At 41.8% G+C, this 286,087-nt stretch overlaps 9 protein-coding genes across 17 annotated transcripts; 2 read left to right on the forward strand and 7 right to left on the reverse strand.

The window, feature by feature from the left end:
* Positions 1-9,889: 9,889 nt before the first annotated feature.
* tmem167b (transmembrane protein 167B) lies at positions 9,890-16,884 on the reverse strand. Its single transcript, XM_060909861.1, has 3 exons — positions 16,716-16,884; positions 15,998-16,129; positions 9,890-11,245 (listed from the first exon to the last, which is right to left on the reverse strand). Exons 1-3 carry the CDS (start codon positions 16,723-16,725, stop codon positions 11,163-11,165), a joined length of 225 nt encoding a protein of 74 aa, XP_060765844.1. The 5' UTR covers positions 16,726-16,884; the 3' UTR covers positions 9,890-11,162.
* Positions 16,885-22,872: 5,988 nt separating this feature from the next.
* On the forward strand, positions 22,873-30,409 carry si:ch211-160o17.6 (protein FAM107B). The gene is made up of 4 exons (XM_060910201.1): positions 22,873-22,912; positions 23,037-23,181; positions 29,439-29,583; positions 29,844-30,409. The coding sequence occupies exons 1-4, from the start codon at positions 22,873-22,875 to the stop codon at positions 29,937-29,939; spliced, it is 426 nt and encodes a 141-aa protein (XP_060766184.1). The 3' UTR covers positions 29,940-30,409.
* Positions 30,043-32,379, reverse strand: b3galt6 (UDP-Gal:betaGal beta 1,3-galactosyltransferase polypeptide 6). Its single transcript, XM_060910636.1, has one exon. It carries the CDS (start codon positions 31,715-31,717, stop codon positions 30,713-30,715), a length of 1,005 nt encoding a protein of 334 aa, XP_060766619.1. The 5' UTR covers positions 31,718-32,379; the 3' UTR covers positions 30,043-30,712.
* A 6,482-nt stretch (positions 32,380-38,861) lies between these two features.
* Positions 38,862-53,957, reverse strand: hipk1b (homeodomain interacting protein kinase 1b). Of its 4 annotated transcripts, none has more exons than XM_060910850.1 (17): positions 53,616-53,957; positions 50,496-51,163; positions 49,730-50,103; positions 49,334-49,457; positions 49,135-49,254; positions 48,906-48,992; positions 48,609-48,793; positions 48,340-48,490; positions 47,704-47,890; positions 46,901-47,019; positions 46,488-46,628; positions 44,814-44,971; positions 44,340-44,477; positions 43,941-44,072; positions 41,613-41,818; positions 41,154-41,272; positions 38,862-40,495 (listed from the first exon to the last, which is right to left on the reverse strand). In XM_060910850.1, exons 1-17 carry the CDS (start codon positions 53,623-53,625, stop codon positions 40,097-40,099), a joined length of 3,318 nt encoding a protein of 1,105 aa, XP_060766833.1. In that variant the 5' UTR covers positions 53,626-53,957; the 3' UTR covers positions 38,862-40,096. The 4 variants fall into 4 exon arrangements, with proteins under 4 accessions (XP_060766833.1, XP_060766832.1, XP_060766835.1 ...); XM_060910849.1 differs by having other exon boundaries at positions 44,814-44,974; XM_060910852.1 differs by lacking the exon at positions 46,488-46,628.
* A 4,602-nt stretch (positions 53,958-58,559) lies between these two features.
* On the reverse strand, positions 58,560-70,873 carry LOC132873953 (ubiquitin-conjugating enzyme E2 J2). Its single transcript, XM_060909777.1, has 7 exons — positions 70,598-70,873; positions 68,207-68,337; positions 67,964-68,004; positions 67,583-67,685; positions 67,022-67,160; positions 66,778-66,858; positions 58,560-59,688 (listed from the first exon to the last, which is right to left on the reverse strand). The coding sequence occupies exons 2-7, from the start codon at positions 68,335-68,337 to the stop codon at positions 59,401-59,403; spliced, it is 783 nt and encodes a 260-aa protein (XP_060765760.1). The 5' UTR covers positions 70,598-70,873; the 3' UTR covers positions 58,560-59,400.
* A 6,808-nt stretch (positions 70,874-77,681) lies between these two features.
* On the reverse strand, positions 77,682-185,853 carry acap3b (ArfGAP with coiled-coil, ankyrin repeat and PH domains 3b). 2 transcript variants are annotated; one of them, XM_060910170.1, is made up of 26 exons: positions 185,661-185,853; positions 140,369-140,426; positions 136,008-136,124; positions 134,084-134,137; positions 116,765-116,823; positions 116,483-116,666; positions 114,863-114,907; positions 114,519-114,614; positions 114,044-114,118; positions 112,596-112,607; positions 98,679-98,791; positions 98,535-98,586; positions 98,324-98,424; positions 98,098-98,209; positions 97,153-97,361; positions 95,753-95,822; positions 95,571-95,665; positions 95,259-95,473; positions 92,550-92,645; positions 89,924-90,016; positions 88,727-88,947; positions 88,485-88,594; positions 86,361-86,471; positions 86,200-86,261; positions 80,593-80,639; positions 77,682-78,494 (listed from the first exon to the last, which is right to left on the reverse strand). In XM_060910170.1, the coding sequence occupies exons 1-26, from the start codon at positions 185,705-185,707 to the stop codon at positions 78,426-78,428; spliced, it is 2,523 nt and encodes an 840-aa protein (XP_060766153.1). In that variant the 5' UTR covers positions 185,708-185,853; the 3' UTR covers positions 77,682-78,425. The 2 variants fall into 2 exon arrangements, with proteins under 2 accessions (XP_060766153.1, XP_060766152.1); XM_060910169.1 differs by having other exon boundaries at positions 89,924-90,024; positions 92,549-92,645.
* Positions 185,854-188,944: 3,091 nt separating this feature from the next.
* pusl1 (pseudouridine synthase like 1) lies at positions 188,945-235,200 on the forward strand. Of its 5 annotated transcripts, XM_060910248.1 has the most exons (8): positions 188,945-189,231; positions 189,314-189,371; positions 192,249-192,436; positions 203,248-203,397; positions 215,160-215,330; positions 233,087-233,141; positions 234,833-234,995; positions 235,092-235,200. In XM_060910248.1, exons 1-8 carry the CDS (start codon positions 189,167-189,169, stop codon positions 235,121-235,123), a joined length of 882 nt encoding a protein of 293 aa, XP_060766231.1. In that variant the 5' UTR covers positions 188,945-189,166; the 3' UTR covers positions 235,124-235,200. The 5 variants fall into 5 exon arrangements, with proteins under 5 accessions (XP_060766231.1, XP_060766232.1, XP_060766233.1 ...); XM_060910247.1 differs by lacking the exons at positions 188,945-189,231; positions 189,314-189,371 and adding an exon at positions 189,444-190,489; XM_060910249.1 differs by lacking the exons at positions 188,945-189,231; positions 189,314-189,371; positions 203,248-203,397 and adding an exon at positions 189,431-190,489.
* A 3,152-nt stretch (positions 235,201-238,352) lies between these two features.
* ddx19b (DEAD-box helicase 19b) lies at positions 238,353-258,652 on the reverse strand. The gene is made up of 12 exons (XM_060910845.1): positions 258,423-258,652; positions 257,724-257,778; positions 257,513-257,560; positions 251,957-252,092; positions 251,784-251,876; positions 249,631-249,733; positions 246,627-246,741; positions 246,211-246,388; positions 245,693-245,930; positions 245,429-245,591; positions 242,300-242,491; positions 238,353-240,192 (listed from the first exon to the last, which is right to left on the reverse strand). The coding sequence occupies exons 1-12, from the start codon at positions 258,477-258,479 to the stop codon at positions 240,131-240,133; spliced, it is 1,440 nt and encodes a 479-aa protein (XP_060766828.1). The 5' UTR covers positions 258,480-258,652; the 3' UTR covers positions 238,353-240,130.
* A 17,751-nt stretch (positions 258,653-276,403) lies between these two features.
* camk2n1 (calcium/calmodulin dependent protein kinase II inhibitor 1) lies at positions 276,404-278,527 on the reverse strand. Its single transcript, XM_060910870.1, has 2 exons — positions 277,836-278,527; positions 276,404-277,515 (listed from the first exon to the last, which is right to left on the reverse strand). The coding sequence occupies exons 1-2, from the start codon at positions 278,005-278,007 to the stop codon at positions 277,451-277,453; spliced, it is 237 nt and encodes a 78-aa protein (XP_060766853.1). The 5' UTR covers positions 278,008-278,527; the 3' UTR covers positions 276,404-277,450.
* Between the last annotated feature and the right edge of the window lie 7,560 nt (positions 278,528-286,087).

The following is a 286,087-nucleotide window of genomic DNA, read 5'->3' on the forward strand; positions in this document are numbered from 1 at the left end:
AAGAAAGCTTGTCAAAGAGAGTCCATAGATGTAAATATAAAGTTATCAAAATCAGAGGGCAAAAGTATTGTGTGGCAAGAAACAATTTTAAAATGGCAACAGAGTTGGCAACAAGAAACAAAGGGTAGGCATCTATTCTCAATTTCTAGTAGAGTAACTGACTCGGTTGGTTGTAAAAGAGGGAGTAATCGAAAGGAGGAAGTTATTTTTTCAAGGTTGAGAATTGGGCATACATTTTTAAATAGCACTTTGTTTTTATTGGGAAAGCATCAGAATGGTCTGTGTTCTTGTCAGGAATCTGAGACAGTTCATCATGTCATACTCTTTTGCAGAAATTATGACAGTCAAAGACAGGAACTGCTCGCACAGTTGCGTGGACTTGGTTTGGAAGAGGTGACGTTGAAAAGTATTTTAGAAATAGGATCAAGTGGAAAGGGAAGACGATTTTTCTTAAAGTTTTTATTGGACACTGGGCTATATAGTAGGATATAGTGTAATTGGGCCTTAAGTAGGCATCAATCCTGTAGATGGTAGCAATGCAACTATTTGGATGCCGGCTGCCGTAAAACTCCAAAGAATAATAATAAGAAGAAGTGAGTGAGGAGACAGAGTCTGGGCCAAGCAAAAAAAAAAGAAGGAAATACACTACCGTTCAAAAGTTTGGGGTCACCCAGACAATTTTGTGTTTTCCATGAAAAGTCACACTTTTATTTACCACCATAAGTTGTAAAATGAATAGAAAAAATAGTCAAGACATTTTTCTGGCCATTTTGAGCATTTAATCGACCCCACAAATGCGATGCTCCAGAAACTCAATCTGCTCAAAGGAAGGTCAGTTTTATAGCTTCTCTAAAGAGCTCAACTGTTTTCAGCTGTGCTAACATGATTGTACAAGGGTTTTCTAATCATCCATTAGCCTTCTGAGGCAATGAGCAAACACATTGTACCATTAGAACACTGGAGTGAGAGTTGCTGGAAATGGGCCTCTATACACCTATGGAGATATTGCACCAAAAACCAGACATTTGCAGCTAGAATAGTCATTTACCACATTAGCAATGTATAGAGTGTATTTCTGATTAGTTTAAAGTGATCTTCATTGAAAAGAACAGGGCTTTTCTTTCAAAAATAAGGACATTTCAAAGTGACCCCAAACTTTTGAACGGTAGTGTATGACCACGATTATTTAAAGTTTGGATTTTCATGGACTGGATCTGAAGATGCTCCACTGCCACAGTGTGTTGTCTGCCAAGAGGTGCTAGCTAACGATGCTATGAGATGTTTAAAATGTGTAAAACAAGATGTATTTAAAAAAAAGCACAGATGTTTAAAATGTGTAAAAAAATATTTTAAAAAGTACAGATGTTTAAAATGTGTTTAAAAAAGAGGTTTTAAAAAAAGCTCACGTTTTAAATGTGTAAAAAAAGATGTTTTCAAAAAGCACAGATGTTTAAAATGTGTAAAAGAAAAAAATAAAAATGTGTACAACAACCATTTTTTAAAAATACGAATGGAACATTAAGTATAGCAACAACAAAAATTGTGGTGGGGGGGTGCTGTTGTTTATTTGCTGTCTGAGGGGGGGCTGACTCTCCCACACTTTGAAAAACCCTGCATTAAGCTTTTCTGTATGTACATAACTTCAATGGTACTTTATTTCTAACTATCTACAAGATTTAGATTTTTTTAAAATATTACTTTTCTATATTTCAGGCAGCAGTACGGTCGTCTCAGAGCAAGAAGGTTCTGGGTTCGCAGCCAGCGGGGGCCTTTCTGTGTAGAGTTTGCATATTGTCTGCGTGGGTTTCCTCCAACAGTCCAAGGACATGCAGTTAGGTTATATTAGTTACTCTTAATTGCCCATGTATGAGCGTGCAGAAAGGAACCAACCACCCTATTGCTGCAATTCTGGCCAAGTCAACCAAACATGGTTTGTCTCAAGCCTGGATCGGGTTCAGCAGTGATGATGATTGCTGCCATATACTGATGAAAATTACATTTGCTTCTGATATGAAACCAGAGTGGGGCGGCACGGTGGTGTAGTGGTTAGCGCTGTCGCCTCACAGCAAGAAGGTCCTGGGTTCGAGCCCCGGGGCCGGCGAGGGCCTTTCTGTGCGGAGTTTGCATGTTCTCCCCGTGTCCGCGTGGGTTTCCTCCGGGTGCTCCGGTTTCCCCCACAGTCCAAAGACATGCAGGTTAGGTTAACTGGTGACTCTAAATTGACCGTAGGTGTGAATGTGAGTGTGAATGGTTGTCTGTGTCTATGTGTCAGCCCTGTGATGACCTGGCGACTTGTCCAGGGTGTACCCCGCCTTTCGCCCGTAGTCAGCTGGGATAGGCTCCAGCTTGCCTGCGACCCTGTAGAACAGGATAAAGCGGCTAGAGATAATGAGATGAGAATAAAGCGAGTCCAAAGACATGCGGTTAAGTTAATATGGGATGGCCTTGGACTGAGGTGCCCTTGAGCGAGGCACCTAACTCCCAACTGCTCTCCGGGTGCTGTTAGCATGGCTGCCCACTGCTCTCTGTGTGTGTGTGTGTGTGTGCGCGCTCATTGCTCACGTGTGTGTTCACTGCTTCAGATGGGTTAAATGCAGAGAGGAATTTCACAAGTATGTGATGAATAAAGTTGTACTTTCTTTCTATCATACCATTATACACGAACCCTTAGATCCTCCACAGCTGGTTTACAAAATGTCCCAATAATCCTCTAAAACAAAATCGCAGAAGCAGCCTTTGTCCACTATGCATCCAAATTGTGGAATAATTTACCAGAAAGGCAGACTCTGTAAATATCTTTAAACGTCGGTTAAAAAAAAAAATTCCTTTTTAATTTAGCATACAGCTAGTTGTTTCTCTACAATCTTTATCTTTTTTTCACTGTAATAATTACTTTTTCTTTACTTCCATTTTGTCAATGTTGGTTTTTAAAAAATATATATTTACATTGTGTCCACTTTATATTTTTTGTCTTATCTTTTAGGGTGGGCGGCACGGTGGTGTAGTGGTTAGCGCTGTCGCCTCACAGCAAGAAGGTCCTGGGTTCGAGCCCTGTGGCCGGCGAGGGCCTTTCTGTGCGGAGTTTGCATGTTCTCCCCGTGTCCGCGTGGGTTTCCTCCGGGTGCTCCGGTTTCCCCCACAGTCCAAAGACATGCAGGTTAGGTTAACTGGTGACTCTAAATTGACCGTAGGTGTGAATGTGAGTGTGAATGGTTGTCTGTGTCTATGTGTCAGCCCTGTGATGACCTGGCGACTTGTCCAGGGTGTACCCCGCCTTTCACCCGTAGTCAGCTGGGATAGGCTCCAGCTTGCCTGTGACCCTGTAGAACAGGATAAAGCGGCTAGAGATAACGAGATGAGATGAGATGAGATCTTTTAGTGTAAAGCACTTTGAGTTGCAGTATCTGTATGAAAAGTACTATATAAATAACAATTGTTGTTGTTTAAGCTACATAGCACACGTTTTTCCCTCTAGATTGTCTGTTTGTTGTCCTTTGTTTGTTTATAATGTCTTTATTTTCCCTGTAATTATTTAATAATACTCAAACATTATGCTACAAGTTCAACTGTTTTTGTACCGTTTTGTGAAAAGTCGCCCATAAAGTGCGATAAACAAAACACGAACCTTCTTAAACAATATCAATATACTGGGATAACTCCAGTCTGTTTAACCTTTCAAACTTGTTCCTTAAATTTTCATTCAGTAATGAAACCCATTTAAAAAAAAAATCTAAAACAGTTTGAAACGTTTCGTGTCATTGAACGCTGCACGCGTCCTCCTGTTTGTCGTCATTTGTGTGAGCGCGCACGCGATTTGCTCGATCTCGCGTGGATTGGGCGTGTGCGTTTGTGAACGCACAGAAAGGATGATAATATCTAAACAAAATACTTCTGGACTAACTGGGATGTAAACATGGTAGTAAATCGTGTATTAATGTTTAGTGTATCTTTACACACTTTTTGGTGCTAGAGTATGATTTTGAAAGCATGTTACTTCACCGTCTCTGATTAGTTACTTGTGTACGTCAGTGGTGCGTGTGTGGGTTAACAATTACAGCAGATAGATATCTTTGCATGAACTATTGCTTTGTCCTTGTTTGTCATCAGTTTTCTTCCCCACATGTCTTTGCCACACGTCACGTCTATCTTTACTTGGCCGCCCTCTTGTGGCAACTTTGGGTAATTGCACAGCATGCAATCTTTAAAAAAATAAATAAAAAATACAGACACGTCATAAATGTGGCGGTCCTGCTGTGAGTTGTAAACAGTGGCGGCTGGCCCATAGGGGGCGCTCGGGCACCGCCCTCCCAGATATGGAGGGGGAAAAATATTATATTTTATTTTTTTCGCGGTCCGAATCCTGCGCTCTGATTAGCTGGCGAGCGGGTCCGTATCCTACGATATGGACCCCAGTTACAGACCCCGGTTACGGACCTCTGGCGACTCGCTCATTCACAACAACAACAAACATAGTAGCATTTTTTGTCAACATTTTTTTTATAAGATTATCAAAAATCTTATAAATTTTTCCCAGCATTTCTCAGGAGAATAGCATTAATTTTACATCATGGATAGCGATAACGACAGTGTTCACAGCGAAAGCAAGTTTTACTACCCTGAGGAAGAAGAAATAAAATAAAATATTTCAGGAGAAAGCTAACGCCGAGCAAAAACATGGCTGAATCCTGAATGACTCAATTTTGTATAAATAGGGGACTACAAGTCAAAGTGTCCCATATACGTTTTCGTACGTACGTTGGGGAGTGCCTGTTGGAGAGCACACTCTATCTAGGCCGTCGGCATGGTGAGGTAGGGTGGCCAGTTCCTTTCCTCGCTGCCTTTAACTTCCCCAGTGTTTCCACCAGGTCCCCATTCACTGCTGGGTGGACAGGAGGCGAGTCCCAGATCACCGTCCGAGGCGAGGCTCGAACCGGGGACCGTTCGCTTGGCCACCTCACCTCATAGGGGACTACACAGGCGGCAAAGTGTAGTTTTTTTCCTGCCATGGAAGTGCACTTGTATACCAAGGAGGAAGCAATTTGCATTACAGCCGTGAATGAGGATTCAAAATGGTGGCTCGGTTTTCCCTTTCGGGCGCTCTCGTTTTCTGTTAGAATTTGGTAAAGAAAAAATATATTATTTCTCAGGAGAATAGCATTAATTTTACAGCATGGATAGCGATAACGACAGTGTTCACAGCGAAAGCGAGTTTTACTACCCTGAGGAAGAAATAAAATAAAACATCTCAGGAGAAAGCTAAAAACCTCTAACTTACTAACAGTTTGATCTCATTAGTTAATGAAGCCCATTCTGGACCATGTTATCCTAATACATAATATTACATTAGGTAAAAACTTTAAACCAGTACAATCTCTTCTTCAAAGTTTCACCAAATGGCTTTATTTATGCAATATAAAGGTCATAATACTGTATAACTTTGGTCGAGCAAAAATATGGCTGAATCCTGAATGACTGAATTTTGTATAAATAAGGGACTACACAGGCGGCAAAATGTAGTTTTTTTTCCTGCCATGGAAGTGCACTTGTATACCGAGGAGGAAGCCATTTACATTACAGCCGTGAATGAGGATTCAAAATGGCGGCTCAGATCGGTTTTCCCTTTCGGGCGCTCTCGTTTTCTGTTAGAATTTGGTAAAGAAAAAAAATATATTATTTACCAAATTAAGGTCGGTTCGTATGCTGAAATACCGTGGCCTCAGTCAGTACTTTCAAGACCTTGGTCACGGTATTTCACCATACGGACCTCCCAGCTGGTAAATAACATATACAAATTTTATTATCAATGTCAGTTTTACTTAATAGTGTGTACCTACATTAAATCTGAATTATTTAAACAACATTTCCACCAACTGACTCTCATTCAACAGTGAATTTCCACCGACAGACTCGAGTGCCCCAGAAGTGCAGCGAAATAGCCAATCGTGTATGGTTGCTAGGGAAAAATAATAAATATTTGGCCAATCAGCATCGCCAAATTTAATGGTTTTGGGGCCCTGGAAATTTCGCCCCTGCTACAGAAAATGTGAGAGTTTTGGTTGCTATGGTGATAAACTTGAGGTCTCAGATCAGAATCAGAACTTGTCTTTGTTATTAGGGCCCGAGCACCGTTCGGTGCGAAGACCCTATTGTTTTTCGAAGGATTATTATTTTTCTGTCGCGCTTGGCCTTTTTTGAGGCATTTCCCATGCACGAAAACTCATGAAATTTGATACACACATCAGTCATTGTAATCGCTTCTCAGCCACAGACGTTTGGCCCCGGGCATGGCCCAGGGACTTCATAGCGCCCCCTAATTGAAACAAAACCCTTTAGAACTTATGGCTAGAATCTTACTCAGAACCCTTAGATCAGTACAAAAATGACATGATAGTTGTCCTAGCAACCTCATAAGATCTTAAGAAGGGATTGGGCAACATGCACATCACCTTTTGAACATTTGATGAATATATGACATGTGACCGTTTTGTTGGGTGGCGGAATGTCCTGGGTTGCAGAACCACACGTGTGAGGGCCCGTCAAGGCCGCTAGCGGCTTTAATTATTGTTAGTTTTGGTTAGTGTTGTCTCTCAGTTCTGAACTGGAAAGTAACTTCAAATCCTTCACTCTCTCACACAGAAATCTTACCCTCATCTCAGAAACACACACACACACCACCTCTTTCTGTCTTTGGTTAGAGGTGATGTTCAAAACTAGACTTCTGGTTCATACTGGACAATAATCACACATCTTTCTTGTCATAGTTTGTATTCACAACAAGAGTGTCAACACTGTGTTTCACAGAAATGCAGTGGTGCTTGAAAGTTTGTGAACCCTTTAGAATTTTCTATATTTCTGCATAAGTATGACCTAAAACATCAGATTTTCACACAAGTCCTAAAAGTAGATAAAGAGAACCCAGGTAAACGAATGAGACAAAAATATTACACTTGGTCATTTATTTATTCAGGAAAATGATCCAATATTACATATCTGTGAGTGGCAAAAGTATGTGAACCTCTAGGATTAGCAGTTAATTTGAAGGTGAAATTAGAGTCAGGTGTTTTCAATCAATGGGATGACAGGTGTGAGTGGGCACCCTGTTTTATTTAAAGAACAGGGATCTATCAAAGTCTGATCTTCACAACACATGTTTGTGGAAGTGTATCATGGCACGAACAAAGGAGATTTCTGAGGACCTCAGAAAAAGCGTTGTTGATGCTCATCAAGCTGGAAAAGGTTACAAAACCATCTCTAAAGAGTTTGGACTCCACCAATCCACAGTCAGACAGATTGTGTACAAATGGAGGAAATTCAAGACCATTGTTACCCTCCCCAAGAGTGGTCGACCAACAAAGATCACTCCAAGAGCAAGGCGTGTAATAGTTGGCGAGGTCAAAGGACCCCAGGGTAACTTCTAACCAACTGAAGGCCTCTCTCACATTGGCTAATGTTAATGTTCATGAGTCCACCATCAGGAGAACACTGAACAACAATGGTGTGCATGGCAGGGTTGCAAGGAGAAAGCCACTGCTCTCCAAAAAGAACATTGCTGCTCGTCTGCAGTTTGCTAAAGATCACGTGGACAAGCCAGAAGGCTATTGGAAAAATGTTTTGTGGATGGATGAGACCAAAATAGAACTTTTTGGTTTAAATGAGAAGCGTTATGTTTGGAGAAAGGAAAAGACTGCATTCCAGCATAAGAACCTTATCCCATCTGTGAAACATGGTGGTGGTAGTATCATGGTTTGGGCCCGTTTTGCTGCATCTGGGCCAGGACAGCTTGCTATCATTGATGGAACAATGAATTCTGAATTATACCAGCGAATTCTAAAGGAAAATGTCAGGACATCTGTCCATGAAGTGAATCTCAAGACAAGGTGGGTCATGCAGCAAGACAACGACCCTAAGCACACAAGTCGTTCTACCAAAGAATGTTTTGGAATGGCCAAGTCAAAGTCCTGACTTTAATCCAATCGAAATGTTGTGGAAGGACCTGAAGCGAGCAGTTCATGTGAGGAAACCCACCAACATCCCAGAGTTGAAGCTGTTCTGTACGGAGGAACGGGCTAAAATTCCTCCAAGCCGGTGTGCAGGACTGATCAACAGTTACTGGAAACGTTTAGTTGCAGTTATTGCTGCACAAGGGGGTCACACCAGATACTGAAAGCAAAGGTTCACATACTTTTGCCACTCACATATGTAATATTGGATTATTTTCCTCAATAAATAAATGACCAAGTATAATATTTTTGTGTCATTTGTTTAACTGGGTTCTCTTTATCTACTTTTAGGACTTGTGTGAAAATCTGATGTTTTAGGTCATATTTATGCAGAAATGTAGAAAATTCTGAAGGGTTCACAAACTTTCAAGCACCACTGTACACCTAGTTCAGAACACACCTCATTTCATAGGCACTCTCTCACACAGAACTCTTACACTCACCTTAGAATCACACACACACCACCACCTCTCTCTCTTTCTTTTCATACGATCACTCAGTCCCCCCCTCTCTCATTCATTCACACACACTGATTTGTATAGATTCAGCTGAAATCATACCCTTACTGTAAACTTCTCTCAAGAACTTGAGTATTGTATTTGATACCGTTCCTTTCCAAAGCATAAATGGAGCCTAATAAAGCTGTAAATTGTTAATTTACTTTATCTGTGAAATTGCTGATTTTGAGAAAGAAATAAAATTATTGTGGAATTGTCATTTTCTGACTGTTCATTTGAATGCTTATACTGGACTAGATAGGGAAATCTATTGGCACACCAGCCGCCACTGGTTGTAAATCTTTTTAGTCACACTTAACACTCCTCATTATGTGACTGAGGGTTCAGTACGGTTGGGATCTGATTACAATCACGGCCCCAGTGCAGTTTAGAGCTGTGCTTGAACAGTGATTGCATTTCACTGTAGCACTGAATTGTCCAATTAATTAATCACATATGAACACTTTTGATGAAAAGGAAGTGATAATAATAAATAGCTTTAATCCTCTTAGACCACAGTATCTTTCTTCATCAATGACATGTCCTAATTTTTTTTTTTATCCATTTCTACTTACATTTAATATTATGGAACATCCATGAAACAAGTTACTTCCTGTCATCACTTGCATTATAAGTCTCATCTCATTATCTCTAGCCGCTTTATCCTGTTCTACAGGGTCGCAGGCAAGCTGGAGCCTATCCCAGCTGACTACGGGCGAAAGGCGGGGTACACCCTGGACAAGTCGCCAGGTCATCACAGGGCTGACACAGACAACCATTCACACTCACATTCACACCTACGGTCAATTTAGAGTCACCAGTTAACCTAACCTGCATGTCTTTGGACTGTGGGGGAAACCGGAGCACCCGGAGGAAACCCACGCGGACACAGGGAGAACATGCAAACTCCACACAGAAAGGCCCTCGCCGGCCACGGGGCTCGAACCCGGACCTTCTTGCCGTGAGGCGACAGCGCTAACCACTACACCACCGTGCCGCCCGCATTATAAGTCATAAAAGTAATTTCCTCATGTTAACTAGGGGAAAAAATGTAACTTATCAAGAAATCGCAAAACACATCCTTTGTCTATCTTGACATTTTGCTGCAGCTGCAAACTTAAAAAAAGCAGTTTTGCCTCTATTACAAAGTGCTGACACTGGAGACTCCGATAATATTTAAATAAAGTCCTCACAATATTAGCGATTATACAGTTTTTCTTTGATAAAAGTTTTTTTTTCTTTAGTCCTTGTTATAGCTTGTGACTTCTTGTACAGCTGACCCTACTGCAGGAGCTGCTGTCATGGAAAATTAATCAAACATCAACCTTTATGACCATCAGAAGCAAGATTTCAACAGCACTGTGGTATAATACAATGCATTATGCAAACAGGTAAAGGGTTTACAGTATACACTTTATTTAATTCAATTTAAATACAAAAAGAATACAGATACCAAAACCTTTTGCTTAACAACCAGCATTGACGCTCCATACAGACAACAGTGTGCAGAAAGTCAGGAACAGATGTACACTTGGATACAAAGTGACTTATTTAGCTGACGATAAGCTGTACGTCTGAGGGTCGGATCTGTACAACAATATTAAAACCACGGCCAATTTGGCATCGACTACGTTAGGAGTACTGTACTGCGTCAGCGAGTATTCGATCACAAATCTCAGATTCGCAATTGAGTAAATAAGACTTACTTGGAAGATTTCTTCCAGCTTAGTGTTCCTTATTGCTTTAGAAAAGAAAATCCCATCCCAATTGTAAGACATATTTTTATATTATACTATCTGAGTATCTTTACAAATATCAACCTCCAACCCTTCACATGGTACTGATGTTGCTGTACTGTAGAATCTCTCTATATTACAATATGATATTCACATTACAGAATCAAATCAGATTTGGTTGCGCTAAGACAATCCAGCTGAAACTGAAGCATTAACAGGCATCTTAATGTAACATGCACACCCAAAAGCAAAGCCAGTGAGGACAAAGTGGATGAATTGTGACTTTTTGTAACCTCTCGGGTCCTAAATGACTGCATCGTCAAAGCCTCAATTTGAAATTCAGTTTAACTGTGTTATCAGAAAGCAAAATGGACCACTGAAAAGGACTGGCATGTCCTGGTACGTCATGCTGAAACTACTGCCACTGATGAGAAATATTAGGCTATATTTATGACCAATTTGAATTAAAAACCGTACTAAATTGTGCAGCCTTAATATAGCGACAGCCATATTAAGTACTTTGCATCTACAAAAATGAATCAAGTGAATGCAAATAATTTCGAGATGGGGGGGGAAAAAAAAAAAGTCTTTTTTGCAACTTCTACACCACTTCATATTCAACCATGACAACAACCTTAAACCACCAAGTAAAGGCTAAATGTTCATACAAGTCAGTTGTCCTTAATCTTATCTTAATGTTTCTTCCTTTATGCCGATTTAGATGCATCGCTCTCCAGCTCGAGTCGAAGACAAATCATCAAAAGAGAAAACAAAGGACAAGATGGTTACAACTCTAGGAGCAGGTAGGAAACAGGAACATGGAGCAGCGTCTGTGTGTGTCCTGACGGTAGGATCCGCCTGTACGGCGTTTCCGATGGCACTCCAGGCCTCAACGTCCAAACAGAGTCCATGAGGTGGCTGCATCAGTGTCATTTCAAGAAGATCAGGTAGAACGCCATACACAAACAGGAGAGCGCCACGGCAATATGAAGCCGGGTCCCGATTACTGCCGCTGTTAAAGGGAAAAAAAATAAATCAGCAGGTTAACATACACACCTGAATATGATCAATATGATAATGTATGGCACATTCCAAGAACACAACACTGTGCTCCCATCAACTCTGAGAAATTTGAAAACATCCTGTTAAAAGTATTTGGAGTCATATTAACATTTTCATCATGTTTTAGTTATGAAAAGCTCCTTGATTTAAAAAGGATGAAAGTAGAAACCAGTAAGAACCAATAATAATAATAATATACAGACAGCAATGCCTGCCTTCTCCTGGCCTCCAATTATAACCACGTTCGGAAGTATAGCTTAAAGCTGTGATTAGACAGTGTGACATTATTGCAACACATAGCTGAAAGCGAATAGGGAAGGGTCACATGTACACTTGAACATAGTGAAATTCCTCCTCTGCATTTAACCCATCTGAAGCAGTGAACACACACATGTACACGCAAGTGAGCAATGAGCATATACACATACCCAGAGCAGTGGGCAGCTATGCTACAACACCTGGGGGTTCGGTACCTTGCTCAAAGGCACTTCAGCCATGATGCAGAAGTGCTGTTCATTCACTCAGCTCTCCTTAGATTTTTCCTGCTAACCATGGGAATCAAACCAGCAACCCTATGGGCCCAAATCTGCTTCTCTAACCTTCACGCCATGGCTGCCCCTATTACATTCCATTCCATTCAGTTCTAGCATGAAAGGAAGTCATGACCTAATGGTTAGAGAAGCAGCTTTGGGACCAAAAGGTCACCAGTTCTATTCCCTAGACCAGCAGGAATGGCTGAAGTGCCCTTAAGCAAGGCACCTAACCCCCCAACTGCTCCCCAGGTTGTACATTGTACGTCGCTCTGGATAAGAGCGTCTGCTAAACGCCTTTAATATAACGAAGACAGTGTTTAATAATCCCTGTTGATTGTATTACACTGAAGAGCTCAAGTGACCCAAGAGCAATGCATGACATTTTTTGTAGATCGTGAATGAAAAGCAGTATTGTTTCTGTATTTTATTTTATTCCCCACAAATGAAATGTAATACAGCAGCGTGGACCACATTCACACAAGTTTATCATTTAATTCTTAACTGATTTTCAGCACAGTACATTTTCTCCATGTTAGGGGCGACACTGTCGCCTCACAGTAAGAAGGTTCCGGGTTCGAATCGCACAGCTAATGGGGGACTTTCCGTATGGAGTTTGCATGTTCTCCCCACGTCTGCGTGGATTTCCTCCAGGTGTTTCCTCCATGTCAAAAACATGCAAATTTGGTTAAATACCCAGCCACTGGGGTAGTACAAGACAGTGCATACTTAGTCCCTGGATAGACTGAGGAGAGTTGCGTCAGGAAGGGCATCCGGTGTAAAACCTATGCCAAATCAAATACGTGGAACAGATCCGCTGTGGCAAACATACGGGAGCAGCCTTTGTGTGTATGTTTCTTCCATTGGTGTGCTCGCATTTCATGAACCTTCTCTTCGTCATGACTCCTTAGATCATAGATAGATAGATAGATATGTAGTGAAAGTTCATTATGTCTACCTATTGAAACTATTCTTTAAATTCGTTTCTTAATACAAGGATTTTTTAAGATGTTACCTTAACAGTTTCGGCGATAAACTTCCGCCTTCTTCAAAACAGGACTGTTTTGAAGAAGGCGGAAGTTTATCGCCGAAACTGTCAAGGTAACATCTTAAAAAATCCTTGTATTAAGAAACGAATTTAAAGAATAGATAGATAGATCCTTTAATAATCCTTTACAGGAAATTACAGTGTCACAGCAGCACAACATTCAGACATCACATCACACATTACCTCACCGCAAACTCTAATAATTGAATACTACTATTAATAGGTTAAAATAGATAAATAAATAATAATACTAAAGCAGAAGGAGTGCAGTTACTTTTGTGCATTATAGAACCTTATAGCAGCTGGTATAAAGGACTTCCTGAATCTCTGTTTTACATATTGGTGCAATCAGTCTCTGACTGAAACTGCTATTGTTAACCACTTTCAGGCCATGGAGTGGGTGTTGAGAATTGTCCAAAACTGCCCTCAATTTACTCAGGGATCTGGCCTCCGTCACCTGCTGAACTGTTGGGAAAACAGTCCCTACCACTGATCCCGCCTTCCTGATTAGCTTGTCCAGTCTTTTGTTGTCAGCAGCACAGGCTCCCACACCCCAACATACAACAGCAAAGAAGAGGGCACTTGCCACCACTGAATGGTAGACACTGCATAGTAGGGGCTGACAGATATTAAAAGATCGCAGCCTTCTTAAAAAATAAAGTCGGCTTTGGCCCTTCCTATACACAGTCTCCATATGACTCCTCCAGTCCAGCCCACTATCCAGCTGCACTCCCAGGTACCTATGGTTGGCAACCACCTCCACCTCAGTGCCTCTGATGGTAATTGGTGTTGGTTGAGTCCTTTTCCTCCCCTTCCTGAAGTCCACAATAATCTCCTTGGTTTTTGTGGTGTTCAGCTGGAGGTGATTGTGTGCGCTCCATTCCACAAAGTCATCCAAAGTGGCTCTACACTCCGACTCATCGCCCCCTTTGATGAGGCCTACAACAGCAGTGTCATCTGAGAATTTCTGCATAAAGCAGCTGTTGGTGTTATATTGAAAATCTGCTGTATACACTGGAGATCAAAATTAGAGAACAACTTATAAAAACTTGAATAATTTTGAAATAATACCATCTTCACTGCTCAACAGTTAAATGACATTTTATTGTGTCCATATCATGGTTCAACAACATTTTTTTCACAAAATGACTAAAGGCATTTCACAAAAAAAAATATTTTTCAGAAAACGCACTGATCAAAATTAGAGAACAACAATCTGGAACAAAAATCTGAAGGTTACAACAGTCAGCAATTAGTAAGAAGTGTACAGGCCTCTGCTGTGAATGACTTCAGCACATCTGCGGCCACAGGATAGCACTAGTCTCTCACACTGCTCTGGTGTGATTTTGGTCCATTCTTCTTCCAGCCTCCTCCACAGTTCGGTGATTGTAGAGGGTTTCTTGACCATAACTTTGTCACCAAGGATTTTCCAGAGGTTCTCTATTGGGTTGAGATCAGGACTCTGGGCAGGCCATGCCATTAATTCAATGTTTTCACCTTCAAGGAAATTCTTTACCCGTTTTGCTGTGTGACATGGAGCATTGTCCTGCATAAAGACTGCAGGCTGATTGGGCGATGAACGCAAGTAAGGAACCATGTGCTGTTGAAGAAGGTTCTGATACACATTTGCATTCACTCGGCCATGTAGCTGTACAAGAGGCCCAACTCCCGCAGCAGAAAACATGCCCCAAACCATGACACTTCCTCCTCCACCTTTCACTGACTTCTTTACACACTTTGGGTTTAGTCTTTCTCCAATGTGTCGCCGAACATAATGCTTCCCATCAGACCCAAATAAATTAAATTTGCTTTCATCACTGAAGTGAACCCTGGACCAGTTCTCCTCTGTCCACACAACATGCTCCTCAGCAAAGCTCAGTCTAGCTTTTTGATTTTTTTTGCTAATGAGAGGTTTGGTCACTGCAGTGTGGGCCTTCAGTCCAAATGCTCTTAAACGGCGAGCCACTGTATGGCGAGACAGATCCTTACCATGTTCAGCACTGAACTGGCGAGCAATTCCACCTGCAGTATGGAAACGATTACCCATTGACATCCTTCGCAGTGACCTGTCCTCTCTTGCATTTGTCTTCCGTGGACGACCAGCCTTCTTGGGCGACTTGAATGAGTTTGTAGTTTTGTAAAGATTCAATATTCTTGAAATCACAGATTTGGAACGATCAACTTGTCTTGCTATGGCTGATAGGGTCATCCCTTTGGTTTTCATCTGGACAACCTGCTGCCGGAGGCTTTCAGTCACTTTAGAACGACCCACCATCTTGCAAAGTCAATGAAACTGGCAGTTAGAATGCCACTTAAATAGGGGTTGACTGATAATCAAGGAAATTAGCACCATGTGCTAGATTAGCACCATTAAGTGGGAGGCACCTGAAAGTGTTCTCTAATTTTGATCAGTGCATTTTTTGCAAAATGCAGGTTTTTTGTTGAAATGCGTTATCCATTTTGTGAAAAAGTGTTGTTGTAGCATGGTATAGACACAACAAAATGTCCTTAAACTGTTGAGCAGTGAAGATGGTATTATTTCAAAATTATTCAAGTTTTTATAAGTTGTTCTCTAATTTTGATCTCCAGTGTATATTGTAAACAGGGCGGCACGGTGGTGTAGTGGTTAGCGCTGTCGCCTCACAGCAAGAAGGTCCTGGGTTCGAGCCCCGGGGCCGGCGAGGGCCTTTCTGTGTGGAGTTTGCATGTTCTCCCCGTGGGTTTCCTCCGGTTTCCCCCACAGTCCAAAGACATGCAGGTTAGGTTAACTGGTGACTCTAAATTGACCGTAGGTGTGAATGTGAGTGTGAGTGGTTGTCTGTGTCTATGTGTCAGCCCTGTGATGACCTGGCGACTTGTCCAGGGTGTACCCCGCCTTTCACCCGTAGTCAGCTGGGATAGGCTCCAGCTTGCCTGCGACCCTGTAGAAGGATAAAGCGGCTAGAGATAATGAGATGAGAGATGAGATATTGTAAACAGAAATGGAGCCAGCACAGTTCCTTGTGGAGCCCCTGTGCTGCTCAAGATGGTACTGGAGACGGTCCTGCAGACGCACATACTGTGGTCTGAGGTGACAGTAGTGTATAAAAATTCGAAACCATATCAGGATGAACAGGACACTTACCTTTATAGAAGACGCCCCACACACCTTTTTTCTCAGATAAGAGCCAGCTGTTGAGACGAGGAACCTTCTTCAGGTATGCACAAGTACAAATGAAGAGAAGTCCAAACACAAGGATGCCGTCAAAGGAGTACACTGTGGGGGGGGAAAAAAACAATAAATGATGTAGACTTTTTTTTAAAAACTTTAATAAGATGGCAAATGCATTTATAGGCATTACATATAAATAAATCCAGACTGATAGCTGAGATTATTCAGATGGTGATAATAATAATAAATAATAATAATAATACATTATGATTAGTATTATAGCCATAATAATTACCCTACTACTCAGGTCTATCTGACTCACTACTAAATTAATAGTTATTTATTTCCTGATAACTTCCTGTTTAATTAACCAGGTTAGCTCTGTGTTTACACTGCTGCCCAAATGACGTCTTTGCTCACATCGACAGCTGGAGGAAAAACAATCTGTCGACTAAAAAAAAAAACCCGCTGATTTATTGTTTACTATCCGAGTTTATCCAGGAGTAAATATCAACACTATTTGCGTAAATAAAGGTCTAAATTCAGCCACGTCCACAACTGCGTTAGCTAACAGGCTAATATTAGCATGCTAGCATGCTAGCTCGTTAGCTGGTCTGTAGCTAGCCTGTCCTGTGGAAGTTTCTCAGCAGTGACAGCTGTTAAATCGATGATGTCGCGTTAGCGGAAGTACCATTTGTCATTATGGCAGCGTTTTATTCTCCTCTGAGGAAAAAATAAACAAATGAGATGCAAAAAAAAAAAAAACAGCTAAGTAGTTTCTATTTTCCACCCATAATAAGCGTCCATTCCAAATCACCAAAAGAAGCCTGGCTGGCACTTCCGGGAAGAACGGAATTATGGGAAAACTACTACTATGCGCCTGCTTCTTCTTCTTCTTCTTCTTCTTCAGTTTGAAGGCGGTTGATAAGCAACAGATTGGTGAATTAGCGCCACCGTCTGATATGGAGTGTTGGCCAGGCTGTTTACTCGTCTTGTTTATTCCTACAAAATTAAACGACTGACTTTCTTTAACTGTGTCTGTTCCACAGACCTTCTTGATAAATTATCTTTCAGGTTAGAAGATACATATGTTTGTCTTTCCATCCCCCCCACTCACTAGCTAGCTAAACGACAGGATTTTTTTTTGGCCTTCACCATGGGCGGCACGGTGGTGTAGTGGTTAGCGCTGTCGCCTCACAGCAAGAAGGTCCGGGTTCGAGCCCCGTGGCCGGCGAGGGCCTTTCTGTGTGGAGTTTGCATGTTCTCCCCGTGTCCACGTGGGTTTCCTCCGGGTGCTCCGGTTTCCCCCACAGTCCAAAGACATGCAGGTTAGGTTAACTGGTGACTCTAAATTGACCGTAGGTGTGAATGCGAGTGTGAATGGTTGTCTGTGTCTATGTGTCAGCCCTGTGATGACCTGGCGACTTGTCCAGGGTGTACCCCGCCTTTCGCCCGTAGTCAGCTGGGATAGGCTCCAGCTTGCCTGCGACCCTGTAGAACAGGATAAAGCGGCTAGAGATAATGAGATGAGAATAGACACGATGTCAGATTAATCAATCATAGTGCCATTATTCTTGCTGTGTTTTGGTAGGGAGACTGACAACACTACAAGTTTGACGCCGACCAATCATCATTCACATCCTTGCGTGTTTTTGAGGAGGAGGGTCAAGAAATTGTCACTCATGGCTATCGAGGAACACGTCGTAGGAGTCGTCAAACTAGGCGAGAAAATACAAAAAAATTCTGACATGATAGATTTTCCGTCACGGTGTTGTAGGGCGTCCCAGAAGCCACATCACTGTTCTTTGATTATGTCACGTTACAAGACATGTTTGTCGTTCCTGATGCTCATAATCCGGCCCGATGCTGGAAAATTTTTAGCCACGACAAAATTGTATCTAAATCCGACTTAATTCGTGTAGTATGATCCCAGTATCTGCACGAAGCCAGAGACCACATACTTTGGCTTCATGAATATACAAGTCAAAAGCTTCAGGTAACATTCACATGAAACATTCAAGAACCCCCATTCTTGAATGTGTGGGGAAGTGTGTTCTCAGTGACTTTGCCTGTGGCATGGTTGATAGTGCCAGACAGGTTGGTTTGGATATTTCTGGAATTGTTGATCTCCTTGGGATTTTCACAGACAGCAGTCTCAAGATTTTACACAGAATGGTGCAAAAAAAAACCAGGCAGTTCTTCTTCAGGCAGAAATGTCATTTTGATGACAAAGGTCAGAGGGGAATGGTGAGGCTGGCTCAAGCTGAAGGAAGTTTTACAACCATAGTGAGCAGAAAAGCATCAACATGTCAAACTTTGAGGCAGGTGGGATACAACAGCCAAAGAACATTGGGTTCCTTTCTTCAAGATTCAAGATTTTATCATCAGTGTACAAGTACAATGAGATGCCGTATGGAGCAAGCCTGTAGATGCCTAATTAAGTTAAACTTAAAAGCTAAAATAAAAGGGTGACAGTAAAAATAAAGCTATGAACAAATCTATACCAATAATACTATTAAGTAAACAAAATCTCATCTCATCTCATTATCTCTAGCCGCTTTATCCTGTTCTACAGGGTTGCAGGCAAGCTGGAGCCTATCCCAGCTGACTATGGGCGAAAGGCGGGGTACACCCTGGACAAGTCGCCAGGTCATCACAGGGCTGACACACAGACACAGACAACCATTCACACTCACATTCACACCTACGGTCAATTTAGAGTCACCAGTTAACCTAACCTGCATGTCTTTGGACTGTGGGGGAAACTGGAGCACCCGGAGGAAACCCACGCGGACACGGGGAGAACATGCAAACTCCACACAGAAAGGCCCTTGCCGGCCACGGGGCTCGAACCCGGACCTTCTTGCTGTCAGGCGACAGCGCTAACCACTACACCACCGTGCCGCCAGTAAACAAAATGTATATATAATATATATATATATATACACACGAGATGTCAGCCAAAAACAGGAATCTGAAGCTACAGTTGGCGTCGGCTCACCAAAACTGGACAGCTGCAGCTTGGAGAAATGCTGTCTGATTGGATCAATATGAATGTACAGGTGTTCCTATTAAAGTGGCCAGTGACTGTAGTCGCTCTGTGGTAAAACATGTCTCCGTTCACTTGTCTTTTTCTGTGTTTCTCTATCACTATAATACCAGCTGGTGCTGAAAAACATTATAAGGCCATCAGTACAACAATTAGTGGACTATCCTATAATTACATAGCACAATACTGTTATACAGCATGAAAATCACTGCAGCATGCAGCAGATACCCAACAAAACACAAAGCATTGAGTTCTCTTCCCTTCATGCTTAATCGTGCTTTAAGGACCTTGGCAACACCACAGAAAGCCTTCCTGGCATAAAGAAGATCACATACGGAGGATTCAGCTGTCGTCTGCTTGTTTTTGCAACCCGGTGTTTCAGTGTGTGGCAGTTTGCCCAGGTGTATCTGTGTTAGTCTGAGCTAGCTATGCACTGTACGTAAGAGCAAATCCAACATCCCTGCATTAAGTGCTCAGTGTAATTACCATATGTATACAGAGAGGCCTATAAAAGTAAAAAAGAAAAAAGTAACTATTGGTTATTATATACAGTATAATATCTCATCTCCTTATCTCTAGCCGCTTTATCCTGTTCTACAGGGTCGCAGGCAAGCTGGAGCCTATCCCAGCTGACTACGGGCGAAAGGCGGGGTACACCCTGGACAAGTCACCAGGTCATCACAGGGCTGACACATAGACACAGACAACCATTCACACTCACATTCACACCTACGGTCAATTTAGAGTCACCAGTTAACCTAACCTGCATGTCTTTGGACTGTGGGGGAAACCGGAGCACCCGGAGGAAACCCATGCGGACACGGGGAGAACATGCAAACTCCGCACAGAAAGGCCCTCGCCGGCCACGGGGCTCGAACCCGGACCTTCTTGCTGTGAGGCGACAGTGCTAACCACTACACCACCATGCCGCCCCATGATTGTATTAATAAACACAAAACTATTGGTTGTAATATTTAAAATAATGCGAAGTATTATTCTCTAAAATAGATCTGCAATCTACCAATCTATTTATAAATCCGTACATTTGATTTAGTGTCGAAAATATAAAGTCCACCTGAAGCTGACCATCTGTTCTGTCTTAAATCTGATCAAGACCTATTTCAGGCCCTGCCAGAGGTGTGATTAGATGGTTAATACCATGACGTGTGTCTGCTAAGTAAAATTTCTACTCAAAGCCTCTGTTGCATTTTCAGCAGGTGTGGGTGTGTGTGTGTGTGTGTACTTGTGTCTACATGTTTTTGAGAGTAACTAGCCCCTTACTGAAAAAGAATATGCTGCTTTACTACGTACCACAGGTAAGCCTGTTTATAACCCATGCTGACCTGGATTATGCAATGGAATTAAACAGGTGGTTAGAAGAAGAATACGTTTTGCTGAGAAGAAAATTTGATATCATGAGCATTTGTGTATCCGTGCGATAATTCAGCAGAGGAAATGAACTGACAACTGAATAATGAAAGAAATTTGAAGGCACGTAGTATTGTTTCTTGTCTCTGTTCACTTAGTTGAATTGGTTTGTATAAAGTAGCGAAACAAAATAACTTGTACATCCGTCAACTAATGTATATTTGATTTTGTAATAGATATGCTGTCATTAACCCCCCCTCTTTTTTTTCCAAGCAACCTGATATCTGATATTTTTCAAAGAACAAGTGTTTCATGTTTAGCAATTGGAAACAGCTAGGACTCACATTAGGACAGATTTTAGGTCTAGGTTTTAGAATTATTAAAGTAGAATTAATACTTTTACTTTGGTATTATTGAAATTGAATATATAATCTGACTTAATTCCATTAAAAACTGTTTACTCCTGATATTTTTTATTTCGACTTTCAAAATACTTGATATTATACATCGACAGTCTCATCTCCTCTCATCCAGTGACTGTTTTATCAATACAATGAAATCTTGCACATTTTATCTGAATTTTATTTATATTTATTTCTATGTAAAGCATGAAATCACATTCTTCAGCAGAGCAATAAAACCCACAAAGAATCGTGTGGATTTGTCATCTGCTGCGAATGACTTAATTTCATCATTTGTCATTTTCATTATTACTTAAATACTTTTACTTGTAGCAACTTACTGACTTTCAGAATCACATTTCTGACTTTTGGAGAATGAGATTTGATATTTTGGGATTTTTTTTTATCTCAAAAAGCTTTCCTTATTTTGAGGTACATGATCCTTTGAGATGAAATTCTCTCTTCTTTAGTAAAATACATTTTTTTTATTACTGACACAGCTTTTCCACTTCCGTATACCTACAGTGGGATCCGAAAGTCCAAGTCTGTTAGTGAAAACCCTTCTCCTTCTATTTTGCATTCTTTTCTAATTTAATACAAACCTACCTTTTCATTATAAATTACACTCCCTGGACGCTTTATTAGGAACACCCATACATCCACCTGCTGTTTTATGCACTTCTCTAATCAGCCAATCCTTTGACAGCAGTACGATGCATAAAATCATGCAGATACAAATCAAGAGCTTCAGTTAATGTTCACTTCAAACATCAGAATGAGAAAAATTGTGATCGCAAAGTGTGACTTTCTTTCACCGTGGCATGGGTGTTGGTTTGAGCCAGATGGACTGGTTTGAGTATTTCAGAAACTGCCGATCTCCTGGGGGTTTCACACACAGCAGTCTCTAGAGTTTACACAGAATGGTACGAAAAACAAAAAACATTGAGTGAGCAATGGCAGTCCTGTGGGTAGAAACAAACACCTTGTTGATAAGAGAGGTCAGAGGAAAATGGACAGATTAGTTCAAGGTGCCAGAAAGGATATGACAACTCATAGCAACTCTTTACAACTGTGGTGAGCAGAAAAGCATCTCAGCATGCAACAGCAGAAGACCACATTCGGTTCCACTCCTGCAGCCAAGAACAGGAATCTTAGAATCTCGTCAGCAGTAACTTGAGTGATAAATAAAATCTCCAGAATATTTTCAAGGATTTCAGAAGTTCTTAATTGGTATATCCAACTTTAATGACAATGTTCACTTGAACTGGCATGGACTCCACAAATTTGCACAAAACCTGATGATCCTTGTGAGATCTAGGGTTAGAGTCTGGACACGTGTTTCTAAGGAAAGGATAAAACTCGTGGAAAATCTGATCTTTTGTACAAAGTAATTAATGTAGTTCATATCACAAATTTGTTTAAATAGGGACCTTAGATATCATGCAGAAGCTTGTAAAGTGAATAACCGAGATAGACTTTTTCCTTTCTTTGGTTCAAAAATGTAAAAAAAAAAATTCAATTCTAAAACTGTTTATTTTCAGTTTTAAGTTGGGAAAGAAATCCCAGATTTTCAATGTGGTCTCAGACTTTGTATATAATTGAAATATTACATGGTATCCTATTGATTTGTGTTATTACTGCATAGTTTTTGTGTTACCGCGGGGGAAATCACAATGTCTAATTACCAAAGTTATTATATTTAGGGGTCCAAGCACCAAAGTCAACTCAGACCTCAATGGAAACATCAGGAATAAACATTCTCTGGTTCCAAAGAATATATATATATATTTTTTAAATGTTAATAATTTTCATGGAATAAATCTATACTGTGGGGGTCTGTGGAATTTATTTTATAGTTTGGCTCCAAAAAGTTGACTAAAGAACCATTGCTTTAGTCAGGCTTTATAAACAAGCTTCACATTCAAGGTAAAAGGAAACAGTAGATTAATTTCTGGATAGAAAACTTACGCAGGAGTAATTTGCCTTTTGAAATTAATATGAAGTTTTTATTTTCTGTCCCCCATCTGAAGATGGTTTCACCAAGAAGTATAGAGAGAAATTATCATGCAGGTATTTTTTTAGCTTTAAATTCTATCTAAATTCACTGACAACTTTAACAACACCAATAAATTAAGATATAGATGAATTAACCATCGATTTGAATTTATTTATTGATTTATTTTTTTAATGTTAGAAAACTCCAGGTCTGAAACTGTAGCTCAGCAGCAGATAATGGAAAATCAGGATCATCTGATTCGGCCGAAGAAACTGTTGAACCCTGTTCTAGAGTCGCCAAGCCACCGAATGCTGCACCGAGAACTTCGGGTCAGCCAGAGATGGTGAGCTAATAGTTTTAATATCCACTAAACATTAATATACTGTACATACTATTATAAAGTGTCATATTCGGATCTCCATCAGTCCTTATGATACACTGTTAAGCAATGTTTATTTTATTAATAAATGCATGCCCCACATTAGAGGTATTACACTGTGTCAAATTAATATACTGAAACAGTTATATTATGTACAATATATACTTCATTTTATTCTATCCACATTCACTAGATATGAGCAGTCGCGCACTCTGATTGGCTACACTACTACTAGGACATCAACTCATATACTGTGAGTAGAGAAAAACAAAATGGCGGCGCGTGTTGCTGAACCAACCGAGGACGAAATAAAAACTTGACTCGAAAACAAAACCCCAAAAAAGCAACAAAATATGGAATAAAAGTATTTGATGATAAGAATGTATCTTTTATATTTTTCAAGAATTATTATTATAGCATTTTTCACAAATTGTTCCTGTCATTTCGCTGGTTTGTTTACATTGTAAGCGGAAATAATTTTGTCGGATGTTTTGTACAAAGTTTTTATTTAATGAATTTGCAAAAAATAAAAATAAAAAATGCCCTGTTTCTCAAAACCCAGTGAATGTGGATAGAATAAAACAGTTATTCCACTCAATTCGTTGTACATGGCTTATAGTCAACTCGGAGCTACGCGCCTCATCGGCTATCAGCTTATTTACGACCTGATTTCATGGAATAACTGTTAAATGTTCTTGGCTTTGCAAAATCTCATCTCATCTCATTATCTCTAGCCACTTTTATCGCATATATTCAGCATTTCTTGTAGACACTTTGAGGCAGGATATAGTATATATTTGAGGCTCTTGTGTAGATCAGTGATTTGATAAGGAAGATTAACTAAGAAGGTCTGATCTGGTGTTTTGTTGACCTGCCTAAATCCTCAGAACATATAACTATAAGGGATGGCCTCTTCACCAGGGCATGACTTCTAATCTGGGGTGAAGCGAATAGCCTGTCTGAGCTGCTTTAGCTGTGGAGAAATTAGCCAGTGAGCCTGACTACAACACTTACGCATCCCTGAGGGAGAGCAAAGCCAAACAGCTTATCATTTAGGAAGCTGGCTTGTGTTTCCGATCGACTGCTAAACACAACCCCAATTCCAAAAAAGTTTGGACAATGTGTAAAACATAAATAAAAACATAATGTGATGATTTGCAAATCATGGAAACCCTATATTTAATTTTAGAATAATAGTGCAAAGACAATATATCAAATGTTGAAACTGAGACATTTTATTCCATCCATCCAACCATTATCCATAACCGCTTATTCTGTGTATGGTTGCGGGTAAACTGGAGCCTATCCCAGCTAACTATGTGCGAGAGGCGGGGTACACCCTGGACAAGTCGCCAGATCATCACAGGGCTGACACATAGAAACAAACAACCATTCACACTCACGGTCAATTTAGAACCACCAATTAGCCTAACCTGCATGTCTTTGGACTGTGGGGGGAAAACAGAGCACCTGGAGGAAACCCACTCATGCCTCTTTTCCACCAAAGCAGTTCCAGGGCTGGTTCGGGGCCAGTGCTTAGTTTGGAACCGGGTTTTCTGTTTCCACTGGCAAAGAACTGGCTCTGGGGCCAGAAAAACTGGTTCCAGGCTAGCACCAACTCTCTGCTGGGCCAGAGGAAAGAACCGCTTACGTCAGCGGGGGGGCGGAGTTGTTAAGACCAACAACAATAACAAGACCGCGAAAAATCGCCATTTTTAAGCGACGAGAAGCAGCAGCTGTACAAATGCGAAGTCATCCATTATTATTGTTGTTGTTGTTGCTGCCGCTGCTGCTTCCGTGTTGTTTTTGCTTCGATATTCGCGCTAAGGTTTATGCAAACGTAGCAAAGTAACTGACGTATACAGCGATGTAATGACATGTCTCCTCTTAGCACTGCGAGCTATGGAAAAGCAAACTGGTTCTCAGCTGGCTCGCGAGTTGAACGAGTTGTGAACCAGCACCAGCACTGGCCCCGAACCAGCCCTGGAACTGATTTGGTGGAAAAGGGGTATCAGACACGGAGAGAACATGCAAACTCCACACAGAAAGGCCCCTGTCGGCCACTGGACTCGAGCACAGAACCTTCCTTCTGTGAGGCGACAGTGCTAACCACTACACCACCGTGCTGCCTTATGCAGTTTTCTAATCAGCCAATCCTTTGACAGCAGCACAATGCATCAAATCATGCAGATACCAATCAAGCGCTTCAGTTAATGTTCACTTCAAACATCAGAATGGGAAAAAATTGTGATCTCAAAGTGTGACTTGCTTTCTTTCACTGTGGCATGGGTGTTGGTTTGAGCCAGCTGGACTGGTTTGAGTATTTCAGAAACTGCTGATCTCCTGGGGTTTTCACACACACAGCAGTCTCACAGAATGGTGCGAAAAGCAACAAAAAAAAACATTTAGTTGAGTGAGTGACAGTTCTGGGCGGCACGGTGGTGTAGTGGTTAGCACTGTCGCCTCACAGCAAGAAGGTCCTGGTTTGAGCCCCGTGGCCGGCAAGGGCCTTTACGTGCGGAGTTTGCATGTTCTCCCCGTGTCCGCGTGGGTTTCCTCCACAGTCCAAAGACATGCAGGTTAGGCTAACTGGTGACTCTAAATTGACCGTAGGTGTGAATGTGAGTGTGAATGGTTGTCTGTGTCTATGTGTCAGCCCTGTGATGACCTGGCGACTTGTCCAGGGTGTACCCTGCCTTTCGCCCGTAGTCAGCTGGGATAGGCTCCAGCTTGCCTGCGACCCTGTAGAACAGGATAAAGCGGCTAGAGATAATGAGATGAGAGGAGTGACAGTTCTGTGGGTGGAAACAAACACCTTGTTGATAAGAGAGGTCTGAGGAAAATGGACAGATTGATTCGAGCTGCCAGAAAGGATATAGTAACTCATTTAATTACTCTTTACAACCGTAGTGAGCAGAAAAGCATCTCAGCATGCAACAGCAGAAGACCACATTGGGTTCCAGTCCTGCAGCCAAGAACAGGAATCTTAGAATCAAGAATAAGTTCCTATTAAGGTGGCCAGTGAGTTTATAGCATATTGAATACAACAACTTCTTTAAAGGAAAAGGCAACTTTTGTACAAAATCACCACAAATAGATAGATAAATATATAAAGTAATCGATCATGGAATTTATAGAGAAAGAACAGACCGCGTAACAGTATCTTTTAACTTTTAATAATATGGGCTTGCGCTGAGCTCAGCGAAGATGCGTTCCGCCATATTGATCTACTGCGTGACGTCATGCGGCCCACCACTGAAAAGAACTCTTCAGTGCTTCATGGTAATAAGGTAAAAAACCAGTACAATCGCTTCTTCAAAGTTTCACCAAATGGTTTTATTTATGCAACTTAAAGCTCATAATACTGTATAACTTTGGTTGAGTAAAAACACGGAGCAAAAACATGGCTGAATCCTGAATGACTCCTATTTGGATTTGTCCTACCAAGCCTACTGCACATGCGTGAAGCGGCTCGGCTCGGTTTTCCCTTTCGGGCGCTCTCGTTTTCTGTTAGAATTTGGTAAAGGAAAAAAATATATATTATTTACCAGCTTACCGGGTCCATGAACATAAATCTGACAGCTGACAAGGTCGGGATATAAACGAATCGAATACAAGCCACCCGCCGGGACTCCTAATCACAGTGATCTGCTTGTAAAAACTGTTTTCATGGGCCCAGTGATGTCACAGATCAGAGGGAGGCGCATTAACGAAAGATTCTGATTGGTTTATAGTTGCCCACAATCTCAAAATGGCTGACTCCTCCAACTTCGACTCCTCGTGTCAATTCATGATTTCAAAGTTAAAAATATTTTTTCATGTTCGATATATAATGGAAATAATTAACGGAATTGATTACGTATATGTTTTTCTCCTATTACACACCTGGTTTTGTACAAAAGTTGCCTTTTCCTTTAAAGGGGACATGTTATGAAAAACTCACCTTGTCAGTGCTTGTGCACATACAGTACATTTGGGTATCTAGAGTGCCTGGCAACTCATAAACTCTGAAACAAGACACCCGGTCCGCTTCTTTTGTTCTGCCAATTTCAGAAAACATGAGCTTCAACAAGCCCTTCAGATTTGGCTCTCATTTCTGTGTCATAAGCAGAGCTCATTAAGGATTATACCACCTCTTCATCTGAGCATCTCCAGTCATGGCTTGAGAACTGCCTTTCTAAATGAATATTCATGACAAAAGCGCTACCTGATTGGCTGGCGGAAGAGGGGGTGGGGTGAGCAGTGGCTCATTATCATTTAAAGGAACATAGACTCAAATCGGCCGTTTTGATCAGAGCTGTTTAGACAGGGTAAGAAGGACGCTGTGGTGTTTTATCCTTGTGGTATTTTGACCAAAGCATGTCACAGACATTTCATTTTGACCCCAGGGGACAGTGTCAGCATGTGAAAAAGGGGTGTAATAGGTTACCTTTAATGAACCAATTCTCAAGCTGGTGAGGATCTAAACATTACAGAAATTGAAGTGATTGAACATGGGCACACAGAACCACTTGAGCAAAGCTTTCTGTATGAATTGGCTTCCAAGTGACCGCAAAGATACACTGGTGTGTATGAATCTTATCTTAGGGTGTATTCAGACCAGAATAGTTCGATAGTTCACTTGCTTTGGTCCAAACCAAATGTTTTTTTTATTTTTTCATTTTGGTGCGGTTCGCTTTCACACTGTACATTTTAGTAAGCGGACCAAAATCTGTCAACAAAGCCACGCGCCCTGAGGTCGTTCAGCTATTGGTCAGAGACGACACGCGCACAAAGCGTTAAGTTCAAAAGTAGTCATGGAGGCTTTCCGTGCTGTTATTCTTTTTAATGTCATCAAAGCTATATGTTTTTTCCAGTTTTTACTGTTTTCACAATTGTGCGATTACTATGCTGTTGTACAAGTAATTTATCAACGACGACGACAAAGGGCAAGGCGGCTACGGAGGATAGCGCTGATGAGCGCACATCATGTTGTGACAGTTCTGGCTCTTCACGCAGTAGATGAATTTCTTTTTTGCGTCGCTAGTACCGCCACTTTTTGAAAGAATGTCCCTGATTTTAATGTAGGTCTGACGGAGTTTCTTCACTTTTAGCCGACATTGTTCTGGGGAGCGCGTGAACCCCTTCTCCTTCATTTTCTCACTGAATACAGCAAACATGTCGGCATTTTTGTGTGTTCTCTCCAAAAGCTCAGATATGTGGACATCTGCCCATATATCCACAAGGGTACGTGTTTCTTCCTCGGCCCACGTTTGCCCCCTACTCATTTTTTGTACTCTGTAGTCTAGCCTACCACTGGTCTGAATGACTGAACAACTGTTGTAAGGTTCCCTTGACAACCGAAACAGTGTTTGCACTTTGCGGTGGAGCGCCAAGACTCTGTTTCCCATAATGCTCGACAAACGACAGAAGCTCCCGAGGTACAAAAAAGCAAAACTGTCGGATTAGGTCCGGTCTGCTTTCACACCTCCAAAAGATCTGCACCAGGGTTCCTTTGGTCCAGACTGAGTCCGACCTTGCAGCTCGGTCTCGGTCCGCTTGTTTGGTCCGGACCAGAGTTCGGTGGTTTGTATTCAGACCAACCCAAAAGGTCCGGACCAAGGGAAATTTGGTTCGTTTGGTCCGGACCAAACAACGTAGGTGTGAATACGCCATTAGGCTCAGTTTAACTGCTTTTAAGCATTGAACTGCACCTACACTATATGGCCAAAAGCTTGCGGACACCTAACCGTCATACCCATCCATCCATCCGTTATCTGTAGCCGCTTATCCTGTCCTACAGGGTCGCAGCCTATCCCAATTGACTATGGGCGAGAAGTGGGGTACACCCTGGACAAGTCACCAGGTCATCGCAGGGCTGACACATAGACAACCATTCACACTCACATTCACACCTACGGTCAATTTAGAGCTACCAATTAGCCTGCATGTATTTGGACTGTAGAGGAAAACGGAGCACCCGGAGGAAACCCACACAGACACGGGGAGAACATGCAAACTCCACATAGAAAGGCCCTCGTCGGCCACTGGGCCCGAACCCAGGACCTTCTTGCTGTGAGGGGACAGTGCTAACCACTACACCACCGTGCCGCCCCATCATACCCATATATGTTTTTTTGCCAATTTTTTTTTTTTTTAATGACGCTACTTGTTTTAAGAACTTTTTTAGAAAGCTTGATGAAAAGTTATTCTTCTTGTGCGATGATGTGCTGAGTTTGCAGGGGGCTGTTGCCTGCTGAGAAGTGTGAGCTGCAGAGGGTGATGGAGCAGAGGAGGCTGGCACAGCAGAGGGAGAGAGAACAGGCTCAGAAACCCCTCAGTGATCTGGAGCAGGAACTGAGCAAGAGACGACAGAGATTACTCATGGTACGAAGACTTCTCACTGAATCCAAGCGTACGAGAGCTTACTCAGTCAATATTTTTACTGTTCCAGGTCCTGACACTTAAGGAAATTCCAGATGAAGGTTCACTTTAAATCAAATCAACATATTGAACCACAAGTTGATTATTTACTAAAACCCTACAGTTTTTGATCCAAACTGCATCTTCAATGTGATCATAGATAGCACTCAAATAGAAGCTTTTGCCCAATAATGGACTAATCTGTGATTATGCTCTTTCCTCAGTATGAACTGGAGGAACAGAAGAGACAAGATGATCTGCAGAACGTACCCGAGTTCGTGCACATAAAGGACAACCTGAGACATGTCCGTGTGTCGTGAATTGATCCCAATCATTTGGACTTTGCTCGCAATCGTCATAGATCTGATTAAGAAAACTTCTTTATTGTAAAAGTTCCTTAACAGAGGTTCAAATCAGCAGAGGTGGAATTTCATTAGAATTTTATTATAATAAAATAACGTGATCAAATGCACTGGGTAACAAAAACATTTGATAAAATAACATGGAGGTATAATCTGTGGTTCAGTAGTAACATTTGAGTGTGTTATTAATACAGTACACTGGGAAAACATCGAACGTACATAGTCCTGCCTGCTACAGTATTTTAGGGACAGAGCTAGCTGAAATAGAGATAATATTAGTGACGTGAGATTCATCTTGTCTGTTAAAACCCATTAAATTAAGAAAAGAGATGGAGGGGAGAAAGAAGGTATACAGCAGCTGAAATATTCAAATTTGTGAATCCATTTCTGTTGTCACTTTTATACTGCTGAGCTTTCTGACATCTGTTGTTCCGGTTATTTCTGCACAAATAATGTCTTGCTCATGGCATTGGTGCAATCCAAATAAATAATACATATTACATAAATGTAGGCCTTTTTTTTTTCTTATCCACAATGCTTGTTGTCCATTTTGAGTTGTCTCTGCAAATCCAGTCGGCGTCGAGCACTGCCATATTCACACCTGGATTTTAAAAGCGCTCCCCAAAGCTACAGAAGCGGACTCCAGGTAAGTCCAGGTAATCTGCTGGCTGGTCCAGTTCAAACCACAAATAAATAAATAACACTGAACGTGCGCGACAAGATCAAGGAAGTCAAGGGATACCGTCTTTGCGCTGGCAGCACTGTGATGGTGGAACGTTCCAGTCATAAATATATGACAGGCGGAGCTTCACTTCCTCCTTGCACAGATGTCCGTCCCTCTGGAGCGTCTGGTGCTTCTCGAGCATGTCCTCCAGACTCTGCTTGTGCGTGACCAAATACTTATTGCTGCACCCCCTCGACTTATACTCGGTATCGAAGCGTGGGTCGTGCAGCCGTTTCACATCGACGGGTGCGAGCCAGGCGCCCAGAGAGACGTCCTCGCTCTGCCACGTCTTCAGGTAAGCAGAGTTCAGGTGAACATAGCGCACTAGGTCTGCAGAGAGAACGTAGCCACCGCCTAAAGCGTACGGTATGTAATAGTCACACAACTCCCAGGCACTCTCTCTCCACTTCCCGGCTGTTTTCACACGGCCTCGGCCAGAGAAAAAGCCCCAGTAAAGGCGTCTGGGGTCCTTACTCTTCAGCTCTTCCCTGAGCAGATCCAGACGGGCAAACGTATCGTCGTCAGCCTTCAGGACGAACTTGAAGTCCAGTTTCTGATCGAGCCATGAGTAGGCGTGAATCAGCTTCAGCGTCAGGTTCTCATAGGAGTCACGGAGTTCAGGTAAGATAAGGAGGTCTCCGTAACGTGTCTGCTCCGCCTCTAGATTCCGCATGTCCTCGGACGGCAAGCCCTCGGTGCCAATGGCGAACAAAGCAAGCACATCAGGGTCAGTTTTGGAGAGCCAAGTGCTGCGAATGATGCTGCGTCGCTCTGTGTATTTTGGACCTGTAGTGATGAGGACCACCAGGAAAGCGGAGATCTCCTTGGTGTCAGAAGGTGAAGCCGGACGCCTGGGTCGGGGTCGGGTGTGCGGTGCAGAGCCAGGCGAGTCAGGAGGTTTTAACGTCTCTGAGGTGCACTTGGCGAGGAAGAGGAGGACGGTGGCAAAGAAGCACAAGACACCGAGCACCAGGGCAGTCTTGTGGCGGCACACGAGCCGGACAAAATTCATGGTGTTACAGCTGGACAGAAAGAGATGAGAACTCACTGAGTTACACGGCTGAAATTCATGCACTGTCTATGGTACAAAAACAACAAGATCTTGACGAGACATAATTTGGAGCAGATCATGAATAGAAGGAGCTCCCTCTGGATCAAGCTTCCGGTCAGTGACATTTCATACAATCCCCACAAGGTGTCCAAAACAAAATCATCATGAACTGAGAAAAAAAACGCATCAGTGATGCTGCAAAACAATATTTAAGATAAATTTACAGTCAAGATGTGCAAGCAGATGAACAACAACAAAAAAAAGGACAACTTCTATTCTTCCAAGTTTGCAGGTGGAAATAAAATCACACACAAAAGCGTTAACTTTTTGTTTGTTTGTTTACCCGGTGCACCGCTTTTTGACGCTTTTATGATGTTCTCTCGTGCATTGTTAGCTTGAGGCTAGCAATCTACCAAGGCACAGCTAGCATAGCTTAGTAAAGCTAAACAGCACAATAACACCGCCAGCCTTTTCCCCTCAGTACCCAGATTAATAACCTTGTCACGAAATAGCTCCAAGACCGAGCATGGAGTAATATTTCGGAAAACTTGTTCAGCCCGTCATTGTTTCTCCTCAGACTCTGTGCACAGCGGCGCACTGACAGGAGGCTGCTAGCTTTACATTAGTGATGACGCAGGCAGGAAGCGAGCGGGCGTCAGAAAGCGTGGACCGGCCACGAGCCTACTAAATAGTATGTAAGAACAGTACCAACCATACAGGCAATGCTGCATCCTACTGTACTAAACAGTATGGACAAATACATACACCACAATAAGCCCTCTACAGCATACTACCGTACTAAACAGTACGGACACATAATAATAAGCCCTCTAGAGCATACTAGACTACTAGACAGTATGTACAAATAATATACACCACAATAAGCACTCAGCATACTAGATTACTAAACAGTATGGACAAATAATATACACCATAATATGCACTCTACAACATACTAGACTACTAAACAGTATGGACAAACAATATACACCATAATAAGCACATACTAGACTACTAAACAGTATGTGGAAATAATATACACCACAATAAGCACTCTAGAGCATACTAGACTACTAAACAGTATGGACAAATAATATACACCACAATAAGCACTCTAGAGCATACTAGACTACAAAACAGTATGGACAAATAATATACACCACAATAAGCACTCTAGAGCATACTAGACTACTAGACAGTATGTACAAGTAATATACACCACAATAAGCACTCAGCATACTAGATTACTAAACAGTATGGACAAATAATATACACCATAATATGCACTCTACAACATACTAGACTACTAAACAGTATGGACAAACAATATACACCATAATAAGCACATACTAGACTACTAAACAGTATGTGGAAATAATATACACCACAATAAGCACTCTAGAGCATACTAGACTACTAAACAGTATGGACAAATAATATACACCACAATAAGCATACTGTTTAGTAGTCTAGTATGCTCTAGAGTGCTTATTGTGGTGTATATTATTTCCACATACTGTTTAGTAGTTTAGTATGTGCTTATTATGGTGTATATTGTTTGTCCATACTGTTTAGTAATCTAGTATGCTGAGTGCTTATTGTGGTGTATATTACTTGTACATACTGTCTAGTAGTCTAGTATGCTCTAGAGTGCTTATTGTGGTGTATATTATTTTGTCCTTACTGTTTTGTAGTCTAGTATGCTCTAGAGTGCTTATTGTGGTGTATATTATTTTGCCCTTACTGTTTTGTAGTCTAGTATGCTCTAGAGTGCTTATTGTGGTGTATATTATTTGTCCATACTGTTTAGTAGTCTAGTATGCTCTAGAGTGCTTATTGTGGTGTATATTATTTCCACATACTGTTTAGTAGTCTGGTATGTGCTTATTATGGTGTATATTGTTTGTCCATACTGTTTAGTAGTCAACTTATTGTGTATATTACTTGTACATACTGTCTAGTAGTCTAGTATGCTCTAGAGTCTAGAGCATACTAGACTACTAGACAGTATGTACAAGTAATATACACCACAATAAGCACTCAGCATACTAGATTACTAAACAGTATGGACAAATAATATACACCATAATATGCACTCTACAACATACTAGACTACTAAACAGTATGGACAAACAATATATACCATAATAAGCACATACTAGACTACTAAACAGTATGTGGAAATAATATACACCACAATAAGCACTCTAGAGCATACTAGACTACTAAACAGTATGGACAAATAATATACACCACAATAAGCACTCTAGAGCATACTAGACTACAAAACAGTAAGGACAAAATAATATACACCACAATAAGCACTCTAGAGCATACTAGACTACTAGACAGTATGTACAAGTAATATACACCACAATAAGCACTCAGCACACTAGATTACTAAACAGTATGGACAAATAATATACACCACAATAAGCACTCTAGAGCATACTAGACTAGACAGTATGTACAAGTAATATACACCACAATAAGCACTCAGCATACTAGATTACTAAACAGTATGGACAAATAATATACACCATAATATGCACTCTACAACATACTAGACTACTAAACAGTATGGACAAACAATATACACCATAATAAGCACATACTAGACTACTAAACAGTATGTGGAAATAATATACACCACAATAAGCACTCTAGAGCATACTAGACTACTAAACAGTATGGACAAATAATATACACCACAATAAGCACTCTAGAGCATACTAGACTACAAAACAGTAAGGACAAAATAATATACACCACAATAAGCACTCTCGAGCATACTAGACTACTAGACAGTATGTACAAATAATATACACCACAATAAGCACTCAGCATACTAGATTACTAAACAGTACGGACAAATAATATACACCACAATAAGCCTCTAGAGCATACTAGACTACTAAACAGTATGGACAAATAATACAGTAGTGCTTGAAAGTTTGTGAACCCTTTAGAATTGTCTATATTTCTGCATAAATATGACCTAAAACATCATCAGATTTTCACACAAGTCCTAAAAGTAGATAAAGAGAACCCAGTTAAACAAATGAGACAAAAATATTATACTTGGTCATTTATTTATTGAGGAAAATAATCCAATATTACATATCTGTGAGTGGCAAAAGTATGTGAGCCTTTGCTTTCAGTATCTGGTGTGACCCCCTTGTGCAGCAATAACTGCAACTAAACGTTTGCGGTAATTGATGATCAGTCCTGCACACCGGCTTGGAGGAATTTTAGCCCATTCCTCCGTACAGAACAGCTTCAACTCTGGGATGTTGGTGGGTTTCCTCACATGAACTGCTCGCTTCAGGTCCTTCCACAACATTTCCATTGGATTAAGGTCAGGACTTTGACTTGGCCATTCCAAAACATTAACTTTATTCTTCTTCAACCATTCTTTGGTAGAATGACTTGTGTGCTTAGGGTCGTTGTCTTGCTGCATGACCCACCTTCTCTTGAGATTCAGTTCACAGACAGATGTCCTGACATTTTCCTTTAGAATTCGCTGCTATAATTCAGAATTCATTGTTCCATCAATGATGGCAAGCCGTCCTGGCCCAGATGCAGCGAAACAGGCCCAAACCATGATACTACCACCACCATGTTTCACAGATGGGATAAGGTTCTTATGCTGGAATGTACTGTTTTCCTTTCTCCAAACATAGCGCTTCTCATTTAAACCAAAAAGTTCTATTTTGGTCTCATCCATCCACAAAACATTTTTCCAATAGCCTTCTGGCTTGTCCACGTGATCTTTAGCAAACTGCAGACGAGCAGCAATGCTCTTTTTAGAAAGCAGTGGCTTTCTCCTTGCAACCCTGCCATGCACACCATTGTTGTTCAGTGTTCTCCTGATGGTGGACTCATGAACATTAACATTAGCCAATGTGAGAGAGGCCTTCAGTTGCTTAGAAGTTACCCTGGGGTCCTTTGTGACCTCGCCGACTATTACATGCCTTGCTCTTGGAATGATCTTTGTTGGTCGACCACCCCTGGGGAGGGTAACAATGGTCTTGAATTTCCTCCATTTGTACACAGTCTGTCTGACTGTGGATTGGTGGAGTCCAAACTCTTTAGACATGGTTTTGTAACCTTTTCCAGCCTGATGAGCATCAACAACGCTTTTTCTGAGGTCCTCAGAAATCTCCTTTGTTCGTACCATGATACACTTCCACAAACATGTGTTGTGAAGATCAGACTTTGATAGATCCCTGTTCTTTAAATAAAACAGGGTGCCCACTCACACCTGATTGTCATCCCATTGATTGAAAACACCTGACTCTAATTTCACCTTCAAATTAACTGCTAATCCTCGAGGTTCACATACTTTTGCCACTCACAGATATGTAATATTGGATCGCTTTCCTCAATAAATAAGTGATCAAGTATAATATTTTTGTCTCATTTGTTTAACTGGGTTCTCTTTATCTACTTTTAGGACTTGTGTGAAAATCTGATGATGTTTTAGGTCATATTTATGCAGAAATATAGAAAATTCTAAAGGGTTCACAAACTTTCAAGCACCACTGTATACACCACAATAAGCAAGAGCATACTAGACTACTAAACAGTATGGACAAATAATCTCATCTCATTATCTCTAGCCGCTTTATCCTGTTCTACAGGGTCGCAGGCAAGCTGGAGCCTATCCCAGCTGACTACGGGCGAAACCTACACGGCACAAAACAGTACATAACTTTACAATCAGGGACTTTTTTAACTAAAAAATAAACAGTTAAAAATGTAATTAAAAGCAAAAAATTAAATTTACATAATATAATTCAAGTATTATGGTCATTAATGTGTACAATAACATTTTGGCTATTAAACATTTCAGTTGATTTAAGCACTGAATAATAAATGATTCTAATCATGTAAGGTTATCACCTTTTTAAAACCACTAATTTAATTGAAAACTGAAACCCCACTAACTAGCACAAGGATCCAGGATGATCCCAATAACCCACTTTTTTGAGAACCAAGGATCTAGATCATTTAGACTGATCAAGAATAGGGAATGTAGTGAAAGGTGCATGCATCTAAAAATGCTTCATTCATTATACACGACACAGATTGAAAGATGTGGCTCAAGACAAAGCATTCATATGTAACCAAGATTAATGTAAAATCCCCCCCCCCAAAAAAAAAAAAAACTTTATTTTTACTTTCAGTCAGTATGGTAGTAAGTTTGTTGAGAAAACCTGGTAGCAAATATCTGACCAGGTTTACGACTTCTGAAAGCAAGTATAAAGTGGCCCCGAATTTCTTCTGGGTTCTCCGGTTTCTTCCAGCTGTTCAAAAATATGGCGCTAGGTAGATTGGAGGCTCTAAATCAGTCCTAGGTAGAAAGGAATGTGTGTGTGTGTACATACAGTTGTGTTCAAAATAATAGCAGTGTGTTTAAAAACGTGAGTAAAGCTCAAAATCCTTATAATAGTTTTTATTTCCATGCATTAGGAACACTGCACATTATATTCCACATCAAAACATGAAGAAAAATGTATGAATATTTTAATTACTTTACAGAAAATGAAGAAAAATGAACATTGGGCTGTTCAAAAAAATAGCAGTGTCTGCATTTTTCATTACAAACTCCAAATATTTACTGTATAAACTGAAAAAATCTTAAGGATTTAGTATTCCTGTGAATCACTAAACTAATATTTAGTTGTATAACCACGGTTTCTGAGAACTTCTGGCACCTGTGAACAGGTATTCCAGCCCAGGATGATTTGACAACATTCCACAATTCCTCTGCATTTCTTGGTTTTGCCTCAGAAACAGCATTTTTGATGTCACCCCACAAGTTTTCTATCGGATTAAGGTCCGGGGATTGGGCTGGCCACTCCATAACTTTCATTTTGTTGGTCTTGAACCCTGATGCTGCTCGCTTACTGGTGTGTTTGGGGTCGTTGTCTTGTTGAAACACCCATTTTAAGGGCATTTCCTCTTCAGCATAAGGCAACATGACCTCCTCAAGTATTTTGATATATGCAAACTGATCCATGATCCCTGGTATGCGATAAATGGGCCCAACACCACAGTAAGAGAAACATCCCCATATCATGATGCTTGCACCACCATGCTTCACTGTCTTCAGAGTGTACTGTGGCTTGAATTCAGTGTTTGGGGGTCGTCTGAAATACTGTCTGCGGCTCTTGGACCCAAAAAGAACAATTTTACTTTCATCAGTCCACAAAATGTTTTTCCATTTCTCTTTAGGCCAGTCGAGGTGTTCTTTGGCAAATTGTATCCTCTTCAGCACGTCTTTTTTTTTAACAGTGGAACTTAGCGGGAGCTTCTTGCCGATAGATTAATTTCACACAGGCATCTTCTAATTGTCACAGTACTCACAGGTAACTTCAGACCGTCTTTGATCACCCTGGAGCTGATCATTGGCTGAGTCTTTGCCATTCTGGCTATTCTTCGATCCATTCGAATGGTAGTCTTCTGTTTTCTTCCACGTCTCTCTGGCTTTGCTGTCCATTTTAAAGCACTGGAGATCATTTTAGCTGAGCAGCCCATCATTTTCTGCACTTCTTTACAGTATACGTTTTCCCGTCTCCAATCAACGTTTTAATCAAAGCACGCTGTTCTTCTGAACAATGTCTGGAACGACCCATGTTTCTCATGGTTTCAGAGAGAAATGGATGTACAACATGTGCTGGCTTCATCCTTAAATTAGGGCCACCTGACTGACATCTGTTTTTTCACAGAATGAACTCCACACTGCTATTATTTTGAACACGTCCCTTTCACTTAATTATTCGATTACACAGACTCAGGAGCATGCATATCATGAATGTTGGGTCTGTTGGTTTTCTATGACTCTACTACACCTACTGATAAATTATTTGCCATGTAGTAATATAATTTCCACCAAAAACAGCGATTAATCTGGTTAGTCGTGTTGGACTGCTATTATTTTGAACACAAGTGTATATCTGATTAGCTCTGATGGACTTGTGTCCCAACCCGAGTACATTTCCTGCCCAGGGCTTCTGGAATAGGCTCTGGATTCACTGCAATGCTGCGCTTAGTAAAAATGAATGAAACATGGTTTAAAAAGCACACACGACAACCAGAATTAAATTGTGTTGTTTATTTGATGGTATCACCACGGAGGCTTTTGGACACGTTTGTAATTTGACATTACAAAATGCACACAGTATTCATGTAGTCTATGTGAAAATGTACTCTTGACTTCAAAAATCAACTGCCAAACATGGAGAGAAAAGAAAGTCAAGGCACATCATCTTCTAGAGAGCAGAACAAGTAAGACCATAAAGTTCAGACAGTGTTGTTCTGAGCAGATCTGCGCACTGAGCCAGTGCTTGGTCACGAAATAATGTCGACCTGTTTCATCACAGGATGCGTCCCCCCCCCCGCCTTTTTCCTCCCCTTTTCCTCCCCATGCTCAAAAAGTTCATGAACATTGTGCCCTGGACTTTGACAGGTCATATTTTTTGGTGTTAGATCTTCCATTCTGCAAAGCACATTCTCCTCCAAACAGCATATTAAAAGCACAGCAATTCAGCAAACGAATCAACATGTTTTCCTGAAGGGAAATTCATCAGTACATTTTCATTGGCTTTGATATGATCACAGTTCTAAAGCTCCCCCCCCCCCAACTCAAGAGGCATTAATGGATTTCAACAAGATAAAAACGACTCTAGACAAAACCAGGAAATCGTTTGTAATCTATTGTTTTACGTTCAACACAACATACATCCTATAGTTTCTACCTTGCCTTGGGATTAACTAACAAGTCTTGATTTAAATAATGGAGCCACATGGGCACCGCACACTCAGCGTTTTTTTTCTCCCAGTTCTTTTCAGTCATTTCAGTACACAGCTTCGACTAAAGTAAAACACAAAACACAATGGGAACTTAACTTAAAATGATATAAAAGAGGGTGTAAACAGAACACAAAACATTAAAACGAGTCTAAAGGGGGTGTACGTAGGTTACAGGGTTAGTGTGGAACTTTTTAGTAGTAGACGGAGAACAGCAGGAGTCACGCTGTATCCGACTCCTGTCCTCTTGGAGTCAGCATCTTTAATAGTGTTCCTCTATTGCTAATGAAGGTCATTAACACATTTTCTTCTGTGCTAAGAAAATAAACTTAACCCTAACTGATAGCAGGACTTTGTAAGAAGGATACAAACTGAGACCGGTAAAATAGAATATTTCTAAATATCAACCTTAAAAAAAAAAAAATCTCTAAAATAGTTCAATTAAATAGGTAATAGCAGTTAAGGTTGCAGCAGTTTCAACGGCAAGGGGAAAGTCTGAGGAGGTGGTCTCCTTTACAGCGAGCCTCAGATGTACGGATACTGAGTAACTCTACCGGGACTGAGCGGATAGCCGCTGTAAGTTCCGCTTCCTCTAGTGGTGCTGGTGTTTGGACCCACGTACGGGTGAGCAGGGAAATGTTGCTGGTAGTGGGCAGGCAATCCATGGACGACGCCACTCACCGGCTCTTTGGGGATCAGACCGGGTGCGTAGGGGCCGGCTGGAGCGTGGACGGAAGGGGAGGAGCCGTGGACGAGGAGTTGCTCCATGGCGTGAGGGGCGGACCCGGGATACGGGTAAAGGCCAGGAGCACTGGTGAAGGACACCGCCTCCTGGAGACGGTACTGAGAGGAGGAGGGCGGGTATGTCTGCTGGCGCCGCAGTGACAAGCCGATAGTGGAGTCTTGAGATGATGAAACTGTGGTCTGTCGAAACATTTTTTTAATTACTTTTAAAAATTCTAAAATATATGTCTTCACCAAAACTCCTACTGCTTAGTTGTATATTAAATGACAAATTGACAAAAGGGTCCAAAAGTCCACTAATAATTCACAATTATTCCACGAAATCAAGTCGTACATGAGCCATGTACGACAAGATTGAGTGGAATAATTATTTTATTTTATTCACATTCACTGGATTTTTAGAAACGGACCATTTTTATTTTTAGCAAATTCAATAAATAAAATCTTTATACAAATTAATTAAAAATCTTACCATCAAATACTTTCACTCCGTATTTTGTTGCTTTTTTTCATATTTTTGGGGTTTTGTTTTCAAGTAGAATTTTTATTTCGTCCTCGGTTGGTTCAGCAATGCGCTTCGCAATTTTGTTGTTTTTTTTCTACTCACGGTATATGAGCTGATATCCTAGTAGTAGAGTAGCCAATCAGAGCACGTGACTGCTCATATCCAGTGAATGTGGACAGAACAAGAACCGTTATCCTTTATTGAAAACTAATAAATTTGTCAGATTATAGTTCTGAATGAGAGTGGATTCTTTTGGACCTTTATTAAAATCACGAGGACTCTTTAAGAGCCACTCTCACAATAACATACCACGTATATGGAGCGGGTACTCACCTGGCTGAGGTTGAGTGGTTGGGATCTGCTGGGTTCTTGCTGATTAACACACTCTCCTGCGCTGCATGGCTGATGTGTGGCCATCCTCTTCGGTCTGATGTAGGTATTTTGCAGGACTCCTTTACGTGGCACAAGAAAATACATTTTTAAATCTGACCAGATATCTGAACACCTGAAATATGATCAATCCAATCTCATTTAACATGATTATCATGGGGGATACGACATTAGAAATGTACATTTACATTATGCTAACATTTACAACACTGAGCAGGTGAACGTTTCATAAACTTGAGATTATAGCAAGCAGGAAAACAAGCAATGGTTCACAGTGAAATTTTAAACAGAGTAGTGATGATAAACTGAAAGAATGCCTCATGAAACGTTTATAATAAAAACATCCTCTTGAACTGTGTTGCATTCATGTTATCAGAATGGCAGATTATAGAGACCACTCACCTGGAGCTGCTTTGGTAGATGCTGAGCTTTCCCTCGGCTGCATTTTCACTGACGGAACAACAATCGCTAAAGACTTTGCCAGATGTGAGGGCTGAGCTCCTACAATGCTGTTCCGGGGCAGAGGGGTCAGAGGGCTCGTGGTGGAGGAGTCGGAGTCGAGCACAGTCACACAGCTGATAACGTTGGCTCTCTGACTGGGTCCACAGCTAAGAGGAAAAACAGCAGCATTGAGAATTAGGACTGGAAAGGTGTGTGTATATATAAATATAAAACCTGAACTACACAAATTACTTGTTAAAATAGACTCCTGACAATCTCAAGACAATGCTCATAAGCACTTCTCTTATTTTTGCCTGGTATTAACAAATAATATTAAATCATATCATTAGAGCATAATACAGCTCATTAAACCATAATGCATTAAAATCCAACAGAATGAAAACTGTCTATTCATAAGCAATATGTTATTTATTTACAGTGGGGCAAAAAAGTATTTTGTCAGTCACCAATTGTGCAAGTTCTCCCACTTAAAAAGATGAGAGAGGCCTGTAATTTTCATCATAGGTACACCTCAACTATGAGAGACAGAATGGGGGGAAAGAATCCAGGAAATCACATTGTAGGATTTTTAATGAATTAATTGGTAAATTCCTCGGTAAAATAAGTATTTGGTCACCTACAAACAAGCAAGATTTCTGGCTCTCACAGACCTGTAACTTCTTCTTTAAGAGGCTCCTCTGTCCTCCACTCGTTACCTGTATTAATGGCACCTGTTTGAACTCATTATCAGTATAAAAGACACCTGTCCACAACCTCAAACAGTCACACTCCAACCTCCACTATGGCCAAGACCAAAGAGCTGTCAAAGGACACCAGAAACAAAATTGTAGACCTGCACCAGGCTGGGAAGACTGAATCTGCAATAGGTAAGCAGCTTGGTGTGAAGAAATCAACTGTGGGAGCAATTATTAGAAAATGGAAGACATACAAGACCACTGATAATCTCCCTCGATCTGGGGCTCCACGCAAGATCTCACCCCGCGGGGTCAAAATGATCACAAGAACGGTGAGCAAAAATCCCAGAACCACACAGAGGGACCTAGTGAATGACCTGCAGAGAGCTGGGACCAAAGTAACGAAGGCTACCATCAGTAACACACTACGCCGCCAGGGACTCAAATCCTGCAGTGCCAGACGTGTCCCCCGGCTTAAGCCAGTACATGTCCAGGCCCATCTGAAGTTTGCTAGAGAGCATTTGGATGATCCAGAAGAGGATTGGGAGAATGTCATATGGTCAGATGAAACCAAAATAGAACTTTTTGGTAAAAACTCAACTTGTCGTGTTTGGAGGAGAAAGAATGCTGAGTTGCATCCAAAGAACACCATACCTACTGTGAAGCATGGGGGTGGAAACATCATGCTTTGGGGCTGTTTTTCTGCAAAGGGACCAGGACGACTGATCCGTGTAAAGGAAAGAATGAATGGGGCCATGTATCATGAGATTTTGAGTGAAAACCTCCTTCCATCAGCAAGGGCATTGAAGATGAAACGTGGCTGGGTCTTTCAGCATGACAATGATCCCAAACACACCGCCCGGGCAACGAAGGAGTGGCTTCGTAAGAAGCATTTCAAGGTCCTGGAGTGGCCTAGCCAGTCTCCAGATCTCAACCCCATAGAAAATCTTTGGAGGGAGTTGAAAGTCCGTGTTGCCCTGCGACAGCCCCAAAACATCACTGCTCTAGAGGAGCTCTGCATGGAGGAATGGGCCAAAATACCAGCAACAGTGTGTGAAAACCTTGTGAAGACTTACAGAAAACGTTTGACCTCTGTCATTGCCAACAAAGGGTATATAACAAAGTATTGAGATGAACTTTTGTTATTGACCAAATACTTATTTTCCACCATAATTTGCAAATAAATTCTTTAAAAATCAGACAATGTGATTTTTTTCTGGATTTTTTTTCCTCATTCTGTCTCTCATAGTTGAGGTATACCTATGATGAAAATTACAGGCCTCTCATCTTTTTAAGTGGGAGAACTTGCACAATTGGTGACTGACTAAATATTTTTTGCCCCACTGTATTTCTCCATCCATCCAGAACCGCTTAAGGGTCGCGGGCAAGCGGCGGGGCCTGGACAAGTCACCAGGTCGTCACAGGGTTGACAGACGGAGACAAACCACCATTCACACCTACGGTCAATTTAGAGCCACCAATTAGTCCAACCTGCATGTCTTTGGACTGTGGGGGGGGGAAACTGGAACACCCGGAGGAAACCCACGCAGACACGGGGAGAACATGTTCCCAAGTGAACAGGAAGTGACCTCACCTGGCAGGGTGAAACTTCCTCTCATCCTCCTCATCCGAGTCGCTGTGAATGGTAATGACGCTGACAGCCGGGCTTGGCGTGTCAGAGATGATAATTGGCTGGGAGAGGACAGCAGTGCAGTAAGAAGAACGGCTGCAGTGAAAGGAGGAAATTATGACAATTCATTCTTTCTCTCAAGATCCCAAAGCCCATGTATGACATCTGAAGAATCCTAATATAAACACCACCAAGTTAACATATCTCTACTTTAAGAAAATGAAATAAAAATAACTTCTTTTTTTTTTTTTACTTTACATTTTTAACAAGGATAAATGTATATAGATGCTCCTGTACCATTTGGGACATTAAAGCTAAATTGAACAATTCTATGTAGATTATTTTTGTGATTTAAATGTGCACCTGTTGCTGGCTTCTCCACCTCGAGTCCTGATCCTCTTGCTCTGCGAGGGACGAGCAGTGCTGGACGCTCCACAGCCGAGGGCCTGAGCAGAGTCCACTATGTGAGGGTTCTGCTGGAGAACTGTACCATGAGATGCCCTAGGGAGGACGATTACACCATTAGACAAGGATCATCACAAAGATTTAAAAACAAACAAAAAACCACAGGCATTCAATGACTTCTCAGTGAATGAAGAGAGATTTATTTTATCCTACTATTTCATAAGTCCGAGGACTAAACTGTCTCAGAGCAGGAATAAATGATCCAGACTCAGCTCTCATGACGTATTATATTAGTGCATTCATTGGAGTACATGTCTTTAAGCGTAGCACTGTAGCCCATCTAAAGCATTTCAGATACCATACTGTAACTTTATATTCTGTACTGTTTTAAATCGTTCAGAAAATTATCTGTCCAGGCTATACGGCACCTACCTCCAGGTTGACGTCTGCTGGGCAGAGTTGCCTGTGTGGATGGTCTCCAGCGGTGAATCGGTGAGAGTTGTTCCTGCACCTGCACCGTGAAGAGCCATGCCTGGAACCTGCTGCCAGGCGGAGGGCAGAAGGATCTGCTGCGTGCCCGTCTGCCAGGCCTGCTGTGTGGACACACACATGCTGTAGGTTTTATAAAGCAGTCTATATATGATGCTGCTTCACAGAGTGAAACATGGGTTATTCTGTTAAAGTAACCCTGAACAAGGCTGGTAAGTCAAGTAGACAAATCGGATCAGGAACATATGGTTAACTTTAGTAGTGCCACTGTCAATATATTTTTTATATACATACACAGTGTAAACATGTGCGCGCGATGGGAAACAGGTGCACTGCTCTAATTTGCATATCATGCATATTCATAAAACAGTCATTTTTAGTATCCCTAGCCCGTTTTAGATTTATTATTTAATCATTCCACATTTATGCTTTTAAAAGGACAAATCAAGGGTACTTTAACACTCACAGTAAAATTCAGCAAAATATTGTATATATAAAGAATTAGATTAAAACAGCTGTACATGTACTTATAATTAATAACACAACATGGCATGATGGTACAGTCCTTTCACCAGCATGCAGATGAAATGCATGTAGCTTGAGCATGACCAGACACAAAGCGCAGCCCAAACTCAACAATCCAGATCTGCATCAAGTTCAGTGCTTCTTATTTTTCAAAAAAGTCTTTAAAAACACCCCCAGCCCTGAGCTCTCTTCCCCCCCCGCAAAAGCACAGGCTTACTTTCATCACATTACAAAGCCAAGACCAGCACACTGTGCAATAACCTTTCACAAGCGTTTAATGAAGATAGATAGATGAAGGGCAGAAAAATAAAACAGGTGGTCGAAGCCCAGTGACCTGTTGGAGGAGCACTAGCTGTTAAAAACAGATTAGAGTATGAATAAAAACAAAAAAAAGATGACTTTGCATAGAGGGCAATCGGGTCATAAACAAAAAAGAGCCAGGGCTTTGATGGCAGAGACAAAAGAAGACCTGTGGAACAACAAGGCTATGAAGAAGAATGTGAGCATTTTTTTTTTGTGCTGTGGACAAGGTGACCTTCCTCCCCTGAAAAAGACAAGAAGAGCAGGAGGTGGGGGAAGGGGGGGGGGGGGGGGGGGGGGGGGGGGGAGAGAACACCACGACAAGAAGCTGCAAGCAGCAAAAAACGGGCCAGTCAGCACATGCGTCCCATGCCTGGAGCAGACCTGCGCTGAGAGAGAATGGAGGGAGGAAGAAACAGACTCTAGGAAAGGGACAAAGGGAAGACAAGCTGAAAATGAGAGAAAATACTGCAAGTAGGGCAGAAAAGAGGTGGAAAAACAGGTTTAAAAAAAAAAAAAAATACACAAACACATGACTTGTACCACTGTACAATGGCAAAAATACATGAACACAATCTCATATACTAAAAATGCATCTCGTGTCCAGATGAATTTGAACCATGGTCACAACAGGTCATTTTTTTGCCTTTATACAGTAGTGGAGACGGATGAAAGAAGAAGAAAGACAAGAGCAGAAAGATTCCAACAGCAAGGGAAAGAACAGGGGTGGGAGTGGGGGGGGATGAAAGATGATCATGTTAGTGGTGGAGTCCTGGGTGGGTCTCTCTTTACCAGCACGGTGGCTGTCTGCTCCAGGAGGGAAGACCTTCCTGCCCCGCAGCCCAGCGCCAGGGGCAGCGGGTACTGAGCGGCCATGGGCACGCCCGCTGCCTGCGGATGCAACGTGGCCACCATCAGCGGCGTACAGGAGCCCTGTGGATGAAGTTTTGCCCAAAAGGAGGGCAAAAGGCAAGGGAAGGTTAGGGGGAAAAAAATATTTCACTTGGGGTCAAGAGTACAAGACTGCGATCTCACTCGGATTACAGAAAGATGTACAGGGCCTCCTCCTCCCTCTCCCTGCCACCTCCATTCATGATTAAATCAGAGACGATTTAACGATCAGTCATTTTGCAAGCAGGCAGACGCAGACAGACACATATACATATATATGAGAGAGAGAGAGAGAGAGAGAGAGAGAGAATTACCTGGCCAAGCATGCCTGGCTGAATCTGGAGAGACTGGGTGTTCTGGCTCTGCTGGACCACAGGAACACCATTCTCCATCCTGACTGGGTAGCTGGAGGTCTTGCTGGAAGATGAAAGACCTTCAAGGGGGATGAGAAAGAAGAAGAAAAAAAAAAAAATCAAAAACACACATGAATATCACAATCATAGATGCACTTCAAAAGCAATTCTCAATGCTGAAACTAATATACATACACACAACGTAAGGTTTGGACAGAGCTACAAAACTTGTTCAATCTGGAGGCGGGGCTAACTTCTGGGCTTGAAAAATGTACACCTAAAGGCAGAAATGAGAACCCTAGCTAAATTTTCTGCAGAGCAATAATGTGAAATCAAAGATAGTAAAGTGTATTTTATATGATCGACATTTTTTTTTTCACTGCATTTTCTCCAAATTTGGTTTTGTCCCTATCGCACACCTAATAAAAAGTAAAGGTGAAGGCTAACACATGCTTCCTGAGGCACATGACGCAAACCAGTGCATCTTTTCAAACTGCTGCTCATGCATCGCTGCATGAAAAGCACTTTTTAACCTCTTCTGTGTGCACGAGGTAACCGATGTCCCTGATTGGCTAGTGGTGCGCTGATTGATGGGAGGGAAGAAAGAAATGCTTTACAAACTACTGCTTTAAGACAAAATCTTTTCCTGGTGTATGAATTCACAATCAAATAAATCTTGTGGACTGTTTTATGGATGACATGACGTGCAATTTAAAGAACATGGAAAAAGTAAAAGGATGTATGTATAACGTGCTTCTTTTTACCCTGGATGGTAGTGGGCGGGCAGACGATGAGGGTCTGCTGGAATGGCTCGCTTTGGCCACACAGCTGAGGTGGGCGGCTCTGAAGGGGGATGCTGGACTGGGCCAGACCCGGGATGTTTATAGTGGCCTGTTGATAAAGAGCTGGCTGGTAATTGAGGAGAGGCACCGCTCCACCGGCTGAAGGAACCTGAGAACACACCCGGGCACATGCACACATTCAAATGAAGTGTCTTGAAGGTCTTTTACCTAACAAAAGTATAACAAGAACAAGCCTTTGTACTCGTACCCCACCTGGAGAGTACATTTTTCGCAATAGCTTGTTATCTAATTGCTATACTGTCAAGCTGATTAAATACATGACTACGGCCCATATTTACAATCCTCAGAGCAGGTCTACTGTTTTTGAATCTGCTGTGCTTTAGCATGTTCTCAGTGTACACAAAAGAATGTGTGGGGGAAAAAACAAACAAACAAACAAACAAACAAACAAACAAACAAACACACTGAGGATAAAAAGTGCAGACATTCTGGTAGTTCGTGAATACAAATGTCAAGCTTGTAAGTAAAGAACTAAAAACAAAGCCAGTATTGTTGATACTAAACTACCAGACACATTTGGTCTAAACTCAGCAGTACCTGGTTGTTCTGGTTGAGTTGACTGCTGAAGGTCACAGTCAGATTGCCTGCAGCACCAGGAACAGTATTCGCAGCAAACAGAGCTTTCCCATTGTCGTAACTGCTGTTCCTCCTCTTACATAGCTCCATGTTCTGAAAGCACGACTTGACACTGAAAAAAAAAGAGGAAAAAAAAAAAAAAGTGCTTAGAACCTTCAGCAGGTTACATACATACTCAAATCTTTGTTCAAGCAGTCCCTCCCAGAAACCCTTGCACAGCAAGTCCTTACTGAGAGCTGTGAGGAAAGTCCAGCAAATGGCTCATCGTGACAAAAGGATGCGCCAGGGTCTTGCTGGGAGTGATTCTCTTATCCGCGTCGAGCCGCAGCATCCGTTTCAACAGGTCGATGAACTCCCGCCGGTCGGCTTTCTCCGCCAGCATGTCCGTGCCCTCCAGGTGAGAGGACAAATTGACCTGGAACAGGATCAGCATCAGGGCAAAAGTCACGGAGAGTAATTTTAAGTAGGGCGATCTGTGGAAAAACTCATATCAAGTAGTCTGTGTGGTTTTTTTTTTTTAAAAATACCTGCATCATGTCATCCAGACAATTAAAGATGTACTTTCGTGCTTCTTTGGACTTGATGCCCATTTCTGCCTCATGCTCTGCTGGGGTCTGTGGAAGAAAAATAAATTAATTAATTAAAATAAATAATAATAATAATAATAATAATAATAATAAAGATGAGGTTCGCAATCCCAGACGTATTCTGCATCAATGGTGAGAAAATGATACAAATAAATAAACAAAAACACACCTTCAACCTCCACAGTGGATAGCTGGAGTCAGGACCTCTGTGGAAAAAACGGCTGGTCTTTGTCCCGGCGCTCAGAAGATATTCTGCTGGCAAACCCTGAGTCTGAGAAATGTAGCGGATCTGCAAGAAAACCTCGTCCTTTATTGCTGTGCATACCAATAAAATATATTTTCCTGATCCAAAGAGAAGGTTATCTTACCTGGTCATACTCGGATGCGCCAGGATACAGCGGCCATCCGAGGAAAAGCTCAGCGATGACGCAACCCAGTGACCACATGTCGATGGCTTCACAGAAGGGCAGGCCAAGGATGATCTCGGGTGCTCTAAAAACAGGAAAACAACATCAGGGATTAGAGCCAATATACAAGAGCTCTCAGGGTCATGCTATTTGTTAGCTGTATTTAAAATTTAAAACAAAACAAAAAAAACCCAAAAACTTTTATTGACTCAAAGATAAGTCAAAATTTAGACACATAAAACAAACCTGAATAGTATTTCATATTAATGAAGTTTATATCCTTATAGCTTCATCTGATTATCTCTAATGTCATGAACAATATCTGCAAAATGCCTGAACACTTCTGGACTCACACACCTGTAGTAGCGGGACTGAAGGTAGGTGGAGCACACGGCCTTGGAGACATGACTGGCTGAGCCGAAGTCGATCACCTTCACCCTGTACGGCTGCCTGACAGGGTCCACCAGCATGATGTTCTCTGGTTTGAGGTCGGCATGGATCAGGCCCAAACTTTTGAGCTTCATGAGCGCCGTGGCCACCTGCTGCAGGATGGGCCGGATGTGGCGCAGAGGCAGTGGGCTGAACTTGCTGTGCTTCAGGAAGTCATAGAGGTTCTGCTCCAGCATCTCGAACACCAAACACGTGTGACCTTTGTGCTGGAAGCACTCGTAAGAGCGTACAAAATTGTATTCGTCTGCGTTCTCAGCACTCAGCCTGTTCAGGATGCTCACCTGAAGGGCAGGAGGATTGACAAAACTTTAATTCATAAAAAATTAATAATAATAAACAACAACAACGTGTTATATTTAACCACATCTGCAGCAGACCTGTTAGCATTTTTTGTGCATTTCCTGACCAATGTTAAAGGAGTGATTTGTCATTTTAGAGCCCGCGACTGTGGATGAGACAAGTCAGGATTCCAGTGACGTGTAATTCAATGGTTTCTGGGGCGTTAAATTAACACATACCCCTCGAGTTACTTTTTAACAAGAGTGCACTCATGTGCAGAACTAATTTCTGGGCCAGAAAAATGCACGTAGAAGCTTTGTAAGAAACATTAAAATGAGCAGTGCGTGGTAGACTGAGAAAGCTCGGACCAAAAAAAAAGCCACAAATTTCTTACCTCTATCTGTCCTTGGCGTGCGTAGGACGGATGGTTCTTTAGGATCTTAATCGCCACAATTTCATTGGTGCCCCTTTTCCAACACTTTGCCACCTGTCCAAACGTGCCACGCCCAAGGAACTCCAGCACTTCATAACTACTAGACACAGAGCAGAGGATCTCATGCTGGACGAGCTGGTAATCTCCTTCACAGTTTGAGCTGCTGCTCTTGGTGGTTGGTGCAGAGTGGGCAATGGATTGGGCCGTGGTGCCAACAGCAGCAGTGCGAGCAGAGAAGGCAGGAGCTGACAGCTCCTCGAGGATCTGGACGCTCCCGCTGCCACTGTCAGCCCCTGCTGACCTTTCAATTTCCTCGTTCTTCCGCTTTACACCATACCTCTGCCCACGGGCGGCGTGGAGATCCGAAGCCTGGGTATTGTGGGATACCCGGCGGGCCTGAGCGTGACTACCAGTGCTGTCGGCAGCTCGAACCACCACTTGGCACCGAGAGGCAGGCGGGAATACCAGGCCCGAGGTGCTGAAGGGGAGAGCAGTTGCTGGGTTGAAGCCGTAGGAGCCATAGGCATCCGTGTCCCATGCGCAACTCTCCACCTTCATCTTCTTTACCCGGCAGAAGGCACTGGAAGACACAGACGGGGGCGAGAAGACTTGCAGCTGCGAGGCCATGCCTGGAAGAGGAAGCTGATTTTTATTTACAAATCTGCACCACTCATATGTAATCTAACTACGTGCACTAGAGGGCAGTGTCCCATGAGCCAAAACAGAAAAGGAAGGGATGACAAGAAAAAGGTTTGACATGCCAAGATGCAAAATATCAGAGGCAGTGAATTTAGTTGTTAAGCCTGTACTTCACAGGTTCCAGGAGTACCACATGTACTAAAGGAGTCAGTCTTTTCCCCTTCTCTAACACACACACACACACACACACACACACCAACCAACTCAGGAAGGACTAAAATGTACAGGATAGACAGTACTCCAGGACCAGGAATGGGAACCTTGGCTGTAATTGATCATTTGTGGCAATAATATTGTGCTGCACTGCGTCTTGCACTTGTGCCTTCCCTTTTCATCCACAACAGCAAATCCTCACTACAGAGTTACCCTATTTATCTCTTATTATTGTACGTTCCAGGACACGCTGTTCAGCCTGGCTATTTAACCCATTGCACATATTATCTGCCTCTCACACATTCATCTTCATCCTATGACCCATTTTTACACACTCCGGAACATTCTGCACAGCTTGGACTTCAAAACAACCCATGTATGTACTCTCTAAATATGTCCACTTTTCAAAGTTGCATATTTTAGATTCTTCTTGTTTTTGAGTCTGTTTATATAACTACTTTTAACTTTTTTTTTAAATAAAAAAACATTATTCTATCTTACCTGTTCAACTACCAGTCACCAAAACAAATCCGTTGTATGCGAGATGGAACTCGAGTCCTGATTCGAATTTTGATTCTAAACACTTCGCGTGCAAATGACGTCACGCTCGACGTCACAAACCCGGAAGTCAGCCAGGTTGGATGATAAACTATCCGAGGACTTTAAAAAAGTCCTTCATTTATTTATTTATTTATTTATAAAAATAAATAAAAAAAAAACATTTGAAACTATTTACATAATTACTGTCGCACAGTTAAAAGTGCCTGGTTTTCTAAATAATAAATACATTTATAATTTTTTTTATGATAAATACATATCATACTGAGCATATTTCCCACATTAAACAAAGTACTTTGTCTCTTCTGCATCTTTCAGTTCTTTTAAATCCAGGCTGAATACTTTCTTCTTTCCCGCTGCCTTTTATTAAATCAAATTTGAGACTTTTGATTAATTCCTCGCTCTGGACTGGAACTTTTATTCTGTCGTCTGCCATTTTTCTTTCAAAACAAATCCAGGTTCGGCACCAACACTCAAATTAGGACACAATAAGATCAAGACGAAAGATCTTTAAAAACAAGCATAATCAGAATATCAAAATGTTTTTATATATATATATATATATATATATATATATATATATATATATATATATATATACACACACTACTTATGTACACATCCTTGCATTCTGGATTTGTATATCATCCAACATGGCGGCTGCATAACCCTGTTTTTGTCACGTGGTTGCACATGAAGACTAGGGACGATCTGTTTCATATCATCGTAGCTGTCACGTATGGAATGTCACCTCTCCTGTGAAACGATCATGCTGTACTTGGCACTCGTTCTGGTTTGTTTTGAATGTTCCTTGTCCTAACCCTGATGCCACTTCTCTAATCTGTCAATCAGCATTTACACAATGCGTCGCTAAAACCTTGGTGTGCACTTCAAGGTCCTTTGCAAACCAGTGTGAGATTATGCTTACCCACAAACCCCTACTCTGCATAATGATGCAAATATTTATGTGCAGCTCTTTAGCAGAAATCAGCCTGAACTTATCAGATATCTCAAAAGGTAATGGACAGGGTCCAACAAAGTAACTACAGACAAGGATCTGATCAGGTACTAAAACATGACACTACAGTAGACAATGTTTTCCAGATGATTGCCTATTAGCTGGAATTATTATTATTATTCTCTGTATAAATGACCAAATATCGTGAATGGGAAGAAAGCTGTCCAGACTTCCAAACACGATCCTGCACAACGCTGCAAAGGAAATAAATACGTACATAAGGCAATACTTTCGGACCATTTCAGCAAAGACAAAACTGACTAGAATATAATATATTACACATCTGTGTTGACACTGTCAGTGACAGGAGCTGCTAAACGACTCCACCCGTTTCTACAGAACTGCACTGTCCACATCTCATACAGCCATCAGTGTTACACTAACTCGTCCCTAATTCATAGGCTATACACACCGGAGAAGCCACCATTTATAAAACAACGCACTGTATTTTTCCATAAGGCACAGAAAGTCAGTTAGAGCTCAGCCGTTCGTTATCACAGAGCCTCCGAACCAACATTAGCAACAGACAGACGACGCTTTGGTTGCAGTGGCAGCTTCACAAAAACACCACAGAGAACAGCTGCTTAAGAAGAAATGGCGTGGAAAATATACAACCACAAAACATATATTACTTAGCTGGAAGGCAGGCGTACCTGAGTTCATTCGTCCTCTTTTCGTGGACCAGTGCAGAGAGGTTTAAATCCCACGGATGTCGGATTAGGCCTTCATTGTTAGCTCACTGGCTAGTTTTCAACATGGAGCCGAAGTGACACCGGCCCGCAACACACACCAGCCGAAAACAAACTCATTCCCAAACTTATCAGTCACACAAAGGTTCAGTCCGACGCCTTGTTCTTTTAATCCTCGAAGTCAAATATGTCAAAACGCGCTTTTAAAAGCCCCAAAGCCTTGTTTCACCAGAATATCGCAAGTCCGATTATCAGCTGCTTGACTCAGGCTTCCTGCCCGCAGAACTGCGCATGCGCAAACAACCCAAGCTCGCTGCGCATGCGCGCAAGTGTCCTTCCTGCGAACCACGCGCCCTGTTACTAGAATCAATACAGGACGTCACGCAGGCCTATGATTGGGAATTACCCGGACAACGTCATTCAGAGTTTCTCCATGAACACTGTACAGTCCGGGCTGTGACTAATGAAGGAAACTCAGCGTGTTCAGAGAAAAACAGTAGGAACATTACAACAGTCCAACTGCACCTAAAATCCTGTGTCAGAATATTAATACTGAACTAGACAAAGCCAGTTTCTGAATGTGACATAAACATGACTGTCTGTATAATTTACAAGAAGGTGTACATGCAGGAGTAGGCTAGCAGGGCTCAGTCTGTCTTTCAAAGATAAAGGACATCAGGATAAAGTTTCATTTCTGACATCCAGATCAGATATTTACTCTTAATACAGCTTCAGCCCAAAAGTTTGTCCATGTGAGCCTCCTTGCTCAGACATGCACACAAATTTCCTATGAGATTCAGATCAGGGCTTTGCGATTTGGAGGTACGCGTCAGATCATTGTCCTGCTATTGTCCGGCCGAGTTGCAACCAAGTTTTAACTCCCTGGATGATGTCTTGAAGGGCTGCGTCGGTGTTTCTAGATCATACTTCCTCACAAGCAATCAATTTTATGTCGTAGCTACATTAGTCCCTTTTCCCAAAAACACCCTCACAACATGATGCTACCACCCCCGTGCTTCAGAATTGGGATGGTGTTCTTCAGAGTAAAAGCATCACCCTTTGCTCTCCATACATACTGCTGATCATTAGGGCCAAACAGTTCAACTTTTGTTTCATCTGACCAGAGAACACTCTATACTCGTTTAAAAGACTAGGTCTTTGTCCTGTAAACTTCATTCTTGTTTTGTTTTTTTTAATGCAAGTCAGGCCATGACAATGTAGACAATGAATCTCTTAATGAGACTTGTGCACCGGGGTTAAGGCAGCCATGGCCTGAAGGTTAGAGAAGGGGCCCAAAGGGTCACCGGTTCAATTCCCAGGACCAGGAGGAAAAAAATGTGAGGGGAGTTGAGTGAGTGAACAGCACTTTCCCCTCCCTCTGTATCGTGGCTGAAGTGCCCTTGAGCAAGGCACCGAACCCCCAACTGCTCCCCGGTTGCTCTAGCATCGCTGCCCGCTGCTCCGGGTGTGTGTTCACTGTTTCAGATGGGTTAAGTGCAGAGGAGGAATTTCACTGTGCTCGAGTGACAAATAAAGGCTTCTTCTTCTAACTTAACTATAACAACTGGCCATCCAAAGCTTCTTAAAGTTATTATAGTAATTTCAGGAATTTAAAAGACACTTTAAAGAGCCATTCAGCATATCAGGTAATCATAGAGAAGGAAATTCCCACTAGATTTTATCTCCATTTTATAGCCTGCTTTGCTTGATAAATCCATACAACCTCATCAGCAGTGATTGAGAAGACACATGTGAATACAGCTGCTGGGTGGAATGAATGCAAATGAGGTGAATTATTTACTTTATCTTCCTTTTCCTCCTAAATGCCTCTGGAGCAGAATAAAAGTAGACTGAATAACCAACCACTGTGTAATCCAAGCACAAATTATGTATCAATTAGAAATCACAAATGCAGCTGCTTTCACTATCAGTCATTCAGTGTACCGTATATAGGTAATAGTTTGCTCCATGTTATCCTTATTATGCCATTGAGAAGACCTTGTGATACAATGCATTCAAAAAGGTTCTTTGTAGAGCTATTGATAGATGTTACATTTTAGTTTCTCATCTAATATCACAATATTTTTTTCTTTGTAACACAGAAACCACCTGTTAATGCATTTTCCATGAAAGTTACAGTATCTCGGCGGCACGGTGTCGCCTCACAGCAAGAAGGTCCTGGGTTCGAGCCCAGCAGCCGGCGAGGGCCTTTCTGTGTGGAGTTTGCATGTTCTCCCCGTGTCTGCGTGGGTTTCCTCCGGGTGATCCGGTTTCCCCCACAGTCCAAAGACATGCAGGTTAGGCTCATTGGTGGCTCTAAATTGACCGTAGGTGTGAATGTGAATGGTTGTTTATCTCTGTGTCAGCCTTGCGATAACCTGGCGACTTGTCCAGGGTGTACCCCGCCTCTCGCCCATAGTCAGCTGGGATAGGCTTCAGCTTGCCTGCGACCCTGTAGAACAGGATACGCGGCTACAGATAAGGGATGGATAGAAAGTTACAGTATCTCAATCTTATTAATGAGACAAATACATTGTCCAGTTCCTACCAGTGGCATTATTGAGCCCAAATGTCTGTAATGCTGTGCTGGACCTCAACCACTGTTCCATGAATGTTGTTTTGGAGAGCACTTTGGAGACAGATTTAAATATTCCCTTTACCTTGTCCTTAAAAAATTACATACACACAGAGCCCTCCACTATTATTATTATTAGCACTCCTTGTAAAGATTGGTAAAAACAGTTAGAAAAAAATTCACCTTTTGGTGAAGTTGCTTCATTTCACACTGAAAAAAATGAGAAAAATCCAACTGTTAATTGAAACAAATTTATTCAGAGAAAAACAAATTCCTCCTCAAGAAATAATTAGTTTCAACAAAAACACACATGCCATTATTATTGGCACTCCTGCAATTAATACTTTGTCAAAAAAAAAAAAAGAGTCTTCTCCTATAACATTTGATAAGGTTGGAGATACAGAGCAGGGCATCTGAGACCATTTCTCTCTACACAATCTCTCCAGATCATCCAGGGTCCTCTGCCCTCTCTTGTGCTCTCAGCTCAGCCGACAGGTTTTCAATGGGGTTCAGGTCAGGGGACTGAGATGGTCGTGGCAGAAGTTTGATTCTGTGCTCAGCTAACCATTTTCGTGTTGAGTTGGACATATGCTTCAGATCGTTGTCCTGCTGGAAGATCCAAAGATGAGCCAGTTTTAGTTTTTTCGCAGAGGCAGATGCATTTTCACTACGTTCACACTGCAGGCTGAAGTGACTCAAATCCGATTTTTTCGCCCGTATGTGACCTGTAGCCGATCTTTTATTGACAATATGAACAACACAGGTCCGATTTTTTCAAATCCGACCCAGGCCGTTTGGATATGTGGTCCTAATTCCGATTCCTATCCGATCTTTTCATATGCGACTTCAGTCTGAACCGTCAGGTCGCATTCATCCAACTTATACGTCATCAACAAGCCACAAACGTCACTATTCTGCGCTGAAGTAGGCGGCGGGTCGCTCAAAAAAAGTTACAACAACAAAACCCTTGCCCTCTTCCTTCTCAACCTCCTCCTTAACATCAGGCTATTGTGCATGTTCTGGCTCCGTCGCAACAACAACTGCATCATCGCCAGGTACTCCATGCTGGCTACTGTCATACACAGGAAACTTTAGGTTTCTTCCGTAAACACTGGCCATGCTCACTGCGTGTGACGTCGTCGTATCCTGCAATGCGCATGCAGAACACTTTTAGGTCGCTTTTCGTTCATACTGAGGATCACATACAAGTCGCATATATTTGTTAATGTGAACGACCTCACAAAAAAATCGGAATTGAGCATTAAGCCTTGCAGTGTGAACGTAGTGAGAGATTTAAAACGTTCTGGTATTTCATGGCGTTCATGATGCCCTGTACCCTAACAAGGTTTCCAGGGTCTTTGGAGGAAAAACAGCCCCAAAACATCACAGAACTTCTACTGTAGTTTACAGTTTGGATTGGGTTCTTTTCATCATAGCCATCCTTTTTACTTCAAACCCACCTTGAGGGTTTATTACCAAAAAGCTCTATTTTTGTTACATCAGACCGTAGGACTTGATTCCAGTCAAGGTCCTCATAGCGTTTCACAAACTTTCGACTCTTACGTTTGTGCTTAACTGACAGAAAAGGTATTTTTCTGGCAAACCTTCTAAATAACCTGTTGGCATGGTGTGCGATATTGGTTATGTACAACAGTTCTATAAACAAGAAATTGATATCCAGTAAGTGACATTTTCAACACAATATGGCCAAATGTTCTGGCGTGGGTTTCCCAAAAGCCTCTTAACGCTAAGAGCATCTTAACTAGGAGAGAGAGAGAGAGAGAGAGAGAGAGAGAGAGTGTTCATTGTGATGGTTGCTCTACCATTTAACGATGATCTTTGTGCTGCAACGCTTTTGGGCAACCCACCCCTGTTTATTTTTGTTCCGTGAATGGGGACAGATCCTGAAGAAGCCACATTTACTTTATAGCAAATCAGTATTTCGCTGGCTCACATCGTTTTGTACATTCCTGTTAAAGATGCCTCAGGCAAAATTGTTGTCCCTTCCTCCTTTCCATCTTCATCTGATGAGCTTTCATATTTTATGTCAAAAGTTACGTTCCTGAGTATCATTTGCATTGCCCATTGATGACATCACTAACACTACCGTCATAACCGTTTAGAACCAAGAAGTGGAGTTTTACTTGACAAGAAGAGTGACATACACAGTGAAACATCTCAGTGCTGTTCTCATGAACTATCATCACTCTTGGAACACCACTTGATCAATCAAATCAGTCAACTGGAACAAACTATTGCATAAATATATAAACAGTAAAAAAAAAAAAACTACAACAACTAAAATATTTAATGCTGAATAAAGATGGGACATATTTTAATCTAATCATGACAGCAATCTTTATTAAACCACTTTCACAAAGTGCAAAGGGATAACAGCCACCACTGACTCTTGCGTTACATGACAATAGGAGTAAAATTTTAAACACAATTAAGTAATTTAATGTAATGTATTCATAGCGTTCTCTACCTCCCACATTTGTCTTTCTATAGCATTACATACGGGGGAGGTTCCAACTAGCCAGGATAATAAATAATTATGGATAAACAAGGAGGAATAAACTGTGCCTTGTAACATTTCACCTTCAATCAAAATCATACACAAGGTGATATTTGGTGTTTACAGGAAAAACCGTCATGTTAGAATGAATAATGGTGAAAACCATTAATGCAAAACAGTGGAAAGGAAACGGGTGAATGCTGGTTGAATTACACAAATGAGAAACACCATGAAGAACAAATGAAGGTGTGGCGTACATAAAAATTCCTTGATCGAAAATGGTCTGTGGTTTCCACCCTTATAGTAAAACTGACAAAACTCCGGTCATTTCTTTAATAACACAACTGCAGAGACATGAGCTTTGCCTCAAGTGTCTGGGCTGAGAGTAACTTTCCGTAAATAACGTCCCCCCCCCCGGATTGGTCAGTGGTCATGTGCTGAGTCTGTGCAGCAACCCAGAAATCATTTAGGAACCTATAACCAAGTCTTCTGCTGCATTAGAGTACTTTCAAGAGCACCCTGATGTTCCTCAGATTCTTACAAGCGTTGATCAGGTGTCATCTCAGTGTTTTTTTTTTTTTAAAGGAATGGGAGCTTACTTTGGTGACTTGATACCCAAAAAAACTGTTTTCCACCCAGTCCAGTAAGGTCCTGTCTCATTCCTGGGTTATGCTCCGGAGTACATACTTTACCGTGTAAGCAAAGGCAGCGAAGCCCACTATTACGAACAGGTTCGCAAGAGCTCCACCAAGGAGTCCATGATTGCGGTTAGCCTGCTGGAGGGCGAGATGCTGAGGAGCCACTACTTCTCCCAAAGGGGCGTGCCCGTTCATCTCTGGGAGCCCAAAGTGACCCTGCTCTCCATCTGGCACAACATCTGGAAGCGGCAGAGCCTGTGGCCGTGAACTGAGCTCCTCCTGAGCCTTTTGCTTCTGCTTGATCTCCTGCAAAAGAAATTAATTAAAGCTAAAGTTGACCTGGTAGTACAGCTGCAAAAACAAGAGGATTTTTCCTAAATGCAGAAGCAAATAGTCTTGAGAACACTAACAAATGCATCCAAACTTACCCTTTTCACTTAACGTAGAATGAATTTGATTAAATAAGACCATATACACACACACACACACACACACACACTCAAAAGTATGGACACGCCTTCCAATTCAATATTTTTTCTTTATTCTAATTACAACCCCGATTCCAAAAAAGTTGGGACAAAGTACAAATTGTAAATAAAAACGGAATGCGATGATGTGGAAGTTTCAAAATTCCATATTTTATTCAGAATAGAACATAGATGACATATCAAATGTTTAAACTGAGAAAATGTATCATTTAAAGAGAAAAATTAGGTGATTTTAAATTTCATGACAACAACACATCTCAAAAAAGTTGGGACAAGGCCATGTTTACCACTGTGAGACATCCCCTTTTCTCTTTACAACAGTCTGTAAACGTCTGGGGACTGAGGAGACAAGTTGCTCAAGTTTAGGGATAGGAATGTTAACCCATTCTTGTCTAATGTAGGATTCTAGTTGCTCAACTGTCTTAGGTCTTTTTTTGTCGCATCTTCCGTTTTATGATGCACCAAATGTTTTCTATGGGTGAAAGATCTGGACTGCAGGCTGGCCAGTTCAGTACCCGGACCCTTCTTCTACGCAGCCATGATGCTGTAATTGATGCAGTATGTGGTTTGGCATTGTCATGTTGGAAAATGCAAGGTCTTCCCTGAAAGAGACGTCGTCTGGATGGGAGCATATGCTGCTCTAGAACCTGGATATACCTTTCAGCATTGATGGTGTCTTTCCAGATGTGTAAGCTGCTCATGCCACACGCACTAATGCAACCCCATACCATCAGAGATGCAGGCTTCTGAACTGAGCGCTGATAACTTGGGTCGTCCTTCTCCTCTTTAGTCCGAATGACACGGCGTCTCTGATTTCCAAAAGAACTTCAAATTTTGATTCGTCTGACCACAGAACAGTTTTCCACTTTGCCACAGTCCATTTTAAATGAGCCTTGGCCCAGAGAAGACGTCTGCGCTTCTGGATCATGTTTAGATACGGCTTCTTCTTTGAACTATAGAGTTTTAGCTGGCAACAGCGGATGGCACGGTGAATTGTGTTCACAGATAATGTTCTCTGGAAATATTCCTGAGCCCATTTTGTGATTTCCAATACAGAAGCATGCCTGTATGTGATGCAGTGCCGTCTAAGGGCCCGAAGATCACGGGCACCCAGTATGGTTTTCCGGCCTTGACCCTTACGCACAGAGATTCTTCCAGATTCTCTGAATCTTTTGATATTATGCACTGTAGATGATATGTTCAAACTCTTTGCAATTTTACACTGTCGAACTCCTTTCTGATATTGCTCCACTATTTGTCGGCGCAGAATTAGGGGGATTGGTGATCCTCTTCCCATCTTTACTTCTGAGAGCCGCTGCCACTCCAAGATGCTCTTTTTATACCCAGTCATGTTAATGACCTATTGCCAATTGACCTAATGAGTTGCAATTTGGTCCTCCAGCTGTTCCTTTTTTGTACCTTTAACTTTTCCAGCCTCTTATTGCCCCTGTCCCAACTTTTTTGAGATGTGTTGCTGTCATGAAATTTCAAATGAGCCAATATTTGGCATGAAATTTCAAAATGTCTCACTTTCGACATTTGATATGTTGTCTGTTCTATTGTGAATACAATATCAGTTTTTGAGATTTGGAAATTATTGCATTCCGTTTTTATTTACAATTTGTACTTTGTCCCAACTTTTTTGGAATTGGGGTTGTAATTAAAAGTCACTTAATGTCTTAAAGTAACGATGGATGTCGTTTCTCTTTACTTAGTTGAGCGGTTCTTGACATAATACTGATTACTCCAGGTGTGGAAAAGGGTTATTTACTGTATTTTTATTATTTACTATTTACTGTTTGATAAACAAATTAAGGCGGCAAGAAACTAGTCCACTAATTGTGTGCAAAGCATCTCTCGCTCTCACACACACACACACACACACACACACACACACAAAAAAAAAGTAGATATTATATTTTAGTATAAATACGCATGTGATTATTTAAAGGTGCCCTTCCACCAAAAACGTTTAATACTGGCTCTTTTTGAAATACCATAGTTCACTCCGAGTTGCATATGCATGCCGCATGTGAAAATGTAATTCTACTCCCATTCCCTGTATTAGCTTATGAAAGAAAATAGTCAGAACAACGAGCGAATCTGAAAAAGCCCTACGAACTTACGTCACTTCGAAAATTAGAAGTCATGGCCTTGCCCACCTTGGCTTGCAACCGCCACAGGAAGAAAGTTCGGATTTCAGCGCGAGGAGAGATAGCAGAGTCCATCTCGTCAGTAGCTAATGAAGAGGACCTAACAGCAAGTTGAAAACATGGCTGAACAAGTTCGTGCCTGTGTTATTTGTGGCAGTAACACATCAATATTGCATGTTTGGTGAGGCTGGGACCTCCCCTGCGTGAGTTACGAGCGTTCAAAGTCGGGCTGGAGTCACTGACAGAAATGAAACCTAAGCGGAGCGCCACGGCTCGCCTCGGGGCAAATTACGTCCCGAGGCGCAGGGCTAGCCCGCCCTGGCAGTGCTGGTTCGTTGGGGAGAGGGCAGAGGTCGCTGGCTGCCAAGTTTGGGGAGGCTGGGACCTCCCCTGCCCGAGTTATGAGCATCCAAAGTCGGGCTGGAGCCGCCGACAGAAACGAAACCTAAGCGGAGCAACGTTGCAAGATAGAAGAGCTGAAGAAGAAATGGTTGGAATTTATCTTTGGAACACCACCAGCGAAGTATAATGCAACATTAGTACTGTGTTCTGATCATTTCAACCACAGTGACTTTTCAAACTTCGGAGCCTTCAGTAGTGGTTTGGCTTCGAGGTTGTTTTTAATACTTGGATCTGTAGTCAAGACGATCGACCACCAGCTCACAAGCTGCAAGTAAAACGTGAACTTTTTGTTCGAAGGTTTTTGTTACAAAATAGCATGTTCATATTCTCCACATTAGCATGCATGACATGGTCACAAGCTGGGCAGGGATGAGACTTTTCCGCTTTTCGGCTGATTGCCGCTTTTTCTGAGTAAAAAAAAACACGATCTTTTTATATTATGCCAAATCCGTTGAGAAATATTTTTTTTATTAATTTCGGGGGGTTGGGGTATGTTCCTTCATGCTGTTCAAACTTTATTAACTCCAACGATGTTTACACATTATTTGTAAGTCGCCATCTTTAGTCTCGTTTAAATCTCGTTGAATGTGATGTAAAATTCGTGTTATCTACATTGTTATTGGTCAAAACATTGAAGTCGAGACCATAATAGCCAATCAAAACAGTTTTTACAAAGACACCCACATCCGCTTGTTCTGACCCACTGGAGGTAGCATCACAGTGCTGTTAGCCAATCAGAGGTAACACGTTTACTGATTGCTGTTAGCCAATCAGAGGTAACATGTTTACGTAATGAATATTAATGAGCAAGAGCTGAAATCCTGTCGTTCTCCTGCCACCCACTCCTCCTCCAAACTAGAACAGCCTGAAACAGGAGAACCACAGCATTTTTTTTTTTTCACCAAAACCAGCTCATAGGGCATTCATTCATATTAGAGACCACCGCACAATTAATGAAAAAACGATGCAATGAGACCTTTAAAAAACACAAAAAAATAAAAATGCTCCGTTTCTCAAAATCCGCTGAACGGTTTTACAACCCCTGGCAAAAAGTATGGAATCACCAGTCTTGAATGAGCGCTCATTCACACGTTTTATTCTGTAGAACAAACTCAGATCACAAACATGATACAATAATAAAGTAATTCCAAAGTGCACCTTCTTGGCCTTCAGAAACACTAAAAGAAATGAAGAAAAAGCATTGTGGAAGTCAGTAAATGTTACTTTTATAGACCAAGCACACCACCTCTGGCTTTTATAACGGCTTGCAGTCTCTTAGGCATGGACTTGATGAGTGACAAACAGTATTCTTCATCAATCTGGTGCCAACTCTCTTTGATTGCAGTTGCCAGATCAGCTTTGCAAGCCGGAGCCTTGTCGTGGACCATTTTTTTCAATTTCCACCACAAGTTTTCTATTGGGTTGAGATCTGGACTATTTGCAGGCCATGACATTGACTGGATGTGTCTTTCACCAAGGAATGCTTTCACAGTTTTTGCTCTATGGCACGATGCATTGTCATCTTGGAAAATTATTTCATCATCCCCAAACATCTTTTCAATTGAAGGGATAAGAAAACTGTCCAAAATGTCAATGTAAACCTGTGCATTTATTGAAGTAACCACAGCCATCTCCCCAGTGCCTTTGCCTGACATCCAGCCCCATATCATCAAGGATTGTGGAAATTTGGATGTTTTCTTCAGGCAGTCCTCTTCATAAATCTCACTGGAACGGCACCAAACAAAAGTTCCAGCATCATCACCTTGTCCAATGCAGATTCGTGATTCATCACTGAAGATAACTTTCATCCAGTCATCCACAGTCCATGATTGCTTCTCCTTAGCCCATTGTAGTCTAGTTCTTTTCTGTTTAGGTGTCAATGATGGTTTTCTTTTAGCTTTCCTAGATGAAAATCCCATTTCCTTTAGGCGATTTCTCACGGTTCGGTCACATACTTGTACATTGACTCCAGCTTCCTCCCATTTATGCTTCATTTGTTTTGTTGTACTTTTTCGGTTTTCAAGACATATGGCCTTACGTTTTTTGTCTTGACGCTTTGATGTCTTCCTTGGTCTACCAGTACGCTTGGCTTGAAAAACCTTCCCATGCTGTTTGTACTTGGTCCATGTCTTAGATACAGCTGACTGTGAACAGCCCACATCTTTGGCAACCATGCGTGAAGAGTTACCTTCTTTAATAAGTTTGACAATCCTCTCTTTTGTTTCAAGAGACATCTCTCTTGTTGGATCCATGATTCTTGCCAATCCACTTGGTCCAGCAGCCCTCCAAGGTGTGATAACTGCACTGTTTCTAACTGCAGACTAACGAGCAGATCTAATCTGAGGCAGGTGTCAATTTAGGGAAAGGAAATTGACTGGGCGAGTCCTTATTTTCTACCTGAAAATTGAGTGATTCCATATTTTTTTCCTCAGAATTGAGTGATTCCATATTTTTTCCCTATGCTTGGTCTATAAAAGTAACATTTGCTGACTATCACAATGTATTTTCTTCGTTTATTTTAGTGTTTCTGAAGGCCAAGTTGTTGCACTTTGGAATGACTTTATTATTGTATCATGTTTGTGATCTCAATTTGTTCTACAGAATAAAACGTCTGAATGAGTGCTCATCCAAGACTGGTGATTCCATACTTTTTGCCAGGGGTTGTATTATATCCACAAGCTCGTCGTACATGGCTTAAGCCTGGTGTACACAGGCGATTTTCTATTGCTTGCGACAGATCGCAGGTCTTGAACATGCTTGATATTCTGTGACCCCCCCGCCAATCGTTTACTTGTTGCAGAGAGATCACCGCATGTGCGCGCTTACTTGTTGCAGAGGTATCGCTGCATATGCGCGTCTTTGTGATAACAAAGCAATCACCTCCAAAGGCTAAGCCAATCCCCGCCCGCATCCCCCTCTCCAAATTGCCCACTGGTCGCAGATAACGCGCACACGCAGCTACCTGAGAGAGGAAACTTGCGTCCAAAAATCGCAATATGCTTGCGACGAGAAGTCGCCCATGTGCGCCGGGCTTAAGAGCCAACTCGATGCTCTGCGCCGTGTCAGCCATCAGCTCATGTATGACTCGATTTGGTGTAATAACTTAATTATTCCATCCAAAAAGTGACCTGTATGTATAATAATTCCTGATATTTCACTCCGACGACGTCACTCCCAGTGTTTTCCTGCTGACTAGATGCGTGTTGTCAAAATGGCAAACCAGTTCAAAATTAAAATTCTTTTGATTAACTTGCGCATTTCTTTTTTTTTTTTGTGGACATGTCTACAGAATATAAACAACATTACACGGTTACGTGAAGATATGAAGTTTATCATCTTGTCGGACTGAAAATATTTTCACTCATGAATATATTTGTCACTCGAAGATGAACTTCACAAACTTGATCCTTTTTCCTCAGAGCTCCTTGGGCATTCCCATTGTACTGTATGTCAAACAAACCCTTTTTATGTTGGCACAGAGAAGCTACCAGCTGTAGTCAATCATGATCACTATCAGGAAGTTACGAGGTCTTGGTCTAAGCAAGTTAAGCTGGGCATACACTGTGCGATTTTTTTCAATCGCGGTATTCAGCTGCTGCTCACAATGTACGAGTGAATCGCAGGGGTAAACAGCACGTAGCTTACGATTCCTGTTCTCACACTATACAATCCAATGCTCGGATGTGATCTGACTGCTCACGCTGTACTTCCATACACGACTCGTCGGATTCTTGTATCCGGAACTGCAACGTGAAAAAGAAGAAGAAGAGGAGACCGGAAGTCTCTGTTTTCTCTTCTGTATCTGTGTTCGCATGTGTAGTGTGACAGGTTGAGGTAAATCGGCTCGTGACACTGCTTCAACAGTGCGATAGCCTTACAATGGGCGACCAGGATTTCAAACAGGTTTGATTTTCATCCGATCGATCGGGAGGAGGTCGTGAGGTGTTAATCGCTTGTCGTTACCCCATGTATACTACACGATCCGAGACGCACGATTGAGCCAAAACTCGGCCCGATCTCCAAAATAGTCGCACGAGTGAAAATCGTGTCAAAATCGGGCCAAAAATCGCACAGTGTATGCCCAGCATTAGACAGTTTGTGACTTTCAGAACGACTGAATTAAGTGTCTAAGTGGGCGTATGTATATTTTTGACCCTGTATGTATAATTTTGACCGTGTTGATTTCAGAAAACCCAAAATACAAAACTTTTGTGCACCAATTTTTTTTTTTTTAATTAAAAAAGGTGCACGTTGCGCAAATCATCCTGCCACAGAGAAAGAAAAGTTCGATGACATTTATATCCGTGTATGTAAACTTCTGACTGCAGCTGGACGGGTGGATGGATACTCACCTCGACAACTTCTGGAAACAGTTCACAAAAGATCCTGTCCTTCAAGTTAAAAGCCAAGCTCTGAGCAGACAGCTGTCTTTTCTGATGATAAAAATCAGAGAGTATTTCACAATATATTCATTTCGCATATTTCACGTTGTAATAATTTTAAACACTTTCTTACAATCCGTTTTTTTTTTTAAAATTGTATGCCTTCTTTTAATTCCTTCCTTTCAGAAGGTTTCTGCTGGAACAGTACACGTACAGTGTAATCAGACGTCTCGATGCTTCCCACTGTGGGGCCTTTCTCCACCATGAAACTCAGCAGCCCTGTGAGGATGGTGGAAACAGACCAGGCGGGGTTCCACGTGTCTGGATGGAAGTCACTAATGGAGAGGCATAACCTGGACGAGCAAAATACCAAACCCAGAAGAGTTATGAAGGGCCCCGTGATCTGTCAACTACATCGCCATGAGCGTCCCACTGACCCACAGTATCTTCTTTAATTTTACAGCAATGCGTTTATCTCAGAAAACCCAATATGTACATGAAAAATGATTGATCATCAGCAATAATCAATAATGCTTCCTCCTGATGGTACTGTAGTAGTGTAAAAAAAAAAAAAAAAAAGAAATGAAACATGACTACTGATTTGTTTTTATACTGTATTCCTAAAACTAGCTTTTTCTTTTATCAATATTTACAAAGACTAGAAATGCGTTAACATTTTTGTTTCAAAATGACATTACTCTCTGTAATATAATTAATAAAAAGGTACATAATTTCATAGGTTATTAACAGCTGGTTATGCTGTTAAAAATATTACCTTGTATTGCACTTGAATCTCCCATTCGGTGTTATCATATAAATACTTGGAGGCTTGAAGGGAAATTCCCGTGGGAATACCAATTTTCCATGATAGTATCCACCTTAAGACAACGTGAAATAAAGCTCAAGTAAGGATTTCTTTTAACATAATTTTAAAACATTTATGTAATGTTAATTAAAAATTAGTTTAATACAATAAACAATTTTTTAAAAATTATGATTAAAATTTACATTACGAAACATTTTTCTTATTTAAAGAGCGACAGGTCTGTCTTTGTGCCAATTTAAAGATTCAGTGAAATTAATTACACGTAGCCTTCAATAAAAATACACAGCAGTGCTTACAAGTTTGGACTAAAATACAGCAGAACCTGAATACCTTCATAAGGGGTTTTCTCTGGTCCTCGAACAACGTAGTGCCTAGCGCATGAATAAAGATAACAAAATGCAAGTAAATATGCGAGTCATATTTAAAAATTAATTAGAGTTCTTTACTGTCTGGAAAATCCCTTGTGTTGAAATGAAATATTCAGGACAAGGCCACAAGCCTGTTCCTATTGCGAGTTACCACACAATGTGTTCACAGTTCCTCTCATGAAAAGGAGGAAATCAGATATCGTACCATTCTAATATATTTGAGGGAAGTGGTTCAGCACAGATGTAAGGCACAGGGTCTTTCTTTATTCTGAGGTAATCCTGTTTTAGTCGCTGCGTTGCTGTTGTTGGTGCTCTCTTATTCCCGTTGCTGTTCATCTGAAAATAAAGGGCAAGGTCGAGCTTAGGTTTTATAGTAGATCTGATATATAAGGAATAGGTTAATCTTGGAAAAAATAAAATAAAAATCACGTTTTACCAGTAATACTAAAGTGACTTATATCCCTCTCGTCCTTCATTAAACTACGTGTGTGTTCATGGCTGCTGGACACCGTAACACAATCACAGAAAAGATGCTTTATGAAAAGTACGGGCTGCAGTGGTTAACACGGTCACCTCACAGCAAGAACGTTCTGGGTTTGAATCTCATGCCAGACTGGAGCTCGTGCCTTCATGGGTTTCCTCCCACAGTCCAAAGACATGTAGATTACGTCAAATGGCTAGTCTAAATTGCACACACGTGTAAATGTGATTGGTTGTTCGTTTCTGTGTTAGCCCTGTGACAGATTGGCAACTTCGCCTCTTGCCCAAAGTCAGGTGGGATTGGCTCCGGCTCACTCACAATCCTAATGAATAAGCAGGTAGAGATAACGGATGGTAAAGTATTTGCATGGTGGTAAGTAGTGTGGCAAGTCAGACCTCTAACTTTGCAACCAATAAGCACAGTAAGAGGTCATTTGACTGACGTGGCACAGAATTTTCCGCATAGCCTCTCAGCAAAAGTACAATATTATCTCAAAACTCTTTAATCATTTTTAAAGACAAGACTAGTCCAGTCGGCGGCACGGTGGTGTAGTGGTTAGCACTGTCGCCTCACAGCAAGAAGGTCCGGGTTCGAGCCCTGTGGCTGGCGAAGACCTTTCTGTGCGGAGTTTGCATGTTCTCCCCGTGTCCGCGTGGGTTTCCTCCGGGTGCTCCGGTTTCCCCCACAGTCCAAAGACATGCAGGTTAGGTTAACTGATGACTCTAAATTGACCATAGGTGTGAATGTGAGTGTGAATGGTTGTCTGTGTCTATGTATCAGCCCTGTGATGACCTGGCAACTTGTCCAGGGTGAACCCCGCCTCTCGCCTGTAGTCAGCTGGGATAGGCTCCAGCTTGCCTGCGACCCTGTAGAACAGGATAAAGCGGCTAGAGATAATGAGATGAGACTAGTCCAGTCTTTTCCGAATCCAGTAGTTAACTAGATGTCTTGCTGTAAAAGTTTCATTGTGGTGTGTACACCATGGAGAAGCCATGGCCTAAAGGTTCAAAAAGCAGCTTTGGTACCAAAGGGTCATTGGTTCAATTCCCTGGACTGGCAGGAAAATCCATGGCTGAGCTGCCCTTGAGCAAGGCACTTAACCCCTAACTGCTCCCCAGGCACTGGATGTGTGCGCATGTGCTCGTTGCATCTGCTAAATGCCTGTAATGTACAATCAATTGAATAACCACTCTTTACAGGTGCGGTGAGCAGAAAAGCATCTCAACACTCCGAACTTTGACGCAGACGGGCTACAAGAGCCGAAGCTGGAGTTACAATCCTGTCAGCCAAAAATCCAAGGCTGGATTGGACCAAAACTGGGTAGCTGAAGATTGGAAAAACGTTACAACAATAAAAGTGATAAATGTTTCAGATTAGTTTTGTTAGTTAAAAAAAATAAATCAATAAGGTGACTAGTGTAAGATATAATGTTAGTAATCAACCAGTAATCAAGACAGCAAATAAATTAATAAAACCTTAAGATTAATTTATTACCTTTTTATGTGTGTGTATATAACGAATTTGATTAGATTATAAAACACTGCTGGGGGGTTTTCGTCACTGTTAAATCACTGAGTGCGACCTGGACACCTCCTTCAACACCTCCAGTGTGGAGATAATCCGGCTCTCTCTGACTATCAACTTTATTCAGATTCTCCAACAAGAATCATTAATTAATCCCAGCCTCACTGGGCTAATAGTTTATGAGATCTCTGTGTTGTGTTACCGCTAAATTAAATTAGTTATAGGGTGACTTTTTCCGGGTAATCTATCCCAGGTTTGTACTTAACATCGGTGCTGCCCTACTCACGCTCTCATTTCCGCCTTGGCTAGTCTTTTCACGACTTCCACATTTCTGGAAAATATATGAAGACCAAATATTTTAAGTCCGTTATATCAATTAAAAAAAGAGCCATCTATTTTTAGCTACTGGTTGTGCGTTTCAGTTAAGCGACGTGCCTGAAACCACTAAACTACCGACAGTGAATCAGTTAGCATCCATGCTAACGCTAACTGTGTTAGCAGCGTCTGCTAATCTCCCTCAGTATGTCAAACCATGTCTCACTACTGCACGAGCCACATTACGAATAATACTTCACATTTCATAATACATACCTCTTAAAATAGTCACCAAGGATTTTTACAGTTTCACGGACCGACGTTTATTTGTATAATCGTGCCGAGGAAAGAAAGCACTTGGCTAATATGTTAGCCAATTCGGTATTTACATCACGGCTGTCAACCGCCTTACCTTTCCCACCACTATTCCGAAAACCCCCGCCTCCTTCTGGACAAGACACACAAAGACAGAACGCTGATTGGACTATTTCACTGTCGTTATAAAGAAACAGCCAATCCTAATTCAGGAGGCCGGTTTTGACAGAAAACGTGTAGGTATTATAGAAATTCTCCGGTATTATCCACCTGAAACGTGATGTTTCGTCACGTGACCGCTACAAGTGTATGCGCATGTGCAACCCAAATCACGTGGCTTAAAGAGAAGGCGTGAACAAGGAAAAGGTTTCAACAGGTACACGATGTTTATTCTGGAAGTAACTGGGTGTGTTAATTAATGGCAAGTGGAAAAAGAAGTCGTCGGAAAGTACTGTAATGCGAAACGAAAAAAAACCCCACTTTGTAATGGGAATTGGGGGAAAAACTATGGAAGCCTGTTTACTTCATTTGAATGTATTTACGTCATATTTATAAAGAAGCAAGCCTTAATTTATCACACGTACACAGATTTAAGCACAGTGAAATGTCTCCTCTGCATTTAACCCATCAGAAGCAGTGAACACACACATAAGTGAGCAATGAGCGCACACACATACCCAGAGCAGTGGGCAGCTATGCTACAGTGCCCGGGGAGCAGTTAGGGGTTAGGTGTCTTGCTCAAGGGCACTTCAGCCCAATCTTCAGGCCATGGCTGCCTATGTTAACCTAATCGCATATCTTTAGTCTGTGTGGGAAACTAGAGCACCCGGAGGAAACCCACACAGACATGGGGAGAACATGCAAATTCCACAAAGAAAGGCCTCCATCGGCCGTGAGGTTCGAACCCAGAACCTTTGTGCTGTGAGGCGACAGTGCTCACCACTACACCACTGTCTCATTCATCTCATCTCATTATCTCTAGCCGCTTTATCCTGTTCTACAGGGTCGCAGGCAAGCTGGAGCCTATCCCAGCTGACTACGGGCGAAAAGCGGGGTACACCCTGGACAAGTCGCCAGGTCATCACAGGGCTGACACATAGACACAGACAACCATTCACACTCACATTCACACCTACGGTCAATTTAGAGTCACCAGTTAACCTAACCTGCATGTCTTTGGACTGTGGGGGAAACTGGAGAACCCGGAGGAAACCCACGCGGACACGGGGAGAACATGCAAACTCCACACAGAAAGGCCCTCGCTGGCCACGGGGCTCGAACCCGGACCTTCTTGCTGTGAGGCGACAGCACTAACCACTACACCACCGTGCCGCCCTACGCCACTGTTCCACCCGATTTTGTGTATTATTGATATTCTAGATTTTTTTATGCATAATATAGATATTCTATCTTATAGATATGGTATAGATATTGTATAATACAGATATTTTAGTCTAGTTGCGTATGGTTTTTTTTCCCCTCACGCTTCCAAATTTACATTTGCAATCCAGTCAGTGAAAGTTTGGCCAGCTTGGTGGATTGTTCTGTACCCCCCCAGGTACTGCCGTGACTGAGCAATGCAACACTAGGTGGTCCGTGTCTTGTGGGGAAATGCCGTGTGCTGGACATGTGGGGGAGTCACGGTAACCCCAACGGTGCAGGGTGGCTGCTGTTCTGCCATGCCATGACCGTAGCTTGTTGACTTGTGTCCACTGCTGTCTGGTAAGATGGTTAAAACCAGGCAGTGGTCCTATGGGCAGGGGTGTTCCCTCCATTCTTCTTTCCAGGCCTCTTTGATGTTAAAGTGAGCTATAGAAAGGTTTTCTTGACTTCAGTCATAAGGTGTTTCGTGCTCCCTCAATTATTTGTTTGAGCGGGGTATTGACCTGTGTACTTCTGATACGTTTATTTTGTTTTTGAGTGGCCTCCTCTTAGCGGAGGTGGGGTGGAGTGATAGCACTCATTGTTGGCAGCCAGAATGTTGGTGTGGATTTTATAGCACCTGATATAATTCACATCATTTCATTGAGTTGGATATCTACTTTCTTTGTGTGGGCACTACGTGTCCACACTGCGGCACAGTATTCGGCTACGCTGTAACACAACGCTAGTGTGGATGTTCTAAGCACTGCCTGTGATGCTCCCTATGAGGTCCCGGCTAGTTTAATTATGAGTTTCGCTCAATATATATATATATATATATATATATATATATATATATATATATATATATAAAAAATAGTTATAGTAGATTGTATACTATGACATTGTGTAATGTCTATATTGTTCGTATTGAACATTACATATACACATTTTTCTTATATTACATATACAGTGTTCAGCGTAAATGAGTACACCCCCTTTGAAAAGTAACATTTTAAACAATCTCTCAATGAACACAATTTCCAAAATGCTGAAAAGACAAAGTTTAATATAATATCTGTTTAACTTATAACGTGAAAGGAAGGTTAATAATATAAACTTAGATTACACATTTTTCAGTTTTACTCAAATTAGGGTGGTGCAAAAATGAGTACACCCCACAACAAAAACTACTACCGTACGTCTAGTACTTTGTATGGCTTCCATGATTTTTAATGACAGCACCAAGTCTTCTAGGCATGGAATGAACAAATTGGTGACATTTTGCAACATCAATCTTTTTCCATTCTTCAACAATGACCTCTTTTAATGACTGGATGGAGAGTGATGCTCAACTTGTCTCTTCAGAATTCCCCATAGGTGTTCGATTGGGTTCAGATCAGGAGACGTACTTGGCCACTGAAACACTTTCACCCTGTTCTTCTTCAGAAATCCAACAGTGGCCTTAGATGTGTGTTTAGGATCATTGTCATGTTGGAAAAGTGCACAACGACCAAGGGCACGGAGTGATGGTAGCATCTTCTCTTTCAGTATAGAGCAATACATCTGTGAATTCATGATGCCATCAATTAAATGCAGCTCCTCGACACCAGCAGCACTCATGCAGCCCCACATAAGGACACTACCACCACCATGTTTCACTGTAGGCACCATGCATTTTTCTTTGTATTCCTCACCTTTGCGACGCCATACAGTTCTGAAGCCATCAATTCCAAAAACATTTATCTTGGTCTCATCACTCCAGAGTATAGAGTCCCAGTAGTCTTCATCTTTGTCAGCATGGGCCCTGGCAAACTCTAGGTGGGCTTTTTTGTGCCTGGGCTTTAGGAGAGGCTTCTTTCGTGGATGGCATCCATGCATGCCATTCCTCTGCAGCGTACGCCGTATTGTGTCACGGGAAATAGTCACCCCAGTTTGGCTTTCTACTTCTTTAGATAACTGCAGGGAACTTGCATGCCGATTTTCTTCAACCCTTCTTATCAGAAGACGCTCCTGTCGAGGTGTTAACTTCCGTGGACGACCCGGACGTCTCTGTGAGATGGTTGCAGTTCCATCTTTCTTAAATGTTTGTACCAGTTTTGCTACAGTATTCTGACTGATAAGTAAAGCTTTGCTGATCTTCTTGTAGCCTTCACCTTTGTGGTGTAAAGAAATTATTTTCTTTGGGGAATTCTGAAGAGACAAGTTGAGCATCACTCTCAATCCAGCATCCAGTCACTAAAAGAAGTCATTGTTGAAGAATGGAAAAAGATTGATGTTGCAAAATGTCACCAACTTGTTCATTCCATGCCTAGAAGACTTGGTGCTGTCATTAAAAATCATGGAGGCCATACAAAGTACTCGATGTAGTAGTTTTTGTGGTGGGGTGTACTCATTTTTGCACCACCCTAATTTCCTAATTTGAGTAAAACTGAAAAATGTGTAATCTAAGTTATATTATTAACCTTATTTTCCCATTATAAGTTAAACAGATGTTATATTAAACTTTGTCTTTTCAACATTTTGGAAATTGTTTGTGTTCATTGAGATATTGTTTAAAATGTTACTTTTCAAAGGGGGTGTACTCATTTACGCTGAGCACTATACATAACTTACACATGTACTCACTTTTTTCCTTCCCTGTATCGCAAGAGAGACACCAACTGCTGGAACCAAATTCCTTGTGTGTGTGTGAGAGAGAACATACTTGGCCAATAAACATGGTTCTGATTCTGATTCTTTAAAAAAAAAAGGCACAGTCTGATGATGGTGGGGCAGTCTCATCACTGCATCATCTGGGTGAGCAGGATCATCAGTACAGCACTGATCTTTGAATTCTGATACTGATGCAGGAGCATGCTGAGTTCTGGGACAAGGGTAGACTGCAGGGTATCGTTCTCTCGGCAGAGAAGGTGATCGGCTGCAGCCTGCCTTCACTTGAGGACCTGTTCGCCTACAGGGCACTGAGGCAGGCAGGAAAGATTGTGGCTGATCCCTCCCACCCTGGACATAAACTCTTTGAGACACTCCCCTCCGGCAGGAGGCTGTGGTCCATCAAGACCAAAACCTCACGCCATGGAAACAGTTTCTTTCCTACCACTGCTGGCCTCATAAACATGACTGGTGACCCCCACTTACTCTGCCCCCATACCTCAGACTCCTGACCCACTCTGCCCCCCACCTCAATAAACAAGATCAGTGACCTCATTTACTGTAGGTGGTAAAACAGAGCAACTGGACTTGCTTGAAGATTCTTGAAGACTTTTCACCTCTCGTCCGAAAGGCTTCTTCAGTTCTGTCTGACTGGTAGGGAGCATTAGGTATTTATCCTCTCATGGATGAAAAGCTCATCTAAGGTGTCATTGAGTCATCCCTGTTGGTGTGGGTCACTGGGGGCTGGTTGTGAACGGCCTCAAGAGTCGTTAGGATGATCAATGGATTGTCCATTAGGGTGATCAATGGAATGCTGATTCTCTCTGTCGTCCTGTGAGTCACTGAAAACAGCTGGGTTTCGGTGTGCATTCAGTTGTCTGGGAAGTGTGCCAAGGACTCTCGAGGCCGTTCACAACCAGCCCCCAGTGACCCACACCAACAGGATGACTCAATGACTACGTTTACATGCACATCCAAATCGAGCTGCTGTCGGTAATCAAGCTGAAGGTCCCAGCAGGGTGCCAGAGAAATCCAATCCTACATGCACACAATGAAATCGGGCTATTGTGTGAGGTGCATTGTGCACCCGAGCCACAGGTGGCGCAACACGCCCCATCGTGTTGGTACACTTCCGGTTGTCGTCATGAAGAGCTATTCAAGAGTGTAAACAAAGTTATCAGTTCCGTGTTCTCCATTGCGCGTTTTTCTCCCGTCCATGAATTTTAATATATTCAACTCCTTAAGCTGAATGAGCATGAACTCTGTCTCCTCATTGCTCCAGAAGTGCACGTTTCTGCTTGCCTGTGGCAGTGGGGGCGTGGTCAAGCGCCGGTCTGTGACAGGAGGGCGGAGCCAGGGAAGGTGAGTGGCAGAATCACTTCACCTGACGGTAATTAACCTGTGTTTGTGTGTCTTCCCAGTAACCGCGCCCTATTTAAGGAGGCAGAGGGAGAGCAGAGGGGACAGCTCATCCCAGGACTAGAACACAGCGCGCGCGCGTTTTTCTCTCAAGAATAAAAGTAGGCTGTTAAACTGAAAAGTCTGACAATAAAAAGCCTATTAGTACCAGAAGCTTTGTCCTGCCGTCCTCTGTGCTCCACCCACACTTCAGAGAGCTCTACATCGCCATTTTCTCTTCTTCGTTTGTTCCTCCTGACCTCTTCTGCTGCTCGCTACTACTGTTGTCATGCCGACCGAGGCTGTTGTGTTTCCCGCTTGTGGTCTCGTCACTCCCGGAAGTAGCTCGACAACTAGCTCGATAGGGTATACATGCACAAAGTAGCTCGGCAGAAATCGCATAAACTAGGTCGTGTAGCTCGATTCTGAGAAATCAAGTTCGGTTCAATTTCAGCCGAATTAAGGGTATACATGGCATTTTGAACTTCGATTTCAGTCGAGCAACAGCAAAAATTCGATTCTCTCTATGTGCATGTAAACGTAGTGAATGATACCTTAGATGAGCTTTTCATCCATGAGAGGATAAATACCTGATGCTCCCTACCAGTCAGACAGAACTGAAGAAGCCTTTCGGATGAGAGGTGAAACGTCTTCAAGAAAGTCCAGTTGCTCTCTTTTACCACCCACAGTTTACTATGACCTGGATGACCGAGAATCTTCACAGACATGACCCCATTTACTCTGCACCCCCCCTGTAGTTTACCTAATTTGCATATTTGTTTACCTGCACAGTTATTTATATTTTTATCTCATTTACTTAATTTTTATTTCTTAATATCTTAGAATAGACAATTTTTATGGAGTTCCTTTATTAGAATAGACTGTCTTTATTAAGCATTTATTTACTGAGCACCTGAACTCCAAGCCAAATTCCTTGTCGTTGCAACAATTACTTGGCAATAAAGCTTTTTCTGATTCTGTCATAAGAATGATGAGAACTTAGCATGGGATACTGAAACTATGTCATAATGATGTAGTATTTTGTAATAATGAGAACTTTTTTTTTCCCCAAATTGACTTGTCATTATTATGAAATAGCAAGTCATAATTATGAGAATATTATATCATTATTATGAGAACTTAAGTCAATTATGAGAAAGCTCATCATTATAGTGGTGGAAACAGACTTCCATAGAAAACACTTTTGAATGAAAATTGATAAAAAAATTTTAACACTTCATAATGGAACAAAAAACCTTTTGCAATGGGAACTGGGAAAATACTTTGTAATTGGAATTGGGGGAAACCTTTTGAAATAGGAATTGGAAAGACACTTTGTAATGGGAATTGAAAAAAAAAACCCCACGTAAGTGGAATTTGGGAAAAACAGGAATTTCTGTGAATGTTCCCAGAATGTACGCACGGGTTTCTCACGTTTCTGTCCCCTGAAAAATAACATTACCACGATGTATGATGGGCTTTCAGTACATGACGAATGCAGCATGTGTACTCTTGCGCTCTGAACGGTCTCTTTCATTCAATTCAGAGTCATTTCAGGGCTGTAGCTGTGTTGCTGTGGATCGTTCATGATCGCAGTTTTAGGGCTCTTGCTGCTCTCGCTTTAGTGTCCACGTTTCTTGACATGTCACATTTATTTCATTCGACAGCAAATAAAACAAAGTCAGTGTCAGGAACAGATGCATCTATCTTGCAGATGAACAGCACAGTAATCATATGTACGGTATGGCCAGGTGTATCATCTCCTCAATGTCTTTGTGGCCAGTTTGGGCAAACATCATACACAGCAGTATGGGCTAGAAATTCACACATCAATAAACCTAATCCAGTAATATTACACAACAGACGACTGTTCCATAGTATGTTGTAGTGTATGTGCACAAATTCAGTTCTTTATTTAAACATAACTTAAGTCACATATATACTAGCAGATTCTAATATTTTGACATCATTTTAGAAATGAGGGAAAAAAAAAAAAAACCACTAGTACATTCCATAAACTATCCTAGGTCCATTAAAATTCATCATCACAGTTAGAATCCACTAATTACATCCACTGTTAAGAGAACTGGTTCTTTGGATGGTTCATGATTCTTGCTTTGGAGAAAGAGCAACGCAAGATCGGATTCCGTGTTATTTTCCCTGATCGGATTGGAAAATCATCTGATAATTGTTCAAAAAGTCTTGAGGGACAGCTTAAAGGAACCTCAATGGTTATACACTTCACTTTAACAGTGTAAAGAGTTATAAAAGGATTTTGTTTTGGTAAAAATGTCTCTTTAGGCTTATCGGAGCAGCGACATTCATGAATATCTGCAAATCACAAACAGCTCAGGTTGACTCGATGACCAAACTCTGCTCACGTTTTCGCACTTGTGTTAAGCCACGTGCGGAAAGTCCTGAGCGATTTCACTGATCGTGGTGATATCTAAAACAGGACACAGAGTTCGTAAGTGGACTTGTACATTGAGTGCATCTCAGATTTTTCCGAATAAACATACAGTTGCATGCATTCATGTAGATGCTCTCTTATAGACACACCAATCGATACCACAGCACTGTTGATTTTGATTGGTCAGAAAGTGTTGATTTAATTTTCTATAACAGCAACTCTGAGAAAAAGTGCCTTTTCTCAGCTGCAAGACAAATCATATGACATTAATGCATTTATTCTTATTTTATATATATTTCTATAGTAACAGCTCATCCTGTATAGCAGATACTCCAAGTAAACAGAACCCATCTCTGTTTACAGATGGTCATTTATCCATTTTGGAAGGAGCCTCTGGGACTTTCTAACTGGCACAGGTAAATCTGTAATGTTAGGTTTTTCCACCATGGGAAAGTCTTCATTACTCAAGAGTTTGCACTATAACATAACACGATGGATTTTTGTCTAACTTCAAGAGTACGGGGAAAAAAAATATGCTGATGAGGGAACTAACTTGTCTCATGGATGTTCCATGACATTGTAACTTTAAATGGATAAAAAAAAAGTATTAATGTGTTGTGTAATAAATAAAATATTGCAAGTGTTGGCAAATTGCTGTGGTATAAGAGAAATAAAACACGTCACGATGTGCTGTTCTTGGAAGAACGTCTTGGTCGTAATGGAGTATTATTTTCCGTTAACAGCACAACCCATTGTGTTTTATTCCTTGTGTAGGACAAACTAAATATTTCTCATAGGTACATGTATGCATGAAACCATTATTTTATTCACCCATAGCCCATCAGAAAGCGGAAGCATAAATCATGATGATGATATTGACACCAATCAGGTATCTATATCATGACATCTGGCCTTGAAATTTATGAAAAAAATATTGAGGATACACGTACAAGTACTCTATTTGAGTAACTTCAGAGCCATATCTCTCTGCAACTGCTTTACACTCACTGGCCACTTTAGTAGGAACACCCATCCACCTGCCGTTTTAGGCAGTTATCTGAATCAGCCAATCCTTTGGGCGGTACGGTGGTGTAGTGATTAGCGCTGTCGCCTCACAGCAAGAAGGTCTGGGTTCGAGCCCCGTGGCCGGCGAGGGCCTTTCTGTGTGGAGTTTGCATGTTCTCCCCGTGTCCGCGTGGGTTTCCTCCGGGTGCTCCGGTTTCCCCCACAGTCCAAAGACATGCAGGTTAGGTTAACTGGTGACTCTAAATTGACCGTAGGTGTGAATGTGAGTGTGAATGGTTGTCTGTGTCTATGTGTCAGCCCTGTGATGACCTGGCGACTTGTCCAGGGTGTACCCCGCCTCTCGCCCATAGTCAGCTGGGATAGGCTCCAGCTTTCCTGCGACCCTGTAGAACAGGATAAAGCGGCTAGAGATAATGAGATGAGATGAGCCAATCCTTTGGCAGCAGCACAATGCATCAAATCAAGCATCAGATACAAATCAAGAGCTTTAGTAAATGTTCACTTCAAACACCAGAATGAGAAGAATTGTGATCTCAAAGCGTGACCTTCACTGTGGCATGGGTCATCGACTGGTTTGAGGATTTCAGAAACTGCTGATCTCACACAGAATGGTGCGAAAAAGGGGGAAAAAAAACCCAGACTGAGCGACAGTTCTGTGGGTGGAAACAAACACCTTGTTGATAAAAGAGGTCAGAGGAAAATAGCCAGATTGGTTCGAGCTGCTGCTGCCAGGAAGGATATAGCAGCTCATATAATCACTCTTTGCAACCGTGGTGAGCAGAAAAGCATCTCGGCATGCAACAGCAGAAGACCACATTGGGTTCCACTCCTGCAGCCAAGAACAGAAATCTTAGAATCAAGAACAAGTTCCGATTAAAGTGGCCGGTGAGTGTATGTTCTAATTAGAGGAGACCTCCATGTAACTCCTTTCCACCAGGTATCCCATGGAGCTACCAATAGAGCAACTAGTGTGTATTTGAGATTTATGCTTTTGTAGCTTTCAGACATCTAGAGAAGAAATCCATAAAACCCCACAAAACCGAGACAGAGCACCATCCCCAGTAACACACCCAGAGCACACCACACTAGACCAGGTAACATCACTCACTCTTTCCTTGTGGAAAACCCGCTGAGGGCTCAGGAGAATACTGGCATCTATAAAGAGAACAAAACTGAGATAAGACAAGGAAAACTTCAAGGTAGCTTGCTCTGTATGTGTTTTTAACCCAAACACCTTCAAACTGCCAGAGCATCAAAGAATATGAAGAAAATTCCAAGGATCTAAAATGGCACAAGCAGGAAGCGAACCTCAAACCAGTCTGGTCATGAGAGAAAACTCAACCACATAACATTATGCAGCGTAATTATTTACTAGACTTATTTTTAGTGATGGGCGGCACGGTGGTGTAGTGGTTAGCGCTGTCGCCTCACAGTAAGAAGGTCCTGGGTTCGAACCCTGGGTCCGGCGAGGGCCTTTCTGTGTGGAGTTTGCATGTTCTCCCCGTGTCCGCGTGGGTTTCCTCCGGGTGCTCCGGTTTCCCCCACAGTCCAAAGACATGCAGGTTAGGCTAACTGGTGACTCTAAATTGACCGTAGGTGTGAATGTGAGTGTGAATGGTTGTCTGTGTCTGTGTGTCAGCCCTGTGATGACCTGGCAACTTGTCCAGGGTGTACCCCGCCTTTCACCCGTAGTCAGCTGGGATAGGCTCCAGCTTGCCTGCGACCCTGTAGAAGGATAAAGCGGCTAGAGATGAGATTTTTAGTGATTTAAAGGGAATGATTTGATTCAATCAAAAGTTCAATCCCTTTACTTTCAGCATCTCATTTCGACTAACGCACAGAGAGCATTAACCCTAATGCATAGAAAGCATTACAGAGCATCAACCCGCAGACCAGATAATCACAGAGAATCCCCTTACACACACCCCAACCTGTACGTTTCTCTGTAGCACTCGAGTTCACCCAAGAACTCGGTTTCAGGTCAAAATGACCCATTTTGTTTTATCTTTAAACATTACATTAGATTTTCTTGAATTTTTCACTTAACCTCCTAAGGCCCAAGCTGTTTTTTTACATGCATTTTTTATTTCTCTTTGCTATTTGGGCTTATTAGAACCTGATTAGAATAAAAACTAAGCATCATCTTTTGATAAGATGTACTTTTAGAGAAAAAGTATGTCCACATATGTGGATTCTTGTTCCGAATTTCTAAAAAGTGCTGTCCACGCATGTGACCGCTAAGCCCTAGGAGGTTAAATTGTCTTCTGATATCAGAGGTGGACAGTAACGGAGTACATTTACTTGAATACTGTACTTAAGTACACTTTTTGACTGTCTGTACTTTACTTGAGTATTATTATTTTTGGAAACTTATGACTGGAACTTCACTACATTTGAAAGGCAAATATCGTACTTTTCACTCCTCTACATTTCTGTCAAGGTCCTCGTTACTATGAAGTGGCTTTGAAAGTGGATGGTTTTTTTTTCTTTTTTCTCTAAAGCGCGATTGTTTTTTTCGCAGGTGACACTGAAACAGCCCATCAGTAATCACTAGGGTCATGTCACGTACATAGACTGGATAAAATCAAGTTCAGTGATTTTTCAGTAGCGTTATTTGAACACGATCAGTTGATGGTAGAATGGGAGGCGGTGGTTCTTCTGGGGAATGCACACACTCATGGCCCATGAACACGTTTCAGTTTTCTAAAAGGATTAAAGGTTCGTTTCGCTTTAAATATTTGTCGAAAACGAACCACATCACGGCCTACAAAAACTCGCCATCCAACCTGCGGAAGCATGTTGAGGTATATAAATGTTTTATTCCAAGAGAAAGCTTGTAATGAAGTTGTCTGTGCTTTTAGAGCTAGCAATAATGTTGCAATAGCTATGCAGTCCGGTTAGTCAAATGACTTTCTATGGATTTGCCCGCCAAGTTGCCATCGCCTTGTCCACGGCCAACGTTAACACATAGCTGGTTAACTTGGACGCTGTTAGTTAGCATGTAAAAATGGAGTTGCGCTAACATGAATAACGTTAACTTATCTGAAGTCCTTTCAGAAATAGGTTTTAGCATAATCTTGCCAAATAAACAATGTAGAAATCTTTCTTTTCTAGTAGCGTTAGCTACCCAATATGATTTCAAGTTTGAAAAAAAAAAAAAGAGTTTGCTAGCATGTCGGGTGGAGTTTCACTGACTAGCTAGCTTAACGTTAAACCACCATGATGGCATAGCATGCGTTCATTTTGAGAATTCACATTTCTGTCTTTGGTAACGGCATTAGGTTTTGTAAGCGTTGTGGCAATAATACAACGATGCGTTGACAGAAAATATACTTTTAATACTTAAGTATTTTTAAAAGCAAGTACTTCAGTATTTTAACTTAAGTAAAAATTTGACTGGACAACTTTCACTTGTATTGGAGTAACATTTGACCAGTGGGATCTGTACTTTGACTTAAGTAATGAAGTTGGCTACTTTGTCCACCTCTGTGTAATATTGTCGATGAATTGGTATCAGAATTCATAAAAATTATTTATATTCGGCTACTAAGAAACGTTCTGAAAAACAGGAGTAAAGATCAAGCGCAGAACAGATCAAGCGCAAGGAGTCCAAAAGCATCGTAGTTTTATTCTTTCAGCTTTTTCTTTTTCAGTGACAAACAAATCTCCTTTAAGATTTCAGTTGTGTCAATCATTTTTCAAAATACAGGACTTTCAAACAGATTGTACAGAGAACGGCGAAAGGAACCACAGTAGAATGCAGAGCGCAAGCAGATGAGAACAATAATGCGTATTTACACCACAGTTATTCAACGGAAATTGTACATGTTCGCATTAAACACACTTCCCAAAGACAGAACATGTAGTAATTGGAAATGCATCAGTTTTCCCCCTGCAGTTTCTGTCAAATAAACATCAAGCATGAGCCATTTCTTTGCTTTGTCTTCAGATGTATGGATTTTATAGCTGACTATCATCACTTAACATTATATTTCCACTTCTAACTGCATCAAATCAAGGGCCGAGAGGTTAAAACTGAAGCTGAGCTTGTTCATTGTGACGTACGTAAACAACCCAGTCAACTGCGTTTCAAACTACACGGACTGAGATCTCATCAAAAAGTCATGCGTTTCTATAAAGCAAAGATGGCCAGCTTAAGAAATCATGCGTTCAGGCATGTTTTGCATGCAGAAGCAATTGACCTGAACAAAGATCTCTAGAAAATAAATCACATTATGTAATTTTGGGGACTTGTACAAATATACAAAACATACTACGGTATTACTGTAGCTTCGATAAATAATATAGCTTAATTGGTATCTGGCAGTCTTCAATTTTAAGCGGCTCGAAAACACCTGTAATTATAGGATGCATGGAATTAAAATGAAAACCTATCATGCGTCTTATTCAGAGAGCTAATAAACTGAATTGCATTAAGCTGTAAAAAAAAAATAGGATGTACACAAATACAGAATTTCCGTATTCCGGTTTTCATTGCACTAGTCCTCTGGTTGGAACATCATAAATAAACAACACAAAAAAATAAAACCAAAACAAAAACCCCCATACAAATACTAAAAATACTGTCGGTAGGAAAAGTGCATGCAGTCGTATTTGTACATGATGGCAAAATATTACCACAGAAAATCTTCATTCTGATTCGACACATCGACTAGATGATGGTGATCAGATACCAACTGATCACCAGTCAGCCAGGACATTCTGTGTGGTGCTGAGTATGAAAGTGTTCCATAACCACTACTGCGATAACATGTATGACGTGTTTAATAACGTTTCTTAAAATACCTAGTGGACTGAGATAGCAGGCTACATATCATTAAAGGTCACAGGCAAAGGTTTTAATTTTATGCACATTTGAAACTTTATATGTTAAAAAAGCCCTCCGTAATTTTCTTCTGGTCCCAAGAAGTATTCTTAATAAGTAATAATTAAAATAAGTTAGCGCGGATTGTGGCGAATTTCTGTTCAGCTATTTTCGTGACCACTTGGCGCGTGATGTCATTCAAGACAAACAAACCGCTTGAGTTGAGTCCACTTCTGTGTATTTTCATTGCCGTTTGGCTTGATTGCAGACGTGCATTCGGGAATTTCCAAAAAAACAAAAACAAACAAAAAAAAGCCATGCCTTATTGTTGTGCAGTGAACTGTAACAACGGGACCAGTTCAGGAAGAGGTTTTTACCTTTTTCCGAGAAAGGAGAAGAGGCAGAGAGAGTGGATTGACTTTTTCTGGAAGAGGAGAAGAGGCGGAACGAGAGGATTGGCTTTTTCCGAAAAAGGAGAAGAGGCGTACAGAGTGGGTTGGCTTTTTCTGAAAGAGGAGAAGAGGTGGAGCGAGAGGGTTGACTTTTTCCGAAAGAGGAGACGAGGCTGAGAGTGTGGATTGTGCGCATGAAGCCAGAGGGTTGACTTTTTCCGAAAGAGGAGACGAGGCTGAGAGTGTGGATTGTGCGCATGAAGCCAGAGGGTTGTTTTTTTTTCCGGAAGAGGAGACGAGGCGGAGAGAGTGGATTGTGCGCATGAAGCCAGAGGGTTGTTTTTTTCCGGAAGAGGAGACGAGGCGGAGAGAGTGGATTGTGCACGTGAAACAAAATCAAGCAGTCAAAGAAGAAACGGACCAGCAACACTCTAGCAAAAAGGAGAAGATTGGAGGTAAACATTTTGACTTTTGCTTGCAATTGACAAGTCAAAAATCCTGAGGGATCCTGTACAATCATTGTGGAAATGAGACAAAGGGATATTTCCTCGCTTAGAGTAGGCTATAAATAGTATAAAGCCACGAATGGCAGGATAATGTGGCCTACCGGCGCACTGTCAAGTAATCGTTACCTATATCCACTAGGGAGGGCAGTTTAATTATTCTTCAAAAGGGCTATTATTTAGTATTACGACGAAAGTAAGAATTTATCATAACCACCAGGATAAATCGTTTGGGTGCGAGCCTTGTTGAGGTCCGGGGTCACCACGATCAGAGTCGGCCGAGTCGCTGTCCGATTCCGAGGTTGCACGGTCAAACCAGTGAGCCACATTCACCGATTGCTTCGCAACGGCCATAGGTTCATACATACATGGTTTCACCTCTCGATATTCAATTTGGAGACTTCCTACTTCAAAATCGCTTTCAGACATTTTACACAGCCTCTCACGACCCAAGTCTGTACACGTGTGCTCGGTTCACAAGTAAACACAGAACTGCTCCCAGTCTGTTTGCCTTGAATGACGTCACGACGACGGTCCTCTGGCGGTGAAAGTGCGCATAAGTGAGATGTAAACAAACCTTCGGAAATTGGGCAAAACAGTATATTTTAACCGTTTTATTCAATCTTAGGGTGCAAGTTAGACACTAAAGATTGAATTTGCTTTTTGGGTCGTTCTTCTAGAAAATAAAAAGTTGATATTCTACGTTCCACCTCCGACCGTTGCCTATGACCTTTAAAGATCTAAAACGCATCATATAGCAGGACAGAACTGTCAGGAATGTGACCGAAGTGTGATGAAGTGTTTTCCTCAAGACTGATGAGGCATCTTCGAGTTAATAGCACAAAGCTCAGCCGCCTCGATTTGCTACCGCTGGACCGTTAATCCTAGCCCTGCACTCCAGGAGCACCCCTAGCACTCATCTATGGTAAGGCAGATAAACTCCTGAATGCACTTCTTGTACTGCTGCTCAGTGGGACTGCTGCCGGGGTATTGACCTGGCTGTCCGAAGGGGCCGTCTGCCTCGCGCATTTCTTCATTCATCCGAGCCAACCGCAACCTAACAAAGACAAGTTTGAATGGTTAAGAAATGCACAATGCATTAACAGAGCTATAACAAACATCACTGGTTCACAACGAGTCCGATTCCGATGCTTACAGAGTCACGATGTCTGCGTTAGCCGCCTGCACAGCGATACTCAAAGGATCCTGACCGTCCTCATCCACCTCCATCTGAGATGCTCCTCGCTTCAGGAAGAGACACACCTGACTACAGACAGGACATGGCAGAAAAGAACTCATCACCTGACGCATATGCAACCTGATACTTCAATCCTAAAGTAGTCTTTGGATAGATTTGAACTTGAACGCAGCATTGTTGAATTTTTGAATCTGTCTACTTCGAAGGTTCTTGATTAATTTCCTATAAACAGCAGTTTTGTCAATAGTACCATCTGTAATTCAAAAATCACAGGTTTGTTTCAATGTGCCAAGGAGGTTATGTTTTCACTGTGGTTTGTTTTTCTGTTTGACTGTAAACAGGATTGCAGAAAACCTATCAACTCGATTTCGATGAAACTTGGTGGAAGGTTGTAGCATGGGCCAAATAACCACCTGTTAAATTTCGGAGCAGATCCGAGTCATGGCACAGAACCACAAATTTATTTTCTCTTGCACTAACGTTATGAGATACGGCATTTGCCATACATCCTACAATTCATGAGACGGCAGTACAGTTCAATAGAAACAAAACATAACCAGTGTAGAAATACGATGACTCCGTATCACAATCCACATTCATGGCTACCAACAATTCTCTGGGATAAATATTTAGGCTCATACGTATAATAATTTTGGAAATACAGTATGCCCAGAGAGATAAAGTGGTTGCAGTTGCAGACTGGCATATCATCGAAGTCTCAACTATTGTCCTTGGTGGAGGTCTGCGCTCCGAGTGCCTTTCTAGTCCTAATGTGTTATGAAGCTTTCTGTAAGGCATTTATCATGGAAGGAATCTCCAGTGTGAGCACTTTGTGAGACACGAAAATGTTCAGAAGGGATTTTTGCTTTTGTGCATGAGGTATTTTTTTTGTCTTATTAACTTTGAGTGGGAGAAAAAAAAAAAAACCAGTTTACAGCTGCTATTTAACAGTTATTCCACGAAATATAGTCGTACATGAGCCGATAGCCGACGAGACGCGTAGCGCCGAGTTGTCTATAAGCCATGTATGACGAGATTGAGTAGAGTAACTTTTATTCTACCTACTGTATATTCACTGGATTTTGAGAAACAGTGCATTTTTATGGGTTTTTTTTGTTTGTTTTTTTGCAAATTTGATAAAAACCTTATACAAAACATCTGACAAAATACTTTCTGCTTAGAATGTAAACAATCCGCCGAAATGACCGTAGCAATTTGTGAAAAATGCAATAATCATCATCATCATAATAAAAAGAGGCGGCACGGTGGTGTAGTGGTTAGCGCTGTCGCCTCACAGCAAGAAGGTCCTGGGTTCGAGCCCCAGGGCTGGCGAGGGCCTTTCTGTGTGGAGTTTGCATGTTCTCCCCGTGTCCGCGTGGGTTTCCTCCGGGTGCTCCGGTTTCCCCCACAGTCCAAAGACATGCAGGTTAGGTTAACTGGTGACTCTAAATTGACCGTAGGTGTGAATGTGAGTGTGAATGGTTGTCTGTGTCTATGTGTCAGCCCTGTGATGACCTGGCGACTTGTCCAGGGTGTACCCCGCCTTTCGCCCGTAGTCAGCTGGGATAGGCTCCAGCTTGCCTGCGACCCTGTAGAACAGGATAAAGCGGCTAGAGATAATGAGATGAATGAGATAATAAAAAGAAGAAAAAGAATAATAATTCTTGGGAAAAAAAAAAAAAAAAAAGATACGTTCTTACCAACAAATACTTTCATTCCATATTTTGGTGCTTTTTTTTGTATTTTTTTGGGGGGTTTTGTTTTCGAGTAGAGTTTTTGCTTCATCCTTGGTTGGTTCAGCAACACGCCCCGCCATTTTGTTTTTCTCTATTCATGGTATATGAGCTGATTGGCTACTCTACTACTAGTCTATCAGAATGCGTGATTGCTCATATCCAATGAATGTGGATAGAATAAAATAAATTATAAATTCAAACTATGATTCTAACTATTCATCATCATTGTTCAATTTAATTCTAATAATAAATATAATTCTAATTGTAAAAATTATTTGTTACACTGAATAATACAGTTGCATCAGGAACATCCAAATGTCTAATATAAAGCCATGCCATGGCTCACCCTGTGTGGCCCAAAGATGTGGCATGGTGAAGCGGGCCCCGTCCTCTTGCGTCTTTCTGATTTACATCAGCTCCGTTCTGCAGCAGGAATTCACTGGCTATTAAAGAACCCTGAGAGGAGAGAGCGATGATACAGAAAAACAAAGAACTGTGTGAGGTATGTAGTCATCTGCTGGATTTAACAGCAATAACTCAACATGGCTTACAAAGCAACAGTGAAAGTGACAGTCTGGATTGACTCACCCCCGTGACGGCCTGTATTAAAGGGCTCTTGCCCTCGTTCTCTTCGTTAATGGAGTTGACGTCTGCTCCATGTGCTAATGCCTCAGCCATTACAGGCAGGTTCCGGGCTTGTGAGGATTTATGGAGCAGCTCGCTGGGATGCAACTCCCGTACGTCCTCCAGGTCTGATGTCTCTTGTTCAACCTCCACCTCCCCGCTGGATTCCTCCGAGTCCTCACACTCTGCAGCAAGGCATGCAGGGAAATGACTTGGATTTCTTCGAAATCCCACAGATTTGCTCATGAAGCATGGATTATGGAAATATTCTAATATTCTATTTCTTTTGGTTTTCCATCATGTTGTAAATTTATGCTTTATCATTATTTCGGCCAGACTGAAACCGGATTACGTTAAGGCACCATTATGTAAATAGATCAGATCATTATTTAGGAGTAAATACACTTGAACAGATGCGAGTAGGGAGTCAAACTCACACGGTTACCAGAGGACTGGCCCCCCACTGTACCCCTAGCTATGTAAAGAGGCTGAGGGCTATAGAAACAGAGATCAGCATCGGCCAGTGCACCTTAAGGGCCTGGTTAGTACTGGGAAGGGAGACTGCCTGGAAGACCAGGTCCTGGTACGGGGTGGACTTTGACTTGAACATGTACTACATGGCAGAACATTTGTGGATACCTGATCATTCCACCAACGTGAGCTTGTTGAACATTCCATTCCAGATTTGCTGTTATAATATCCTCCACTCTTCTGGGAAGACTTTCCACTACATTTTGGATTGTGGCTTTGGGGATTTGCCCTCATTCAGCCACAAGAGTGTTAGTAAGGTCAGGCACTGGTTTTGGGTGAGGATTGGCGTTGCAATTCATCCCTGAAGTGTTCAGTGGGGTTGAGGTTAGGTCTCTGTGCAAGCCAGTCGAGTTCTTCCGCTCCAACTTTGGCAAACCATGTCTTCATGAAGCTCACTTTTGTAAACATGCACCATCATGTTGGAACAGGTTTAGACCTCTTAGTTCCACTCAAGTGTAATCGTAATGCTACAGCATACAAAAGACATTCTATACAATTGTGTGCTTCCAACTTTGTGGCAACAGTTTAGGGAAGACCCACATAGGGATGCGATGCTCAGGTGTCCACAAACTTTAGGCCATATGGTGGATATGCTGTAGCGTCCTCAACTTTTTAAAACCAAGTACTCACCCTCTTCCGTGACACTATCCACCACTGAGCCGAACACCAGGATATCAGTGCTGCCATCTGTGCTGCCGCCAAGACCGCTGTCACTGCTGAGACCTGTGGGGCCAAAGAGGGCCAAGCCACGGACACATTACTTACCCCACAGCTAATACACGAAACTTCAAATCTTGGAGAGCTACAGCACCACAGAGCTTAGTAGTTTCCCCTAAGAGTGGACCATGGCTGCTTTTGTGTCATTAACTTGATCAAAAAGGCTAAATATTGGTCAAAACATCCCAGCCAGTGGATATTTAGCATGCAAAACAATATACGCTAAAATAACTTATGCAATCGTCCACATTAATATCAGTATCCTTATCGATTGTCCAGTATTCCCAACACATCCATTGTCCATGGTTATTAAACATACGGGCCACTTTTTCCATAGAATAAAAACATGTATTCTATTCTCTTCTAGCGGGTTTATTGATGGCATGCAATATTGTTATCATATCGCTTATCCTCCATGTATTACACCACTCTCCCCAATGGAGGAATGTGCAATATTGTTATAATATTGCACGTTGTCAAGACAACATGACGTCACACATCGGAGCTGATGGGAAGATCCAATGACAAAACTTTTCTGTTGCACATGCGTACAATCATTTCTTTGTTGGCCGGGAAAGAGAGAAGACGAGGCTAATCCAGTGCTAGGTTTAAGCACTAAATAAATAAACTGAAAACTGAAACTAAAAAGATGTGCTGAACACCTGAAAGGTTACCAAAACTTCATCAGATATTCTTCACAGATATTTACAAGAGAAAAACATACCAATGGACATCGAAAAACTGGAAAAGAGACACGTTGGAGATGTAAAACTTCCGCACTAGCAAGTGACTGACAACTTGTACACAAACATGGCCGCCAGGTTTGCATCATTAAAAGAGCAAGATTTAGACAGAATTTTGAAAGAGAAAGACGCGCTGAACACCTGAAAGGCTACCAAAACTTCCCTGGATATGCTTCATGCATTTAATCTTCCGCATTAAATATATGGAAAAGCTGGAAAAGAGACACGTCGGAGATGTAAAACTTCTGCACTAGCAAGTGACTGTGACAGTTTGTACACAAATATGGCCGCGAGGTTAGCTTCATTAAAAGCAGAAGATTGAAAGCGGAAGATACATTTTGAAAGAGACAGACGCACTGAACACCAGAAAGGCTACAAAAACTTCCCTGGACACTCTTCACGCATATTTACAAGAGAAAAACATACCAACAGACATCGAAAAACTGGAAAAGAGAGCAACAGTGGAAATATTGTCAAAGTTCTACTTGGAGGTGAGGAAAAGTGACGGAGACTTTTACCAGAGGACTTCACTCGTGGACTTCACTCAGCAAAGCCCTTTTGTTTTGAACAACTGCAATGTAACAATTAACTACGACCAAAAGTAACTTTGAACTTGAACTGTTAACCTGGATATCGCTTGTATCTAAGTTGGGTTGTTGTTCAGGCTTTTTGGACTTGTACCATTTTTATTGTTAGAACTTTGACTTTGTACAGTACTTTGGATTGACAGAACATTGAATTACATTTGATCAGAATCAGCATTCAATATTGCTAAGTTACTGCCCTGTTCTTAGCTTTTTGTAAAATCTATAATTGTTCCATCAAATGTGTATTATAATAATAATATGGGGTGGCTTTTTTGTGGTATATCAGACATATTCCATTCAGCTACTCGTCTTTGACTTGTTCAATATCATGCTAGCTGAATGGAATACATCTGATATACCACAAAAAAGCCACCCCATATTATTATTATTACAGCCATCTCATCTCATATCATCTCTAGCCACTTTATCCTGTTCTACAGGGTCGCAGGCAAGCTGGAGCCTATCCCAGCTGACTACGGGCGAAAGGCGGGGTACACCCTGGACAAGTCGCCAGGTCATCACAGGGCTGACACATAGACACAGACAACCATTCACACTCACACCTACGGTCAATTTAGAGTCACCAGTTAACCTAACCTGCATGTCTTTGGACTGTGGGGGAAACCGGAGCACCCGGAGGAAACCCACGCGGACACGGGGAGAACATGCAAACTCCACACAGAAAGGCCCTCACCGGCCACGGGGCTCGAACCCGGACCTTCTTGCTGTGAGGCGACAGCGCTAACCACTACACCACCGTGCCGCCCAAAGCCAGCCAATATTATTTAATTATACCACAGTACTGTTTCTCGATTCCAAATGCTCAGAAGGCATTGATTGATTTTGTAGATATGGTGTAATAACATTTTCTGTTAGGAGTCTCTAGTATCAGTGCTTTTTAACAGTCCGATGTAAAGCTGTAACTTTAAGTTTTCTGATACAGGAAAGGACAAAAAGTGGGAGCAGGACGTTCCTGCTTGCTTATCATTCCTACGAAAGTAGACTTTACGTTGTTATGAACTTGTTGCCTGACATTCTCATGTCATCCTGATCACCTAACAGTCTGGGGTGGTTTTTTTGTTTTGTTTTTAGAATAATGCCAAATTAGCTCTGTATTATGCCTTACTTTATATTATCATCATCATTGTCTATCCATGCTTCTAAACATCCATCAATGAGATTTGGTTTAAAGATAGTGTCACGACTTACTGCGGGGCCCGGAGCCAGTATCGAAGTAGGAGAAAAGCGAGTCCAGTTCATCGGGACAGAACAGTGATTCTCTGTGGAATTTGGCTGCTGCAGCAGCTGTAGATCAAGAGAAAGGAGGAAGCAAGCACCAAGTAAATGTCTCATAGTGGATATACTGTACCTGCTTATCTTCACAATGACACAGCAATAAGCTTTACTATTTTGCTACATTCAACTCTGTTTAACCTTCAACTGATGCAACAATGTGGTGACATCCTAGGCCAGAGGATTCTGGGAAAGGTGAGCCAGTCCCTTTTTATATATATATATATATATATATATATATATATATATATATATATATATATATATATATATACATATATATATACATAAAAAAAAACCACACAACCCCGATTCCAAATAAGTTGGGACAAAGTACAAATTGTAAATAAAAATGGAATGCAATGATGTGGAAGTTTCAAAATTCCATATTTTATTCAGAATAGAACATAGATGACATATCAAATGTTTAAACTGAGAAAATGTATCATTTAAAGAGAAAATTGAGGTGATTTTAAATTTCATGACAACAACACATCTCAAAAAAGTTGGGACAAGGCCATGTTTACCACTGTGAGACATCCCCTTTTCTCTTTACAACAGTCTGTAAACGTCTGGGGACTGAGGAGACAAGTTGCTCAAGTTTATGGATAGGAATGTTAACCCATTCTTGTCTAATGTAGGATTCTAGTTGCTCAACTGTCTTAGGCCTTTTTTGTCGTATCTTCCGTTTTATGATGCGCCAAATGTTTTCTATGGGTGAAAGATCTGGACTGCAGGCTGGCCAGTTCAGTACCCGGACCCTTCTTCTACACAGCCATGACGCTGTAATTGATGCAGTATGTGGTTTGGCATTATGTTGGAAAATGCAAGGTCTTCCCTGAAAGAGACGTCGTCTGGATGGGAGCATATGCTGCTCTAGAACCTGGATATACCTTTCAGCATTGATGGTGTCTTTCCAGATGTGTAAGCTGCCCATGCCACACGCACTAATGCAACCCCATATCATCAGAGATGCAGGCTTCTGAACTGAGCGCTGATAACAACTTGGGTCATCCTTCTCCTCTTTAATCCGAATGACACGGCGTCCCTGATTTCCAAAAGGAATTCAAATTTTGATTCATCTGACCACAGAACAGTTTTCCACTTTGCCACAGTCCATTTTAAATGAGCCTTGGCCCAGAGAAGACGTCTGCGCTTCTGGATCATGTTTAGATACGGCTTCTTCTTTGAACTATAGAGTTTTAGCTGGCAACGGCGGATGGCACGGTGAATTGTGTTCACAGATAATGTTCTCTGGAAATATTCCTGAGCCCATTTTGTGATTTCCAATACAGAAGCATGCCTGTATGTGATGCAGTGCAGTCTAAGGGCCCGAAGATCACGGGCACCCGGTGTGGTTTTCCGGCCTTGACCCTTACGCACAGAGATTCTTCCAGATTCTCTGAATCTTTTGATGATATTATGCACTGTAGATGATGAGATGTTCAAACTCTTTGCAATTTTACACTGTCGAACTCCTTTCTGATATTGCTCCACTATTTGTCGGCACAGAATTAGGGGGATTGGTGATCCTCTTCCCATCTTTACTTCTGACAGCTGCTGCCGCTCCAAGATGCTCTTTTTATACCCAGTCATGTTAATGACCTATTGCCAATTGACCTAATGAGTTGCAATTTGGTCCTCCAGCTGTTCCTTTTTTGTACCTTGAACTTTTCCAGCCTCTTATTGCCCCTGTCCCAACTTTTTTGAGATGTGTTGCTGTCATGAAATTTCAAATGAGCCAATATTTGGCATGAAATTTCAAAATGTCTCACTTTCGACATTTGATATGTTGTCTATATTCTATTGTGAATACAATATCAGTTTTTGAGATTTGTAAATTATTGCATTCCGTTTTTATTTACAATTTGTTCTTTGTCCCAACTTTTTTGGAATCGGGGTTGTGTGTGTGTGTGTATATATATATATATATATATATATATATATATATATATATATATATATATATATATATATATATTATACACACACACAGGACAGACTTCTTGAATCTGCCTGGTCAGATGATGATTCATTTTCTATAACTGCACATTTCGGCTGTAACGTGAGCTGCAAGGCAAATTACAGGTTTATCCTGTAATTCGGGGAGGGGGGACAGAGGACTTTGCAGATTATCACTTTTACAGTGAACAACTGTTTTTTTAGCTATTATAATGGAACTGACAGGTGCTGTGTCGTTTCTCCAATGTTCCACATCATTAAATGTAACTACAAACAGATAAAAAGTAGGACATTCGGTAAAGTAATAATTACTGTTGGCAAATTAATTAAATGGAGTACAATTAATTAAAATACTTAAATAAATAATTAGCTTTAGAGTGATAACAGTGACTCAGTTTTGTGTCCAGCCTCACAGGCATCACACCGTCCTGTCCTTGATTATTTTGCTATAACAGCATGCTTCCAAGTGTGTTATTCTTTACAGAAGCATTAATTATATACAACAAATCAACTATTTATTGGTCATGGCATGAATATACTGGACTAAAGGAGACACATTTTGACCCATATGATGGAAAGGCATCTAGCAAATTAATTATACATGTTTTCTGTCTTATTACTGTATTATTTCTATTTTCTATTTCTTTTTATTTTTTGCAGTACCTGCGGCTAAGTTAGCTGGCGACACACTTCCACCATCATGTCTGTATTTGTGTCGAGTTTTGGGTGCTCCCATGGCGCTGTTGTTTCTTCTGCACTTCTTCACATGCCAGTGATGAGACTTCCTGCCACCTTCGACCAACACCTCTAAGCCGCACATTTTCTTCAAGAACTTCCTTTCCACATACTTAGCTTTGATCCAGGCCTCTTTCTCTTGCCTGAGGGAAGGAAAGAGGAAAACTTTTCTTTTTAGGAACCCTCAGTACAAATATTGTTTGGAGGCGCTCTTTACATGACGTGAATTTGCTTACAGACCTCGAGCTGTTGGGTCCGGGTTTTTTCAGACCTCTTTCTTCACAGGCACCTTCGTAGATGTGATTAATTACAGTGTTTCCAAGTTCACACATTAACTATTTTGAGAGAGAAGAGGAGGAAATTGTCGAGAAGTCGTCCAGAAATTGCAACGCAATAAGAAAAGCTGGCAAGAGTTTTATTACCTTCATTAATTCTGGTTCCCAGGAGTCCAGTGTTAAAGAGCGCACCTTCGAGCAGTGTACACCCAAACTCCTACACAGAATCATATAAGCATGAGAGCCTGATTAAACGCTGGACTCGATTTACAATCGGGCATTGTTTTCATTTTCCTTCATGACCTGTATTTGTTCCGCAAGGTTCGGATGTGCTTTTGGCTCATATCTTGGTGATGAAACAGTACAAAAGAACAATCATGAATACTTGGCAAAAAGCCAGGTCTGTTACACCCAGGTGTATTTATCTATATTTCTATCTAAAATACTTCAAAACTGTGTTTCCACTTCTTCCTGATTTGCAGTTTTTGTTTTGTCTGGGTTTGCCAATACTGAATGCCTCTCAGTGTCTTTGGAATAGGTGGCAGGGGTTTAATCTGATTAGCCGAGTGGCGCCGCTAATCTAAAGAGAGCCTGTTGAGGTAGAAGAGGTGGCGTCGAAGGGATGAGTCAACTATATTCATAAATGTAGCTCTTGCTATTGTTTGTCTCGGTTACCATGATGGGTTAAGATAAAACAACAGGTGGATTCTTTGTTTTATATATCTTTTTCCCCCCACTCGCCCCTCTTTCGGATGGTATTTTTCCTTCAAGCTTGGGTCCTCTACTAGAGGCCTAGGAGTTTGAAAGTCCTGCGCAGTATCTTAGCTATTCCTAGGACTGCACTTTTCTGGACAGAGCTCTCAGGTGTTGTTTCTGGGATCTGTTGGAGCCATTCTCTCAGTTTGGGGGTCACTGCACCGAGGAATCTTATCACCACGGGGACCACTGTTGTCTTCATCTTCCACATCTTTTCTAGCTATATATAGTACTGTGCAAAAGTCTTAGGCACATGTAAAGCAATGCTGTGGACCAAAAATGGCTTAAAAATAATGAAATGAAATGTTTCAACGTTAAAAAACCCCGTAGTAAGCCATAATAAATGAAACAAAGTCAGTATTTGGTGTGAGACGACCCTTTGCTTAAAAAAAAAAAAAAAATAGTAGTCTTAAAGTACATTGAGTGCAGTTTTATAAGGAAATGAGCTGTAGATTTTATTGAGCATCTTGCAAAACCAGCCACAGCTCTTCTGGACACTTTGACTGGTCACTCGCTTCTTCATTTTGCACCAACACCCAGTAGCCTTCATTATGTTTTCTTTTTTTAATCTGTTATGTAATATGCTGCTCTGACACAACCATTTTTTTCTGTAACATTTAATTTTGTGCTGGAAAACGAACATTTGGACTCTAAAATGTTTTTGTAGTGACTCGATAAAGTAGAAGTCATAAAATAGAAAATCTATGGGGAAGAAAAAAAAAAATAGGGTGCCTAAGACTTTTGCACAGGACTGTGTATATCTAAGATATCATGAGAGTTTCAGGTATTACCTGTGGATGCCGGAGCACTCTATGCACAGCAGAATGCCCAGGTTGATGCTGGCCCAGCGTGGCTCGGCTTGACCGCAGTCACAGCACACCTCGTTTCCTGGGAGAGACTGCACCCTCTGTAGGACACTCTCCCCCCTCACGCTCCTCTCCCGTGGCTCGCTGGCCGAGTCGATGCTGCTGGTTGAGGGGGACGCCGTCCTGTCTAATCGCTGATAGGACAGAGTTATACACTGCAATTAGGACCCTAAAGTTCAGGTATCCCCCCCCCAAAAAAAAGCCCAGTCTTCGTCTAGTAATTTATCCTTTAACTTTAAAACCCATTTATTCCTGCTCATTTGACAATTAGAAGTGGCATTTTGTTTCGTATTAGTAAATCCGTTCAGGTGTTAGTCACCAAAAATAAATGTATAGAAAATCACTGCATTTTACTTCCTCCTTCTTACCCCAGTTACCATATTTGGGACAGATACACTCATTATTTCACAACAACATTCTCATTCTCCTTTTAGGTTCCTATTTTTCACACGAGATGGAAACCGATTGGTCACAATCAGCAGCAGGATAACAACTTGGAGGAAAAAAAATACAATTATTTGCTTTTGTCACTTGATGTCTCAAAACTACACGGACAAAAAGATGTATGCACGTTTATATTTCAGGTAATACTGCACATTGATCATCTTAAATACATAACCATTTTACTTCATGTTAGCAGACTAACAGTCTTTTGTTAGAGTTTGGGAACCCCTGGGTTCAAGTATAAAGGAAAGACCAGAATTTAGGTGTCATGTCAGATATTCCGGTATAAATTCTCACCTAGGATATGAGCAAAATCAGGCTTGAACCTTTTAAATACCTTCAGGGACGACTGAAGACTTACACGAACACTGTTCAGTGTTGTTGTGAATATGCTGAAAAGCAACAGACAGTGACATGAGTACGTACCTCTATATAGTAGTTATCTGTAATCTCTCTGTAGGCTGAGGCGATGCTGGCCTGCACAGCCTGAATCCAGGCCTGACGCAGCTTCTCAGATTCAGCCTGCAACATACAGCTTCTGCAAAGGCAAAAAAATGGTAGCTGTTATTAGTCACACACCCACATTGATGCACTCCCAGATATGCACAAGCATATGCTGGTAAATACTAACCAATGATCTTAAGATACATACTTTGTAGGTGACACCACTTCGAAGCAGAACCTCCGTTCTATGTCCTCGCAAGGTTTGACGGAACAAAGCCTCAAGTCCTCCACAACGACTGTAAGAGCATCCTAGAATAAAATGGTGGGTTTTTTTTTTTTTTTTACATCCACTATACATTTAAGATATACAGTATTACATTAAAAAGTGTGCACAATCACGAAACTGCAACCGGAGTTACCTTCAGCCTCTTCTGATACACAAGCTGGCTGTTCTGTATTGAGAACCATCGCCTGAATAGAAGGGAACAGACATATATTTTTTCTTTGATTAGTGGATTTTTTTTCTTTTGATACTTAAGATTTGAGATCTGTCTTCCTTTTACCTATTCCATGTTTTGAAAGCATTTGTAGATCGCTTGAACAAATATCCCTCCATCACAATCCCGTTCGGAGCGTCCACATTAAATTCCACCTTGGAATCATCACCGGCGAAGTCCTGCGAGTTACAGAATAAAAACGCATACTGACGGCACAAGTATTAATCATGAATAAGGAGTCACAGTATTAACCTGATGAATGAAATCTTTCTACTCAAAAGTCCACCATCAGTCTACAACGATACCTTAATGTACGCTCACAGAAAATAAAGTACATTATTGTAGCTTTCATAGTACACTGGCTAGTCACTGGGGCCGAACCCTCTAAAAGTTCTTATCTGTACCCTTTATATACTGCTTGGGAACATATATGAAGCTTTTTGGCTCTAAAAAGGTACACAATATTACGTTAAGGTCCAATAATGAGCCCTAAGGGGTACGTTAGTGTAAATTGTACCTTGGGAGACAGAAATAGGGGTACAGCAGGAGTCCATTTCTGACAGTGTACATACCACCATTTAAGTTATAAGAAACATACATCACAAGATTATCAGGATATAATATGCAGGATAAAATATCTACAAAAAACCCCACTCCATTTCACAAGGACAATTTGGCGAATTGAAAGGAGTACTGACAAGACGTAGATACGCTCAAAAGATTTTTACATGATGACTATATTTTTAATATTTTGGTGTCCACCCAGTGTTCAACCCTGAGTCACATCTGGAACATCTATGTGAAGAGCATTAACCTGATGCATCGTGTCCACGCTTATAGACCGTCAATTTAAGGCACTTGTTTTTATATTTTAGGAAAATCATCATCATCTTTCGGCTGCTCCCGTTAGGGGTTACCACAGTGGATCATCATGATCCGCATATTTGATTTGGCATAGGTTTTTATACCGGACGCCCTTCCTGACGCAACCCTACCCAATCTATCCAGGCTTGGGACTGGCACTAAGTATGCACTGGCTTGTGCAACCCCAGTGCCTGGGTATTTTACCTAATCTGCATGTCTTTAATACTGCGGGGGAAACCGGAGCACCCGGAGGAAACCCATGCAGACACAGGGAGAACATGCAAACTCCACACAGAAAGGCCCCCCATCAGCCATGAGGTTCAAACCCGGAACCTTCTTGCTGTGAGACGACAGTGCTAACAAGGGAATCACTTCAGAGCAGCACTTATTCACTTTTTATATAAAATAAAGAAATGAATAGCAAGAAGGGCGGCACGGTGGTGTAGTGGTTAGTGCTGTCGCCTCACAGCAAGAAGGTCCTGGGTTCGAGCCCCGTGGCCAGTGAGGGCCTTTCTGTGCGGAGTTTGCATGTTCTCCCCGTGTCTGCGTGGGTTTCCTCCGGGTGCTCCGGTTTCCCCCACAGTCCAAAGACATGCAGGTTAAGTTAACTGGTGACTCTAAATTGACCGTAGGTGTGAATGTGAATGGTTGTCTGTGTCTATGTGTCAGCCCTGTGATGACCTGGCGACTTGTCCAGGGTGTACCCCGCCTTTCGCCCGTAGTCAGCTGGGATAGGCTCCAGCTTGCCTGCGACCCTGTAGAACAGGATAAAGCGGCTAGAGATAATGAGATGAGATGAGAATAGCAAGAAATACCAGTCTCCACTAAATGCCTTAGACTTTTAAAATTGTTATCATGGGGAATTTTTTAACCTCCTTGTGTCATGCAACAGACCTCAACTGTGTAACTTCTGCATGTTCGGAAACAATAGTTTCTATCATTTTGGATTTCATCACTACATATTTTAGACTCGTTTCGAACATTAGGTCAAAGTTAGACGCAAAATTCACATATCAAGCAATTTTAAGTAAAAATGTAAAGAATATCGAGAGGTGTATAAGTAATTTCTGCATGAAAGGGTGAAAAAAAATATAAAAAACAGCCACTAAGCTATGGTTACAAACTAATAAAGAGCTTGTTTGCCTGTAATATCCAAATGTAATATACATAAGCATGCTCAGGGCTTGAAATTACGTTCATGCACATTAACTACTTAAACTCCCCAGATTCAGATTTCTCTCTCTCTTTTCTTTCATTTTTTCTGACTTTCTGCTTAGTTGCATTATAAAATCACTTAAGTTACTAATTAATATAATTTAAGTCTAGAACTGAATAATAAACTAGCAGTTAATGAGACGTGGTCTTACTTGAGTAGCTTTTATTTCTAATTATAAAGCATGCAGACGTTTTTATCCACATAGAACACCAAAGGGACTAAAAAAAAAAAAAAAAAGGTTAATCTTATTAGCATTAAAAAACCAAACCAAAAAAAACCCTCCAGGCTAGGATTCATCCCTTTTGTTCCACCTTTATGATAAAATGTTTTGTTAATACGTGAGATACTGTATAAAATCATACGAATATGAGTTTTAAATCATTTCTGTAATACCACCTGAACAACACAAACAACCCGTTTAATGAAAACGTTAGCTGTGAGTAATGGTATGTGATAAAATGAGTCCACTTAATACGATCTGAAATGAAAATCAATGAGGAGAAAACCAGCACATGCATAAAGCATAAAGCAGATTTGGAGCTGTAAACCTCTCTAAAACACACTCTAAAATTACACTTGAAAATACAGCCAGGACATTCTTTCAATGAGCAAAATACATGCATTAGACATTATCTATAATGTGTTCTTTATATTTTAGAGCAACAAAGAACCTTGGATCACATTGTTTTCATGGGTAATGGAGTAAGCCTAAGGATAAAAAAAAAAGAAGTTAAAAATGATTTGTGATTGGTTATACACTGCTACAACCCAAAACAGGCAAAAACTAATAGAATAAATAGCTTCGGACGGAATGAATAAATTAAAACAACAAGAAAGTAGTTTTGTGACTGGTCTTTAGACCTGACTTGATGAAGACAGTGTGTGACATCGGAGTTATAATAGTGATGTCAGGAAGAATGGGACTTAATAATACACCTGAAAGGATCCTAAAGATGCTCAGAAGATTATGAAAGTGGACAGGGACGGTTATTATTATTTCAAAAAAAATTAAAGGCAAAAGATGGCCATTCAGTTTATTAAAATATATTTCTAGGACATTGAGATTTGATATTGTGTATATTTTGGCTTAAAAGATATGCACTCAGCTGGAGCTGTTTTACTGAGGGTGAAAAAAAGAAAGGAAAAAAAAAAGAGACAAAGAGAAAGAAAACTCACCAAAGCGGAATCGAACCTCCACAACTTCCCGAATATCTTCATCTTTAAAAAAAGTTTTTCTAGCAGCATTGGGAAATCAGGAAAGATCTTCCAGATCTTGAGTTCCTCTTGAAAAGTCAATCTCTAATACATATAGCTAATAAACGACGGTACTCTGCTTTCCATTGAGGAACATGCACGTGAACCTGACAGCAGTGTGGCTTCAAAAAGACTGACGACGCCACCCTCGTGCACAGCACTTCTTCTTAGTTGCCACCTGCTCCAGAGCAGCTCCTCTGGTGCGTTCTGAGCTCAGTGTCCACATGATTAGCATACAGCTGCCTACTTCTGCACAAGCAGCCCCTGATCTGACCAGACATTATTTCACAGCCACGAGCAGAGCCACCTCTTGTTCTGCGGATTTACGAGTACCCTCTTGTGCAGAGTTCCTCCCCTGGCCTGCGGCAAGACTCGCAGTTAAACGGAGCTTGAAGGACCGGGGGTGGGTGGGTGGGGTGGAGGCACTTGGTTTTGGAATCGCCAGCATCCATCTGTGTGGCAGTCCACAAAACAATTCCTGCTTAATCAAGCAAACATTATAGCCACTCATGTGTAGGCACCTCCTTCCAGCACTGATATACTCGCAGGCACGTTCCCTTGTAGAACTGAACATGCTGCCTGAATGGAGCTTTTCATTCTACTAACAGTCAATCAATTAAAATGTTTAACTTTAAGTAGTGCCTCAGTCGACAACACCCACACCCAAGTACTGGAACACGATGCCATACCACTATCTGTATTTGTTTAGTGCTCAAAATATTTGTTTTTGGATTCGAACTGGAATTTTGTTACAGAAAACACCAAGTCATTTTTCATTCACAAATACATAGAACGACAAACTGAAATTTGCAGAATGCAACTTTTATTCAACTTCAGAATCAGATTTCTGGCAAGCTATTTTCTGTCTAATGTGACGGAGTAAGCAAGCTACTCATCTCATTATCTGTAGCCGCTTTATCCTGTTCTACAGGGTCGCAGGCAAGCTGGAGCCTATCCCAGCTGACTACGGGCGAAAGGCGGGGTACACCCTGGACAAGTCGCCAGGTCATCACAGGGCTGACACATAGACACAGACAACCATTCACACTCACATCTACGGTCAATTTAGAGTCACCAGTTAACCTAACCTGCATGTCTTTGGACTGTGGGGGAAACCGGAGCACCCGGAGGAAACCCACGCGGACATGGGGAGAACATGCAAACTCCGCACAGAAAGGCCCTCGCCGGCCACGGGGCTCGAACCCGGACCTTCTTGCTGTGAGGCGACAGCGCTAACCACTACACCACCGTGCCGCCATGAAAGCTAACTATATTTCAAAATGTCTTTTTGGAAATGCCAGCAGAGATGTACTGCCCTGTGAACGTCATCTAGCTTGTCTCGGACAGGGGTTCTCAACCTTTTCTACTTTAAGGTCCACCTATTCATACTTGGAACGGGTTGGGGCCAATTACAAAAGACCCCCAATTATTTTGGCTCATCTATTCTATTAGAATCTAATAATCTATTGTAAAGTGTATTAATGGGATGCAACATCACTCCCTGTTACAGATGGGAGCCCAGGAATTAAATACATGCAATAAAAAAACAAGCTGTTTTTAATTGTAGGTATTGTATTTAAAACTGTATGGATGTGCCAGAAGCCAACATAAAACCATAAATGCAGGGCATTCTCAGTCAAAAGGGATTACATGATCCAAAAGTGGAGTCTGGGTGATTAACACAAGAATTTATTGCCATGTTTGTGTACAGCACACAAGCAAGTTATTAAAACCAAGAAGTACACTCAAAAGAAGAGGATATAGAAACCACTCAATGGGATTAGATCTGTACATGCTAGTAAAGAAGGATTTTTCCTATGAAAGAAAAATTTACAAGTGAAATTTGACATTAGTAGAATAAATTTTTTATCCTATTGTAGCCGTAGCGAAACACAAAGACAATAGTTATGCATACTATTAATTAACTTAATATGAAGATAATTAACGGATAAATCAACAGATTTTAAGGTGGATTTTTTTAAGATTGCGTATCTTTTTAGTCTTTTGTATTTGTAATTATTTGTATCTGTATATGCACGACCCCACCCCCCAGCTCTGCTGATCAACTTGTCATGTTTAAATAAAGTCGTTCATTACGAGTTGGAAAATTATCCATCTGTTGAGTTCCCCGACATCGTTCTACACAGACAAAAAGATGAAAACCTGGAAGAGCATGGAGGAGTACAACTTTTTATGTGTGGCTGGGTTAAATATCTGGGGATCAGGACACAAGATAAATCCTGTATCGTTTTTGCCCAGGGAAGGAAGAATTTCTGGGCTTTTTGTCCACGTTTTTGCAGTGGTTGCTAGGACACTACAAGTTTTAGTATCGGGTGTAAACAAACCACAGCTGCTCAATTCTCAATCCTCCTTGTTCTTCTCTTCCAGCAGGCATCATGTCGTCATCACAGATCCATATAATTTACCCACAAAATGTATTTATTTGGGGCGGCACGGTGGTGTAGTGGTTAGCGCTGTCACCTCACAGCAAGAAGGTCCTGGGTTCGAGCCCCGTGGCCGACGAGGGCCTTTCTGTGCGGAGTTTGCATGTTCTCCCCGTGTCCGCGTGGGTTTCCTCCGGGTGCTCCGGTTTCCCCCACAGTCCAAAGACATGCAGGTTAGGCTAACTGGTGACTCTAAATTGACCGTAGGTGTGAATGTGAGTGTGAATGGTTGTCTGTGTCTATGTGTCAGCCCTGTGATGACCTGGCGACTTGTCCAGGGTGTACCCCGCCTTTCGCCCGTAGTCAGCTGGGATAGGCTCCAGCTTGCCTGCGACCCTGTAGGACAGGATAAAGCAGCTAGAGATAATGAGATGAGATGTATTTATTTATTCTGCACACAGTCTCTCTCTCTCTCTCTCCCCTTGTGCGTACGCACACACGGGTTAAATGTAGAGGAGGAATGTGACAAAAATAAAAGGCTTGTTCTTAATTTACCCACAAATGTATTTATTCCACTTGAAGGTGTTCGGCAAACCAGCTACCGGATTTGGGATACTATGACATCCTGAACTATTTAGTATTTGGCTTCAAACTTGAAAAATTCGTGGCCCACTAGATGGCGCTGTGCGGCCCAGTGGTTGAGAAACACTGGTCTAGGATGTAAGGAGTGGCAGGTCGATAAGTAAATTAGAAATGTGTGAACACCACTGTTAAATGGAAGAAAATATATGTATCCCTTGTCCAGTGCCTGATGGTTTTGGGCTAGCTTCAAGTGTTTTGTGTGGCTTTTGAGATGTAGTTGAGGTGGGGATTTTGCATGAACACAACTAGTCTCAACGTGAAGCTTTAAAACAACTGGATAGTGCATTTCCTGTTCATATCTCATCTCATCATCTCTAGCCACTTTATCCTTCTACAGGGTCGCAGGCAAGCTGGAGCCCATCCCAGCTGACTACGGGCGAAAGGCGGGGTACACCCTGGACAAGTTGGCAGGTCATCGCAGGGCTGACACAGACACAGACAACCATTCACTCACATTCACACCTACGGTCAATTTAGAGTCACCAGTTAACCTAACCTGCATGTCTTTGGACTGTGGGGGAAACCGGAGCACCCGGAGGAAACCCATGCGGACACAAGGAGAACATGCAAACTCCACACAGAAAGGCCCTCGCCGGCCACGGGGCTCGAACCCGGATCTTCTTGCTGTGAGGCGACAGCGCCAACCACTACACCACCGTGCCGCCCTGTTCATATCTGTGTTTGTATTTATTTAGAACACATTCAGTCTTGTTCAATGCAAATATTGTACGTGTTCGATCCAAATAATGTATTCATATTCAATTTCCTATGAAACAGAAATATGAAAAATTTATTTTTTATTTCCGCATTTTTTAAATCTGGCATATTTGCACAGCACCTGTTCACACGTGTTCACACACAGCTGCTAGACCCCACTGAACATACCATAACTCTGTAGGAGAATGATAAAAAAAAAGGAGTCCCAGGGGTGTCACAATGAACTTAGCCCCATAGAAAAGACTAATGTGTGCATTATACTGCATGGATGTGTGTTTATGTCCTTGCGTGTGGAGTAGCAGATGTAACATGGGGCAGGAACAGGAGAGAAGCAATAAGACAGCCGGGGGAGATCGTAACTCTGCCACAGGAGACATAAAGTGAGAAAGAGGGAGGAATGGAATGAAAGGGCTGCACAGGAATCTGATAAATCGGTTGAATAAATCAGATGGACCGCCCGTCAATGCTGATCTCGGGAAACGGAATTAACCACGGGAAGATGTGGCTTTGTTAAAAAAGTGTGCGAACAGAACTAAAGCTATTAATTTCATGGTACATTTTCATGTCCGATCATCAGCTGCAACTGAGATATTCAGTTGCTTCAAATTTCAGGTGATCTATGTGTTGGTGAAGAGCAGAGATACCTGATGTTTATTTCAAACTAAAAAGCCACCCAGGCATCGAAAAAGACATTTTGTCAACACGCAAGCTCATTTATCCATGTCTGATAAGGGTGATTATTTCTAAAAGAGATCTTAGTCTACTAAATTTGGTATGGGGTTGGGGCACACAAAGTGAATATCAAGCTGTGTGGGGTCATCAGGTCAATAAAGGTTATGATCCCTCCACACTTTCTTTATAAAAGAGCCCTGAACTCATGGCAGCCGTTCCAGGATGGACAGCTCTGTTCTCCAGTGGAAGTTTGAAGGGTTAAAGGGGGCGGGGCAGAGGCGTCAATCTCCAGGCAAAGAAAGCAAGTCACTGAAGCTACATGATTCATGCTAAGCATCAGTCTAATACTTGGATACAAAACGTTTCAGAACTCTCTTTCTTTTTCTAGTCCAGTACTAAAGGTGCTGGTTACAGGTTTTAGTACCTGATCAATAATGCTACTAATTAGGAACTAATGGGAGAAGCCACAGCCAAAAGGTTAGAGAAGCAGCTTTGGGACTAAATGGTCACCGGTTTGATTCTCTGGACAGCAGGGATGGCACCTAACACCCAACTGCTCCCCAGTACGTCATTCTGGATAAGAGCATCTGCTAAATGCCTATAATGTAATGGCACCCGGTGGTGGGTCTAGAACCACTGACTATAGCTGATACGGTGTTAAACAATGTAGAAAAAGAGTAATATTTAAAACTTATCATACAAGCTGTCAATTTAATAAAGATTTAGTTTGTTGATAACATCCTGATATTATTTTGGTTTCATCACACAGTTGAAATGAAAAAAAAATTTTTCACCATGGTGAGCTTTTCAGCTCATTATAATTAGCGAAACTTAAACAAGTCTTTTCTTTAGTAATTTTGTCATCAGCCAAAATTTCTTTTTTTTTTTTAAGATATTTTTTTGGGCTTTTTTTCACCTTTATTGGATAGGACAGTGTAGAGACAGAAAATGAGCGGGAGAGAGAGACGGGGAGGGATCGGGAAATTACCTCAGGTCGGAATCAAACCCGGGTCCCCGGATTTATGGTATGGCGCCTTAGCCACCTGAGCCACGATGCCCCCATCAGCCAAAATTTCTAACCTACGACTCATTAAACCAACAGAAATGATAATCCAAGCGTGTCCTGTATATTGGACTTTATAATAGAATTGTTGTGCACTGAAACGATGATGCACTCACTGTGAACCTTGTGGGGAGGGGAATTGAGCTAACACTAAACTGAACTGACCTCTGTTTGGATCGGTTCTTGGTTTTGAACGTGCTGGAGAAAATGCCCTTGATGACTGACATCCGTCTGTTTGAAGCATATTATTGTGTATTTTTCACTAGGATCACTTCATTTCCTAAGGTTAATCATTCTGCCCTTGTGTGGTCATCCTTCCATCATTCTGGATGGCACTGAGGGTTAAAAAGGAATCTGGATGCCAAAGTCTATCACTATTTTGTCAAAGTCAACACCAAAACGCCTCTAAAGCCCCCATCCCTTGCCTAGACACAGATGGCTCATTTCACCTGTAAGTCTTTTTCTCAGCGATGCAGACCTAACCCGGGGGGCGACTCCACCGTGTGACTCCACATGTGTATACAGAGCCAGGCTTGAATTGGATTGCACATGTGTGGGACAGTTGGTGGCACTAATTTAACAGTGATGTTTTTTTGGCACGCCACCTTAATTTCTCTGGCTCGATTAGCTCTGCGCCAGTGCCATCTGCTCCAATTAGTGAAGCTGGCCTCGACTCTGATTCTACCGCCAATCCTGAATGCACCTGGTGCTCCCTTACCTAACCACAGACCATAGGGCAAGTCACACCACCACTGTGCTGTATACGAATGCCAAAATCACAAATCTCTCTGTAAAATCTGCAGACTTTCTCATTTGGTTTCCCATCAAATGATGGAAAAAATGAATGAGGACATGAGTTTGTGCTTGAATGTGTCTCTCGGTGCTTGTGTCTGGGTGAAACAGTTCAAAATAAGTTTAATTCCTCAAACACAGCCCAATCTGTACAAAGGAACCACGCTTCCTTCACACCCACTTCCCCAACTGTATTATGTATATAATGTAGCATCCTTTCACTGGACCATATATTCATTTTGCAGTTTGTATTTTGCTTGAGAATTTATTAGCGACAAATAATTGAGATCCGTCAATTTTTTATTTTATTTTTTTGGTTGCTTGACCTTGACGTGTTACTGGATTTGCCCTTTTCTCATGCATATTATTTTTGCTGAAGGAACTGTTCTAATAGTGCTGCCCTGGGACTAGAGCAGACTCGAAACATTAAATATTTCAGACACAGTCGTGTTGCTGTTAAAATTCCTTGGTATTTATGATTAAAAAAAAAGAAGAAAACACCAATTGTACCAGTACAAATTGAAGAAAATCACTACCCAACTGTAGTCATACTGTACAGGCGGAGGAAAATTCATGACGAGACTGCGTACGGTCATCAAAAGCACATTTCGAAGGTCATGGCAGAGACAGCTTAATGCAATGCAGAAAGGAAGTGTTTAAGTGTCTTAGTGACGCATTAATTTAGGAAGCAGGTCTAAACACACTACAGGCTTCAGAGGTGAAAACAGTGAATAGTACCATAAGAAATAAAATTAAATAAATAAATGTATGTAGAAAACTTTAAGAAATAGAAATGCAAAATATTCTATTCTTATTACATAATTACATTATGTAATGCAGACAAATAGCAATACCATGTTGTTCTTTAATAAATAAAATATTGTGAGCACTGGTACATTGCTGTGGGACATGCTGTTATAGTGAACATTAATAATGAACATTACACCACCCTATCATTGATTATTTTCCGATAACAAACAGCTCGGTCATGTAGGAGATGACACAATATCTAAGCAAAGGTATTTCAAGAGTCTTACCGATTTTATTTATTTATTTTTACAAAGGTCAATTAGCAGTATTTAAAAACTTTCATGTTCATATGCCCAGCTAACACATAAAAGGTTATTAAAATAGCCAGTTTGTAATTTACACTCACCAGCCACTTTAATAGGCACTTGTTCTTGATTCTAAGATTCCTGTTCTTAGCTGTAGGATTGGAACCCAATGTGTTGTTCTGCTGTTGCACACTGAGATGCTTTTCTGCTCACCACGGTTGTAAAGAGTGATTATATGAGCTGCTGTATCCTTCCTGACAGCTCGAACCATCTCATCTCATATCATCTCTAGCCGCTTTATCCTTCTACAGGGTCGCAGGCAAGCTGGAGCCTATCCCAGCTGACTACGGGCGAAAGGCGGGGTACACCCTGGACAAGTCGCCAGGTCATCACAGGGCTGACACATAGACACAGACAACCATTCACACTCACATTCACACCTACGCTCAATTTAGAGTCACCAGTTAACCTAGCCTGCATGTCTTTGGACTGTGGGGGAAACCGGAGCACCTGGAGGAAACCCACGCGGACACGGGGAGAACATGCAAACTCCACATAGAAAGGCCCTCGCCGGCCACGGGGCTCGAACCCAGGACCTTCTTGCTGTGAGGCGACAGCGCTAACCACTACACCACCGTGCCACCCAGCTCGAACCAATCTAGCTATTTTCCTCTGACCTCTCTTTTCAACAAGACGTTTCCACCCACAGAACTATCATTGCTCACTCCATGTTTTTTTGTTTTTCACACCATTCTGTGTAAACTCTAGAAACTGGTGTGTGTGTGTCCGTCCCCAGGAGATCAGCAGTTTCTGAAATAATCAAACCAGTCCATCTGGCTCAAACCAACACCCATGCCACAGTGAAAGAAAGTCACACTTTGAGATCACAAATTTTCCCATTCTGGTGGTTGAAGTGAACATTAACGGAAGCTCTCGATTTGTATCTGGATGATTTTATGCATTGTGCTACTGTCAAGGGATCGGCTGATTAGAGAAGTGCATAAAACACAGGTGAATGAACGTTCCTAATAAAGTGGCCGGTGAGTATAACTCTGCTCTTTAAAACCGTGCTCTGAAAAAAAAACTAATATTTATTATTTATTTACTGCTGCAAAGGAACTAGAGGATATAACACCTAGCATAAGCTAGCTACTTTCTGGAGCTAACAGTATAGCTAAATAGCACCTAGCACACAGTGTACGTACAGACAGACAGACAGACAGTCTAAAAAGGCACAGCAGTCCTGAAACCAAGACAAAATGATCAGAAATCGCAACATTTCTCTCAGATATCTTGATACATTTCTAAGATGAGCCTTCATGAGGCTAAAATTACACTGCAATATTGGGAAAATTCATCATTGTGTCACAGTCTGATTAGCTTAAAAACATCCCTGCTTGTGTTACTCCAAGACGAGTGATTAACCATGCTTTAATACAGTAAATACAAAAATATAAAACTCATGTTTTCAGAAGGATAACGCTTATACTTTATATAGGATTTATTCATGTACACCATTCTATTCCAGTTCCTTTTTGCCAGGATGTAATGGAGACTACAAAAGCATCTCTTTTCACACAGCGCCAGTCGAATCCCTCATGCAAATGTGCACGTGTTTGCTTAATGCGTGTGTGTACGCAGACAAAGGTCGGGTTGACTGTTACTGCTCAGTCACTAAGGCTCAATCTCAAAGGCAGACAGCATCATAAAAAAAAAAAAAAAAAGTTATTCTAAAGCACACACACCACCTCCTGTGCTTATTCACTTTGAAACATTCAGGATGAATACATTCATGGCCCGTGTGTTGTTGGGCTGTCTCTGTGTATCATCCCATTTTCCACACTCAAAGCCAAAGCCATACACTCACGCTGGACCACATTTAGCATGCAACATGCATCAATTAATATTTTATAAACTGAGAATGAATCATCCATATTTAGAATAAATCAGCCTTTCAGTCACATATTGCAGGTTTGGATACAAGTACAACACAATCAGCGTGATCTGTAGATTCATACACAACACCGTACAAAGATTTTAAATATGCGAGGAGAAATCAGGTATAGACCCTTTTCACGTGACGTCACGACAAACGCGGCCGCCATTTTGGACATGAACTACCAGTAGTCTACCACAGCCAACAACGAGGAACGACGGCGAAGCATCGAAAGGAATATAGCCATCAAAGAAAGTTTTTACTTTCAGCAAGACCATCATGCCGTTATATTGTTGTGCACCTGGATGTAGTAACCATCAACACACAAGGCAAGATTTATCATTTTATCGGATCCCGACAGATGCTGACCGACGGAGAAGATGGATGGTCTCTAAAATATTGGCAAAATGATGTTTATTGACATAGCAATCATGTGTAATGGGAAGCGTTTGCATATCCGAAGTGTTGTGTTTACATCAAAGATAAAATAAACCGATATGACAAAGACTGCTGCTGCCAGGTTGGGGACACAAACTAGCAGAAAGGAAGTGTGCCAACAGTGCCAACACACTTCCTTTGTGGTCGATTCTGCTTTAAGGTAAGATGCATTTAATTATTCGTCTGCTGTGGGTTTGGAATCGGTAGCCTGACCGATTCGTTCATGTTTGTGGTGCCATTTGTTTGTTGACGCGTGTTGAAATGGAAGATTGGTTGTTGACATGATTTCCAGTGATGCTTTGGTGCTGCTGTGGATCAGATGTGTTGAGTAGCCTGACTGTTTTTTTTTTTCTTGCGTGTGGTATCATTGTTGACGCGAGGTTGTTTTTTGAACATGCCAATGCGGACACGATTTCCCCTGATGAGTTATGACTTCAGACGCGATGCGTGTGTGGAGGTGTGGAGTCCGCATGATATGTGCGCAAGATAGGCTTCTCATGTGTTTGGAGATCCGTGCTCTGAGACAAGCGCAAGCACCCCCCCCCAAGGGAAAAAAAGGGACCCCCCGAAAATATCGGCATAGTTCGAACACTGGGTTGGAGAAAGTAATGGCAAATAGTGAGTGCACAAACTATAGAAGGTAAACTGTACACAGCGCCAGGGCAGTGTGATGCTATGTCTACTTTTAGATTGTGTTAGCTTATCAGTGAACACACTCGTCACTCGACGAGTTTCACGTCTTTACGACGGATACTTAAATGTGTGTTAGGTATTATTGTTGCAGTCTAAGCAGTCATTGTAGCAGCTAGATGAGCGAGAACCGAAAGGGTCTGTGCCATAAACCGTTATTCCTTCATGTCCAAAATGGCGGTCGCGTTTACGAAGGTCACGTGAGTGAAAAGGGTCTATAGTGAAGTTAAAAAAAAAAAAAAAGGAGCAAAGTCACTCACCTGCATCAGAGTCTGTGGAGGAGAAAATCATGTCGAGAGAGGAGAGAGAAAGCCAATTACTGTACAGAAATTCAACAATCACAATTTTAAACGTATGTAAGCAGAAAATATCATTAGGCCATTGTGCAAATAGTGCACGAATAGCACCGCTGTCAATCAATTAAATTATATATAATATGACCCAATATAAGCCATATAGAGAAGATCTTAAATCAGTGAACATACTATACTGTTCTTTATCTCATTGCACCTCTGTCCTTACACACTTACCCCTTTTCCAATAGGATTCTTTAAAATATTAAATTATTTCGCGGCTCTCAAGAGCCATCGGACATCATTTTGAAAGCTCAAAAGCTGGAAAATGTTGAATCGTTCCTTTAAAGTTACAGTTAGTAAAATTTTAAAAGGTGTTCTACACCTATAATTCTATACAACTTTAAATATACATTTGAAAAACTTGTGATTCACATCACTGCCATGTAATAAATCTGACTAATTTCTTCATTTCAGGCTTCTGTTTATATTTTTCTGGCCCAGAAATGAGCTGCACTTCAAGCTGTACTTCTCCCTGGCATATGTGCTTCCAACAAAGGGATGTGAAGTTATTTGGGGAAGAATTGACAATTTTTTCAATTGCATTTTGCCTCACTGATGGCAGAGGACTCTAAAAGTACAGACGGCTCCTTTAAACGCACAGCCATCACCATCTTTGCATCAATGAACCATTTCATAGGAATCAGTGATCTTTTCCAAATACAAGGAGATTCAGGGACATGGGGTTTATCAGGACAGTCTGTGGATATTGATTTAAAAAAAATAAAAAATATCAAGTGAAAGTTCATTTGAATTAATTTGGGACTAAAATATAGTGAAGGGAAATTTATGAATACAACTTCAGGATCTAATTTTGTAGGCTCAGTATACCAATGCTCTGTTGGCTAGCAATGTGCTAACAGATGGTCAGTGCCTGGGTGGCAAATAGTGTGGGCATGTGTGTCATGAGGCCCAAAGTCCCCTGGCTGGTCAGGGAACTGTCTTTATACTTATGTTGATAAAATTCTCCATAAAAGACTTTTAAAAACATACTGCGGCCACATTTATGTCAAAATGATTAATTTTACCCACCAACAGACATCGGTATGATCACTGAGGATAAAATGTTAAAGGAGCAGTGTGACTCTATATTTTTAAATCTGCAGGCAGTTTCTCATTCTACGTATTTGATCATGAATTTATTATTTTTTTTAAAGTGTCCGTGAAATACAGTATCTCATGTTGCCTGGATTGGGTCTTCCTCAAAAATTCCCAAATTATGAACTGATACTAAGAGCAAGAAAAAAAAACACTCACATCCCATTCAGATACCCAATCACACGATCACTGAGCCCAATCACATCAGATTTATGCATCATACGAACACGTATTTCTCCAAGCCAAGTGTCGCTCACCCGCTGCTGAATGACAGCATGCTGGTGCTCCATCACTCTCTTCTCCATGGCCGAGTCGATCACCAGCTGATCCAGCTGTAGCCAGGACACACACAGCAGATGAGTAAACATCTCATACATCATACGTACCATCAGAATCCATACATACATTTATATTTGTACAGGGGATTTTTTTTAATTAGCTTTTTGAGCATCAGTTCTCAGTTTTATAGCTGCTAGTAATAGGAAATATTACTGTATTATTGTCTGAAGTACTCACATCCTTGATTTGGACTTGTAATTTGACCTGGACTTATTTGACTTGGATTTGAAAGTACAGCCCTTGGTAGTATTGGATTAGCAGATCCAAGGACTGTATAAATCGGTCACACAAGCTGCCAGGGAACAGATTACTCTTTCTTTTAACTCCTGTGCTCTTTTAAGGCTTGTGTTGGTGTGTAATGCATTTGGACCATATGATGAAGCAGCACCTCACCTCAGCAGCAAGCTTTTTCATATACGGGTCAAGCTCGTCCAGAAGGTTGTATCCCTGCTGGAACAGTGTGTACTGTGCATGCATGAAGGACAGCATCTATAAAAGGCAATGGAGGAAGGAAGGAAGGGAGGAAGGAAGGAAGGAAGGAAGGAAGGAAGGATCAGAAAAAGACAGAGGGCTCTATTACCATCACTGGCGCTGAAACTGAAGTACAGACACAGCACTTGTGTCCTTAACTGCAATGTATACACACATTGCTGTATTTATTATGTATTTATACGTTAGCCAGCAGTGGAGACTGAGCGAAGTGAATAAAGCATCGAAAGAAGGAGGAGATCACTCACCGAATCTAGGATTTCAAACTTCTTTTTGGCCTGTAAAACATTGATCTATGGAGAAAACAAGCTTAGTTAAGACATCTTAGTGCCATGTAAAGTCTAAGCTGAGCAACTGTACCAGAATATAATTTGCAAATACTACTGCGCCACTCAGTGGAGCTTAGTAATACAGCAGAATCATCTCATCTCATCTCATTATCTCTAGCCGCTTTATCCTTCTACAGGGTCGCAGGCAAGCTGGAGCCTATCCCAGCTGACTACGGGCGAAAGGCGGGGTACACCCTGGACAAGTCGCCAGGTCATCACAGGGCTGACACATAGACACAGACAACCATTCACACTCACATTCACACCTACGGTCAATTTAGAGTCACCAGTTAACCTAACCTGCATGTCTTTGGACTGTGGGGGAAACCGGAGCACCCGGAGGAAACCCACGCGGACACGGGGAGAACATGCAAACTCCACACAGAAAGGCCCTCGCCGGCCCCGGGGCTCGAACCCAGGACCTTCTTGCTGTGAGGCGACAGCGCTAACCACTACACCACCGTGCCGCCACAGCAGAATCAACGTGACCAAAATTGCACCTTTGGTAGCCTAGTGAATATAGCATAGTAAAATGCAACATAGGCCAAGATAGAAATAATCGAATAAACAAAAAGTACCAAAATTCCAACATTCATCGTATAAATTATATATATAAGAACATAAAGTGTTTAGTTATTGCCACAACAACTGCCCTTAGACTTCCAGTGCAATAGATAATATGCTTTCTGTTCTTTTATCAGTACAAGGAAATGCATCAAAATCTTTATCTGCTATAATCCCGCATAATACACTCTCGATGCCATCGATAGAGATGTTGAAAAACATGGGAGAATTCCTTTAAGGTCAATCCACCAAGATATGCTCGAAGATAAGCTCTAATCTTGCTGCAATATAGTCACTGATTAGACCTGCACTTGCTGCTAAAATCTGGATGCATTTTCTAAACAAAGTAACAATAAACCCAAATCAGTCACTGATAACTCGTATCCAGTGACACACTGAAAACAATAACTGCGTCAAGTGAAAATATGAGTACAATGTGCTAAACAGACCAAAGGTTTCCTGGCTAGAGGACAGTACTTTTGAAGAGCGAAGGAATATTATGTTTACTCATGTCTGATCACTATTAGCACATGTGTCAGACCATACTACCAAGTTACTTTCTGCGAAATAGAGTATACAAAGCCAACACATTGCCTAATTGCGAAGTCTTGCCAATCCTAGTCATGGCCTGAACCATGTCTAGTGTGATTGCCATTCTGTTGTTTTGACCTTTGCCTTCCCTACTGAATACTCTTTCAATTTGCTCTTTGATTGGATACATCACTATCGCTGTAACATTGAGTTTTGGCTTTGTTAATAAATCCATTTGCACATAAATCCTCAACCATCTCCCAAGTCCAGTTTCTTAGAGTATAATAAGCTAGGCTTCAGTGAAAAGGCCATTTTACAATATCAGACCTGTACACAAACAAATACCTTATTTTTAAAGGTTGGTATTTAAAGCCAGACTATAGTTTTTTTAATACTGGATCCACTTTTTTGCTTTTTTTTTTTCCCCCCTCGATGGTGAGTCACCTGTAGTACATAGTCAAGGGCGAGTTGTCGGAAACACTTCCGGGTCACCATAAGTGCGCTACTGGCTTCTTCTACCTCATGTGGCTTGTTGCGGGGAGCCTGAGCATTTTTCACCTGCGCTATCTCCATGTCCTCTCGCACCTTGTCAAATTGTTTCTTTGTCTCTTTAAATTTGCGCACATCCCTGCAGGGTGGAAAGCAAGAATGATGAGAGAAATAGGAGGAGTGTTTATGGACATAAAGTATGGGATTCTTTAAAACAAATAAATAAACCCTACTTACTCCTTGACAAAATTGTGCAGTTGCTGCTTAATGGACCTCTGGGCCTGGTCAAAGAGGATCTACAGGAGACAAAGGAAAAGATCTCAAAATATTTCAGACATTTGATTAAAGGTTCCGAGTGCAAAGTCGAATTCCGGGCACAATGTTCTATTTCTATTGCTGTTGGAGTTTCGGGATACTTCGCTGCTGCACACACCGTGTATCTTATGTGTAAATGTTTTGCTGAGATAAAACACGTCCCGCATTTTACGATTCCGGAGACTGCTGAAGCAGAGCGAGCAACATCATCACGTGACCACCATGGGGCGTGTTTGACCTACTTTTAACCAAAACAAGTCGGCATGAGCAAACATGGTGGACTCCGCTCTCCCTCCAGCGGAAAAGAAAAGGAAAACCTGCGTAGTGAGCGCAACTGCAAGACAGAGTAAGGTTAGAGGACATGTCATTTTTCTGGACTGATAACTACAACCCCGATTCCAAAAAAGTTGGGACAAAGTACAAATTGTAAATAAAAACAATGCAATAATTTACAAATCTCAAAAACTGATATTGTATTCACAATAGAACATAGACAACATATCAAATGTCGAAAGTGAGACATTTTGAAATTTCATGCCAAATATTGGCTCATTTGAAATTTCATGACAGCAACACATCTCAAAAAAGTCGGGACAGGGGCAATAAGAGGCTGGAAAAGTTAAAGGTACAAAAAAGGAACAGCTGGAGGACCAAATTACAACTCATTAGGTCAACTGGCAATAGGTCATTAACATGACTGGGTATAAAAAGAGCGTCTTGGAGTGGCAGCGGCTCTCAGAAGTAAAGATGGGAAGAGGATCACCAATCCCCCTAATTCTGCGCTGACAAATAGTGGAGCAATATCAGAAAGGAGTTCGACAGTGTAAAATTGCAAAGAGTTTGAACATATCATCATCTACAGTGCATAATATCATCAAAAGATTCAGAGAATCTGGAAGAATCTCTGTGCGTAAGGGTCAAGGCCGGAAAACCATACTGGGTGCCCGTGATCTTCGGGCCCTTAGACGGCACCGCATCACATACAGGCATGCTTCTGTATTGGAAATCACAAAATGGGCTCAGGAATATTTCCAGAGAACATTATCTGTGAACACAATTCATCGTGCCATCCGCCGTTGCCAGCTAAAACTCTATAGTTCAAAGAAGAAGCCGTATCTAAACATGATCCAGAAGCGCAGACGTCTTCTCTGGGCCAAGGCTCATTTAAAATGGACTGTGGCAAAGTGGAAAACTGTTCTGTGGTCAGACGAATCAAAATGTGAAGTTCTTTATGGAAATCAGGGACGCCGTGTCATTCGGACTAAAGAGGAGAAGGACGACCCAAGTTATCAGCGCTCAGTTCAGAAGCCTGCATCTCTGATGGTATGGGGTTGCATTAGTGCGTGTGGCATGGGCAGCTTACACATCTGGAAAGACACCATCAATGCTGAAAGGTATATCCAGGTTCTAGAGCAACATATGCTCCCATCAGACGACATCTCTTTCAGGGAAGACCTTGCATTTTCCAACGTGACAATGCCAAACCACATACTGCATCAATTACAGCATCATGGCTGCGTAGAAGAAGGGTCCGAGTACTGAACTGGCCAGCCTGCAGTCCAGATCTTTCACCCATAGAAAACATTTGGCGCATCATAAAACGGAAGATACGACAAAAAAGACCTAAGACAGTTGAGCAACTAGAATCCTACATTAGACAAGAATGGGTTAACATTCCTATCCCTAAACTTGAGCAACTTGTCTCCTCAGTCCCCAGACGTTTACAGACTGTTGTAAAGAGAAGAGGGGATGTCTCACAGTGGTAAACATGGCCTTGTCCCAACTTTGAGATGTGGTGTTGTCATGAAATTAAAAAAAAAAAAAAATCACCTAATTTCTCTTTAAATGATACATTTTCTCAGTTTAAACATTTGATATGTCATCTATGTTCTATTCTGAATAAAATATGGAATTTTGAAGCTTCCACATCATTGCATTCCGTTTTTATTTACAATTTGTAAATAAAAACGGTCCACGACTCCACGGTCAGGAGTATGGAGTTATACACCTAATGTTCTGATCTTACAGAGAAAGAAATGAGAACACAAAACAGTAACAGAAGAGATATATTTGTCTTTTGTTTCACGGATCTATTCACGGATGTCGACCATAAATTACGTCTCTGTGACCCAAAACTCTCGGAGGTCGATGCAGTGTCACGATGTTTTCCACGTGTCGCCATCTTGGTGCGATGCAGTTCCATAGTTATGCTAATTAGTTAAAGCTCCTTGCATTTGGCGGTGTCCGTCAGGCCATACTGTTTACCTCAAGAGGTAGGAAAACAGTCCCAAAACGGAGAAAAGCGACCCTCAGGATATCAAAATGATCACATCTTGATCATCACATTGCTATTGTTCTTGCAAGACACAGGAAAATGCCATGCACAATTTAAAAAAAAAAAAAAAAAAAATTCAGATGACTTTGCAGTCAGTACCTTTAAGGTAACAGTTCTTTGTCACTTATTAGAAATAAACCAAGCGTGTGTGTTAAATGACTAACTCTGGAGCAAAACCAGAACTCTGGAACACTCGTGTTAAATCCCAGTGTTCTTATGCTCCTGATACACCTGACCCAGGGTTTAACAATTAGTGTGTGAAATTGTACAGCTCAGTGGCTGTCCAGCCTCAGGCTACTCAGCATATGATCAGATATAACCACTAGATGGCAAAGTTGCAATTGCAAAACCAACAAAGCCCTAACCTTGACACATCTCCTTACTCTTATTCAAATCCCCATCTTCCTCATTTCCTTTTTTCAGCCTCACCAGTGTCCTTCTCGAAGCATTGAAGTGGATGCATGAAGTGTAAGGGAACACGGTGATGGAAAGCACAATGTCTGGGGCTTTTGTTTCAAATAACGTCTCGTTGAGGGCAAATAGAGAAAGGGACACCGGACCAAAAATGAAGAAGCTTCAAGGAAATATATATATGTCTTTGTGTGTAACACGAGTGAGTGAAGATAAGTGTGAAAACTCAATGTGTTTAATCCATGAATTAGAGGTCATAGATGCAAGTAGGGGTCAGAACACAGGCAGACATGAACAAACTAGAATGATCTATAAATGAATAGACAGATTCCTGAGTCAAAAGTAGGAAATAATTCACGCAGAACAAGAACTAGAAAAAATAAGGTTTGGACGTAATGCTAGAAATGCACAGTCTGACTTTGCAAATACAATATAACAAAACAAGGGATCAAGAGACTTGGGCTAAACACAGAACAGGTGGACACAATAGGGTAACAAGAGACAGGACTAGACCCAGAACAAAAGGCACACGGCAAAACAAACAAAAGGCACATGCAGGACGAAGAACAAGTGCCCACAGTACACAGAACTGCATCGCATCCTGAGAGGGAGAATTCATGACACCATGTCACATGCAAAGCTTGCTCATAAAAAAGTGAGGCAGATACGAGGAAAACAGGATGCAAAAACACTAGCTCATCTTTGCATACAGTGGTACTTGAAAGTTTGTGAACCCTTTAGAATTTTCTATATTTCTGCATTAATATGACCTAAAACAACGTCAGATTTTCACACAAGTCTTAAAAGTAGATAAAGAGAACCCAGTTAAACAAATGAGACATAAATATTATACTTGGTCATTTATTTATTGAGGAAAATGATCCAATATTACACATGTGAGTGGCAAAAGTATGTGAACCTTTGCTTTCAGTATCTGGTGTGACCCCCTTGTGCAGCAATAACTGCAATTAAACGCTTCCGGTAACTGTTGATCAGTCCTGCACACCGGCTTGGAGGAATTTTAGCCCGTTCCTCCGTACAAAACAGCTTCAACTCTGGGATGTTGGTGGGTTTCCTCACATGAACTGCTTGCTTCAGGTCCTTCCAGAACATTTCCATTGGATTAAGGTCAGGACTTTGACCTGGCCATTCCAAAACATTCTTTGGTAGAACGACTTGTGTGCTTAGGGTCGTTGTCTTGCTGCATGACCCACCTTCTCTTGAGATTCAGGCCCTGTCCACACGGCAACGGATTCAGGTGAATCTGATAAAATTGTTTATCGTTTCGGCCTGGCGTCCACACGGCACTGGCGTTTTGGGTGCCCCAAAACGAAATCTTTTGAGAACGGGTTCCAGAGTGGAAAAATCTGGCAACGGCGCCATTGCGAAGTTGTCCGGATGAGTAGAACGGATTTGTTTACGATGACGTCACAACCACATGACTGTCAGTGCTTCACGCCGGGTAGAAGTGTAACGAACTCGATGCGAGTTGTCAACAAATCCTATAACTTGGTTCATGAAACGCACTTACAAAATATTTTCACTGTGAATATTTATTGTGTAATGGTGCAAAGTGAGAGAGAGAGAGAGAGAGAGAGAGAGAGAATAGCCCTTAGGGCAGAGTCTTTAGTCCAAACACTGCGGAAGCAGTGTAACCAAAACTGCGCACCGCCCATGTGCTTTCCAAAAACAAAAACAATCCCGCCAGCAAAAATAGGAAAAAAAAAAAGGAGCGATCTCACCTCTTCAGATGTTGGTTTAAGTCCAACAATACATTCCTCAAAAAGGGCGTAGAAGAACAAAGTAATCCATCAATGTGTAGCATTCAATTTATTCCGGACCATTAAAGAATTCTGGAGGATATCAGAATGTTGGCGTACCGGCTTCCATCTACCCCCATTCATTCCTCTTTCCGCGCCTTTCGTTTTACGCTACTGATTAATAATCAAAACTTTATGTGGCTGATGCTACAGAAGAAGGGGTTTATGCGCATGTGTATACTACTTCTATTGTTCTGGTGTCTCCGATGGGACCGTCTTACAGCGCACGTAGAGGTGTGGCATGTGTATTGCATCGTTTTCAGCAAGCGTTGCGTTGCCATATGTACCTGATATTTTACTGATCCGTTGCCCATGTGGATGCGATATTTAAAAAAAAAAAAAAAATCTCGTTGCCGTTGTCGTGTGGATGTAGCCTCAGTTCATGGACAGATGTCCTGACATTTTCCTTTACAATTCGCTGGTATAATTCAGAATTCATTGATCCATCAATGATGGCAAGCTGTCCTGGTCCAGATGCAGCAAAACGGGCCCAAACCATGATACTACCACCACCACGTTTCACAGATAGGATAAGGTTCTTATGCTGGAATGCAATGTTTTCCTTTCTCCAAACATAACGCTTCTCATTTAAACCAAAAAGTTCTATTTTGGTCTCATCCGTCCACAAAACATTTTTCCAGTAGCCTTCTGGCTTGTCCATGTGATCTTTAGCAAACTGCAGACGAGCAGCAATGATCTTTTTGGAGAGCAGTGGCTTTCTCCTTGCAACCCCGCCATGCACACCATTGTTGTTCAGTGTTCTCCTGATGGTGGACTCGTCAATGTTAACATTAGCCAATATGAGAGAGGCCTTCAGTTGCTTCGAAGTTACCCTGGGATCCTTTGTGACCTCGCCAACTATTACACGCCTTGCTCTTGGAGTGATCTTTGTTGGTCGACCACTCCTGGGGAGGGTAACAATGGTCTTGAATTTCCTCCATTTGTACACAATCTGTCTGACTGTGGATTGGTGGAGTCCAAACTCTTTAGAGATGGTTTTATAACCTTTTCCAGCCTGATGAGCATCAACAACACTTTTTCTGAGGTCCTCAGAAATCTCCTTTGTTCGTGCCATGATACACTTCCACAAACATGTGTTGTGAAGATCAGACTTTGATAGATCCCTGTTCTTTAAATAAAACAGGGTGCCCACTCACACCTGATTGTCATCCCATTGATTGAAAACACCTGACTCGAATTTCACCTTCAAATTAACTGCTAATCCTAGAGGTTCACATACTTTTGCCACTCACAGGTATGTAATATTGGATCATTTTCCTCAATAAATAAATGACCAAGTATAATATTTTTGTCTCATTTGTTTAACTGGGTTCTCTTTATCTACTTTTAGGACTTGTGCGAAAATCTGATGTTTTAGGCCATATTTATGCAGAAATATAGAAAATTCTAAAAAGGGTTCGCAAACTTTCAAGCACTACTGTATATGAATCTGTTGGGAAGTTGAGATCATAAAAAGATACAAAGATCAAATCATTCTTTTTTCACTTAAGAAAAATGACAAGCTGGAAAATGTGATACACGTCTCAATTACAAATAAAGCTGAAATGCTGATCATAAGCATTATTACACTGCGTCCTAACCTCTTTCATTCCATTTGCTAATGATCCTAGACTAGAATCAGCATTTTCCCCTTCTACTAAACCCAGAAACAGGCACTAAACAGCAGCCATCCATTATGCACAGGCGATTTGAAGCTGGTTGCTTTCTGTTTCATTTAATTAGCCGGTGTACGTGGATGTGAGTCGTTAACAGCTCCTTACTGCTGTGCGATTACGTCAGACACCAAAGTGGACTGGATTTCCGGTGCCATTTCAGGCTCTTTAATCCATGTTCACCAACATTTACGGTCTTTCATTTTCACACCCTCATCTGCATCTCAGGATGTACTCTGCATGCTCTCTCTCAATCCATATGTCTTATCCTTATGTCTCTCATTATTGGAAAAATAGACAAACCTGCTGCAGAGTAGAGCCAATGAGCCACATCTAGTATTCTGTGGTGAAGCTGCAATTAAGACAGTGATGAGTGAGAGAAGAAAGAGCATGAAAGCAAAAGCGAAGAAGAAAGTGTGAGCTTCATTGTGGCTTGAATCCTAAAGCTTTTCGAGAAAGCACCAAGGCATGGTTCCTTGATGTAGTGCCAAGCGTTAATATGCAGCAGCATCCAGTTGCTCACCCATCGAAAGAAGTAGCACACTGAGGTTCCTTTTCCGAACCTCAGATAACCTCCATAAAAAAAAGAAGAGACCGAGGAAGAGATAACCAGACATAAAAGAATGAGCAGGAACAGAATCGAGGAGACCTGGAACTGAAAGATCGTTAATTGCACCAAGATGTTGCAAGTGCTACCCATATGTGCAACCTCAATCCAAATCTAAAGCCAATTTTTTTTCCCCCCTAAGGGATTTATTCAGAGATACATTTCTGACAGGCATGCAAAAATTTTGTTTAACTTGCATGTTAAGTTGCACATCAGAAAGAAAACAAAGCCTCATAAAAGTCTTGAACTGGACTCCAAATGATGCATGCTGTCTAAAGGACCTAGAGCAATGACAAAGACTTAAATAGCAAACAGATTGCTCCTGCTTCACTGTTTTATTCAATGTTTTATTTTATCTGGTCTTGGGAATCGCTTCATAAAGCTGAAAAATGACCTCGCATTGCCGGGGTTTACAACATGTCCCATACAAGCTCGAAGTCACAGCTTCATCACTTCGAGCTTGTGAAGAAAACATAGAAATGGCTACAAAAACAAAACCTCAGGACTCCCCGTGGCAGCAAGATGTGAATTCCAAAGCCAGAAAAGTCATGAAGGTCAAGGTTACACCTCGGCTAAAACCCATGCCGACATCTTTACTGTGAGAAACCCTACACCTTAGACTGAAGACAGTCAAAGAGGCCTGTGACATAATTATGGGCTTCTTTGAAATGCAGAATTCGAAGAGGTTTTGTTATTTTGCGAGACCGCCATGGCGCACGATTTCTTGTGAAATTCAATATTGATTTGCGCCGATTCCAACTGCACAGCAAGCTGTCATAAAACACCACCAGCTTGGATTGTGGGAGTCTTCCTGTTGGTGCGAAGATGACAACTATGCGGTTGAGTAAGCACCACTGTTATGCAACCAGGTCCCTCTGCCGCCGCAGACAGTAAATAAACGAAGATCGAGCACTGATCCCAGCCATGATCCGGCCTCATCTTACATCTCTCATCTGGGGATGGAAGCGCCTACACACTTGATGGCATAAATGAAGGAATGTTTGAGTCAGCGTGAGAAATGCGAAGCGAGGGGTTGCGCAATACTCCTGAAGAGAATGAATGATTATGGGAAACAAAAGCTAGAGCGGGGAAGAGACCGATATCGAGACGGATACTCTTTCTCCACTGTACATACCCATTACATTACCAAACCTTCATTTAACCAAAAACTTTCCATGAAATAAATTAGTTAAATGGGTAATTGGAAATAGGGATACGTTTTAGTGTTTTGAATTTTGCTTGTATCTGCTCAAAACAATTTTTCTTAGCATTAGCATTGTAATGAACAGCTTTTTTTTTTTTAACTTTAAAAAATGTTGCTTTTTTTCCGCCTCAGAGAACCCTCAGCACCAATCACGGATCTGTACAGTCATTAAAATAATTTGAGCTGTTCCTCCGAGTCTAAATAATAACAGTGGAATTGTTAGCTTTGGCATTGAGAAAGTCTATATACAGTCTACAGACAGAGCATTAAACCTAGCATTAGCCTTACTATTCGCTCCCTCTTACTGTAGCTTCTGCTTACATCATGTGGAAGAATTTTGGAGAAATGGAGAACGTGTTATTCTGCCTTCAGTATGATTTCATTTCGTTTACTGGGGGGGGAAATGGTGGGTAGTTATTTTGTTAACTAGCATTAGCAAATAGTTCTGTTCATGTTACGCATTAGCATATCTCTTCCTCATCTTCAACAGAACTGAAGTGGGTTTTACTTATTTATTTATTGTTTGAAATTCCTTTTAAACTGAAACGTAAAGCAAATAGTTTCACTCCGTTTAAGACTGGATACTGTATTCTGAGTGCACATCATGTTGTTGCTAATGGTCAGTGAAATCAGGGCTGTTAGAAAGTTCAAAACTTGATCGGTGGTAATTATGGTTAATGCTATATGACGTGAATGTAGCACAAGACCAAATAATACAGTTTCTGTTGAGGTATTTTATCTTAAAGGAGAACTGAAGGCAAATTTTTTATCATCAAAATTCTATTTCTCATATTATTAAATATAGGAAGGCATTTTTGATCGCTATTTTGGTCACTGCTACAGCAAGTTATGAGTGTTTGAAATATGCTACGTAATATATCAGTCTGTATGTCGAAGCAATGGCCGTAAATAAGATTCGCTGAGACCTGTGCGAGACATCATAGGACGGAAGTAAAACGTACAGCGGAAATCAAAGCGACCAACATCTGCCAACGTTGTCAAAAGACGCGTGCGCCCTCTTTCGAATGCTGATGTAATCAAGCTGGAAGTTTTGTTTGTTTTGATAGCAATCAAGAAAGTTTGAAAACAGTAGGCAGTAATCGTCATTTAAACTCGTTTTTGTGCAATATTTCGTTTGGAAAACAGTTTTCAAAAAATGGCGGCACTGACACCTGGCTGACGTTTCACGTTTCGAAGTCTCGCGAAGATCGCGCGGATAAGCGACGCCTGCTGTGGACCAAACAAACTAAATTCAACATGGCTACAAACCGAATAGGCCGATAAGTATAATATTTAATTGCAATTAGTTGCCAATACAAGTCACGATATAAGGTTACTAAAACTGAAAACGTAACTGAATACGTTAAGAAATAAAGCACATTTAAAAATGACTTCAGTTCTCCTTGAAGGCATTCATGTAAATCAGCTCTACAGCATGGTGGTGAAGCATTAGCATTGTCGCTTCACTGGGAGCGTATCTTTGTTTTCATGGTCCTATGTTCTAACTCTAACCTTAACCCTAAACCCAACCCCTATACCCCCCCCCCCCCCCCCCACCCCCACACACACACACACCATCCCTTAACCTAATCCTTACCCTTGCTCCCAACCCACAATGGGAACATAGGAATAACCTTCTTCACAGCTCCATGGTTCCTGGTTCTGATGCCCATGAGCTCTGGTTACCATCTGTATGGAGTTTCACATGTTCTCCAAATGTCCACATGGGTTCTCTAGTTTCACAGGCAATGCTAAATTACCCGTGAAATCTCATCCAGGGTGCATTCCAACCTCATGCCCAGTGTTCCTGGGATAGGTTTGCAACCCTGGTCAGGATGGAGATGAATCAATATCAATGAATTGACAGTAGTGTTGTTTTGGTGCTGAAATCATCAGTCAGCTTTCCTCAATCTCTGACTTCACTCGGTTCTATAGTAGGTCCCAGACCAGCATCATTTGGGTCTCTCGCTCTTTCAGCTTAGATTCATTTGTCATGCAGTAAGCTGCACCAAGCACCGTAGTGGCATCACCTTTCCAGTCAGGGTGAGAAACACACATCTCCACCACTCTTTCTCTGCCAACAATCTTCTCTCCTCACAGGATCACAGCCTGACTATGTGCCAGACAACAGCAATAGTTTTTAGCCAACTGAGTGAAGAAGCTTTAATTTTCGACATTCCTGGTTGTATGAATTTTGCCAAAAAGGTCTGCTTCTCTAATCCTGTACAGGAAGGACACATTCCTGGTATTTTGTGTCTTATAACTCTGTACACCATTCTAGTGGTGAGGATAAAGGACATGAAGAAATAGCATTAGGCAATGTTTTCTCATACAAGCTGTGATCTACTGTATATCCTTGAATTGAACACCAAACCTCACATTGGCCACACACACTTTCAGGCCAAGTTTACATTAGACCGTATCTGTCTCGTTTTCTTCGTGGATGCACTGTCCGTTTACATTAAAACGCCTGGAAACGGGAATCCGCCAGGGTCCACGTATTCAATCCAGATCGTGTCTGGTCCGGTGCTGTGTAAACATCGAGAATACGCGGATACGCTGTGCTGAGCTCTAGCTGGCATCGTCATTGGACAACGTCACTGTGACATCCACCTTCCTGATTCGCTGGCGTTGGTCATGTGACGCGACTGCTGAAAAACGGCGCGGACTTCCGCCTTGTATCACCTTTCATTAAAGAGTATAAAAGTATGAAAATACTGCAAATACTGATGCAAATACTGCCCATTGTGTAGTTATGATTGTCTTTAGGCTTGCCATCCTTCCACTTGCAAGTGGTAAGTGACGCGCATGCCCGATATGCACTGAGATCACACACACAGCGGCTCAGTCCCGAATTACTGCTCGTGTGCTTCACTCGCGCGCTCTGTGAGCTGCGCAGGGCCGGAGTGCGCACCCTCCAGAGTGCACTCGCTGTTCAGGGCGGAGTGATTTGGGGCGCAGGATGCCTGCGGAGCCGAGCGTATCCGTGTATTGGCGTTGCTGTGTGCACGCGAATCGTGTATTGGCGTTGCTGTGTGCACGCTAATCGTTTTAAAAACGTTAATCTGATGATCCGCTGATACGGTCTAATGTAAACCCCACCTTAGGCTACATCCACACGACAACGGCAACGAGATGTTATTTAAAAATATATCGCGTCCAAATGGGCAACGATCAGTAAAATATCAGGTCCATATGGCAACGCAACGCTTGCTGAAAACGATGCAATACACATGCCACACCTCTAGGGGCGCTGTAAGACGGTCCCTTCGGAGACACCAGAACAATAGAAGTAGTAAGGACGCATGCGCATAAACTATTATGCGCGAGACTTCATATTAGCCACAAAGTCAGGAAAATCTGTTCGTAAAATTACATTATAATGACCAAATACAATGAAAAGTATTTTTCCAGTCTCACCTGTGAAAGGTAATCCCATGTGATCTCGTTTGGACGGCAAACCTGTTGGTACAATTAAACGCAGCTAATCTTTATTCTCCGCTTTGACCTATCCAATATGGCGGCGAGGATGACGTATGATTCTACGCGGAAGGCGGCGTCTTTAATGGTCCGGAATAAATTGAATACTACACGTTGATGGATTAATTTGTTTCTCACCTGTGAAAGGTAATTCCATGTGATCTCGTTTGGACGGTAAACCTGTTGGTACAGTTAAAGGCAGCACATGAATCTTTATTCTCCGCTTTGACCTATCCAATATGGCGGCGAGGATGACGTATGATTCTACGCGGAAGGCGGCGTCTTTAATGGTCCGGAATAAATTGGATTAATTTGCTCCTCTACGCCCTTTTTGAGGAATGTATTGTCGGACTTAAATCAACATCTGAAGAGGTGAGATCGCTCCTGTTTTTCCCTATTTTTGCTGGCAGGATTGCACCATCTCATCTCATCTCATTATCTCTAGCCGCTTTATCCTTCTACAGGGTCGCAGGCAAGCTGGAGCCTATCCTAGCTGACTACGGGCGAAAGGCGGGGTACACCCTGGACAAGTCGCCAGGTCACACAATAAATATTCACAGTGAAAATATTTTGTAAGCGCGTTTCATGAACCAAGTTATAGGATTTGTTGACAACTCGCATCGCATCGCAGTGAGAAGATCATTGGCACTACTGGTGTGAAGAATCAGACCATTTCATAAATGAATATTTTGCTGTAGAGCTGCAGTGTTTGTACAATTGCATGTTTTTGCTTCACTATTACTGTCACTATTCTGCTTCTTGCATTACTACTGTGAACTAACACTGAACATAATAATAATAATAATAATAATAATAATAATAATATCCAAGCTCGTGTTTCACTCTCACTAGTGCTCTGTAAGGCTTTTTCCTGGTGATATTCGTTACACTTCTACCTGGCGTGAAGCACTCACAGTCATGTGGTTGTGACATCATCGTAAACAAATCCATTCTACTCATCCGGACGACTTCACAACGGCAACGTTGCCAGATCTTTCCACTCTGGAACCCGTTCTCAAAAAGATTGCGTTTTGGGCACCCAAAACGCCGGCGCCGTGTGGACGCCAGGCCTAAACGATAAGCAATTGTATCGGAGTCACCTGAATCCGTTGCCGTGTGGACAGGGCCTTAAGGCCAATTTATGCTGACAACCCAGTCCTCGCAGACGGTGTCGCAGACAGTGTCTGCGTAGCCCCCCCACCTTCGCAGATGCTCTGCGCGCACCTCCCAAAAATTGTGACCACCGCAGAAGCCTCGCAGACAGCGCCGCAGACAAGAGGGCTCTGATTGGTCCACTCTACCCGCTGTACACGCACTTCCGCTTCCTTACTTTCACGGTTTGTTTTGTTTTCACGACCGGCATTTTTAAAAACACGAGCGAAGATGGAGCAGCATGAAGAGCGGTTGATTGAGGAAGTACGTACATCTATACGACTCCAGTTCTAGTCATTAAGTAACCGGAGGATAAACACTCCACTAACCACACCCACCAACTACTCCTAGCGACTTCGCGCCCCCTTGCGTTGTGCCGGTGAATAACATCGCGCACGCCTATTACTCCCCGCTCAACAATAAATTACAACTGTCTGCGAAAAGCTATCTGCGAAAGCCTTGTCGCAAGAGCATGCAGAGGCCTTTAGTCCTCCTGGTGTGAGCTGGCCATCAGATTAGCTCTACTGCAAACTGCCAGGCCTGTGATTTACAGAGTGGCAGGTTAACTGCTCTGACCCAGAGACAGAGGCAAGAGTGAATTAAACTGATGGCCTTTCGCTCAGGAGTGTCTTCTAAGGTCGGTAAATAGAAAGGAGATGGTGAACAGGGTTAAGAATAGCCATCAATCATTTTGTAATGCAATAGCACAAATAGCACTTAGACAAAAAGCAGTGAGCTGAGGCAGAAAATCCACACAGCTGTCATCATCATCTGGACTCTAGTGAAAAATCAAAGGACTGGGACTCTATAAACACGTTACACATTCTCATAAGGCTATGACCTGAAAACATCACGCCTACATGCTCAGCCCCAGGAATGCACCGTCTCCACCGCATCTCCACAAAACAATTTATCACAGGAATAAACTTGCTCCATAAAAACAACACAATGGTGGCAAAATCTCACAGGAAAATATGGTGCGAGACTTGTAGGAAAGGATCAGCAGTTTTTGGGCTGACAATTAAAAAGCCACAGGCCCTTTATACCCTGACCAAGGAATTTCCTCTGCTCCAGAAAGCCAGTTAGCTCTACTGTGCTACAGGTACTTAAACAAAGCAAAGGAAGCCTAATTAGTGATATTAAATGATTTGGGGACATTTAAGAAACAATGAAGCTCTCAATGGATTCAAAGGAAAAATTAGACACCTCCCCCCAAAAAAAGAAGCTAAAGTAGCCTCCTAAGTTATTTAAAACCTATGTACAACCGCTTCCTCTGTGTTCCTCCTCTATTTTAATTCTCTCTCTCTTTTGGTTTGTGTTTCCAATTATATCAGCGCTCAAAAACAGGAAAAGTATTTTCTCTGCGTCAGCAATATATCCTATATCTCTCCTCCAGATTAAAGGAGTCACGGCTTTCCTCCGTGAGACTTTCACTCAAGCTCGTCATACACATTAAAGCTTGATAAACTGCTGAAATAAATGAAATATAATCCATTACCTTTCTATCACTTTCATCAAGATACACCGTGACTGGTTACAAAGGAGGAAATCATGATTTATTGAAAATGTATCCAAAAAGATGAAATAATACCTTTTTGGAACAGTTCTCTCTTAGTTATCACAAATGCATTCTGGGTAAAAGGTAGCCTTTCATCGTTATCGAGGACCAGCTTCAGTGAGACAAATCTGACCTTAAATTTACAGATTGGTTTTCATGATTTATTGAAAAAAAAAAAAAAAACAAAAAAAAAAAACAGAAATGGAGTGGATTCTACCGACTAAGTTCACTCTGGTTCACCAAATCTAGTCAAAAGCTACCTTAAAGTACATATCACAGGTAAATTCAGGAGCAACGTCAGTGTAATTTTCCTATTTTACATTAAACTTTGGTCAAATATCTGTCACGTTTTGTACAATTGTTTTTTTACCTTGCACAATACCAGAAAAATCCAGTTGAAAATCAAGCTATTTGAGGCGAATTGGTCCGCCTCTGAAAAAACTTGGCATTTGGATTTCCCGGGAAACATTCACTACGTTTACATGCACGTCCAAATCGAGCTACTGTCGGTAATCGAGCAAAGGGTCCCAGCAGGGGTGCCAGAGAAATCCAATCCTACATGCACAAGTGAAATCGGGCTATTGTGCAAGGTGCATTGTGCACCCGAGCCACACGTGGCGCTACACGCCCCATCGTGTTGGTACACTTCCGGTTGTCGTCATGAAGAGCTATAGTGTTGCCAGATAATGCTGACGTTTTCCAGCCCGAAACATGTTCAAATCCGCTAAAATGCACTTAAAACCCCCAATCTGGCAACACTAGCAGTTCCGTGTTCAAGCTGTTAGGCTTGCTCTAACAGACTGTATGGCTACAAACTGTCCGGCGCAGACCACTGTTTTGTAAGACAACTTATTTTGCACAATAATATTTTTCTAAAGTCCATTTTTTGCTTACAAAAAAAAATATATATTTTTTTGCTTACAATTTAACTTATGTCTTAATAAACACACAAAGTTCAACTGTTTTGTTTTTATTGACATTCTTCAGATGTTGGACATACATACATACACATACATATATATATACACATATATATATACATATATATATACATACATACATATAATATATATATATATATATATATATATATATATATATATATATATATATATATATATATATATATATATATATACACACACACACATACACACACACAAATACAATGACTTGTTTATGTACACAATTCACAGCTATGCAACAGCTGTACAGATGTATTTGGTGATACACTAAGTGAGCTAAATTTTAACAGTGCAAACAATGCCACAAAAAGAAAAGATTCATGCCGTTGTCATGATTCGTTGTCATGCCGACCGAGGCTGTTGTGTTTCCCGCTTGTGGTCTCGTCACTCGTCACTTCCGGAAGTAGCTCGACAACTAGCTCGATAGGGTATACATGCAGAAAGTAGCTCGGCAGAAAATCGCATAAACTAGGTCGTGTAGCTCGATTCCGAGAAATCAAGTTCGGTTCAATTTCAGCCGAATTAAGGTGTATACATGGCATTTTGAACTTCGATTTCAGTCGAGCAACGGCAGAAATTCGATTCTCTCTATGTGCATGTAAACGTAGTGAGTGATTTTCGTGACGTCACGTGTGGGACGCCTCCTTCTGAATCCTACGCCAGCGCTGGTTTGTTTATGAGAAAACGACCTGGTGGTTTTCTGCAAATTTCTTCAACGTTATCGCGTAATTATTAAAATGGTTAACAGATGTATCGTAGGAGGGTGTAGCAACACCAATCTTGATGGGATTAGTACTCATCGTTTTCCAAAAAAACGGACAATGAGAGAAACGGGAGCGCTTGGTCTACACAGGCTGTGCACTGAAACCATGCAAGCTCTCGCAGCCTTGCTGGCGCTTCTGCAGGTAACGTCACGAATCTGGCTCCAGACTCCCTTGGGATTTTTCCAGACACATTTTATTTTATTTTATTCTGCTGTAGACAGATGGCCTTGTGCAAAATTACTCTTCTGGATGAGTGTGTAAAGGGACATACTGTACTTTCATATGAAAAAAAAAATTTGGTCCAGGATATGCACTTTAAAATAATCAAATGCATGCAAATTTCCTTCTATTCCTACGTTATTAATCAGTAGTCATGCTTGGTGCTTGCTGTATCGTTGTTTGGTAGTGAAATGGAATGTAATGGACATTTATCTCACACAAAAGATCGGACGTTTGTCTTACACTGGGACATCCGGAATCACTTTTATTATAGTGCAGTTTGGTATTATTCCATTCCCTAGGCACGGTCTCTCAAAGCTGGAAGAAAAAATTATACTGGAAAGCTGGAAATAGTTCCACTTTGAACCTGAATTAATAAAATACAGACTACCCCTACTTTCATTCCTCTTCAATAAACACTTATCCCAGGAATACTGGATTTGTGAGGTGGGAATACACCCTGGATGGGACGCCTGTCCATTGCATGATAACAAACACACACACACACACACACACACACAAGGAGCAATTTAACAATTCACATGCTGCCATATTTTGGGAGGTGGGAAGAAGCCAGAAAACCCGGATGAAACCCATATGGACACAGAGAGAACGTGTGAAACTACACGCAGACGGTAATCTGAGCTCAGAACCTGGAGCTGTTTATGTGCAAAAGTCATAATTATTTTTTTAAAAAACCTCCTTTTGGGTAAGATAAGTTGCTGAGTCATTCCTTTAAACCAGTCTAAGGCACACTGCATATAGTAACTAATGCTATATCAGCATAAAAGCAAAGCATGTGGAACCCATCAGGCAGATGTGATGTGAAACACTGCATGTAAAGAAATCAAGCTTTTCAGGGGTTAAATTTCAGCGCAAGCAACATGGTTTCACAGTAAAAGTACCCAAGAGACATGCTCGCCTCTCAGGAAACGATGGACTATTATACCGTTTGAATAGGAACATATTGGACACGTGTATAAGCATATTTTTTATTAAGGATGCATGTACATGCATTGTGGCAACCAAGGAAATAGAGCTCTGATGACTCACCATGTGGTAGTTGACAATTTCCTGAAGGCTCTCGCCACATTTCTCCAGAAACTCCTGCAAAGCACACACAAATCGATACGATACAATACAATATTATACAACCTGCCATTACAGCCTCTCAGCACGAGACAGTTTAGATCATTTTATTAGCGAACAGGATGTACACGGTTATAGTAGCGAGCTAAAACTATTCTCTATAACACTTAACAGGTGTTGTTAGATGTCATCACTACTAGTTTATAGTGCTCCTACAGCGCCCTCCACAATTATTGGCACCCCTGGTTAAGATGTGTTAAAAGCCTTAAAATAAATTCAATTTTTATTGCAGAAGCATAATCTCACACTGAAAATTGTAACCCTTAACTCAAGTGAATTAAAAAAAAAATCCCTGACTAAGAAATAATTATTTTTCATAAAATCACCTGTTCCACAATTATTGGCACCCATAACAATTCCTAGAAAATAAATGTAATTGAAGCATTTCTGTCATTTCTACTGTAGTTTATAAAGTTGATCAGAGTATCTAGGAACCTTTAATTAGTAATTCATCACATCCTGTTTCCCTGGGGGTATAAATATGATGTGACACAGAGGCCTATTTCTCTTATCAGCATGTATTCTCTTCAGCATGGGAAAGACAAGAGAACACACCATTCAAGTAAGGCAGATGTGTGTCGACCTTCATAAGTCAGGCAACGGCTACAAGAAAATAGCCGCTCGCCTACACCGGCCCGTATCTACCGTCAGAGGAATCATCAAGAAGTTTAAAACAACTGGAACAGTGGCAAACAAGCCTGGACGAGGATGCAAGTTTATCTTGCCACCACGCACAGTGAGGAGGATGGTAAGAGAAGTAAAAAGTTCTCCAAAGCTCACTGTTAGAGAATTGCATCAAAGAGTAGCATCTTAGGGTCACAAAGTCTCCATAACAACCATCAGACGCTATCTACATGCCAATAAGCTGTTTGGGAGGCATGCACAGAAAAAGCCTTTTCTCACTTACAAGCATAAACGTAAACGTCTGGAGTTTGCTCAGCGGTACTGGGACTTCAACTGGGACCGTGCGCTTTGGTCAGACGAGACCAAGATAGAGCTTTTTGGCAACAAACACTCTAATACATCACAAAAGATGAGTATGCGGAAAAGCACCTCATGCGCACTGTGAAGTATGGGGGAGGATCGGGGAGGATCGGTGATGCTGTGGGCCTGTTTCTCTTCCAAAGGCCCCGGGAACCTTGTTAGGGTGCATGGCATCATGAACTCTTTGAAACACCAGGACATTTTAAATCAAAATGTGGTGGCCTCTGCCCGAAAGCTGAAGATGGGTCGTCACTGGGTCTTTCAGCAAAATAATGACCCTAAACATGTGGCCAAATCTACACAAAAATGGTTCACCAGACACAATCAAGCTCCTCCCATGGCCATCTCAGTCCCCAGACCTCAACCCAATTGAAAACCTGTGGGGTGAGCTGAAGAGTAGAGTGCATAGGAGAGGACCCAGGACTCTGCACAATCTCTCTAAATTGTCCAAAGAGGAATGGTCGAATATCCCTCTCTCTCTGTATTCTCCCATCTTGTGAAATGTTATAGGAGAAAATTAAGTGCTGTCACGTTGGCAAAAGGGAATTGTACAAAAGTATTAACATCAGGGGTGCCAATGATTGCGGCACACATGATTTCATGTAAAAGAATTATTTCTTAATGTGGGATTTTTTTTCCCCACTGAATAAATGCACCTGAATTAAAGGCTGGATTTTTCTCTTTTTTTGCATTGTAGTCCTAGATTACTTTTTTTTTTTTAAAATGAATTTATTAGAAGTCTAAGAACATATCTTAACGAGGGGTGCCAATAATTGTGGAGGGCACTGTATATATACACATCTGTTCCAGTTTTGGGATCATCGTGAACGAATGCATAACTTACGGAGATCATTTCCTCCTTGCAGTGGTGCGACAGGTCTCGAATGCCATTGATAAGGAGTTTATTAGCATTGGTGTACGCCCGGCCAGCTTCGATCATCCCGCTGCACAGCTTCACCAGCTGATGGAGAAAATGAAAGAGAGAGACGCCTGACGTCATGAGGTTTAAACAGGAAGGAGAATTAGGGTTGACACTGAAATTATAGCATTCCTAAATGTGTTTGCTCCTGGATCACCCTGCAATTATCACCTCACAGCATGTGCAAGCACGCACATAAACACAAACCAGTCAATGCTGATTAGGTGCTAGCCCACAGTGTGGGTTAACACACACACACACGCACACCAGGAAGGGCTGTTCATACAAACACCCTCACACACAGGTTACGCCAACGGCAGAAGGTGGCCAATTAAATTATACTGTTGTAATAATACGTTTTTATTTTTAACCAAATAAACTATTTATTGGAAGGAGTCTCCAGAGTCAATACTTTGTACCAGTCAGAGGTTACGTTTTTTTTTTTTTGACAGAAGACTGTCTTCATGGTGGAGGATTTTGCAAGAACATGACAAGCACCTTTTTTTTTTTGTCATATTAACTTCAATACAGAAAGCTGTCATAACATTCTTATTCTTCTTTCAGCTTCTAGGGGTCGCCACAGCAGATAATGTCCCTCCATCTCATGTCCTCCGTATCTTTTTCTGTCACACCAACCATTCTCATGTCCTCCTTCACCACATCCATAAATCTCATCTTTGCTTTTCCTCTTTTCCTTCTACCTGGCAACTCCAACATTCTTTTCCCAACATACCCTGGATCTCTCCTCTGTAGAGGTCCAAACCATCTCCATCTCACCTCTCTCACTTTGTCTCCAAGCCGTCCTACATGTCCTGTCTCTCTAATATACTCGTTTCTATTCCTGTCCAACTTTGTCACTCCCAATGAAAATCTCAGCATCTTCAGCTCTGCTACCTCCAGTTCGGCCTCCTGTCTTGTCAGTGCCACCGTCTCCAAACCATCCAACATCGCTGCTCTTACTACTGTCTTCTACAGTCTCGCTTTCACTCTTGCTGGCAACCTTCTGTCACAAGTCACTCCTGACCGTCTCCTCCATCCATTCCAACCTGCCTGCACTCTCCTTCATTTCTCTTCCGCACTCGCCATTACTTTGTCCAGATAACCCCAGATGTTTGAACTCATCTGCTTTGACCGCCTCGATTCCTTGTAGCTGTACCGTTCCACTGTCCTCACCCTCATTCACGCACATGTGAAAGTCGTCTTGTTGCGACTGACTTTCGTTCCCCTTCTCTGTAATGCATATCTTCATGTCTCCAAATTTTCTAAAGCTGTCAAAACATTATAGCTGCTATAATGCAAGTTATAAGAGGATCTAACTTGTTTCATGGCATGGATGTTCCACAACATTAAATGTAACTATAAATAGCTAGAACGTACAACGCGTCATACTTTACTCATTAAAAAACTTAAAATAATGCATTACAAATTGCTGTGGTATCAGATGAATAAAACACTACAGGATGTGCTGCTATTGGAAAATAATCAACTTCGGGCCACATCACGTCATGCCGTCACTGATTATTTTCCACGACATGTTTTTAATTCCTTTATTATTAGTGTGCTTGCTCAAGCACACAGCAGCCTTTGGCCGCTGTGGCAAGCACACTATTGTTCTTCTTAAGTTTACGTATTCTGCCTTATTCCGACACGTTTCTTGGATCCACTACTCCTCCTGGGGCGTTCGAGATAGAGACACCGTTCCAACTCTGAGACGTCTGGCCCGAAGTGGTGTAGTGTGCTTGTATACAGCTTTTGGATCAACGCGCCCATTCCCTTGTTCTTGTCATTTTTCTTTTGTTTTTTCCCCCCATAGAGAATGAATAGGGCTCATGAATCGAATCGTCCTACTCGGACACGCTCCATCGCAGATGCACCAAACCTCATGTGATACTTCAGGCCAACTCCCCCGACACATACATGCAATCGGTTCTGACCCGCACTCACATTTTTCCTTTCTTTTTGCTCATCCCTTTTTCCTCCATAGGCTTGCATTGATTTTTTTGGCCCCATTGAAAATGAATGGTGTTTCAGGAGAAAAACTTGCACTCTCCACAATTTTTTTTAACCAAGAGACCAAACTTCAAGAAACTTCACTTGATGCCTCAGGCCAAGTCCTTGCACAGATCCATCCCCTCATCTGAGGCCTGCACTCGTCTTTTCCTTGGTTTTCACACATTTCTTTTTACCTCCATAGGCTTCCATTGATTTTTGGCCCCATTCAAATGAATGGAGTTTTGCTCAGTAACACTTCACCACACACCTCAGGCCAAATCACCATCACACACGATATCGGTTCTGACCCGCACTTGTCTTTGTTTTGCCTTTCATCCGTCCATTTTTTCTCCATTTTGCCGCTAATCAATGGAAGCCTGACTGAGTCATTCCTCCCTTCCCCCATAGGTGATGATGCATTTGGCAAGGATCTGCTCATTTGAGACTTTGACAGCAAATCAACGTCAACTCAATGGCCACTTTATTAGGAATACTTACACGCACACACGATAGCAATTAGCATATAAGCATTCACGTGTTACCATGCTAGCTGTTAGCATGTTACCCATTACGATATCATGCCTGCTGTTAGCTCGCGAGTTGTTCGCATGTTCACCATTAGCATGTTATCATGAGAGCTGTTAACATGTTAGGATTAGCATGGTAGCATGCAGAGTTCGCATGTTTGCTGTTAGCGAGTTCGCCTGAGCATGTTAGCATGTCACCCTCAGTGTGTTAGCATGCTAAAAGTTAACATACTAGCCATTAGCATGTTAGCCTGTTAACATGATAGCTGTCAGCATATTAGCCTTAAAGTGTTAGAACTTTAACAAATAGCATGTTAATCATTAACATGTTAGAATGCAGGCGGCACGGTGGTGTAGTGGTTAGCGCTGTCGCCTCACAGCAAGAAGGTCCGGGTTCGAGCCCCGTGGCCGGCGAGGGCCTTTCTGTGCGGAGTTTGCATGTTCTCCCTGTGTCCGCGTGGGTTTCCTCCGGGTGCTCCGGTTTCCCCCACAGTCCAAAGACATGCAGGTTAGGTTAACTGGTGACTAAATTGACCGTAGATGTGAATGTGAATGGTTGTCTGTGTCTATGTGTCAGCCCTGTGATGACCTGGCGACTTGTCCAGGGTGTACCCCGCATTTCGCCCGTAGTCAGCTGGGATAGGCTCCAGCTTGCCTGCGACCCTGTAGAACAGGATAAAGCGGCTAGAGATAATGAGATGAGATGTTAACATGCTAGCTTTTAACATGTTAGCATGCTAGTTGTTAACATGTTGGCATGCTAGCTTATGTTCTGCTACAGCTCAGCAAACACACTGCATATTCTCTGCGGAAATGCAGTCTAGTTTATTATTATTCTAATGAAGCAGGAGTTCCACTTGGTTCCACTTGGTTGTAGAAATGAATCATTGGCTGGACTGTGCGCTATTTGGAATAACAACCATATTGGTTCTGTGTGTTTTCTGATATAATTTGCAGTTCAACAAGTTAGAAAGCCAAGATCAGGCCACCTGTATCTGCCACCCTGTCTCTGGCTTCTATTTTTAGGGCGTTTTCATGAAAAAGTGAGCACTTCGATTAGCTCACAGCATCCTAATGCAATTACTTTGCCCATAAATCTTTCTTACCAAGGACACTGTGAAGCAAAACGAATTACACTGATGTCACTGTGTGCAATCCCGATACACTCCTTCTTATAACCCTATAAATTAATAACATGGACGCAGGAGAGTAGAAAGCTTTCAGTATGGCCCTGTCTCTTTACGATACAAAATGAACTTCAAGCTGCTGCAGAGTCGCTCTAATCATGTTAGTGGGAAACTGGAGCGTATACGACATGACGCACATGTATGTGTGCTTGTAGATGTGTCAGCAGCAGAATGCTGAAGAGACAAAGAGAAGGAAGGAAAATAGAAATAGGATGGGGTAAATAATATTTACACCTTTCCGTTCATGGCCAGTCAATTAGGCATAGATTTGCATAATCAGGATTTACACTGTGGAAAGCAGCCTATGCTGAAAACCCCAAGCACACTGCTATTCCTAACCCGTCTCGCTTCTGATCCTCGCTAAGCTGTCACAATCTGAGCAAGGATTTAACATTTTCAGTCCTGCATGAATCGGTTCCTTTACAAATCTGATAATCACACTCAGTCATGTTTTTCATTTCCTTGCACTTCAAAAAGCTCCAATATGTTCGGAGATAAATGAACATCAAGTTTGCATGGTGTGTTAATATCAAAAGCCAACGCATATGACCGAATGCATTGCTGCTGTGATCTCACGTGCCTTGTCGAGTTTGCTCTCGATGTCGACCACATCTGTCTCCACCTCATCGATGTTCGCTCTGGAAGGACAAAAAAGAAAAAACACGCACATTCTTGTTAGGCATCATCATGAAAGAGAAAAACATCTGTAGCCCTATGAGGCCCTGTTTAATTCACCATGACCATAGTTTAGCAGTGAAAATCTTCAAATAATAACAAATAATGATGAGAGTCATATTGAGTCTCTCACCATATGGTTGCTTGCGAGAAGAGAAGGATGTAAATAAGCCTTGTACCTCCTACAATTCATATACAGTGAAGTTATATAATTCGTGCTATGGAGCACTTGCATGTGACGTCACAGCCGATCCAGATTGTGACAGATGCCATCGTGTTGGTCAAATGCCATATTCCGCCTTCTACTTCTACTTCTGGTTCTACTTCTGCTTTTACTTCTACCTTTTCTTCTGGAAAACCCTACTATATACAATTCTACTACAACAGCTGCGGCTACAAGCTCTCCCTACCTGTGCACGTTTATGTTTTTTGTGTGTATTTTTGCGTGTTGTTCGTCTGTACCGGACTTCAATATCCACTACAACCGTATGGACTTACTGGGCATGGGTTTCCAGCAGAAAATGACGGTTTGTAGCGATTTCCATCGCATGCACAACATTCCGGACGAGGAAAAAAAAAAAAAATTCCGGACGAAACAGCGAGACCAGCGGGGTCTCCGTGGATTGTTATCGGAAGCAAAGCGAAGGAGGCCGCGCCGGGAGCGGAAGCAAAAGCGAGGCTGCAGAGCCGGCCTGTTGACTAAGCTCAGAACACAGCCACTCAAACCTCCACTGCCAAGCCTCTATCTCTCCAACGCCAGATCCATGTAAACAACACGGACGATTTGGAATTACCTTATTCTATAATCGGCTGGTCAGTGCTATACTCAATACTTAAGTGACTTACCCATCCAATGAGGATTCTTGTTTACAAGATGCCACATCTGAGTCGCTGACAAATCCTGAATTTCTGTAAAGATAACTGTCCAGAGATTTATAAGCACGCAGTGCTTCACCACTGAACAGCGAGGGAAAGTTAATGAAGGTAATTATACACGTCCGGGTATTCCGCTGGCAGTTCAAAATCCGGTCGTGAAAACTCCGTCCGGTAAGCCATAAGGGTCACTAATCTGTAGATCGTTTATTTTAGACATATATCTAGTTATCTGTTCATTAGAAAAATGAGCCGTGTAGTCCGTCGGTTGAAATTGATCCATTCTGTACACGAGTGCAGCAGTATTCAGCTGTGTTTTTGACCGACAAGATGGCGGTTGTGCACTTTCCGGTCACGTGACTGCAAGATCTCTATACAGCTATTAGTCCCAGTGGTGCCATGCATGAAATATAATGCATCGCTTGCTTCACAAATGCAACCCAGTTTCCCCTGCTCATTTCGTCCTGTTTATATCTCCATTACTGAAAGCTTAACTCAGAACTCTGAGCACATAACATTAAGCATTCTATATAAAACTACAGAAACTGTTTGTTACGGGAAAAAAAAAGCTCAACTCAGATTCCAGGCTGTGTATCTGACTGCCAGGGTCAACTAAATTCCTCAGCTTTCAGTAGCGACCAAACACAAAACATCACCACATGAATAAAGTATGACTCAGTAGCTTCCCACTGTAAGCATGCAGCAAAACATAATTAAGATCAGTAGATGTTCAGGGCAGTTGGAGCTCATTGGATAGAAGAAGCAGCAGCAGCCTTTATTTGCCACATGTACACTCAAGCATAGCGGAATTCTTTCTCTGCATTTAACCCATCTGAAGCAGTGAACACACAAGTAAGCAATGAGCGCGCACACATACCCAGAGTAGTGGGCAGCTATGCTACACCACCCAGGGAGCAGTTGGGGGTTAGGTGCCTTGCTCAAGGGCGCTTCAGCCATGATACGAGGAAGAGGAAAGAAAGTACCGTTCATTCACTCAACTCCCCTCACATTTTCCCAGCTGGTCCAAGGAACTGAAATCAACATCCTTTTGGGCCCAAGGTTGCTTCTCAAACCTATATATCAAGCAACCCTGGCAAAGTCAATCCAGTAGAATGGCTGGGCCAGTGTTGGTACATTGGATTGAAAAGTAACTGAAAGTCTAATCAGTCTTGCTGGGATAACATTGGCCTAAAGGATAAAGTTATATTGGCACCCAGCAAAATGCTGGTTACTATGGTTAAGATCATCCATCCATTATCTGTAATCACTTATCCTGTGCAGGGTTGCAGCCAAGCTGGAGCCTATCCCAGCGGACTATGGGCGAAAGGTGGGGTACACCCTGGACAAGTCACCAGATCATCACAGGGCTGACACATAGACACACGACTATTCACACCTACGGTCAATTTAGAACCACCAATTAGCCTAACCTGCATGTCTTTGAACTGTTGGGGAAACCGGAGCACTCGGAGAAAACCCACGTAGACACGAGGAGAACATGCAAACTCCACACAGAAAAGCTCCCGTCAGCCACTAGGCTCGAACCCAGAACCTTCCTGCTGTGAGGTGACCGTGCTAACCACTACACCACCGTGCTGCCTCTGATTAAGATCATTTCTGTTGAAATGTACACTCACCGGCCCCTTTAATAGGAACTTGTTCTTGATTCTAAGATTCCTGTTCTTGGTTGGCAGGAGTGGAACCCAAAGTGGTCTTCTGCTGTTGCATGCTGAGATGCTTTTCTGCTCACCATGGTTGTAAAGAGTTATGAGTTGCTATAGCCTTCCTAACAAAAAAAGCTCGAACCAATCTGGCAATTTTCCTCTGACCTCTCTCATCAACAAGACGTTTCTACCCACAGAACTGTCGCTCACTCAAGTAAATGGTTTTTTTGTTTTTCGCACCATTCTGTGTCAACTCGAGAGACTGTTGTGTGTGAAAACCCCAGGAGATCAGTAGTTTCTGAAATACTCAAACCAGTAAATCTGGCACCAACACCCATGCCACAGTGATCACAATTTTTCCCATTCTGATGTTTGAAGTGAAGTGAACATTAACTGAAGCTCTTGATTTGATTGATTCACATAGACTATGTTGTGCCTATTTTAAAGTCAGCAGTAACAGTGACCACTTTCACTCATTTCACATTTTTAATACAAAGCCGCAAATGGTGGCGACATCCTCGGATGTAATCTCTACAGCTCTTTCTTCAGATAAAGTGAAGTCGCAGCCTTCATGACTCAAAGACGTACCCCTTCATTAACCTTAAATATGGACACCCATACAAAAAGAAGGAACATATGATATGCACTCAGGGGTCAGTTAGGATGGCAACCCTGAAGGCCATGCTGTAGTGGGAATATCCTTCCTGCTGAATGCTCTTATAGAATCATGACCAATCAGTACTCCATTAATTCTCCCCAGCTTCACTGTGTACCTTATTATTTTCAGTTTATGCACAGTATTCTAGAACTAAATCCCCTACTGAAAAAAAGAAATTTTCTTTCAGGCTGCATGAATTATATAGCACACCATGCAGCATTAATTCCATTTAAGCACAGTTTAATTGCCTATTGTGTGCATTTAAGCTATGCATAACTGCACTGTGGGGTACAAAGGTTATGGCAGGGGCCCTTTCCTCCAAAGTGCACCAATTATGCACACAGCATGTACTCATTATACAAAAGTCAAGACTCAAGATTCAACTTCGACCTTCAGAGGAAACCTGACTGGTGGAAGTCTATGGAATATAATACCCGTACATAAAGTCATGAATTCCTTCCATGCAAGGACGACTCTGGGGACACGGTGAGCACAGATAGTTCTGTCCAGAGCAGCACTTCCAGGAGGTGTGGTATTACTTTTTTTTCCCCCCCCAATTCCCGAATCAAATCCTGCATGATCTGGGCTAAATCTAGTCTAAAATTATAATAATACGTTGCTGTACTGGGGGAAAATAAATAAATAAATAAATAAATAAATAAATAAATAATAATGCCCTCACTCCTAGCTCAAGTGGGATTTAATGGTCGTGGCCTTTGCGGGTTTAGCTTTGACGCCCAAGACAGCTGAGAACGAAAAAGGGAAAAGCAGCTTGGAAAGCAATACGACTCGTCAGTTTTGAGACAAGGCTGCATGTATGTCGCATTCTCATGATTTTCACCTGACTATACCGCAGACAGCTGAGCGGGAAAAAAAAAAAAAAAAAAAGACCTCCCTGGTTCTCGAAATGCCATGCTGAGATCTATTCAAACCCTTTCAGTAAAAAAACAACACCCAACTACATATATCTAACAAATACAATGTTATCATCATCATGACAGGTCGGATGAAATCTGATCGCACTGTCTACCATATGGGAACTCAGTTACACCACATTGATCTGCACCAGCTGTTGTTTGAACCATACTGATCATATTTCACAATTATGACCTGCTGTAATGCAAAGATGATACCGATACCATTATTAGAATGTTAAAGGCACACGTTAAAGTCTGTCTGAGAATAATGATGGCATGGGCGAAGGGTCTCAGGATTACATCCCTGCTTCAGCAGCGCTGTACAGGCCCTTGGCCTTCCGAGAGCTATTCTTAGCCCCATGGAGTCTTGACCACATGGGGCTTTTCCAGCTCACCTCAGGCCAAAGCTGTTGTTTTGGTTCAAAGCAGCTGAATCAGACACTTCGGAGTCCATAAAGCTACAACAGATAGAATAAAAATGAAACCCACAGTAACATTATTTATCTGCACCAATATAAATAGAGAAAATGGGAGTGGCCTGAACATTAATCCAACATTACATGCTTGTGTTTGATTTTAAATATAATATTTAGGATTTGAATTGACCTCCAGGTATGGTGGTATGGGCTAACACCATAACCGTATCATGTATCTGAGCATTACAAAATGTCTTCAGAATTATTGGCAAAAAATTAAAATGATCTTTATTTTAAAAACTAACACGTTACCATAAGTAATATTCTTTCATTTTTCTAAAGGTATGCATTTAATTTTTGTAAATGACTGGTTTCAAACACACACATGTCTCAGGCCCCCGATTTTTTCCCCCATAGAAGCTTTGGTATAGATTTCTATTTTATGACTTCTACATTATCGAGTGGGTGGCATGGTGTTGTAGTGGTTAGCGCTGTCGCCTCACAGCAAGAAGGTCCAGGTTCGAGCCCCGTGGCCGGCGAGGGCCTTTCTGTGCGGAGTTTGCATGTTCTCCCCGTGGGTTTCCTCCGGGTGCTCCAGTTTCCCCCACAGTCCAAAGACATGCAGGTTAGGTTAACTGGGGACTCTAAATTGACCGTAGGTGTGAATGTGAATGGTTGTCTGTGTCTATGTGTCAGCCCTGTGATGACCTGGCGACTTGTCCAGGGTGTACCCCGCCTTTTGCCCGTAGTCAGCTGGGATAGGCTCCAGCTTGCCTGCGACCCTGTAGAACAGGATAAAGCGGCTAGAGATAACGAGATGAGATGAGACGAGACATTATTGAGTCAGTACAAAAATATTTGAGTTCCAAACATTCATTAATTTTCCACTACAAAATTAAATGTTACAGGGAAAAAAAAAAAAATTTGTATCTGAGCAGCATAAGAGAGCACTTTTCAGATTATAAAAAAAGAAAACAATGAAGGCTACTGGGTTTTGGTGCAAAATGAAGACGCAAGTATGACAGTCCAAGTGTCCAGAAGAACTGTGGCTGGTTCTGTACGATGCTCAGTAAAACCGACAGCTCATTTCCGCATAAAATTGCACTCACTGTACCTGAGACTACTATTTTTTTTTTTTTTTAAAGCAAAGGGTCGTCTCACACCAAACATAGACTTTTTTCATTTATTACGGCTTACTGCTTACCCTTTATAGTATTTTTTTTTTTATGTTGAATCATTTCATTTCCTTACTTTTTAAGCCATTTTTGGTCTACACCATTTCTTTACATATGCCTAAGACTTTTGCATAGTACTGTATATATTGGCACCCCATATAGCATAGTATGATTATGCAATGTTTTAACTTTTTCTGCCATTTTTTGTATTCATGACTTTTTTTTTTTTTAAAGGTGGGTCCTGTTTATATGTTGATGGATGACAAAAGAAAAGAATGTTATATGTGCGCCTTATTTGTGCCACAAAAACTGTTAAAAGCATCAGTTTCTGGGGACTGAGAGCAATTAATAATGATAATTGGAAATTTTTCATGAGTTTTAGGAGTGACAACAAATATGGCACAAATTTAGTATTTAAATCCAAGACAAGTATGATTTAACGATGATGAATACAATAATACCAAGGATTCTGGAGTTCACAGCATAGTTAATATCATGGTTGGTGAAGAAAAAAAAAAATCTGATTCTGATACAAGTGGAAGAAAATGCAGAAAGACAACGCTGCCTCAAAGTCTTCTCATCTCATTATCTGTAGCCGCTTTATCCTGTTCTACAGGGTCGCAGGCAAGCTGGAGCCTATCCCAGCTGACTACGGGCGAAAGGCGGGGTACACCCTGGACAAGTCGCCAGGTCATCACAGGGCTGACACATAGACACAGACAACCATTCACACTCACATTCACACCTACGGTCAATTTAGAGTCACCAGTTAACCTAACCTGCATGTCTTTGGACTGTGGGGGAAACCGGAGCACCCGGAGGAAACCCACGCGGACACGGGGAGAACATGCAAACTCTGCACAGAAAGGCCCTCGCCGGGCACGGGGCTCGAACCCGGACCTTCTTGCTGTGAGGCGACAGCGCTAACCACTACACCACCGTGCCGCCCTGCCTCAAAGTCAAATTAAAAAAAATAAATAAAGAAGCTAAGACAAAATTGTAAGGCAAGTTTATTTGTATAGCGCATTTCATACACACAGGCAATTCAATGTGCTTCATAAAAAATAAAAGCATAAGAACAGTAACAAAGAATTAAAGTAAAAAGTAAAATCATTAAAATCAAAATTAAAAGAAATTATATTAAAGGAAATTAATTACACTTTAGGTAAAAATTAATCAAGTGAAAGCATCTGAAAACAGCTTTGTCTTGAGCCTGGATTTAAAACTAACAACAGTAGGAGCATTTTTGATATCATCTGGAAGTTGGTTCCAAAGCTTAGCAGCATAGCAACTAAAGGCTGCTTCACCACACTTCGTTTTGACAGCTGGTATTACTAGCAAGCTTTTCTCTTGTGATCTTAGAGACCTAGTTGGTGCATATAATTGAAACATATCCAGTAGGTAGCTGGGTCCCATCCCATTTAATGTTTTAAATAGAAGAAGTAATGCCTTAAAGTCAATTCTATGGTGGGGTTTACATTAGACCGTATCAGTGGATCATCAGATTAACGTTTTTAAAACGATTCGCGTGCACACAGCAACACCAATACACGGATACGCTCGGCTCCGCAGGCATCCTGCGCTCCAAATCACTCCGCCCTGAACAGCGAGTGCCTTCTGGAGGGTGCGCACTCCGGCCCTGCGCAGCTCACAGAGCGCGCGAGTATAGCGCACGAGCAGTGATTCGGGACTGAGCCGCTGTGTGTGTGATCCCAGCGCATATCACTTACCACTTGCAAGTGGAAGGATGGCAAGCCTAAAGACAATCATAACTACACAATGGGCAGTATTTGCATCAGTATTTGCAGTATTTTCATACTTTTATACTCTTTAATGAAAGGTGATACAAGGCGGAAGTCCACGCCGTTTTTCAGCAGTCGCGTCACATGACCAACGCCAGCAAATCAGGAAGGTGGATGTCACAGTGACGTTGTCCAATGACGACGCCAGCTAGAGCTCAGCACAGCATATCCGCGTATTCTCAATGTTTACACAGCACCGGAGCTGACACGATCTGGATTGAATACGTGGACCCTGGCGGATTCCCGTTTCCCGGCATTTTAACGTAAACGGACAGTGCATCCGCGAAGAAAACGAGACAGATACGGTCTAATGTAAACTTGGCCTATAGCTCACTGGGAGCCAGTGCAGAGACTTTAGGATTGGAGTGATATGGACTACCCTTTTTGTTCTTGTAAGAACCCTTGCTGCTGCATTTTGGATTAGTTGAAGCTCTTTGATGGTCTTTTTTGGAAGACCTGTGAAAAGGCTATTGCAGTAATCAACCCTACTGGAGATGAAAGCATGAATACGTTTTTCTAGATCATGTTTTGACATGAGACCCCTGAGTTTAGAAATGTTTTTTAGGTGATAGAATGCAGACTTTTTTACCACTTTCATATGACTGTTGAAGTTAAAGTTCGCTGTCAATAAGGACACCAAGGTTTTTGACAGTATCCTTTGCTTTAAGCCCCTTAGTTTCAAGAACTGTACACTGAACTCAATGCTCTGTGACAACCGTTATAAAAAAAAAAAGTCAAATTTTCTTTGGCTCATTTAACATTTTATTGTAATTTCAAGAATTTGCTTCATCTTTCACCATTAAACACTATGGGGGGGCGGGGGGAGAAAAATTCACCTATTGATAGTTACCTCTTACAAATCAGTAACTTTTCTTTCCATCTTTGTATTTATTTTGTTTATTTTTTTAAATGCGAAGAAATGAAATAGCAAGTGGTCACTAAAAAGTCTCCTACTTCCCTGCTGTGCTGTTTTGGCCATTGTTTATTTTTAAGGTTCCCAAAAGGGCTTTCTGTCTTCTTTATTGCAAGTTTGTTGGTGGCCCTGTCTCGCATGTTTTTACAGGCTGTTAGATGGAAAGAAGGGGGGGAAAGAAAAAAAAAAAAAAAAAGTGTTCATGTGCGTATCCATTCTCAATGCTAACCCAGTGAGATGGATGCAAAATATCTGAACGCCCTTTAGAAAAAAAACAACATTTTGCATTTAAAGCAAACAATTTACTCTGAGCTCAAATCATGCTTTTGTAATTTCTCTTCTGGAAAGACTCCATAACTAATCCCCTCCTCTTTCCACTTAATTAATTTGGCTCAACGTCCTTGACCTTTTTTAAACCGAACACACACATGCACTGTTTATCAGCCCTGCCCCAAGCAAGAGCTGACCTTTGAGTCCACCCAGAATTTCATTGTTCCGATGCCAGCTACACATTTCCTATACATCCTCCATACTGGGAATACTGGGACGATGCACTGGATGAAGGCGGAACACCTGCACGTGGTTAAAATGCCGTGTTGTCTCCGCACGCTCGTGCATCCGAGCAGCCGCTGGAACGCTGACAAAGCCCGGGCTGTTAGTAAACGACCTCAATTGGCTAAAACAGCAGCTGATTTCATCCGCCTGATGACTGGAGCCTTCAGGGAGAGGGCTGAGCATTTTGCTGAACATCAATCTATATTCACATGTGTCTGCCCTTTACAGGCCTCTCTTTATGAGCAGGCAAAACAAAAGTGAGTCCCTTTATCTAAAAAAGAAAACGACAGACAACAGAGGATCTCTTTTTTTCCAGTAGGCAATACAAACTTGTTTAGGGAGAGAAGACTGACTGGTATAGCCAGTCAGCAAAGAGACAATATACTTCCAGCATTTTCAATCCAGGCTTTGTATTGTAGGATTTACCATTCAGTTGTGACCACTCATAGCGCTATTGTCAAGATGGTGTCTGACGTGTTTATAGACAAAAACTAAACATAAGACCACACAAATGAGACATAAGATCATCGCTGTGGTGTGGTAAAGAGGATCAGGGTTGTTAAAAAAAAAAAAAAATGTTGGGGTTATAATAAATCAATTAAAGAGGTATGGTTAAGTGTTTGTTTGAGAAGGAATAACAGAGAACGAGCGGGTAATGAATGAGTGTTTACACTTGTGTATTTATATGTTGTTGTGTTGCTATGAGGGAGTGTCTTCGATCCGAATGCTGCCTACCAGGGTTTTATAGCACGATGCTGTAATTTCCAATCAAAAACTCCTCGCGGTCCTATAAAAGCCGAGCGTGGGTCAGCAGCTCACAGTAATGACATACTATTACATTCACCTACAGATTTCCATTCTATATTTTAGTGTTCGGGCTGCACGGTGGCGTAGTGGTTAGCGCTGTCGCCTCACAGCAAGAAGGTCCGGGTTCGAGCCCCGCGGCCGGCGAGGGCCTTTCTGTGCGGAGTTTGCATGTTCTCCCCGTGGGTTTCCTCCGGGTGCTCCGGTTTCCCCCACAGTCCAAAGACATGCAGGTTAGGTTAACTGGTGACTCTAAATTGACCGTAGGTGTGAATGTGAGTGTGAATGGTTGTCTGTGTCTATGTGTCAGCCCTGTGATGACCTGGCGACTTGTCCAGGGTGTACCCCGCCTTTCGCCCGTAGTCAGCTGGGATAGGCTCCAGCTTGCCTGTGACCCTGTAGAAGGATAGAGCGGCTACAGATGAGATGAGATTTTAGTGTTCGAAAATAACCAGGAAGCTGACGTAACAATTACGTCCTCTGGTCTCGTGTGAATGTCATTTGCATGTGTGACTCTATAGGTTTTATTAGCTGTTTGATTGCTTCTTTTAATTTTATGATGTCCCATGCATTAGCTGTTGTTCCTCAACTGCACAGAGTCGTTCGTTCAAATAATCCAGTCAGTTGTATTTGAACCATCAGAGGTCTGAGGGGCATGAAAGATCACGTCTTTCATATTAAATCATTTAGGAATTATTACGAGACTTTAAACTGTCATGAGCATGAACATACCTGCGACTTTGATCACCTTTTCAGTTTGACGAGGGAGTTGAAAACTACTGTAAATTTGACCCCTCCATATACATCACATTCGAAGTAGTGGGCCATTCACAATCCAGCCATTATCTGTAACCGATTATCTTGTGCAGGGTCACGGGCAAGCTGGAGCTGATCCCAGCTGACTATGGGCGAGAGGCGGGGTACACCCTGGATAAGTCGCCAGGTCATCACAGGGCTGACACATAGACAGCCATTCACACCCACGGTCAATTTAGAGCCACCAATTAGCCTAACCTGCATGTCTTTGGATTGTCGGGGAAACCGGAGCACCCGGCAGAAACCCACATGGGGAGAACATGCAAACGCCACACAGAAAGGCCCCCCATCAGCCACTGGGCTTGAACCCAGAACCTTCTTGCTGTGAGCAGACAGTGCGAACCATTACACCATGTCGCCCATTCAGAACTTTTAATATTTCATTTAACTTATTTTTTATACAGATCACCTGACACACTTGGATAGGATTACAATAATCGCACAGCCCTGCATGTACCTACTAAAAATTATATAAAGCAGCATATTAGCATTGTATTAGGTATCAAAAATGCATAGATCTCTGAGTGTTAATATTTTGGGGAAAATATCATATTTATAGGAAGTAGAGAGCCAGACTTTCAAGTCTTCACTTGAAGGTCTGAAAATAGTATTTGGTCTTTGCACATGTGCTTTTGGACCAAAGTGTATTCAAAAATACCACTGCCTCTGCATATTTTAAATGTCTCACCCCCCACATCACCATCTATTTCTGGGCACAAAAACAACATTTAAACGAGGAAAGGAAAGAATAGATCCAGCAAAATTAGCAATATGGAGGTGTTTACTGGCATGTACAAGTTTAAACTTCTTAACTATTTAATTTAAAAGCCAAGCAGCCGTTCGGTCTTTTTGATACAGATATCCAAGTGTGTCTTTTCCCACTGATGCGCTGCTTCGTCCCAGTGTTACAGGAACAAAGCCGAATCAGAGAATTATATTTGTAAAAATGTAATCACCATTGGTTCCTCTAGAGTTACTCAGGCCGGGTGGAGTGAACAGTGCCCACTTCCTGCCAACTGGCCGGCGATCAGACATGTGGTTCTTTTATTCCCTTGCAATAAAAAAAATAAATAAAAATCATGTGATTGGAGGAAACAGAAAAAAGTTAGCCAAAGACTTGTCCAAAGAAGATTATTCGCTGATTTGTGTGTGTGTGTGTGTGTGTGTGTGTACACACATGTTTCATAGAGAAAACAGGCTGCACACCGCCTCACATGGAACACATTTGTTCCGAAATGTCCATCATTTCCTCTAAATGTTTTATTACTTGTGGACATCACTTCAAGAATGAAGACGTACCATGAAAAGTAAATCATTAAGATTAAAGAAAAACAATAGAGTCATCACTGTCGGGCATTACTTTCCAACCAGGTTGGTATACATAAAACATTTTTCTCCATGTAATTCATCTGCCATGCAATGGACTCCTGTCTAGTGCCCAGTGTTCCTGGCATAGGCACCAGACCCATTGTGATCTGGATAAAGCGCTTGAAGATGAATGAATGAATGAATGAATGAATGAATGAATGAAAACCATTCACTGTCAAAATTGTATTTATTATTCTCAGAAACACAGTTCTAATTGAGCTTGGTTACTTCTGTCAAAAAGACAGTATTATTCTGTGACATAGCCCTCCATCTGAGGTTGACATCAAAGCTCACGTCAATTAGTGTCACTTCTTCTGATTTCACAGCCAGAAACCTGCGTCATGAGATAATGGCAAGGATCTGACCCATGCTCCTCAGCAAGAGGCTGGAAGTCTCCCTGCTTTTTTGGATTGCAAGCAAATTACAGCATGCTAACCACAGCAGGCTATATGGTCCAGTGGTGAGAAACCAGAACAGCTGTTACGCTCACACTGCAGTGAAGTGTGATACCATAAAGCATAAAGGGTGAAAAATTGATCTACCATCCATCAATCACCACTAGGTCCAAACCAGATCCATACATGTCAACCTATACGGAATGTCCGTATTTTATACGGATTTGATTCAATAAACGTAGTATACGGGCGTACAAATAAAGTTATACGGATTCTTTAAAAAAACTTCAATATTTATTTAGAGCTATAATCAATTCCCACGATGATAAAAGAGCGCATAATATTTACAAATGTACTGTACACCACAGAAAGCACAGACAGCCAGTAAAGAGTCTTATGAAATCGCGCATTATCTTGTGGTAGCGAGACTTCATTCCACTTTTGATCATGCGCACACCGCATTGCGAGAATCCCGCCAACCGGGAAGTAACATTTTGTTTGAAACACGTATTTCCACCTGAACGACTTTCACTAGCGACTGAAAAGATTCTGAATGCGCACTCCGGCAAGATCAACACAGACACTTGCTGTGACATGCAGCCTAGTGAGGTATTGGTGCAGACTGCTAAAAAAGCTGTCATGGAGTACAATTCAGAACATTAGAGTGACACTTTGTGTTTTTGTCAAACATTGGAGCTTTGTATTCATTCTGAAGGTTTATTGTTATTAATATTGAATAAAAAGTAACTTGGATACATCATTGTTAATTATCATTCAAATTTTAGGTAAATTATTTTAATTTGCATCTTAGAAGGATTTTATAAGGGAAATACGGATTTTGGAGGTTGGTTATACAGGTTTGATTGACCAAAGGTTGACATGTATGCAGATCCAGAGTTAAGAGAAGAAATGTTACTGTGTTTGTCATTCATCTCTGATGGCATGAAGATGGAGGATGAGAAACAACAACAATCAACTGTGAGCTACTGCTCATTTATGTATCCCCCCCCCCGCTCTCACTTATATCAGAATGCAAGCAATCGAAGGAATAGGACACTTATTAGGAATGTTGACCTCAACAAATAATTAACCCTGAAACGAGTAAGTAAAGAGCAGTGTCTCTCCACAGGGATTTCAAATAGCATCCTGGTAAACTGTCATTTTGAAATAGCATTTTGCTTCTTGAAATAGCGTCAAAATCCACCCTGTGTGTTTCATAAATACATTCAGAAGTCGATGTGCGACAGACCTGAAAATGGTATACACGGTATCGAGCCCCAAGCTGAAGCTCAGTACCAAATATTAAGCAGTTGTGATTTGTAGCTGCTCTGCTGCTGAGAAAAGTGTTACGAAAAATTTGTAAATCCACACTATATGTTTCGTAAATACATTCAGTCAGTAAACAGGAAGTCGATGTGCGACAGACCTGAAAATGGTATAAACGGTATAGAACCCCAAGCGGTTATGATTTGTGGTTGCTGAGAAAAAGGGTGTTTTGGATGGACGGAAATACGGAGATACAGATGGACAGAGGTAAACCAGCATACCCCACCTCCTTCAGTGGGGGTGTATAATATATATATTTAAAAAAAATTTAAAAAAAAAAAGGCACAAGATTATTATGGCGAGCGTGGTGGTTTTTTTTTTTTTACTTTTCTTGAATCCTACAATGGGGAAAAAACAAAAAAAGAGGTAAGACTTGCAAAACATTTCCCCTGTCTTGAACAAAATCCATCCTTCCATCCTAGTTCCTATACCCATCTCTCATCCATGAGAACCTTCAAGGGCTGTAAACGATATTGCTGAACCTGCAGCAGGAGTGAAACAAGATGAGAAAGAGACAGGGCCTAAGGGTGATTCACAAAATGGCTCCCTTAGGAGCGGCGTATTTATTTGAAAGATATCCATCCATCCATTATCCATACAGCTTATCCGTCAGAGTCGCACGGGAAGCTGGAGTTAATCCCAGCTTACTTCGAGCGAGAGATAGAGTACAGCGTGGGTAGGTCTCCAATCTATCGCACGGCTAACACACAGTGCGTTTACATGCACATAGAGAAAATCGCATTTCTGCCGTAGCTCGACTGAAATCGAAGTTCTAAATGCCATGGAAACACCTTAGCTCGGCTGAAATCGAACCGAACTGGATTTCTCGTAATTGAGCTACGTGACCTAGATTATGCGATTTTAGCCGAGCTACTTAGTTCATGTAAACCCTATCGAGCTACGTAGTCGAGCTACTTACTTCAGCACTGCCCCTTCCGGAAGTGACGAGTGACGAGACCACAAGCGGGAAACACAACAGCCTCGGTCAGCATGACAACAGTAGTAGTAGCGAGCAGCAGAAGCGGTCAGGAGGAACAAGGAGAACGAACAAACACGGAACTGATAACTTTGTTTATACTCTTGAATAGCTCTTCTTCATGACGACAACCGGAAGTGTATCAACACGATGGGGCGTGTAGCGCCACCTGTGGCTCGGGTGCACAATGTACCTCACACAATAGCTCGATTTCCTTGTGTGCATGTAGGATTGGATTTCTCTGGCACCCCTGCTGGGACCCTTAGCTCGATTACCGACAGTAGCTCGATTTGGATGTGCATGTAAACGCACTGACAGAGAAGAACAACAACCTTTCACACTCACATTCACACCTATGGGCAATTTAGAGTAGCCAATTGACCTAATCTGCAAGTCTTTGGACTGTTGGAGGAAAATCGGAGCACCAAAAGGAACCTCTTCCAGGCGTGAGGGGAAAACGCGTAGTCCACACAGAAAGGCCCCATTTGGCCGCGAAGTACAAACCCAGAACCTTCTTGCTAACCGCTGCACCACTATGCGCCCATTGGAGGGATAGTTGGAAGAAAAACTTGACTGAAGTGCTCAGGCGCTTGTCTTAGTGAGACCTAGTCTGGTTTGTTTTGGCTTGAGACTCTTCCTTAGTAAACTGGAGAGGGGGAGAAAATAGCACCTTTTCCCAAAGTCATATTAAGACTCGAGCCAAGAACAAAGTCTACTGACTGCATGATTAGTCAGACATCTCGATATTATTCCCTATTCCTATATATAGTCTTGTGCAACCAGGACACACTGAACATCTACTTGTTCACTGCATCATGGTTTATTCATACTTTAGAGAGGTAACAGGAGCTTTGGTTAAATGTGAAACCAAGATAACAGCCATGTTATTTTGCAAATCTTGGTAATTCCACAATTTTGGATTCAAATTGGTCATCACTGGTTTGTGCAGTCGTATACTGCGACTGCTTTCTCATCACATGGCATGCTATGTATGGTTGTGAGCTGGCTGTCTTGTAATCATTGCAGCTAGATGCATTCTTTTTCCTTTCTGAAATACAGCATTCGTGCTAACACAGTGAATACGCAGCTGAAATCCTGACCATGGTTTCCTTACATAAGTGACTTTGGAAGCATTATTCATTTTCAAACATTCAGAAATACTGTGGTTTCTGGCAGATATGAAGTAAAAGCATCCAATGAATATGACAGATTAACTTGTCACACAGGGATTAAAACAAACAAGTCCTTCATCTTACTCCAGAGAAAATATTGTTCTGTGACGGACAAAAATAGTTTGGTCATGAGTTGAGGTCAGTGATGTGCCCCCCAAGGAATTAAGTACCATTGCAACCAAAGACAGCCAACTGCAAATTCGGTCAGAAATTTTTAATTAAAATCTGCTATGATGCTTATTGGGGTGGCACGATGGTGTCATGGTTAGCACTGTCACCTCACAGCAAGAACATTCTGGGTTCGAGCCCAGTGGCCAACATGTCTTTGGGGGAAACCCACACAGGCACGCAGTTAGGTTAACTGGCTACTCTAAATTGCCCATAGATGTGAAATGCGTGAGAGTTTGCAGAAGGGAACTGGCCACCCTACTGCTGCAATTCTGGCCAAGTCAACCAAAAATGGTTCGCCTCAAGCCTGGATTGGGTTCGGCATTGACGATGACACTGATGTTCATCAAAAAGCCACCAATAGGAGGATGTTGTGAAACGCAAATAAATTAATGATATAACTAAGGCCCTGTCCACACGGCAACGGATTCAGGTGAATCTGATAAAATCGTTTATCGTTTCGGCCTGGCATCCACACGGTACTGGCGTTTTGGGTGCCCCAAAACAAAATCTTTTGAGAACAGGTTCCAGAGTGAAAAAATCTGGCAATGGCGCCGTTGCGAAGTCGTCTGGATGAGTAGAACGGATTTGTTTACGATGACGTCACAACCACATGACTGTCAGTGCTTCATGCTGGGTAGAAGTGTAACGAACTCGATGCGAGTTGTCAACAAATCCTATAACTTGGTTCATGAAACGCGCTTACAAAATATTTTCACTGTGAATATTTATTGTGTAATGGTGCAAAGTGAGAGAGCGAGAGAATAGCCCTTAGGGCAGCGTCTTTAGTCCAAACACTGCGGAAGCAGTACCAAACCGCGCACCGCCTGTGCGCTTTCCAAAAACAAAAACAATCCCGCCAGCAAAAATAGGAAAAAAAAAAAAAAAAGGAGCAATCTTACCTCTTCAGATGTTGGTTTAAGTCTGACAATACATTCCTCAAAAAGGCTAATGCTACAGAAGAAGGGGTTTATGCGCATGCGTCTACTTCTATTGTTCTGGTGTCTCCGATGGGACCGTCTTACAGCGCACGTAGTGGTGTGGCATGTGTATTGCATCGTTTTCAGCAAGCGTTGCGTTGCCATATGAACCTGAAATTTTACTGATCCGTTGCCCATGTGGACGCGATATTTAAAAAAAAAAAAAAAAATCTTGTTGCCGTTGTCGTGTGGATGTAGCCTAACTGACATAAAATTACTATATGCTAATCCTAATAGTCAGAAAAAAAAAATCCTTGTTACCTCAAGCTCACTTTGAAGGAGTCTTCCAAGTTGTCCCCTTTTACCCCAATCACAAACGTCTCCAAAATTCAGTTCTTCAAATTTCAAAATGCGTTTTCTCAAGGCAAAGCTTTCTACATACGCAAGCTCGTTTTGCGCAGAATGTAGTCAGTCATTTTCGTTCAGTTAGTCTTCATCATGTAATCTGACTGCGAGAAAACGTTATCGCACATTCTGTTACAGAATTCAGCCAAGATTTATTGGCAACATGTCATGTATTGTTGATAAGTACTAATCTTAAAAGGACACTGAAATTGCACAATGTCAAACCGGCTTTACTTAAATAACGCAATGGCCAGATGTGTTTTAACTTAATTGCACATCAGTCTCTGTTTGAGTGTCCCTACCCCTTTCAAATTAAACACTAGAGAATCCGGATGCTCTCCAGACAAGCGTATTTTACAAGGCGACCACTGAGCCAGAATTTCCCAGGGGTTAAACAAGACGTTGGACTTTCCCCAACTCCACACTGATGGCCAACAGACACAGCAAAAAAAAAAAAAGGGGACCCGAGCACACTCTTTAGCCCTGGAGCCCATGTAAATAAAATGAGAGCCAACAATTTGCATTAGCCAGCCAATTTGCATTTATGACATTTGAATGATCCAAGCTGATCCAGGATCTGCTGAGAAAGTGAATACGCATGAACCCAGGCTGTCACAACTGGGCATCATTTATATGTTTCATTCTCTGCTGCTAATAGAATTTGTCGAGGGCTTAGGGAGACTTTCATCCAATTCTGGTGTTGCCTCCGGCAATGGTTAGTCCTTTAAATAGAACAAGGAATCTGGAGAAAAAAAAATGTTGAAATAAATTAGTCAAGAAAAAAAAAAAAACCAAACATAATTCTGCATCATACTGTCCACAACACAGAAAGGAAAGTGTGTGCCGAGTGTGGCGTTCTTAATATTTTCCAAAGCACTACGCTGCAGTTTTCAATGTGCTGATTAACTCAACCCCCACGAACCAGTAATTACCAACTGATGCCAAATACAACGGAGACCATAAAATAAAAGTTAGAACAGTAATTTTAACACATTCCAGAACTTCAGAAATGAAAAGCTGACACATTGGAAATACGCAAAAATGTACAAGTTGTCATCATCATGGCCCACCCATGTAGCACGTTCACTCTGAACACATGCCCAAGACCTGCGGTTTTTGCTCCATAGGGAGACCAAAAACATCTTAATGAAAGAGAGAGAGAGGGAGCGGTTTCTCAGCGTTTCAGCAGAAGGTTCTGGTCATCACCTCAAATCAGTAAAAATGAAATTCTAATGTCGGTTAGATCACTTCAACCAATTGCCCCAAAAGAAAAAAGGGGTTTATATTATAGTGCGTTCTCATTGCATACTTGGTAATAGAAGAAAAAAAAAAGATCAGGACAATGGGCTTTCTTTATCAATCATTTAGTAAAGATGTGTAATTTTTTTTTTTTTTAAATGTAGGCCAAACTGAACTAAAAATTCATGTCAGATTTACAAAAGTTTGTCTAATACTGATGTTCATGTTCACGTGCGTATGTTGATATACCAATCAGTCATAAATGACCAAACTTGTTCATGCACAGATGATGCCCACAAACGTCCATAAAAAGCAAAGCTCACAGAGAGCTGAAAATGACAAAATGACAACATTGAAAGATCTTTCTCCTTTTATATAGGCGCCATTTGCTAGTCTTAATATGTCATTCAAAAGTTAAAGTCCTTCCCGCACCAGGGCCTGGTCTTCCCAGGCAATCTCCTATCCCAGTACTAACTGGGCAGCGCCAAACTCCGCTTCCATAGCCCTCAGCCCCTTGCCTATATAACTAGGGTTACAGTCGGAGGCTAGTCCTCTGGTAACCGCACAAGTCTGACTCCCCACTCGCATCTGTATTGCAACGTGCCTTACCAGACGGCAGTAAGTACCATTTTTATGATGGTCTTTGGTATGACCCAACCATAAGTAGAACTCACGATCTCCTGATCAAGAAGCAGACATACCACGAGGCCAGTATGTCATTAACATGAAACAAGTTAATTTTCACAAATTTTACTTGAATTAAAATGATTTAAACCTGAAAACATGATCCGTGTATAAAAACCGCAGTTGCTCATTGCCTTAAGATGAGGCTGATCAAGCTTCATAGGATACAAACCTTTTTCCAAGCTAACAGAATTTTCATGAAGGTGTAAACGCTACTGCAAACAATTTCCGAACACATCCATTCATATTCATTTTCATAAATGAGGTCCATTGATGGGGCAGCACAGTGGTGTAGTGGTTAGCACTGTCTGTTCACAGCGAGAAGGTCCTGGGTTCAAGCCCAGCGGCCGACATGGGCCTTTCTGCGTGGAGTTTGCATATTCTCCGTGGGTTTCCTCCAGGTGCTCCGGTTTCCCCGACAGTCCAAAGACATGCAGGTTAGGTTAATTGTTGGCTCTAAATTGACCGTAGGTGTGAATGTGAACGGTTGTTTGTTTCTGTGTGTCAGCCCTGTGATGATTTGGCGACTTGTCCAGGGTGTACCCCGCCTCTCGCCCATAATCAGCTGGGATAGGCTCCAGCTTGCCTGCGACCCTGTACAGGATAAGCAGCTACAGATAACGGATGGATGGAAGTCCATTGATGGAGGAGGAGAAAGAGAGAGAGACAAAGACCCGCTTATAACTGTATGGAGCACTTGCATGTGACGTCACAGCCGATCCAGATTGTGACAGACGCCATCTTGTCGGTCAAACGCCATATTTCCGCCTTCTACTTCTGGTTCTACTTCTACTTTTACTTCTACCTTTTCTTCTGGAAAACCCTACTATATACAATTCTACTACAACGGCTGCGGCTACAAGCTCTCCCTACCTGTGCACGTTTATGTTTTTTGTGTGTATTTTTGCGTGTTGTTCGTCTGTACCGGACTTCAATATCCACTACAACCGTATGGACTTACTGGACATTGGTTTCCAGCAGAAAATGACGGCTTGTAGCGATTTCCATCACATGCACAACATTCCGGACGAGATAGCGAGACCAGCGGGGTCTCCGTGGATTGTTATCGGAAGCAAAGCGAAGGAGGCGGCGCCGGGAGCGGAAGCAAAAGCGAGGCTGCAGAGCCGGCCTGTTGACTAAGCTCAGAAAACAGCCAGTCAAACCTCCACTGCTAAGCCTCTACCTCTCCAACGCCAGATCCATGGTAAACAAAACGAACGATTTGGAATTACAGCTGATATTACCTTATTCTATAATCGGCTGGTCAGTGCTATACTCAATACTTAAGTGACTTACCCGTCCAATGAGGATTCTTGTTTACAAGATGCCACATCTGAGTCGCGGACAAATCCTGAATTTCTGTAGAGATAACTGTCCAGAGATTTATAAGCATGCAGTGCTTCACCACTGAACAGCGAGGGAAAGTTAATGAGGTAATTATACACGTCCGGGTATTCCGCTGGCAGTTCAAAATCCGGTCGTGAAAACTCCGTCCGGTAAGCCATAAGGGTCACTAATCTGTAATCGTTTATTTTAGACATATATTTAGTTATCTGTTCATTAGAAAAATGAGCCGTGTAGTCCGTCGGTTGAAATTGATCCATTCTGTACACGAGTGCAGTAGTATTCAGCGGTGTTTTTTTACCGACAAGATGGCGGCTGTGTACTTTCTGGTCACGTGACTGCAAGATCTCTATAGGTAGGCCTTCATCACTGGAACATTCCTACTCTCCAACCAAGCATCAGACATCATTGTCTGTTGAGTTATGAACTCATTACCAGGATGAAGGAGGAGATCAGGAGGAATATTAACACCAGGCCTTTGTCTAAGACAAAGAAGGAAGGAAACACAGACTAGAGTCCTTGAGTGATACTGCTACACTTAAAAAATGTCTCATCAATGCAACTCTTTGACAAAATGCAATGCAAACACAGAGGTCTTTGTCAAACAAAACCAGTTCTCCAAAAGAGACACACACACACACACATTAGTAACTGCTGGAGAAAAGGAGTACTGGCCATCATAAGAGAACGTTACAGAGTTCAGGATTGCTGGATCTGTGGCTAATTGTCTTGGCGGGGGTTGTTGTGCTTGGCAGAAGGAGCTGGAGCAAATAGATAAGCCGAGACATGCAGCTCCAGTGAAAGGATGAAAAAAAAAGACCAAGCCAGACATAGAAACAAAAGGAGAAACTGCTGGGTTACTTTCCAGGTTCTCTTAAAACAGTCCAAGGCTGGCATCTTTCTCAAACAAAACAGAACCCAGCGAGTCGACTTCATGAGTCAGTCCTCACTATCCTACATCAACATTGTGATCTGGAACGGTTAATTGAGTCATCACTTGGAACAGATAGTAAATCACACCCAGCTTGTTTTCACCGATTCCAAAAGTCTTGTGATGACACACCAAAGGTGACGGCACAAATGGGTGCCACATTTATTCGACGCCTTAAAGAGATCAAACCGAATCTCTTTTGAATGCAGCTATTATTCTTCAGACTATGCTACTTTTACACCAAGTCACTATCATGCAACATGTGCTCAGAAGAACAACTCCGTATAGAGGCCCTGCTTAGCTGTGTCTCCAAGTGATTACTGTACTCAAATGCAAATTTATCATACTACTGGGAGCTCAATGTTTATCTAAAAAAAAAAAAACCTACAGATGTTCTCATGCAAGGATCTTATGTAGCTGAGGAAATGTGAACCACTTTAAAAAGAGGAAATGAAGGGTCAGAACGTTCACAGCTGTATGTAAGCTGTATAGACGAAGTTGTAGATATGACTGCACATGTGGAAAGCCAGGAAGGCCACCATGCCATAAAGCATGACACCAGAAATGACATGTGATTAAAATGGATCAAGACTCAAGACCATCATTGCCTTTGTGCGCCACTTTGGAAATGTCAGCTCAATACAATTACTGAAGTCTTGGAACGAAATAAAAGGAGATGTTGGGGAAAAAATAAACGTAATGAGCCCTGTTGTTGTCCAGCCCTCAGGGGGTGCTTCAAGATGAGATTGGATGTGGAAAGAGGAATGAAAGGAGACAGAGGGAGAAAAGGATTCACATAAAGTCATTGCAAAGATTGTGAGAGGGTCCTCTGGGCAGGTTATACAAACACACAGGGTGGTCTGTAGTTAACCCTTCGATGACCATGTTTGCGTGTTACTGTACAAGTAGGTTAGGCTATAAGGCAGAACGATCAGATGACACATCATTACCATCTAGGGACTGTGTTGAAGTCCAAAATTTATGTCAATATTTACATGAGGAAAGTTATTCGTGTTCAGAGATGGGATACGTTGGTACTCAAGTTGATTTTTTTTGGCTGTGCCATTTAATAATAATGATAAAAAAAATTTATATAGCGCCTTTCAAGAAACCCAAGGATGCTTTACAATAGTAGACAAAGAAAAAAATAAATAAATAAAAAGTCCACCAAGTAGGGGTCAGGATGTAATTCCCGTGGTGTAGCAGCCACAGTCCCACCAAAAGGCGCACGAAAACAAGTCCCACATCTCCAGCACCGCCGCCGCGACGCCGTCAGCAACATCGCTCAGAACATCACGCCATGGATCCACAAAGCGAGCAGAGAAGCTCCGCCACGCAAAGCGCTGGTGCGTCCCAAACCGCCTGCACAGCCGCCGCGACACCACCAAGCAACATCGCCCGGAACATCACGCCAAGCGTTAAAGCGCAGAGCGCTGGACAACCATGATGTAAAATGAGCAACGAGCTCACTGCAGTCCACAGCTGGGAGCACAGGCATCACCCACGGCGAACCAAGGCCTGGAGGGAACCGACGCCCAAAACTAGGTCTGGAGCTACACCACCACCGGTGGAGAAAACACTCAAACAAACAAACTACACAAAACACACAGAAAAAAAAAAAAAGAGAAAAAGAAATAAAATAAAACAAAAAAAGCTTTGTTTGGATAATGCAAACTACCTACATATTTGGATAATGCAAACTACCTACATGTGATTCACATGCCTGATTTTTCCTGAGTAGAACCATCCAAGACAGGAATTATCAATAGCATCTGAACCACCACCTTTAAAAACAAGATCTTGCCTTTGAACCTTTAAAAAAAAAGGGGGGGGGGGGGGGATAGAAAATACAGACTGAATAAGGACAAGGTTTTTCCTTTACTGTCAAATGAAATATGATGTAATACAAAAGCAAGGACATAGTTTAGAAATGAAAAATAAAACCAACCAATACAAAATGATACAGGATTCTGAAGATGGCAAGCATTTAAAAAAAAAAAAAAGATTAAAATGAATCTAGTCAAGTCGGAGTCTAGAATCTTGCCAATATATTACTGCACGAATAGTCCAAGTTGTAATGATGATACTTTAATCGCTGTAAATTTGGTTTAATTGAACAATATAGTGTCCACCCTCATTATTCACTTCTAAAATAGCACGTGATCCAACATATCCTCTTGTTTTGCATTTTTTTTTTTAAGATTGCGCTCCAACAGTTAATTGTGCACACAGCTAAACAAAGGGACGAGATACTGAATCGAGGTGTGCGTAGGACATGGGCTATTTTTTTCATGTTTAATTCACTATTTTGAGTTGTTGAATTAATAAAATACCACCAGATTTTTGTGGATTCAATGCATTCTCCTATAAAGAGAGAAAACACTGATAGTTTGAAGGATAAGCTCACCAAGCACTCATCTGTTACACTTACAGCTCGCTTTAAAGGAACAGTCCACCATACTTCCATAATGAAATATGCTCTTATCTGAATTGAGACGAGCTGCTCCGTACCTCTCCGAGCTTTGTGCGACCTCCCAGTCAGTCAGACGCAGTCAGACGCGCTGTCACTCCTGTTAGCAGCTAGGCTCAGTATGGCCCATGGTATTTTTTGGGGCTGTAGTTAGATGCGACCAAACTCTTCCGCGTTTTTCCTGTTTACATAGGTTTATATGACCAGTGACATGAAACAAGTTCAGTTACACAAATTGAAACATAGCGATTTTCTATGCTATGGAAAGTCCGCACTATAATGACAGGCGTACTAACACCTTCTGCGCGCTTCGGCAGCGCATTGATACGGAGCTCAGATATCAATGCACTGCCGAAGCACGCAGAAGGTGTTAGCACGCCTGTCATTATAGTGCGGACTTTCCATAGCATAGAAAATCGCTACGTTTCAATTTGTGTAACTGAACTTGTTTCACGTCACTGGTCATATAAACCTATGTAAACAGGAAAAACGCGGAAGAGTTTGGTCGCATCTAACTACAGCCCCAAAAAATACCATTGGCCATACTGAGCCTAGCTACATTGCTAACAGGAGTGACCGCGCGTCTGACTGACTGGGAGGTCGCGCAAAGCTCGCAGAGGTACGGAGCAGCTCGTCTCAATTCAGATAAGAGCATATTTCATTATGGAAATAAGGTGGACTGTTCCTTTAAGTTCATAATTTTATCCGTAAACTATTCAGACTTGGGGATAAGCAATGCATCCAACTACGAGCTGATGTCTTAAAATGTGAAAACAACAGTTTGTTGAATTTAAATGGATGATACTATTAATTCCTTATTTAATAGTATCATATTTACGTATTTAATATTGGGCTCAAAAAGCATTTCATAGTTTTGGGTGAGCGTATTTAAAGCCCTAAACATAAACACTAAAATGACATATTGTTACAAGCTGTCAAGTCTGAATACGGTCCTGGAGCACGAAGGGACCATGTGTGTGTAGGATGGCAAGAGCTACATACATGGCAGCTTTCCAACATACAATCAGCATCACTTTTACATGATGGGCACCATGGCATATTCACCACTTTTGGATGTCTGGTGAACATTGTTGCTCGCACAGATTCACACTACACCCCGGTGTTGGAATTTAACACATAAAATCAAGCCACTCCAGTTCACAGTACACACTCAATGTGAAGAAGCCTTAGTCAGCGACTATGCAGTTCAATACTAGAGCCTGCCAAGCTGCTGCTCTGGCTCTGATCTAACATTTCTCGTTTCTCCCAGTGGTCAAGCTGTGCAGTTCGCCATCATCCAGGTCTGGATCTGAAGCGAACCAAACTAAACCTTATGTGCTGTATACTGTGTATGCACTTCCTTCCCACCATGAGCCCATCCAATAAGAAAAAAAAATGACTTCAGCTGTTTGGATTTTCCAACACCGGCTCCCGCTGGACAACGTTTTGGAGATGACTTGTGGAAAACTGATGGTCCTCCAAGCTGTGAAACATGTGCTTCTGGGAGGAAAAGGGATGTTATTTTATCTTCTGGGTCTCATGAAATCCTTCATTGTTGGATTTTTATTACAGAGCAGCTCTGAGAACTAAACCATTCAGCATGTTTGTTGAAAATGTATGGTTTCACTCATGCAAACAAGAAAGCTAGCACATACGACTTTATTTTCATCAATTCTCTTAATGAAAATAAGCATTAACTCATAGTTCAATCAGATATAAAGCCACCTTGACTGTGTTTATTGGATTGGATGAGTTCCAGGCTCTGAAACACATCCATACATGTTTTTCATCCAGCGTTCTTGCTCAAATAACTCAACTGACAAACTGAACTACACTGCCCAAAAAGCCAAAGTATACACTTCTATTCTGTTCTATTCTTTTCTGAGTTACACGGTTTCTCTAAACTTAATGATTGTCGTGCATGAGCTTGTTTTTTCTTTCGCTACAATAACTTATAAATCGAGACAATATCAAATTTATGAATAATATAAACAGGGCCAAGCATCTCCCATTGGGCCTTGGTGGGAAAAGCAAGCATTGCTGAGAACCATCATTACTGCTGTTATTAATGGCAGTGTTGAAGCTAAACATATTTCCTGGTGTCATTTTAGCTCTGGGGTAATAAAAAGACACTCCAAAAGGTGGGAGTCGGAGACGCACATATATACATTCACACAGAGTCTGGGTCATTACAGAAAAATTTGTATACTGAATGAACACAAAAGCGTAAAAGTACGCACAGTACCAGTCAAAAGTTTGGATACACTTTGGATACTCATTCAAGGGTTTTTCTCAAAATTTTGACGATTCTCTACATTGTAGAACAATACTGAAAACATCAAAACTATGAAATAGCATCTGGAACATGTATGGAAGTATGTGGTGAAAAAAAAAAAATTTCATATTTATTACTGTGTTCACATTTATACCGGTACGAAAAGTAGTATAACTGTATCGATACAAAGTATACCGGTACAGTTTAGTGCATCTGTCCACACTAGCGAGAAATGTTTGCGGTTTTCTTTAGTTGAAATGCGCATGCGCAAAATGTTTCTGTGGTTACCAAGTAACTTCCTTCCGAGAATATATGGCATAGGGATGGTGAAAACTAAAAAAAAAATCTTGACCGACCACCAAGCCTCATTAGCCGGTTAAAGTCAGTTAACCTACGAGTTTAAACAGGGATGCAAACGGCGCGCCTTTTTCACGGCTCGTGCAGATCCGATTTTTTTTTGGGGGGGGGGGGGGGGGGGTGTTGGAGTGTCTGAATAATTTCATCAGAGTAAATTCTGTATTAAAATTACTACATAAGCAAATGCCGTTACAGTCCATGAAAAAGCCGTGAAAAAGTCGGCATCTGCGCCTTTAGTTTGTGTGGAGAGATATGATCTGCAATAACATGCATTGTTGGCTACAGACCAAAACATACTTTCAGAATGCACTGGCCAAGGCAGGACTAAACTCGACGTGCCTTCTAATAATAATTCAAAAAAAAAAAAAAATAGAATAGTAATTTGTAAGCTAAAAAGCCTGTGTCTACACTTTTTTCTTTCGCCGAGTGGCAGCTGTGTTCAACTGGGGCGGGACATGACTGAATGGGTGTTTCTGATTTGTCAGCTGTCTTTAACTGGGGCGGGAGGGCGGGACATGACTGAATGGGTGTTTCTGATTCGTCAGCTGTCGTCCTTACACCGCATGGCATGCCCCAAGCGTTTACAACACAGAATTCCAGGTTCTCCGCTCCAAAATCGGCAGCTTCAAAACGATTGATTTTTTTTTTTTTCACCAACAACCAAAAAAAATTAACCGGTTGACGTTGATTTGGTCAACCGGTCATCGGTTAACATCCCTAATATGGCATCCGTTATTTCGAGATCTCGAGAAAACAAAATTATTTCATGATCTCAGCTGGATCACTGTATCTCCGTCGGTAAAGACGAAGCCGGGCCAGTCTTCTGCGGAGGTGCTGCGGACTAATTTTGAAATTATCCCTTATTAAAAGACTTAATGCAATCTCTCCCTGTGTCAACCCCTGATCAAAATATTGCCTTATTTGGTGATCAATTATTCCAGACATTCTAATGACCAAAGTTGCGTCTATACAGAATGAGAAATAGCCCCAAAGTCAGCATATCACAAGTCTCTTGGCGCACCTGAATGAACCATTTCTCAGCTGTTTACTCAAGATCACAAAATAATTGTTTTGTTTTCTCGAGATCACGGAATAATTGTTTTGTTTTCTCGAGATCTCGAATTAGTTGTGTTGTTTTCTCGAGATCCTGAATTAATTGTGTCGTTATCTCAGGATAACAAGGTGAATAAAAAAAATTTTAAAAAAAGGATTATATGAAGGGCCTCTCTCGGCTTCCGTACGGATGAAACGTGTGTGTGCTTTTTGTTGTCAATGTACAGTCTGGGGCGGCACGGTGGTGTAGTGGTTAGCGCTATCGCCTCACAGCAAGAAGGTCCTGGGTTCAAGCCCCTGGGTTCAAGCCCCGGGGCCGGCGAAGGCCTTTCTGTGTGGAGTTTGCATGTTCTCCCCGTGTCCGCGTGGGTTTCCTCCGGGTGCTCCGGTTTCCCCCACAGTCCAAAGACATGCAGGTTAGGTTAACTGGTGACTCTAAATTGACCGTAGGTGTGAATGAGAGTGTGAATGGTTGTCTATGTGTCAGCCCTGTGATGACCTGGCGACTTGTCCAGGGTGTACCCCGCCTTTCGCCCATAGTCAGCTGGGATAGGCTCCAGCTTGCCTGCGACCCTGTAGAAGGATAAAGCGGCTAGAGATAATGAGATGAGATGAGATGTACAGTCTGTATTTCTGGTGGTCATTTATTCAGTCGAAGTGTATAAAACACGCGAGGCAGTTGAGAAAGAAACAAACAAATCTCCGTTCTTCACTATTTTATTCAGCGAAGACATCGATTGAGGTGTGTGACTTTGCGCATGCGCATTATATTTGTATCGATACAGAGCTGCTTCATCTGTCCACACTACAGCGAAGCCCTACAGTACCGATACTGTACCGGTACGAAACCCATACATTTGTGGGTTTCATACCGATACAGTTATACCGCTACAGTACCGGTATAGTTGCTAGTGTGGACAGGTGTTGCGGTACGAAAGTAGTATCGTATTGGTACAAAATCCCTAGTGTGGACAGGGTATTAGATTCTTCAAAATAGCCACTGTTTACCTTGATGACACGTTACACACTACTGCCATGATCTTAACCAGCTTCATGAGGTAGTCACCTGGAATGCTTTTCAATTAAAAAGTGTGCCTCGTCAAAAGTTAATTAGTGCAATTTCTTGCCTTCTTAATGCGTTTGAGATCAAATAATAAAAACACAGTAAATAGCCCTGTTCGACACCTGTAGTAATCTACAGTATGTCAAGAACCGCTCAACTAAGTAAAGAGAAACGACATCCATCATTACTTTAAGACATGAAAAAGTGTCTTTTGATTAAAAAAAAAGAAAGAAAATACATTGAATTAGAAATGTGTGTCTAAATATGTGACAAGTACTATACATTCAAAATAGATTAGTTGTTGGATTGGCAAGTCAAGTAACTGACTTAAAACCCCATGTAATGGCTTCACCGGACATGTTTGACTATTAGTCAAATAAAGCATGTTTATTCCTTAATACCAACACTACTGAATTCTCTATTCTGATTAGTCCAAAGATGTGGATTCTTTTTCTCCAACAGCAGCTCAGACAACAATTTGGCCTGAAAAGTTTATATTTATGAGCTCATTCTAATATATTGTTTCTATAACAACAACGGCTGGTATCGCAGATGCAAATACATTTAAAGCGAGACGGCCTTTCGATTTCTCATCTCATCATCTCTAGCTGCTTTATCCTGTTCTACAGGGTCGCAGGCAAGCTGGAGCCTATCCCAGCTGACTACGGGCGAAAGGCGGGGTACACCCTGGACAAGTCGCCAGGTCATCACAGGGCTGACACAGACAACCATTCAGACTCACGGTCAATTTAGAGTCACCAGTTAACCTAACCTGCATGTCTTTGGACTGTGGGGGAAACCGGAGCACCCGGAGGAAACCCACGCGGACACGGGGAGAACATGCAAACTCCGGCCACGGGGCTTGAACCCAGGACCTTCTTGCTGTGAGGCGACAGCGCTAACCACTACACCACCGTGCCGCCATATATATTATATTCAATTTGAGGGGATTCCCTAACAAATAATTCGGATGAAATTGCTTCCTTTGTGCAGTCAAGCAGACAGAGGAAGTCCGTGTGCGCATGTGCAGGTTTACCTGCTTCTTCTTCTTCTTCTTTTGGGTTTTACAGCAGCTGGCATCCACAGTGTTGCATTACTGCCATCTACAGGTTTACCTTTGACCGTGCACTGACAGTTACATCATTCTGTCGCTAAACGAACAGCTGATCACACCGAGGTGCTCGCTGATCTTTATTAGTTTGGTCCTGCGTTTCCTTTTCTTCGTATATAACAACATCTTTTCTTCTCACTTTCCGTTACCGTAATCAGTCTTTCACGTTTCATTCGCACACTCACGTCCTCCATTTTCCTCTCCTGTTTCAAATTTGTATCCCACAATGCCTTGCACAAACGGGGAAAGCCCACCACGTGATGCATGACACAATATCTTGAATTGGGTCATGGTGAAGCAGGAAAAAAATAGCGGAGAATTTAGGGCCACGTGGCCATAAATTCATTAAATTGTTTGATTTAAAACTAATAAAATTACAAGTCTGTGTTTCAAATTCGGTATCTTTCAGTCCACTAAACAAAAATAATTAGGTGCCGGGGAAAATTCTTTTTATGACCTACACTTGAAAAATCTGAAAGGCAGTTTAGCTTTAAATAAAATTGCATAATTGGCGATATGCTGAGATTTCTTTTGGGAAGAAGTCTCCAGTGTTGCTTTTTTTTTTTTTGATCTCAGATTGGACTAGTTTAAAAATACTCAACAGCCACCAAGATCTTGTTTTATGGCAAATATCTGAAATTAAAGCTAATGCATTTCCACAAAGTGAAAGTGCAAACTGTGCGTCTTTATAGCTGATTTATAGAACCATTTCTACTGTACGATATATTGCAGTGATTGGTAGAGGGGGATTATGGAGTGGACATTTACCTTGTTTCCCATGCAAAGGCTGATAAAAGAAGAAGAAAAAAAAAGTGTCCTTCCTTTTCCAGGGGGGCTAGTTTCAGGACTTTTGTGTTGTTTTTGAACTGTAGTTGGGATGGAATTTTGCTGAAACCTGGCAATCTGGTTAATGATATTAACTCTTACTGCTTCGCACTCTCTATGAATGATGGTGGTGACGGGAAACACACATGCTGTATCAAACACACAGCTAAGCAAATGTTCGTCGACTTCAACTGCTCAGAATGAGCCGCTAGACTGTATGCTGGATGATTGTAAAAAACAAGGAAACGAATAGATACGCAGGTAGATGAAAGAAAACTCATTAAAATCAGTGAGTTGGCTGTTGGATGGCTAATCAATGTTGGGTGGCTTGACCCATTCTCAATTACTCCTAATGGAATGAGAAGGGAAGAGAGAAAGAAAGAAGAAAAAAAAGCTAGCGTGATTACAATGACCCTCCTCTCCGACACATACTAACTGAACATTTTGAAATTAAGACAAATCAGTACTGAGCATCAAATTTTATTGATATTGAGCCACCAAATACAGATAATTAAGCTGTGAAAACACACAAAGATTCAGTCCCTTTTTCGAAATCTTTCATGTGCTGTATGTCCAATGTCCTTGCAAAGGCATAAACCATTCAATGACCACATAAAAGCACTATAGTCAACGATTAGAGGAAATATTTCAGGATTTCTACAGAAGCCTCTTTGGGATACAGTTTGTGAGATTTTCACATTAGTAAGTAAAACATCACTAAGCTGGATGTTTCAGATGTGCGCCACATGTTGCCTATTTAGCCGTCCTCGTATTTCACCGATACGTTTGCGGCCAAAAAGCAACAACAAAGGAAACGTTGCTGGGGCCTGCATGCAATATGGCTGCACTCTAAACAGCAACACATTTCCCTGATGCGCCGCTGCCAGAACGCCCGGGACAGGCAGCAAGAACAGCTTGACAAGCAAACCCAGTCATTTTGGGTTTTAGGAACTGAAAATGTTCCCTCTACCATGCTGCCAGTCTCGCTAACCATCTTCCCCTAAGGCTTCTTGGTCATGCTAAAAATGTGCAAATGTGACGTAAGGGAACGTTCCAACATTCTGCAAAGCCTGAGGGTTTTCAGAGGGATTTCAGACAAAAATTCTTTCAGAGGAACTTTGGATCTTAGGGCTGTCTTGTGATTTACACAGAAATAGTGATTTAAGTAAACTTATAAGCAATTCGTAGACACCAAGAACGAGCAAACAGCTCCAGATGTTGAATGGACATGGCTCCGGGTTTGGAGAATGAGTCATGGATGTACCACACACACACACACACACACACACACACACACACACACACACACACACACACTTCAGACTTCAAAACCAGCAGCTGGTACCCAAGATTTAAAACCTCTCAGAGGTCAAAAAAGCAACTGAGCATTTATCAAGAGTACTAATTGTACATGACATGGACGACCACACAGGAGTTCATGCATTAACTGCAAACAGCCTAGACAAAACAATACTGTTATCAAAACACAAGCAGCTTGAATAGCTGATATAACCTGAGCTTGCCAGATTTTCAGCTTGCCAAACTCCACCAGCAGGCTGTTCAAGAACTTTCGGCCCGGATTCTTGAAGAGCAGATGCTCAATTGAACGCTCAACTTGCTAACACGTCATCACTGTTTGAATTAAAGCAGGTTACCATTTCAAAAAGCTTTCAGCAGACTGCTTTGCGTTTAGAAACGAAACACGTCAAACCAACGTGAGCCAAGAAGACACGCTTTTTTCTTTCTCCGTTTTTATTCAATAACCAAATGCAACGGTCGCAAAGATGAATCATGAGTCCAGCATCCACTTATAAGATGATTACTCGGAAAAAAGAAAGTACTTCATAACCATAATGGGCATAGCTTCCCTTCTAAACACCATCTCCGTAGACGGGGGCCTTATTTTCCTCAGGGGTTATTAAAACCCATCAATATGAGACCTCTGAACTCAGAAATGACCTCATCTCAGAATACAAGCCATATAAATACATTATCCCCAGAGAGCTGTGAGATTGAATTGGATTTCAGGAAGCACACTGAGCATAAAAACACGCCATCAAGCAGGTCCTCCCTGTTTGCTGAAAGACACGTCTAGTAATATACAGGACATTGCATTTTCATTTTCATTTGCTGTCACATTCAGGTAATAGATGATGATTGAAATTTCAACACAATAAAGATTAGAGAGAGGAGGGATAAAATCTAATATCAGTAGCTTGATAACACATTAGATCACAAGGTTTTATCTATGGCATAGTGGTTAGCACGGTCGCCTCACGGCAAGAAGGTTCTGGGTTCGAGCCCAGTGACCGGCGGGGGCCTCTCTGCGTGGGTTTCCTCTGGGTGCTCTGGTTTCCCCCCACAGTCCAAAGACATGCGGTTAGGTTAACATGGGGTGGCCATGAAGTGCCCTTGACCTAATCCCCAACTGCTCCCTGGGCACTGTAGCGTATACATACACACTGCTCTGTGTGTGTGTGTGTGTGTGTGTGTGTGTGTGTGTGTGTGTGTGTGTGTGTGTGTGTGTGTGTGTTCTCATTGCTCACTCGTATGTGCATGTGAGTGTTCACTTAAATGCAGAGGTTAAATTTCACTGTGAATTTATGGATGAACTACTATATCTCACACACGCACTTCCTAATTTACTGTCTGTAAAGCCCGACTAAGTTCAAGCTGCATTTCCTCAACACAAAACACACGAAATGAAAAAAATTATAAATCACTTTCATTGAAACCCAAAACATTAAACTTACATATCGGTCAGTTTGTATAATTTGTTCTTTGACTGAACCACTTTTAATTTCTCCTCCAAAGGCATTTTGCTGAGAAAAAGGATGATCGAGTGGATAATCTTCCTTGTTCACGTTCATTACTCCATGACTATATTACAAATGCGCCGTCTCAGTTGGTCAATGCTGATACGGTACCATGTTATGGATGCATTAGAGAAGCATGCTGAACAATAGCGACCGAAACGAACATCTAGAAGTGTTTCACGGCACGTGATCACCTTACCTTACTGTCATGGACAACCTGTGTGAATCTACAGTCTGGGCTAGAATGAAATCAGCCCCAGCTTCACTCCTTCATACAATTCGATGTATGCTTTCTAAAGAGCATTGGTGGTGGTGGTGGTGGTGGTGGTGGATTTGGTGCCACAAAAATCCCAACTGAGCCACCTTTAGACATTTGCTAACAGCAAGTAATCTGGAAGCCAAAAATAAAACCCTATACCAGGCTTGTAGTACTCGAGTCCAGGACTTGGACTCGAGTCCAACTCGTGCCGTAATTTTAAGGACTCGTGACTTGACTTGGACTCGTGCATTAACAGCATTCGGTCTTATAAATTGGAGACAAGGACTCGGATTTTTTCTTTATTTTTTGTAACATGGCATAAAGATAGTTATATTAATTTTTATACTAATTTTGTGCAAGAGAATGCACATTGACCTGTTCATACATCATGTTCAGGAACAAGCTAACGTTAATGGCGCTAGGACGAAAATGCCCCGAGGATCGTCTGCTTTGCTTATGCAGACTTCTCGTGCAGGGGGGGGGGGGGGGGGGGGGAAACCCACACTGCTAGGTGTTCCATATGTAGAAGAACGATCGAGGAGACAACGGGGACAACCTCGAACTTCAATCGCCATTTGGCGAGACTCCACCTGGAGAAGGAAGTGACACGCTATGTTCATCGCTCTGTTGATAGCATGGTTTGCTTGCTGACCGATGAACTAGCTAGTATTAACCCTCTCTCATGTTATTTGCCCTGTTGATAGTGGGCGGGGCTTGCTGAGCGATGAACAAGCTTTTTATCTGTAGCCTGTTAACTAAAATGGGGCAGTCGAGCAGTAACGTTAGTCCAACATAGTAGCAGAGACACTTTCACATAAAGGCAGCAACAGCCACCGTCAAATGGTGCGGTTGGAGTCTTGTTCCCAGACTCGACTCGGATTAACAGTGGACTCGACTCCAAGTTTTCTTTCATGACTTGGACTTGAACACTGGGGACTCGAGACATATGGCCCTTTTCCACTACCCTTTTTCGGCTCACTTCAGCCTGACACAGCTCGCGTTTCGACTACCTTAGAGCAGCACGACTCAGCTCGCTTCAGCCTTACTCAGCACCCAAAACTCGCACGGTTTTGGAGTGGGGCTGAAGCGAGCCAAACCGAGCCAAGTGGGGCTAGGGGCGTGAGGAGACACTCCCCTGTGCACTGATTGGTGAGGAGGAGTGTCCTCACACGCCCCGCGAGCACGCTGGGATCTGTAAACACCGTAAACCCGGAAGAAGAAGAATTACGAATTACGAGAATTTCTGAAGCCTTATGCGCCTCGCCTCATCTATACGCTCTTGCCAGTATCTGTTGGCGTTGTCGGTGACAACAAGCCACAGCACCAAGACCAGCAACACTAACGACTCCATGTCCTCCATGTTTATTGTTTACTATCCGGGTCGTGAGACTACCGTTTAAAAGATCACTGATGTCACTGTTTGCGCTGCCTAACGACATCACGTGACGTCCACCCACTTTCGCTAACTCCACCCAATGTGTCCACCCACTTCCAGCCAGCACGGTTCAGCGTGGTTGTAGTCGAAATGCAACTCCAACAGCCCCACTCAGCTCGACTCAGCCCAACTCAGCATGGCACGGCTCAGCCCAACTCAGCCGCGTTGGTAGTGGAAAAGCGGCATTAGTGACTCTACAACACTGCCCTATACGGACATGTTTTGTCTTTGGAAGACAGTGAGTTAGCCTTGCTTAGCACACTTACGGTATGCCAACCACTCCTATCCATAATGAATGCTAAAAAAGCAATTCCAAGGCAGGACCTGAAGCCGTTAATACCAACGTCTCTTCTTCAACAATGAGTCTTTTAATAAGAAGGTATGACCATATGATAAAGTATACAGTAGATGGGCTCATTCAACACATGCCTGTAGTATGACTCATCTGACAAGCAGTTTTATCCATACACACACACACAAAAAAAAAGAAATAAAGCACAGTGCTCCGGTGTTGCGTGGGAGTTTAGACGCAGACGCCCTACCCTCATACAATCCACACTAAGTCTGGAGGCATACAGGGATTACCGTGTTATAGCAGCTGAAGTATAAAGACACTGACATCATGAGCCTACTATTCCAGTTTCTCTGTGTTTTCTTAAGGGTCTACATGAAATACACAGAGCTGGTATTGTTTAGGTAAAGTTGTGAGATTTGTGCGATGTAGCGTGTTGCAATGAATGGCTCCAGGCCAGGCAACAAGTCTCACTGGATATTTGCACTTCCTGAACCGTTTTCCAGTCCATATACGTTACGTCCATGTGAGTGAACGCTCAGCTTGTACAACGCCAGCCAAAATGCTGGGTTTCTGCACCCCTTAGCAATCTCTGCTTTAGAAAAAAAAACAACAGGGATCTCATTAAAAAGATGTGTGTGTATATAATATTTTCCCTGAAAGTTCCTTCGAAGTCTTTCCACCAAAATATTGTTAATTATTAAGCAATTACATTGAAACTACGGACAAAAGATTTGCAATTGCAAGACTGCGCCACAGAGTCTGGGAGTTTCCTGGATTAATCATCGTAAAATCATTTGTATGCGAGTCCAAGTCCAAAGATACCAACAGAATGCCCCCAAATCTCCTTATATGGTGTGATATAAGCAATGTTATTGGCTAATTAACTTCGTCATTGCAATTTCTCCAAATAATTACAATATGCATGAGTGAACATTTACAGGCATGCCTCTACCAAGATGTGTGAGGCAGGAGCTTGGCGAGTCTCGATCAGGAGATATTGAAGTTTGGACACCTTCTAATTCAAGGGTATTTCTTTACAATTATTAATTGAAAGACACTTCTTCATGTCAAAGTAATGACAGATGTCGTTTCTCTTTACTTAGTCGAGCGGTTCTTGACATAATATGGATTACTACAGTGGTGGATGCAATAGGGCTATTTACTGTATATTTATTATTTACTATTTGATCTCAAGTCCATTAAGAAGGCAAGAAACTCGTCCACTAATTAACTTTTGATGAGGCACATCGGTTAATTGAAAAGCATTCCAGGTAGTGTTGTAGTCGAGTCACTAAACCTCGAGTCCAAGTCCAGTCTCGAGTCCCTATTGTTCAAGTCATTAAAGAAAATTGAGTCAAGTCTGAGAACAAGACTCCAACCGCACCATTTGACGGTGGCTGTTGCTGCCTTTATGTGAAAGCGTCTCTGCTACTGCGTTGGACTAACGTTACTGCTCGACTGCCCCATTTTAGGCCCTGTCCACACGGCAACGGATTCAGGTGAATCCGATAAAATTGTTTATCGTTTCGGCCTGGCGTCCACACGGCACCGGCGTTTTGGGTGCCCCAAAACGAAATCTTTTGAGAACGGGTTCCAGAGTGGAAAGATCTGGCAACGGCGCCATTGCGAAGTCGGCTGGATGAGTAGAACAGATTTGTTTATGATGACGTCACAACCACATGTGCTTCACGCCGGGTAGAAGTGTAACGAACTCGATGCGAGTCGTCAACAAATCCTATAGCTTGGTTCATGAAACGCGCTTACAAAATATTTTCACTGTGAATATTTATTGTGTAATGGTGCAAAGTGAGAGAGAGAGAGAGAGAGAGAGAGAGAGAGAGAAAATAGCCCTTAGGGCAGAGTCAATCCCGCCAGCAAAAATAGGGAAAAAAAGGAGCGATCTCACCTCTTCAGATGTTGGTTTAAGTCCTACAATACATTCTTCAAAAAGGGCGTAGAAGAACAAATTAATCCATCAACGCACAGCATTCAATTTATTCCGGACCATTAAAGACGCCGCCTTCCGCGTAGAATCATACGTCATCCTCGCCGCCATATTGGATAGGTCAAAGCAGAGAATAAAGATGCCTCATTCATGTGCTGCGTTTAACTGTACCAACAGGTTTACCGTCCAAACAAGATCACATGGGATTACCTTTCACAGGTGAGACTGGAAAAATACTTTTCATTGTATTTGGTCATTATAATGTAATTTTATGAACAGATTTTCTGACTTTGTGGCTAATATGAAGTCTCGCGCATAATAGTTTATGCACATGCGTCCTTACTTCTTCTATTGTTCTGGTGTCTCCGAAGGGACCGTCTTACAGCGCCCCTAGAGGTGTGGCATGTGTAGTGCATCGTTTTCAGCAAGCGTTGCGTTGCCATATGTACCTGATATTTTACTGATCCGTTGCCCATGTGGACACGATATTTTTTTTAATAACATCTCATTGCCGTTGTCGTGTGGATGTAGCCTTAGTTAACAGGCTACAGATAAAAAGCTTGTTCATCACTCAGCAAGCCCCGCCCACTATCAACAGGGCAAATAACATGAGACAGGGTTAACACTAGCTAGTTCATCGCTCAGCAAGCAAACCATGCTAAATCAACAGAGCAACGAATATAGCAAGTCACTTCCTTCTCTGGGTGGAGTCTCGCCAAATGACGATTGAAGTTCGAGGTTGTCCCCGTCGTCTCCTCGATAGTCCCTCTACATATGGAACGCATAGCAGTGCATTTTTTCCCACTGCACGAGAAGTTTGTTTAAGCAAAGCGGACAATCCTCGGGGCGTTCTCTCCGGGCATTTTAGCGCCATTAACGTTAGTTTGTTCCTGAACATGACGTATGAACAGGTCAATGTGCGTTCTCTTGCACAAAATTCATGTCAATATAACTATCTTATGCCAAATTATTATGGCATGTTACAAAAAAATAAAGAAAAATCCAAGTCCTCATCTCCAATTTACGAGTCTGATTGCAGTTAATGCATGAGTCCGAGTCATCAGCGCTAAGTCCAAGTCAAGTCACGAGTCATAAAATTAGGGGACGACTCGGACCCGAGTACTACAAGCCTGATTCCAGGTGACTACCTCATGAAACTGGTTAAGATAATGCCATTAGCGTGCAAAGCGTCATCAAGGTAAACGCTGGATACTTTGACGAATCTAAAATATGAAACGCATTTTGTTTTTAAAACGCTTGCTTTTTTGTTTACCACACAATTCCATACATGTTCCAGATGTTATGTCATAATTTCCACGTCTTCAGTATTGTTCTACAATGTACAGAAAAACCTACGAATGAGTAGGGGTGTCCAAACTTTTCATTTGTACTGCATATAGCTATAATTATCGTGAATTTAATACTCTGCGCTAAATTGTATCCTTTTTTTTTTAAACTATATGTCACTTTTCATTTCAGTTGTATACTTTAGTTTGTTTTCATCAGTCATGTTGGATTTAGAGAAAAAGTGAAAAAAGTGCGCACAAGCATACATGTGGTTATCCAAGCCAAAAAAAAAATCTTTCAACTCGAGTATGTATAAATACATCAGGTCAGTGTCAGTTTTCATAAATTCCAATGTGCATGTCAGTTTTTATGTCAGATCAAGTTTTGATGGAATTTCAGATCAAATCTGAATGTTTTATAAATAAAGTCAAAGTTTTCCCATAAAGCATCAGCTGAATAAAAGAGAAGGCAGCCTGAGATACTGATGTCTAAAGAAGGATGGATGTTAAAGCGAGACGGCCTTTTGATTTCATAAAATCAGTGAAATTTAGTTCCGTCTGAAATTTGGTCATTGTGATATGTTTATTTCGGTCAGATCTCAAAAAAAAAAAAAAAGAAAAAAGGGACATTCTGTGGCTGGAAAGTTATTTAATTTGAGCGGATTCCCGAGCAAATAATGTGCATGAAATCGCTTGCTTCGCGCAGACAGAGGAAGTCTGTGTGCGCATATGCAGGTTTACCTTCTTCTTTTGGCTTTTACAGCAGCTGGCATCCACAATGTTGCGTTACTGCCATCTACAGGTTTACCTTTGACCGTGCACTGACCGTTCCATCATTCTGTCGCTGATCACACTGAGGTGCTCGCTGACCGCCGATATTTACGTATTTGTTTGGTCTTGCGTTTCCTTTCCTTCACAACATGACGTCTTTTCTTCTCACTTTCCGTTGCTGTAGACAGTCTTATGTTTTATTTGCACACTCATGTCCGCCATTTTTCTCTCCTGTTTCAAATTTGTATCCCACAATGCCTTGCGCGACCGGGGAAAGCCCACCACGTCATGCATGATGTAGTATCTTGAATTGGGTCATGGTGAAGCAGGAAAAAATAGCAGAGAATTTAGGGCCATGTGGCTCTAAATTCCTTAATTGTTATCATCTCTAGCCGCTTTATCCTGTTCTACAGGGTCGCAAGCAAGCTGGAGCCTATCCCAGCTGACTACGGGCGAAAGGCGGGGTACACCCTGGACAAGTCGCCAGGTCATCACAGGGCTGACACATAGACACAGACAACCATTCACACTCACATTCACACCTACGGTCAATGTAGAGTCACCAGTTAACCTAACCTGCATGTCTTTGGACTGTGGGGGAAACCGGAGCACCCGGAGGAAACCCACGCGGACACGGGGAGAACATGCAAACTCCGCACAGAAAGGCCCTCGCCGGCCACGGGGCTCGAACCCAGGACCTTCTTGCTGTGAGGCGACAGCGCTAACCACTACACCACCGTGCCGCCCCCTTAATTGTTCTATTTTTTAAAAAATTAATTATTACAATTAGAAGTCTGTGATTCGAATTCAGTAGCTTTCGGTCCACTAAACAAAATTAAATCAGGTGTCAGGGAAAATTATTTTTATGACCTACACTTGAAAAATCTGAAAGGCAGTCTAGCTTTAACATTAGTGACTGAGTGAAATTTAACTCCACTTCAGTGAATTAAAACCTGAAAGCACGCAAAAATGGAGTGCTGAAAAGTAACACACTACTATTCCATCATCCCGATGTCATTATCCTGGACAGATTATACACCGAGCGATGCATTTCTTATAATGCTTTGAAGTTCTGAAATGGCGTTAATATGAAAGAGGATTCCCTGACGTTCACACAGCATGCACTACAAGCCATGATACCCCTGTGTTTTACAGAGAGCAGCACATCTATTTAACATGAAAGTCGTTCTTTTGAAATCATTAAAATACTTTTTTTTTTCTTGGAAATGTGATCAGGGATTGCTTGGAGGATGATGATGATTCATATACTGCTGAGAAATAAAAATTGACCTTATGACAACATCTCTCGAGCAGAATCCTGTAGAATTTGATTGCGTCGGAAATCACTAGTCCGATTGCAACGCTTGATAAATGTACACACACATATGGACATGCTTTCACACACAGTGGAGGCAGGTATCCACCTCCGACCCAGGAAGCCTGTTGCCATGGCTGCTGGTGATGACAAATCTACCGTCGTAGGTAAAAACGTCATTCTTCTTCATCCAGGCTTTCATTAGAAGCTGGGTGATTTGTTTTTTTAAAAAAAAAAGTTATCTGGCAGAAATCACAGCTGATGAAATAAATTGAGCTTCCTTTGAATTTAAATATGCAAATATGCCTTCTCACGGCTCGTTTTCAAAAGAAAGTCTTTTCAAGAATCTATAAGGCAACGATCATCGGGAATATAAAGACGAAGTCACAGTTAATCTCCATTCACAGCAGCTTATATGTACTGTACTGTACATACACAGTAATACATATTACTGTACATACACACTATACATTCATCCCTCTTGTGCATTCCGGCGTCCTGTTTAAGCAACGACATGCATTAGAAACACATGTTGCATTCCAAGGTTGCATCATGACCCTGTATCTGTCCGTTTCTCTGCATTGAAGCCGACTGGGAATATATAAAAGTGGTAATTTCCTGTCACCAGGGAAACCAAACAGAAAGTATACAGCCAACAGGGCTGGTTCGTGAAGAACCTTGAACGAAGAATGACAAGGAATGCTTTCATCTTGCATTGACTAGAGAAGCCTGTTTGATCGGGTCTGCTTGGTACGAGTTCGTCAGTCCTCTCTGAGGAACTCTTGCCTGTCATTCGACATAAGCAGTATCAGCTTTACGTGGCGTCACGAGTGTAAAATTGGCATTAAGGAGAACAGATTATGAGAATGCATTCAATTCAAGGAGGATTGACTAGGCTCGGGTTGCGACCCTTTGTGAAGGTAGTAGAACTCTAGAACGATGTCTTGGCTGCTTTTGTTGGAGGAGAGGTTGCTGAAGGTCGAAACGTGTGTGCAAGTGCTTGAGTGAGAGAAATGGAGACTAATGAAAAGGTCATGCAGCAGTCTGTCACTGCCATACACTATAGTTCATTTACGTAAGTGAAGAAAAGCAGCACGACAAAAGACCAACCCAAGCTCAGTGACTATTAAAGTCCTGTAATCCCAAAAACTGCAAACTCCTGGTTGCTTGACAGTGTATAACCGTCACAATTCAGTCTTTGCTACAGCTACACCTTACAGGCTCAGACCTGCAGCTAGAACTTCATACACCTCAAGCAGTTCAGATAACAAGAAGAAGTGAGTGACAAAAAAAAAAAAATCTTCCTGAACCACCGTCTCCATCTCATTGCCCAATCATAGAGCATTACAACACCCTGAGGAGCCTACCAGTCTGTCATGTTCCCACAAAAAAAAAAAAAAAAAATTCTTGAAAGGTATTGCCGAAACTATTTATGTGAACTCATGGTACAAATCTTGTCTTTTGTCCAGCTGTGAATACGATATAATCCATCCTGCTCTCTTCACATAGTCTAATATTTTAAGTCTCATTCAACAAGCATGAACTTATGTCATCCATAACGGTTATGAAAAGAAGGAAACAGAAATGTAAATATTCCTTTCATGACGCTTCCTCCTCATGAGTGATAGCAGACACGTAGGTAAGGCTGCCAAGAGTGAATATCTGAGGCTGGATCGCATCACATTGTGAAGTAGCACAGAAAGAAAGTGTGCGTTTGTGTGTGGTCTTCAATCCAGAAATAGATGTGAAGGAACATTAAGGAAAAAGCTTTTCCATTAAAGACACAAACTTGTAGGTTCATGTCAGTGAAAAAGCCAAGGTATGCAATCTGTGGCATCACTGACATGAGTGCAAGTCATCTTAATGGTGACTCTGGGCAATGTTTTGGGTTTTTTTTTTCCCCCCTCATAATGTGACCAGACTTGAGTCACCCATCTAGATTCTGGTTTGTGGTTTTTATGCATCAGTTAAACAGAATATTCTGGAGCTCAGCCCTTCTCATGGAGAGTCCTATATATACATACAACCCCCTCACTTGGCCTTCAAAAGAGCTGCGGGGGGAAGGTCACGCTTCCGGATATCACTCACTGCCCCAAGAGATAGATGCAGATGGCACTCAAGTCCCGATGTGCTTCAGTCAGGGGAAATAAACTGTATTTGCATCACTGCTAGAGACGGAAATCAGAAACACAACTATCATTTGATGGATTTATGTAGATGACCTACACATGGGCTACAAGTGTGTGTGTGTGGGGGGGGGGGAAGCAAGAATCGTCTGTGTGACTTTGGTTTATGCCATGCTGAAAAAAACCTGCCAAAAATTGATATTTCAGAGCCGAATGTCCATCTTTTCCATTTGCACTCATGGGAAATGATTGACTTTTTAATCAGGGTGGCTGAACTGATCAAAATCACCTTCACTGATAAGGACGCAAGAGGCGAATGCTGATCCTAGATCACTATCCTGACACTCAAAAGTTTTCCAAAACAAAAACAAGTGTCTGGGAAATATGAGCCAGTACTAGTACTAACTCATACCAATTTGGTAACGCTCTTACCTCAGACCCTTCAATGATGCAATCACAAGAGAAAAAACAGTGATGAAGTAGGTAATGTTTTTACTGGTAAACTAAACCAGTGAAGATGTCATGATCCTTGTGTTTCCTCATCATTTGAGGAAGACATGGTTAAGGTTAGTATACATGCATGACACACATACATACATACATACATATATATATACACACACATAGATAGATAGATAGATAGATAGATAGATAGATAGATAGATAGATAGATAGATAGATAGATAGATAGATAGAGTAGTGGTTAGCACTGTCACCTCACAGAAAGAAGGTCCTGGGTTCGAGCCCAGCGGCCAGCGAGTGCCTTTCTGCGTGTCCGCGTGGGTTTCCTCCAGGTGCTCCGGTTTCCCCCACAGTCCAAAGACATGCAGGTGAGGTTAACTGGTGACTCTAAATTGACCGTAGGTGTGAATGGTTGTCTGTGTGTCAGTCCTGTGATGACCTGGCGACTTGTCCAGGGTGTACCCCGCCTTTCGCCCGTAGTCAGCTGGGATAGGCTCCAGCTTGCCTGCGACCCTGTAGAACAGGATAAAGCGGCTAGAGATAATCAGATGACATGAGATAGCATGGTGGTATACCGATTAGCACGGTCACCTCACAGCAAGAAGGTCCTGCGTTCGAGCCCAGCGGCCAGCGAGTGCCTTTCTGCATGTCCGCGTGGGTTTCCTCCGGGTGCTCCGGTTTCCCCCACAGTCCAAAGACATGCAGGTTAGGTTAACTGATGACTCTAAATTGACCGTAGGTGTGAATGTGAATGGTTGTCTGTGTCTATGTGTTAACCCTGTTATAACCTGGTGACTTGTCCAGGGTGTACCCCGCCTTTCGCCCATAGTCAGCTGGGATAGGCCTCAGCTTGCCTGCGACCCTGTAGAACAGGATCAGCAGCTACAGATAATGAATGGATTATATATATAAAATATATTTTTAAAAAAAATCAGCTTTACACTGGGGCGGCACGGTGGTGTAGTGGTTAGCGCTGTCGCCTCACAGCAAGAAGGTCCTGGGTTCGAGCCCCGTGGCCGGCGAGGGCCTTTCTGTGCGGAGTTTGCATGTTCTCCCCGTGTCCGCGTGGGTTTCCTCCGGGTGCTCCGGTTTCCCCCACAGTCCAAAGACATGCAGGTTAGGTTAACTGGTGACTCTAAAATTGACCGTAGGTGTGAATGTGAGTGTGAATGGTTGTCTGTGTCTATATGTCAGCCCTGTGATGAGCTGGCGACTTGTCCAGGGTGTACCCCGCCTTTCGCCCGTAGTCAGCTGGGATAGGCTCCAGCTTGCCTGCGACCCTGTAGAAGGATAAAGCGGCTAGAGATAATGAGATGAGATGAGCTTTACACTGTCTTTAAGTGGATATAATGATTACCACACTCAATACCTCATTCATTCATATTCTGCATGAAATCCAACACTATAACATTATCCTGGATTAAGGAGTCATCAAGCAGACCACGCCTCCTTATTACGGATTCAGACAAGCCACGCCCCCTTGATGAAATTAATGAATTGGTTCTTTTTAATAATAAAAAAAGGTACCAGCATCATCAATGAGTGCTCATACAGACTGTATAATATTCTCAGAGAAACAAGGTCAAGATTATTAAAGGACATACAGCTGAAAGCAGTGCACTGACTGAACATCAAGAATGAGAAAATGCAATAAATAATAATAATAATAACAGTACTTGGTCTGTATTTTCAGGCATGGTGAAATAACATAACGTGGCTGTGATTTTTGTGTCTAAATTAGAGAAATGTGTATAAATAACCCGCTTTTAAACATTTCATCCAACAGGCTTCAGTGAACTGACTCTGACTTACCTGAACCGAGGCGAGTCTTTAATACACTCCTCAAAATCCACCGTCATTTTGGCTTTTTAATCCGGCTTCAATCAGAAATGTACACAACACATCGCACACGCTGTTGAACTTCACACGGATCCTATAAATCGGTGAGCTCTGAGCCTGTGCAGCTCTCTGAATCACTGACACACACACACACACTGCTGCTGGTCTGAATCAATACAGTTCAATTTGTATCATTAGCCGCCGCTGGGCTGAGCTAAGGGACCATCAACAAAGTGCTATCACAAATCAAAACGGTTACGAGCTTCTCAAAGAGTAAATTTTCAAAAAACTAGACTTTCCTGTCAATATATCTCTGTACATGCTTACTGAGTAATCTTACCAAGCCTACAGTCTGGACAGGTTCAGCAAACATGTTCTTATTATGTGTTAAAAAAAATCTCTCCTGTTCACTGGATAGACTGTTCGGCTTTTTAATAAGAACCTGTTCCCTAACTGGAATGTCAAAGCTTAGAAACAAAGATGATGTTTAATAGCCAGTCTGCAACTTTTACAATGAAAGAATTATTATTATTTTTATACGTAACTAGTAACTCATAAAGTGTCAACTCCAGTGTCAAAATATACATTTAATAATACCACAGTGCTATTTCATTTTCTATTCTGACTGGTCAGAAGGTGTTGATTAATTTTCTATAACAGCAGCTCTAAGAATAGTGTCCACTGCGAGGCACATGCCAGATTTATATTAATACACTTTTTCTAATACGTTATTGGTTCGGTCATAAACTAAAATAAGATAGAAAGCAGAAGCTCGATATCAATGACTAGTAATAAACAGATTTATATTTTAAATATAACAAATAAAAATATATAATTATTGATATGGTGAAGCTTTCTGTACTCAGATGTTTATTTAACATTTATGGAAGGAGTCTCCAGTTTCAGAGTTTTAGAAATGACAGTAGGTTTACTGTCTGATTAAAGGCTTCCGGACAGAGGAGTTTAGTTTACACTTTGTGGTTCCTCTGTAATATGACAAGCTGCATTTCAAGAAAGAAAAGAGAGACCAAAAGAAAGAGAGGCTGGTGAGGAACTGTATAAGTTATAACAGGAGTGAATTTGTTTCATGGATGCCCCACAACATTAAATGTATCTATAAATGGCTAAAAATTGTTGTGTTGTGATGTGTTGTTTATTAATACGTTATTTTTTTTAAAAATCTTTACCACCTTGTTGTGGGAGGAGTAGAACCTGTCAGGACTGTTAGGAGTATGCTCTGTCAGAGTTTTGAGTTTCCTTCACATTATTATTTGTTCTAATCAGAAATGATACAGAAAGTATTGGGTGAGTTTTTGGGTGTGGCAATGAGGTGACTCACATCTGGAATAGAAACTCTTTTCTTTTGCATATAACTTACATGCATGCCAAGAATAATACACACACGACTGCATTTTTTTGCATTCACAAACAAGCCAGAAGATCTTAAAGAAAATGTCATGGATTAGGAAAAGTCACAATTGAGATTTATGGCTAATAATTCAAGTTGTATCACCAATTTTCAAACCCTTGACTACTGAGTGATGAAGAATTATATCAGTTCTATTGTAGACAAGGTCATCAAACCACTAGCTATCTGAGAACTTATATGGGCGAGAGGCAGGGTACACCCTGGACAAGTCGCCAGGTCATCACAGGGCTGACACACAGACAACCATTCACACTCACACCTACGGTCAATTTAGAGCCTAAATTATCCTAACCTGCATGCCTTTGGACTGTGGGGGAAACCGGAGCACCCGGAGGAAACCCACGTGGACACGGGGAGAACATGCAAACTCTGCACAGAAAGGCCCTCGCCGGCCACGGGGCTCGAACCCGGACCTTCTTGCTGTGAGGCGACAGCGCTAACCACTACACCACCATGCCGCCCCAAGGAGTACATCTCATCTCATCTCATTATCTCTAGCCGCTTTATCCTGTTCTACAGGGTCGCAGGCAAGCTGGAGCCTGTCCTAGCTGACTACGGGCGAAAGGCGGGGTACACCCTGGACAAGTCGCCAGGTCATCACAGGGCTGACACATAGACACAGACAACCATTCACACTCACATTCACACCTACAGTCAATTTAGAGTCACCAGTTAACCTAACCTGCATGTCTTTGGACTGTGGGGGAAACCGGAGCACCCGGAGGAAACCCACGTGGACACAGGGAGAACATGCAAACTCCACACAGAAAGGCCCTCGCCGGCCACGGGGCTCGAACCCGGACCTTCTTGCTGTGAGGCGACAGCGCTAACCACTACACCACCGTGCCGCCCCAAGGAGTACATATAATATATTAAAACAGCCTCATGATTATTAAAGCCTCATACTGGAATATACAGAGCCCTCTGCTGCCTGCAAAGTGAACTGCAAATTCAATACAATTCACACATTTACAAGGCTTTCCCCTTTTCCCAAAAAATGAAGAAACAATTCAGAGCTTATTCAAAGGCACTATTTATAATATCATGATTATGATACATCTAGAAACATTTACATACTGCAGCTTTAAACCAGATGCACAAATACAAGCAGGGAAAATTGAGATGGGCCCCTCATTGCATTAAGAGTTTGCAAAATATAATGTATAGTGTCCATATACATGTATTCATTAAGAGAATCCTTAAAAACAGGAGTAAGAACAAGAAGTGGCGAATATGGACATGGTATTTATTTGCTCTTGAATAATCAAGAATACAGAAGAGGATAGATTTCAAACAAAACAAGATTTCTAATAACTTGGAAATGTGCAGGAGGAAAACCGAAAAATGAACACAACAAACAAACAAACAATGTAATTACAAAGGGCATGTATTGGGTCTTTTATTGACAGCTTCAGAAATATAATAATCCTCTAAAGTATCAAAAACTTCGTCAAAAAAATCAGGAATTAAAAATACTTTCTTTCGGATTATAAACTCAAGGTAATCTATAAATTTGAAATAAATAACTAATTGGCGATTATCCAGTTAAGCCTATTATAATAGCACTACATTACCCCTGAGCTAAGCACTGCTGATAGAGGGGTCCTGACTGGTGACGCTGTTCAAGTGCCTTTTGTTTCTTTGTTGTATATTTTGTAAGATTTATAATTGTAGTACACACAATAAGTTTATTATATTTACTTGTCTTGCAAATCTGTGTATTTAACAAGTTGTTTTTTGCTTAGCTTTTTGGACAAGAAATGTAAATGCGCGTCTTTTGGTTCAGGCACTGCACTGGGCGTCAAAATCTCAGATCGCGGAAGTGACTTCAATTTATCCGCACGTGCACTGGCTTCCAAAACATTCCACGCTATTGGGAATTGTTTTGCAGCGTCGAAGTTTGCTCGATTCTTTCTTCCTTGTTGTGTTTATGTTAATCATGGCGCTTTGTCACTCTGAAATGTCATGTATGTCCTTTATTGATTAAACCCGTCCACTTTTGGTGGAGTTGACAACATTGTAAATGCAATACGTAAACAAGCAGTGAGTCATGCAGCAAAGCAGTCCTGTTACTCGCTATCTCATCTTCTTTCAGTACCTTGGAACCAAATACAGGTCTGAAAGCTTGTATTCGAGTCTAAGATAAATATATTGCCGTGTTAGAAGACATTAATGTGAGATTGTATTGTGATTACAGTGGGGTGATGAAGGCTCCTGTACATCAGCCACTGCAGGGAGTGCAGAATCATTTAGAGGTCAGTGTTTGGAGGTTTATTTTTATTTTAATTGCAGACACCTTATTGCTGTACATAGAAAAAGATGGATGCATTAAATAAAGACTAACAAGTATGCCCAAATCTTCAAAGATTAGAAAAAAAATCAAGTCAATAATAATAATGAATAACACTAATAATAATCAAGTAACTTTTATAAAAGTACCACAATTCAAGGGTCCCCTACAAAAGTATTAATATTTCAATCATCTCTTATTTTTTTGCGTGTAATTTGTGAGATTTGACTCATCTCGTCTCATTATCTCTAGCCGCTTTATCCTTCTACAGGGTCGCAGGCAAGCTGGAGCCTATCCCAGCTGACTACGGACGAAAGGCGGGGTACACCCTGGACAAGTCGCCAGGTCATCACAGGGCTGACACATAGACACAGACAACCATTCACACTCACATTCACACCTACGCTCAATTTAGAGTCACCAGTTAACCTCACCTGCATGTCTTTGGACTGTGGGGGAAACCGGAGGAAACCCACGCGGACACGGGGAGAACATGCCAAGGGCAAATACAGCCCCAATTACATACCGTATAACGGCGCCCAAATTACGGGCTTGTCAAAAGACCCAAAATAGAACATCCGAAAATCGCCCAAATTAGAAGAAAAAAATCCTGTTTCATAAGGGTGGAGAACCCAAAATATTTTTAAATTATTGTTAAATGTCATTTTTTGGCATATATATTTCAATTTGTTGTTCAGTCGCTTCATAACATGAAATGCGTCGGGCGATTACCGTAAACCGTGTCTGAGTCTTTGACGTCTGAATGTCGTAAAATATACTTCCTTTGTTTATGTTGTGAAATTCTCAACGATTCATGATAACACGTGGCTGTCGGTTTGTGATACTGTTGATAGTATAGATTGACAAGTGGTCGTGGTAGACCTAAGACAACTGGTAAATCACATAAGAACAGCAGTTCATATATTCATGGAAAACGCACAATCGATGGCATTATTAAGTGTACAGGCGGGGGAATGGGGAGGTTTATCACACGACAGAACAGTCAGAAGACATCAGACGATATTGTTGACAAGGTCAAGGTCATTGATTTGTCGTCTGAAACAGCTGCCTTACAGTTGCCAGGTACGCTATGGATTTTTATTACATATTTGATGTGAGACTTTTATGTAATCTGCTTTGTACCAGCTTATTTTTAAACTTAAGTGAAAATTATTTTTATCCCATTTATGCCCAAATTAATTTATACCAAATTATATTGGAAGTTGAATTGAAATAGATGTGCGCCCAAATAGATGCTGTGATCATAATTAGGCTTACAAAATATAGCATAAGCTATTATATCTAGTACCTGATTTTTTTTTACTTTTCATGTTTAAAAACATGGCTTAACTCGTACATTTAATTATAAATTTAAAAATTTTTAGGCTCGCTACACTCGCCAGGATGCCCGAATTAAAAACCTGTCTTTGCCCCTGCATGCAAACTCCACACAGAAAGGCCCTCGTCGGCCACGGGGCTCGAACCCGGACCTTCTTGCCGTGAGGCGACGGCGCTAACCACTACACCACTGCGCCGCCCTGAGATTTGACTATTATAAACAATTTCTACCATCTTATTTATAGATTTAGGAGCAATTAATTGTTATGTATGAAGTATTTGGTGACAATAATACCAAGATAAATAAAGTTATATGTTCCTGAATCTGGTCTGTACTGGAGAAATAGTAAATTATATCTTTAAGAGAAAGGCCGAGTATAGATTTCATATCGTGAGAAACAAGTGTTTCCAGAGTAAATAAACTTTTCTGGACGTTCATAAAAGAAGTACAGAATAGTTTCTGTTTCTAATTCCAAGAACAAGCACAAGTCAGGTCTGTCCATGAAGGATGAAACAATTGAAATTTGTAGCTAGGCCTTATGTCAGATTTGAAGCTGAAATGAAACTTTTATTTATTTATTTTTTTGGTAATACTATATTTACAACTTAAATGACTTCGTCATGAGAGTGTAAATGACCAATCATTTCCAAATAATTCAAGAGCAAAAATAATACCTCTTTTAAACCATTTGTCAAGAAATAGGGACTTTTACTTATGTTACAATTATTCCAGAGGCTTGCTTTGCGAGAAAAAAATTATACACGTAACACAACTTCCAGGGTTTTTTTTACAGCTAATTTAGAAGACACTAATTCTATTTAGCAAGAAATTTCCAACTTTCACTTTTATCCAAAGCAGCATGAGGGAGGTCTGTCAATTTTCTTTCACTATAGTAACCTTGGTTAAGTTCATTCCCATAAAGTTTAGTCATGCTTCACGTGACTGGACAAATCACATGCTTCATGCTTGTCACTCTGCATTAGACACACACTGTTGTGTGGTGGATGTTGGCATAAAGATCTGAGCATCTGCAGTCTTATTCGTTAAAAAGCCCTTAGGCGTAAATACAATTCCTTTGGAATGAGACACCATCTTCTGGTCAGACGCATAAGTAGCACTTTTCCTGTTGGTGAAACCGTTGGTTACTTTCATGTGGTCTCTTGGATCGTCTCCTAAAATTTGCATGTGACTCAGGCGGAGTTTTGCAAATCATGCTAAATGATTGTAGGAAAGAAATGTCAGAAATACTCTTGTCACCAGTCTGTTGCTTTGAGTAATAGTGGAGTTGGCTGGTGATGGGTGTCGTGCAATGCTCTCAGAGTAGCATATCATTAAAGATTTTTTAAAGATTCAAAACAATATATTACTTGAAGATGAAATCCTCTGCTTCCTGGGTTTGTGATATTTTAAAAACATGATCTTGCTCTATCAAAAATATCTCAAACATGTACTGTGATTTAAACTTGTCAGTTTTCTTTCTCCTTTGGACTGTTTTCTCATCAGAACGCAGTGCGAAGGCTGAAGCCTGTAAATGAAGTGTCGGTGTCCATCTCCAGTCGCACGGACACCGGTGTGCATGCACTCTGTAACTCTGCACATCTAGACATCCAGCGCAGACAAGACAAACCTCCCTTCACGGAACAAATCCTGACTGATGCCTTAAACTTCTTTTTAAAACCAGAGCCCATCAGGTAACAGCTTGCAGAGCTGCTGATTCTGCATTTGCCTTTTTGAAAATGAATAGTTTCTATAGCATTATATTCTTAAAATTGATACAGCTGTGATGTGAATGTGATTATTGATTCTGATTGGTCAACGGCAGCTCTGAAAGTAGTGTCTTAGGTTAATATTAATGCCTCATTCTAATATGTTCTCGTTTCTCACTGATGGGGACAGAGACTCCGCCTAATCGAAGGCTACTAATGAGCAGATTTAAAAACGTGCGTTACTCATGAACAAAGAAAAACAGCATTGTTAATATAGTGAAGTTTTCTTGAAGGAGACATTTGTTTAACATTCCTGGAAGGTGTTTACATTGTCATCACTTGGTAAGAGCAGATTTTCTGCCCTGTTAGCATTCAGGACGGAGACCTTTGTGGTTCCTCAGGAACAAGACACGCTGTGAATCTTCAGAGATGTGAAAGAACAAGAGGCTGGTGAGGGATGACATCACAGTGTTATGGATAACAGGAACCAACTTGTATTGCTGATTCTTTTCCAATAACATTCCTTATTTCCATGCAACGAGAAATCAGGAGGCAGGCCTGGGACAGCTGTTTATTATCATTTCTTTCATTTAGAATGCTTCCTAACTTGCACAGACAGAGTTTAGCTTGGCGCATGCTTCCTTGTTTCCGTGCCATTTCCTCCATTGAACACTGTCTACCGCTCATTCCCCAGATTCCGCAATCCATTCACAATCCGCTGCTCAAGCATGCTCCTGCTGCTCCGTTTATCAGCACTGCACCTAGGACACGTTGCATATCAGCACTGCACCTAGGACACGTTGCATATCAGCACTGCACCTAGGACACGTTGCATATCAGCACTGCACCTAGGACACGTTGCATATCAGCACTGCACCTAGGACACGTTGCATATCAGCACTGCACCTAGGACACGTTGCATATCAGCACTGCACCTAGGACACGTTGCATATCAGCACTGCACCTAGGACACGTTGCATATCAGCACTGCACCTAGGACACGTTGCATATCAGCACTGCACCTAGGACACGTTGCATATCAGCACTGCACCTAGGACACGTTGCATATCAGCACTGCACCTAGGACACGTTGCATATCAGCACTGCACCTAGGACACGTTGCATATCAGCACTGCACCTAGGACACGTTGCATATCAGCACTGCACCTAGGACACGTTGCATATCAGCACTGCACCTAGGACACGTTGCATATCAGCACTGCACCTAGGACACCATGTTACATATCAGCACTGCACCTAGGACACCATGTTACATATCAACACTGCACCTAGGACGCCATGTTACATATTCAGCACTGCACCAAGGACGCCATGTTACATATCAGCACTGCACCTAGGACGCCATGTTACATATGAGCACTGCACTGAGGATGCCATGTTAGATATTCAGCAATGCAACAGGGACGGCATGTTACATATTCACCAATGCAACGGGGACGGCATGTTACATATTCAGCAATGCAACGAGGAAGCCATGTTACATATTCAGCAATGCAAAGAGGACGCCATGTTACATATTCAGCCCTGTACCGAAGGCGCCATGTTACATATTCGGCACTGCACCTAGGACGCCATGTTACATATTCGGCCCTGCACCGAGGACGCCATGTTACATATTCGGCCCTGCACCGAGGAAGCCATGTTACATATTCGGCCCTGCACCGAGGACGCCATGTTACATATTCGGCGCTGCACCGAGGACGCCATGTTACATATTCAATGCTGCACCGAGGACGCCATGTTACATATTCGGCGCTGCACCGAGGACGCCATGTTACATATTCAGCGCTGCACCGAGGACGCCATGTTACATATTCAGCGCTGCACCGAGGACGCCATGTTACATATTCGGCACTGCACCGAGGACGCCATGTTACATGTCACTGCACCAAGGATGGCATGATACATATTCAGCACTGCACCGAGGATGCCATGTTACATATTCAGCACTGCACCGAGGATGCCATGTTACATATTCAGCACTGCACCGTGGACGCCATGTTACATATTCAGCATTGCACCTAGCACGCCATGTTGCATGTCGTCACTGCACCGAGAACGCCATGTTACATGTCGTCACTGCACCTAGGACTTCATGTTACATGTCGTCACTGCACCGAGGACCCATGTTACATGTCGTCACTGCACCAAGGAGCCATTTTACATGTCGACACTGCACCGAGGAGCCATTTTACATGTCGGCACTGCACCGAGGATGCCACGTTACATGTCATCACTGCACCGAGGAGCCATGTGACACGTGGATGATTGTACTCTATTTTCAGCCAGGGGGTTATGGTATTGAACAATGTAGACCAATGATGCCAAGCTCTACTGCTACTAGGCTACAGCGGTGCATAGTTTAGCATTCTGCATCATTTAACACACCTGATTTATTCATCAGCTCAATCTCAAGGTCTTTATTTATGAGCTGAAGAGTGAAAACACAAATCTCATTATGATTCTGGCCCTCCAGCACATGATTTTGGCAGTGTGCTGGCGACTCACATCCATATTTTAATGACAAAATGGAGGATAATTCTTTTTAATAAGCATTTTACACAACATACACTCTGGAATAGCAATTTATTGAGATGGATTTTGTTACTTTATATGGTCAGGTGTCCACATATATTTTGTAGCTGATCCAGGATCATGGACTATTTTTTAGGTTCCGAAGCTTCATGAGTATAACTGTACTGTTTGTGTAACTCGTAACAATTTTCTTTCTTTCCTTCATAATTATTTTTCCCCATTTTGGGGCAAATCTTCAGAAATAATCCCATCAGCATGTATCGACAGGCATTTTTACGTTCAAAGTTGTGCTCGCAACATATTCAGAACATTCCAACAGTCTTCATGCTATGGCGTGGCGGTAGCATCGGAGTTAAATAACACATCTCAATTTAAAAATGCCCGTCTTTCAGCTGCGTCTGTGCTGGCAAACGTACAGTATGACTCAGTAACTGAAATATCTTTGAACTGTTGTAATGGTCATATTTCATCCCAGTGCTACTTTTAAACCCAAGACTTTCTCATGTCAGATTTTTCTCTCTCGTTCTCGCTGCGCCTCTACATTCTTGGATCTTGTTCCTATCGTCTCTGCATCTCCTGAAAACATGCCTTTTGTCAGATAGCTGTACAATTAGTTGGGTATTTATATTTTGGCAAGCATGATGTGTCATGAACAAATATTTAGCGTCGACTGATGTCGGAATGTTGTTTGGGATTTACTGTTTAAAGGAATTTTATCTGTTAAACATCACTGATTTTAAATAGGAAATTATATAACATAGTGTTCAGACAGTTAAGAACTGAATAAGTGTTTTGTGTATGGGTTAGAGACTTTTACAGTGAGATATTCTACATTTAAAAGGGTATTTTTTAGAAAATGCTTATGTTTGACAGAATAGATATTTGTAGACTGTCTGCTAGGATAAATTATTTTATTGTGTCGAAAGTGGATACTTTTTCTTTTGCTCCTGGAACAACAAAAAAAGTGATGAACAACGATGCAAAAGAAAACAACACATTGTTTGTTCGTTATTTATTTTTTAGAGATTCTGCTCAGGTTTGTCGAGCTCTGGTTCTTTCACATCATCTGGTTCGAGCGAATTTTATTTGAGAGGCTCGTTGATCTCTGAACTTGAAAACTCAATGCAGGGAATAAGAGCATTAAACTGTATCGATGCTTTGCATCGCCTTCAGCTAGGTTTTATTCCTGCTCCAAGATTTAAAATCCATGATTTGTTGCGATTATCCTTCTAAGCTGGATTTCGAAACAACGTATGTGGTTTTAGTTGAAGCATGCAGCCGGTTGGATTGTGTTTTTTTAAGGGATGTGACAGAGTAAGGGGACAAGAGAAGCTGCAGTTGTTATATACGGGTCCGTCTCAGAAACTGGTCTCTCATTTGGGACATTATGGTCAAAAAATAAATTTTCTAATTTTGCTTTTTTTTTTTTGCATTTACCTAACACTCAATGTTTCTTCTGTGATGTTTAATAAGAATAAAGATAGTATCTTACTTTATCTGGCCTCCACTGTGGAACATTTTTTTGATTACAATTCAAATGTTTTCGTAAAATTGATTTCCATATAAAATAACTACATCATGAAGAATTAAAGCCCCTCCTTCACAGATGAGTGAAAATATTGAATAAGTTTCCTCTTTTTGATTGCTTGGGTTAAAAATGCCAAGTTATGATGACTGAATTGATTATTCACTTAAATATGAATAATATGATACATTTTGGGTATTTGATATGGCGAAATAGGACACAATGGAAAAATCAAGAACACACCGGAAAGATGAGAATAACGGCGGTGGTAAAAGAACAGCGACTGTGCCGGCTGAAGGTCGCGCAGGTCTCTGCTGCGGCGCGCGAGCAACGGGACATCACTACCGCACCGGACGGAGCAGGGGCGGGGCAAAATGACTGGCAGTAGATTCTATTAAAAGTTCGATCTAAATTGACCATGGTTGCAAAATATTAGCCAAAAATACACAAACACTACAAAATGTGAAAGTAAGATGAAAAAGAAACATTCTGTTGCCTTATACCGCAAGACTAAAACAAAATAAAACTGTCAAAACTCACCTTTTCAGTGATAACGTCTGAACAGATCACCCGCGTAACAGAAAGACCGCAAATGGAAGCACGATCAACTTCTAACTGTTGGAGTGGAAAATTCCATTCTACACATGCAAATTGTTAATGTGTGTCCTTCCCTGCGCACAAATAACACGCTACGGTAAAAAATGGACCACAACTCATTTTATAGCTCAGAAATTCATACAAGACCAGCTACCATCGTAACATACTCTGTAAGAAACATATTCTATACCTAACTTTCAGTTTTCGTTTTAAAAAACAAAATTGCAGATTTATGACTAAATTTTTATATGGCGTAGTGATTTTAAGTTACTACTTTTGGTGAGGTCGTGACCTTGACCCTGAGGCTTTCCATTTAGATCAAAACACACGATCGTATTGGTTTTGGGTCTGCGGAAAACGGAGTTACGACGGTGATGAAATATTTTGCATGATGTTTTATTACGGTTATGATTATTCTGTGAGCGCACCAATCCTTAGGTGTGTAAAGTTACAACTTAAAATACAATTAGTGATAACTGTAGACTTTTCAGTGGACGACAACCTTTTTAAGGGAATGCGATGTAGTCAACCATTTATCATGTCCCAGATCAAGCCGCCATTTTTCCACAAATTTGCAGAATTTTTGCCAAATTCTGAATAGAGTATTCACATCAAAGATTGTTTTATCTGTATTATTTCTTTCATCATTTTATTTCAAATTAAAACCAACATCATCATTCAAAACCGTATAGTTTATTGACTGTGAGTATATTTAGTGGGGTACCCCCACAGTACCCAGTTTCTGAGACAGACCTATACACTCACTGGCCACTTTAATAGGAGCTTGTTCTTGGTTTAAGATTCCCGGTCTTGGCTGCAGGACTGGAACCCAATGTGGTCTTTTGGTGTTGCATGCTGAGATGCGTTTCTGCTCACCACGGTTGTAAAGAGTTGCATGAGTTACTATATCCTTCCTGGAAACTCAAACCAATCTGGCCATTTTCCTCTGACCTCTCTTATCAACAAGGCGTTTGTCTCCACCCTTAGAACTGTCGCTCACTCAGTGTTTTTTGTTTTTCGCACCATTCTGTGTAGAGACTGTTGTGTGTGTGAAAACCCCAGGAGATCAGCGGTTTCTGAAATGCTCAAACCAACACCCATGCCACAGTGAAAATCACTCTTTGAGATCACAATTTTCCCCATTCTGATGTTTGAACATTAACTGGGGTGGCACGGTGGTGTAGTGGTTAGCGCTGTCGCCTCACAGCAAGAAGGTTCCGGGTTCGAACCCAGCGGCCGGCGAGGGCCTTTCTGTGTGGAGTTTGCATGTTCTCCCCGTGTCTGCGTGGGTTTCCTCCGGGTGCTCCAGTTTCCACCACAATCCAAAGACGTGCAGTTAGGTTGACGTGGGGCGGCCTTGGGCTGAGGTGCCCTTGAGCAAGGTACCTGACCCCTGACTGCTCCCCGGGCACTCTGGTGTGGCTGCCCAATGCTCTGGGTGTGTGTGCGTGTTTTCACTGCTTCAGATGGGTTAAATGCAGAGGATGAATTTCACTATGCTTGAAGTGTGCAAGTGACGAATAAAGGTTTCTTCTTCTTCTTCTTAAGCTCTTGATTCGTATCTGCATGATTTTATGCATTGTGCTGCTGTCAAGGGATTGGCTGATTTAGAGAACTGCATACGACAGCAGGTGGACGGGTGTACCTACAGGCCTTTCAATTCCATAATTTGGGCTACACCCTGTATTTCTGAATTTGGACTTTTTCCCGACATGATACAGGGTAATTTGGGCTTTTTAGGCTTTGCACGCGCAAAGTGCTGTTTTCCCAGTTCTCTGTGTTTAAACCTGCTGCTGCCTTTTTTAGCTACAAAGTTATGAATAAATAATCTCTGAATGTTATTTTTACTTTTATTGCGTTCTTCGCTTTTTGCCTTCCATTTTGACGCGTACGTTCGGCTATTCTTGTTGTGCGAAAGGCCAGAGATCGCTGGTCTGCCAACATGCACCATTGTGATGCTAATGTGGAAATCCCACTCTGGTCATTGGTACGCGAGTCTCGTTTCTCCATGAAATCATGGCGTGCCGATCGCCGTTGTTGGAGAATTCGTGCTCTGCGTGAGGCTTACGGCTAGTTCGACGAACCCGGAACAACATGGGAATGGTGTCAATTTCGCTTCAGTTACGAGGAATACATGCTAATTCTCACTAATTTCGGTGTTTTTTAAGAAGAAAGTCAATACATTGGGTTTAATGCAGCCAAGTTTATTTACTCAACATTTCTTTTTTTTTTAACTTTTGGTAGCATATTTTGGTCGCTTGACCTTAATTTGGGCGCCTACGACGTTATCCGTCGCAGGTTTCATGTAATTGAAAGGCCTGACCTAATAAAGTGGCCAGTGAGTGTAGTTAACCTTATGCTGTGTATATGATAATGTGTATTATGTCTTCTAAGATTTTCAAAAGCAGCATAAAGATGAGCTCACCGGGAGGAAATAAAAGGTTTTTCTCTGCAGATTTGATCAGCTATAAAGCTGAAATCAGTTTAAACTAATAATCTCCTGCTGTTTATTCAACCAAATAACCAACACTGCAGTGTTAAATCATTTAATATCTGTCACTAAAAATTACGACTTAAATTTATAAGCTTATTGTCATGCAGCGTATCTTTCTCTTATAACATTTGTGCTGCAGATAGATACTGTATGATTTGATTTTCAGGCCCAAACACATGGTAAATGAATCAGTTGTGGAAAGTGAAAAGCTTTTCCTGTATGATGCTTCAGTTGCAGTTGAGTAGGTGGGTGCAGTCTGTGTCAACAAGCCGTCTAGCATTTGAATCCGCTCCCAATTTGCCTCGCCGCATTCAAACTATTATTACCTTCAGTTAACTCTCCTGAATAGGAGCCTCATAGAGTGTAATAACGTCAGGTTGTTGTGTCACTTGACCTCCTTTATTTCTGTTATACGTAAAGCCCATTCTGTTTGGTGGTCTGGTGATGTGGTGATGGACAGGTCCGGGTCAAAGCCCTCATGGGATTGTGTTATATAAATGTTTAATGTAGACTTGTGTTAATATGTGCAAACCACATGAGGAATCATGACTGGTCTGTAAATTATTATTATTTTTTAAAATTTTGTTACAGTGGTAGAAATCACAATAAGTTTTGATAGTTATTAACCAGTTTGTTTTTACCTGAAACCTCTGAAGACCGACAAATAGCCTGAATCTAATTCATGAATTACAGCCCCAGTTCCAAAAAAGTGGCCCTAAATTCTCCGATATTATTTCCTGCTTCACCATGACCCAATTCAAGATCGACGTCATGCATCACGTGGTGGGCTTTCCCTGTTCGTACAAGGCATTGTGGGATACAAATTTGAAACAGGAGAGAAAAATGGAGGACGTGAGTGTGCGAATGAAACGTGAAAGACTGATTACAGGAATGGAAAGCGAGAAGAAATATGTTATTTACCAGCTGGGAGGTCCGTATCGTGAAATACCGTGACCGAGGTCTTGAAAGTACTGACCGAGGCCCAGGTCACGGTATTTCACCTTATGGACCCGACCTTAAGCTGGTAAATAATATATTTATTTTTTTCTTTACCAAATTCTAACAGAAAACGAGAGCGCCCGAAAGGGAAAACTGAGCCGAGGCAAGACGCCATTTTGAATCCTCATTCACGGCTGTAATGTAAATGGCTTCCTCCTCGGTATACACGTGCACTTCCATGGCAGGGAAAAAAACTACATTTTGCTGCCTATGTAGTCCCCTGTTTATACAAAATTGAGTCATTCAGGATTCAGCCATGTTTTTGCTCAGCGTTAGCAAGTTGGAGGTTTTTAGCTTTCTCCTGAAATGTTTTCTTTTATTTCTTCTTCCTCAGGGTAGTAAAACTCGCTTTCGCTGTGAACACTGTCGTTATCGCTATCCATGCTGTAAAATTAATGCTATTCTCCTGAGAAATGCTGGCAAAAATGTATAAGAATTTTATATAATAATCTTGTAATAATCTTATACAACCCCGATTCCAAAAAAGTTGGGACAAAGTACAAATTGTAAATAAAAACAGAATGCAATGATGTGGAAGTTTCAAAATTCCATATTTTATTCAGAATAGAACATAGATGACATATCAAATGTTTAAACTGAGAAAATGTATCATTTAAAGAGAAAAATGAGGTGATTTTAAATTTCATGACAACAACACATCTCAAAAAAGTTGGGACAAGGCCATGTTTACCACTGTGAGACATCCCCTTTTCTCTTTACAACAGTCTGTAAACGTCTGGGGACTGAGGAGACAAGTTGCTCAAGTTTAGGGATAGGAATGTTAACCCATTCTTGTCTAATGTAGGATTCTAGTTGCTCAACTGTCTTAGGTCTTTTTTGTCGTATCTTCCGTTTTATGATGCGCCAAATGTTTTCTATGGGTGAAAGATCTGGACTGCAGGCTGGTCAGTTCAGTACCTGGACCCTTCTTCTACGCAGCCGTGATGCTGTAATTGATGCAGTATGTGGTTTGGCATTGTCATGTTGGAAAATGCAAGGTCTTCCCTGAAAGAGACGTCGTCTGGATGGGAGCATATGTTGCTCTAGAACCTGGATATACCTTTCAGCATTGATGGTGTCTTTCCAGATGTGTAAGCTGCCCATGCCACACGCACTAATGCAACCCCATACCATCAGAGATGCAGGCTTCTGAACTGAGCGCTGATAACAACTTGGGTCGTCCTTCTCCTCTTTAGTCTGAATGACACGGCGTCCCTGATTTCCATAAAGAACTTCAAATTTTGATTCATCTGACCACAGAACAGTTTTCCACTTTGCCACAGTCCATTTTAAATGAGCCTTGGCCCAGAGAAAACGTCTGCACTTCTGGATCATGTTTAGATACGGCTTCTTCTTTGAACTAGAGTTTTAGCTGGCAACAGCAGATGGCACGGTGAATTGTGTTCACAGATAATGTTCTCTGGAAATATTCCTGAGCCCATTTTGTGATTTCCAATACAGAAACATGCCTGTATGTGATGCAGTGCCGTCTAAGGGCCCGAAGATCACGAGCACCCAGTATGGTTTTCCGGCCTTGACCCTTACGCACAGAGATTCTTCCAGATTCTCTGAATCTTTTGATGATATTATGCACTGTAGATGATATGTTCAAACTCTTTGCAATTTTACACTGTCGAACTCCTTTCTGATATTGCTCCGCTATTTGTCGGCACAGAATTGGGGGATTGGTGATCCTCTTCCCATCTTTACTTCTGAGAGCCGCTGCCACATCAAGATGCTCTTTTTATACCCAGTCATGTTAATGACCTATTGCCAATTGACCTAATGAGTTGCAATTTGGTCCTCCAGCTGTTCCTTTTTTGTACCTTTAACTTTTCCAGCCTCTTATTGCCCCTGTCCCAACTTTTTTGAGATGTGTTGCTGTCATGAAATTTCAAATGAGCCAATATTTGGCATGAAATTTCAAAATGTCTCACTTTCGACATTTGATATGTTGTCTATGTTCTATTGTGAATACAATATCAGTTTTTGAGATTTGTAAATTATTGCATTCCGTTTTTATTTACAATTTGTACTTTGTCCCAACTTTTTTGGAATCGGGGTTGTAAATAAATCTTATTAAAAAAAAAGATAAATGTTGACAAAAAATGCTACTATGTTTTTTGTTGTTGTGAACGAGCGAGTCGCCAGAGGTCCGTAACTGGGGTCCGTACCATAGGATACGGACCCACTCGCCAGCCAATCAGAGTGCAGGATTTGATGGAAACCGCACTGCGAAAAAAAAGACGTTATGTTATATGGAAAGGAAACGCAGGACCAAACTAATAAATATCGGCGGTCAGCGAGCATCTCGGTCTGATCAGCTGTTTGTTTAGTGACAGAATGATGTAACTGTTTTGCACAGTCAAAGGTAAACTTGCTCATGTGCATGCACACAGACTTCCTCGATCTGCTTGACTGCGCAAAGCGAGCGATTTCATGCATGCTAGGGGATCCTCTCAAATGAAATAACTTCCCAGGCACAGAATGGCCTGTTTTTTTTTTTTTTTAGATGTTACAGAAATAAACGTATCACAACGACCAAACTTCAGAAGGAACTCACCGATTTTATGGAATCGAAAGGCTGTCCAGCTTTAATTCTCAAAAATATTGTTTCTCCAACAGAATCACAAGAGTCTACCGCGTACAGAACGATTTTCACGCCCGCTATCGTGCCACCTCAAGAACCTACGTCTACCGCTTGGCCACAGGAATCTGCCGTCACACCGAACTGCCCATAACGGAGAAGGATTTGTGCTGGACGTTATGGGACACGTGAGTTCCACAGATTTTTCTTTCTCTTCACCCACAGTGCGAGGTGGAATCAAAGGGATCTGATACTACACATGCTGCACATGTAATTTCTCAGGAGAGTCGATTATATATGAGCAAAAAATCTATGACACAATTAAGCAATCGTATCTGTCATCCAAGTGTCTGAAGGATTTTTTTTATTTTTTTTGTCTCGGTCTGAACATGTTTATTTGAGAGCTCACACAGAGCAGCAGGATGCAGGCAGATGCTCTTAGACTCTCCAAAGGAACAATACACACATCAGCCCTGGTGAATTACACACAAACGAAAGATGACAACTGTTTATCAAATGTGTGACAGTCTGTGAAAGCCAGTCACACGTCTCTGTGGCTGAACGGCTCGTTTCTAAACATACGATTCTTTGATAAAGTATATTCTTTGTGTTTTTGTCCATAAATAGATTAGGTTCTACTTTAATCAGCGAAGGATAATATTCAATCAAGTGAAGATGATTCCAGATGAGATCATATCGAGGTGACGGAGTTATTAAAGAGTCTTATGATGCCTTATGATTTAAAGGAGGACTGAAGGCAAAATTTTTTTATTAGCAAAATTCTAGTTATCTCATTTTATTAAATACAGGAATGCATTTTTTGATAGCTATTTTGTCACTGCTATAGCAAGTTATGAGTGTTTGAAATATGCTACAGTGGTGCTTGAAAGTATGTGAACCTTTGCTTTCAGTATCTGGTGTGACCCCCTTGTGCAGCAATAACTGCAACTAAACGTTTCCGGTAACTGTTGATCAGTCCTGCACACCGACTTGGAGGAATTTTAGCCCGTTCCTCCGTACAGAACAGCTTCAACTCTGGGATGTTGGTGGGTTTCCTCACATGAACTGCTCGCTTCAGGTCCTTTCACAACATTTCAATTGGATTAAGGTCAGGACTTTGACTTGGCCATTCCAAATATTAACTTTATTCTTCTTTAACCATTCTTTGGTAGAATGGCTTGTGTGCTTAGGGTCGTTGTCTTGCTGCATGACCCACCTTCTCTTGAGATTCAGTTCATGGACAGATGTCCTGACGTTTTCCTTTAGAATTCACTGGTATAATTCAGAATTCATTGTTCCATCAATGATGGCAAGCCGTCCTGGCCCAGATGCAGCAAAACGGGCCCAAACCATGATACTACCACCACCATGTTTCACAGATGGGATAAGGTTCTTATGCTGGAATGCAGTGTTTTCCTTTCTCCAAACATAACGCTTCTCATTTAAACCAAAAAGTTCTATTTTGGTTTCATCCGTCCACAAAACATTTTTCCAATAGCCTTCTGGCTTGTCCACGTGATCTTTAGCAAACTGCAGATGAGCAGCAATGTTCTTTTTGGAGAGCAGTGGCTTTCTCCTTCCAACCCTGCCATGCACACCATTGTTGTTCAGTGTTCTCCTGATGGTGGACTCATGAACATTAACATTAGCCAATGTGAGAGAGGCCTTCAGTTGCTTAGAAGTTACCCTGGGGTCCTTTGTGATCTCGCCGACTATTACACACCTTGCTCTTGGAGTGATCTTTGTTGGTCGACCACTCCTGGGGAGGGTAACGATGATCTTGAATTTCCTCCATTTGTACACAATCTGTCTGACTGTGGATTGGTGGAGTCCAAACTCTTTAGAGATGGTTTTGTAACCTTTTCCAGCCTGATGAGCATCAACAACACTTTTTCTGAGGTCCTCAGAAATCTTCTTTGTTCGTGCCATGATACACTTCCACAAACATGTGTTGTGAAGATCAGACTTTGATAGATCCCTGTTCTTTAAATAAAACAGGGTGCCCACTCACACCTGATTGTCATCCCATTGATTGAAAACACCTGACTCTAATTTCACCTTCAAATTAACTGCTAATCCTAGAGGTTCACATACTTTTGCCACTCACAGATATGTAATATTGGATCATTTTCCTCAATAAATAAACGACCAAGTATAATATTTTTGTCTCATTTGTTTAACTGGGTTCTCTTTATCTACTTTTAGGACTTGTGTGAAAATCTGATGTTGTTTTAGGTCATATTTATGCAGAAATATAGAAAATTCTAAAGGGTTCACAAACTTTCAAGCACCACTTTATGTAACATATCAGTCCGTATGTCAAAGCAATGGCCGTAAACGAGATCCGCTGAGACCTGTGCGAGACATCATAGGACGGAAGTAAAACGTACAGCGGAAATCAAAGTGACCAACATCTGCCAGCGTTGTCAAAAGACGCGAGCGCCCTCTTTCGAATGCTGACGTAATCAAGCTGGAAGTTTGGTTTGGTTTGATAGCAGTCAGGAAAGTTTTTGAAAAAGGTAGGCAGTAATCGTCATTGAAATTTGTTTTTGTGCAATATTTCATTTGGAAAACAGTTTTCAAAATGGTGGCGCCGACCGTTCACGTTTCAAAGTCTCACACAAGTCTCGTGAAGATCGCGCGGATAAGCGATGCCTGCTGTGGACCAAACGAACTCAATTCAACATGGCTAAAAACCGAACAGGCCAATAAGTATAATATTTAATTGCAATTAGTTGTCAATACGAGTCATGATACAAGGTTACTGAAACTGAAAACGTAATTGAATAACAGGTTAATTAAGAAAGAAAGCAAGTTTAAAAATAACTTCAGTTCTCCTTTAAGAGCTGAAGCAGATGTTGAGTATGGTGAGAGAAAGCCTTGGCGTGGTGTCTTGAATTTTAGGCTGCTGCCTGAGCATCTTTTTTGTTGACTTTTTCACTTTTTTGGATTAAGTAGGGCAGCATAAGCTTCAGGCTATAGTGACGCAAAACAACACCCACACAAGTGTGTGTGTGTGTGTGTGTGTCTCTCACTCTCTCTCTCTCTCTCTCTGTCTCTCCTACACACACACACACTATCTTAACACACGTACATTTCTGTTTTTTTCATTCGCAAACATCCATGATTCCAGGCAGTCCTTTATTTTGTTAATGAGTTTCTCTGGTTTTACTATTTATTTGTGTGTTTGAGGAACATGAACATTTTTTGTTTTATTCCATAAACTACTGACAACATTTCATTCAAATTCCACATAAAAATACTGTCACTTTAAGAATTAAATTGCAGAAAATGACAACTGGTCAAAGATAGTGTTTTCAGACCTTGAATCATGTACAGAAATCAAGCTCATATTCAGTTTTAAACAACACAATACTAATGTTTCAAATTAAGATGAGTTCATAAGTCAATATTTGGTGGAATAACCCGGAGATTTCATCCCAGCTTTCGTGCGTCGTGGCATGCTCTCCGCCAGTCTTTCACATTGCTCTTGGGTGACTTTATGCCACTCCTTGCGCATTCAGTCAGTTCAGCTTTGTTTGATGGTTTGTGACCATCCATCTTCCTCTTGATCACATTCCAGAGGTTTCCAATGAGGTTCAGGTCCGGAGATTGGGCTGGCCATGACAGGGTCTTGATCTTGTGGTCCTCCGTCCACACCTTGATTGACCTGGCTGTGTAGCATGGAACATTGTCCTGCTGGAAAACCCAATCCTCAGAGTTAGGGAACATTGTCCGAGCAGAAGGAAGCAAGTTTTCTTCCAGGATAACCTTGTACAGTACATGGTTTGAATCATGTGTCCTTCACAAACAAAAATCTGCCCCATTCCAGGCTTGCTGAAGCACCTTCAGATCATCATCAATCCTCCACCAAATTTCACGATGGGTGTGAGACACTGTAGCTTGTAGGCCTCTCCAAGTCTCCGTCTAACCATTAGATGACCAGGTGATGGGAAAAGCTGAAAATTAGACTCATCAGAGATGATGACCTTACTCCAGTCCTCTACAGTCCAATCCTTATGGTCTTTAGCAAACCTCAGCCTGGCTCTTCTTTACTTCTCATTGATGATGGACTTTTTTTTCTAGCTTTGCATGACTTCACCCCTGCCTGGAGGAGCCTGTTTCGAACCGTCCTTGCCATGCACTTAACCCCAGCTGCCATTTGCCATTCTTTTTGTAGGTCACTTGATGTCATCCTACGGTTGTTGAGCAACATTCAAAGGAGTTGAGGATCATCTCGGTCAGTGGAGAGTCGTTTTCGCTCTCTGCCAGTCTGTAACTTTGTTGTCCCCAATGTCTGCTGCTTGACCTTGTTCTTCTGAACCGCCATCTTTGAAATTTTGAGGATGGAAGCAACCTGACGCTCACTGTATTGCTCTGCCAGTAAAGCCAGAATTGAACCCTTCTTTTTCTTACTCAAAGCTTTTCTTTTTAACTCTTTTGGCATGATGAGATATTTTTGCATTCCAGTGAACTTTAAGGTACTACTTGCACTGTTTTTGCCATCCAGATTGGCATATTGCAAGAAGATAGTGATGACCACAGCAGTGGTTTTTATACTTTTCTTCGTTAAATAGGATTTGGTTTAGGTGATCACCTAATCAGTACCTCGTTAAGTAAAATGGAGGTGTGCTTGTGTTGGAACTCCAGCAGACACTGGAATGAAATGGCTGCTAAACATAACGATGCTGATTTTGAGGAAAAAAATTTAAGTGGTCTCTTAAGTTTTTCCAGAGCTGTATATCTGTGAAAATGTATTGTCTGCTGATGATGTCACTAACCTGACTGTAGTAACCGTTTCAGTGGGACTGTTGCTCGAAGTGGAATTTTACTTGGGGAACACAGAATGATGAAGTGATACGAACAGTGAAACGTCCCAGTGCAGTTATACTAAATATAAGCTCTCTTTGAATGCCACTCGTCCAATCAGATCAGTGGACGGGAACGAACTGCTGTATAAATAGGGTATAATATGCTGGAGTCTTAGAACCTACGTAGTGCACAATATGCCAGTTGAGATTCAACAAAGAAAAACAGTCATTTTCATAAGCGTGTATCATAATTCCTAAACAATTGCATGGAGTACCACTTGCTTTGTTTTTAATATTTTTGTCGAAAGTTAGTGCATAAATGGAAAATGTGTGAAAATAAGCTATGCCACAAATTACACTTGTTCATGCAGAGTGTTTTTCCGACAACAGGGTGCATCAGTCATTCAGCCTAAAAGTCACATGGTTTGATACTTGAGTTAACGGTGTTAAAAACTAGATTCTTCTCCTTGAACATGTAAATATTATGAAAATTCAAATCCTGTATGGGATATACAGTGGGTCAAAAAAGTATTTAGTCAGCCACCAATTGTGCAAGTTCTCCCACTTAAAAAGATGAGAGAGGCCTGTAATTTTCATCATAGGTACACTTCAACTATGAGAGACAGAATGGGGGGAAAGAATCCAGGAAATCACATTGTAGGATTTTTAATGAATTAATTGGTAAATTCCTCGGTAAAATAAGTATTTGGTCACCTACAAACAAGCAAGATTTCTGGCTCTCACAGACCTGTAACAACTTCTTTAAGAGGCTCCTCTGTCCTCCACTCGTTACCTGTATTAATGGCACCTGTTTGAACTCGTTATCAGTATAAAAGACACCTGTCCACAACCTCAAACAGTCACACTCCAAACTCCACTATGGCCAAGACCAAAGAGCTGTCAAAGGACACCAGAAACAAAATTGTAGACCTGCACCAGGCTGGGAAGACTGAATCTGCAATAGGTAAGCAGCTTGGTGTGAAGAAATCAACTGTGGGAGCAATTATTAGAAAATGGAAGACATACAAGACCACTGATAATCTCCCTCGATCTGGGGCTCCATGCAAGATCTCACCCCGTGGGGTCAAAATGATCGCAAGAACGGTGAGCAAAAATCCCAGAACCACACGGGGGGACCTAGTGAATGACCTGCAGAGAGCTGGAACCAAAGTAACAAAGGCTACCATCAGTAACACACTACGCCGCCAGGGACTCAAATCCTGCAGTGCCAGACGTGTCCCCCTGCTTAAGCCAGTACATGTCCAGGCCTGTCTGAAGTTTGCTAGAGAGCATTTGGATGATCCAGAAGAGGATTGGGAGAATGTCATATGGTCAGATGAAACCAAAATAGAACTTTTTGGTAAAAACTCAACTTGTCGTGTTTGGAGGAGAAAGAATGCTGAGTTGCATCCAAAGAACACCATACCTACTGTGAAGCATGGGGGTGGAAACATCATGCTTTGGGGCTGTTTTTCTGCAAAGGGACCAGGACGACTGATCTGTGTAAAGGAAAGAATGAATGGGGCCATGTATCGTGAGATTTTGAGTGAAAATCTCCTTCCATCAGCAAGAGCATTGAAGATGAAACGTGGCTGGGTCTTTCAGCATGACAATGATCCCAAACACACCGCCCGGGCAATGAAGGAGTGGCTTCGTAAGAAGCATTTCAAGGTCCTGGAGTGGTCTAGCCAGTCTCCAGATCTCAACCCCATAGAAAATCTTTGGAAGGAGTTGAAAGTCCGTGTTGCCCAGCGACAGCCCCAAAACATCACTGCTCTAGAGGAGATCTGCATGGAGGAATGGGCCAAAGTACCAGCAACAGTGTGTGAAAACCTTGTGAAGACTTACAGAAAACGTTTGACCTCTGTCATTGCCAACAAAGGGTATATAACAAAGTATTGAGATGAACTTTTGTTATTAACCAAATACTTATTTTCCACCATAATTTGCAAATAAATTCTTTAAAAATCAGACAATGTGATTTTTCTGGATTTTTTTTTCTCATTTTGTCTCTCATAGTTGAGGTATACCTATGATGAAAATTACAGGCCTCTCATCTTTTTAAGTGGGAGAACTTGCACAATTGGTGACTGACTAAATACTTTTTTGCCCCACTGTACGGCAGTGTGTTGTAGGTTGATTAAAGGTAGACGGCCTTTCGATTTCATAAAATCAGTGAAATTTAGTTCCCTCTGAAAATTGGTCATTGTGATCGATGTTTATTTCTGTAATATCTTTAAAAAATAAACCAGGCCATTCTGTGTTCCATTCTTCTTCCTTCTGAGATATTTTTCTTGAAAAATTTGTGACTTTTTAATCTCAGAATTTCTGAGGTTTTTTTTTTTTTAATTTATGAATTTATTTGGGGGGGCCCTCGGAATATTAACCCCTTCCTTTGCTTTTTTTTTTTTAAAGGTAGACTGTCTTTCAGATTTTTAAGAATTTTCCCCGACACCCAATTATTTTTGTTTATTGGACCAAAAGCTACTGAATTCGAATCACAGACTTCCAATTTTATTAGTTTTCTTAAAAATAGAACAATTAATGATTTTACAGCCATGTGGCCCTAAATTCTCTGCTATTTTTTCCTGCTTCACCATGACTCAATTCAAGGTACTATGTCATGCATGACGTGGTGGGCTTTCCCCGTTCGCACAAAGCATTGTGGGATACAAATTTGAAACAGGAGAGAAAAATGGCGGACATGAGTGTGCGAACGAAATGTGAAAGACTGACTACAGTAACAGAAAGCGAGAAGAAAAGACGTTATGTTATATACGAAGGAAAGGAAACGCAGGACCAAACTAATAAATATCGGCGGTCAGCGAACACCTCGGTGTGATCAGCTGTTCGTTTAGCAACAGAATGATGGAACTGTCAGTGCACGGTCAAAGGTAAACCTGCGCATGCGCGCACACGGATTTCCTCTGTCTGCTTGACTGCACGAAGCGAGCGATTTCATGCACATTATTTGCTTTAATCCCCTCAAATTAAATAACTTCCCAGCCACAGAAGTAGCTGGAACTGGAGACTCCTTCCAGAAACAGTAAATAAACGTCTCCTTTTTTGATCTGTATATGTGGCGCATCCGCCATAAACGTTTCGTTGCGAGTTGTTGCTATAGAAACAGTCCTGCATTAGAATGAGCACATTAATGTAAATGGTTAGTGCTGCTGCTGTTGTAGAAACTTAACATGTTCAGACCAATCAAAACTGGAGAATTAAACAGTGCTGTGGTGTAATGAGATTAAACACGCAATGATATCACACTCTGTTATCGACACACAATGAAACGTAGCGATTAAAACATCGCACAAAGCAAACTAGCGCAGATGACTTACTAGGGCTGTGCCGATAGACGATGCCATCGTCCATCGACGATGGTGGTCATCCATCACGATGGAGAGCCACCATCGTGATACCACGCCCCCTCCTGTCATAAACATGCATATATCATCTGGGCCTATTTAACCTAAAAAGTTAGTTTTTTGTTAGTTTAGTTAGTTAGTTTTGTTTAATATATAAATATATTATATAACATAATTATATATAAATACATAATTATATAAATCATTATAAAGTAATATCCTATTACCGCTTGTTCACATAGGCTATGGTGCAGGGACATACCATCTAGCATAGCTGCTAGATGGCCACTCGGCGTTCCGGAATTGGCCCGAGTGTAATTTCGCATACCTACAGTTACCAGCGCCAGAAGCGGGCCGATTTCTAAACATGCGGCTTTCCGCACTCGGTCCGCATTCGAGCCGAGTGCTCGGCACGGAATCGGACCTAGATTCACTCCCGAGTGTTGGCCGACTGTTTTTGCCGTAATCGAGCCGCGGGCATTTGCTTGGGCCCAATCCGCAGCTCATTAAAACCAGACAAAGTAAACATGCTAGTATTTTTGGCCAGAAACCTCGACATTTAAACATGGTGACCATTGCCTGCACTGTTAACTCATTAGGTTAAATTGCTTCGGACTGCCTGCGTTTTCTTGATTTTGATTTTTATTATTACTATCATTGTTATTTATTTACTTGTGCTTGTATTAACGCAGGCTCTCTCGTTTTTTATCGCTGTTCTTTGCTAACTGAGTCGACTTCATGAATATTTGGTAGCTTTAATTTCACTGTAAAAAGTTAATGCCCGGCTACGTTAAACTGTGTGAACGCATTTCGTGCTGCGCACGTTCCGGTTCTCTTCGTCTTGATCGTTCATCTTTAAATAAATATATGTTTACAAAATCATGTTCATGACTATTTATTTTGTAGCATTTTTACAATAAAAAGTTAATGCCTAAGCCTGGTTAATGCCTAATGCCTAAATTAAATTGTGTAGGCTACTGTTAAGCGCATGCTTGTGCGTTCCTGTTAGACTTGATTTGTTGTTCAGCCTACTGTATCTTTTCATGAATAGATACCGATTCACAGAATCACCTTCATTCTTCCCTTTGGTTTGACATTATGGCTTAGAGTGGACCATTTTGTGTCTGAAAGTAGGCCTATTTACCAGATTAAAGTTATTTGACTTCTGCTGAAGTCTGCGCTTCACTGCCGTTTGATGAGGTGAAATATTTCCCGACTGTTAATAGTGGCTATTTGTTTGAACAACATGACAAATTTTACATTAAAAGTATAGTGTAGGCTAAAATTTATTTATTAAGTCAAAATGTATTATTAGTAGCATACTGTATTTGTGTAACCACATGTTATGTTCACTAGCAACTATATACTACCCGCGGTGCTGAACGTTCTGATGGAGTACTGGTGGCGCATATGCACAAATATTTACGTGCTAATCTTGCCATTAATGGAAGTCTTTTCTCATTCCTTTTCCACCACATCAGTGGATCCTCCCCCCATCAATGACAATTTCCTGCAGGTACATGGTCATTTCTGCCTCAGACTTTTCTTCATCAGTAAGCGTGGATGCTCTGGCTGCTGCTCTCTTCCCAAGAAGGCTGCCCAAAGACCCTCTCTTTTTCTTAGGCACTGCCGCGGCGCAGTCACCTGGTTCCTCCCCTTCATCATGATGGACCGGGTGTTGTAGCACCTGACAGCGACGGAACGATCTCTGTCACCATCTCTTCCATCAACTCAGATTTTGTGGCGTGAAGATCAAACATAGAAAATTAGGTAGCCTAAATTTAAAGAGATAGTAGGCTATGGGATATAGTATCACAATTCTCAGCGCAATGGAATTTTTTTTTCTTTACGTACCAAAGCCTCGGATGAATATCTAATACTTACTAATAATAATAATAATAAAATATTTTATAACGTGGTATTAAAATTCCCCCCCCACACACACACACGATATGATCGTCCATCACGATGTTTGCACTGTAAACATCGTTGATGCCAATTAAGGGGACATCGCACAGCCCTATGACTTACTCATTCTTTCTAGATGTGTTTTGTGATTCATAAACATACAACCCCGATTCCAAAAAAGTTGGGACAAAGTACAAATTGTAAATAAAAACAGAATGCAATAATTTCCAAATCTCAAAAACTGATATTGTATTCACAATAGAACATAGACAACATATCAAATGTCGAAAGTGAGACATTTTGAAATTTCATGCCAAATATTGGCTCATTTGAAATTTCATGACAGCAACACATCTCAAAAAAGTTGGGACAGGGGCAATAAGAGGCTGGAAAAGTTAAAGGTACAAAAAAGGAACAGCTGGAGGACCAAATTGCAACTCATTAGGTCAATTGGCAATAGGTCATTAACATGACTGGGTATAAAAAGAGCATCTTGGAGTGGCAGCGGCTCTCAGAAGTAAAGATGGGAAGAGGATCACCAATCCCCCTAATTCTGCGCCGACAAATAGTGGAGCAATATCAGAAAGGAGTTCGACAGTGTAAAATTGCAAAGAGTTTGAACACATCATCATCTACAGTGCAAAATATCATCAAAAGATTCAGAGAATCTGGAAGAATCTCTGTGCGTAAGGGTCAAGGCCGGAAAACCATACTGGGTGCCCGTGATCTTCGGGCCCTTAGACGGCACTGCATCACATACAGGCATGTTTCTGTATTGGAAATCACAAAATGGGCTCAGGAATATTTCCAGAGAACATTATCTGTGAACACAATTCACCGTGCCATCTGCCGTTGCCAGCTAAAACTCTATAGTTCAAAGAAGAAGCCGTATCTAAACATGATCCAGAAGCGCAGACGTCTTCTCTGGGCCAAGGCTCATTTAAAATGGACTGTGGCAAAGTGGAAAACTGTTCTGTGGTCAGAAGAAGCAAAATTTGAAGTTCTTTATGGAAATCAGGGACGCCATGTCATTCGGACTAAAGAGGAGAAGGACGACCCAAGTTGTTGTCAGCACTCAGTTCAGAAGCCTGCATCTCTGATGGTATGGGGTTGCATTAGTGCGTGTGGCATGGGCAGCTTACACATCTGGAAAGACACCATCAATGCTGAAAGGTATATCCAGGTTCTAGAGCAACATATGCTCCCATCCAGACGATGTCTCTTTCAGGGAAGACCTTGCATTTTCCAACATGACAATGCCAAACCACATACTGCATCAATTACAGCATCATGGCTGCGTAGAAGAAGGGTCCGGGTACTGAACTGGCCAGCCTGCAGTCCAGATCTTTCACCCATAGAAAACATTTGGCGCATCATAAAACGGAAGATACGACAAAAAAGGCCTAAGACAGTCGAGCAACTAGAATCCTACATTAGACAAGAATGGGTTAACATTCCTATCCCTAAACTTGAGCAACTTGTCTCCTCAGTCCCCAGACGTTTACAGACTGTTGTAAAGAGAAAAGGGGATGTCTCACAGTGGTAAACATGGCCTTGTCCCAACTTTTTTGAGATGTGTTGTTGTCATGAAATTTAAAATCACCTAAGTTTTCTCTTTAAATGATACATTTTCTCAGTTTAAACATTTGATATGTCATCCATGTTCTATTCTGAATAAAATATGGAATTTTGAAACTTCCACATCATTGCATTCTGTTTTTATTTACAATTTGTACTTTGTCCCAACTTTTTTGGAATCGGGGTTGTACTCCAGGACTGGGATTGGTGAGCAGTGTTTGAATAGAGTCGACTATGTCGAAGTTAACTGTGTCTAAGAATCTTTGTATGTAACTTCCTCGGCAGGGAGCTAAACGTTGAGACCATGCAAGAGGCAGGAGCCGTGTTACAGGGAACGCACGACTTCAGCACCTTCCGTGCACTCAGCTCGGACGCTCCATTCAAGAACCCAGTGAAGACCATGGAGCTGGTGCAGGTTCAGCCTGGCCTCTCCTTCAGCCAGCGCCATTTCCACAGGTACACAATCTACAAGTCACATCCTGGGCTTTCTGGGTAATGTAGAAACCAACTAAGGGTGGAAATGCTTTGACCAAAAACATTCACAATTTCAAGGTTATATATTTTTAAGGGAATTTCTTTAAATGTCACTTAAAGCTAGACGGCTTTTCGATCTCATAAAATCGGTGAAATTTAGTTCCCTCTGAAATTTGGTCATTGTGATATAGGTTTATTTCTGTAATATCTCAAAAACAAAAAACCCAGGCCATTCTGTGGCTGGGAAGTAATTTAATTTGAAGGGATTAAAGCAATTAATGTCCATGAAATCGCTCGCTTCGCACAGTCAAGCAGACAGAGGAAGTCCGTGTGCGCATGCGTAGGTTTACTTTTGAATGTGCACTGACGGTTACATCATTCTGTCGCTAAACGAACAGCTGATCACACCAAGGTGCTTACTGAGCGCCGATATTTATTAGTTTGGTCCTGCGTTTCCTTTCCTTCATACAACCCCGATTCCAAAAAGTTTGGGACAAAGTACAAATTGTAAGTAAAAATGGAATGCAATGATGTGGAAGTTTCAAAATTCCATATTTTATTCAGAATAGAGCATAGATGACATATCAAATGTTTAAACTGAGAAAATGCATCATTTAAAGAGAAAAGTTAGGTGATTTTAAATTTCATGACAGCAACACATCTCAAAGTTGGGACTAGGCCATGTTTACCACTGTGAGACATCCCCTTTTCTCTTTACAACAGTCTGTAAACGTCTGGGGACTGAGGAGACAAGTTGCTCAAGTTTAGGGATAGGAATGTTAACCCATTCTTGTCTAATGTAGGATTCTAGTTGCTCAACTGTCTTAGGTCTTTTTTGTCGTATCTTCCGTTTTATGATGCGCCAAATGTTTTCTATGGGTGAAAGATCTGGACTGCAGGCTGGCCAGTTCAGTACCCGGACCCTTCTTCTACGCAGCCATGATGCTGTAATTGATGCAGTATGTGGTTTGGCATTGTCATGTTGGAAAATGCAAGGTCTTCCCTGAAAGAGACATCGTCTGGATGGGAGCATATGTTGCTCTAGAACCTGGATATACCTTTCAGCATTGATGGTGTCTTTCCAGATGTGTAAGCTGCCCATGCCACCCGCACTAATGCAACCCCATACCATCAGAGATGCAGGCTTCTGAACTGAGCGCTGATAACAACTTGGGTCGTCCTTCTCCTCTTTAGTCCGAATGACACGGCGTCCCTGATTTCCCTAAAGAACTTCAGATTTTGATTCGTCTGACCACAGAACAGTTTTCCACTTTGCCACAGTCCATTTTAAATGAGCCTTGGCCCAGAGAAGACGTCTGCGCTTCTGGATCATGTTTAGATACGGCTTCTTCTTTGAACTATAGAGTTTTAGCTGGCAACGGCGGATGGCACGGTGAATTGTGTTCACAGATAATGTTCTCTGGAAATATTCCTGAGCCCATTTTGTGATTTCCAATACAGAAGCATGCCTGCATGTGATGCAGTGCCGTCTAAGGGCCCGAAGATCACGGGCACCCAGTATGGTTTTCTGGCCTTGACCCTTACGCACAGAGATTCTTCCAGATTCTCTGAATCTTTTGATGATATTATGCACTGTATATGATGATATGTTCAAACTCTTTGCAATTCTACACTGTCGAACTCCTTTCTGATATTGCTCCACTATTTGTCGGTACAGAATTAGGGGGATTGGTGATCCTCTTCCCATCTTTACTTCTGAGAGCCGCTGCCACTCCAAGATGCTCTTTTTATACCCAGTCATGTTAATGACCTATTGCCAATTGACCTAATGAGTTGCAATTTGGTCCTCCAGCTGTTCCTTTTTTGTACCTTTAACTTTTCCAGCCTCTTATTGCCCCTGTCCCAACTTTTTTGAGATGTGTTGCTGTCATAAAATTTCAAATGAGCCAATATTTGGCATGAAATTTCAAAATGTCTCACTTTCGACATTTGATATGTTGTCCATGTTCTATTGTGAATACAATATCAGTTTTTGAGATTTGTAAATTATTGCATTCCGTTTTTATTTACAATTTGTACTTTGTCCCAACTTTTTTGGAATCGGGGTTGTATATAACATAACGTCTTTTCTTCTCACTTTCTGTAACTGTAGTCAGTCTTTCACATTTCATTCGCACACTCACATCCTCCATTTTTCTCTCCTGTTTCAAATGTGTATCCCACAATGCCTTGTGCAAACGGGGAAAGCCCATCACGTGATGCATGATGTAGTATCTTGAATTGGGTCATGGTGAAGCAGGAAAAAATAGCGGAGAATTTAGGGCCACATGGCCGTAAATTCATTAATTGTTCTATTTTTAAAAAACTTATAAAATTGGAAGTCTGTGATTCGAATTCAGTAGCTTTCGGTCAACTAAACAAAAAATAATTGGATGTCGGGGAAAATTCTTTTTATGACCTACACTTGAAAAATCTGAAAGATTTCCAATCTTCTGGAAGTCTGCCAGAAGATTGGAATACTACTGCTGTACTAGTAAGAGAGGCAGCAAGGAAGGTGCTAGGGTGGTCATCGGGAAGGAGGAAGGAAGACAAGAAGACATGGTGGTGGAACAAAGAAGTGCAGGAAATTATAAAAGAGAAGAGGCTAGCAAAGAAGAATTGGGACGATCAGAGAGACGAGGAAAGCAGGCGGTTATACAGAGAGATGAGACAGAAGGCAAAAAGAGCGGTAGCAAAGGCGAAAGCAGATGCATACCAGGAGTTGTACGAAAGACTGGAGACCAAAGAAGGAGAGAGAGACCTGTACAGACTAGCTAGGCAGAGAAACGGAAGTGAGGGATGTACAGCAGGTAAGAGTGATGAAAGATGTAAATGGAACTGTGCTGACAGAGAGTGTATTAAGACGGTAGAAAGAGTACTTTGAGGATTTATTAAATGAGGAGAATCCAAGAGAGAAAAGGTCAGATTCATTGGAGACAGCAAATCAGGAAGCAGAGTTGGTTACTAAGGATGAGGTGAGGGCAGCCATGAAAAGAATGAAGACTGGGAAAGCAGTCGGACCGGATGGTATCCCGATTGAGGCTTGGAGGTGTTTGGGTGAGACGGCTGTGGAGTTCCTAACGAGGTTGTTTAATAAGATCCTAGAGAATGAGAAAATGCCGAATGAATGGAGAGTGTGCTAGTCCCAATATACAAGAATAAGGGAGATGTACAGAGCTGCAGTAATTACAGAGGAATAAAACTGATGAGCCACACCATGAAGCTATGGGAAAGGGTATTGGAGGTGAGACGGAGAAGAGAGGTAGCAGTCTGTGAACTGCAGTACAGGTTTATGCCAAGGAAGAGCACGTCGGATGCAATTTCTGCTTTAAGAACGTTAATGGAGAAGGCCAGAGAAAGCTACATTGTGTGTTTGTAGACCTGGAGAAGGCATACGATAGAGTGCCGAGAGAGGAGTTATGGTATTGTATGAGAAAGAGTGGAGTGAATGAGAAGTGTATTAGAGTGGTGCAAGACATGTATGAGAACAGTGAAACAGCAGTGAGGTGTGCAGTTGGAACAACTGAGTGGTTCAAGGTGAAGGTGGGACTCCATCAAGGATCTGCTTTGAGTCCTTTCTTGTTTGCCATAGTGATGGATAGCTTGACGGACGAAGTGAGGCAAGAGTCACCATGGAACATGATGTTTGCGGATGATATTGTGATATGTGGTGAAAGTAGAAAGGAGGTTGAGTTGGGTTTGGAGAGATGGAGGGATGCATTGGAACGAAGAGGAATGAGGGTGAGCAGTAGCAAAACAGAATACATGTGCATCAATGAGAATGGGAATGAGAGTGTAGTGAAGATGCAAGGAGTAGACGTAAAGAAAGTTGGTGAATTCAAGTACCTGGGGTCAACTGTGCAGGAAAATGGGGCCTGCGATAGTGAGATGAGAAAGAGAGTGCAGGCAGGGTGGAGCAGTCAGAGAAGGATTTCGGGAGTCATTTGTGATAGGAAAGTCCCAGCAAAAGTGAAAGGTAAGCTGTATAAGACAGTAGTGAGACCAGCTGTGATGTACGGATTGGAGACCGTACCCTTAACGAAGAGACAGGAGGCAAAGTTGGAGGTGGCGGAGTTGAGGATGTTAAGGTTTGCGATGGGAGGTTGGCCAGGATGAGGAACGAGCACATCAGAGGGACAGCACATGTGGAGAGCTTGGGAATTAAGCTAAGAGAGAAGAGACTGAGATGGTATGGGCACATCCTGAGAAGAGATGTAGAGCATGTGGGAAGGAGAATGTTGAGGGTGGAGCTGCCAGGCAAACGAAAACAAGGAAGGCCAAAGAGGAGATAAATGGATGTGGTGAGAGAGGACATGAAAGTGGCAGGTGTGGTAGAGAAGGATGCGGAAGACAGGGAGCAATGGAGATGAAAGATCTGCTGTGGCGACCCCTAATCGGGAGCAGCCAAAAGAAGACGACTTGAAAAATCTGAAAGGCAGTCTAGCTTTAACGGTGAAAGAACCTATAATTAATGGGAACTAATGGGAAGCCATGGCCTAATGGTTAGAGAAGCAGCTTTGGGATCAAAAGGTTGCCGGTTTGATTCCCTGGACCAGCAGGAATGGCTGAAGTGCCCTTAAACAAGGCACCTAAACCCTAACTGCTGTAGCAATAATTATTCTTATTTCAAATTCACATCAGTCTTATTGCATCAAAAATGCATTGTCCATTAACTGTCCTTGTAATCTGTATGTACAACAGTGTTAGTAAAACATCTGGTGAACGGGAACAGTGAAACTGGGCCAGCTGTAATTGCAGCACAGATCAATAAAAACATGGCATAAGCGCATGGGGAAGTGAATAAACAGCATATTAGACACATCATAATTGTAAACACTTTGCTTTACCACTGAAAGCTGCACAATTATGATGATAAATTGTAGTTTATGAATTTAAATGAAGTCCGTAGCATACAGGGATTTAAAAGCGTATTTAAAGAATTTGCGGTTCACTTACAGTATGCATGAAGGACAACGTCAAGGACACAAAACTGGACTGCATCCAGCGTGAATCGGCTGTTATGCCGTATAAGACGTACTGAGATGTTAAATAATGCAGTCGTGTTATGTGAACGGTGTCTAAAGCCACCTCGCTTTCACATCCTCTTGCTTATTGGATCTTTGTGAAATCTTTAGTATTGGACTATCGTTGTTCTTCTTCTTATTATTATTATTATCATTATTATTATTATTACTGGTACCTATGTGGAGTATACTGATGAGGAATAAATGCACAAAGTATTATTCGACATTGTGGATGGGAATCCACATTTGGATTTCGATGTCGATTTTTTTTAAACGCCCAAATGCATCCTTTTATTCTCTTGTACACAGTATCTAAGATTTATGTGTTGCGTAGCCCATTTTCAAGGTGAAAGTATTACAGTCACAAATGTTGGATAGAAACGTACAATTATTGACGTCTTGATAAGTCGTGGATTCTACAGAACCATTGAATTCTCGAATCTGATTGGCCAGAAGCATTGATTAGTTGTTTGTAACAGCAGCTTTGACATTAGTGCTGACTGTCATGCAGAAGGATAATCTAGATATTTAAGCAGTGCCTAAAGGCAGAGCTCTCGAGTGTATGAGCAAAATATTTACAAGGACACAAAATCAACCTGAATAGAATAATAATATTATAGCACCGTGAATGAACCATTGAATTATGTCGTTTATTTCACGTCAATAAATTGCTGCGTTGTCTTGTAACAGTGATACCAATAATGAGATACGCATCACGGTTCTGAATACATATTTATTACTTTCTTTGGGACCGCATGCCATGCACCAGAAACAACACCACGACGTTTATTATGGTGCGACTCTGCTGGGTGCCTGGTGGACAGCAGTGAACCAGCGCTTTCACTTTACATCATGACTGTATAGTTACGATCGAATATCAAACTTGATATGTCAGACAGTTTTCTGGTTACAACGGTCACGTTCACATGCGCAGCATCATTATAACTAATTACCATGTACCTGTTCCTGATCAGAGCACAATCACAGCACATACATATAAGGACTCTCAGTAACACACAGACTTTGCGAAATCCTTTTATTCTGTATCTCGTTTCTGACCCTGTTTGTGTTTTTGGACTGTGAGTATTGTATTAGATCTGATATCCTGTCTGTGCCTCACTCAACCACTGCATGTTTTTCGACTCTGCCTTTGTCTGCGTTTTGGATCTGTTTGCTAGCATGCTTTCCATAAAACTCTTCCTGCACTTGCATCCATCTATCGCCCTTACATGACGGAAACTATCAACTGTCCAGCAAGCTAGTGGACCAGTAAAACTATTTGAACTAGTTTTATATGAAACTGTTATGAATATTTTCCGTAAAATGTGTTAGAAAATAATCCCATGTTAGTTTTTAAAAAGCAAAATAAAAATAAGTGCTGGATAAAAATCTGTTTTGTGTAAATAAAGATACAGATTTCGTTGTCTGGTTGTCAAGCATTTAAGATACGTTGCCTTGCACTTTGATCGGGTTCTCTGTCGTGGTACACGTACATCGTTCGTACGGATGGACGGTTCTCATGCAGTTGCAAAAGCCATCAAAAATCGGGTTGATGCAGCTCTGTTAAGGAACACGGCTATTAATTATTAAGCATCACACCACCCTGTTGGTTGATTAGTTTCTGATTAACGCCTGTCTTTGTTTATGTTCGAAATGAACATTAATGATGTTTGGTGTGATATTTATATTTCTACACCAGGCTTCAGTGCACGGAACTGAAAATAATATCAGAAGTTGTTTGTAACGATTGCGTTTCAACATTTCTGCTCAAATCAGTTTAGTGCTTTTAGTTTCTGGTCATATTGCATAATGATGGACAGGTTGAATTAGCGGGGACGAGCAGCGTGTGTGGATGGTGACATTTTGGGAGTAGGAGTTGCAAGATATGAAAACCGTTGCTAGGCAACAGGTATTGGGCAGGTCTGAGTTTGGATACAGGCGTGATCATCACGGTGGGCGGAGGGCTCACGCTGCTTTCTCATTGAGCCAGTGAAAACTGCCGTCGCATCAGTGTGCCCTTTTTTCCTCAGGGGTTGAAGGGGAATCCTTCCACTCGAGCTTTAGTGTTGATTTTTTTTTTAAATTGAATAAATACAATAACGCTCGTTTCTGTTTTACACGTAGAATCAGCATGGTGGGTGACACCTTGTCTTGTAGATACCCTGTCTTGTCTTAAAGTGCCATTCCACCATTGGATGTATTCTTTGGCATAAAATACAATATATTTTATGACAACATGACTAGACAGAGAAATCTTTTAGCTTCAAAATGATATATCAAACATAATTTTTTGACAACGACAAGTATATTCATTTTGCGACCAAAGTCACCTACCCTTTTAATTTCCGCGCGGTAGTGAAACGTGATGTCATCGGCAGGTTCCCCTTCTTGTGTACCACGTGTCGGTCTATTTTTAGACCAGGAAACCCCCAAAGTGAGAGAGTCATTTCTCCTCGTATATGGGGGCCAAAAAAATTGTGAAAAATTTTGAGTTAATCTTTCAGTTAGCTAGATTTATTGGTATTAGCTAGATTTATTGGTATTATTTTTATCGCGTTCTATCCACCATTGCTGATAATATGCGCCACGTCACACGGTACACAAGAAGGGGAACCTGCCGATGACATCACGCGCGGAAATTAAAAGGGTAGGTAACTTTGGTCGCAAAATTAATATACTTGTCGTTGTCAAAAAATTATGTTTGATATATCATTTTGAAGCTAAAAGATTTCTCTATCTAGTGATACCATTTATATATGTTGTCAAAATATATTGTATTTTATGCCAAAGAATACATCCAATGGTGGAATGGCACTTTAAGTGTTAAAGTAAAAACTTATTCGAGATGCTCTGCCATAGGACGTCTCCAAGGAGTGACGTTGTACCCAAGTTCTCAGTTCTGATTTGTTAAAGTGCTCATGCGCTCGTTCTAATACGTTATCGTTTCTATACGACAACATACACAGGGGTTTGTATGGTGGACACGCCACATAACCGAAGACTAATAAATGATTTAAAAGCCTGTTTAATTGCTTTACAAAGACAAATGGTGGCGTTTTCTGTGAGGAAGCATTTATATAAACGTTGATGGAAGGTCTCTCCAGTGTCAACCCTTTGAAAGAGTCTTCAGGACAGATGACCTTGGACTTTTTTGTCTTCTTAACTTTGAGAGTATAAGAGAGGCTGCTGAAGAAACGACTCACGATAAAAAAAAAAAAAGTATGTGAAAAAAACGTGGTGTTTAACAAATAATAAAATGAAGTCAGTGACGAATTGCTGTGATCGAAGTGAAATAAACCACGTCGGGACTTGCTGTTAGATGAAAATGTCTGAAGATGAACGAACACGTGAATGATGAATTACAGCTTGATTGATAAATCGTTGTGGATATCATCACAGACCACAAAGTAGCTGATTGAATCTTAAAATCTTTTTTGTTTTTAACATTTTTTCTTCTTTTTAATTTGCCTGTCGATCCTATTTTTTGAAAGTGGAATGAAGAAAAAATCGTTGCACTTTGAAATTTTTCACAATATGGTTCTACTGTCTTGTTGGCAAATTAACAAAACTAAATATTGATACGTATTGTGTATTGTACTAGGTATGTAACAGTATACTGTGTGGCAATAAATCATGATAAAATTTTGATTCAAATTCATGAAACAAAAAATGAACCGTGATTATCATCAGGGTGTATGAGCTTAGTTTTTCCCAGCTGTAATTGCATTGTTTAGACAGCAGAGGGAGCTATAACATATAATAGCGGGAATGCACGTGACATCACCGTTGGCGGAAGTAACACAGCTCTAATGCTGTGGAGAAAAAAAGGTATATTTTAGTCAGTGTTGTAGCTGAGTCACTAAACCTCGAGTCCGAGTCCAGTCTCGAGTCCCCAGTGTTCAAACCCAAGTCATTAAAGAAAATTCCGAGTCGAGTCCGAGAACAAGACTCCAACCACACCATTTGACGGTGGCTGTTTCAGTGCCATTAACATTAGTTTGTTCCTGAACATGATGCATAAACAGGTGAATGTGCTACTCTTTGTCAGGGAGTGCGAAGTATTCTGTCAGAGATGGTTGGGAGACGGAAGTAAGTGCAGAAGGGGTGTTTGTTAATGCAAGTGAAGACAATCCAGAACGGCAGGCAAAAGGTCAAGCGAGGCACAAACAGGCTATCAAAGATAAGAAACAGGAAATCAGGGCTCAGGAACCCAAACAAGGAAATAAGGCTCGGTAATGTGTCAGCAGCGCAACTCAATACTTCGCAAAGTGCGTGCGTTTTCACATTTTTTATATAGGCGCGCTGATTGCGCCTTAATCCTGTGCAGGTGCGAGTTGTTTACGGTGTGTGCACGAGAGTCCGCTTGGCACGCGCGCTGTCCGGAGCGCGCCCGAGAGTCTATCTGATGCACGTGCCAAGGCACACAGCTGTGACACTCTCGGACAAAATTAGTACAAAAATTAATGTGGATATAAATATCTTATGCCAAATTATTATGGCATGTTACAAAAAATAAAGAAAAAATCCGAGTCCTCATCTCCAATTTATGAGTCCGAATGCAGTTAATGCACGAGTCCAAGTCAAGTCACGATTCCTTAAAATTAGGGCACGAGTCGGACTCAAGTACGACTACAAGCCTGATTTTAGTTAACAAGCTGTTATATTTTACTCCAACTTTTACACGTTTGTAAATAATTATAGTTGGTTATAAAGACAATGAAACAAAAGTTTGTTCTTTTTTTTTAATTTAACAAAAGGATATTTAAAGGAGTACGCCACCCCCAAGTGAAATTGAGTCAGTCCCTGCAGTCTCTAGAGTTGGATGAGTGAGCCAAAGCGTTTTGTAGCCGACCCAGCCATTGTCCTGATCTGGAAACGTCCCGGTTAGCTTTAGCTTAACGTAGTCGCTGTAATCCGGCGTGTCCAGCTAGCATTGTCGTTGCAAAAGTGAATCAAATAACTCAAGATTTTTTATAATTATTTTTCATAACCTGTACATTCACATCGAGTACACATATCAATGCAAATTAACACGAAGGGATTTACTAGACCAATTTATATCTGGAACTATTTTCGGCCACAGCAAAGGCAAAGCACCGCTGCAGGCGCAAAGACACCACACAGCACCACAACTTCCGTCAATACACCAGTGTTACCAGGGAAACCAGGGTTTTCAGGTAGAGGTCGACCGATCTATCGGCCGGCCGATTTAATCGGCCGATTTTTGCCATTTTTTAATGAATCGGCATCAGCCGATTTTCTTATTTGGTCGCGCCGATTTAAAGTCAGGCACGACAGCTACATAGAACACGGCGTGCAAAAGACCCAAGCCAACAAACGTTTCAGGAGTCAGCAGAGAGAGCCTACAGGTAAGGCTTCAATTCTTACATTTCAGTGTCCTAAAGTCGTATATTTGCTCTCATGATAGTTGTAATCTGTGATGCGTTGCTTCATTTAGCGAAAGGAAAAACGAATAGCATTTCAACTGCATCGGAGTTGTAGAATTCCTCTTGAAACGAAACGTTGCAATGCGTAGCCTTGTGGCCATGAGTGCGTCGGGAATGCGTCGACTATGTAAGCCCCCTTAACGCTGGTGACCGCTATGTTCCGATCTAAACTGTAGTAACGGACAATCTAAGTGAAAAGTTAACAAAAAGAGGACGCAAAACTAACCTGAACGTATTATAACATTGCCATACCATGTCCATTCGTTTTCGCGATGTATACATGTTTGATTTGATTGTGAACCAGAGACCGATGCTAAACCTCTGCAGTTCCTATTTCCAGTTTCCTGCACAGCATGCTGGGAGACGGAGTTTTATATTGTTGAAACGGAAACGTGTGAAAGTTCAAGGCATGGAAGTTCCACAGTGAAACTGTATAACTTGAACATGTATTTTGCCGTTTTGAAGTAACTATCTGAACTAGTGCTGCAAACACACTAGTAACACAGGACGTACTAGCCTAGTACGTCCTGTGTTACTAGTGTGTTTGCAGCACTAATATATTTTTATTTCATATTTATTTTTATGTTGATTATACATTGAATATTTCAGACTCAGAGTTCAGTAGTATTTCATTAGTAGCCTTTGACTTAACTGGTATTTATTTATTTTATATTTATTTCATATGTTGATTTTTTCAGAGTGTTCAATTTTCAATAAATCGTGTTAAGTTTATAAGTGTTGTGCATCCTCTTACTAGTATGATATTTTAGCATGCCAATTAAGGACAATACGATAGCATATCGGCCCTAAAAATCGGCCCAAAAAAAAATCGGCAGCTCATATCGGCCATCGGCTGACTCTGACCTCTAAATATCAGTATCGGCATCGGCTTTAGAAAAACCCATATCGGTCGACCTCTGTTTTCAGGTGCTGCGTGGTGTCTTTGCGCCTGTAGCGGTGCTTTGCCTGTGCTGTGGCCGAAAATAGTTCCAGATATAAATCGGTCTAGTAAATCCCTTCATGTTAATTTGCATTGATATGTGTACTCAATGTGAATGTACAGGTCATGAGAAATAATTATAAAAAAAATCTTGAGTTATTTGATTCACTTTTGCAACGACAATGCTATCTGGACACGCCGGATTACAGCGACTACGCTAAGCTAAAGCTAACCGGGACGTTTCCAGATCAGGACAATGGCTGGGTCGGCTACAAAACGCTTTGGCTCACTCATCCAACTCTAGGGACTGCAGGGACTGACTCAGTTTCACTTGGGGGTGGCGTACTCCTTTAAGTTGATCGGAAGATAAATGTTGCATTTTTTTGGTAATAAAATTTTCTTCTTTTTTCTTCAAAAACATCATGGGGGGGAAAATCAAATTGTGAACCCAATATCGTGACAAACCTTATCGTGAACTGGGTGATCATTACATGCCTGTTTAGAACCATATTATATTATGTACGATCAGAAGTTCATCAGTTAATTGTTCCCACTGATATGAATGGAAAAAATGTGCTCTGATGGATACCAGATGTCTTTGGGAATATAGCCTAAGATAAAATTTCTTTCGGAACACTGGGATAAGTGCGCCTTTGCCAGAGTTTTATTTGCAGTCACGTACAGTATAAAATTTTGGATCCGTTCAAAAGGCTTTATTTCAGCGTGAATGAATGTGTAACGCCAGATAAAAGAAACATCTTCCCACAAAGTGAGAGACGCGGTCAAAACCTTGAGCAGGTCATGCAGATACTTTCTCACGTGCGGCTCTCCAAGGGAAGACAGCAGGAGGCTGAGGCCATCTGCTTTATTTAACACAAATGTCAAACACGGCATGGGAGCATCAGGTCCTAGTGACCGCGGGCACACGCTCACGGACTTGATGGCAACTTAGCACACTTAATTTAGTGTCCTGTTGTACTTTATTATTATCGTTGAAGGAAGTTGCTATTTAAGTTGATGTAAATACTGTATTTTTTGGATTTGAAGATTTGTCTCATGCGAGATCAATAATAAAACGCACACAGGTGTGTAAAGCCCCCTCGAATCATTCCCAAATTACACAGCAACACCAAAACACACAAAACCTTCTGGTGTGCCAATAGCACAAGTGAAAATGCACAACATCCCAGAGCAGGCTAGCGTCTTATCTTAATTTTTTAATCATCTGTTCACTCATTTTGTGGCTGAAAGCTCTTCTGCACTCAAATATTAAAAGACGCCTCATCAAGCCAGCCATCACGTCTATCCATTTGGTGCAATTTCACCTTCGAAGTGACAGACTTTTAATTATTTGCTGTCTCAAATGAAAAGGATCGGCTATAGATCAGTGTATAGGGACATCAGCAGGTGATGGACAGGCTGGTTTCTTTGCTAGATGAAGCACCGTGATGTGACCTCACGCTCCCTAATGGATTTGCATCTGCGTTTGCATTTGACCCGGTTTTCACCGCCTGCAACAATCGTCCATTTAAAGGAACAGTCTGGACAGAAATTTTCCACGCGCCACAAATGCAGTCAGCCAGCCAAGAAACGTTTAGTGGTTCAAGCATAACTCCACCCCCAGCTCTGAGCCCAACTCCACCCACTGCATCATTTTGAAAAATGCTAAAAAGTGTTGAGGGGTGTTAAAAGGTGGCTGGGGAGAGGCTAGGGGAGGGGGGATGGGGGAGCTGGGGGTGATCGGTAATCTCCGATGAATGATGAGTTTTGATCAGTATGTGTTTAAAAATGAACGCATTTTCATCAACAGCAACTCAAGGACAGGGGCTGGGGAGGTGGGCCGCACATCTCTATTTAGTGGCTGTTCACATTCTTTTTATTTCTCATCTCATCTCATTATCTCTAGCCGCTTTATCCTGTTCTACAGGGTCGCGGGCAAGCTGGAGCCTATCCCAGCTGACTACGGGCGAAAGGCGGGGTACACCCTGGACAAGTCGCCAGGTCATCACAGGGCTGACACATAGACACAGACAACCATTCACACCTACGGTCAATTTAGAGTCACCAGTTAACCTAACCTGCATGTCTTTGGACTGTGGGGGAAACCGGAGCACCCGGAGGAAACCCACACGGACACGGGGAGAACATGCAAACTCCACACAGAAAGGCCCTCCTCGGCCACGGGGCTCGAACCCGGACCTTCTTGCTGTGAGGCGACAGCGCTAACCACTACCACCGTGCCGCCCCCTTCGTATTATTTATTTATTAAATTTTTTTTTCATGATATAGAGAAGTACAGAACAGGCCGATTCTACTTCGGCATCGACCTTGCAAGTTTCCGGATGATTTTAACCAGTAGATGGCATTGTGAGCTGTTTTCAACCCATAAAATACAGATTTTTTTTTAGAAAAATGGTGATTTTGTCAGTTGATGTGTTTCATCATAGTACAGTCATGTCATTTAGCTTCCAGCTTTAAAAAAAAAAAAAACGCACACATTTACAGGTGTTGTACCGCTTTAAACGTTGACTACCTTTCAGATTTTTCAAGTGTAGGTCATAAAAAGAATTTTCCCCGACACCCAGTTATTTTTGTTTAGTGGACCGAAAGCTACTGAATTCGAATCTCAGATGTCCAGTTTTACTAGTTGTATTTCTAATCCAACAATGAATTTAGAGCCACGTGGCCCTAAATTCACCGCTATTTTTTCCTGCTTCACCATGACGCAATACAAGATACTACGTCATGCATCACGCTGTCGGCTTTCCCCGTTCGCGCAAGGCATTGTGGGATACACATTTGAAACAGGAGAGAAAAATGGAGGACGTGAGTGTGCGAATGAAACATGAAAGACCGACTACAGTAACGGAAAGCGAGAAGATATATATGTTATTTACCAGCTGGGAGGTCCGTATCGTGAAATACCGTGACCGAGGTCTTGAAAGTACTATTTATACAAAATTGAGTCATTCAGGATTCAGCCATGTTTTTGCTCGGCGTTAGCAACAGTTACAGGTTTTTAGCTTTCTCCTGAAATGTTTTCTTTGATTTCTTCTTCCTCAGGGTAGTAAAACTCGCTTTCGCTGTGAACACTGTCGTTATCGCTATCCATGATGTAAAATTAATGCTATTCTCCTGAGAAATGTGAAAATAAATGTTGACAAAAATTGCTACTATGTTTGTTGTTGTTGTGAACGAGCGAGTCGCCAGAGGTCCGTAACCGGGGTCCGTATTGTAGGATACAGACCCGCTCGCCAGCCAATCAGAGTGCAGGATTTGATGGAAACCGGACCGGGGAAAAAATAAATATATGTTATTTACCAGCTGGGAGGTCCGTATGGTGAAATACCGTGACCGAGGTCTTTCTGGGCCAAGGTCAGTATTCAAGGCCGAGGTCACGGTATTTCACCATACGGACCGACCTTAAGCTGATAAATAATATATTTTTTTTCTTTACCAAATTCTAACAGGGCGGCACGGTGGTGTAGTGGTTAGCGCTGTCGCCTCACAGCAAGAAGGTCCTGGGTTCGAGCCAGGACCCCCCGGGGCCGGCGAGGGCCTTTCTGTGTGGAGTTTGCATGTTCTCCCCGTGTCCGCGTGGGTTTCCTCCGGGTGCTCCGGTTTCCCCCACAGTCCAAAGACATGCAGGTTAGGTTAACTGGTGACTCTAAATTGACCGTAGGTGTGAATGTGAGTGCGAATGGTTGTCTGTGTCTATGTGTCAGCCCTGTGATGACCTGGCGACTTGTCCAGGGTGTACCCCGCCTTTCGCCCGTAGTCAGCTGGGATAGGCTCCAGCTTGCCTGCGACCCTGTAGAAGGATAAAGCGGCTAGAGATAATGAGATGAGATGAGATGAGTCATTCAGGATTCAGCCATGTTTTTGCTCGGTGTTAGCAACAGTTAGAGGTTTTTAGCTTTCTCCTGAAATGTTTTCTTTTATTTCTTCTTCCTCAGGGTAGTAAAACTCGCTTTCGCTGTGAAGACTGTCGTTATCACTATCCATGCTGTAAAATTAATGCTATTCTCCTGAGAAATGCTTGCAAAAATGTATAAGATTTTTGATAATCTTATAAATAAATCTTATTTAAAAAAAAAAGGTAAATGTTGACAAAAAATTCTACTAATTTTGTTGTTGTTGTGAACGAGGGAGTCGCCGGAGGTCCGTAACCGGGATACGGACCCGCTCGCCAGCCAATCAGAGCACAGGATTTAATGGAACCTGCACCACGAAAAAAATAAAAGATGTTATGTTATATACGAAGTAAAGGAAACGCAGGACCAAACTAATAAATATCGGCGCTTAGCGAGCACCTCGGTGTGATCAGCTGTTCGTTTAGCGACAGAATGATGGAACTGTCAGTGCACGCTCAAAGGTAAACCTGCGCATGCGCGCACACACACACACACACACACACACACGGACTTCCTCTGTCTGCTTGACTGCGGGAAGCAAGCGATTTCATGCACATTAGGGAATGCTAAGGAATCCCCTCAAATTAAATAACTTCCCAGCCACAGAATGGCCTGATATTTTGTGAGATATTACAGAAATAAACATATATCACAATGACCGAATTTCAGAGGGAACTAAATTTCACCGATTTTATGAAATCGAAAGGCCGTCTCGCTTTAAATTTTGCGTCTGTAGTTGTGTATTCGAGCGAAAGGTTAAATGTTATTGAGCAGTTAAGGAAGCTTATAGTCACAGTTTAGTGTCATCTAAAGCATCCAAATCTTATGAGGAAGATGTGGAGGGGAAAAAAATTGGAATTAAATTTAGGAAACAATTTTAAGCATCTTTCCAAAGAGCCTTTTCTTCATTTTATACCACAGTGTTGTTGAAATCCTACTCGGACAGTAAACTCTTCAATTCGCATTCAAATCACAGGTTTATACTAATGCACTCATACTCGGTATAATTTCTATAATCACAACTTTTCTTGAGGATTTATGGAAGGAGTCTCCAGTGTCAGCGCTTTGTAAAGATTTCAGCCACAGGAAAGTCTTCAGGACTTTTTGTTTTCCGAAACATTACAAGCCGTGATATGAGTGATTCCACGCTTATGGGTACTGAAATGGGGACATGAACTTATTTTTAAAAATTCACCTAAAACCATTTCTTTTTTTTACCATCAGGTCACAAAACATGTAATCTTTAATGAATGATATGTTAAAAGATAACTTAATTTTCTGAGATGTAATAAAAACATATTTATATGCCAAAGTCAGAACGTAACAGAAGTGTTGTGGACATATATATTCTCAATTTTAACAATGTAGAATTACTTTTTGAAACATAGGAAGGTGATGTTTTAGCAAATATAATTAATAAACATGTGTAGTAGAATAAACATACACATTCTTTCAGTAAGATTAACATGGTATATAGCTAGATTGTAATTAATTTGTAACAGACGCGAGATGGACAATCGTATCAGAAGTAATGTAACAGACATCATTTTGGAACTCATAGGCTTGACTTTGGCATATAAATATGTTTTTATTACATCTCAGAAAATTAAAGTTATCTTTTAACACATCATTCATTAAAGATTACATGTTTTGTGACCTGATGGTAAAAAAAGAAATGGTTTTAGGTGAATAAGTTCATGTCCCCATTTCAGTACCCATAAGCGTGGAATCACTCATATAATATTAGTTTTATTACGTATGAGGGAACGACTGTTTATCGCTGCTATAACAAGTGATTACAGGAACTAACTTGTCTCGTGGATGTTCCAGTACATTAAACTATAAACGCATAAAAAGTATAATGTTTTAGGAGGAAATTACTGTGATCTGAAAGGAATAAATCAACTTCAGAATGGTAACAGTAACTTGGGCCACATCACGTCACTCCACTACTGATTATTTTCCTGTAACGGCACACCCTGATGTGTTTTATTGCATACGTATTACGAGGCACCGTGTTGAGTCTCTGGTTTATTATTGAATGCAAACCTTATTTAGTAATCTAAATGTTTCAGAAATACTGTAGTTTTCTCTCTGTGTGAACATGGATATAAATTAAAGCAGACATTCGGCATTTTAATTTCAATTACTGCAAGAAATGCATCCATACTGTATGGAATGTAAGGGATCGAATCAATCCCGTTCAATTCAGTTTTATTTATAGAGAGCTTTTAACAAGGCAGCTACGTATATAAAATATTAACGCTTAATCTTTTACTGCATGCTAAAGCTTAGACTGATTTCATTATTTATTTTTATATATCAAAGACTAAGCTATTCAGGCACATCCACACAATAAGAATAGAAAGAAATGTTGACCATTCACGTGACTTTCTTTTCCTCTTTTTTGCAGAGACATCCAGTTTTGGGAGCTCACCTTTAAAAGTAGGTCCTTTTTATACAAACAAGTGAGTATTGTTTTGTTGCTTTTGTGTAGTCATAGTGTATGTTGTGCTCCCCCTTGTGTTGAGAATGAAAAACTGCAACAATTTGATGTACAGTACGTGCTGTAAATAGCAGCAGTTACATAACTATCCAGAAATGCCTCCTAATGCAGTAAAGTCAGTTTAACAGAGAAAAATGAGCATCATGAATCCTGAACGATGAGGCTCTTTCAGTATGAAACCTGGGGGCCTCGGCCAGAAAGTTATGACTTTAGTTATGTCTACAGATTCAAGTTAATGATTTGAAACACATCCGAATCAAAACGGAAATGAGCGCTTTGCAACGATCAGTGGCTAGCCTCAGGATTCCAGTCGTGTTAAAACTGAAGAAGGGAGACGACATGCACGAAAAGAATATAAGAGCTTAAAATATTCTGCATGGAGTGGACCAAGATTCCTCTCCAGCCTTGTTAGATGTTGGAGGAAAAGACTCAGTGCTGTTATTCTCTCCAGCAGAGGCTTCACTTTATATATTGGCAAGGGTGCCAAAATTTTCAAACAGAAAAAAGGTTGTTTGGAAAAGAATGAAAAATAATGCTGTATAGTTTCCTCATAAGTTTAAAAAGATATACATGTTATTTATCAGCTGGGAGGTCCGTATCGTGAAATACCGTGACCGAGGTCTTGAAAGTACTGACCGAGGCCCTCTGGGCCAAGATCAGTATTCAAGGCCGAGGTCACGGTATTTCACCATACGGACAGACCATAAGCTGGTAAATAATTTTTTTTCTTTACCAAATTCTAACAGAAAACGAGAGCGCCCGAAACGGAAAACCAAGCCGAGGCGAGCCGCCATTTTGAATCCTCATTCACGGCTGTAATGCAAATTGCTTCCTCCTCGGTATACAAGTGCACTTCCATGGCAGGAAAAAAACTACATTTTGCCGCCTATGTCGTCCCCTACTTATACAAAATTGAGTCATTCAGGATTCAGACATGTTTTTGCTCGGCGTTAGCAACAGTTACAGGTTTTTAGCTTTCTCCTGAAATGTTTTCTTTTATTTTGTCTTCCTCAGGGTAGTAAAACTCGCTTTCGCTGTGAACACTGTCGTTATCGCTATCCATGCTGTAAAATTAATGCTATTTTGAATCCTCGTTCACGGCTGTAATGCAAATTGCTTTCTTCTCGGCATACAAGTGCATTTCCATGGCAGGAAAAAACTACATTTTGCCGCCTATGTAGTCCCCTATTTATACAAAATTCAGTCATTCAGGATTCAGCCATGTTTTTGCTCGGCGTTAGCAACAGTTAGAGGTTTTTAGCTTTCTCCTGAAATATTTTATTTTATTTCTTCTTCCTCAGGGTAGTAAAACTCGCTTTCGCTGTGAACACTGTCGTTATCGCTATCCATGATGTCAAATTAATGCTATTCTCCTGAGAAATGCTGGCAAAAAATTATAAGATTTTTTGATGATCTTATAAATAAATCTTATAGAAAAGATAAATGTTGACAAAAATTGCGACTAGGTTTGTTGTTGTTGTGAATAAGCAAGTTGCCAGAGGTCCGTATCGTAGGATACGGACCTGCTCGCCAACCAATCAGAGCGCAGGATTTGATGGAAACCGGACCGTGAAAAAAATAATGCATGTTATTCATTTTTGGTGCCACTGATTTTGAAGTGAATTCTATGAAATATTATTTTTATTGACTCAGGTGCGGAGGATGGTTGGGGTGTTGGTTGCAGTTGGCCGGGGTAAACTGTCCGTCAGTCAGGTTCAGGATCTGTTGGACACCAAGGACTCCATGGCCTACCCTCAAAACATAGTGGCGCCACCCTATGGCCTCTTTCTGATCAATGTGGAGTATAACGACTCCGGTAAAGACGATTTTTTTCCCCCTGCACATTGAAATGTTTTATTTTATTTAATTACAAATTAAAATCCTAAGCGCTGCCTTTGCTGTATCTGTACAGATCTGAAGACTTACCGAGCGGATTCTGACTGATTATAAAAGAGAAAGCAGCACACATGGTAACATGTAAATATATCTGTATCGAGTAAATAAATTTTGTATTTAACGTCTATGGAAGGAGTCACCAGTGTCGGTTCTTTCTCAGAGGTAAAGATGCTCCTTTAAAGTTTTTCACTGCAGGAAAGTCGAAAGAGACAGAGTGACGACAAGCTACACGTTGTTCTGTTCTTCATTACCTTCAAGAGAAAGTGAAGGAACGACTGTTCGGTCCAGCCGGGTCTGTAAGTAATTCAAAAGTGACCGTTTTTGTAATTTTGCCTCTGTACACCAACACAGTGGATTTGAAATGAAGCAAATTGAAGTGTTGACTTTCAGCTTTAATTCAAGGGGTTTGAACAAAAATATTGCATTAACCATTTAGGAATTAGTCATTTTCTGCATGGTGCCACCTTTTTCACAGCTTAAAGGTCATTGCAAACTAGCATAAGGAGATGTATATATGTATATATATGTACGTCAGTGTGAGAAATAAGGAATTTTTAAGCAGACTGTCACAGGACAGACAAGTCTGAAATGTTGTCTGTCCGACCAAATTTCAGCCTGTCCGAACAACGGGCAGAAGGCCCAGAACAGTGCGGCTGGGGGTCCGGGGCCCACCTTAGGCCTAGGTCACAACCGGCCGTACGTGCTCCTACGGCCAGTCTACATGCAAAAAACGCAAGAAATGCACGGAGGGCGTGCATGTGACGTGCTGATTTTCGAGCCGTAGACCGGCCGCAGAGGTTCTTTGTCATGTCAAACAAACTCTACGGGCGCTTACGTTTTTTTTCAGGTTGCAAGACAAACTTACGGCCAACGTGCGTCTTTCTCCACAAACAAAAAAAACGCAGCGATTTGGGAAACGCCAAAAATCGCACGGCCAAAAAATCGTACGTCCGGTTGTGACCTAGGCTTTAGGGGCCGCAGAAGCTGAAGGGCTTTAGATGCCTGGAGATGGCTTCTCAGCTATTTCCAGGCACATTTTTGTGATATTCAAAGGCCAAATTACATGAGACCTGAGTTGCTAATTTTAAAATTTAGTAAACAATAACACAGCTGGGGCAGCACGGTGGTGTAGTGGTTAGCGCTGTCGCCTCACAGCAAGAAGGTTCGGGTTCGAGCCCCGTGGCCGGCGAGGGCCTTTCTGTGCGGAGTTTGCATGTTCTCCCCGTGTCCGCGTGGGTTTCCTCCGGGTGCTCCGGTTTCCCCCACAGTCCAAAGACATGCAGGTTAGGTTAACTGGTGACTCTAAATTGAGCGTAGGTGTGAATGTGAGTGTGAATGGTTGTCTGTGTCTATGTGTCAGCCCTGTGATGACCTGGCGACTTGTCCAGGGTGTACCCCGCCTTTCGCCCATAGTCAGCTGGGATAGGCTCCAGCTTGCCTGCGACCCTGTAGAAGGATAAAGCGGCTAGAGATAACACAGCTGGATCACTGATGGGATTGAACTGGTTTTGTTGGAACTTGACTGATGTAATTCTTGAATAATTACTATAAAAATGGTGATTTTCAACGATCTCTAAAAGATATAAAAGCAAAAGGTATCATTGGGCGGTTATATGTAATACATATTCTCCAGCCTGTAAACCAAACTAGATCAGCCTATATGTAGAAAATGTGACAAAATATTTAGACTGCTTATTACTATTATTTAACTCATATTTTTATTCTATTGCAACTTTAATCAAGTTTTCAAGGAGTTTGGCGTCATCATGTAGCCTTAACAGCGAGTATAAATAATCTGCACGACACTGTTCAACTCACCTCAACATGTCTTTTATAATCGTTTACCCCGTCATGGGCAACGCAAAAGTCACTGTTACAAACAGTACAGCACGCAACACCGTCATTATTTTACCCGTTAGGCAAGGGGACACTTTCGTGGGGTGTTTTTTTTTTTCTGTTTGTTTGTTTGGGCACCCTGTCATGATGCTCCTGGATACACTGAACTGACGGACTCTCCATCTGGGAGAGAAGCCGTAAAGCCCACCCACACAGAACACTGATTTGTCTACTCAACAAGACAGAGCAATCAAGACAGTTCCATCATTCTGTCGCAAAACGAACAGCTGATCACACCGAGGTGCTCGCTGACCGCCGATATTTATTAGTTTGGTCCCACGTTTCCTTTCCATCGTATATAACGTCTTTTCTTCTCGCTTTCCGATACTGTAGTTGGTCTTCCATGTTTCATTTGCACACACACGTCCTCTATTTTTCTCTCCTGTTTTAAATTTGTATCCCACAATGCCTTGCGTGAACAGGGAAAGCCCACCACGTCATGCATGACATAGTATCTTGAATTGGGTCATGGTGAAGCAGGAAAAACACTAAATAAAACTGGAAGTCTGTGATTCAAATTCAGTAGCTTTCGGACCACTAAACAAAAATAATTGGGTGTCGGGGAAAAGTCTTTTTATGACCTACACTTGAAAAATCTGAAACGCAGTCTAGCTTTAAATTGTCATGAAATAAGACTAGATGGAACTCGACGCCAACGGGGATGCCTCCGCCCGGTAGACTACACGCCTTAAGTTGTGATTTGGGGATGGACATGTGATCTTAGACCTTTTGACCTCAAAATCTAATCAGTTTGTCTTTGTCCCCAAATGCACAAATGGTGAAAGTTTGGTGAAATTCCTTTCATTAGCCTTTGAGATATCGCGTTCACAAGGTTTCGGGACGGACGCACGCACAGACAACCCGAAAACATAATGCCTCCTGCACCTTGCGGTGGCATAGGCATAAAAACAGGCCATAATTGGTGATCAATCAATTGTCCAATTATTTTTGTTAAATTAAAGCTGAAAGTCTACACTTTGGTCATCTTGATGGCTTCATTTCAAACCCAAAATGGTGGTATAGAGAGGCAAAATGATGTCACTGTCCCAAGTGTGGACTTGACTGTAGGTACTAGAAAGCAAGTGATCTTACATTGCACAAGCATTAAACATAAGGCCTGTGTGGTGTATAGATTTTTCCATTAGAAAAAAAGAATTTAAATCATCCAGAACTGATGACCTTAAAAATGAAAACCACCATTTCAGGTTAAAGGAGAGTAGGGATGGGTGGAATATTACCAACTGTATAAGTCGGGAACTGCTTGGTGGCAGTCGTAAAATCCTATAGATTTTACATGGCACAAGTCTTAACATAAGTGAAAAAATGTAACCTCAAAAGTTATATTCCTCTATATATTAAAAAAAAAAAAACATGAGATCACTTATCAATAATTTCTTAACTTTTATTCTAACATTACAATATCATTCAGACGCGTTATCACCACACAGGATTCTGCATGTCGCTGTATTTCTAGGACAAGAAGCATTCTACACACCGCAATGCAGCATAGCAGCCTTACACAGAAGTCTATAATACATTCAGAACATCCACACGTACATGATGCGTCTTATAAGAGTTGGAGTGTTGCATATTGTTTGGGTCATCCTCGGCCACGTAACCACCACCCTGATTGAGGTTAGAAAAGTTTGTGTGAATGGAGAGGCCACATCCGGATGTGTTCAAGTTCATTCTTGTAGTCTCTGCATACAGAACGCGAGTTTTTATTTCAATTTCGAGTCCGTTTGCATGCTATGCAGCTCGTGTAAATACGCATCTCATCAAGAGGGACATGAAAAACGTTTAAACCCTGAAGTCAAGCAGGAATGTTTCTTGCAGGTAGCTTTTTTTTTTTCCTCCCCCAGAGATTATACTGATTGAGAAATAAGGCAGAGGTGCCAACATGGACAGTTTAAGCTGCAGTGTTTGTTTGATTTATGACCAGAGACTTCTGAAAATGCTTTCACAGTTAAAGGAGCAGCCGTAAATAAAATTCACTAAAGGGGAAAGGACAAGGGACGTTAAAACATTTGCTTCAGTCACCTGACTTTATCACCTGCAAATTCAGTCTCATGAGGCAGGAGAAATCAATTTGGCAGGAATATGAACACTTTTTTTTTTAAAGGAGTACCAGACTTTTGCTTGGTGTACATCTGAAATGTCTTTCAGGGGTAAAGCCTCCCTTCCTTGTTCGCTAAGGGATGATTTGGTAAGTGTTTTACTTGGAAAAATAAAAACGCACAGATAATGACCTTGATGTCAGTTGCATATCGACTTATTCCTTCAAGCACTTGTCTCAATGAATATCATTTAAGATGTCTTTTGTGTTGATAGCGATACAAAATATCTCCAAACTTAAAACCCTGAAGTAGCACAGAGAATGTGTTCATGGGCCAAAAGCACACCTAAAATTAACCAGTGCGCTTTAAGCTGGCCATCCATGTAATGGTTGTTTTAGTCGTAAACCTCACTCTGCCCTCGTACAGCGTCACACCAATAACACCTTTACCAACATGAGTTACTCTAATTTCCATTCGGAGAGGACATACTGCATTTTTCACTCTTTGTACTAGTTAAAAACCAAATGTTGCTTTGTATGTACAGGCACAAGACTTTGGCTTAAAAAAAAAAAAAAGAAAAACTTGTATTGGTACACCTTTAACTTTGGCAACTTTTATTTGTCAAGTGATCAAAGCCAATAATAGCTACCATCAGCACTGATGTTTTTGAGGTACTAGAAAAAAAAAACAATACTCTCTCCAAACAACTGAAGACAATCCATCCCTCATTACGAGGTTTGTTCGATTAAAAATGTTCTATCCAAACCTTAAAATATTAAGCACATGAGCTAGAGCAGAAAGATAAAAATTCAGTGTCCTTGTTCCTAGATGAGAGTTCCATAATACGTGAACAGTGGTTCAGATTTGGTCATGTCAACACCTTCTCTAATGCAATCAAGTGACCGACGCACCTGATTTACTCGACGTAACACCTAAACATTCAGATTTTAAGAAGTACAAAGAGTGAAACTGTTGTAATGTTAAAACCTATAAAGAGAAAATCTAAAGACATAGCCACATCCTCTAGAAATGTCCTCTGTGGCGTAGTTCTACTCCCAGCCTGAGGAATAAAACCACTGCTGAAGAAGTCCGTCCGTCCTCCTCAGCTCGCAATTTTCTCAATTTCATCCAAATCGTCTGTGTCCAGTTTTTCGATTTTCTTATCTGTGGGAGGGAAAGAATATTGAGTTAATTGGATTTTGTCTGGTTTAGTAAAAACTGCATTCACGCTAGTGGTCTCTTGTGGGCGTGGCCTATGCATCACATCAGAGTGATGGTAGCAAAAATGTACACAATAAGAAATTTTAACTATGTTTAAAATGCTGTCTATTTTTAAACACCAAATTAGGCTGAATGGAAGGGAGGGGGGGGGGGGGGGGAGGGGGGAGTGCTCCAAGAGCACAATATCCTGTGAAACTCTGCCAAAAATTGTGAGACGAGCTGATTTCAGAAGGCGAGTACCTTTCCCGGGACAGATGGACATAATCTGCCTTTCGGCCAGCCTAAAGTCCTTCCCGCGCCATGTGATGGCACCCATCGCCGTAGCCCTCGGCCCATCACATAGCTAGGGTTACAGTGGGGGAGTTTGACTCCCCATCTGTATTGCAGTGTGCCATTTTTATAATGGCCTTCGTTATGACCCGCTTGAGAGACAGATGCATTAACCACTAGGCCAATTCACCATCCTTTCAGCCAGCGGGGGATAAAAATTATGAGGGAAGTTGATTTCTAGCCTGGGCCCACCCATCCTAAGTGTGACGCAACACGAGGGCCTGTTGCGAGCTTAGTCTGGCAAGGCAAGCTATCTCCAGCTCTTCCAAGCTCCCGAAAAATTGGGAGCCAATCAACTTTGAGCATCTCCAACGGCCCTGAGTAGAGGCGTGTTCAAGGCACTGACGTAGTAGAACTGCGACCGGAAGCCATAGATTGTTTACAGAATCTCTGCCGGAAGCGCTTCATTCACTAGAAACATTATGAACATGGAGCAAAGAGCAGCCCTGGAGGTATTTATTGAAAGGAAGGATGTTTTCGCCTGGCTTCGGTAAGAGTTTAATCTACCAGTTAGCCCCGTCGCGTCACATATGTCAGAGGAAAGAGTGATGTGATTGGTTTAAGCTTCGTCACAGCCTTTTCTGGCTTCGACCAGTAGCAAACTGAGGCATTTCAGGGAGGCGGGTCAACCACGGGCTCTGGGAAACAGTTGGGCTTAATATATTTGCCAGACCAAATGCTCGCAGAGCTTTGAAGTCACGTTAGCCAGACTAGTTGATTTCAGAAAGCAAGCACACCTTGATGAAACTGCCAAAGTACAAGTTTGTTTATAATCAAGGGCATAACTCATTTAATTTGGACAAATTTTTACCAAGTTCCAATATGCATATAATTGATTGCTATAACAGCCTTTTGCAGAGTTGATTTCAGAAGAACGTACCGTATACACCCTCATAACTTACACTTTGACTAAATCAAGGGTCAAAACTCTGGTGAAATTAAATCGCAACATGCGCATTACCATCATATAACAAGGCCTTCTAGCAAGCTTTGAGAAATTAGTCCATCTCATCTCATTATCTCTAGCCGCTTTATCCTTCTACAGGGTCGCAGGCAAGCTGGAGCCTATCCCAGCTGACTACGGGCGAAAGGCGGGGTACACCCTGGACAAGCCGCCAGGTCATCACAGGGCTGACACATAGACACAGACAACCATTCACACCTACGGTCAATTTAGTCACCAGTTAACCTAACCTGCATGTCTTTGGACTGTGGGGGAAACCGGAGCACCCGGAGGAAACCCACACGGACACGGGGAGAACATGCAAACTCCACACAGAAAGGCCCTCGCCGGCCCCGGGGCTCGAACCCAGGACCTTCTTGCTGTGAGGCGACAGCGCTAACCACTACACCACCGTGCCGCCCGAAATTAGTCCAGAAATTGTGAAAGTACAAGGTTGTTAATCAAGGGCCAGAACTCTGGTAAAATGTGACCGAATTTAACAAGTCACAGTGCCAAAGAATCCGGCCAAGTTTAGTGAAATTCCTCCAAAAATTGAGAGAGGAGTCAATTTCAGATAATGAGCACCTTTCCTGGGACAAACGGAAATCGCCACGACATAGTCCCCCTTCGGAATTTAGTGAACGTAAATGCAGGTTTAAATTATTCAAAAAGTGATGGTATTTTTAAAAAAAAAGGGACAAAGCCCACTAAATTAAAAAAAAAAAAAATCACCTCATTTCTACAGGGTTTATTAGACTCTGAACAGGTCAAACTTACTGAAGTGCTCCTGAATGCGGTTGAGAACGTTCATGCTAAACCTGCTGTCCACCATGTTGATCGCCAGCCCTCTCTTGCCAAATCTCCCTGTGCGTCCGATCCGGTGCAGGTACGTCTCATTGTCAGGGTTTCCATCCTTGTCCACTGGTAAATCGAAATTAATAACCACAGAGACCTGCTCCACATCGATACCTGTAATCCATAAGGGCGAGATTAAGGTTATGGTCGCAGCAACAGATACATTACGGGGAAACAGCAGTCAGAACGCATCCCATTTTAAAAAGCACTGTTCTGTTTATCGTCAGAGTGGAGCACCTTTATCATAATACTGATAACATTTTGATCATGTAATGCAACTAGCATTAACTTCAGTAGGTCACTGTGCACTATAAATGCTGTCCAAGTACAGTCAGCATCCTCCTCCACACCAGAGACCAGCTTAAAAGGTCCAGTTCCAGCCAATTTCTGGCTTACAAAGACCCAGCTAAAGCAACCAACATGACTAAACAGTGACGCTTTTTGAATTTGTTCTTAACAATAAATCACCACAAAAGTGATAGACAGGACTATTTTTTGCCAGGGAGGCCGCCCGGAGGTTATTTTCTGCGAACATAGTGGAGGCGTACAAGTGCTTGCTAGTGTCAGTGGGCCAAAGTATTCTCAGGGATTGGAAACAGATCTAAATGCAGAAGATTTAAAAAAAAAAAAAAAAGCCCCAGTCCAACTCAGCAGACATAATCATGAACAGTAAAACAGGCTAGACAGAAGCAGGGTCAAAACAAGGAACAGGAACCAGGAACTAAGGCTTGGTAATATGTAAACAATGCAATACTTTGCAAAGTCAGTCTACATTCTGAGTCCTTATTTAGGCACGCCAATTGCACCTTAATCCCATGCAGGTGTCTCATGCACAGAGCGCACCAAAGAGTCCTACTGTTGTGACAATTTGTTTGCATTTCTCCACAAAAATTGCAGCAATTAGAAAAGGAATTGAAGTAGTTGCTAGTTTATTGCCCGTTTTGTTTTTTTTGTTTTTTAAATGCGCACCACCCTTGCTCATCCTTCATCCATTTGATGCATGACAATATGCTGTGTGGAATCATGCAGCACCACCCTCGTTTTTTGTCTTCCAACACATCCATAGATCTGGCGAATCCACTATGGACACACCCAGGGAAATGGCCCAAGGGACTGATGTTATAACTTTTTTTTTTTAACCTTAAGTCAACTTAAATTTTTTCATTGAGAGCATCTTGTATTAAAGGGGTACAAAATATAATATATACGGTTGCTGATGTGACAAAGTAACGTATTCTTAAGTATTCTATCAAATTTATGTACTAGAAAACAACGAAATATCTTGGTAATTGTAAATATAATACTTTATACGCTAAACCGCACAAGAGTCGCCATTTTTAAAAGACCGTGACGTCAGCGCTACCCACTGCACTAGCGGAACTCTCCGAAATAGAGGAGATAAGCGTGTAATCGTGGCATCGGGCGCATCAAGTGAAAGCGACAGCTCTGTCGAATCATACGAAGAGATCCCGCAAGACACACTGCAAGCAGGCTATGGCTTAGAAGGGTACCAGTTTGAACCTAGGAGAGGTACTCTCGACTCCGGTGATGAAATAAGAGAAGAAAGCTCGGATGACGGCGAGGATGAGACTGATGCTGACCATGGGCATGGCGAGCGTGGGGCAGAGCGTCTGCGTGCAGGTGACACGGCGTGGTGCTCGTGCGGAAAATGTAACGTGGAGTTGCTCACGAGTCCAGCAGAATTTATTTGCTGCAATGAGATAGATAGGCGCCACCCGTGGACTTGCGAAATCGTCGCAAGAGGCAGAAACAGGTATTTCACACGTGCTATTCCCAACCTCAATGAGCCAACACAACTGGGCACATACATACGTCATGAGTGTTACGCAGAGAAAATGAACGTGCATTCTGATTGGATTAAATTAATATCATGGCGGGCTGTTCAAACTGCGGAAATAGTTTGCTCGAGCTGCCCTCTGTTCCCCTTTAATATACAAGGACATTTCATAACTTCCTGGTTAAATGCTGAAGTCATTTTTAAATTTGCTTTATTTCTTAATTAACCCATTGACGCCTGAAACGCCTGCAAAAAACGTCTGCAAATGCCTAAGCCAGCTTTTAGAAAAGGTCCCCATCTGCCTGAGGGTTTTCTGAAATAAAAATAATTAATTGAAAACGCCTATGAAAAATTCAATATCTCAGCCTCTGAAGCACATAAAGACATGAAATAAGTTGCATTTAAAAGATAAAATTCTCTGCTTTTATTGGATCATGCTCATTCAGCATTAACACTAACACATTTGTTAACACATAGATGAGTCTTGAAAATAATGACAAATCAACAATGTTGCATTATGCAACAACCGGCGCTAGGGGCAATGTTGCATGACGCAGCATCCGGCGTCAATGGGTTAACGTGTTATTCAATTACGTTTTCAGTTTTAGTAACACTATATCGTGACTCATATTGGCAACTAATTGCAATTAAATATTATACTTATCGGCCTATTTGGTTTTTAGCCGTGTTGAACTTAGTTCATTCGGTCCACGGCAGGCGTCACTTATCCGCGCGAGACTTCAAAACGTGAAGTGTCAGTGCCGCCATTTTGAAGACTGTTTTCCAAACTAAATACTGCACAAAAACAAGTTTTAAATGACGACTACTACCTACTTTTTTTCCCCTAAACTTCCCAGCTTGATTACATCAGCATTCGAAAGAGGGCGTGTGTCTTTTCGCAGATGTCGGTCACTTTGATTTCCGCTGTACGTTTTACTTCCGTCCTACGATGTCTCGCACAGGTCTCAACGAATCTCGTTTACGGCCATTGCTTTGACATACGGACTGATATCTTACATCGCATATTTCAAACACTTGTAACTTGCTATAGCAGTGACAAAATAGCGATCAAATGCATTCCTATATTTAATAAAATGAGAAACAGAATTGATAAAAATTTGACATCGGTTCTGAACCCGACACTTCTGCCCAATTGTCTAAACATTGTTTATCATACAAACCCATGATGGTTTATGTTCAAAGCAAATATTTCATTACTCGCCAAGAAAGTTAAGCTCAAACATGATAGTCACCTCTGGCACAGACGTTTGTCGTGACCAGGACTTTCTCTTTGCCTTTGCGGAAACGCTCGATAACAGCTGCTCTCTGTTCCACCTGCATCTCTCCACTGAGTAGCGCCACCTGGTGGCCCTCCCTAGAGAGCTCTCCTGCTAGCCACCCTGCCGTTCTCCTGGTCTGGAAAAACAAAAACACACCCACAAAGGTAAAATTCACACTTTCAGTCTAACTGAACTAGACGGATATTACCCAGCTGAGAAGATGGGTTACGATCGTACATGACAGAAGATCATGGCCTGTGCGATAGTGATGGCACCATAGATGTTACACAGGGCTTGGAACTTCTCCTCTTTGCTGTTGCACATCACATAGTACTGCTTAATCGTGTCTAGCGTCTCTTCCTCCCTCTTCAGTCTGATGATGTTTGGGTCAGGGATGATCCGCTTGGCGAAGTTCCACACCGACTCCTCGAACGTGGCCGAGAACAAGAGCATCTGGCAGGATTTGGGCAACATCCTGGAGCAAAGAAATTGCACATGGGGTTCAAATGAACACATTTTGGGTAATGGCTGGAAAATTCTCGGTACCTTATGATTCAATTAGATTTCAATTCAAAGTGCTTAAAAAATATTAAAAAAAGAGTTCTTAGAGCAGTTTGAAGCCATTCTGCACCATCTGCTGCTTTAGACAAAAAGTCATATCCATAGTACAAGACATTTTGTGCATTAATACAGAATAGTTCATCACGTTATAACTCACCCTTCCAAAGGTACAGATAAATTGAGCACATACACACCTCTGGATGCGAATGCTGTGGTCCTGGTGACCCTGTGTGGCGATCATGACATCCGCCTCGTCCAGAACGAACACTTTAATTTTCTTTGGGTCGATGAATTTGAGTTTCTGGCACCAGTCCAGGACAGTGCCGGGGGTGCCAATCACAATCTGCTCCTGTAGCCTTACCCCTCTCTCCACTGCACAAACAGACTTGTCTGACTAGCAGGTTTCATTTATAAAAATCGACATCACCACCACACAATCCATTTACCGTATTAAAGTCCTAATTCATGCTACGCTATAGTTTCACATTGACTTTCATATCTATACAAAAGTTCTTTTAAAAAAAAAAAAAAAGTCACTTGGGAGTTCTTCATTACAGACAGAAGCATTAACATGCAACATGAATTTGGCCTGAAATATAAAATGGCTCACATTTGTTTCCTCGGATTGCATACACCAGCTGGACTTCAGGGTAAAATTTGCCCATCTGCTCGATGACCTCGCCCGTCTGGAGAGCGAGCTCGTATGTAGGAGACACACACAGGCACTAAGACAAATTGAAGAGGGGAGGCAAAATTGAAGGCATGAAAATGCAAAAAACAAACACTTTTCATGACACTTGCAAGCTACAGTTATTGAGCCCAAACTTCAGCACATAATTGTGTTCATTAGGAGTTATGATAGTCACACAATGTTAGTGTTATAAACATCACAATTGTTCAAATCATATACAATATAAAAAGCAGAAAAAAAAAATATGCATAAGACAAAATAGTACTTCTGTATCATTAGTCATTGTTTGGAAGTTTGTAGGACAATTAGACTATTAATTAACTTATTATAATTTAGACTAACATATTAAATATTTTAAACGAGTGTCCCATCCTGCCTTTAGGACCAAGTCCTCCTTGGGAAACATCCCCTTTACTGGATGGCTGTTAATCTACGTCTAGTCTGCGTGTCCACTGCCACGACTGGAGACAGGGGCTGCCAGACTGGACACAGCCCTCCCCCTACCCAAGATATTTTGATGCTATTACCTCTTTAAAAAATTAAAAAAAATAGTACCACAATTACAGAAACCATTCGCGCATGAGCTGACTAACCCTATAGCCCAGGGCTTTTCAAAGTGTGGGGCGTGCCTCCCCTAGGGGGCGCCAGAGTTCTTCAGGGGGGGCGCAACGTGAGGAAAAATAAACCAGAATAAGTTATTATTGTGGACATTTAGCGAACTTCAGCTAGCCTTTGCCAGAGACAAAATGGATCGATTTTTAGTACCTAAAGCTACAGTGAGTGAGGAGACAGAGTCTGGGCCAAGCAAAAAAAGAAGTACACTACCGTTCAAAAGTTTGGGGTCACCCAGACAATTTTGTGTTTTCCATGAAAAGTCACACTTATTTACCACCATAAGTTGTAAAATGAATAGAAAATATAGCCGAGACATTTTTCTGGCCATTTTGAGCATTTAATCGACCCCACAAATGTGATGCTCCAGAAACTCAATCTGCTCAAAGGAAGGTCAGTTTTATAGCTTCTCTAAAGAGCTCAACTGTTTTCAGCTGTGCTAACATGATTGTACAAGGGTTTTCTAATCATCCATTAGCCTTCTGAGGCAATGAGCAAACACATTGTACCATTAGAACACTGGAGTGAGAGTTGCTGGAAATGGGCCTCTATACACCTATGGAGATATTGCACCAAAAACCAGACATTTGCAGCTAGAATAGTCATTTACCACATTAGCAATGTATAGAGTGGTTTTCCTATTAGTTTAAAGTGAGCTTCATTGAAAAGAACAGTGCTTTTCTTTCAAAAATAAGGGACATCTCAAAATGACCCCAAACTTTTGAATGGTAGTGTATGACCACGATTATTTAAAGTTTGGATTTTCATGGACTGGATCTGAAGATGCTCCACTGCCACAGTGTGTTGTCTGCCAAGAGGTGCTAGCCAACGATGCTGAGATGTTTAAAATGTGTAAAACAAGATGTATTTAAAAAAAAAAAAAAACACACACAGATGTTTAAAATGTGTAAAAAATATATTTTTTTAAAAGTACAGATGTTTAAAATGTGTTTAAAAAAAGCTCACATTTTAAATGTGTAAAAAAAAAAAGATGTTTTCAAAAAGCACAGATGTTTAAAATGTGTAAAAGAAAAAAAAAAGTGTGTACAACAACCATTTTTTAAAAATACGAATGGAACATTAAGTATAGCAACAACAAAAATTGTGGTGGGGATGGGGTGGGCGCGGCGCTGTTGTTTATTTGCTGTCTGAGGGGGGGCTGACTCTCCCGCACTTTGAAAGCCCCTGCTATAGAGATCTTGCAGTCACGTGACCGGAAAGTACACAACCGCCATCTTGTCGGTAAAAAACACAGCTGAATACTGCTGCACTCGTGTACAGAATGGATCAATTTCAACCGACGGACTACACGGCTCATTTTTCTAATGAACAGATAACTAGATACATGTCTAAAATAAACGATCTACAGATTAGTGACCCTTATGGCTTACCGGACGGAGTTTTCACGACCGGATTTTGAACTGCCAGCGGAATACCCAGACGTGTATAATTACCTCATTAACTTTCCCTCGCTGTTCAGTGGTGAAGCACTGCGTGCCTATAAATCTCTGGACAGTTACCTTTACAGAAATTCAGGATTTGTCAGCGACTCAGATGTGGCATCTTGTAAACAAGAATCCTCATTGGATGGGTAAGTCACTTAAGTATGAGTATAGCACTGACCAGCCGATTATAGAATAGAATAAGGTAATTCCAGCTGTAATTCCAAATCATCCATCTTGTTTACCATGGATCTGGCGTTGGAGAGATAGAGGCTTAGCAGTGGAGGTTTGAGTGGCTGTTTTCTGAGCTTAGTCAACAGGCCGGCTCTACAGCCTCGCTTTTGCTTCCGCTCCCGGCGCCGCCTCCTTCGCTTTGCTTCCGATAACAATCCACGGAGACCCCGCTGGTCTCGCTATCTCGTCCGGAATGTTGTGCATGCGATGGAAATCGCTACAAACCGTCATTTTCTGCTGGAAACCAATGTCCAGTAAGTCCATACGGTTGTAGTGGATACTGAAGTCCGGTACAGACGAATAACACGCAAAAATACACACAAAAAACGTGCACAGGTAGGGAGAGCTTGTAGCCGCAGCCGTTGTAGTAGAATTGTATATAGTAGGGTTTTCCAGAAGAAAAGGTAGAAGTAAAAGCAGAAGTAGAACCAGAAGTAGAAGGCGGAATATGGCGTTTGACCGACAAGATGGTGTCTGTCACAATCTGGATCGGCTGTGACGTCACATGCAAGTGCTCCATAGCCTTTATTCTTTGTGCACAGCACAATAACATCTTTTCTTTCACATCACAAACGCTAGTGTGCGTGTGATTTTGTTTCTCTGTGTGCTGATGTAAAGGAAGACGTGGGTCATACCTGAGGCCATTTGTTGTTGGGATCCACGTGACTGAGCATGGCCAGGACGAAGGCAGCAGTTTTACCCGTACCTGACTGAGACTGCGCTATAAGATTCTGTGGGCTGGGGGGAGGGGGACAGGACAGGCACAGTGATGTTAGTGTTGAAGTACAAGTGGCCAGTTTTACAAGATTAGCTCTACTGCAAAAGAATGAAGTGGCTTGGTATGGATAGATTTTTAATGGCACTACGGGATCTTTGACCCACTCAAAAAATAACACCTGAGGCAGCATTTACATTTGAGCAAAAATTATTTTTTATATCCATGACATTATGATTCACAACACCAACTGTAATATTCAGGTTCCAGTAAAACAGTACGGTTTTAGCTCATTACACAGAAGATTTTAACATCCAAATCTGTCATAACTGTAAAACGTAATGACAATTTAATCATGACACTGATTGCTTGGCTCTTGGAGCATTACCATCTGAATATGCTGCGGCTTCCAGAAAACCTATCTACATCACGTTACTCAAACACTTCAATTTGGTGGGTGACAGTTGTGGGTCCGGAGGTGACTGATGAGGCCAATTCAGGTTTTGAAGGTACGCCTACACATCGGGCACACGTGGGTAGGTGGAGGAGTACCTTCACCATCTTATTTATTTTCTTCTCATCTCATCATCTCTAGCGGCTTTATCCTGTTCTACAGGGTCGCAGGCAAGCTGGAGCCTATCCCAGCTGACTATGGGCGAAAGGCGGGGTACACCCTGGACAAGTCGCCAGGTCATCACAGGGCTGACACATAGACACAGACAACCATTCACACTCACATTCACACCTACGGTCAATTTAGAGTCACCAGTTAACCTAACCTGCATGTCTTTGGACTGTGGGGGAAACCGGAGCACGTGGAGGAAACCCACACGGACACGGGGAGAACATGCAAACTCCGCACAGAAAGGCCCTCGCCGGCCACAGGGCTCGAACCCGGACCTTCTTGCTGTGAGGCGACAGCGCTAACCACTACACCACCGTGCCGCCTATTTATTTTCTTATTTGTTGCAATTCGACTGCCGAGTGGGATCCCCGCCAGCCGCGGTGTGCTGGCCAGGCTGAGGTGAAGCAGGCTATGTTTGGGGCACCTTTATTTAGCCCCTTCCTCCGTGGAATCCTAAACAGGGCTGCTCGGACATTGGCTCGGACTGCCAAATTCCGCTGCTGCTTCATTCCAGCAGACAGCGATGACCCTATGCCCTGGGCCGCCTGCGTGCAGGTTTGTGACTCCAGCTTCCAGTGTTTCCGCACCTGCTGCTTTGCTACAGGACTTGGATTTGAAGTCATGACTTGGATTAGAGCGAGGAAGAGTTACGCAGCGGTCAGCCTCACTCTCTCGTCCCGACCTAACTGGGTCCAGGGGCAAGACGGAACGAAGACGGGATGCAGTGGATGGCCAACAATGTTCTACGTGTTGCACTGTGCCCGGATCGTGCTCCACAAACGCTTTGCTGGATCCACCTTCCTGCCCACTGAACCACCAGTTGGTGGTCTTAGTCGACCAAGAAAAGCCTGTGCTCTAATTAACGAGCTGAGAGAAGTGCGTAATTGCCGCCTCACAGATCCAGGGTCCCCGATTTGAATTACAAGTACAAATGCAAGCTTCTGTACTAGGACATGAATCCCAACATTATAGCAATCACAGGGAAGTTAAAGGACAGAGGATTATAGTCGCTTATTCACCAGAGTTCATATCCTGAGTGGGAAGCTGGAGGAGAAAATGCTTCACTGGATGGGCACCCTGCTCTGTTTTTTTCCCCCCTCCCTCTGACGGATACACTAATGCCTGTCTTTTTATTTCATCCACAGCCTGCTGCTCCTCTTCAGCAGCTTTTGACACTGATCTATTGGTGTGTCAATCAATAGCCAAGCATGTGCCAAAATAATTTAACACCTTTTTAACACTGTTCTTCTTGGATGGGTTCCTTAAAATAAATCTCAACTGAAACTAAAAATTTATAATAATTCTCTAAACACAAGTGAACACACAGCAAGTTACAATTGTTGAACAGTTTGCCGTAATCAACCTGCGAGCTAATTTGAGTGTGTAATTAACCGGCGACAAATTGCTCATTAAACTAATTATCGATCAGTTAGGTGTTTGTCACTTACGGCTCTGCAAGCATCATGGGCAAGGCATTCTCCTGGATTTTGGATGGTCTGTTGAAGCCCATGGCATAAACACCTTGAAGTAGCTGAGGCTTCCTAGAAGCACAATTACATCCTCAAATACAAAAGGATAATATTGTTGTACATTCAGAACCTCTGCACAAACACGAACTTACAATCGCAGCTCCTCAAACGACTTGACCGAGTAAAGCGGAGAGTTCGGATCCCTCTGAAGAACTTCTACTTGGTTAGTGGTGTCCACGAGATTGCTTCGTATCAACTTGTTCAACAGTGACTGAGCTGCTTTGTCCTCTACAAGCCAAAGATCACATTTAGAAGGAAAACAGTCAGTCAATAATGATCTCAGAGATATCAGGATGAGAAGTTAGTGTTCAGTGGTTTATGGTGGTTTGCCCCCGGTGTATTAGCTCCATCTTTGATCATAAGTTTGCCTTCTCAAAACACCAATAACAGTAATTTAATCAGTTTTTAGAGTTAAGGATCAGAAATTACATAGCCCAGGGCGTCGTGGCTCAGGTGGATAAGGCGCCATACCATAAATCCAGGGACCCGGGTTCGATTCCGACCCGAGGTCATTTCCCGATCCCTCCCCATCTCTCTCCCGCTCATTTCCTGTCTCTACACTGTCCTATCCAATAAAGGTGGAAAAAGCCCAAAAAAATCTTTAAATAAATAAATAAATAAATAAATTACATAGCCCACAGCCATTTTTACCATGACTCCTAGTAACATGCTTAATAATCTTACATTCTTCAAGTGGTTTAGCTCCATCAGTGAACTGAACCAAGTTTGATCATAATTTTACCTTCTAAGACACCAATAAGTCATTTATGAAAACTTTTAGAATAAAAGTGACAAAGATTGATGTATTAAAAAGACGACTAGTACCCTGTGGACCTAGAATAACCCCTAGGTACTTGAATCTCTCACAGTCTTGCCTGCTGCCTCATGCCTGCGAAGGAGAATGAGCTGGAAAAACACTGCACACTAATGTTTATACTTGGGTACAGAAATGGCTTGTCTGCCATGTTTTTTTTTCCCCACTCTCTTTTCTGACATGTTTTGCCTCTGACAATGTCAGCTACTTCCTTAAAATCATTGGGGGTTTTTTATCTCGATTTAGGAGTCTTTGTTTGATCTGGGCGATCCACCATGTTTGCTGCGGCTCTGGGGTCACAACCTCTGACCCGCACATGACTTTTCCGAACTGGCTGCCGAGCAGTTTGTAAGCAGACCAACACATGGTTAGGACGCCCCGCATTAGGAAATAAAATGTATTGAAATAAGATGATGCATACCAGCTATGGGGATGGATATCAGCTCAAACAATTCAGAAACGGAAGTGGATTAAACGATTCCTGAACCAGCACATCAACCTGCGTCACTAAGTATCACAAATTATATATTACCGGTGGACCATAACTTTTCTTAGAATAACGATCATGTCTTTAGAACGTCCTTTGAAACTGCTCTGTTGAGCTGCATATATTTAAAGATCATAGGCCAAGGTTTTCAATTTATGCACATCTGAAATTTTATATGTTAAAAAACCCTCTAATTTTCTTCTGGTCCCAAGAAGTATTGTTAATAAGTAATAATTAAAATAAGTTAGCGCGGATCGCGGCTTATTTCTGCTCAGCGATTTTCGTGACCACTCGGCGCGTGACATCATTCAAGACAAGCAAATCGCTTGAGTTGAGTCCACTTCTGTTCACTTGCATTGCCGTTCGGCTTGAGTGCAGACGTGTGTTCGGGAATTTCCAAAGAAAAACCATGCCTTATTGTTGTGCAGTGAACTGTAACAACGGGACCGGTTCAGGAAGAAGTTTTTTATCTTTTTCCAAAAGAGGAGAAGAGGCGGAGAGAGTGGATTGTGTACGTGAAGCAAGAGGGTTGGCAGCCGGGTAAATACACCACTCTGTGCTCTGATCATTTCGACAACGATTCATTTTTGAAGAATCCCCGTCTGTCGGACAGTTTAGGTGTTGGACAGAGAAGGCTCAAACCTGACGCTGTTCCAACAAAATTCGACCACAAAATCAAGCAGTCAAAGAAGAAACGGACCAGCAACACTCAAACAAAAAGGAGAAGATTGGAAGTAAACATTTTTACCTTTCTCATTTAAATGCTCGGTAGTTAAAAAAAAAAAAAAAAATCATTGATAGACGAGATGAGATGTCAGGCCCGATATATTGACACCAGGAAATGCCGCGGATGGCAGGCTAATGTGGCTTACTGGCACACTGTCAAGTAATCGTTACCTATATCCACTAGGGAGGGCGGTTTAATTATTCTTCAAAAGGGCTCTTATTTAGTATTACGACAAAAGTAAGAATTTATAACTACCAGGATAAATCGTTTGGGCGCAAGCCTTGTTGAGGTCCGGGGTCACCGTGATCAGAGTCAGCCGAGTCGCTGTCCGATTCCGAGGCTGCACGGTCAAACCAGTGAGCCACATTCACTGATTGCTTTGCAACGGCCATAGGTTCATACATATGGTTTCGCCTCTCGATATTCAATCTGGAGAGTTCCTACTTCAAAATCGCTATCAGACATTTTACACAGCCTCTCACGACCAAAGTCCATACATGTGCGCTTGGTTCGCAAGTAAAACACAACCGCTCCCAGTCTGTTTGCCTTGAATGACATCATGACGACGGTCCTCTGGCAGTCAAAGTGCGCATGAGAGCGATGTAAACAAACCTTCGGAACTTGTGCAAACCAGTATATTTTAACAGTTTTATTCAATTTTAGGGTGCAAATTAGATACCAGGAAGATTGAATTCGCTTTTTGGGTCGTTCTTCTAAAAAATAAAGTTGATATTCTACGTTCGACCTCCGACCCTTACCTACAACCTTTAAAGGAGATACGCAGAACCTTTATTTTAAAATAAATTTCTGAGTGGATAGTATCTCCATCCTTGACTCTTGTAAATGGGAATTATATATATGAGAGTTAAAAATTGACCTCAAAGTTGGCATTCAAGCTGCCCTGCTGAGCCAGCCCTGAGTGAGTGATGTCACAGCGGTGACCGGTTTTAAAGTGCATATCACGGGTAAATTCAGGAGCAAGATCAATGTAATTCTCCTATTTTATAGGAAACTTTGGTCAAATATCCATCACATTTAGCAAAATTTTTTTACCTTGCGCAATACCAGAAAAATTCAGTTGAAATCGAGCCATTTGAGGCGAATTGGTCTGCCTTTGAAAAAGCTTGGCATTTGGATTTCCCGGCAAACATTGATTTTCGTGACGTCGCGTGCAGGACGCCTCCTTCTGAATCCTACGCCAGCGCTGGTTTGTTTATGAGAAAACGACCTGGTGGTTTTCTGCAAATTTCTTCAACGTTATCGCGTAATTATTAAAATGGTTAACAGATGTATGATAGGAGGGGGTAGCAACACCAATCTTGATGGGATTAGTACTCAGCGTTTCCCAAAAGACCGGACAATGAGAGAGAAATGGGAGCGCTTGGTCTACACAGGCTGTGCACTGAAACCGTGCAAAGCTCTCGCAGCCTGCTGGCGCTTCTGCAGGTAACATCACGAATCTGGCTCCAGACTCCCTTGGGATTTTTCCAGATGCGTTTTATTTTATTTTTTTCTGCTGTAGACAGATGGCCTTGTGCAAAATTACTCTTCTGGATGAGTGTATAAAAGGGACATACTTTCATATTAAAAAAAAAAAAAAACTGGTACAGAATATGCACTTTAAGGCCGAGGCCTTTGACAGCTATAGAGATCTTGCAGTCACGTGACCGGAATGTAGACAGCCGCCATCTTGTCGGTCAATAACACAGCTGAATACTGCTGCACTCGTATACAAAATGGATCAATTTCAACCGACGGACTACACGGCTCATTTTTCTAATGAACAGATAATTAGATACATGTCTAAAATAAATGACCTACAGATTAGTGACCCTTATGGCTTACCGGACGGAGTTTTCACGACCGTGTCAGTGGATATTGAACTGCCAGCGGAATACCCAGACGTGTATAATTACCTCATTAACTTTCCCTCGCTGTTTAGTGGTGAAGCACTGCGTGCTTATAAATCTCTGGACAGTTATCTTTACAGAAATTCAGGATTCATCAGCCACCCTCAGATGTGGCATCTTGTAAACAAGAAAATAACAATCCTCATTGGACGGGTAAGTCACTTAAGTATTACTAGTACTGATACTAGATATATCAGTAGTATCTAGTATAGCACTGACCAGCTGATTATAGAATAGAATAAGGTAATTCCAGCTGTAATTCCAAATCGTCCGTCTTGTTTACCATGGATCTGGCGTTGGAGAGGTAGAGGCTTGGCAGTGGAGATTTGAGTGGCTGTTTTCTGAGCTTAGTCAACAGGCCGGCTCTGCAGCCTCGCTTTTGCTTCCGCTCCCAACGCCGCCTCCTTCGCCTGCCAGACCCAATAACAATCCACGGAGACCCCGCTGGTCTCGCTATCTCGTCCGGAATGTTGTGCATGCGATGGAAATCGCTACATGTCATTTTCTGCTGGAAACCAATGTCCAGTAAGTCCATACGGTTGTAGTGGATATTGAAGTCCGGTACAGATGAACAACACGCAAAAATACACACAAAAAACGTGCACAGGTAGGGAGAGCTTGTAGCTGCAGCTGTTGTAGTAGAATTGTATATAGTAGGGTTTTCCAGAAGAAAAGGTAGAAGTAGAAGCAGAAGTAGAACCAGAAGTAGAAGTAGAAGGCGGAAGCGTTTGACCGACAAGATGGTGTCTGTTACAATCTGGATCGGCTGTGACATCACATGCAAGATCTCTATAGACCAAAGTAATATAAATAAAAATTTATGGCTCAGGTAATTACTAAAACCCGGGACGGGACGTCACCGGTTTTAGCAACAACCGCAGGGAGGTCACTGCCCAAGCGATAACATGAAACGTCCCGGGTTTTACCAACAATCCTCGGCTTACACTCCAGGAGAACTGGTGCAACTGAACTTACTTTCCTTTTTAAAGATATACACTTTACTTTTCTTGTAGTTTTATTTAATTGTCGGTACTGCACCCTCTTTCAATACAGGCTTATAGCCAACACTCCTCAACAGATCAGAGGTCTCGTACGAGTCTTCAGTAAGATGTGCAGAGCAGAGCAGAGACCACTTCATAGGCGCCCAATGTGCCTGTGAACTTCTCGCAAAACACGCCCAAATCTTTGCAGTTTGAACATTCTTGGGCCATGAATGCAACATAAATCCACCTTCTGTCATGTTGCTGCACCGGCCAAAAACACATCTACGTGGCATGGTGATAAATTAGCTCAAAATGGAGGATCAGAGTTGCAGTCAGTTCTGTGTTTTAGCATAGCAGAAGTGGCGATGAGACCAATAGACTTCCTGCTGTGATGTCACAGACATCAAGGTCATTCACTCAGATTGCTACCTATATAAATCACTTTAATCATAAAAATTACTATATTAGATTTATTGTTAACGCTTAAAGCTATTCCTGTGCCATTCTTGAGGACTCAAGGCATTTATAAACGAAAGTGAGGCGTATATGCTTTAAGCATGCTAACCCTTGATTTGATTCAGCTAGTCAGTCAGAGTTTCTACAACTACTTGAAGTCAAATGAAAAATGCCCAAAAAAAAAAAGCTCAAACTTTCCTTTAAAAAAAACTCCTGTGTCTTATAAAGATGGGACTAAAACAGTGGATAATGATGAGGGATAAAAGCTGACCTTTTTCTTCCTCCTCAGGCTTCTCTGCTTCTCCTTCAACCTTGGCTCCTAATTAAAAATCAAGAGAACTGTATGTAACCAGAGTCAGACCATCATTTGCGCAAAAAAATAAATTAATTTTTTTTTTAGAAAAGTTGTAAAGTAAAAAAAAAATTAACTAATTTTTTTTGTTTAAATTATAGACAAACACTAATGTACTATATATATTTACCATTCTCCTCTGCTTTTGGCTTGTCTTCCTTGTCATTTAATTGAAGGCTGCTTATCTGCCGAATTTAAAAAAAATAAAGTGTGTTAGGGTGATCATTAATTTAAACAAATATTAAAACACATTTATTAACGTGATGCGTTCAATAATATGACCATGACACGCAAAACCGGGGTTAACTCCTGAAAATAAATAACCCTTTCCCCCCCTACACAAATCCACTCCTTACATTAAACAGTAATATATTTTTGCGTCCTCTGTAGTGCACTACACAGCCACGAGGAAGCCATTTGTAACGCCGCCTGACTGCATCATTACCGACCGAGCTAAACACTAAAAACTGTTTACAATATTTACTTAAAATTTAGATTACAAAACACGCATAAATTAAATTCTAAGCGACTGTTAATTGTAATTAAAAACTGTAAATAAATAAAAACACAGTCGCGAGCGCTCTTTTTTTTTTTTTTTAAACCCAAAATGAAAAGTTGGCATAAGTATCAGATTAGCCAGCTAGCATACAGGATGTTAGCTCAAGCCTCATTAACTTTCACTCTCAGCTCACAAAGTTAGCCAAGTAGCCTACTGGCAGAGTAAAATGGTTAACTTTGGAAATGTTCAGCTTACTAAAAATATAACGGGTTTATTGTTAAAACCACGAACATTAGCACGTGAATTTTAGGAAATGAACCTCGCGTTTACCGACTCAGCCGCAGCTTCTTGTTGATCCACAGCCTGAGCCCAGGAATCCGTAGACATGTCCGTAAATCAAATTAAAATATTTCTGTTGTAAAACAAAAATTTCTGAGTTCCACGACTTGTCGCTAAACTCAAATAGATTAAAGCTCTTTTTAAAGTGCTTAAATAAAGCGAATTTATACAATGGCGTTCTGACTTCTCAGGAGGTGCGCTTCACTCATATACTTCCGGAAAGAAACAGATCCGAGTCGAGTCAAATGGTTCCTACCGGCGATACTGTGTGTGTGTATACAGTACTGTACTGTGTGCATATATATATATATATATATATATATATATATATATATATATATGAACTGTGTACATATATGATATACTGTGTGCATATATGATTATCCAGCACAAAGTTAAATATTACAGAAAAGTATATATATATATATATAGAGAGAGAGAGAGAGAGAGAGAGAGAGACACACCTGTGTGTCTCTCTCTCTCTCTCTATATATATATATATAGAGAGAGAGAGAGAGTGAGAGACACACACGTGTCTCTCTCTCTCTCTCTCTATATATATATATATATATATATATATATACACATATATATATATATATATATATATATATATATATATATATATATATGTGTGTGTGTGTGTGTGTGTGTGTGTGTGTGTGTATATACACTATATTGCCAAAAGTATTCGCTCACCTGCCTTGACTCACATATGAGCTTAAGTGACATCCCATTCCTAATCCATATGGTTCAATATGACATCAGTCCACCCTTTGCAGCTAGAACAGCTTCAACTCTTCTGGGAAGGCTGTCCACAAGGTTTAGGACGGTGTTTATGGGAATTTTTGACCATTCTTCCAGAAGCGCATTTGCGAGGTCATACACTGATGTTGGACGAGAAGGCCTGGCTCTCAGTCTCCGCTCTAATTCATCCCAAAGGTGTTCTATCGGGTTGAGGTCAGGACTCTGTGCAGGCCAGTCAAGTTCATCCACACCAGACTCTGTCATCCATGTCTTTATGGACCTTGCTTTGTGCACTGGTGCACAGTCATATTGGAAGAGGAAGGGGCCAGCTCCAAACTGTAAAAACAGTCTGCATGCCTAGGTGCTTGATTTTTATACACCTGTGGCCATGGAAGTGATTGGAACACCTGATTCCGATAATTTGGATGGGTGAGCAAATACTTTTGGCAATATAGTGTGTATATATATATATATATATATATATATATATATATATATATATATATATATATATGAGAGAGAGAGAGAGTACTGTACTGTGTGCATATATAAATACACACACACGTGTGTGCATATATACACATACACACACACATACTGTATATATTATATGCACCCAGTACAGTACTGTGCAAAAATCTTAGGCACCCTATTATTTTTCATATAAACTTTGTCATATATTTCTATTTTATAATTTCTCCATTATCGAGTCAGTACAAATGTTCATTTTTCAGCCACAAAATTAAATGTTACAGAAAAAAAAAGTTTGTATCTGAGCAGCATATTCCGTAAGAAAGCACTTTTCAGATGAAAAAAGAAAACATAATGAAGGCTACTGGGTTTTGGGGCAAAATTAAGAAGTCAGTGTGACAAAGTGTCCAGAAGAACTGTGGCTGGTTCTGTAAGATGCTCAGTAAAACCTACAGCTCATTCATTTCCTTATAAAACTGCACTCATTGTACCTGAGACGACTTTTTTTTTTTAAACCAAAGGGCCGTCTCATACCAAAAATTGACTTTATTTCACTTATTATGGCTTACTGATTACTGTTTATATTAATTTTTTTAATGTTGAAACATGGGCGGCACGGTGGTGTAGTGGTTAGCGCTGTCGCCTCACAGCAAGAAGGTCCGGGTTCGAGCCCCGGGGCCGGCGAGGACCTTTCTGTGTGGAGTTTGCATGTTCTCCCCGTGGGTTTCCTCCGGGTGCTCCGGTTTCCCCCACAGTCCAAAGACATGCAGGTTAGGTTAACTGGTGACTCTAAATTGACCGTAGGTGTGAATGTGAGTGTGAATGGTTGTCTGTGTCTATGTGTCAGCCCTGTGATGACCTGGCAACTTGTCCAGGGTGTACCCCGCCTTTCGCCCGTAGTCAGCTGGGATAGGCTCCAGCTTGCCTGCGACCCTGTAGAAGGATAAAGCGGCTAGAGATAATGAGATGAGATGAGATGTTGAAACATTTCCATTCATTATTTTTAAGCCATTTTTGGTCTCCTAAGACTTTTGCACAGTGATGCACACACACAAGGTTTATATATTAAAAAAAAGAGTACACATTTTTGTTTGTTTTATATAAAGATAGATACACATACAAAATGATATCACATTAATCTCATCAGCTATTATATACTTGCAATAATTCCATGATACCCAATATTTAATAATCCACTGTAGAAAACATGGACGTCATGGTTCCATTGCATCCCATTCTATAGAAATAAAGCTAAAATACCTCTGCCATGTTGTCAAATTTGGAGCCAGAATCCGCGCAGTAAAAACGAGAGTTGAACTAAGGTACACCCACTCCTTGCTAGGCCTGCCCCTTCTCCTAATGTAAACTGGTAGAAATTATCAGATGAATAGTTCAGGCTGTCAATCACTTCATTCCCAAGTGTATCCACGCCTTCTTATGACATAGAATGTTTTCAGAACTAATTTCAATTTAGATGAGAAAAGTGACATGGCAAAAAAGCTCATTTTGTCATTTCAACACATGGACATGGGTCGTGCTAAAAGTACCGCAGCCAGCAAGCAGGGGAGCAAGATCTGTGGTGGCTTCACTTTTTAGAGATCCAAGTTTTCTGCAGTCAATGACAAACAAATACACAAATACACACCGCCCTTCAGTGTTCCTTCGCCCTCCAAATTAATGGATGGGAGTCCATGTTGCCACGTCACAGCTCCAGAGTCCCTGGTTCAATCTTAGGCTCACCATCCAGGCTGTGTTCCTACTTCATGCCCAATGTTCATGGGATAGGCCACAACCCTGACCAGGCTTTATCCTTACTAGAGATAAGAAAATCTCATGAAAAGTCTGAAATATAAGGCTGAGATTGACATTGCTGTTGTCAAAAAATAAGGAGAGTTTAATCTTTGGATCCAGTATTTTTAGGTCTATACAATATACACATGTAACTGCAGAATCATCTTGACAAACAGATTGAATAAGGATTTTAGTATATATATATATCGTATGAGATATATGTCATTGAAGCAGCACGGTGGTGTAGTGGTTAGCACTGTTGCCTCACAGCAAGAAGGTTCTGGGTTCGAGCCCAGCGTCTGACGGAGGCCTTTCTGTGCGGAGTTTGCATGTTCTCCCCGTGTCTGCGTGGGTTTCCTCCGGGTGCTCCGGTTTCCCCCACAGTCCAAAGACATGCAGGTTAGGCTAATTGGTGTCTCTAAATTGACCGTAGGTGTGAATGGTTGTGTGTCTCTGTGTGTCAGCCCTGCGACGATCTGGCGACTTGTCCAGGGTGTACCCCGCCTCTTGCCCATAGTCAGCTGAGATAGGCTCCAGCCCACCTGCAACCCTGCACAGGATAAGCAGTTACGTATAATGGATGGATATATGTCATTGATATATTATATGGACACAAGTGTTTTACTGGGAAATACGCCACTCGTATTTTTCATACATGCTACATCCGGGACACGGAGATTCAAAACCGTGACATAAATCTCTATATATCACTCATGAGGAAATCGCTGAATTGTTTTGGTAAATTTGGGTACTTTTTGTTTGTGAATGTGTCTATGTAATAAAAATAAAATCACACGTTGGCTTGAAGATATAAAGCTTATCTTCTCATGTTGAGAAATTTGCATTTTTCATACGAAATACAACACGGATCTGAGTGACATATTTCACTCCGATGACATCACTCCCAGCATTTTCCCGCTAACTAGATGCACACTGTCAAAATAGCGAACCGGTTCAGAATTCAAATTCTTTTAACTTGCATATTTTTTCATGGATGTGTCTGTATAATATCAAGAACATGACACGGTTGTGCAAAGATATGAAGTTTATCTTCTTGTGTTGAAAATATTTTCACTCGTTCGTGTCACTCACTTGTGAACATATTCAGCACTCGAAGATAAACTTCATATCTTTTTGTAACCGTGTCATATCATCTCATCTCATCTCATTATCTCTAGCCGCTTTATCCTGTTCTACAGGGTCGCAGGCAAGCTGGAGCCTATCCCAGCTGACTACGGGCGAAAGGCGGGGTACACCCTGGACAAGTCGCCAGGTCATCACAGGGCTGACACATAGACACAGACAACCATTCACACTCACATTCACACCTACGGTCAATTTAGAGTCACCAGTTAACCTAACCTGCATGTCTTTGGACTGTGTGGGAAACCGGAGCACCCGGAGGAAACCCACGCGGACACGGGGAGAACATGCAAACTCCGCACAGAAAGGCCCTCGCCAGCCACGAGCTCGAACCCGGACCTTCTTGCTGTGAGGCGACAGCGCTAACCACTACACCACCGTGCCGCCGTGTCATATCATATATATTTTTATTTATTTATTTTACTATAGATGCATTTGTGTTCAGTTTAACTGGCTTCATTCCACTGAAGACTGTACTGGGGCAGCATGCTATAACAAATGGTGTACTAAAAGGGGATGGAATTAATTTCATTCATCTTTATGACCACATCTGTGCTTGATCATTTTAGGATTTTTAGACAGAAATTATAGTGCAAAGATCTGTAATGGACACTCTCTTGAACAGAAAGAATGGCTTGAACTACATTGGCCTGTGAGTGCAAAGCACATTAGCAAACCCAAAAACACAAGACAAAACCAAAACACAAACAGCACATTCAGAAACTCATCTTTGCTCTCGTTTTGCATTCATAAGGAAAAATTATTCCTCACAATGACGATGATAACATTATTGAACAAATGCAATCTTTTGAATGATGTCACATGACTGTTATACCACTAAAACGTCTCTTGTTATTTCTTCAGCGTCAATCACACCTTCTTCCACTTTGTGGGAAAGGAAAAAAAAATAGTCCACCACTCCAATGCTTTCATTTTGTTTTCTTCTCGAGTGCTGCTTTGCCACAATATGGAGCATAATAATTATTTCAGAGTTGACTCCCTCTGCTTTTACGATGGTAATCTTGTTGTCACAGGGGCTCTGTACCCCTGAAAATTGGAGTTCATCCTTTTTATACTTTTACTGATTTCTTATTTGTACTAACCCCATTTCTTGAAAAGTTGGGATATTTTCCAAAATGCAATAACAACAAAAATCTGATTTGTTATTTCACGTGAACCTTTCTCTCATCTCATCATCTCTAGTCGCTTTATCCTGTTCTACAGGGTCGCAGGCAAGCTGGAGCCTATCCCAGCTGACTACGGGCGAAAGGCGGGGTACACCCTGGACAAGTCGCCAGGTCATCACAGGGCCGACACATAGACACAGACAACCATTCACACTCACATTCACACCTACGGTCAATTTAGAGTCACCAGTTAACCTAACCTGCATGTCTTTGGACTGTGGGGGAAACCGGAGCACCCGGAGGAAACCCACGCGGACACGGGGAGAACATGCAAACTCCACACAGAAAGGCCCTCGTCAGCCACGGGGCTCGAACTCGGACCTTCTTGCTGTGAGGCGACAGCGCTAACCACTACACCACCGTGCCGCCATGAACCTTTATTTAACTGACAAAAGTACAAAGAAAAGATTTCCAGTAGTTTTACTGACCAATTTAATTGCATTTTGTAAATATAAATCAAGTTAGAATTTGATACTTGCAACACACTCAAAAAAGTTGGGACAGAGGCAAAATAAGACTGAAAAGTTTATAGGATATTCAAGTAACACTGTTTTGGAAGATTGCACAATAAGCAAGTTAACTGGTAACATGACTGGGTCTAAAAGGAGCATGCACCAAAGGCTCAGTCTTTGGAAGCAAGGATGGGTCATGGTTTAACCCTTTGTGCCAAAATGTGTCAGAGAATTGTGCGTCAATTCAAAAAGAATATTCCTCAGCTCAAGAATTTAGGTCTTTCAAAATCTACCGTACAGAATATTGTGAAAAGTTTCAGGGAATTCAGAGACATCTCAGTGCATAAAGGGCAAGGTTAGAAACCTCTTTTGAATGTGCCTGATTTTTGAGCCCTCAGGTAGCACTGCCTGAGAAACCATCATTCTAATGTGACAAATATAGCCACATGGGCTCAGGAGTACTTCAGAAAACAGTTGTCACTTAACACAGTCCGCCACTGCATTCAGAAATGCAACACGAAACTGTATTACTCAAGAAGGAAGCCATTAATCAATTCTATGCAGAAACGCTACCGATGTCTCTGGGCCCAAACTCATCTCAGATGGACCAAAGGATATATATAAGACATATGCTGTGGTCAGATGAATCCACATTTCAGCTTGTTTTCAGGAAAACTGGACGTCGAGTTCTCAGCGCCGAAGGTGAACACGACCATCTAGTTTGTCATCAGAGAAAGGTGCTAAAGCCAGCATCTCAATCAATCACTTTTTATTGTCATTGTCATAAATAACAACGAAATTCCATTGGAGCAACCAAGCCATACATAGTAGGTGTAAAAGTGCATAATATAAAAAGTGCACAGTAGTGCAAAGTCCCATAATACCCATTATAAATAGAGTCCAGTGCAGGCATGAAATGTAAACGGTCATAGTCATAGCAGCAAGAGGTATATCAGAAAACAGATCAAGAACAGGGGGACCAGAAACAGAGAGCATGGTCAGATGTGGAGTTAATGTAATGTTGCAGTTCACAGTTATTGTAGGGTGAGATGTGGTTTACTGTCCATGGGAGGAGGGGAGAGAGAGGAGTGGGGCACTGTTCAGCAGCCTCACTGCCTGAGGGTACAGGCTTTGGGCCATTCTGGTTGGTAAGGCTCTGTACCTTCTGCCTGAGGGCAGCAGCTGGAACAGGTGATGGGCCTGGTGGTGTTGGTCACGCAGGATGTTACACACTCTCTTCAGACAGCGGGAGGTGTAGATGGTACTAATCTCTGGTAGAGTGGTCCCCATGATTTTCCCCGCTGTTTTTAACCACCCGCTGGAGTGCCTGCTGTTCGGCCTTAGTGCAGCTGGAGAACCACACAGGGAAACCATACGTCAGAACACTGCTGTTGGCACAGTTGTAAAAGTTCACCATCAGCTGTTTCTGGATCCTGGCATTCTTCAGTTGCCTCAGGTAGTAGAGCCGTTGCTGGGCCTTTCCTACCGCTGAGGTGGTGTTGATGCCCCAGGACAGGTCCTCAGTGATAGTCACTCCCAAGAATTTGAAGTACATCACCCTCTCCACTGCCTCATTGCCAATAGAGAGTGGAGGGTGGTTGTTTTGTCTCTTCTTGCGGGGGTCCACAATCATCTCCTTGGTCTTCTTGATGTTCAGTATGAGATTATTACCCACACACCATGACACTAGATGTTGCACTTCAGCCCTGTAATCCGTCTCATTATTGTTGTTGATAAGTCCAAGCCCTGTGGTGTTGTCAGTGAATTTAACAATGAGATTGGAAAGAGAAGAAGCAGAGCAGTCATGTGTGAACAGGGTGTAGAGCAGAGGACTAAGCACACACCCTTGGGGGGCCCCAGTATTGATTGAAAGGGTGGAGGAAGTGTGCTTATCTACTCTCACACACTGTGTTTGCTTTGTCAGAAAGTCCACAATCCAATTGCACAGTGAGATGTTCAATCCAAGATGGTGTAGTTTGGTTTGGACCTTGAAGGGCCGGATTATATTAAAGGCCGAGCTGAAATCGACAAAGAGGAGCCTCACATAGGTGTTCTTCTGCTCGAGATGCTCCAATAGTGAATGGAGCATGATGGCAATAGCATCCTCAGTCGACCTGTTCTGTTTGTACGCAAATTGGTATGGGTCAAGTGTTGGTGGTATTGCGCCTTTAATGTGTTTGATGACCAGTCTCTCAAGGCATTTGGCGGGAATGGAGGTGAGTGCCACAGGTCTGTAGTCATTCAAACATGTTACATTTGACTGCTTGGGGATGGGAACTATTGTGGCTGCCTTAAAGCAGGCGGGGACCCATGATGTGGACAGCGATGTATTGTAAATGGAGGTGAAGACATCGGTTAGCTCCGCAGCACAATCTTTCAGCACGTGGCCCAGCACACCGTCCGGTCCGGCTGCTTTTCTGGTGTTGATGCTGCAGAGGACACATCTCACCTCATGAGAGCTCAAGACTGGAGCAGGGTCAGAGGAAGGGAGGGGGGCCAGCACCAGGTCTGTGTTTTTCCTGTCAAAGCAGGCATAAAAATAGTTTAAATCTTCAGCTAAGGTGGCATCAGCTGAGAAAGATGTTACTGTTGCTTTGCTCTTGTAGTCCGTGATGGCCCTGATGCCCTCCCATACCTGCCTGGGGTTTATAGAGTTGTTGAAACAGGCTTCAATACACCACCTATGTTATTGTTTGGCAGTATTGATACCTTTCCTCAGTGCAGCCCTGGCTCTGCTGTATGCCCCAGAGTCCCCAGAGCTAAGTGCCAAGTCCCTAGCTCAGATCAGCTGTTCTACACTGCGTGTCATCCAAGGTTTCCTGTTCAGATACACATGAAAATGTTTCCAAGATGTAACGTTATCCACACAGAAGTTGATGTAACATAGAACAGTGGAGGTGTATTCATCCATGGATTCATGAGTGTCCGTGCCCTGCCCTTTGAATACATCCCAATCCGTGTGATGGAAACAGTCCTGCAGCATAGGGATGGCACCCTCCGGCCATGTTCTCATAGCTTTGGTTATAGACCCAGCACTTTTGATCTTAGGTGTATACCGTGGATGTAACAGCAGAGAAAGTGATGGTATATGGGGCATTAATGCCTGTGTGAAGTTACCACTGATGCAGAGGTGTATATTGGGATTTCAGAGAGACATATTCATCAAGGCAACATCTCTTATAGGGAAGTCCATGCTTATTTGAGCAGGACAATGCCAGGCTTCATTTTGCATGGGCTACAACAGCATGGCTTCATAGACACAGAGTGCGTGTGCTTGACTGGCCTGCTGCCAGTCCAGATCTGTCTCCTATTGAGAATGTACAGTGTCTTGCAAAAGTATTTATCCCCCTTGGTGTTTGTCCTGTTTTGTCATGTTACAAGCTGGAATTAAATTGAATTTTTGGGGGGTTATCACAATTTGATTTACAACATGCCTACCACTTTAAAGGTGCAAATTGTTGTTTAATTGTGACAATCAATAATTAAAATAAAAAATACAGAAATCTGGAGTGTGCATAGGTATTCACCCCACAAAGTCAATAATTTGTAGAGCCACCTTTTCCTGCAACTACAGCTGCAAGTCTCTTGGGGTATGTCTCTATTAGCTTTGCACATCTAGCCACTGAGATTTTTGCCCATTCCTCAAGGCAAAACCGCTCCAACTGCTTCGAGTTAGATGGGTTGCGTTGGTGTACAGCAATCTTCAAGTTAAGCTAGCCGCACACTATGCCGATTTTCAGCGTACCGAGGCAACTGAAGTCGCGAGTCAGGCGTAAAGACTAGTTTTCGCTGGTACCGACTCATCTCACAGCCAATTCGAAAAACTAATCGGGAGCCAGACTGATCGGCGAGAGTCGCTAGCAATAGCCAATCATATCTTTCGCATATAACACGTGACATCATTAAACACAATTTCTAGCGCGAGAAATACGTGTTGGTAGCACCTAATGCAGGTATATACTGTAATTCCATAGACTGAAGCTTTATCCATAGACACAGTGGGCTGGAAAGCCAGTCTGCTCAAGTTGTGTGGCTGAATTCCAAATCGCTTTAACTCCCTTATATAAATGCACTATTTAAGGTTGGAAATAATAGCTCATGCAGCCTAGATAGTGCGCTACATATTCCATGTTGTGTCATTTGTAACTCAGCCTGTAGCATCTTCAAGTGTTGGATTTAACAGTAACTATATCCAATAGCCAATCACAAAGCTATTAAGTTGTCACGTGATATTTAGCGGAATGTTTCTGATGCTTAGTTCACATGATCTCGTTTGGTGTCGCTTCAATCGCGACTGCACTCGTCAACAGTCGTGAGTTAGTCGGGGCGTGTGCATGTGCATGTGCATGTGCGTGCCCTGTCGGGAGTCGGCTCTGAAATGGGTCGGTTCGGTACCGCGTGGATCGGCGTAGTGTGCGGCTAGCTTTAGGCCACAGATTCTCGATTGGATTGAGGTCTGGGCTTTGACTAGGCCATTCCAAGACATTTAAATGTTTCCCTTTAAACCACTCCAGTGTAGCTTTAGCAGTAAGTTCAGGGTCATTGTCCTGCTGGAACATGAACCTTCGTCCCAGTCTCAAACCTCTGGCCGACTCAAACAGGTTTTCCTCCAGAATTGCCCTGTATTTAGTGCCACCCATCTTTCCTTCAGTCCTGACCAGTTTTCCGGTCACTTAAGATAGAAAAACATCCCCACAGCATGCTGCTGCCACCACCATGCTTCACTGTAGGAATCTGACAAGAGAATCTTCTTCCGTGTGTTTGGGGAGTCTGCCACACGCTGATGGGCAAACTCCAAATGGGTTTTCTTCTTATTTTCTTTTCTTTAAGCAATGACACTTTTTCTGGCCACTCTTCCATAAAGCCCCATTCTGTGGAGTGTATGGCTTAAAGTGGTCCTATGGACAGATCTTCCCATCTCTGCTGTGGATCTTTGCACCTCTTTCAATGTTATCTTTGGTGTCTTTGTTGCATCTCTGATTAATGCCCTCCTTGCCCGGTCTGTGAGTTTTGGTGGGCAGCCTTCTCTTGTCAGGTTTGCAGTGGTGCCATATTCTTTCCATTTTGCTATAATGGATTTAATGGAGGTCCTTGGGATATTCAAAGTTTGGGATATTTTTTATGACCCAACCCTGATCTATACTTCTCCACAACTTTGTGTCTGACCTGTTTGGAGGCTCCTTGGTTTTCATTGTTGCTTGCTTAGTAGTGTAGCAGAGTCAGGGTCCTTCCAGAACAGGTTGATTTATACAGAGATCATGTAACAGATCATGTGACACTTTGATTGCACACAGGTGGATCTTAATCAACTACAGTGTAATTACATGACTTATGAAGTGAATTGGTTGGACCAGCTCTTATTGAGGGATTTCATACGAAAGCGGGTGAATATCTATGCACAGTCCAGGTTTCTTGTTGTTTTTTTTAATCTAATTGTTTGTGCCACAATTTAAAAAAAAAATTCACCTTTATAGTGGTGTAAATCAAATAGTGCTACACCCCCAACAATCCATTTTAATTCCATCTTGTAATGCAACAAAACAGGACAAACACCAAGGGGGATGAATACACTGTATGGTGCATCATAAAAAGGAGAATCAGACAACGGCGACCATGGACTGTTGAGCAGCTGAAGTCTTGTATCAAGCAAGAATGGACAAAACTTCCAATTGCAAAACTGCAACAGTTAGTGTCTTCAGATCCCATATGATTAAAAAGTGTTATTAAAAGGAAAGGTGACGTAATACAATGGTAATGATGCCTCTGTCCCAACTTTTTTGAGTGTGTCACAGACATCAACTTCTAGCTCAGGGGCGTCACTAGGCCTTTTTTACTGGGGCACGTGCCCCAGTAAAAATCAGCTCTGCCCCAGTAAGAAAACGTTGAAAGATTTTCGTAACAAACTAGTTTCTTTGGCAGATCATTTATCTACTGTAAGTTGTAGGACAGAGTGTGTTTCAAACTTCTATCGCCTCTTCTTTCTAACTAATTTTCTGATTGGTCTGGGAGATTCTCACTGTAAACATAGCGTGCGTGCGGCGTGCCATGAGTCCATTTAGCCTACTGGAGAGATGAGTCTACTCTTCGGATGAGTCAGAGAACGGGCTCTGGATGAGTTAAGGTAGCGCAAAGTTTTTGCAACAAAACTAAGCAAACCATATTCTAACAAACCCATTAAACTACATCGAATTAAACGATATTAAATTACTTTTCCAGATGGATATCAGACAATTCTTCTCACGAAGCAGAGACGGAGCAGGGAAACAGTGACAGATGAGGAGGAGGGTGAGAGAGGTAAGATTAAGGTTGTAGGCTATGTGCTAGTCAGTCATAACTAACCAGCTAAGTTCGTGAATTGTGAGAGTTGAGGTTGCATAATAGAAAACTTGAATCAAATACATAACAAAATTAGTTAGGTCATTCAGCTGTTCCATGAACTGTTTGGCAGGTTTACTGCATATGGAAGACAATAGAGTATGTTTAAATAAACATCTTAATGCATTCTTGAACAGACTCTCCCTTTTTAACTTTACCAGTAGATGTATATCAGGAACGTTAAGGATTTTGTGTGTGTGTCGGGGGGGGGGGGGGGGGGGGGGGGGCAGTGCCCCAGTAAAGCTTAATTCCAAGTGACGCCCCTGTTCTTGCTTAGTTTAGATTTACAAAATATGAACATGTTGGGCGGCACGGTGGTGTAGTGGTTAGCGCTGTCGCCTCACAGCAAGAAGGTCTGGGTTCGAGCCCCGTGGCTGGCGAGGGCCTTTCTGTGTGGAGTTTGCATGTTCTCCCCGTGTCCGCGTGGGTTTCCTCCGGGTGCTCCGGTTTCCCCCACAGTCCAAAGACATGCAGGTTAGGTTAACTGGTGACTCTAAATTGACCGTAGGTGTGAATGTGAGTGTGAATGGTTGTCTGTGTCTATGTGTCAGCCCTGTGATGACCTGGCGACTTGTCCAGGGTGTACCCCGCCTTTCGCCCGTAGTCAGCTGGGATAGGCTCCAGCTTGCCTGCGACCCTGTAGAAGGATAAAGTGGCTAGAGATAATGAGATGAGATGAGATGAACATGTTGGTCAGTAAAACTAATGGGAATCTTTTCTTTTTACATTTGTCAGTTAAATAAAGGTTCACATGAATAAACAAATCACAGATTTTGGTTTTTATTGCATTTTGGGAAATATCCCAACTTTTCAGGAAACGAGGTTAGTACATGTGAGTAATAAAAAATTGACACCAGCCAAAGCTCTTTCTCTGTTTTTTTTTTTTTTTAACAAGTGTTCTCCCACACAGCTCAGAATTTTAGCCAGATCTGACTCTTTCCACTGAAATAACAAGCAGGACCTTATAAAATATTGTCAATTCCAACATTTTTTGTCACAATATGAGAAATCGAACAACCCCGCACTTGTGGATCTGGTAAAAAAAGATGGCCATTTGTTTTATCAGCCTCTGACACAAGCAATCATTCTCCAATAACACACAGCCAGTGCTGTCTTATTACTCGCTCAATAATACATCACTTCCTTTATAGAGTTGATAACACTTCCTCGTCTTATATCATTGTTAAAGGAGATATGCAGAACCTTTATTTTTAAATATGTTTCTGAGTGGATAGTATCTCCATCCTTGACTCTTGTATGCTGCATAAATAGGAATAAAATATATATACATATATATTTGAGAGTTAAAATCAACTGCAAAGTTGGCATTGGAGCTGCCCCGCTGAGCCAGCCAGCCCCGAGTGCGTGACGTCATAGCGGTAACCGGTTTTAAAGCCGAGGCCTTTTACAGCTATAGACCAAAGTCATATAAATAAAAATTTATGGTGAAAATAAGAAATACCATTACCGACTTGCTCAACTAAGGCTGATTTGACTTGTGGGTTGACTCTCATTAAAACAGGATAGGTGTTATAACTTATGCAGCATACATGTACATGCATGCATTTTCACTGGTAACATGTAAAAGGGGGCGGCACGGTGGTGTAGTGGTTAGCGCTGTCGCCTCACAGCAAGAAGGTCCTGGGTTCGAGCCCCGTGGCCGGCGAGGGCCTTTCTGTGTGGAGTTTGCATGTTCTCCCCGTGTCCGCGTGGGTTTCCTCCGGGTGCTCCGTTTTCCCCCACAGTCCAAAGACATGCAGGTTAGGTTAACTGGTGACTCTAAATTGACCGTAGGTGTGAATGGTTGTCTGTGTCTATGTGTCAGCCCTGTGATGACCTGGCGACTTGTCCAGGGTGTACCCCGCCTTTCGCCCGTAGTCAGCTGGGATAGGCTCCAGTTTGCCTGCGACCCTGTAGAAGGATAAAGCGGCTAGAGATAATGAGATGAGATGAGACATGTAAAAGGCTAAGTAAATAATCAGATGAACTGAGACAATCACATTCTGAAGCCAATTAAATAATCTTATACCGGTAACTTAAACACACAATACAACTTACATGTATTAATCTAAATGCAGGTAAACAACGAGTGGTGTTGTTTTGTATCCAAATGAGAGTCACATCTTACCCGTCTGTGTTCTCGCTTCTTGAAGGCCGACCTTGTGGCCGATCGTTTTGAAACAAACTGACTTTCAATTGTTCGTTCAGTTCTCCGTTCATTCGCTTCTTCCACGTAAGGGTGAGATATTGCTGTTGAGGCAAGCATATCCAGCAGAGAAATCAGACGGCTGGTCCACTCATTCTCCGTTTTCTCCATACTGAGTACTCCACCATTACTACTCAGCTCAGGCAATTACTAAAACCCGGGACGGGACATCACCAGTTTTAGCAACAACCGTGGGAAGGTCACTGCCCAAGTGATGTCACATCCCGTCCCAGGTTTTAGCAACAACTTTCAGCTCACGATCCAGGAGAACTGGTGCAACTGAACTTACTTTCCTTTTCTTGCAGTTTTCTTTTCCTTTAATTGTTGGTACTGCACCCTCTTTCAATACTGGCTTATAGCCAACGCTCCTCAACAGATCAGAGGTCTCGTACAAGTCTTCAGTAAAATGCGCAGAGCAGAGGAGAGACCACTTCGTAAGCACCCAATGTGCCCATGAAATTCTCGCAAAACGCGCCCAAATCTTTGCAGTTTGAACATTCTTGGGCCACGAAGGCAGCGTAAATCCACCTTCTGCCATATTGCTGCACTGGCCAGCAACACATCTACCTGGCATGGCGATAAATTAGCTCAAAATGGAGGATCGGAGTTGCAGTTAGCTCTGTTTTTTAGTATAGCAAAAATGGCGATGAGACCGATAGCCTTCCTGCAGTGACGTCACAGATGTCAAGGTCATTCACTCAGACCGCTATCTATATGAATCATTTTAATCGTAAAAATTACTATATTAGATTTATTGTTAACGCTTAAAACTATTCTTATGCCATTCTTGAGGTCTCAAGGCATTTATAAACAAAAAGTGAGGCCGTGATTCTGTGCATCTCCTTTTAGACCACTGTCTGTAACTAATACATGAATAATCAAGAATATTTTTCATCGGCACTGCTGGTTATTACATGTTCCTGTGAACTGCATCATTATTATTCTGGACTATATTCATCATTCTTTTATATTGACCAGAGTCTTGCTTTACTGACTGTGTATGTGAGACATCATATACATACGTACACACCCAAGAAAAGTCATGTAGCTATACACTGGGGTTTATTAGCAGCCATTTATGTTACGAGGACCTGAACGGGTGTCCACATGCCCATAGGTTTTTCTGGCTTTTTGCCAAAACCGGAGAGCAGGAGGCCAATAGTGGACATCCATCTGGGCCAGCATCTTTTATTCAGGAGACTCCTGTAGACTCCGCAGCCATCTTGTGGCATGAAGACAAAAGGACCACATTGTTTAATCATGTACAGTAGGTTATGATCATTTCTATAGATGTGACACAGTGCTCTATTTTGTCTCTGTGTTAGCAGGCTTGAGGCTTCTCATGGATTTTAAAAAGGATTCACCTTTTAAAAAACTGCAAAGACAAATTAAAGAAGGACAAAGTTCAACTCTTCTGCTAGTAGATAGACCAAATTGTATTTCACAGCTGGTGAAGAAAAAAAAGCTTTTTTTTTTTCCTCCCTCCACATTTACGGCTAGACTTTAGGTTGTTTTATAAGTCCTCCTGTTATGAGGTTTGTTTTCTGTATAGCAAGCACTGAGGCGAATGCAAATGCATTCTAGATTATTCCATCCACATACACAGTCGTTGGATGCTGCCTGCTAATTTTGCTGCCGTGAATAAAGAACTAAATCCAGTTTCATTCGATCAGATGAGAACATCATACCCTGCACACAGAGACACTGTCATCGTTTCATCTCCAGAGTCTGAAAGATGAAGCCCTTAATAAAACAGCGTTTTTCTCATTTCCATGGACTGTCACCTGTATGTAGATGATACACACTCATACTCGTACACAGTCAGACTAATGAGACGCAAGACATAGTATGTATGTAGTTCGCATGTTATTATCCAGACACCACCATTTCCTTTTGAAGCCTCTGCACCAAAACACAAAAACACCCCTCTCTCTCTCTCTCTCTCTCTGAAAACTTCTCTTCTAATATGCTACCCCATCACATCCCCCCTCCAATGACTTTGCAGCAGCAAGCGGAGCTGAAACCTGTAATGGTTGCCATGGAAACAGTCCGGTCAGCCAACAGCATGTCTCTATCTGGCATGCACGGTGTACATGCAGAGCGCGTTCGCTTCCCTCAGCTTCAAAAACAACAAGCAGCTCTCAGTACAAATCCACAAATCCTATATGAGACGTCTTCCAAGTAAAACTCTCTAAATGCTGCTTTATCGCAGTGCGAGACCTCTTTTTTGATTTGGGGTATATTCAAAATGATCAAATCTTGCTCTATGATGACTCCGTCTATGGCTATGAAAGATTTAGACCTTGGAGGATCTAAAGGGTTCTGGAGAAACTTATCCTCCGTATATGTAGATAAAACGTTATGTTCAAGGACACCTTGAGTACCTTTGTACACCTTTAGTTACCTGTGCATTTAAAATGGAACGGAACTGGAATTTAAATGACCTATAAAGCTATTTGTTCGGAGCGTGTGTGGTTACTACCCTTAACTAATCACGGACTTCTTGAAACTTTCCCTGTATTGTTTGGGAAACCACCCAAATAAAGTTCCTCTTCTGGCCCATTACCACGCTTTGCCCAGCGACCACTCTTCCTGGTGGAACAGGGCACTCCCATTCATCCTCAAGAGAGAGGCCCCGCGTACCATGGCAAAAGGCGTGCAACGAAATGCAAATCGAGTTCAGGATCACAATATTTGCATGTCTCTAACACAGTGCTTTTGCTGTGTGCCATGGTGGGGTGGGGTGGGGTGGGGTGACTTCCCCGGAGCATTACGTAAGGGCTTCTGATGAGGAGCTAAACGCTATTCTCGTTTCCATCTTCATATCTCATCTCTCACTCCTTAATTGTGACTGTTCAAGAAGCGTTCCTGATGCCAGATTGGCCCCTCACTGACCTTTTTTTTGCTTGACTCTTAAAACAGTACTTCTCCTTTTTTCATTATTTATAGCAGTCTTCTTTGACAGCCATTCAAAGACCAATTTCAGTTCATCCTTTTAGGAATGCCTGTAAAGATCCAAAGGAAAAAAAACAAACTCAATGAGAGTTATGTTGAGATTTTTTTTTTGTGTGTGCAGAAAACATGCTAAAAATCTTAAATGTGCTGGCTCATATCACAACTATTGTTCAACAGAAAATGGGCACTGCTGGGAAGAGGACACGCTAGGCGTGATCCTCTCCTGCTTTTCCTACAGCGTAGCTTTCAACAGTGCTGAGCGCAAGGTGCATCTGTTGCCATGGCAGCCTATCCAGTCCATGTGCTTTGAATGAGTGTGAAGCCCAGACTGTTAAAGGAGTGGCAGAAGCCTGAGAAGCTCCATGCCAGCATCCTCATATGGACCTTCTGCAAATGATATATCCCCTTCCTGTGTATTATTATTATTATTATTATTATTAGCAATCTCAGACAGTGAGATAGACACAGAAAGGCACTTCCCATAACATGAATCATTCAACACATGCAGTGACTACAGAAATGTCACGTCCCTTGGATTTATACACACACACACACACACACACACACACACACGACAATCCCAGCATTAGCAGGACCAAGAGATTTGTGACAAAAACAGTTTTTTTTGTTTTGTTTTTTTGGTCATTCCATTTCTCAAAATCTTTAATATTACAGATATTCCCGTAGAAACTTTTTTTTCTGTGAAATCAACACAACATTAGCTGTTATATAAGATTCTCTTGAGGTCGTCAGGTTCGTCATGCATGACTAAAGTACATCACTAGTATGAAAAAAAGCCCTGTAAACATGAACAACGAATATTAATAAAACTGTGCATGTGAAGAGAGCACAGAAATACATATTTCTGTCATGATTATTTGGCACATCTACGGTAAATATGTAGTACAATAATGATCATAATGCGACAGTTAGGCTTTTTTTTTTTTTTTTAAACTTGATATACCTGATCTAACCCTTGTCAGCTTAGAAACATCAAATGCATGAAACAGCAAGAAAGGAGGTTGGGTTTGGGGTGGGAGAGGAGGGAGGGAGGGAGGGTATTTTAGGGGTAGACCATGGTAATCCCTTAGTCAAGCTACATCCAAAACGGCAACGAAAAAAAAAGGAAAATCGCCATTTTCCTGTCATTCTCTATAAAATTTGCTCAGACCTCCAACACTGCAAAAAAGGTATCCAAAGATTTAATAAATAGCCTTTTATCTTAAATACATCATAGTGAATCTCGTTTTGAAATTCACCGTGGAAGAGAAGTTGACATTGCTATTTTACCATTAACATCATCAGCCAGCTAAGCCTCGAACTACAGCTTGGGGAAGATGATCGGCTACTGGTTCGATGTTAATGGTACAATTTGCTCAGTCACTCTAATTGCTTCATTATTATCCTGGTATAGGACGGGCCGGCCTCGGTTAACCAGGCAATGCCCCCCTCATTGCACATAGCTCGAATGAAGTTTGGAAAACACAGTAGTCCCTTCCCATTCCTGGGCCCCTTTCGTCCAGATTCCCATGCATGCCCGTCGCATTGTCCACCAGCCATCCCTGTTTGATGGAAAGAGGGTATCGGAGAGCAAGAGAGTGTGACGTGCTTGGTTGCCGGATGGGAGACAGGGTGCTTCTTTACAATGTCTTTGGGTACACACATCAAAGGTCAAGTGTCTTTGGAATCCGCTCACGCAGACGAAGACGACTTGTCCGCCGTTTTCTCCAGCGCCTCGGTTTCACCATCTTCCTCGACTGTTAAAAGGCAGAGAAGAGAAGAGAAGAGAAGAGAAGAGAAGAGAAGTTGACATGGAGGGTCTCGGATGCATGACATGTTCTATTCGGCTTCGAGATGGATTTTAAAAGGTCCATCCAGGACAAGCATTTCTTAGGTCTGAGTGATATCAAGGCACTGTGATCTTATATCTGTCCTGTCAGGAATTCAGGCAGAATGGAAGCATGGATGGCGCATGAAGAATTGCGCACCAAAGGCAAAGCGCATGAAGATATCACAACTACAGCATGGCGCACAGGACAACAAATAAACAAACAAACAAAAAAACAACCCACGTTACCTCGTTTGCTTCTCCCAATCTGGCCAAGCTTGGGTGGTCGCTTGTTCTGGTTGCCGCTGAAGAAGTTGTTGGTGTCCTGCAGGCGACAGGTGAACGAGAGGTGATCCTCATCGTCGCCGTCGTTCCCGTAATGAGCCATTTTCTCCTCGCTGTATGGCAGCACCTCCGACATGCTGAAAAGCACGAAGCCAGGCGCGCAAACCGCAGCTGCCGTTCACTTTAACCCTCCCTCCTTCCTTCCTTCCCTCCTTCCTCTTCACGAGCGAGGACAAAAAAAAAACCACACACATACACAAGCGCGCATGCACATACACACACACACACATATATTATATATACACACACACAGAAAGAAAGAAAAAGAGAGAGAGAGAGAGAGAGAGAGAGAGAGGCGCGCGCGCGAGACGGCGGCAAGCCTTTTCCGCGACTGTTCAGCCTTTAGCACGCGCGCGCTCTCTCTCCTCACTCCCTCGCACGCGCGCTTCTGTCTTTCCGCGAGCGCTGTGGACACCCCCGGGCGTGGGGCAAACAAACAAACAAACAAACAAACAAACAGAAAATCAGCCTCCTTCTGGGTTTTCTTTCCCAACAAAGAAAGGCTGTCGGATTATTCCGCGCTTTTTTTTTTTTTTTTGGTTTATTTTGTTCCTCCTCCCTCTTGGAGGGTTTTCCGTCCGAACGCGGAAACTCGTTAAAAAATTGCGCGAGCGCCCGTTTCAGTGGAAGCGCGTGCGTGCGCGCGCCCAGCTCACAGAGGCTGGAGTCTAGTGCAGGGGGGGGGAAAAAAACGCGCGTGCACACACCCACCCACCCACGCACGCGCGCGCACGCACACACCTGAGAATTGAATGCAAATGTGATGCAAAACAAAGACTCGGCGCGAGACACTCTGTGTGTGTGCGCGCGCGCGTGGGGGAGCAAGGAATGAAGGACGTCACCACTGGTGCGTTTCCGCCCCAAACAGCATAAGGACGCACGCGGAATTTCGGCTGTGATATTTTTCCAAGGCTTAAATACCACCCACCGTGTGTATTCACCCCTGCCCTGAACGTTTAATGAGGTAAATATATCCCTAGACTACCATGCACTTAGTGATGTTGCTATGCACTATACTGTATGTGTTACAGAACCACCCACAATCCATCACTGTAAAGGGACCATCATGAGACACCACTGATGATCATTCTCAACCATGCTTTTTTTTTTAACCCAACCACAAATATCCAGCTAACAGCATTACGGGTTGTTTTACAATCAGGGTACGCAAGCTCATCTCATCTCATCTCATCTCATCTCATCTCATTATCTCTAGCCGCTTTATCCTTCTACAGGGTCACAGGCAAGCTGGAGCCTATCCCAGCTGACTACGGGCGAAAGGCGGGGTACACCCTGGACAAGTCGCCAGGTCATCACAGGGCTGAAACATAGCCACAGACAACCATTCACACTCACATTCACACCTACGGTCAATTTAGAGTCACCAGTTAACCTAACCTGCATGTCTTTGGACTGTGGGGGAAACCGGAGCACCCGGAGGAAACCCACGTGGACACGGGGAGAACATGCAAACTCCACACAGAAAGGCCCTCGCCAGCCCCGGGGCTCGAACCCAGGACCTTCTTGCTGTGAGGCGACAGCGCTAACCACTACACCACCGTGCCGCTAAAAATCCCATTTAACACTTATCTCATCTCATCTCATTATCTCTAGCCGCTTTATCCTTCTACAGGGTCGCAGGCAAGCTGGAGCCTATCCCAGCTGACTATGGGCGAAAGGCGGGGTACACCCTGGACAAGTCGCCAGGTCATCACAGGGCTGACACATAGACACAGAAACCATTCACACTCACATTCACACCTACGGTCAATTTAGAGTCACCAGTTAACCTAACCTGCATGTCTTTGGACTGTGGGGGAAACCGGAGCACCCGGAGGAAACCCACGCGGACATGGGGAGAACATGCAAACTCCACACAGAAAGGCCCTCGCCAGCCCCGGGGCTCGAACCCAGGACCTTCTTGCTGTGAGGCGACAGCGCTAACCACTACACCACCGTGCCGCTAAAAATCCCATTTAACACTTATCTTCAATATCAAAAGGCTTGACTAAATAAACTTGGTTGTTTATTGTAGCCCTGTGATAGCTCTATTTACCATGCAAAAAAAAAAAAAAAAAAATTGGTGATCACATTATTTTTGGTGAATGTATGGCAATATATGTCATTTAGCAAAATTACTCGTGTCATTTAGAAAAAGTGCTTTTTTGACCACAGCTCCAAACGGGATGCACTTAAATCATTCTTTATACCAGGGGTCACCAAACTTTTTTCTCTGGGGGCCACATTGTCGTTCCTGACTGTGATGGGGGGCCGGGGTCGGGTCAGCTAGATCACATAGAATTGTATGACCCAGACAAATATGACCACCAGCAGGCCTCATTCACTGTAAGAAGTGATTTTGGAGCGTGGTAAATATAATCTATGCAAACCAGATCAAATTTACTCGATTATTGCAGTCAGCCAAGGAATTATAAAGTAATGGGTAAATTATACATATGCTACCTATTCGTTAACAGTAACAACCGTTACATGGAAAAATACGGTAAAATCTACCCCAAAGCCGTGAGTCCTGTGCTCCAAATTGCGCATGCGTCAGACCGCGCGTTTGAGTGAGCGGGACAGGGAACTCTCGGACTGCCATCTTCCTCTCTCCGGCTGTTAGTTTAGTGAGTTATAAAACAGGTTCATTACTTGAAATGTTGTGTGAAGCTGTTTTACTGCACTTTATTCTGTGTTTTTTTTTTTTTTGATGATTTTATGGACGGTGGTGTAGTGGTTAGCGCTGTTGCCTCACAGCAAGAAGGTCCTGGGTTCGAGCCCCGTGGCCGGCGAGGGCCTTTCTGTGCGGAGTTTGCATGTTCTCCCCGTGTCCGCGTGGGTTTCCTCCGGGTGCTCCGGTTTCCCCCACAGTCCAAAGACATGCAGGTTAGGTTAACTGGTGACTCTAAATTGACCGTAGGTGTGAATGTGAGTATGAATGGTTGTCTGTGTCTATGTGTCAGCCCTGTGATGACCTGGCGACTTGTCCAGGGTGTACCCCGCCTTTCGCCCGTAGTCAGCTGGGATAGGCTCCAGCTTGCCTGCGACCCTGTAGAAGGATAAAGCGGCTAGAGATAATGAGATGAGATGATTTTATGGATTAAAAACATTGAGATGATGAACCATCTGAAAGCCTTTTTTGGGGGGTACATCTTACCTTCTCCGAATAAGTAATGGTTACTAAGTCATATAGGGCGAGGTGGCCAAGTGGTTAGAGCGCTTGACCGCTAAGCGAACGGTCCCTGGTTCGAGCCTCGCCTCGGACGGTGATCTGGGGCTCGCCTCCTGTCCACCCAGCAGTGAATGGGGACCTGGTGGAAACACTGGGGAACTTAAAGGCGGCGAGGAAAGGAATTGGCCACCCTACCTCACCATGCCGATGGCCTAGACAGTGTGTGCTCTCTAACAGGCACTCCCCAACATACGTACGAAAACGTATATGGGACTCTTTGACTTTTGACTAAGTCATATTAATTACCTTTGATTAGTAATTATCAGGTATTACCTACTAGCAAACAAGAGATAATTTTACCCAATTTCAATGAGAAAGTAGCTGTTGAATAGATACATAAATGTGAGGTAAATTTTACCCAATTTATTTAAGTATTTCATAGCTTTTTATTTGTTATTTTATACTCAATATATGGAATTAAATCTACCCCAAACAAGTCAATGCAAATTGTTACCTCAGATTTATTGGGTAAATTCTATAGGTTACTTTTTTCAGTGTTGTGTAGTAGAGATTACTAGCCTGGCACAGCCATCCCTACTACTATATCCCCACTACTATATCAACACTTGATTCCTGGCACATATTTGTTTATCTTTACTAGTGGTTTGCAAAAGTAGTAACCGAGTCTTCACACTTTGTTTTAATTTGAAATACCACAGATATTCCATTTATTTATTTTCTAATAAAAATAACATCAAAGCTGTCAAGGTAAGAAACATCTGCCTAGTTGAGGTGATTGACACTGGCAAAGGTGAGTGGAAAATTATAAATTGTAGGTAGGCCTGTTGATATTATTAATAATATTAATAATAATTGTGTGCAGCACTTAATAAAGGTCAAATAAATAGGCCTATAAAATAAATACATTTAAAAAAAAAAACAGTGAAATTATAATAATATGAGCAATAGATCACAGCAGTTGTGCTGTGTCCTGCACGTCATTGCTCTCATCCATGGCCAAAGCAAAAAACTCGAATTCTGACGCTTTCTCATTCAGCTGGTCATACACGTTGTCCCCCAAATCTTCGGTTCACCTGGTCATAGTAGGTGCGGAGAGATTCACCGCGTTGAGCGCATCCTTCTTGTCGGGACACACCTCCTCGGCCACAGCAAGCATGCATACTTTAACAAAGTCCCCATCAGTAAACGGCTTTCCATGGGTAGCTAGTAGGTGAGCTACCTTATAGCTAGCTCGGACAGCAGCCTGGTTGATCTGGGTTTGGCGAAGGAATACATTCTGTTGTGCAGCCAGTCCGCATTTCATCCTCCGAATCCTGTCTTCTCTTGTTTGCCCTCGCAAACTAGCATACTCTTTGTGGCGGGTTTCGTAGTGACGACGCAGATTATATTCTTTGAAAACCGACACACTTTCTTTACAAACAAGACAAACTGCACGGTCCTTACACTGAACGAAAAAATAATCGGTGGTCCACTGTTCTTTAAAAACTCTGCACTCTCTGTCAGCTTTTTGCTGACCGCTAGCCATTTTGCTGTCCTGAACACTGACAGTTCTCTGCGCGTGTGCTGCCTGTCACTGCTTGATCGCGAGCATATGACGAAAATTCGGAAAATATGAATCGTTCATTTTATAACTAAATATCAATTTTAATTGATAAAATCAACAAAATACAAGATGCAGACATGTTATTACTTGCCAAAAAGCAATTTAAAAAAATAGGCCATGACCACTTTTGGGGATTGCCTCATAGGGACGGTTCAAGTGGTGGGGGGCAGAGGGGCTGGGGGGCCGGTCAAAGGGGGGTGGCGGGCTGGAGTCGGCCCACGGGCCTTAGTTTGATGACCCCTGCTTTATACCATAAAACAAATATTTGGTTCCATATCATTGGAAACATAGTTAAGTTTTAATGTTGAATGCCAGTAAGTTTTCAGACTATTTTGATCAAATTAGTATGTAATTGTGTCAAAAAAAAAATGTCCTCTCTGAGACAGCTAATTTTTCAATATAAAATAACATATCTAAAATGGGGGTGGCACGGTGGTGTAGTGGTTATAGCGCTGTCACCTCACAGCAAGAAGGTCCGGGTTCGAGCCCCGTGGCCGGCGAGGGCCTTTCTGTGCGGAGTTTGCATGTTCTCCCCATGTCCGCGTGGGTTTCCTCCGGGTGCTCCAGTTTCCCCCACAGTCCAAAGACATGCAGGTTAGGTTAACTGGTGACTCTAAATTGACCGTAGGTGTGAATGTGAGTGTGAATGGTTGTCTGTGTCTATGTGTCAGCCCTGTGATGACCTGGCGACTTGTCCAGGGTGTACCCCGCCTTTCGCCCGTAGTCAGCTGGGATAGGCTCCAGCTTGCCTGCGGCCCTGTAGAAGGATAAAGCGGCTAGAGATAATGAGATGAGATGAGATATCTAAAATGATTATTTTCATCCTAAAATGTGGTCAAGATATTGGGACATACTAACACAAAGCTTACAGCCTTATATTTAAAAGCACTATGGAAGTAGTGGATTCTGAATTGTCAAAAAAAAAAAGTCCTCTCCGAGAATCACTTCATTTGTTTCTCCCAGCCCTGCTTAAAGCTACACTTAATCTTCTTTATCTTATAGCAGATTACACAAAACTACCATACACATGTCAAAAAAATTACCTGAAATCTGTTCTTTAACTTGTCCTTCACTTAAAAACTGGTACAAGAACCAGTTTGAATCAATTTGAATTTTGGACCCCTGTGACACAAACTTTGTACCCTGATTGTAAAACAACCCTTACAATATTGGAGGACACTCAGGATTGTGTTGGGTCCTATACCAGGAACATCAGGATGAACGTTAAATGGAACGCCAGTCGGTTAGCACTGTCGCCTCACAGCAAGAAGGTTCTGGGTTCAAGCCCAGCAGCAGACAGGGGCCTTTCTGTTTGGAGTTTGCATGTTCTCCCCGTGTTAGCGTCGGTTTCCCCCACAATTAGGTTAATGTAAGCAAGGTACTTAACCCTTGACTGCTCCCCGGGTGCTGTAGTATGGCTGCCCGCTGCTCTGTGTGTGTGTGTGTTCACTGCTTCAGATGGGTTAAATGCAGAGAATGAATCTCACTGTGCTTGAAGTGTACATGTGACAAATAAAGGTTTCTTCTTCTTCTATCATTCATTCACACTCATCTTCGCTTAACCGACTAGTGGCATGTCATAATGGGCGATGAGAACCCGGAAGAAACCTACACAGACATGACGAGAACATGTGAAACTCTGGACAGACAGTAACCCGTGTTCAGGATGGTACCGAAGATGCTGGAGCTGTGAGGCACCAAGTCAATAGTGCACACACATCTGATCCAGTGTCACTGTGCTGAGAATAGTCCACCATCCAAATAATATCTGCTCAGGGTTGGTCCTATGGTCCTTGTTTTACAGTCATGGAGAAGATACTCATGAAGTGCATAAAGGGTTACTTTAATATACAGCTATATACAGAATAAAGTAGGTTTGCTCTTGGGTTTACTACTAAAATGCATTCGTTTGAAATAAATTAGCGGCACAGCTGTTCCACTCTAACTGTACGGTAGATTCTGTAAGATCAACATGACTCATGCTGGAGTGAGCGTAGAGATGGATGACGCAAGTCTGAGCCTAAAAAGGCAGACAGCTGTTTACAGTCCAGTGCTTTTTTTTACTTGTTTTTGTAGTAGGTTACAGAGCGATATGATGCAAGCTCAAGACCAGCACAGCTTTTTAGTATTTGTTTAATTCTGGTTTATATGTCTGTGTAATGTATGGGTAAAAATAGCCTTGACTGATTTTAGAGAAAACCCATAGTCGAATCGCTCATCATGACATGCATAAGGAAGGAAAAAGGAAATTTGAATGAAAGGTAGACTGAAAAACCCCCCACAGTGCAGTAGATGAGCTCTGCTCATTCACTAAACAGCAAAAAGGGCTCATCCCGACGAGTCGATATAGAACTATTTTCCACTCTCTGCCTTCATTAGACCTGCTTTACTCAAGCAACAAGTGCTACTTTGATGGCATTTCCAAAGGACTGCATGACTTTGAACCAAACCATGTTGAGGATATTTCACTATCACTACGTTCAGACTGCAACCTGAAACGACCCATATCCGATTTGTTGTGAAATCCGATTTTTTTGTTAGGCCATTCACATTACCAATTATATGAGACTTGTATGCGATCTCCAATATGAACGGAAAACGACCCAAAAGTGTCCCGCATGCGCAAATTGACACGTAATAAGCACGTCTACGTAATACGTAAACAAAAAAAAAAAGCGCACTCTTCAAGTTTGCAAGTAAAGCATGGAGATGAGGCGAGACCTGGCGATGTGGTTTTTGTGGCGGCGGCGGAACTCACACAATAATCTGATTAATGTGGGCAGCAGACTAATGAGACCGAAGGTGTCAAATTACTGGAAATTTCCAGAACAATCTTATAATCTTGGAATACAGGATGGTTTAAGTTATAAATCAGTTATAGAAACTGTTTTATTTAATCAGGCTAACAGATAAACATCCAGGTCCCTACCAAATCCACCATTAGCTTGATCAATTCTATAAAAGTCTATTTAAATTCTGAAAACTGTACAAATGTTGTTTTCCACCAAAGAGGCGGGATTAGCCAACGCAGAATAGTGACGTTTGTCTCTTGTTGATGACGTGTAGGTCGCATGAATGCGACCTGTCCGGTCAGACTGCAGTCGCATGTGAAAATAACGGATATGCATCGGAATTAGGACCGCATATCCAAGCGGCCTGGGTCGCATGTGAAAAAAAATCGGATCTGTGTCGTTCAGACTGTCAATAACAAATCGGATACAGGTCGCATATGGGCAAAAAAAAATCGGATACGGGTCGTTTCAGGGTGCAGTCTGAACGTAGTCTACAGTATGTGGCATCACACACACACTGTTTACAGGTTAACCATGTTACACAGCATGATTTCATAAATCCAGAACC

The sequence above is a fragment of the Neoarius graeffei genome, chromosome 26, assembly GCF_027579695.1.
Source record: "Neoarius graeffei isolate fNeoGra1 chromosome 26, fNeoGra1.pri, whole genome shotgun sequence".
In the NCBI taxonomy this organism is placed as follows: Eukaryota; Metazoa; Chordata; class Actinopteri; order Siluriformes; family Ariidae; genus Neoarius; species Neoarius graeffei.

Coding starts and splice junctions, on each gene's coding strand:
- b3galt6 (XM_060910636.1), bottom strand. CDS start 31,717: ATGAATTTTGTCCGGCTCGTGTGCCGCCACAAGACTGCCCTGGTGCTC.
- ddx19b (XM_060910845.1), bottom strand. CDS start 258,479: ATGTCTACGGATTCCTGGGCTCAGGCTGTGGATCAACAAGAAGCTGCG. Junction 252,093..257,512: donor GCCTGAGGAGGAAGAAAAAG/GTCAGCTTTTAT, acceptor TTTGGCTTGTAG/AGGACAAAGCAGCTCAGTCA. Junction 249,734..251,783: donor CCCATGATGCTTGCAGAGCC/GTAAGTGACAAA, acceptor CCCTCCCCCCAG/CCCACAGAATCTTATAGCGC.
- LOC132873953 (XM_060909777.1), bottom strand. CDS start 68,337: ATGAACAGCAACGGGAATAAGAGAGCACCAACAACAGCAACGCAGCGA. Junction 68,005..68,206: donor CCCTCAAATATATTAGAATG/GTACGATATCTG, acceptor TTCATGCGCTAG/GCACTACGTTGTTCGAGGAC. Junction 59,689..66,777: donor TGTTTCCAGAAGTTGTCGAG/GTGAGTATCCAT, acceptor TTTCTTTTGCAG/GAGATCAAGCAGAAGCAAAA.
- hipk1b (XM_060910849.1), bottom strand. Junction 49,255..49,333: donor GCGCATCCGAGTATGACCAG/GTAAGATAACCT, acceptor GTTTTCTTGCAG/ATCCGCTACATTTCTCAGAC. Junction 48,794..48,905: donor GTCTGGATGACATGATGCAG/GTATTTTTAAAA, acceptor ATCCTGTTCCAG/GTCAATTTGTCCTCTCACCT.
- si:ch211-160o17.6 (XM_060910201.1), top strand. CDS start 22,873: ATGGTTTCACCAAGAAGTATAGAGAGAAATTATCATGCAG. Junction 22,913..23,036: donor AGAGAGAAATTATCATGCAG/GTATTTTTTTAG, acceptor TTTTAATGTTAG/AAAACTCCAGGTCTGAAACT. Junction 23,182..29,438: donor CTTCGGGTCAGCCAGAGATG/GTGAGCTAATAG, acceptor CTGAGTTTGCAG/GGGGCTGTTGCCTGCTGAGA.
- camk2n1 (XM_060910870.1), bottom strand. CDS start 278,007: ATGTCGGAGGTGCTGCCATACAGCGAGGAGAAAATGGCTCATTACGGG. Junction 277,516..277,835: donor GATTGGGAGAAGCAAACGAG/GTAACGTGGGTT, acceptor GCCTTTTAACAG/TCGAGGAAGATGGTGAAACC.
- pusl1 (XM_060910247.1), top strand. CDS start 190,334: ATGGAAAACGCACAATCGATGGCATTATTAAGTGTACAGGCGGGGGAA. Junction 203,398..215,159: donor TGCTGGACGTTATGGGACAC/GTGAGTTCCACA, acceptor CTTCCTCGGCAG/GGAGCTAAACGTTGAGACCA. Junction 234,996..235,091: donor TGTGGAGTATAACGACTCCG/GTAAAGACGATT, acceptor GTATCTGTACAG/ATCTGAAGACTTACCGAGCG.
- tmem167b (XM_060909861.1), bottom strand. Junction 11,246..15,997: donor GTGGGGCGTCTTCTATAAAG/GTAAGTGTCCTG, acceptor TCCCTTTAACAG/CGGCAGTAATCGGGACCCGG.
- acap3b (XM_060910169.1), bottom strand. CDS start 185,707: ATGACGGTGGATTTTGAGGAGTGTATTAAAGACTCGCCTCGGTTCAG. Junction 114,908..116,482: donor CCCTTGACTATGTACTACAG/GTGACTCACCAT, acceptor TTTTCTCCATAG/ATCAATGTTTTACAGGCCAA. Junction 97,362..98,097: donor CAGATAACTACTATATAGAG/GTACGTACTCAT, acceptor CTGTCCTATCAG/CGATTAGACAGGACGGCGTC.